The following is a 237,941-nucleotide window of genomic DNA, read 5'->3' as shown; positions in this document are numbered from 1 at the left end:
CTCCCTGCCCAGAAATAGCTGGGAGAACTATTAAAATGCCACCTCCTGCAGCCTCTATCCACTGGGCATTTTGTATGATGAGGGATTCCTCATAGGCTGCCCTTTCCCCCTCCCGAAATACAGTGGAACCTCGGATTACATATCCTCCTTAGGAACGCTTTGGATAACGAGCTCCGCTAACCTGGAAGTAGATGCTCCTGTTAGCGAACTTTGCCCTGGGATGCGAGCGGAAGTTGTGTGCTGGTGGTGCTGCAGCAGCAGGAGACCCCATTAGCGAAAGCGTGCCTTAGGTTAAGAACGGTTTTGGGTTAAGAACGGACCTCCGAAACGAATTAGGTTTATAAGTGGAGGTACCACTGTAAGAGTCTCCTGTCCTGTGTGCAACTGCTGAGGGGAAGTGACATGCTCTTATAAATTCTTAAAATGGAGCTGCAGAGTGAAAAGAGACTCCTTTCTCCAATCCCCTTCATGCAGGCACAAGCAAGTACGTTATACATCCATCCAGACAGACAGACACACATACAACATATATATTATATTTCATATAGAGATATGGCTGAATATTTTATAGAAGCTTTACAGAGAGTCAGTATTCAAAGCTGCATCCATGCCACCCCAGTACCTAGTGCATCAGTGACACCCTTAATCTTCCTTCCCTCTTCCATCTCTACATTGACACAGGAAAGTTGGCAGCCGTGGCAAGAAAGAGGCGCTGGAGACACAGAAGGGAATAACATGGCTTTAGTTACCCTGCAAGCAGCAAGAGCCACTTGGGTTTGGCTTCCACTCCCCATGGGACAGGGGTGGGCAGGGGCAGCTCCACTGCGTTCCATGGGGTGCCCCAAACAGACCCTCTGCAGGCACAGCTTGGCAGAGAGGAAATTTCGGCTATTCCTGCAAATCATCCCTCTGGAAGATGCTTAGTGCCAAATGTGACCAAGCTTGCGCTATAAAGACATTTGCCCTTCTAAGAAATAGGCCAGAAGCTGAAAGTGCCATTTCCCTAGAGGGGCTCCATGCCTGTTCCCTAGATCCCTGAGCCGCCCTGGCTTCCTCTTTCTTCCCTGTATGTCTCAGCAGGCAGAATCCTGACTGGCTGGGATTCTGCATGAAGCGAAAGGTCTGATAGCCAATCGAAACAGACCCAGGGACGCCTCTGGAAGTCACACAGACTAGATATTGGGAGGAAGCCTCCAGGGTGGGGGCAGCACCACCTTCCTTCTTGCTCATTCTCCTGCACGCCAATGGCGCAGTTTAGGACTGGGAGTAGACGGCTGTGACCGGACTGCCCCCTGCTGCCCCCTGGTAGCGCTGGCGGGCATGCTTCTCACAGTACATCTCTTCGCCAACCCAGAAGTGGCCCCGCATCTTCAGGTTGAGGCCACAGTCGGTGCAGATGTAGCAGGAGGGGTGGCGGTAGCGGTTCTCTTGGATTCTCACTGCCTGGGTCCTGTAGGAGACACAACCGAGGGTGCAGTCAGTGAAACATGACTCAGAGGGGAGTACAGATATGACTGGCACCTGATGCAAACTCTGAAATCTGGTGCCCCGTTAAAATGTGATGTTAGCATGTTTAGAGCAAGGTTCCTAGCCCTCAGGATTGTGGAGAAAGTATTGAGAGCATGGAGCAGTGCCAGGAGCATGAGTTGTGTGCAACTATGTCCTACTCAATGTAGGTGCATCACAATTAATGGATCTAAGCTAGGTATGTCTTAATTTCAATGGGTCTACTCTGAGTAGGGCTAGCATGGGACACAACCCAGTAGATTTAATTAGTTATTTTTGTCATATTAGCCACAACACAATTTACATATAGACACACAAGCCACAGAGATACTTTTGCATGTGTTATTCTATGCGAGAGTCTCCCCCAACATACACTGCCAAACACAACACTGCTGCCTACATATCACCATTTATTATCTTGCTTCAGCCCCCTTGCCCGTTAAACAAATGACCAGGGCAAAATCTCTCTCAGCACTAAGTGTCCATTCCAGGGAGCCTCCAGCATCCTCCCCCCCGCTCGTGGAGGGCCCATTTGGTTATCCTGGGCAGAATCAAGCAGGTAGGGAGATAGTTTGGTTCATGGAATCGGTCGAAGCTTTCCATTTCCTTGCCTTAGGTACACGCAGTGCCACAGCTGAGCTTTTTCTGTGTCTCTTTTCAACCCAACAGAACAACACTTTCCTTCTTGCTTCTACACTGTCCCAAGATGAGAACCTAAGTTTGTTGCACCTTAAAAATGAGTTACACTTTCATTTCTCTCCAATATATAAAATTGTAAGGAGTTTCAAAGCTAGCACTCTTGTGTGCCTGTGCAGCCAGCCGTGAGTGACAGCTCTCCCTTCCTATTGTTCTCCCCTGTAAGTGTGAAGAGAGGGAACAGCTTGGGTGGGCACCTGTGTGAGTGAGAGGAAGCCAGAGAGCTCAGGTGGCCGCAGGGGAGAGCCTGCCATCGCAGCTGCTGTACTGGGAGGTGAGCTGAGGGGAAGCCCGGAAAGTCTGAGGGGGCATGACGGTGCACATGCAGAACTTTGCCTGTGAGGGAACAGCTTTGGTAGGCGTGTGGCTGAGTGAGAGTGAGTGACCTAAGGCAGCCTTGAGGGGAGCTTGGGCCCCTGCTGAGGGCCAGGCAGACAGCAATGCCTTTCCCTTCATATATGTGAAGGGGCACGTGCACACGGCTGACTCACCCATGAGGCAAGGTGAGGCAACTGCTTCAGGTGTCAGGAGACACAGTGACAGCAGATCCATCCTCCAAGTGGCAGTGGCAGCAGCATCTGTGACACACTCCTTTGAGGCCAGATCTACCCCCCCCCCCCGGCAGCCCCCTCATGCCACCTCTACAGCAGCCTCTTGGTGAATAGGAGGAACTGCTGGTCTGCTCCCAACTTTGTTCCCAATGTAGATCTTTATTCTCTCCTTGTTCCTGGTGTAGATCTTCCTTCACCCCTTCCTCTCTGGTGGGGGGACCATTTTGTGGTTTGCCTCAGGTGCCGAAGTGGATTGAGGCAGCCCTGTGTGTGCAAAGGGGGCTGCAGAATAGAAGCTAGAGGGGGTGTGTGTGCAAGAGAGAAAGATGGAGAGAAGTATTAAGTTGTCTGTACATGTGTGCATGGGTGTGAGAGAAAGAAGGTATATGCATGCATGTGTGTCTGTGAGGGAAAGACGTGGTGTGTGTGTGTGTGTGTGTGTGTGTGTGTGATGGTGTACCTAATCAGGCTCCTTGAGTTGGAGCACCAACTTAGATCAAAGTTAGACCATAGTACCAAGTGGTGTCCCATCTATGGAATGCCCTCCCCTGGAAGTATGACTGGTGCTGACACTTTTGCCACTTTTGCCTACCTGTTTCCCCAAACTTTTGTGGGGTGCAAGTATGTATCTGCCATGGCAATTAAGAGCCACAGATGGTGCCATTTCAAGGAAGGTGTCATTATTGAATTTTTAATAGATGTGGTATGTTTTTGCTTGCTCTTTAATTGTCTTTAGGATTTGCTTTATTATTTACCTGTATTACAACCTGCCCTGGGATTACATGATGAAGGGCAAACTCTAAATATCTTAAATAAGTAAATAAACCTTTGGAAATGTAATCAAATGTAACCCTAACCATTTGGCCTCCTTAGCGCAATGGATGGAGTGTTTGCTTTGGGTCTGGTTCAGCCACAAAAACGTATTCAGCAACATGGGACCTGCTTCTCTCTCTCAGTCTAACCATCTCAGATGGTTGTTTCAAGGAGAAAATGTGGGAATGTGCTGCCCTGAACTCAGAGGGAGACTGGGATACAAATGTAATCAATAATGAAAAACAAAGGTAGTAGTACCCATATCTGCCCACCATCACAAACTTAATAGCATATATTTTTGCTACTGAAAAAATTCCATGGCATTTCCACTGCAGTAAACAAAAAATTCCCAGAAGAGTGCTTTCTCTGTGGCAGAGCCTAAATTGTGGGATTTCCTCTCCACAGAGATGTGTTTTGCTTCAACATTGCATAGCTCCCACTGTATGCCGAAGACACTCCTCTTTACCCTGGCCTTAGACACCCAATACATATATTTTAGGATCCACTCATTCTTGATTATAATCTTCTGATTGTAAAAAGATTTAACCACTTCCAGTATTGTATTTTTACAATTGTATTGTATTTGTATTGTATTGTATTTGCTATAATCTATCCTGGGACCATATGGTGAAAGGCAGGTAAAAAAATTCCTCATCATTAATGCCATGATAGTGTACAGATAAGTAACCCCATGCCTTTTTGGCGATTTCCCTACTCTTCAGCCACCAAGTTTATTTCAAATGGCCACAGTGAACTTTCACAAGCTCCAAATTGCAGTTCTGGTCTCTGCCCAGCAGGTGGCAATGCATAACTGGTCCCTTACTGTGGTTATAATGCCATGAAAGTGTAGAGTGGCAAAGGGATTCTCAGATTCAGCTACATTCGTCACAATATACCGTGTTTCTCCTAAAATAAGACACCGTCTTATATTTTTTTTCGCTCAACAAAACACAGTATGGCTTATTTTCAGGGGATGTCCTATTTTAACCGCGTCGCATCGGTACGCTGCGTAGCCACGCCTCTCCAGGCTGTTTTAATGGGAGGTACCACGTCACTATGGCTTATTTTCGGGGTATGGCTTATTTTTGGGGAACGGCTTATATTTCGCAAATGCATAGAAATCCTGCTATGGCTTATTTTATGGCTATGTCTTATTTTAGGAGAAACAGGGTAGTAATACGTTTTGAATGCACCATAAACACCCAACACCAGATGGTGCCAGAGAGCAAAAAGGAGTTTATATGGATTTTTACATAGGCGTTTCCCCCCTTTTGTTGTAACAATTTAATTTCTGACTCGTAGCATTTTTAACCTGTGTCTAGATCCACCCCCACTCTGCTTATGGCCAACAGCCAATCTCATCCCTCCAAAACAACACAGCTGCATCCCATCCAAGGAAGAGAAACACTCACGTGATGCTGCCGCCACACTTTTCACACACATGCAGCTTTTGGGCGCCACCTGCCATGGAACTGCTGACTGGCTTCTGTGTGCTGGGAGACAGTGGGCTGGGAAAGTGAGTCACGGAGCCCTCTGCCAAAGGAACCAAAAGGGCACATCAGGATTCAGAAGCAGGCTGTCAACAGATTATAAATAATGTGCATCTACTCAGAGGGGAGTCCTAGTGTGTTTCATGAACCTTCTTTCCAGGTAAGTGTGTATGTATAGGATTGCAGACTTAATCTAATGAAGCAGAATGTTCATTATTACCACAAACCCCTCAGTATTAATTGCCTTTTAAAAAGTATTAAAGCCTGATACATTGTAAGCTAATAAAGCCATAGATGGTTAGAAGCCACTAATGGTTAGAAGGAAAATGCAATATTTAATGTTTTCTTTATTTCCCTTCATAACAGCACCAAAACAGACTCTATCAGAAGCAACAATTCATTCACAGAGCAACCGATTAAAGTTTGCCATCAACAAGTTGTGGGCAGAAGGTCCCAGGTTCAATCCCAGGTCAGGCTGGGAGAAACCTCTGTTTGAGATCCTGGAAAGCCACTTCCAGTCAGTACAGATAATACTACAGCTAGATGGACCAATAATGTTACTCAGCATTAGACAGCTTCCTAGGTTTCTAATCTTTTGTTGATTAACCTGCTAATTCAAAGTTGCAGTCCTGTACAGAAGACTTGGGCCACATGTTTCTTGGTCTTTGCCTTCAACTGCAAAAGTATTCTCATGGACTCACACACAACCTCAGCACTCACCTGCTCCCCAGATTTAAAAAAAAAAAGTTTCAAGCAAACAGTGTGGGACAAGAAGACAGATCAAACCAGAAGCATTAGGAAGTATTTCACACCACATTTTATGGTGGTGGCTGCATTTTGCCTGCTACTCCCAAGTCCAAAGAAACACAATTTTCCTGCTTTCCTTCCCAGCCACCTCTACCCTCACCTTTTTCATCCAACTCCAGAGCTACTTGGAGCAAGCGGAAAGTGCTGGATTGCCGTGGCAGAGCCCTGGTTTCACGATTTTCTTGCATCATCTTGTAGACCTCCGAGTCCCCTTGCAAATGACGCATGGCTGGCTCTGTATCCAGGCTGAAGAGAGAGAGAGAGAGAGAGAGAAAAGAAATGCAGCCAGTCCGTCCTGGGAAGAGGAAAAATACCTCAAGCTTTTTATATCCCAGGAGGACAGGACAAACCAGTCTTCCATCACCAACATGATTCTGAGAACTTGGAGGAAGAGGTGGGACCAGGAGAGACCCAGGGACAGGCACACCTGAATACTGCTTCAGAACAACAGGGGCCTCAGTAGAAGGGTGCAGGATTCCAGAGGGTTTGCCATGAGCAGGTGCAAAGAGAGGAATGGGAGCCTTTTCTTCTTTCTTCTGTCCCATTTTGCCACCTGAGGCGAAAGGGGAAGGTGCTGCCCCACCCCCCACCCCTGCCATCACCAAAGCCTCACTTGCTGCCCTCCCAACCACAGCAGAAGTGAGGGAAAGTGGTGGCAGTGGTAGAATCACAGAATCGTAGAATGGCAGAGTTGGAAGGGACCTCAAGGGTCATCTAGTCCAACCCCCTGCAATGCAGAAATGGTGAGATGGAAAAGCTGCCGCCGCTTCTCCTAACTTCTCTGGTTGTGGGGGTAGGGGAGGGTGGTGCCTGCAGGGGCTCTGCCCCTCGAGATTCCATTGCCCGAGGCAGCTGCCTCAGTCCACCTCCTGGATGCACTGGCCCTGGTTCCAGGTAAGCCAGGACTTCACAAAATGGAAATGATCCCTTCACTGACTGAGAGAAGCATCCCAGCCCCTCCTCATTTCTCAACGAGGATCTTTTGAGTCCTAGCTGTGGAGTTGCCCTGCCAGCCACTCTCCTAGCACCCCTTCGCCACCCTGGTGCCCTACAGATTTTTGGGATTACAATTCCCAACAGCCCCAGCCAGCTCACCAAAGCAGCTCCCCTGTGAGTGAAGGTGTTCTCCTGGCCCCAAGCCCTTTGAAGTCTTATCAGACAAACATACCGGTACATCCGGGAAAGGGAGCAGAGAGCAACAGCATGTAACACAGCAGCAGGAAATGTCCCACCCTAGGACGGAGGCTCCACCTACTCTTAGCAGGCAGGTATAATCACCTTCAAGGGCTGTTTCAGCAGGGACTAAATCCTGCTTCCCCTCACTCACCACCAGAGAATTTCCGTTCCTGCTTGCCTGTCTCCAGACCTGATCAGGCTCACTCTCCTGAGACTGCAGGTAGAACACGCCCTGATGAGACACCTGCCCAGCCTCTAGACTTGTCAGCAGCGTCAAATTAACCCTCACCCTGCCCAGCCTCACATAGGGAGAGGCTGCTGGGTCAGGCCAGTGGTCCACCTGTCTCCAGCATCCTGCTCTCTCAGTGGCCAACGAGGTGCTTGTGCGAAGCTCCCAAGCAGGATCTGAGCCCAAGAACCACACTCTCCCCTCCTGGTATTCTGAAGCAGGGCTGCCTCCAACCAGGAAGGCAGAGCTGCTGACAGCCTCATCCTCCATGGAACTGTCTAATCCTCTTTTAAAGCTGGTGGCTATCGCTGCCTCCTATGGGAGCATGTGCTGCAAGAAGTACTGTCCTGAATGTGGATGTCCACAACTTCTAGTGTTACGAGAAAGGGAGACAAAAAGTTCTCTCTCCACCTTCTCCAGGCAACGCACAGTGGTATAAACTTCTGCCATATCTCCTTCTTTCTATATAAACTAAAACAGAGGCTAATGCTTGTAGGCCAACGCCCTGCTCCCAGGAAAAAACGAGAGAAAAGCTGTGTATACACCACCTGCTTAAAATTCAGCAAGGTCATTCTTTTTCACTGCATTTCAAACCACATTTGCATATTGTGTCCACATTGGCACAGTTTGATGTGTATGTAAATCTCCTGCTATATGTTCATACCAGTGGGCTGAGATATCTTTACTCTGTAAGAAGTTCTCAATTAAGATCAAAGCAGGTTTGGGGGGAAACACATCAAAGTGTAGCAATTCACAAGAAAGGTCAGGACAGATGTGCCTCGTGGCCGATGTGTGTTTTCGTGGCTTCCCCAACCAGCAGTGGGAAGGGTCTGCATGCAGAGTCAACAGGAGTATATACACAGCCATCTGCCTCTTTGTCTGGTCTCCACCTAAGGAAATAGCCTGGGAACAATAGTGAGGGTCTGTGGGGTATTTGTAGAATTCGTATTCTAGGCAGAGAAAGCAGAATCCCCCCCCCCTAAAGTTCTGCCTGAGTTTGTTGCTTGGTGGCCCAGGGAGAGACTCTGGCTGAAAAACTTGTTTACTGTGCATTCACTGCATAATGTGAACACTCCCTAGAACTGCATCAAAGTGGTTTGCCTGAATTGGGGGGGCAGCATTTTGGCTCCCCCCAAAGAAGGTGACGTGAATTCAGGGAGGTTTGGGACTGAAATGTCTGCCCCCAATTCTCAGGTTACCATTGCAATTTTTTTCCAGAAGGAGCCTGGGACATTGAGGTGGGGGCGAGTTCCTGCTGAGAAGAATCCAGCCGCTCAGCCCACTCCTTAGGCTCAGAGGGTGTTTTATGTGAGGACAACAAAGTCCTTTCTGCCTGTCCCAGATCCGAGAGCAATTTTATTTTGATAACCTTTTGCAGGCTGCTTGGAGAACTTCTTGAGGCTGTAGAAATAAAATAAGCAGCAAACAAACAATGAAGCAGAGCCCTTGGTCACCCTACTCTACAGATGCTTGGCGGTGAAGACAGAGGGGTGTGCATTGGCAGTGGCACTGCCCTTGAACTCTGACCCCCACCCACTCCTGTCTGCCAACACCACAGAAGCCCATAGAAACAAAGAACCAATGTAGTCTATGCTGCCTGAAAGGCAGGAATCACTCTGCCATAGTGCAAACAAGGTTTCTGTGTTTTGAGAAGTACCTGCTCTGCTAGCTCTCCCTATACTGAACGCATGAAACCTGGCACCTGGAAGCACCCTTAAGTGTCACTTTGGTCTGGCAGCTTCTCATACATGATTTCAGCAATTTTTGGAAATAGATGCTTCCAGGCAACCCTTTTACTGAACATTCATCCTGGTTAGTTTGCAGGGAGATTAGACTTTGTTGCCTATCTAATGAGCACTCACTCTGATTCGTCTGCAGGAAGGACAGAAGACACAGAGTTTAAAGCAAATGTTATCTCACACTTTTGCACTACCCTGTCACTTTCCTTACTGCAAAAGTCTGATCCACTGGGGAAATGGGTTAGTTCTGTGGATGAAATCCAAAACAGTTTTTATTGTGCAACCTTTATTCAATATAAATTGTATATTTTAAGTCATATCTTTTGTTAGGATTTATTTGTATTGGATTAGATTGTTCTAAGGTGTGTTGTATGTATATTTGTTGTACATTTTGTTGGTTCTTCAGCTGGTAAACAACCTCATGTATATAGAAAGAGGGTATACAAACTAAAAGTGGTGGTGGTGATGATGATGAACCTGAATCGGCTGCTATGTGACTGAATCCCACCCCAAAACAGACAGTCTGAAAGCATCCTTAGCCACTAGGCAACAGCAGGTAAGCTAGACAGATTACCTGTAACGGCGCTGGTAGGAAGAGGAGTTCCTGTCCTGGTCCTTCCTGATCTCCCATGGGCTGTGGAATGAAGATGCTCCAGGGGACGGAGATCCATTTAATGGAAGCAGAACTGTAACTGGAGATCCACCAGAGCAGCTGGTGCTCCTTCGCTCCTGCAGCTGATGCAGAAAGAGATGGGGCTGGGTGTAAATGCATTCTGTAGGAAAGGAGTGGCCCCAAGGATCCTCTCAGCCTCAGGAAGAGAATAATTGACCATCACACATTATAGGACTTGGCCCCATAAAAACAAGCAGTTGCTACACAACCCACATTGCCAAAATAAGAGGCGTATACACAACCAGGGGTGAGTGCAGCCAAACAATCCAAATTCAGCACCAGGGAAAACTATAAATGACATAAATTTGATAAAATAATTGGGGGGGGGGGGAGAACTGAGATAGAAAGACATAGACAAGAAGCTTCACCCCTAACCACAGGAATCTACCGGTAATTCAGCTAACTTCCTGGTTTTTTAGATTTTTGAGGTTGAGCATGAACACCAACTTGTCAAACATGTTTTTGGGCTAGAAACTTTCCTGTGTGGTGTATCAGTTAAGAGAGCTGGCCTAGGACTGGGTAGACCCAAATTCAAATCCCCATTCAGCCACAAAACGTACTGGGTGACCTTGGACCTGTACACACACACGCACTCTCAGCCTAACATACCGGTACTTAAAAGGCAGGTTATGAAGATAAAGTTGGGTTGGGAGAGAGAGAGATGGATGCCCTCTTGAGCTCCTCAGAAGAAAGATGGGATATAAACGCAATAAATAAAATGCTAACACAGCAGTGGGCACACAAACAAGCCAAGATTTTCTTGAAGGTTAACTGTGTACCTAATATCACAATCTGCCTCCATGGAATTGCAGCACACTCCTCAATCCACAACAAACTCTCACCCCCCCTCTTACACACACACGTGTCGGAACAAGATCCTGAAAGTTTTTGTCCATCACCACCACTACTACAATTCCCCACTGTGAATCTATCCCAAAAAAACTATGCTTGCAGACTGACAGCAGATTGCCAACCCAAAAGATATGTTCTACTCCTCTGGCATATAATACTGGAAGGAGGTCACAGTCAAAGGTGAGTGTTAAAAACAAAAGGTAATTAATACATCGCTACCTGAACTGAAGAAAAGCTGAATTCTTTTAGCTATGTGCATTTCCTTACATTATATTGGGATATTTTGTAAAAAATAAAATAAAAAATGTTTTGCTAGCCATAGGGATAGGTGAACCATGGGAATCATGCAAAGTTGTACAGTCTCATAAGATACTTTGCACCTCCACTTCGGAGCCAAGCTTGAGATGAGACTTTGTCTTAATTCTGGGAAGCTTAGCCTCATGTTCCATCTTTGCAATTGATGTTTTTCATGCTCTTGCCAAATCCCTGTCTCAGCCTCAGATCACCAATGGAATGGGAACAATGGTGTCTCAACTTGTTGTGAAGGTAGGTAAAGGTAAAAGGACCCCTGATCATTAGGTCCAGTCGTGGACGACTCTGGGGTTGCGGCGCTCATCTCGCTTTACTGGCTGAGGGAGCTGGCGTACAGCTTCTGGGACATGTGGCCAGCAGGACTAAGCCGCTTCTGGTGAACAGAGCAGTGCACGGAAACGCCGTTTACCTTCCTGCTGCAGCAGTACCTATTTATCTACTTGCACTTTGACGCGCTTTCAAACTGCTAGGTTGGCAGGAGCAGGGACCGAACAACAGGAGCTCACCCCGTCGCGGGGATTCGAACCGACATCCTTCTATCAGCAAGCCCTAGGCTCTGTGGTTTAACCCACAGCGCCACCTGTGTCCCTTGTTGTGAAGGTAGCAAACCATAAGAATGGAGCTGCTCTGTGAAATCAGAAATGATAGAGCATAACAGCAGGACTACAACATTCATTGTTGCAATAGTCCTCCCGGGTCCTCTCATGGCTTTTAAGGACCGTCCACATGTTGCTTCATCATAAGGAAACTACAAGCAATTTGGGAGGGTCTCCATGGCAAGCTGCACTATGCATTACAACAGGGCAAGGAGTCATTATAAGCTTGTTCTGTGAATACAGTGGGAGAGTCGTATACGGACTTGAATGGGGCTAAAGTTAAACAGGTTAACCCTACATTGAACTCATTTCCTGCAAGGGTGTGGGGGAAGTTTGCACATTCTTGTGTCCATAACTCATCCTTGAGCTAAAACAATCAATGCCTAAAGCCTTTGGGTGGACACATTCAACTGCCCAACAGAGTGAAAAATCCTTTTCACAACCTTCACGCCTCTCTCTTTCAGGGCATGCACCAACCACAAGGGGGAGCCGCACACCTTCAAAAAGACACTTTCCAGCTGCTAATTGGGAAGGAGCAGAACAGCTGAATGGGAAGAAGGGTACACAGAAGCTAGGGGGCCAGTGGGGAAAGAGAAGAGTGGAAGAAACCTGACTGGGGGCTCTTTGCTGCTCCCCCTTTACACCGACTGTGGCAACTAGGTGCTGAAAATATGACTGCCAGGAGGTGGCTTGGGCAACACCATCACTGCTGAAGCACAGTTCCCAGGAGCACAGTACCCACACTGGAAGAAGCAGCAGTGGATTGAGAGGTTTTGGCCAGAGCTTCAGGAAGTGAGCATCAGTCAGGGGCACCAGAAAGGACCCCACATCATTTTGCTTTCAGGGAAGCTCCAAAGCTCCCAGAATGGTTTGGGCATATGCTTCTATGCCAGGTATCCCACCCACCCAGCTGCCTGTCTTTATAACACCCCAGGCATGCTAGCTCTAGGAGGCGGAGGTGTCTTCAGCCCCCTCAATATTTGTTTGAAGGGGGTCCACCCCCCGCAATATGGAGGGGGCCTGGCCCAATGTTGCGGAAGACTGCGCTGGTCAGGAGACTGAGTGACGCACCATGGCTGTCATGAGTGGCACAGGCTGCAGGGGCTGGTGGGACAGTGTGGTGGAAGACCATGTGCTTTGCGTGCAGAAAATAGGCAGCCAAGTCCCGGGCACCTCCAGTTAAAAGCATCAGGTGATGGGAAAGGCCTCTGCTGACGACCCTGGAGAGCGCCTGCCAGTTGGAGTGCGCGATACAAGGTCTCACTGGGTGGCTCAAGGCAACTTCTTCTCCTGTGTGGGAGAGGTCTTCCAGGGATTTAGAGCACGGTATCACCAGTATGTGAATGACAATGTTACCAAACTCTCCCTTTCCATCCCATTGCAGTGAAACTGATGAGGTTTCTGAGGCAATTCTTGAGGTTAGTCATGGACTGGTTAGGTCACACTGGGCGTGAAGGGTCCAATCTCTTTACAAGCAAATCAGGATGAAAGCTCAATGAACAGGTTGTCTGTGTGCTCCCAGGCCCTAGTTGAGGCAGCAGCTTGGGCAGAACACACTGAAGGGAAGGAAGTCTTTACCCAGCAATCCAGGGAAAGTCACCAGAGCATAGATAGGTAAGAGCAACAGGCACCATGCAGAAACACACCCCACACCCCACCCTTCCAGTGTCCTGGTGTTCTTTTGTTCCTCTCCTCTTCTGCGTGTCTTCTACCCATCTTTCCCCATCCCCAAGCAGCTTGATATTTGGAAGGCATGGTACTGCTGCTAGTCCAAATGATAAAATTTCCTTACCCGCTCCATCTGCTCCTGTTTAAAGGCCTTGAAGATGGAAGAAAGGAGAAAGGCCTTCCTAACTAGAAGCAAATGTTTTGGTAGCAGCAGAGTGCAAGGGAATTGATAGAAACACAACCATCAGTGTTGCATAGGATCTCCATTATCAACAACACCACACCTACCCAACAAAGGGGAGATTTCCCCTTCCATGCCAGTCTGCTCAAAGGAGATTTCAACTGGACCTCACCATGCTTCTTTTGCCCTCCAAGCAAATACTTGATTCCTTGGTTCCAGAGTGCCCACCCATCTAGCACACAGAGACACCAACAATTCCAAGGAATAATGAAACCCATACAAAGATCCAGCCTAGGCCTACATACCATTCCATGGAGCTTTGCTAAGTGACTCCACTGGCCTAACTTTGGAGACCTACCAAACACAAACACACACACACACACACACCCCAAACACATTTAAGGTTGCCAACTTTGAATAATAATAAAAAATAGTCACAAGCCCTCATGCTCTGGTGGAGCCTGGGAGCCTGGGGTTAGAGCTAGGAGACTGATGCCAGAGATGGAACAGAACCTGAAGTTTACTGCTATGCCTTTTCAGACACCAGGGCAGGTTACTCTACAGAAGACAGCATTACTGATCAGGCCAACAAGAGAAAGACTGATTGCCAAGTCTAAGAAGCTTAGGCAAACATTGGAGCAGGATGGCCCACCAATAGCTATTAGACATCATTGTTAAATGAAACCTCCCTTTTCCATAGTAGTCTATCACTGTATGAGAGTTGCTGGGGCAGCAACACTGACTTTGTGCCCTGCTTATTAGCTTCCTGGAAGCACCAAACTAGCTCACCTCCTGAGTGGGCCAGCCCTGTAGAACACACATGCCTAAACATGCACCCACTTGCCAGTAAATCTTTCTTTGCACCCAAACTTTCCAACTGTGAACACCAGTAAGAAAGGAAACAGATGGACAGCCTGCAGCTGGTTCCTCCTTGATTTGGGGCTCACATAAGAAATGCAACACTTTTAGGTTAATTACTGCTATTTGCATCTGAAGAACTGCACGGCCAAGGAATTTTTCTGGGGAAAATAAGATAAGAGGAAACCAACGAGGCCTAAACCTCATTTAACTACCCTCCAACACTCAAATCTCAGCCCCCACCACTGATGCAACCGCTGGGTAGGGAGGAGGCCAACCAATGGGGCCAAGAACTAAAGCAAATAAATGCAAAGAAGGAAAGGAAAACATGACAGAGAAGCCAAGGGGTTGAGGGGTTGGGGCGAGCAAGGTGCCAGCTGGCAAGCCCTGCGCTCTGGGGCTAACCTCCCAGAAAAATAGGCCCAGAACATAGACAAGGCAGAGGGCAGCCAGACCCTGGAGCCAAAGCAAGCAAACAAACAGCTCACCCAGCCCAAGAGCAACAGGAGAGCGAGATGCCAGGACACACGGGCAGGGAGTCAGGAGGCTCAGCAAAGACCATAGGAGGAGAGGGAGGACAGGGGCATTCCAGAAGGATCACCCAGAGAAACTGGCTAGGAAGCTCACCTGACAGGTCCAGAAAGGTCTTGGGATCTGTAGCAAAGCATGTCTAGGGAGCATGGAAGCACCCTGTAATCATTATTACTGGCAAATCAACCTTTGTATAGTACTTTTGAGTGTTCAAGGAGTCTCGCCTGCACTAACTAGGTGTAATCCATACAATAACCTTGCAGGTAACTTGGAATTATTAATCCCATGCCACAAGTGGGAGAGACAGAGAGAATGGCATGTGACACCAGCTCACTCTCACTTTGCTTTACAACAACCTAAGGCTAATGGGTTTGGATTGTAGGAATGCAGAGGAGGGCTTTGCTGGAATGAAATCCTCTATGACTACAAACTAAGTCTAACTTGAGCCCTATTAAACATTAAGACCAGCCTGTCTGCTCTTAATTCTGTGAAGATCAGGATTAAATTGGCCAAAGGTAGTGGTGGTGAGCTTTATATTTTAATGTGTTTTTTTAAGGTTCTGTTTTGGTGGACTGGAGTGGGGCTTTGCTTTTGACACCCACCTAAAACCTTCAAGACAGTGCAGCCCAAAAGCAAAATTCTGCAATTTAAATTATGCAAATAGGGCAGACATGCTTCAATGGACTTAATTTACATGCTTCATTTCATTGCACAATCTGGAACTGTCCCCACCTCAATCTCTCTCTCATGAACTGGCATTGGGATTCACAAAAAAACATGGGTCCAAGAAAGAGAAAATATTTGTGTAAGATAGAAAGAGAGGAGGACAGGATGGGATGTGTGTGCATTGCAGGAGGTGGGGGAGGGGGAATACTGGAAAATGTTCCTATTGAAGAAGCCAGAGACAAGCAGAGAACTGCCCACATATTGTTAAGTTCTCAATGCTATCATAAAGATTAAAATGATGATGGGCTTGTTTTAAAAAACCAGAACTATGCAAATTCTGTAGAGTTCAACCACAGTCTGCATTGGAAGCTCTCTCTTTCTCTTTCATGTTCAATGTGCTACGATAAGCCACGGATCCTCTGTGCACATCCATACCTGCGGCCTTTTCAGCTCTCACCCCAACTATAAACAAAACTGAAGCACATGTCACAGAATAATAGAATCATAGAATTGTAGAGTTGGAAGGGATTCCGAGGGTCATCCAGCCCAGCCCCCTGCAATGCAGGAATCTCAATGTCAATTTGTTCAAGAGAGAGAAGGCTCACAATTCCTTCTCAAAGAAACAATTGAGAGATACCTAAACAAAATGGAGCTAGAAGATGGCAAGAGGATCCTGTGAATCAATCTCTCTCTCTCTCTCTCTCTCTCTCTCTCTCATTCTCTCACTGTCTCTGATGTTGTTGCATGTAAAAACTCAACATAAATTCTTGAAAGCTACGTTACAGGAGATGCTCAGCTGAACAGTGTTACAGGCGCCACTGCAAAGCTGTCTCAGGACTGAGGGTTTGCCACAGAACACAAGCTCCCCCCCCCCATAACAACACAAGCAGGTCCCTTTGGCAAAAGCAGTCATGGGGATTGCTTTGAATAGACACTTTAATAGATCCCAGGAGGAAGGAGAGGCAAGCAGAACATTTGTGAGGCTGCATCATTTGCCAACACCCTGCCTCTTGTGTCCACGAGACACAGGTAGTGCCTCCCCAAACTGGTTCTGCCTCCCCAGCTCCCAGCTGTTGCTTGGAGACACCAGGTAAGAACAAGCAAACATCCTTAGCCAGGTGTGCTGCTAACACACAGCAACACGTGCAACAAAGCAGATAAAAACTAGTAGCTAAGGAGGACACAGCCTAAAGGGGGCAGCAGAAGCAGGCCTACAGAAAACACACTTTTAGGACAGGGTTCGTCCCCAAGCATACAGCAGCATGGATACATTGATGGTCCTATACAGGTATTATCTCCAGGGCTCCAAGGAGTCTCATAAACAGCTTGAGCTTTAAAAATCCTTACCTGCTTGCTGCTTGAATGCTGCTGCCCATAGGATTCGTCAGAGATTCCCAACGAGCTCTCCAGAGAATGGAAGCTGAAAGGAGAACACAGACAATTGGAGACCAGTCTGCATATTACAGGGAAGAAGTAACATATAATTATCAGGAATGAGAAATCAGTGGCCCTCTAGATGCTGCTGGACTACAACTCCCACCAACCAGAATTTTGTTGACAGTGTTTGTTCACACACACACACACACACAGAGAGAGAGAGAGAGAGAGAGAGAGAGAGAGAGAGAGAGAGAGAGAGAGAGAAACATGATGTTCTTTCAGGAGGAAGAAAACCCAAGCTACTGTGAAGAGCCCCAAAAGGCTCTCTCCATAACGGAGTGCACTGGGAACTGAATGCACCCTGACCAACGAGAGAAAAAGTTACAGTGGTACCTCGGGTTAAGAACTTAATTTGTTCTGGAGGTCCGTTCTTAACCTGAAACTGTTCTTAACCTGAGGTACCACTTTAGCTAATGGGGCCTCCCGCTGCCGCCATGCGATTTCTGTTCTCATCCTGAAGCAAAGTTCTTAACCCTAGGTACTATTTCTGGGTTAGTGGAGTCTGTAACCTGAAGCGTCTGTAACCCGAGGTACCACTGTATTGGAGTTGTGGACAGCTCAGTGAATCCATCAACTCAATGTACAGCAAAAGTGACAAAGAAAATCTATATTAGAAAGAAGACTCAAAACAAAACAAAACAACATTACAATGTTAAAATCTATGGGGCATTTGGAATATTGTTGGGACAGTTCTGGTCACCACATCTCAAAAAGGATATTACAAAACTGGAAGAAGATAAAGAAAGGGGCAACCAGACTGATCAAGCGGACAGCGTATCTTTCCAAGAAGAAAGGATGAAACATTTGGGGCGTTTTAATTTAAAGATGTCCAAAGGGGACCTGAGAGTTGCTAATAAAATGATATCCGATGGAGAAAAAGAGAGAGGCTGGATCAAGACCAGGCATAGGCAAACTTGGCCCTCCAGATGTTTTGAGACTACAACTCCCACCATCCCTGACCACTGGTCCTATTAGCTAGGGATGATGGGAGTTGTAGTCCCAAAACATCTGGAGGGCCGAGTTTGCCTATGCCTGGTCTAGACACATCAAAAAAGTGTTTCAGGAAAACACATCGTAAATCTCAAAGTGGGAAATCTCCACAGTGCAATCTGGTGTCACAGTGTTATAATGTATATAAAACGCTTTTTTTCCAAAACAAAATAAAAAATAAAAAATTTCTTCCAGTAGCACCTTAGAGACCAACTAAGACTAATGTAGCTGAGTCCAGAGATTAGCCCAGGGGTCAGCAAACTTTTTCAGCCATGGGCCGGTCCACTGTCCCTCAGACCTTGTGGGGGGCGGACTATATTTTGGAAAAAAAAATGAACGAATTCCTATGCCCCACAAATAACCCAGAAATGCATTTTAAATAAAAGCACACATTCTACTCATGTAAAAACACCAGGCAGGCCCAACAAATAACCCAGAGATGCATTTTAAATAAAAGGACACATTCTACTCATGTAAAAACGTGCTGATTCCCGGACCGTTCGCAGGCCGCATTTAGAAAGCGATTGGGCCACATCCGGCCCCCGGGCCTTAGTTTGGGGACCCCTGGATTAGACTCTCCCACACATTACTAGAATTGGGGATCAGCCAATGAGTTTGATTGGAAGTCGATTCAGGTCAGGCAAAAGAAAATATTTTATACGATGCATCAGTAACTTAAGGAATTCACTGGGCAGCAATGATTTAAGCTGTGTACATATCCATGTTTACTTTTCACCCAGTTTGCTTCCACTGCTGGTTTGGGAAGTGGCATACAGATGACATTAGTCACAATCCATACCTTTCCCATACCTATCCTGTTGCTTCTTATGAAATACTGTGTTTTAATGCATTTCCCCAAACCCCCCCTTCAATTCAAATGGAGAAAGAGAGTGACCTAGCTGTGTTTTAAACCAGCCTTAAGACTGATTTAAAAGGGGGTAGCAGCTGCTACAACTGACCATGGAGATTCCATTGGACTGATGCAGTAGACCTCAGAATTCTAATGTTTTGTGGGGAGGACTCTTGCCAGGAAGAAACCCACAAACAGAGCATGGAGGCATCTGGCTGGTCTCAGGAAACAGGATGCAGAGTCACATGGATCAGGATTATTATTTACCTGCGACTGTTCACCACAGATTCCCCTCTGCCCTCATTGGGTAGGTCAAGCCTCTGGGGACTGTATGGGCTACCGACTCGGTATCCAGGAGATGAAGGAGAGTAGGGACTGCTGGGCCGTGGACTGATGGAGGCTGGGCTGGAGTAGGAAGATCTCATTGAGTTCTGACCATCGTCTCTGGTTCTTACAACATCCTACAGGAGAAGTCCATAAAAAAAACATGTCAAGACAGATAGGCTGCATAGAGACACATAAATCTGCTTTATCATTGGTCCGTCTAGCTCAGATCATCAGACCAAGTCAGATCATTGGTCCATCTAGCTCATAATTGTCTACACTAAATGCAACAGCTCTCAGAGTTTTAGGCAGGTGGCATTCCCAACCCTACCTGGAGATGCTGGTGTTGAACCTGGGACCTTCTCTGTGTAAAGAAAATCCAAGTGACACCACCTATAGCACATAATAATCAACATTAGCTACTCTTTGATGGTATCTCAAAAGTTAACGCACAAGGAAGTTTTCCTCTACCTGCTTTAATAATAACACGAGTCTTAGTTCAGCCCAGTTTTGTTCCCATGCAGGGTTAGGAAAGTTTGAAAGGGAGCAATTTTGTGGGAAGGACCATCAATATGATTACTGAGGCAGGAAAAGGCTGGCAGAGCACAATCACCTGCCAGAGCCAGAGCCTGCCCATGGAACTGCTTCCTCTCTCATGTTATCAGAAGTGTGTGGGAACAGCTATGGCTCAGTGACTCTGGGAGCATACAGATTGGGCCTGCAAGGGTATGTGTTACCTGCTCATCCCATTAAGGATTCCATGGCAGTTTCCTCAGGTTATCAAGTTGTTTTAAAAACAAGATTTATATCATGCTTAACAAAAATCTCTAAGTGGTTTACAAGAAACAGTAAGAAAAAAAGGAAAGAAAACATTAATAAAATCAGACTTTAAAAGCAAACTTTGGAAAATACACATAAAATTTATAAGCACAAAGCTAAAATGAACACTTAAAAAAACAATGTATGTAATAAAATTACATGTCTGCATTGGCTTACATAAAGTAGATTTTTGTTGGTGCCAAAAGGTTTTAAGTGAGTGTCACTTAATGTCTATTTGGCATTATGTGGTATAAAATATAATGTTGTTAATAATAATAATAATAATAATAATAATAATAATAATAATAATAGATGAAAGGTACACACCCAGCATTAACTGGCAGAGAGTTTTGGAAAATGGGTGCAGCTACACTCAAGTAACAAATTGGCAGCCAGAGTAGACTTCTCAGCAACAGTGTAATATGCTGCAAGAGTCTGGGTCTTATTTTTGATAAACTTTCAACCCATGGCAGTAGCTGAGGAGCAGACTCCTGTCAGAGAAGGGCCTTTCACAGGGTGACTCTGCCAATCAGAATGAAAACTACAAAAGACCTGAGAAAAAGATTGTATGTCAAAAATGTAGGTGGAGAGAGATGAATGCCCAGGGGCAGCAGAAGCCCTCGATTAGTAAACCTCTTAAGCCTCAGCTTTCACGGAAACAGAAATTCAGCAACAAAGGCAAGCGGAGGCCTGTATAAGTGAATGACCCATAAGCACCTGAAAGTCTGTTGAAGAGCTGACATTCTCAACAAGCTGAGATGTAATGATACATCATGTCCATGTGTCACCTATATTCATATCCTGGCAGAGATATGTGATCACAACTCAAACCACAGTATGTGTTTTTTGAAGTACGTGTCTCATGTTGGCCTCTTTCTATGTGCACATGTGTCTCTGTGTGTTTAACAATAAGAGATCCAAATCATGGATCTGCTACAGGTGTCTTCCCCAAACTGGCATCCTCCAACTACCATCAGCCCCAGTCAGCACACTGGGAAAGGCATGTCTGGTTACACCTTCATTCTGACTAAACTTAACAGGATATAGCATAGAATTTTATAATATAAATACTGGAGATACCAGGCTGACAACAGCTGCTTTTTCCAATTTGTGTTGGACTTATCTGAAAGCAAAGCTTTCTGTGAAGTGGTTGAATTGGGGTATTTTTTTAACAGATCCTTTCAATGTGTGGATTGAAAATGCTTGATGGCTTACTGCCAATAGGAAAACAACCAGTTTGGCAAATAATCACTGCAGCTAAAATTGGTTGAGTGAGATACTGGAAAACTGACACTGTTATGTCAATGGCTAAGGAAGATTCTTGATACTGATGAAGGAGGAAAACTTACATAAATTATACACAGGCAAATAAAGAAAGACATTATCCCAAGATTTGAGTTAAATGAGACAGTTATAAGGAATGTTGGAATACATAACATCCATCAATGTTTGTGTTGTCTGGTGGTTTTCACCTTGTGCCTATTTGTAATGCTAACTTTTTTAGGAAAAAGGAATATTACAGCCCTGATCTCTATAGTACGGCAGATGAGGTGCAATATTCATGCAGTGGTGGGGAACTTCTTTTCTTAGATCAAAGGTTGCATTTCCTAGTTGGGGGCACATGCTAGTGGTAGCTGAGGCAGTGGATGAGACTCTTATCTTTGTACACAGTCCAGCTGTGGTCCAGCAAACAAGTTTCCACATCTACAGACAGAGGGCCTTTTCGGTAGTGGCGCCCACCCTGTGGAACACCCTTCCATCAGATGTCAAGGAAATAAGCAGCTATCCTATTTTTAAGAGACAGCTGAAGACAGCCCTGTTTAGGGACGTTTTTAATATTTAATGCTGTTTTGTTTTAACATTCGTTTGGGAACCGCCCAGAGTGGCTGGGGAAGCCAGATGGGCGGGGCACAAAATATTATTATTATTATTATTATTATTATTATTATTATTATTATTATTATTATTATTATTACAGCTCTCCATCAGGGAAGCAAGGGGCCAGTTCAAGAGCTCAAGGACAGATTCCTGCTAGGCCAAAAAACTGGAGGCAGTTATGGAACAGGTTCAGTGAGAGGTGTACCCAGGCAGGAGATGTGGCCTGTGAAGAGTTCTGAGGGCCAGGTAAGAGGTAGCAGAGGGCCACACTTAGGTTAGATTTGTATTAATGGGTCAAGGGAACAACGCCCAGCTGCCTTTCTGTATGTGAAGAGGAAAACAAAAAAGCTCCCGTGAGGGAGATCCAGTTTGCCTCAGCTTTTCTTGCTCTGTGTAAGGCAAGTAAAACAATTTTACTCCTGTTAAATAATTAGCTATCTTAATGAATTGTTATGCAGCACAGTTCTATGTAAAAGTAAGACCCACTGGTTTATTCCCTAGGTACTATTTTCTAAAGTTTTATCAGATGTATTTTTTAATATTCTGTCTTGTTTTTAATATTTTTAATTGTATTTATTGATGTTTTCAAATCTCTGTTAGTCACTTTGACAGAAATATGGGGTGTAAATTATTGACAAAAAGTACATACATAAAATGCATGGTTCCAGATGCCTCACCATGTACTTTAATCTAGAGACTTGGTGTCAGAAGCAGAGGGGTGCTCACCTGAAACCGTATGGACAACAACTCTGTTGAACTCTCACCATTTGTCTGACTGGGAGAAAATTGTTGAGACCTGGAAAAGAGATGAAGAAGATTGATAGGGAACAAAATAGTCAGTGGGCTAGCCATTTCCTTGACCTCTGTGCTAGTCAAAGCAACTCCCTGCAAGGCCTTATAAGCAGGTGACCAGGGCCATCTTAAGGAGATCGGCCGCCGTGGCGCAGCGATCCCTCCGGCGCCCCCGACGTACCGCCTCTTTCGCTTTCCCTGAGCCTCTTTGGAACGCATCCTGAGCTCGGACTCTCACGGCCACCTACTCGCTCGCCAGCGCAAGACGCGCGTCCGCGGAGCTTCGTTAACTCTTGGCGCTCCCGCGAAGGCGGGGGGGGGGAGAGAGACGCGGGGGGGGAAGAGCCAAGGCGGCACTTCCGGCGCTTCCTCTCGGTGGCAGGGTGGGCTCGGTGGATGGTCCAGAGAGCCGCGTCGAGTGCAGATGAGGCGTTGGGTTTCGCTTTGGACGCTGCTGCTCCTGCTCAGCCATGGTGAAAATCAGCTTCCAGCAGCCGGCGGCGGGCTTGTGGGGGCGGCCCTGGGGGCCCGGCGCCCTGGTGCACCACGCCACCCAGCCCCTATGATGAGACGGCCCTGCAGGTGACCCCCTCCAGTCTTGCAGTACACCCAGAAGAAAGTGCATCCACAGGGTTCAAAGGTCATTGAATGCCTAGGAAACTTCATGACTGCAAATGATGAGATGACATCTCTAACCCTAAGCTTGTAGAAGTTGATATACTCACTGCAAAACATTCTAAGTGGTTTACATATTAATATACTGTATAAAATGCACTCAAAATACAAATGGAAATTTAACACACAGTATCATATCTTTTTTTAAAAAATGACATCTAAAAATTGTGTTCCTAGCTGTTATGATTACAGGAGCAGTATAATGTTTATTGTGTGACCAGCAATTAATCAAGGAAAACACTGAGAATGTCTGACCAGTTTCTACTCAAATCTGAGGAAGCGGGGGTAGTTTTATTTTGGTATGTGCTGATTTCAAAAAGTGTTAAGATTTTTGTTCTGGTGTGTGCACGACATCCCCATTTGAACCTTGAGTAGCATTACTTATCTTTGCACCCCCTCCTATGAACAGAGAGAGAGAGAGAGAGAGAGAGAGATTGCTTCTCCCACAAGAAGGGTGTTCACTATATGGCTTTCAAATGAGGCACAGATGGCAAGTATGAGAGCTACCCTAATACTGCTGCCCTCCCACCGGGATGAACAGAGAGCTGCCCCCCCCCATATATGGATCAAAGCAGCCTTGTACTCCCCCCAACTAACCTCCATCAGAGGAGGTGCTGGCTCCAGCCGCAAAACAAGGGGGACGGTTGGATACCTCCCCTGCCCCCAATCCCAGTCTCTGAAACTGGCGGGGTGGCGGGAGAGAAGCGGCTGCCTTTGTATTCTCCCGAGAGGAATGCATCTGGGGCTTTGATGTAGCTGGAATCTGGAATTCATTAAAGGGAATTAAATCAGGCAGGGGAGGGGAGATGGGGATGAGGACAGAACGCAGAGAGCAAAGGGGATGACAAACAGGCGGGATATGGCATAGTCCACAGGACCACATCTTTATGGTAAGCATGCTTCAAGGATAGTCTGTATTCTTTGGGAAGTGGGTGGGGGAAATATTTTCCAGATAGCAGTCCAAGCCTAGAGGCATTTCTTGCCATGAAAAAGAAAACCACAATTACTTGCAAGGACTCCATAAGGTTGGCACCAGCTAGCAATGAGTTTCCCAGTCATTAAGGTGTATGAATATGCAGATAGATATCTCACATGCATCACCTTTAAAATGAAGAGAGAGAGATGTATCATTAAAGCATAGAATCTCTCAGTTTCTCATAATCAGCAAATAGCTTTTATTTTTTCAACAGTCAAACTGTTGGCATGCTTTGCACCAGTGGTGGGCAGGAGTTATATATCAAACGCCGTCAACCAGACCAATGGTCCATCTAGTTCACTACTGTCCACTCTCCATGGATGGACCACAGCTCTCCATGGATTCAGAGAGGAGTCTTTTGCAGCCCGACCTGGAGATGCCAGGAACCTTTAACTTGCTCAGTCTGCATCTACTGGCAGCACACCCTCCAACATTTCTCAGATGAAAAAAGGGACACTCTATTCTCCTCTCGCGCTTGATCTCCTGCACACCTAGACGTCATGTACACATTGACATCTGTCACCTTTAGCTGATGACAACCTCTCCAATGAACCTGCCTCACAGAATTGTTGTAAACAGATAAATGGAATGAAATGAAATAAAATTTTAACTGTAGTCCGCCTTGAAAAAGGCAGGAAAAGGTGGGATATAGTAATAGATATAGTAATAATGGAAACTGTGAGAATGATCAGGAACATACCAGAGAGTAAATGAACTCAGTGGGGACTTTGTTCTGAGTAGAAATGTTTAGGATTGCAGTGTAAGGCTGCACAGTCTTTACCCAGATACCTAGGAGTAAGCTCCATTGAATACATTGGGCCTTACTTCTGAGTAGACAGTGTAAGGCTCAGTTTACAATAAAAGAATAAACACTCAATGCATTTCCTAAAAAATGGCTGGCTGTTGAAGCATTGCAATAATAAAAATTTAAAGTGGATTGGTTACATTTTCCTTCAATATTATAGGAAGTTCTATATGCCAGCATCACTGTTTCCTTCATTTGGTGTAAATATTTTATTTTCAGTATAAAGAGGACTCCATTTTTGCACCTAAACACACACAACACGCATATTGTAAGCAAGCAATACTCCAATATCTTATGAATTGTTTAATCGTGACAAAAGTTCCTGTTTCCAAAAATGACCGGGGGGGGGGGGTTGATGTGTCTGCCACTTTTAATTGTTCTCTGATACATGGAGGGGAGGAAAAAGGAAAAGCGGGACATTTTGGGATGAAATTAGAAAGCAGGATGGACTTCCGGCGAGGACGCCATCGCGGGCGGTCGTGGGTCGCTTCGGCAGCGAAACGACTGAGGCTGGCCCGGGGGTTGGAGCCCCGCTACCGCACAGCGGGGCTCCGTTAAACCGCGGGTCGAGCGTCCCGCGGCATGGGCTCTCCAGCGAGCCCGCTATGGCGCTGAACCCTTCTCCCTTTCCCCCTGTAAAGGGGGAGAGGGAGTGAAGGGACAACGGCGTCGGGCTGTGGAGGTATGCCCCAACCGGGCCGGCGAAGCGGCAGCCGCCGCCTGCGATGAGCAAGTTCGTTCTACCTGACTTTGAAGAAAATAAGAAGAAACCCGCAGGCCGTGAGTACGGGATTAATTGGATCTAAATTGATTGACATTTGGCACTCCGGGAGGAACGTTAAACAGGAAGCCCGTTCCTCCCTTTGTTTAAAGAAGAAAATAACTGTTTCTCTTCATGACTGCTGCTGCAGTAGTGGATACAAAGTTTCAATGGTATGTCTTTTTTGATAAGTGAGACTGGCTGAATCCCTTTTAGGGGTGCTAAAGTTGTGGAAATATCTCTTTTTGAAGTGGTTGGAATGCAATCTTTTCACCCTGACTCCGGGGAAAATGGCTGCTGAAACTCTCTGATAAAGATGGAAAAATACTGAAATTTGATACCCTATGCCTACTTCTACCATGCTTGGTTTCGTTTTTAAACTGGCTCTGGATCCAGGACTGACTCATGAACAAAGGATTATTTTTTTGAAATTGGAATTATTAAACCAGAAATTAATTTTGCTGAGCCAGGATGTCGAAAAAATGTTGTATGCTACAGGGAAGACTTTGGAGAATTTCGTTAAAATGGAAAGGAATCTTGCAAGGGAACATGAGAAAGTTTTGGAAAAAACAAAGCATAGAGGCTGCGCAACTCTGAGAAGCTGAACAATCCTGTTGGTGTGAGAGACACAGGGTTGGAAAACATTTTATATCCAATTTCTGGGGTGAGAGCCCAGAAATGATGGGAAGAAGATTTGTGAACCTACAATTGAAAGATGATTGGAACTTTGAAACGGAGATGCCGGAAGAAGATGATTTGAAGTACCCTGCAAGGACATTTATGGATTGTGTCTGGACCTGTGGACTTACAGAAAAAGAAGACATTCTGGACAATGGCTTTGGAGGGAGATGGAGAAATTTCTGGGGGGAGAACCAGAGATGGCGAAGGAAAATGGTTAGAAAAGGGATAGGGTGAGAATATTTAAAATGTAATCAGGATGGTTTATTATGGTACCCTGAAATCAGTGTGTTAAGAATTTAAGATTTGAATTATTGAAGAGATATGTTAAGTTTTTATTAGCAGCAGTTTAAGTGAAAGAAGATGTATGATTTGATACAAGAAGTAATATGTTGTGTTACGAAGTTATATTATTAATTACTATGAAGTTATATTTGGAATAGATTTGATTTGAGTTAAGAAGTGATAGAATATTTTGAAGTAAAAATTAGATTTTAAGAAGTATGTTTAGCTTTTATTTTTGAATGATTTAATTTTAGAGATGAGAAGTTATTAAAGTAAATTAGAATTGGAACCAAAGGAGAGAAAACGGGGGAAGTCACCTAGTAAAGATTCGAACAAGAAAAAAAAAATTTTTTGTGTAAACAAGAAAAAGAATTATTGGTGTGATTTGTATTTGTTTTTATTATGGTTTGATTGTTGTGTTTGTGTTGGTGTATGTGTTTTGTTGTTCTTTGTTTTGCAAAAGCCAATAAATTCCTTATAAAAAAAAGAAAAGAAAAGAAAGCAGGATGGCTTCAGTATTTCTGGGACTATCCCTGGAAAATCAGGACCCTTGGAGGGTTTGTGGGGGATCACTGGACTATATGTAGTGGGCTGTGTTTGTGAGTCCCACTTATTAACGGCATCAACAGCACAAAGGCTTCCCACGCTTAAATGAGGCTGAACTGTACTCACCCAGATGTAATTCATACTTTAATTTTCAGGTCATCCTAGAATACAGCTCATGGGGTGCATTAGACAACTGGCTCCACTCCTGAGCTGCCATTTGGACCTGGCTTTGCATGGAGGACCTCAGAGTCAGAGTTAGCCTGCCCACATCTATGGCACCCTATACTCAGATTAAAATTTGGTGCGGCCTCCAAGGAGACATATAATTGCCTCAACTGGGAGGCAGATTAAGCCTGAAAGCTACCAACTGGCCATTCCTAGCATGAAGGCTGATAGCAGGTCCTTATTGTAATGTAATTACGTGAGTGTGTGCTCATCTGCAGAGCCCATCTTTATGTGGAATAAATAACTGGCAGGGTAACATTAGCATGGCAACCTAAATCTATGTTTGTAAGGAGGGGATCCAAAATAATTCCCAGGTCCCAGACTTTTAAGTGAGGGTCAGTCAAGGACAAAACTCCTCAAAAGAAAAAGAAAAAGAAAGGCACACAAAGAATGAATTATTTTTCAAATCTGCATTATACCTTGAGTCCATCTATATCAATTTCTCTACAATGAATGGCAGCAGGTCTCCAGAGTCTGCCAGGGATTGAGCCTAGAACCTACCACTAAACTAGGGTTCTTCTCCTCAGGCTGTCCCCTCAGACAGGGGTGCCCAGGGCACCCTCACACACACATCCCATGGTGCCTGTTAAGGCGTCTGCTCTTCTCACTTTCTATTTTTTAAATTGAGAGGGGTTGCCTTTTGTGGTTGTTCAATTGTGGGGGGTTGCCTGTTTTGAGAGCCTTGTTGTGCTATTTTTTGTCTGTGTTTTAAAGTACAGGAGTGATTTGCCTAGGTTTTTTGAGGGGTGGGGGGAGTCTGAGTATTGCCAGTTCTCTTATGTGAAATTCATATTTTGTAGTGAGAACAACGGTTTCCTACATTTCCAAATGTGCTTATGAGCTCCAAAGAGTTGGGGAGCGAATACTTCGTAAGTGAGAGGCTCCCCCCCCCAGTATTTTTTTAAGAGGTTCTATTCATCAATTTGTGGGACGCAGGTGGCGCTATGGTTTAAACCACAGAGCCTAGGGCTTGCTGATCAGAAGGTCGGCGGTTTGAATCCCCGCGACGGAGTGAGCTCCCGTTGCTCGGTCCCAGCTCCTGCCCACCTAGCAGTTCGAAAGCACGTCAAAGTGCAAGTAGATAAATAGGTACTGCTCCAGTGGGAAGGTAAACGGCGTTTCCATGCGCTGCTCTGGTTCACCAGAAGCGGCTTAGTCATGCCAGCCACATGACCCAGAAACTGAACGCCAGCTCCCTCGGCCAGTCAAGTGAGATGAGCACCGCAACCCCAGAGTCGGACACGACTGGACCTAATGGTCAGGGGTCCTTTTACCTTTACCTTTACTCATCAATTTATGCAATGCATTTCTGCATTCCTATGGTAGACTGTAGCCAACATAAAAATAAAGGCGAACAGAACCTTTTGTGGGACTCCTGGCCCCACAGAAGGAGGAGAAGAAGAAGAAGAGTTTGGATTTGATATCCCGCTTTTCACTACCCAAAGGAGCCTCAAAGCGGCTCACATTCTCCTTTCCCTTCCTCCCCCACAACAAACACTCTGTGAGGTGAGTGGGGCTGAGAGACTTCAAAGAAGTGTGACTAGCCCAAGGTCACCCAGCAGCTGCATGTAGAGGAGCAGGGAATCGAACCCAGTTCACCAGATTACGAGTCTGCCACTCTTAACCACTACACCACACTGGCTCCCCTACACCACACTGGCTCCCAGAGGAGGCAGAGCGGGCCTATTCTGGACTCAGCAAAGAAGAGGCCCAGCTCCAAACCAGTAAGATTTGGGTGGGACCATGACCAATAATCTGACTGAGGTAACTTCAGCCAGAAAGTTTCATGTGGAGCATGGGCGTACCGAAGGGGGGGCAGGCGGGGGCAGCTGCCCCCCCTAGAAGCCAGCTGCCCCCCCCAGAAGCAAAAATGATCGGCGGCTCCCGGGCTGCCCGGCGCGTCCATTTAGGCTGAGGAAGAAGCGGGGCAGGAGGAGAGGAGCGGAGAAGAAGGAGGCTGCTGTCCCTGCCGCCCAAGTTCCTCCCTTTGCCCCCCCCCCCTTGCCCAAGGCAGTTCCTGTCCCGGAGGCAAGGAGGAGCGCGCTCAAAGCGGCGGGCTGGTGTGGGGACGGCTCTGCTCACTGTGCTTTTGCCGCTGCGTCAGGCTTCGCTCTTCCCTCTCACCCCTCCCTCCCTCCCGCTGTTCTGGGAATATTAACACGTTTGGAGGGCTTGCCTGTTCCTGGCGTTGTGTTGTCTGTCATTCCTTCACCCCAACTCCTCTGGTTCGCCCCTTTTAAAGTTACTTTACTGCTCTGAAGTTGGTGTTTCCCTCTGTCCCCCTTTTTCTGAGCTGTTTAAAATCCCTGCTTTTCTACCGCTAGCAAAAATATCTCCTGGGTTGGTGTTTCGCAGCGTCCTTTTACCTGCCTACTGTTGTTCAGCCCCTCCCTGCCTTTTGCTGTGTTAAAACCACCTTGTTGTTAAGACCCTCCTTGTTGTGGCTTCTCCCTGTTCCTTAGTTGCTGTTTTGCCCAGCAGCAATTAACCCTTTGTTTTCCACTTTCCTGCCTTCAAGTCTTTATCAAGTTTGCATTCAAGTCTGGTGACTTCTTTTTCAGTGTATCTGAAGAAGTGTGCATGCACACGAAAGCTCATACCAAGAACAAACTTAATTGGTCTCTAAGGTGCTACTGGAAGGAATTTTTTAATTTTTTAAATGCATTTCTCAATGCATTTTAAAATGTTACTTTCCTGGGAAGGATTTCCCAGGTGGGCTGGCGATGATAATAAATACTCATATTGTGAAAATAATAAAAGGTGGGCTGGCGATGATAATAAATACTCATATTGTGAAACTGTACAGCCGGAGACCATTTCAGGCAATTGCCAACTCATAGATCCTTTTGGACCTGGTTAAAGGCAAAACGGGTGGAACAGTGGTGGGTCAGGAACAAGGCATAACAGGGCAGAACGGGGTTTGCAAGATATAAAAACGACTTCAAAATTCCTGTCCATGAACCTCAGCATTGACCAAGATGCTACATAGTGACCTTCATAGGAATCTGTGGCTGAAGGGGCCAGAGAAGGGTTAAAAAGGCAATGCATTGGGGGAAACACCCCCCTCCCAACAACCTGGAATCAAAGAGGGAGGGGAAGGAGGGAAGTAAAGCTCCATCTCATCCCTCCCAGCCCAGGTCCATGCCAGGTGGGGGAAACAGGAGAAGACTAGATGAGCAAACTTGGCTCTGTTGGAAGAGGGTGCCAACCTTTGTGGCATCCCCCCTTGGCAGAGTGGAGCCCACTCCCCAGTCAGCCAGGTAGGGAAGGGGTAATTGGGTAAGGCGGGTAGAGGGGCAAATGGCCCTACGGATGGCTGGAGTGCCCCCCCACCAGCTAGGCTGGGAATAACTGGTTGTTTCATTTTTTTCTAATTCCCAACATTCCAGCTATTTATTTAATCTGCAAATAAAGCAGGGGGCGGAGTCATAGCTCTGTGGCAGAGCATCTGCTTTGATGCAGAAGGTCCCAGGTTCAATCTTTGGCATCTCTAGTTAGGGCTGGGAAGTGGGAAAGACTCCTGAAGAGCCACTGCCAGTCAGTGTGGGCAATACTGAGCTAGATGGACCAAGAGTTTGATTTTGCATAATGTGGCTTCCAATGTATCTATGTCTTAAGGGGAGGGTCATCCCCTTAAGTGGTTAGAACACCTTGCACCCAAGTTTTCCTCCCTGGCATCTGCATGTACGGCTAAGAATCTCCCCTGCCTGAAACCCTGGAGAGCTGCTGCCAGTCAGTGTATGCAGTACTGAGCTAGATGGTTTGACTTGGGGAAAAGTACCTTTCCAGTAACACAGTCCATATTTGTTTGTTTGTTTGTTTGTTTTCTTTATTTACTACATTTATACTCCTCCATTTCCCCCAAGGTGTCCAAGGAAGTAAACATGATTTTCTTTTCATCTTTGTAACAACTTTGCAAGGTTGGCAAGGTTGAGAGAGGACAACTGGTCCAAGGTCATGCAATGAGCTTCTTGGCTGAGTGGGGATTTGAACCTGGGCCTCCCTCAGGTCCGACCTAGCCCAACATTCTTAACTGCTATACTTCCCTGGCTCTCTTATTTGCTTAATCCAATTTTTTCATGCTCCTGCCAACCTAGCGGTTTGAAAACACATCAAAGTGCAAGTAGTTAAATAGGTAAACAGTGTTTCTGTGCACTGCTCTGGTTCGCCAGAAGCGGCTTAGTCATGCTGTCCACATGACCCGGAAGCTGTCTGCAGACAAACACTGGCTCCCTCGGCCTATAGAGCGAGATGAGCGCCGCAACCCCATAGTCGCCATTGACTGGACTTAATCTGTCCAGGGGTCCTTTACCTTTTACCTTTTACTTCAAAAATACAAGGAAGACACTTAATTTTCCAGTAAGTGAGGAAGAAGAATGCCAAGCAAACTTGAGTAAATACTACTGGCTCACTTGGGCTTCCTATGGACAGAGGACTCCAAAAAGTTTGAGAAATTATAAAGCCAACCGCTGACAAATCTGTTTCCAAAATGTTTATGTAAACATCAGATACTGTAATTCTGGAATGAAGCTAGGATTACTTTTACTCATAAAACATATCAAGGTAGTTTAAACCAGGAATGGGTAATCTTTTCCATGAAGGGCCATTTCTCAGGGGTGGCATACTAGTGGTGGGCAGGACAGGTGCAAAAAATGGGTGGGGCCCCTCCTTTTCTGCCAGTTTAACAAGGGACACATGACCTGAGGAAATGAAATATTACTTTTATAGAGGGATAACTTAGCCAGAGTTGTATCACTGGCCTACCTAGCTCCATGGTGTCTACACTGACTGACAACAGCCCTCTGGGATTTTTATGCAGTCCTATTCCAGCATACCTGGATATGTCAGGGACCGAACCAGGGACCTTCCGCATGTCAAGCAGATGTTCAGCCGCTGACACCAGTTCTAGAGTAGACCACACATTTAAAGCACGTGACTTCCTCTAGAGAATCCTGGGAACTGTAGCTCTGTGAGTGGGAAGCTACAGTTTCCAGGATTATCTGGGTGAAATCATGTGCTTTAAATGTGTGTTGAATGTATGATGTGGGAAATGGGAGGCGCCCTCCGGAGGGATCTTTGTACTCCGGCGCCGGATATGCTTAAGATGCCCTTGCACCTAACCTTACTACGCCTCTGGTTATTGCCCCCTGCATCACGGGAGTCCTGGGCCCATGTCATGCCACCCCGCCAGCCAAAAGGTCGACAATTCTGGGAAAACGGGGGGGGGGGGCGACCATGGCTTGCCCCCCCCTAGTTTTGATCCTGGGTACGCCCCTGATGTGGAGAGTCTGGAAATCAAGTTGATAAACTTCCAGAAGGGCAGAAAGGAAGACTGGGAGGGCTGATGTAGATGGGCCTGAAAGCCTGTGTGACCATAAATGTCTTTCCACCAAGAATCAAGCAAGATCAAGTGGCGACTTCTCAGAACCTAAGCCTTAAAAAAAACCCAAAGTATCTCTCCTGGGTGTTATCTGAAGAACAAGTTTAACCAATATTAGTGGTTAAAAGTGCAAGAGAGGAAATCCCCACTTTAAACTTTACCTCAGTCACAAATTCTTTAGGTGGCCTTAGGCAACTAAGTCACTGTTCCCTCAGCCAAAACTCCCCACCTGCACTTTGGGCAAAACAGTGCTGTGCTGTAACTTCCAGGATAATGTGCATGTAGCACTTTGGACATTTGTCTGAAGCATTATACGTGGAAGCTGCCTTCCCCCAAGCTGGTCCAGCCAGCTCAGTCTTGTTCCCAGCGACTGGGAATGGCTCTCTGGGGTTCCTGGCGGGGGACCTTCCCAGCCCCACCTGGAGATGCCGGGGACGGAACCTGGGATTTTCTGCATGCAAAGCAGATGCTCTACCACGGAGCTATGGCCCTTCCCCCTTTTAAAAATGCTAAGTATAGCTCCTCCTGTTAGGAAAATAGGTGTCTACTGTGTGGGGATGCTGCACACACTTACAGGAAGAGGGAGAGGGGTAGAGGGAATTCCTACACAAGGAAGAAACCTCCAGGGCGCACAGGGGAAAAACCCACCTGTTTTCAAAAAACAGAAAAGATCCTGGATCTCGGAAACCTAGTGGAGCCAGAGGGTTGCAAATGGGAATTGCCTCCAAGTTGTCAAGGAACAATGGCAGCAGGAAGTAGGGATGCTGGAGAATGTATGTGGAAGTGTGAATGGAAATTGTTTATATTAACATTCATCTCATTCCACAACGGGAATCAATTCAACAAATATGATCTGTTTTAGCTGTTGTTATATCTCACCATAGTGGACAGTAAGAAGCCCATCTGCAGCAGAAAGGAAACAGTGCTGTATGAGATGAACGCAAGGCTGGAATGGAAACCAAAGCTTTCTTACATCCCTAGCAATGAACAACACACAAGCCCAAGTCCTCATCTGGCTGTGGCTGAGGGGGTCTCCAAAGAACAGTCAGAAACTCCAAAGAACAGTTAGTAACTCAGGGAGAAAAATCTGAGCTTTTAGTACAATATTCTGCACTGTCGCTTCCAACTGAGGTTTCTGACATGGACCTCAATGTTTGCTACTTCAGAGAGAGAGAGAGAGAGAGACAAAAAAGGCACCCAGCACTGAGCTAACTCAAAGAGCTCCAAGCGCCCCAGGACAACTGTAGGGTGGGGGCAGGGGAGAGGCATCATGCTCCAGAGAGGGTGGAGGAGGAAGAGAAAAAGATGAGCCGAAGGCCCCGGAATGAGAAGAATGCTGCCTCCTGAAGCTCCTTCAGTTCGGTTTGTCAGTTTTGGGGTGGTGCCAAGATACCATTAAGACTTTCCAACTCTCATCTAGCAGCCAACCGTTGCACGTTGGAAAGGGGAAACAAGGAAAGGGGACACAGCAGTGAACAAAGAGGACAAGACAGCCAGAGAGGCAGAAGACTGAGCCTCCTGGCCAAGTGGTGCAGAAAGGCATGTTGCTGTACCCTGCCCAGCTGCTCTGCAGAACACTCCCATGTGCATGCCACAGCACCATGAGCCTGCAAGCCAGAGCCTGTAACAAGGCCCTGTCAAGGCTCACACTGCAGGTGTTGAGTGGGACAGTTCAGGTTGATCACCAGCTGCACGGCATAATGTAAGCACAATTATACCGCTTTAGGCCATGTTAAGGGTGCTGAGAGTTGTTAGGAGGAGGCCCCTATTCCCGCACAGAGGTACAGTTCCCCAAGTTCCCTGCAAATGAGATTGTTAAAGCATTCTGCAAATTGTAGCTGGGGGGGCGGGAGGGGTCTCCTAACAACTCTTACAAACTACAGTTCCCATGATTCTTTGGCAGAAGCCACAATTGTGTAAAGTGGTGCAATACTGCTTTAAGTGGTTAGTGCAGATCAGGCCCCAGAGAGGAACTTGAGGAACCTGAGCTAGGGCTGTACCCCGCTCCGCAGCCACTGCCCCCAAACACAGGCACTCCAGGACCCCCTCATTATCTGAACTCAGCTGTGCTGCACCTGAGGCTGCAGGCCAAACTCCAGTATCAGCCAGCACTGGGTGGGGAAAGAGAATATCTGAGTCATGCCAGTAGAAGACCACACCCTGGACAGCAGCCTGTTGTCAAATGGCTTTATACAATGCAACAGTTTGCTTCTTCCCCTCCATCCTTCTCCCCACACCCCAAGACAAGGCCAAGTTTCGTCTGTCACAGAGTCTGAATCATAAGAGACTAGGAGATTGCTACCCGTTTCCCCGCCCTAGGCAATATTGCCTGCCTTGCCCACATGTGCAGCGCCCCAAAGGCTACTGCACAGCTCACTAGCTTTGCAGTCACATGCAGGCTCATGTGGGATTATTACAGACCCAGCTGGGTTTATGCAACAGGGCACAGGAAAACTCCAGCACCGGACCCAGCGGGAGGTGCATCTTGAACACTCCTTGGAGCAGTTATTCTGGCTTACTTAACTTTCACAGGCCCTTTGTAAGGAGGCAAATCTGTGTGCAAACACAGAGCTTTTTGTGTTTTTGTAAACATTCTTCCAAAACAAGTATCAATTGCCACTATTAAGAGTTTGAAAAGGGACATTCAGGATTAGCAAGGAGAGTGCCAGTGGGCTGAGGTTTTCTACACACATCTGTCCTGTGGCTCTGTAGCATGCTTTGCCCAACAACAGAATCCCAGAATGCAAGCTCCCGCCCATCGCCAAAAAAGTCCTATGCGCTCTGTTGCTCCCTCTCTCTGCCACCAAGGAGTTTTAATTTGCCAGCTTTGATAGTTGGATGCCGGGAAAAGGAAGACTGGACTGCTGGGCTGTTATTTCTTGAGCCCACCATCTGTGCTAGTCAATGAGATTATTTAAAATGTATGCATACAAAAGCAAGTTAGTTTTTTAGGATTTCTACCACTACCCATCGGGAAGAAATGATTACACGCACACACTGCACTGGGAACCGTTCTTGGCAGGCTTTCTAGTTCTTTCGACAAACAAAAGAAATTTTGAAAGTACTTTGAAACTTGAGGCTCAAAAGCAGAGCAAATTTCAGGCAAATATTTCAGCTACCTAAGAGTAAGGTTTTTTTTATTCCTCCTCTCCCTTCTAGGCCAGCTTTCTGTTCTCATGCCTGAGCTGCCTCACTCCCCTCCTCAAAAGCCTTTTCTCTTGCCTTGGCATCTGCCAGGCCTGTGCTTAACCAAAACCCATCTTAATTCTACAAAAACATAAAAATAAAATAGCAATACACTGCAATAAACACACATTGTGCAGATTAGGTTTCTGTCATAATTCTTATGGTAGAATTTGATCTCCCTTGGCCACAGAATCTGTGCATGTAGAGTAGACACACCAGTATAAATAAAGCAGAACCAGAGCAGCAGCACCAAGAAGCTGGTTTTGCCCCCCTCACACAGGACACCCCTCATCTGCAGGGCTTACCAAGCTACACCTCCCAAGTTCCCTTTGGCACAGAATATACAGGCAAGCACTGCCCCTTCCCCCCTACTCCCCAAGAACAGCCCCAGGCTCTAGAACCAGTCAGACCTGGGCAGCAGGAAAACAACTGCCCAAGCTGCTTCCCTTCCCAGCTAATCCACCCCAGCTTAGCTTTGTGCTGCTTTGCAAACCACTAGCATGCTCTCAGAGCCAAAAATACAGCTCCTGGACACTGCGCAAGGGAAACCAATAGTCAGTCAACTCCAGCCAACCAACCCCAGGCTCTGTCCTTATAACCCACGAGCTGCATTCAGAATATTCAGAATAGACCTCATGCCCTATGTACACAAAAGATATGGGGTTTTAGCTGCTTCTCCCTGCACCTTCCAGGGTACAGCCAAGGAGATGGTTGGGTGCGCCGTTTCAGAGTGTCTGACCCCTGCAGTCTCCACGTATGACAAGCAGGCCCAGAGCCAGCAATTTCACCCTAAGTGTGGGAGTGGGCTCCTAAGGACAGACCTTGCTGGGATCAGGGAAATGTCACAATAACACAAAACAGCAAACACCTAAATGCTCATAGGTTTTAATATACACTTCTTTAAGAGTGTTCTTAACATGTAAAAAGTCCTAGTACCCTATCTGTCATCCCAGTTTGTTCGCATTAACTGGCCTGAGAACTGGGGCTGGGTTACTTCTTGCTCTTTTTCAACATTAACAGAAGCGCCAGGAGTTAATCCAAGGAGGCCCTGCCCATCTCCCAAGCCTTTAACCCACAGTAGAATGTGAACCAATGGCCAGGAACCTTAGGACGCTTCCCATAATGCAGGCCACAGGCTGTAGCTTCACACCCCACAGTCACAGTTCCCACTTTGGACAGACACAGTCCATTCCTATTCCTGGGGCAACCAGTCCACTCGTCCCTTCACGCCTTCATCTCAAGTGGGCAGATGTCAGCCTTGCAGAGCCTGAATTGTTGGTGTTTTGATTTGCCTTTTTTTTTTTTTTTTACTAGCATCTCATGAATCTGCCAACCAGATCCAGATGCAAAACCGTAGGGTAGAAGAGATTCATTTAGGATTACGGAAGAGGGTGCATCTGAGCACATGTCCAGAACAAGAGTTTGTTTTTGAAACCAGAACTGAGCTCACAGTAACACCCCAAAAATCACTGCTGGTCCCCCCCAAGTGTTTTAGCAGTCAAATTCAGCAGTGGAGGTGGCAAACTTTTTAGGTGTTCCAATTCCAATCTTCTGCAAGTTACCCAGAGAGCAACACTCCACCTTCTACTCCAGCTTCTGTTTACAGTAAGCAGAAGCTAGAGATTTTTCTGCGATGCATACTTGACAGGATTCATTCCTCCTCCTCCTCCTTCCTTTTAAATAAGGTCCCTCACTTTCAATGCAGGAACATCCATGGGCCTTTGCTCAACAACCACGGATCAAGACCTTGAATTTTATGAAATTAAATGGCATTTGTGGGAGAACCAAGCAACTGGTAGAGAGCACCATACTTGTCTTTTGTTAACTGACACAGAAAAGAAAGGACAACCCACTGCAGTTGAAACTAAGAGCTAAAAGCATCCTCCTCAGCTCCTAAAACAGCAGTTCTTAAATGTGAGCAGCACAGTGACCAAGCCTGTCCCCCTCAAGACAGGAGAGCAGCTGCTAGAACTTACCAAAGCAGCAGGATTGCAGAATGGCAGCCCTATTTGTCCACAACCCAAATGGAAATGGAAAGAAGGACTGCAACTGTCCGTCCAGGAAAAAAGCACTAAAATGTTCTTATGTTTGATTATTGACATTGCTCATTCCAGTTTTGTGCCTTTCAGTATTCCTTTATTTTACTTTCAATTATGACATCATTAAAGGCACAGTGAAGGAATGGATGCTCTGATTTGGCTCCCCATAACTATGGGGCCAGGAACCTCTGGAGCAATTGCTTATGGTTAATTCAGCCCTTGCTACAGGCAGCCTTACCTGTCCACCTGCAGCTGCAGCTGCCCAGAGCTCTGCTTAATCTTGTTCTGTGCTTCCACATTGAGCATCTCGGAAGTGCTCTCTCCATTGATGGAGAGTATGACATCACCAGGACGAAGGTCACCTAGAGCTGCTTTGCCATGCTCAGTCACCTGCATGAAGAATGAGAAAGGCAGAGACACATCAAGCTAAAATGTGAATACTGGGAACAAGCCACGCTCAACTGTGCATCAAGACAAAGGCAGATGAAGAGCAGACATTCTATCCCACTAGCTCCTTTATTTATTTAACACGTTAGACTGCTTAATATAATAAAATCTCAAAGTGGCAAAGGCATGCTATGGAGTTTGTACAGTTTTCTTCCACTAGCTCTGTCCCCATATCCAAACAAACGTCTGCACAAAGGATTTGTCTGGATTAGTTAATAACATGGGCTAAATTAACCCCTATTAAGAGTCTCTGCACCCGCCCATCTTAAAGATTAAAAGTGGATTTGCAATGTGTTGTGCTTAATAGAAAAAAGTTAATTAAACCTGACTGAAAACATTCCAGAAGAGTAACAGAGTTAAATCTACTGTAGCAAAAACATCAAAAGATTCCTGTTGCACCATGAAGGCTAATAAGTGTATTGTGACATGGCCTTTTGAAATGTATGGCTCTGCTACACCATGCGCATTTGACAATTTGGGGAAAGAAACTGAGTCACTGTGCATTTATGCTATAACATCTTATTATGGACTAAGCAAGTTACTGCCATGAAGACCACAAAGAGCAAAATACAAAATTGGCAAAACAACCAGTATTTTTTTAACAAGGCCCACTGCTTTTGGGGGAAGTGCCAATTTCTAAATTCATCCAGAGAGCTCTCTCCATAATGCCGGTCACTTTGTAAAATGCCTTTCTTATTATTTTTAAAGCACTTTCACCCTACTTTAAATCACTCCATTACATGGCACAGCAAAATCCATGTTCCAAAAATGTGTGCCTACCAGGGGAGGGGGAGGGGGAAGGAAAGGTTGTTCATGCAATGAGGTTGATTGTTGAATTACAACATCCTTTCAATCTTAAACTTACATTATTGGAGTGTGATGGATAATTCTAAAAACAAAGAAGTGTCACGCTCCTTATATAAAAGCGTTTGACAGCCATGAAGAATTGGATATCCAATAAATAGCATGTGCTGATGGTCTTTCTCGTGCTGGGCTATAGATTGGTTTTGCAACATTTGAAAATTGCAGAAATGGGGGTGCTTAAAGAAAGTATATAATTAAAAGAAGGAAGGAGATCACACAAAAGTTTTGAGCAATGTCGGAGTTGCTCTTTATCAATTGCTGTACTGGAAACAATGATATAATCTGAATGTAACTCAAATTACAAGGAGATTCCAACTAAACATTAGGGAGAACTTTCTGATGGTAAGAGCTGTTCAAAAATGGAACTGGCTACCTCATGAAGGTGGTGGACTCTCCTTCCTTGGAGGTCGGATGGCCATCTGTCAGGGATGCTTGAGCTGTGATTCCTGCATTGCAGGAGGTTGGACTAGATGGCCTTGGGGTTCCTCCCAACTCCACAGTTCCATGATTCTGTAAGTGTCTTATTTTAACCATCTTTGTACTCCAGTGATAGCTTCTGTTAAAGAGTCCCTTAAACACTGCAGTTTATTACAATAATTTATAGCATACTGTTCCATTTCAAAATAGCGCTCAGGGCAGCTACATAAATACACGTACTGAATGTTTCTTTTGTCCTGTATTTTGGAATCTGGATGTTAACAATGCATTGTTGTGACGTGTGATGCTGTTGAAATACTAAGAAAGAGACCAAAACAACAACAACACCCTTATCCCTTACAACATCTGTGACTCTTATTTTAGTTTTGTTTTTGCAGTAAAACAGTTACCACTCTCTGGCCACCATCAGCAGTCAAGTGTCTGACAACAGGTTTGCTCACCTTATGACTTTCTCCTCTCAGAAAGCTGGCAATTGATATTTTGTTTATAACTGAGTGAATGAATAAGGCTGTTGCCAAGGCAAAGGTGTTCACCTGGTAACCCGAGGGAGCAGGAGGAGATCTCTCTCCAGAATTAACACTGGGCTGCTCTGTTTCTTAACAAGGAACCCAAGACGCCAGACTGCAATTCTGGAACAAGTCAGTCTTAACTCACTTCAGACTCCAATTCATTTACAAATGCAATGTCCACAGGCACCAGCGAACAGGAGGTGAGGAAAGACTTGCTAATGAAAATGTGTGGCCCTTGACTCACCTTGCTCAAGTTCTCCCAGATAAATCATCATGAAAGGCTATAAGCAAAAGCGAGGTTCTCTTTATGCACACCTGGTGGGCGGAATACAGAATTCCCTGTTCACACAATGACCACCCAAGGGGTGAGGCTGAATCACTCAAGAACCTTCTTGGCAATGCCAACAGGCGGTTGTTGATTTAGGATAATAGCAACCTCTGAAACCATCTCAGGCAGCCCAGATCACATAAACAAGTCCCTCTAACATCTCCAATAGAAAAGCAAAAGCCTGTGTTGGGGTAGCCTGGCTCCAGATGACTGCCCCCAATGATTAACCCACACAACCATTGCAGCAAGTCTAATGATAGCCTACATTTCTTCCACAGAACACAAGGCAGCATATAGGGTCCTTCTTAGATTCAGATTCAGCCTTTACAGAGGGCAGTCATCTAAGTGAAGGAGCCCACGGAAAGGCCACCCAGTCCAAGTCCAATTTAAAGATAAAGAACCCAAGGGAGGAGGAGCCCACCAAGAGTCAGCACCTGGACAGGAGACGGAGCACCCACACAGGTCGCCGGGTCACAGTTTCCCCCACTATGGGGAACGGCTTTGCATTTTTAAAGTTCAATTATGGCAATTATTTCTACACCTGCATCTTCACATGTAAATCAGCATGTGCACATTTTATCCAGATTTATGTCGCATTTTGGTCTTTTTTTATTATGTATCTCCTGTCTTTTGGGCAAGTGGCCACCTTACTCGCCAAGGCTGCTGCCTCATGTGCCTTTAACAGATTCTGGCAATGTTAACTTTTTTATTTTAAGAAATTTACACTTCCATAGCAATGCTTTGGAAGAGATTCCACTCTGATTTCAATCTGCCCAGCAACGGGGCAAACAGCATGGGCAGAACACCTTCTGCTTCCTTTTGTGCCAGCTGGGGGGGGGGGGAGCAGGGATATTTCCTTGCCCAGCACTGGAGAGGGGAGTAAGGAAGAAGTATATTAGACCCCTGCTGCTTACAGTCTCAATGTGCAGCACAATAGACTTGCAGTCTGTTCCCAGGGAGTTGGTTCCTTGAAGAAATTACGGTAAACAGGATCTGTTCTCCTCATTATAAACTGAAGGGTCACACTTGGCTCAGTGCCCAGCCCAGAAAAGGGGGCAGCTTCCTTTTAGAGCTTCTGCCCCAAGCAGCACATTAAAAAAAAATATGCTCAGCATTCCAGGATGTCCTGCAAAACCCCAAAGACATTCAATGCAGGAACAGCCAGGCCAACCAATCTCTTCACTCCCACTTTTCCACAGGAAATTCCACTCAGAGCACCCAGCAAGTTGTTCAGCAAAACAGAGCCTATTTAGTTTGAGGCAATGGTAAAGGTAAAGGTAAGGGACGCCTGGACAGTTAAGTCCAGTCAAAGGCGACTATGGGGTGCAGCACTCACCTCGCTTTTCAGGCTGAGGGGGCCAGCGTTTGTCAACAGACAGCTTTCTGGGTCCTGTGGCCAGCATGACTAACCTGCTTTTGGCGCAACAGAACACAGTGGTGGAAGCCAGAGTGCACGGAAATGCTGTTTACCTTCCCGCTGCAGCGGTACCTATTTATCTACTCATGCTTGTGTGCTTTTGAACTGCTAGGTTGGCAGGAACTGGGACAGAGCAACAGGAGCTCACCCTGTCACACGGATTCAAACCTTTTTTGTTTGTGCCTCCTTGTCCAAGTGCCTGCTGAAGCTTCCAGCTACAATATAGTCAAGTGCGCCTCACCTGGTGGCACTGTGTGTGCTAAAATGCAGGTGGCCCACAGCTTATGTCTCGTCCACATCAGAGTTTTGTGACTGTCTTCATGTCACATACAGCACACCTGCTCATCTTCCTCTCTTGGTGAGATTTAGCAGCCCATTCCAGTTAGCATCCCATCTCTATAATTCTGGCTCAAAGTTTTTGAGTGCTCATACTTGTGCAGCCAAGGCGGCACCACTGTGCACTATAGACTTGGGAGAACACTCAGTGCCCACAGAATTCTGAACAACTATTGAAAGGGGAAAACTGAAGACCAGGTGGGAGGGCAGAGGAACAGAGTGGCTGGAAATGGAAGACTGAGGAAGAGACAAGCTCAGTGAAAACAGAAGTCTTTCAGAGTTTGGTTGGGTCCTTTCCTGTCTCACACTCAGAAGCTATTTTTAAATGTCCCTAGGGATGGAACTGGGGACTGGCAATGGAAATCAATCAAGAAATACAAGATTTAAAAATAAGTGGTTTCTCTCAATTTCTCTCTTTTTTAAAAAAAACAACAACACTTTTTTTTTAAACCTTAAATTCAGCTCTCCACATTTCTGCAGCAATCTGCACATTAAAAAAACCCAATAAAATTAATCAACATATTAATGTGAATTTATCCTAATAAACACATTTTTGTATACCCAATTTTCCAAAACAGTTTCCCCTGATGTAATGTGTGTACATTTTCGTACATGTTGTTTGGCCGGAGATGTACAAAACCTGGGAGGATGCTTATGTTTTGTGGATTGTGAAACAATGCAAACTGAATCCAATTTCTCCCCAAGCACCCCACCCTCACCAAAACACTTCAGTGAGGACTGAACATACGCAGCAGGCATACAATGCTGGCTAACTGAGGGAGGGCAATGAAGCAGAAAACTAGAGAAGACGGAAAATGGAATGGAATGACTGGAACCCTGATTGGGATTTTCCATATGGCAACCTTTTCCCTCCTTGATTGAAGGTGCCAAGTAAGCAACAGCAGACAATCTGACCTTGTGGGAGTTAAATTTCATTGCTATACACCCTTTACGTTTCCTTGCTGTGTGTGGCTCTCTTGCTGCCTGACTTTCCAGAGTACAAGACAGTAATAAGAAGCAGCAGGTCATTTTCCACACAAAACTGTCCACCCCATCAGCAACTTCCATCATGTGGCCCACAGGCCGTAAGGTGAACTCTGCTGCACTATATGGGCAGCTGGTGGGAGAGACAGGAGGCAGGGTACCTACCTTAGATACTATGATGGGCTTCCTGAAGTCCCTTCCCCCTGTGATGCGGAAGCCCCATGGAGCTGGACCCATAAGATTCACATTCACTGCCATGGCAGTTCCACCAGCAGACCTTGTGGGCCTGAAAAGCAAAGGATAAGAATTCTGTGAAGAGAGGGTGATGGGAATGTTGACGGATAATAGGAATGAATGGCTGTGTGTTACAGGAGGGAGAAGATGAGGAAGTGCTCTTGGCCCAGGAAGCATAGGAAGCTGCCTTATGCCGCGGAGTCTAGTGCAGTATTACCCATAGCAACTGGCAGCAGCTCTTTCAGGCAAGGGTTCCTTCTTCCACCCCTTCCTGGAGATGCTGGGGACTGGACCTGCGATGCTCTACATGCTAAGCAGATGCTCTGCTGCCTCTGAGGCATGATTCCTCCCCAGTTACCAGGACAACTCTATTCAATCATTTATTTATTAGTTGATTATGTAAAGCTTTCTTTCTTTCTACTCTGCTCTTTAGCTCTGAGGCTCTCAGAGCAGCATATGAAGACCAGAAGTAAGACATTTTCTGTCCTCAGGCTTACAGTCTAAAAGACATCACACCTAAGAAGAAAGATGCAGAGGGAGGATGAAGAAAGCAACCACAGGCACCAGTTACAATGACCAGTAAGTGACCAGCTGGGGTGCAAGCAGGTCAGGAGGTCTGGTGGAATGGCTGCTGCAAGTTGACAGCTGAGAGAGGGTCAAAGGTGAATAATAATAATAATAATAATAATAATAATAATAATAATAATAATAATAATAATAATAAATTATTTATACCGCGCCCATCTGGCTGGGCCTCTCCAGCCACTCTGGGTGGCTTCCAACACAATATTAAAATACAATAATTCACCAGACATTAAAAGCTTCCCTATACAAAATAGCCCTTGAGTTCCTTCTTCCCCCCTGCTCTGTAGCTATTGCTAGGCAGCTACTGGAGTGAACCAAAAGGCATCTGGTTCATGTACGCAACGTGGCTTTTTTTTAAGGCTGGGGAGCCACCAATATCAGGCACAGCAACTTCTTGGAAACCTAAAGGTTGTTCTGCTAATGGCAGGTGATGCAGCAGTGACTCCCAGCTCATGCAAGCAAAACCTCCATGAGTGAAACTAGCCAGTGGGCAGTGTCAGAAGTGCCCCTAAATTTGCAAGCAGGGTGACAATGCTAACAACCAGCAGAAAGAGCCTTCTCAAAAGAAATATAACAAATATTAGAGAGAGTCCAATCCAAAACCTGGCAATCCAAAGGCCTATATCGCCTAATAGACTTTTATAAAAATAACAAACCTCTGACAACACAAGAAATACAGGACAAATTAGAAGACACCCAAATGCCCTGGTTAACACAACACCAATTACATGCCCTCCTAAACAATCTAACAGTAAAATCAGCAGCAACTCGACCCCTGACAACCTTTGAAAACCTCATCCTAATGACAAAGGGACACGGCAGAGGGCTGGTATCAGCAATATACTACTCAAAAATCCCACGAGCTCCCTAGACACAATCAAAAAACAATGGGAGGATGACATAGGATATGAAATCAACCCCACCCAATGGACCGGAATGTGGTCTAACCCCCCCTTTAAATCCATATCAACAAAAAGAGAACTCGCCCTAAAACTGACCTACAGATGGTATCTAACGCCAAGAAAATTAGTGCTAATATGCCCAGGAACCTCATCAAAATGCTGGAGAGGGTGCACCTCACAGGCACATACTTCCACATGTGGTGGGAGTGCCCCAAAATCCAAACATTCTGGACAACACGAGAAATATGCAAAATAACCAAGCAAGTCTTAGAAACCATCCCAGAACTGATCTTACTAAACATCTTCCAAGACAATAATGCCCACTTACAACACAAAGAACTCATAATCCATCTACTCTCAGCAGCCAGAAACATCATAACCAGACACTGGAAAGACCTGACAGGAGCAAACATGGACCAATGGTACCAAGTAGTATGGGAAACAGCCCTACTAGAAAAACTAACCAGTAAGCTGAAACTGACATGGAGACAAACAGAAGAAGGCACCTTCACCCCGGTATGGTTCCCCTTCATCACACACACAGCCCAACAAGACAATGACAAAAATCTACCGACGGCATACAAATCAATATGGCTAACCTGACCCAAAACACCCACCAACCCCACTCACACAGGAAACCAAAGATCACCACAGCCAACCACAAATGAACAATCACACCCAATGCCAACCCCAACCTCTCTCACTGCCGGAGGAGCACAAGCGAACAGCAGAGAACCTACACAAACAACGCTGACACCAAACCCTACTCATATTAAGTAAAACAGAAATATCGTCACCCCACCCCACCTATCTCCCCATCCCACCCACCTCTCTCCCCCTTTTCTTCCTATTGTCTCAACAACAAAAACTGATTCGTAAAAATGTTATATGGAAAAATACGAGAGAGACATTGCACTACCTTGTAAATCAAGAAAATCTTTAATAAAAAAATATTTTTGAAAAAACATCAAACATTAAAAACAAAAAAACAAAAAAAATTAGAGAGAGAGGAAAATCTAAGTTCCCTTTTGAGAAATTTCAGCTTGGCTACTATCAAGTTAAACTGCACAGGCACCACCCCCACCCCCATATGCTCGATTGACTTGTGTGTGACCACTTGCATGCACAGCACTGGCAAACAAACAAACAAACAAACAAATTCATACCAGGAAATGGCAGGAGAGAGCTAGAGAGTCCTTGTGGTTTGTGAGGAAACCCTCCCCAGAGCCCAAAGAGGACATCAGTGAGGACGGAGGAAGCCCCAAAGAGACACAAGGTCTAGCAGGGCTTTGTTAAGGCTGCTCAGCCTCCCTGCCTAGCAGCTGATGCATGCAGTAGTGCAGCAGCAGCAGCAGACACCTTTCCGCATGTCCTCCAGCCTCCAGGTGGCCCCAGAGCTTCGACTCTAGTTAAAGAAAAAGTTGTGTGGAGAGAGAGTGGGGGAGCAGGAAAAAACAGGCGTTTAGAAGCTTTTTAGACGGCGCTCCCCCACTTACACAATTTTCATTTATGCATGTGGGGGCCCAGAATGTAACACCCCAAGTAAGTGGGAGAGGATGCCTGCATATTGTTGGTGGTGGTACAGGTAGATGACGGAAGCAATGGGCCTTCTCATTGGAGGAGGAGAAGCCTGGAGGAGTAGGAGGCTAGCCCACTGCTGCTGTCATTTACATTTGAATAATAAAATTTCATCCACAGTTGTTCCCTAAGTTCTCCACTCTGTTCATGGGGGCTGAAATTACACATAGGAAGGGGATTTCACTGAATATTCTCCAGGGCACTAGTGCAATTCTCCAACAGTTCAGCTGGAATCTTCCCCCCAAAATAAAAATTATTCTACCTCAGATATTATTTTCTGAGATTTTTTTTATATATAAAATGGCTTCTCCAACACCTTGCAATTTCCCTCACAGAGAAACACTGTCCATAATGTCAACTCAAGGACCCTAGAAGTGGGCTTCCCAATTTTTTTTTGTCAGGGCTGGAACCCCCAAACCACAAAATTCTCCAAGCAATTGCAGCCCCGGCTCTGTTCAGGAGACCTCAAATCCTGGACCTACCTCTACAACCCCCAAACTTAGGTGCAGCAATTCTCTCCAAAGATTCAGCACACCCCAAAGCCCTGTTCCTCTCCTGCACAGTCACTCTCCAGAAGAGGAACTTGAAGACTGAAAAACAGTTGGTTCCTTCCTAGACCACATGATGTGACTGACATTTGCCTTCCTGTCACAGATCTCACTTCCGCCCCCGCCCCCCTTAGCCTTCAGGTTCCTCCTTGCCAACCGCAAGTGCCTGACAAGGAAAGGAGCTCTAAGCAGAGAAGGGCGCAGAGCCACTTGCAGATCTAACCATGTCAGACACCTGGAGGAGCAGTAACAGCAGCTGCTGTGATGCTCTCCAAGTGATAATAAAAGTTCTAAATCCAACTTTTCTTTTGCTCTGTCCCTCACAGTCAGGTTGATGGCTTATTGCCTGTGCTTTGCTTGGGCATGTTTTCTCCTAACCTGGAATCCCAACTGCAACAAAGAGAACAATGGTGACCCTAGATTTTTATGACAAAGAATGTGACAGCAAATCCGACTAGAAAGGGCTAACCTGGAATGGCTATTAATTAAAAGAATTACGATCATAACTGCTAAATATGTAATAACAGTAGCATATTCCCAGCAGCACACATCTAGGCTGAGTAAGTGGAGCCCAATAAAATATGGTGTTGCATGCCTTCATTTTCACTGCTAGATTTCTCTAGAGCAGTCTTCCCCAACCTGATGCCCTCCAGATGTTTTGGGCTACACTTACTTTGAACTCCTGCCAGCGCAGCTGTATGATGCTTGGCCTGCTGGGAAGACGGCCATGCCAGATGGAGCAAGCAAGAGCCTGTTCTCACATGCAAGCGACCACTTACGATCAAATGATGAGCATGCATGTTATGCTCTGTAGACTAATGAAATAAATGCTCTTCTGATATTTAGGTTATCCAGATTGGTTCACACAATGTGATCCAGTCCCATGAGGCCCTCTGGCCCTGCTTCTGCTCCCCACATAGCCTAAGGTCCACACCTGACGTCATGCAGAGCTCCAACTTTGGCAATGTGCCCTCTGGTGGGTTTACCCTGCAAGAGCATCAACACTGCAATTCCACTCCCATGTCTGTTTTTGACAGAATTCTCTGACATTCCCACAATTCCCAAATGCTAATCTCCTCTTCCTGAAGCCACAGAGAGGAAAACATCCTACTGCAACGTGGTTTTCCTTCCTTAACAAGGAAGCGGCAGCAGGAGCCCTGAAACTTCCATGCCACTTCCAATTTGGCCACAAGTCTTCCATGTGAAGTAGTTGCCTTTAGGTCATGGCTGGGGCAGGTTATGACATTCCAGCGGGAAACAAACGATAAAATGGGAATGAAATGTGTCAGTAAGCAACGAGGGAGGCACAGATGTTTAGCAGCTGCTGGTCTAGCTAGTACCGTACTTTGCATGCAGCAAGTCCCAGGTTCAATCCCCAGCACTCCTGTTTGAAATCTGGGAGAGCCGCTGCCAGTCAGTGTAGACAATACTGAGCCCAATGGGCCAATGGATCTGTATCAGTTTATAGCAGCTACATGTGTTCCTAAAATAAAGGCAAGGTCTGGATGCTTGCTTGCCACCTCCTGTATTTTGTGTATCTCCAGACTTGTTTCTCACAGGGAAACTGACCCTGGGAAATTCTGTCCCCGGAAGTTCCTACCAGAGAAAGGGGCACAAGAAAGGGGCACAAAACATCTGGGGAGACCAAGTCGTAATTGGACTGGATGAGAGGCAACAAACTGAAGCTCAGTCCAGAGAAGACTGAGTCGCTATTAGTGGGCAATTCCCTAGATCAGATGGATAGGGGGTTACATCCCCTCTGAAGGAGTCAGTACTCAGTACGCAACTTGGGGATCCTTCTGGATCCCTTGCTGTCGCTTGATGCTCAGCTGGCCTCAGTGACACAGAGGGCCTTCCATCAGTTTTGGCTGGTGGCCCAGCTGTGCTCCTATCTGGACAGGGATAACCTAACTTCTGTCGTTTGTGCTCTGGTAACCTATAGGTTAAATTACTGCAATGCATTATACGTAGCGCTGCCTCTGAAGATGGCTCAGTAATTCCAGCTGCTTCAGAATTCAGTGGCAAGTTTGCTCACTGGGGCAAGATGCTTTGAGCATATCACTCCAATCCTGGCCAATCTGCACTGGCGGCCAATTAGTTTCTGGTTCCAACTCAAGTGCTGGTTCTGACCTATAAAGCTTTAAATAGCTCAAGACCATAATACCTCAAGGACCGCTTCTCCTCACATAAACAAACTTCGATGCTGATATCATCCTCTGAGGCCCTTTGTGTGCCTCCTCCACGAGATGTCTGGAGGGTGGTAACACGAGAACAGGGCTTTTCTGTGGTGGCTCCCTGTTTGTGGAATGCTCTCCCCAAGCAGGCTCACCGGGTCCCATCATTACATATCTTTAGGCACCAGGTACAAATTTCCCTCTATAACTAGGCCTTTGGCCTTTAACTATCTGTGGCCATTTAGAAGTGGGCAGGATGTTTTTTAATGTATTTCTTTTTCCTCTTTGTTTTAATGTATCTATGGAGGGCAGTTGTTGGTTGGTTGTAAGTTGTTTTGGGTTGCCAGAGGCAAGATCAAGCAACCAACAAATCTAACAAACAAACAAACAATTTGAGTGGGGCAAAAGCAAGTTGAGGACAGCTGCATGGCACGCTGCAGCCAGGTGTAGGGACAGTTATAAGGCAATGCATCTGCCACAGGTACAGGAAAGTGGGGCCTTAAAATGTGCACCCTTAAATGTTTGCATCCCTGTGGCAAGGACACCTGATCAAGCTGTACCTTTCCAACACACATACACTGGAGCCAAAACATGGATATCTGCCCACTAGCAAATGCTCCTCCAGATATATTAGCATTGCTTGCAACATTTACTGCATTTATCCATCCTGTAACATACATATTTCTCTCTCTCTCCTCTTTCCACTGGCCTCTTTGTCTTTCTTTAAAAGACAGCCAGCCAGATTGTGACCTGCTGCTTGAAGGTTTATGGACTTCCAGGGATGAGAAGTCCATGATCACTGCAGATGGTGACAGCAGAAATTAAAAGACACCTGCTTCTTGGGAGAAAAGCGATGACAAACCTAGACAGCATCTCAAAAGGCAGACACACTACCTTGTCAACAAAGGTCCATATAGTTAAAGCTATGGTTTTCCCAGTAGTGGTGTATGGAAGTGAGAGCTGGATCATCAAGAAGGCTGATCACCAAAGAATTGATGCTTTTGAATTATGGTGCTGGAGGAGACTCTTGAGAGTCCCATGGACTGCAAGAAGATCAAACCGATCCATTCTGAAGGAAATCAGCCCTGAGTGCTCACTGGAAGGACAGATCCTGAAGCTGAGGCTCCAATACTTTGGCCACCTCATGAGAAGAGAAGACTGCCTGGAAAAGACTCTGATGCTGGGAAAGATGGAGGGCACAAGGAGAAGGGGACGACAGAAGATGAGATGGTTGGGGAGTGTTCTTGAACATGAGTTTGACCAAACTGCAGGAGGCAGTGGAAGACTGGAGTGCCTGGCATGCGGACATGAGTAAATGACTAAACAACAACAACAAGGGATGGAGAAGCAGCAATGGCAGTGTGTGTGTGTGTGTTTGTGTGTGTGTGTGTGTGTGTGTGTGAGAGAGAGAGAGAGAGAGAGAGAGAGAGAGAGAGAGAGCTAGAATGAGGCAGAACATGGGCATAACTGCCACCACTACAGAGCAACAATTTAGAGAGATAGCAGGAGGTCACTTTGCCTTGAGGAGCAAGAAGAGGGCTCATTACAGGGTGGGAGCGGCTCCTAGATCTAGGAGAGGAAGGGAGGTCCCCAGAAACGCAAGCAATTGTCAGTGCCAGATATTTGGTGCCATAAGCCACACCTTACTGCTTCCTTCTCATTAGGAAGCAGGAGGTGGGGGGGGGAGCAGTGCTGGCCCAGGGGGCTTTGGTGGGGGAGGCAGAAGACAAGCAAATGCACCCGGAGAACCAGGCGGGAAGTTCACAGCCACAAGGCCTGATTCATGCATTTTGCGGCTGAGGCTGGGAAGTTTGCAGCGAAGCACCAGCTCCCAGGAGAGGCTGCTGGGCTGACACCTCACTGAGCATGCTGCTGGCTGTTTATGCAGTGGGGGCAGGGGCGGTGGGGGGGGGGGAGAGAGACAGACCTAGCTGGCAACGGCCCAGGGGCTAACACCACAATGAACCAAGTCTCCACAAGGGATGGGTGAATCAATCAGTTGCTGTCTCTGTCAATTTCTCATTTTTTCAATCGTAAGTGTAGTTCTCTGCATTTCTGCATCATTTGTTTTTTAAGTCCTCATCAGCCTTTTACTGTGAATACATTTTTTTGTATTCACATTTTTTGTATTCACATTTTTGTATGCAATTTTGCATAATTTATACACTTTGGCAAATAACATTTCCCCTAATGTAATGAATTTCTGCATTACATCATCAATGTAATGTTACTTTCATCAATGCATGCATTTTAATGCACACTTTACCTTAGCATACACAACATTACGTGTTTGGAAAATGGCATTGCAAGATTCAGAGAAGGGTGACTTGCCTTTTGGTTCATGTATTGTTTCAGAAGGTGCAAATTATGTAGATTCACAGTTAAACACAAATGGAATCAAATTTCTCCCCCATATCCTAATCTCTACGTAGTGTCTGAGGTGGTGGTGGGAGCCAGGGAGTTTATTTTGTATCTGGGGGTGGCATTTGTTCCTTGCATAGTTCAGGAACAACCACCCTACTGCACTCATATCTGCTCAGGGACACTTAAAAACCAAAGACGGGAGCCCAGCAAATGGGAGGGTGGCCATTTATACATCACAAAAGAAAGACATCACAGGGGAAAAACCATAAGTGGGCATGCCCTAGTTTATCTGCACTGAATGCAAACACAACTCAGCACACAGGGAAGAGGCTGTGACTTAAGCAGGCCTGTCACAGTCTACTTGTTGGTGGAAACCTCTGTAGGGAAGGCCTCTCAGTCTCACCACTCCATCGTTTGTCACAGATGTTGAACTGGAGTGCAAGCTCTTCATGATGGCATCAACATCCTCATTATGTATTTCAAAAACTTCCACATAACGCTGACCCAGATATCTTCTGTGCTTGTCCAAGGCATTTTGCACATCCTGTTCTGACTCCAGTTCAACCAAAGCATCTCCTCTGTGTTTGCCATCTCAGTTTAAGAGGAAGTGGATGCCATTCACACCATTTCGAATCTTGCTGCCTGAAAAAAAGTTGAGAACATCTTCCTCGGTGCAGGAGTAAAGCAGACCCTGGGCCCGAATAAGATACACATCATCTTCCTCGCCACATGACTTAGTTGGACTTAGTCATACTCTGAGAGAGGCAGATATTCATCATGAAATGGAGGGCTGTGCTCCTGGCTGTAGCATCTCCCCGCGAGGGCCGGAGGCAGCAGTCAGCTCCTCAGGGCGCCGAAGCCGGGCAGAGGCCTGGCGGAGCCGGCGAACCCGCGGCTCTGTGTGGCTGCCCCGAGCAAGAACAGGAGGCAGCGGCCGGAGAGGCCGAGGGAACCAGTGGAGGAGGAGGAGGCGGCGGCTGAGGAGGAGACTGAGGCGGTGTGGCGCAGCGGCAGGCAGGCCGCGCCGGTCTGGCGGCAACTGCTGCAGCTACAGCCGCAGCCCCGGAGCAGCGCGCCCAGCACCCAGCGCGTCCCGGCCATGGGAGGAGGCAGAAGCCCCGTCGTCGTGGTGGTGGTCTCCGCGGCTGCTGCTGTCGCCGCCGCTATGAAAGCCTGAGGCACATGTGCGGAGGCGGCGGCAGGCGGCCTGCAGCGGAGCCACCAATGCTATGTCTGTTGTATTATATTTTAATCAAATGTTGTAACAACTGCCCAGGGAACCTTCAGGTTGAAGGGCAGATTACACACAAAAATAAAATAAATAACGTGCAGGCACCACTTTAAATGTTTTCAGGTGTGTAATGCCTGAAGGATGAGTGGAAGGTCAAGACAGATGGCTCAACCAGAACTCACCTTGCCAGATGAAGAACCTGTTGTAGCTCCGTGTGTGTGTGTGTGTGTGTGTGACTATATTGCTAACAAGAGTGAGATCCTGCTAGCACATGATGCCTCTGCTCAAAGATCTGCACTGGCTGCTGATTTGCTACCAGACAAAATTCAAGGTCTCACTATCAGTATATAAAGCCCTTAACAGCTTGGGACCTTGCCCGCTACAAACCCATTCAACCACTTTGATCTGCAGAATGTGCACTTTTACAAGCGCAACATGATATTTGTTCTGCATGTCTGTCTTGTTTTGTGGCAGGTACCTGTGCTTTGGAACTCGCTGCCTATAAACACGAGGCAGAAACTCTCCTTGTACTGCTTCAGAAAACTGCTTTTTAAAAAAACATTCAGCATGCCTATCCAGACATAAAATTAGTTTTGAATAATTGTTTTAAAGATTTGCTGGTTTTATTTGTATATTATTAATTGCTTTATGCACACTACTTGGGGGTTTGTTTGTTTTTAATCAAGCAGCTTATAAATTCTTCAAAACAAAAATTAGAAATGCGTCCATCTTAATAGGCTTCCTCAACCGGTCAAGGCGGTTGAAGCCCTAAAGATAACATTGAAAGCAGTGGCGGCCGGGGGGGGGGGGCATTGTCAGCCTGAAGGCTGCATTTCTTCATAGGCTATCTCCCTGGGACCACATGCCAGAGGTGGGTGGGGCAACAGATGTGACTCCCATCTTGATGTCTTTTCAGTTACACAAAGGTCAACAGCTTCTGCTCATACACCTCTCCATTCAGGCAAGCAAGAGCCATTATTACAGCTCCATGACATATCCCAGCCAGGCAAAAGAGCTGGAGAAGAAGGGAGCAAGGCCAGGGAGCTGAATGATCTGAAGGAGGCCTGCAGGCCAGACAGAGGCGGGAGGGCCTCTCGCTGCACATTGAAAACATTTGGAAGCCCCATATCCCACACGTCCCCAGAACACGTAGGTCCCTCAGGTAGGACCCTCTTTAGCGGTGGCTGAAAAACTGGTAACAGCTCTGTAGCTCAGCCTGGGAGCCTGAACTATCCTGCCAAGATCAACTGACAGCAAGTGTGGTGGAGTGGTTAGAGCATCGGACTAGGACCTGGGAGGCCAGGGTTTGAATCCTCACTCAGCCATGAAGCTCCCTGGGCCAGTCAATATATCTTAGCCTAACCTACCTCACAGGGTTGCTGTGAGGATCAAATACAGAAGAAGGGGCAACACCAGATTTAGAGTGGTGCAGGCAGTTCCCCTGCACAGGGTGCCAAGCCAAGAGGGTGAAATAATAATAATAATAATAATAATAATAATAATTCTGCAACCTAAATTTATATTTTACTCAAAGTTAGGGGGTGCCAAATCCTTGCTCAGGGTGCCATATTACCAAAGTCCGCCCCTGGTAATACGTGGGGAGGCCCATGAATGACATTTTGAGCCCTTTGGAGGAACAGAGGGACATAGATGTAGTAAATGAATCAGACCAGGGTGTTCATACCAAGAACAAACTTAGTTGGTCTCTAAGGTGCTACTGGAAGGAATTTTTTATTTTGTTCAGACCAGGGTGGGAAATTGTGAGATATCAGAGAAAGGGAGAACATTGTGTTAGGAAGAAGGACTGGGAGATTCTGGCACATTCTTTGCTTTAAAAAAAAACAAAAACCCCAATACAATGGTACCTCTGGTTATATACTTAATTCGTTCTGGAGGTCCGTTCTTAACCTGAAACTGTTCTTAACCTGAAGCACCACTTTAGCTAATGGGACCTCCTGCTGCTGCTGCGCCGCCAGAGCACGATTTCTGTTCTTATTCTGAAGCAAAGTTCTTAACCTGAAGCGTTATTTCTGGGTTAGTGGAGTCTGTAACCTGAAGTGTCTGTAACCCGAGGTACTACTGTACTAAGGTGGAGGAGCGGGAGACAGACAGGCACTTCCTCAGAAGAAAGAACCACACAATTTCCTCAATTGCCTTTTTAGAGCTAGCAGGGCAGAGGAGAGAGACGAAACAAGCCTTAGTCGCTTTGCCAGTCATTGGCTCTGGCTTCACCAACTGCTGGTCTCTCTGCCTTCTGGCTGACCAGTCCCAATGAACGTAAGCCATCACTGCTGAGATTTAAGGACAAAGCAGCATCTGATGTCACCTGCAGGCAGCCTTGTTATTGAGCATTTATTCTGATTTGTTTGCACAAAGGTTGTAGGGAGGATATATGGCATTGTCACTCTGATTTCTTGGTGGGGAGGTTACATGGGGTTGGGTGTGAAGCAACTGTTATCTCTCACTTTCCAGGGCATTTCCTCATCACTTTCCTTACCACAGAAAGTCTGGGGTTTGGGGGGGGGGGTTTGTTGCACAAGAGCACCGTATCCATTACTACAATTGCACAACTTGGAATTTGCCACTATGTGCCCTAAGTCACCATGCACTGAGGAAAAGATTCATTCATAAATGTGAGCACCACAAGTAGAGGGTACCCTAAAAACAGTTGTAGCTTGGTTGGTTTAAACAGTAGATTAGACAAAATTCATGGAGGATAAGGCTATGGTCATGTTCTTCCTCCACTGCCAGAGGTGGGATGCCTCCGAATACCAGTTCACGGGAGTTGTGTTCAGGTCCTGCTTGCTTTCTTCCCACAGGCATCTTGTTGGTCACAGTGAGAACAGGATGCTGGACTAGATGGACCACTGGCCAGATCTTGCAGACTCTTCTTATAGTCTTAAAAACTATCTCTCGCCCTTTTACTTAGTGTGAGAGGGAAGCATGCAGGCCATGTTATTTCCCAGTTGCTCACTAACAGTGCGGTCAAATTCCCCTTCCTTGTGTACATCTAATGCATGGAGAGGACAGTGTGACTGAGCTCTGCCCCCACTGTTGGCCACAAATCCCAGTGTCTGCACATTAAGTGCAATCCTTTAAAGTAGGGACAGGAAATTGATGGCCCTCCAGACGTCCTTGGACTCCAACTTCCACCAGCCCCTCGCATGGCCAGCTATCAGAGGTGAAGGGAGTTCCAATGCAACAACATCTAGGAACATAGGAAGCTGCTTTCTAGGGAGTCAGAGCACTGGTCCATCCACCTCAGTTGTGGCTACACTGACTGGCAGCAGCTTTCCAGGTGTAGGGAACCCTCTGAGTCCTACCTGGAAATACTGGAGGACTGGGCCTGGGACCTTCTGCATGCAAAGCAGAATGCTCTACCACGGAGCTACAGTTCTTCCCAAAGAAGTGGTGTGGAGCAGCCATGTAGCCTGCCAGGTCAGTTCCCCACCGCTGCTTGAAAGGGGAGACTTAGTGTGAACAGCCATAGGCTCTGCACCCATTCAGGAACTCTGGCCACATAGGTTTTGTGACTGGGCGGAGAGCCTGCAGGATACTTTGTCTATAACATGCTGACATCAGGATATGGAATGCTATCGACTAGATCACAGAAGAACCCTAGATAGATTTCTTCTAAGTTACGTTAAGTTAAGGAAAACTCTGTTCCTATGGCTATACTCATTCGTGAGAAAGTCTTTGGGAGAAAACACAGAGGAAAATTCCATAGCTGCTGCCTTGTGGGAAATCATGCAAGAGAAGAAAAGGCTAAGGATCCAGAGTGGAGTCCCAAAGAAAGACAGTTGGATGGCACCTTGTACGCCTCCTTCCAGCAACTCCTGCAGCCAAGCTGATGCCAAACGTCTTGCTCTGCTTTCCTTTGGACCCCATCAGTGAGGCCGAGAGGAGTCTTGTTGTCTGGGCAGCCCAGGACCTCCAGACACGCTGCCCAGGCTTGCGCCCCAGAGAAGCCACTTGGATGCTGCTAGTGCAGCAAAACAATGTGGGACGAGGCAAGCGGCAGCAGCAGTTGTGAGTCGCTGGTCTCTGCAGCCACAGCAGGTGCTGGGATTCTCTAGCAGCTTGACTTCACCCCTAGAGGCACACTCCATTGTCGAGACAGATGGATGCAAACAACAACTCATCTTTTTATTGCGATTTAAGTTTTCCTTGGCCTTTTGAAGTGGCTAAAACAAAAGAAGCTGAACTGAACCTTGTTAGCCATTAGATTTAACAGTGATAAAAAGAGCCCAGATGAAAGAACAACGGTGATCAGATGGCAGGTGGAGTTTTATTTGTGAGAGATTTGCTCCTACCTTGTAATACTGGCTATTTTAAGGCATGTCTAGACAGCAGCAACAGCCTCCAATTGAGCCTGAGTGTCCCAAGGAAAGGCAGAACTTTCCCTCTGACACCCCTCAGCTCACTTGAGAGAATCAGCAGAGTCACACCAGCCTCTGTTCGCCCACAAAGCTTCTCAGTCCACCGTGAAATCCTGAACTCCGCTCAACGGCAAAGTGAGGAAATGCTAACACAACACTCCTGATGCCCCACATTAATGAAGGCTGGATAGGACCAAACTTTGGGCCAGATCTACCTTGGTAATAAACCGAGAAATAGCAATGGATACCGTGAGCAAACAGCTAACACCTCATCTGGAAGGAAGCAAGGAAGAATTGGGTTCACAGCAGCCCAGCCACAAACCTTGGCTTCATGTGTAACTGAGGCAGAATTAGGAGTTTGCTGCTTTCCCTGTTGGACTGGATCAAATATTGGGGCGGATCAGCACTTGGCAGCTGATCCAAGTAAAAGCTCCCCCCCCCCCTTGTCTGGAGCGCAGCCTCCTCCAAAACACACACTGGGGGTGGGGGGAGCAGATACTGAATAGGGGAGGCCTGAGGGCATGCATATTCTCTGAACTAAGAGTTGCATCCAGCTCAGTTCTTCTAAGCATAGCAGACCCACCAAAATAAAGAAACCTGTTAATGCTACACTGGACACAACCCTAAGTGCCCATGTTCCTTCAGTGCAAGGATTCCCACACGCGCAACATAGAATCATAGAGTCTTATCGTTGAAAGGTGCCCAAGGGTCATCTAGTCCAACTTTCCTTCCAGGCATAGGCAAACTTGGCCCTCCAGATGTTTTGGGACTACAACTCCCATGATCCCTAGCTAACAGACCAGTGGTCAGGGATGATGGGAATTGTAGTCCCAAAACATCTGGAGGGCCGAGTTTGCCTATGCCTGTTCTAGAGATTCCCCCAACCCTTTGAGTTGATTTGGGGAGGATGCAGGACAAGGAGCAGGGATGAAGTTCTGTCATGAAAGCAGAAATCCTTGTGCTGATGGAACGCACAATTTGAATACTGTCCTGAGTCATGTCCATTAAGTTTGGTAAGTCTACTTTGAGTAGGACTAGCATCAACTACAACCCTAAATATTACATTATGTATGAAATACAAATTCTGTGTCTTGAAAAGATGGATTCTGAAAAGTGTACCAATCATGCCAAATACTAGCAAATTAACTTTGCTTATTCTTCATAATTAATTCTGCTTTCAATAAATACGGGGTGAGAAATTTTGCAGTGCTTTGAAGCTTTGCAACTTCTGAGAAGCTGGCGTGATGATGTTTGTCATGCATCTTCTGTAACTATCAAGTTTACCTTTGCAGCCTGAAGGACTTAAGTGCTACCTCCAGGAAGTATATCACTTCCTAGCAGCAAAATGAAGCCTCCCTGTGGAGGGGCACTATATCACTGGGACAGCATACCAAAGATGGAGGCAAACTTGCAAGCTTCTCAGAAGCATCTAAATAGTTGCTACTATAATCAAAATGGAATCAGTTTGGAAAGACAAGTCAACTCCATATGCCAAACTTGTGGGAAAGAAATGAAAGCGACCAAGCATTCCAACGAGGCCCTCCCATTAGGAAACACAACAGGTTCTGAAACAGACAATAGCATTAGCTGGATGTGTGAAAATGTGATCAATACAAGAGAATTGGAAAAGTCCTGGGGCAAAACCCCAATGAGAAGAGGAAACAGGAGGCTCCTCTGAAGTCTTCTCACCCACCCAAGAATAGTCCCTGCCACACCCCTGCTGATGTTCACAGAGCTCAGTCAAGTCACTCCTCGGCTCCTGTCATTACCACACAGCCATAAAGAGCTGTGTGAGCTGGCCAAGTCTGTGGCACACGCAACACACAGATCAGAGACTGAAAATGTGGGGTGCGGGGAACATGCTTGAATGCTAAAATGAGAGATGCTCAGGTTCACGTGCATCCAGGTGGCGCACATTCTGCCGCAGAAATATTTTTCACTGAGAGAGATGTTGCTCTCCATCTCACTCTCTCCTAATCCTACCTAGATCCCAGAGCCATCCAATGAATCTGAATGTTTGAAGGTTCCAGGCAGATTAAAGAAGTTCCTCACACATAGCTAAACTACAGAATCTGCTCCAACAATAAGTAGCAGTGACCACCAGCTTACATGGCTTTACAAGAGAACAGGATGAATTCCTGAAGGAAAAGGCCATCAATGGCTATTAGTGCCCAGCCATGATGACTATCTCCAGGATCTAAGGCAGGGGTTCCTCAAACTTTTTAAACAGGGGGCCAGTTCAGTGTCCCTCAGACACTGTTGGGGGCCGGACTACAGTTTGAAAAAAATATGAACGAATTACTATGCACACTGCACATATTTTTATTTGTGGTGCACAAAAAACAGGAAAAACAATACAATATTTAAAATGAAGAATGATTTTAATCAACATAAACTTAAAAGTATTTCAGTGGGAAGTATGGGCCTGCTTTTGGCTAAGGAGATTAGCTTTTGGCTAATATCTCCTCCCACCTGCTCTGCCAGGTGACGGAATGAGCTCCTCAGCCCTGAAACGGCCACTTCCCTGTCCTACCTTGGAGTGTAATGGCTGAAAGGGGAAAGCGGGGGGCAACTAACCTCCCCCCCCCTGCGGCTGCCTCACCCGAGTCGCTCGCCTCATGCAGCGCAGCCAAAGGAACTCTCAGCCACGGACCAGAGAGAGAGAGAAAGAAAAAGCACCGAACCATCTGCTGCTCAGGATCGCATCATCCCTCCTCTTGCATGCACACCGCCCCCCTCCCTGCAACCAACCAACCACTCGTGGTATCAACGGACGCCGGATGCAGAGGTTGCGCTCGTGCACGGGAAGCCATACTTCCTTTTTCCATAGACCTGTTAGACAGCGGCGGGTTCTGCAATTGCCGGCCGGGCTGGGTTCAGGACCCTGAGGGGCCAGATCTGGCCTGCGGACCGCAGTTTGAGGACCCCGATCTAAGGCTGGCATCACAAGCAGGGAGAGTGCTGCTGTTATGTAACTATTGAATGGAGAGAAAGACACTCTGCACATGCTCAAGAGCACACGGTTCTTTATTATATTACCTGGCAATGAGAACCAATTCCAGGGCAAACCTTTCACAGGATGGACTGAATCAGCAAGCCTACCAGAGACAGACCTCCGTTCAGAGACAACATTGAAACAAGGCGACCACATTCCAAAAGACTAGAACAGGCATAGGCAAACTCTGCGCTCCAGATGTTTTGGGACTACAACTCCCACCATCCCTAGCTAACAGGACCAGTGGTCAGGGATGATGGGAGCCGTAGTCCCAAAACATCTGGAGGGCTGAGTTTGCCTATGCCTGAACTAGACTCTTACTGGGCGCAGGGGGGGTCGGGGAAAGACTCAGGGAGGGCACCTTAAATCTAACAAAATTTATTGAGGCATAAGCTTTCCTGCACCCGATGATGTCAGTTTGTCCTCCGCTAGCATTCAAGATCCGGCAGAACTTCTCTTCCGTAGCCACACACAACAGGGAGGGATTGTGCTGGGAACAGTGGGAAGGACTCAAGGGTGCTCTCTCTGACCCCATCCCAGACAAGTGAGGGCTCTCTCAAACCAGAGCCATATCAAAGAGCTTCTCTCTGCAGGCAGGTTCCCCATGTGCCACGTCAGTCAGGATAGCCATGGCCCTGCAGATGCGCTGGAATGCTACTCCCATAATCTCAACCACTAGGCATGCTGGCCAGGGCAGATGGGGTCCAACAACAGCTGGAGAGCCACAGGTTCCCCATCCCTGATTTGAGGAGAGCTTCCTGAAGTTCTGTTGATCTCCATGTGATGGATATACCCTGAGCCAAAAAACAGGCACACCTGCTGGCCTCTCCCTTCCTCAGTGGCCTCCCCTGTGGCAAATTTCAGACTAGAAGCTCCAAAGCACAAGAGCCCGTCCTCTTGAATTCTGTGAAGTGCCTTGGCACCCTTTCCAGGAGGAGAGGAGTACAGAATGACAGGCGGAGTTGGGAGGAAGAAGAAGCAGATGCCTCTCTCCTTAAAGGGTAGCCCATCAGCCGCTAGACTCGTATAGCGTCGCAGATGCCCCTGAAACGCCAGAATGCGAGTCTCGTTCGAAATTCTAAGCAGCCACCGGCTAGGGATCTGTTTACTCTTATTTACAGACCTCCTTTAAGCTACAGCTTACGGTGCGTGCAAAACCTTCAAGAGGCAAGGAGTTCCAAAGAACCCGGGGGACGGGGGAAAGGGACGCAGGCACCTCGTGCACTATATTTGTTCTTCCCTCCTCGGCAGAGAACGCCAAACCCCCACAGCCCCGAAACGCTGCTTGTCCCGAGTCTCGCCCGAGACAGCCACGCACATCCCGCGTAAGTCAGATGAGCTGCACGGGGAGGCGGGCGATCCGAAGCAGAGGATCTTCGCGCTGAGCTCCTGCGCCAGCTTCACCTGTCGTCGGGCTGCCACCCCTCCCGCCCTAAGCAAGCGGACACTCACCGCAAGACGTGGCTCGTGGGGCCCCGAAGGCGCCGGAGGAAGAGGCCGGGCGGCGGCGGCGGCGGCGGAGGCAGCGGGAGAGCAGCGCAGCGCAGCGCCGGGCGGGCGGGCGGAGGAGGCTGCCCCTGGGCGCCCCGAGCTGCTCTGGTCGCTCGCCGCCACCTCCTTCCCTCCCTCCCTCGCTCCCTCCCTCCCGCGAAGGGGCGGACGCGCCTCCTTCGTGGTCCGGTGGCGCCGGCGAGTTTGGCGAAGGGAGCGGAGGCGAGCGCCTCCTTCAGGCTCCGCCGGAGAAGCCGGCTGTTGCCCTGGGGCTTGGTTCTCGCTCCGCCCGGCCGTGTGCCGAGAAGAGACCGGGGGAGAGGCGACCACCCTGCGCTCCCTGGCCTCTTGCGGGTGGGCTCTTTCTTCACTGGAGACCGAAAAAGCATTGGTTTAATGCCCCAGATGTTGTTGGACTACAACTCCCATCATCTCTGACCACTGGTCCTGCTAGCTAGGAATGATGGAAGTTGTAGTCCAACAACATTTGGGGACCAGAGGCTTAGAAAGGCTGTATTACACATATGGCCCCCGTCCCTATTTCTTACGCACAACAACCCTGCCAGGGAGGTTAGGCTGAAAAGTATTCCTCCAGGGAACGCTGTGGCTGAGGGAGGATTAAAACCTGGCTCTCCCCAACTTCAGTCCAGCATTTTTTTAACCACTGCACCACCTGGCTCTCAACATGCTGCTTGATCAAAATCTAGGGCTGACTAGTCCATCATCTCGCTTCCAGCAATAGGTGCTTCGGATAAACCCAAAAGCAGGGATGTGCAATCTGTGGCTTTCCAGATGTTGCTGGACTTCAATGCGCATTTCCCTTGACCACAAGCTCTGCTGGCCGGGGAAGATGGGAGTTAGACCAACAACATCTGGAAGCACAGAGGTTCTCCATTCTGGGGTGGGGGGAGAGACAAAAGCCTTCCTAGTTTGCACCTGGTCTCTGGGAACACCCTGGGCAAAGAAGCTAAGGCTGCAACTGTGAACATTTTCTTTGTAAAACCGCATTGAGTTTTCTTACAATAAAGCGGTGTATACATTTCATGCAATCAACCCCATAACATCTATGGGAGTAAGCTTCCTTGAGTACTGTGGGGCTCACTTCTGAAGACATTCACACATCTAGGACTGGGCTGCGTTGCCAGCAGTGGCACCATCAGTGTAGGGCTCTGGGGCAGGAGTCCAGAGTAGTCCAGGAGAAGCAGGAGGGGCCCCAGCACAGCAGGAGGGGCTTTGCCACATCTTGAAATGTGAAGTACTGCAATGCGTCTTGCTTCCTAAAGAGCTGCCCACTGTAAGACCATTGAACCCAGAGTCTAACATGAGTGAGGAAGAAACGTACTTCCATGACAGAGCATCTGCTTTGCATGCAGACAGCCTGAAGCTCAGGCTCTGGCATCTCCAGGTGGGGCTGGAGAGCCTCTGCCAACCAGTGTAGACAACACCAACCCCCCTCCTATGCAGGTCAAGACAACAAGGAGCAGCAATGCATTTGGCACCTGCTTGACTGCAGGAGCTGCCAGGAGACATGCGTGTACTTCCAAACCACAGTGAATGAGCTCATGCCTCACTGACCTTGCAAAGACCTTACACCTGGCCTTTCAACTTCAGCAAATTTTGAATTTGGTTTGTGAGACTTTTGACACCGTATTTTAGTTAAAAACAAGGGCACAGCTCAGGCCTATGCATTCTCTTGGGAGATGAAAGCCCCATTCAGTTCAACAGGACTTGGTCCCTCCCTACTAAATGCACTGCAGCCTTAGAAAAACTGACCTGAAAGAGTGAAACCAGAATGGAGGAAGGGTGGGGAATGTCTTGCCTCTCCCACCAAATTTAATCACTTACTCCAATGATAGAATGTTTGCGCTATAAATTAAAGTGCAAATCTCACTGCGTCCCTTGGGTTCCACACTTTGTAATCCATTAAAGGAAACAGGATTGTCATGCATTACAGAGGGCAAGAAGGGGAAACCTGCTGATTCAGTTCTTATAATTTAGCCCATTAAAAATGCTTAGAATAACAATATTTTTAGTACCAGCTGATCTCTCTCATTTCCGTATCTGAGGGATGTATCTTGAAGTGACTTTAGCAATCCTCTGTGAAGACTTATTTACTCAAAACTTTTAAAAAGAAATAAATGTGTGCATTTTAGCCAAACAATAATGGTACAAAAGCAAATACTGTATGCTTTTCTTTCCAGTATTTAAGGGAAGAGCACACCTCAGTCGGGAAGCACATGCTGCAGTGCAGATCCTAGGTTTGTTTGTTTGTTTACGGAATATCAATTTTATATCTGATGAAATAGTTTTGCTGTTTTTGGAATTTGATTATTAGTTTTGCTGTTTTAGAGTTTGTTGAATTGATTTTAGTGTTTGCAGAACTTGTATTCTGTGTTTTATTTTGCTTTTATTGTGTGCACCTGCTTTGGTGGCTTAATGTTGTGAAATAGTCTATAAATGTGTTTAATAATAATAATTTATTATTTTAAAAGATTTATAAACCTCTCATATAAAGTATCTGAGTAGTGTACAACCCCCAATCCCACAAAATAAGTATACATGTATTTGTTCACCATGAGCAATATACAGTAGATAAAAGTACAATACCAATAGATGATCAATAATATTTTAAAGTATAAGGCAAGAAAGTCTTAGGTGGATAAAAGTCCTAAGCATGTATCTAAAATAGTAGATTGCTGCTGGATTCCTTAACTCAAATGGCAATAAATTCCATATTCAGGTAGGGCTGTGAGAAACCACTGCCTGAAACCCTTGGAAGCTGTCAGCCAATGGCCTGAATAATTACGAGGCAGATCCCTGGGAGCTTTATTGTGTGTTACTGTTAGCATCCGTTTGTCTCGAGAGACAAGGGAGTGAAATATCTGTGAGGGGCAGGGAGAATATTGCCCTTTCCAAATGGCACCCTAGACGATCACAGCCTTTCTGCACAGGCAATATAAAAAACTGAAGGCATGTCTGCAAAACAGGTTTGTGTCTGGAGCCGAAGAGAGGTCTTTTGTTTTGCCCCGAAGCCTAATTCCCTCTGTCTCTTGAGGTCAGTCAATAAACACAGTAAAACCCTAAACTGACTAAGGATGGGAGGCAGCTGACAAAGAAAGACCCAGCCAAACTAGGGATGTTGCCCTGCCTACCTCCATGCTAATCTCTGTGTACACTTGACTACTGAAAAACAAGCATGTCATTCTGCTGTGGGCAGGGACATCTAGGGACAGAGATAGAAGATCAATGGGTTGTATCCAATGGTAGTCCTACTCAGGGTAGACCCCTCAAAGTCAATGGGTGTGATAATTTAGGTTCGCTAATCTCAGTGGGCTTACTCTAAGCAGAACTTTGTTGGCTACAACCCAATTGCATTCTCTCTCTCAACACTTTTATATATAGAGGAAGTATTTGCATCTCAAAGGCTTATGTTGCCATTTTTTGCTTTTACTGACTTGCTCATTTGCTTGCAACAACATATGTGCCATGTGGACAGATCAAGCTAACAAAATAAAAGTGATGTGAAAATCTTCAGCTACTCAGTTTCTGCACATCCAGCTATTGTTAACGGAAGAGGTAAAGGTAAAGGGACACAGGTAGCGCTGTGGTCTAAACCACTGAGCCTCTTGGGCTTGCTGATCACAAGTTCGGCAGTTTGAGTCCGTGTGCCATTGCTGTGTCCCAGCTTCTGCCAACCTAGCAGTTTGAAAGCACACCAGCGCGAGTAGATCAATAGGTACCATTGTGGCGGGAAGGTGAATGGCATTTCCATGTGCTCTGGCTTCTATCACGGTTTAGTCATGCTGGCCACATGACTCCAAAAGTTGTCTGTGGACAAACACCGACTCCCTAGCCTGAAAGCAACCTTTGACTGCACTTAACCAGGAAAAGAGCCATTCAAAAGTAAGGGGGGCAACTGTCAGGAGAAGAGAGAAGCCCTAGAAAGGGCTTCTTCCCCCCACTATCTACCCTGAATTTTCTTCCTTGCTGTTTCTACAATATTTACTGCTCCCAATACCCCCTCAAATGGCTTTTCTTCTAGAAAAAAATGTGCCAGTATTGCATACCCTTGAGTGCCCCCAGAATAAAGCACTGGCCCCGCAACTCTTTGCAAATCTCTGTTTTGTTCTTTCTCATACAATCCAGTATTTGATTCGCAAATGAAATTAAATAGCTCTGTATATAAACAAATGTATGGGGATCTCTTCTAACCTTCCATTTTAAACTGATGTTGCTGTATCTGGCATGGCAGAATTAGGGGATGGATGCAGTCTTCCCTGAGGTCCAAGGGCACAGGCTGGGCGTTGTCGCTGCTGTTAGATGCCTCAGTCACCCACCATGCCTCTGCCCCAGAGGAATCTTCACACTGGTACCTCAGGCAGACAATCCAAATGGCAACGTTTCAAACGTCAACATGTGGCAGGGTGACAACTTCAGACTTTACACTGCCTTTCTACGAAAGTACACAAGCCAGAAGTTCTCCATGAAGTAAATAAGAGCTGCACTATATCACACAGGATAACTTCCCAGGGGACAGGGCCTCTTAGAGTCAATTTGTCTATCTCCCACCCGTCAGGGCTCCCAAAATTAGCCATTTAAGATAGTGCTCTCTTGCTCTCTGCCTTTGTGGGATCTTCAATCTGTGGACGCTTTAGAAACACGACAAGAGCCACACTTGACTTTAGATCAGCGAAGTTTTATTGGCAGGACAAGCTGTATAGGCAATAATATCAAGGACTCTCTTTTCCCAGAGCGAACCAGACAGCCACTCGCCTCCTACAAGCTGACCAAGTTCAGTGGTGCTGTGCAGTTCAGGCACAACACATCTCCGAATTGTGTGTCAGGTCAGGAGACAGTCTTATCCAAAACACTAGATGAGGTTGTTTCAAATAGTGGTGGCTGGGATTCCTCACAAGTTGTGAGAGATGAGAGAACAGAGATGAGCTCTCCCGCAAGAGAGTTTGCTGTATCTACCAACTCCCCTTGCAAAAGTGCTGCTTCAAGGAGTGATGGGTTGACAACAGGGCTGCCCCCAACACTTTGGTGCCCCCCCCAATTCCACACACAGAAGCTGAATAGACAAGGACAGTGTCTCAGTGAGACACTTGAACCTCATTTTGAGGCTGTACACACTCCATACCTTTAAGGCACATTTGAAGCACAGAGTCTCTTCCAACTCTACAATTCTGATTCCCCCCCCAAAAAAGAATCCTGGAAACCAGCTTGTTAAAGGTGATGGGAATTGTAGCTTTTAAGGGGTAAACTATGGTTCCCATGATCTTTTTCTGGGGGGGGGGGGTTGCTTTAAAGGTATGGTGTCCAAACTGCCTAAGACTGGCAAGAGGATCACATCCTGCACAGTGCTCACCTGATGAAAGCAAGCTACAGTCCTTTGTTATGTGCTGGGTTCTGTGGCACATGCACACCAGGTGGGGGCGGGGGGACAGCAGGAAAGGCTTCCTGGAAGGTAAAGAGTCTGAAAACCACCAAGCCAAGACGCTGAGCCTGAACCTGCAAGGTGCTGCTACCATGTTTCTTAAAAACAAAAGGAAGCCCCTGTTGTTTACCTAGAGCAGAGACTCCACTCCACCAGGGCTGGTCTCAACCTGCACATCTTCTCTCCATGGGTGGGACTGTCTCAACACCCCACATGCACAGCTGTTCTGCTGCAGTGTGGAGGACAATTTTGTTAGCACTGTGCAAGAGGCTGCAGGAGACATAGATGTCTCAGTGTTCTTGGCCCAATACAATCCCCCACTGTCTCTTTCCTGTTTTTTCTGCCTCACCAGCTGCATATCCCCAGAAGTTTGAGAACAACTCAAGCTGCGGCTACTCTAGCCACTAGAGAATATCTTTAGACCTAGAAATCTCCCTCCGGTCTTGACCCTTGACTTTGGAGGTGAAAGGAGACTGCCAGAATGGAAAGTTCAAGGAGATTAAAGGCAGGGTACAGGCAACATACAAACAGGCTCAGTTTTCTAATGCCAGGATAGGAGACTTGCGGGTCTCCAACGGTGTCTGGCTTTTGCTGCTGGGGGCAGGAATGAGATGCATCTTCAGAGAGGAGCTGTGGACAATGGGCACTTATGCAAAAGCAGTAACCACCACTGCTTCTTGGTTGGGGTCAATTAGCACAGATGTCAGTAACCGTAACAGGACTGAATTCTCCCCTTCACTTCCTTTCTACGACCCCCAACAATTGTATCAATATTAAACCCTTTGTAGCAGGTGCTCAAAATTAGGCGAGGAGGATGAAGATGAACTGCAAGCAAAGACAGAGAGTTTAGGCTAAAGGAATGCCCAAAGTGTGCTCTAGCTGCAGAGTAGCCCTAGGAATCTGCTAACTCTCCAAGTGATCACGTCTTTTAGTTTAACACAAGCAAGACAGTGCATCCACTCACAGGGTCAAACATGAAGAGGAATGATTGGAAGTTATTTTGATCAAAGTTCTAAATGAATCCTTTAGATGGAGAGACTATTTAGATGGACTTCCAGCAGGCAAAGCCTTTGAGGGTAGTTGGGCAGGGTACAAAAATGTGACTACTGGTAGCCATACGGCCTTGCATAAACTTGGTGGAGCAGCCTTCTCTCGGCAGTGTCCATGGATTCCCATGGAACACAGAGAAGGTTGTGGGTGCTCAGAGAGCACCATAAGCTCATCACTTGTGGTGGGACATTGGTTACAGAGTCCGCAGAACACCACAGCAGTGTTTGTGGTCCATTGCAAGGAAGCAGGATCATTCTGGAGATTGGATGCAGGGCAGTCACAGGGTCACAATCCCATCTCCACCTTGCACTGCTGATATGAGAGCTGGCAGAAGGGCTGACACTGCCAGATTTGCCCACAAAGAGGGAACTCAGTTGGGCCACAGCAAGCAAAGAGCCCAGGAGGTTATCTGCATTGTCTGCTTAGCCCGAGTCTCTTGCTTGTCACAGAAAGGCTTGAAATAATGATGCTTCATAAATACTGGAGGGTGGGGAAAATAAGAGTGTGATCACCCTGTACAAGGAAGCCAAGACACAGAAGTGGAAGGTGGTGGTCAAGGCACAGAGGTCTCCAGGGGACAAGCGGCAAGACCTTCCTTGAACGCAGCTTGGGCTCCAGGCTGGCTCTCACACCACCATCTCTTTTTGCTCCTTGTCTTTCCAAGGAAACCGGATACAAGAGCAGCAGATTCTGACTCAGTTTCCACTTGGCACACGAAGGGTTGGTCGAGGAGCAATCACACAGGGGCAACGTAATTCCCAGGGAAAGTGCCAAATTTATGTGTTCTTCTAGAGACACCTAAGGTAGAAACAAAAGCAAAACAAGGATCCCTGGTGAAGGAAAAAGAGGCTCAAGGTTGCCCACCCTGCAGTAGAAACTTTTCCCAGGAGTGTCCTGAAAAATCCTTTTGAAATAAACATTGGCCTCTAAGGAAGGCACTAATTCACTGCACTAATTCACTCTTCACTCTGAAGCACCAGCTTTTTCGTCTACAGTTATGTCCTTCCATCCTGTTTTGGGGGCCTCGCCGGAACTTTTGGCTCTATTGCAGCTACTCAAGAGCATGATCTGGAGGGTAATGATTCTGCATCACCCACACCATTCAGTGGGTGACACAAGGAAAAATGAAGGGACCTTAGTTCCAATGTACTTTTTGCCGTTTCTAGGCTCCAATTAAAACATGGGCATGTGGGCAGTTACCAATGCCAGGTCAAAAGTTTGCATCATAGAGATGTAAGGGTAGAACAGCATACTCTACAAGCCAAATGCCAAGTTTGATACTTGAAACTGAGGTCTGTCTGATACTGACACTCTGGCATGGCTTGCGCATCACGGCAAGAGAGAGTATGGATTACCATGACCTCACAAACGTGCTGGCTTCCAGAGAGTGGTGGCACCCACTTTGCTCTTCCCTGGGCACACAATGGCAGGGAAGCCAAGGTTAGGCTTAGCATATTGTCCGAACTTGGGATCGCGGTTAAAATCTCTCCTTCTTAACCTTGGCTACAGATTGTGGTTAAGGAGGAGAGAACTTCGCGAAGATGCCAGATTTGGATGACACGCCTTGTAAGTCAAACCTTGGCTTTGATGCTGTGCTGTGCTGACCTCAAAAGCCCAAGGAGGAGCAGAGCTGCTGTGGTTCCCTCCTTGGCAGCCAGCACATTCAAAAGCAGCCGGTGTCATGACAGCCTTTTCCTAAGGCCATTGGTGGCCAGGGTGGGTGGGAACGGAGACCTTCAAGGTCATAACAAAGAAAAGGAAAACACACCCCAGCCCACTTTCCAGTGCTAGGATTGTACAGTCCTACCCTGCCCCATATAGTATAGTGCCAAGACACACCCACAAACCAGCCATCGTCACATTGCTGCATAACATCCACTTGGTCCCCTTCATGAAGCTCCAGCTCATCTTCGTTCTGGGGTCTGTACTGATAGAGAGCCTGGTATCTGAAAAACAGAAGCCACTTAGTGAGCCCACTTCCTTCCTGATTTATTCAAGTGAAACCGCCAGCCTGGTGTAATGCTGGCCTTGGAGATGGGAAGCCAGGGTTCAAATCCCCACTCGGCCAGGAAGCTCCCTGGGTGACCTTGGAGTCAGTCACCAACTCTCAGCCTAAATGGCGTCACAGGGTTGTTGTGAGGATAAAATATGGAGGAAGGGGGAGGGAAAACTAGGCAAGGAAAACCTTGAGCTCGGGGGGGGGGGGAGGAGGGCTGCAAGCGTAATAATAAATGAAATACAAATAAATAAAAGATGTGTATATTTTTTTAAAAAAAGAAATGTGCCTCAAACAGTACACACTTCAAAAAGCAAATCAAAGAATGAGAGGACGTTTTTGTTCCATATTTCCACTCTGCAGGCTGTGTGGATCAGAGCCAGTGAACTGTGCTTTGCACATGGAAAAGGAATGTGCCGAGGCAAACACTCTGGGCTGCCCTCCGCCCCATCACCTTCCCTCCTGACTTCTTGGGGGGGGGGGGAGAGTGCTGCCGCTAGGAAATGCTGAGTTATCTCTGTCTTCTCCAGCAGGAGTTTGCAACACTTGGCCAAGGCCAGCCAAGGCACCGGTAGTGCTGCCAGAGACTTCCGCTTCCCCAGGCACTGTGGGAGCCCCTCTGAAAAAGGGCCTTGTTCCAAGCCACAGGCCAGACACTGTCCCTGGCTGGCACCCCAGGGGGCCGTCTGCAGTCAGCCCTCCCCACGGGTCACTTCGCAGGCAGGGAGGGGCCTGGCCAGCCGCCAGGCGGAGAAGCAAAACTCCCCGCCCCACCCCCGCTTTGCACTTCCCAGCCCCTCGTCACCAGCCTCACTTACAGGGTCCACTGCGCACTGGAGGGGGGCGCACAAGAAGAGACACGTCCAGGGCTGCATGGCTGGGAAGCTCCAGGGGCAGCGGCCTGTGGAGAAAGGAAGGGGGAAAGGGGAAGCCGTGGGGAGGACACAGGGAGCCACCTGAGCCAGAGCTGGGAGTGGGAGAGATGTTTCTAAAGGCAGGGAAGCAGGCAGGAGCAGGAGCAGGTGCAGGGCCTGAAAAGGAAAAACCTGAGCAATGGCGCCATGTCCTGAGCCCCTGGGCAGGAAGTGCCATTAATCTAAGGCTAATGGAAGTGAAATGGGGACATGCCTCCTCTTACGCATGGAGAAAGGTGCTGCACCTGGAGACCTTAAGCAAACTTAGGAACCATAATGCCTTTTGTCTGCTGCAGAAGCACTGCAGAGAAGCTGAGACAGGAGCGTTGCAGGGGGGGCGGAGGGGGTGGGGGCCCCCTGGCAGCTCCCCTGCTGGGGGTGACACATCAGAGGGCGGCTCCGCCCACTGGGCTTTTAAAAAACTTTTGTTTAAAAAAATCTTTTTAGGCTATTTTCGGCACTGCCGGGGTGGAGCCGCAGGGGCGGCCAGCAAGGAGAGGTGTCACCCCCCCCCCTCGCTGGCCGCCCCTGCAGCTCCGCTCCAGCAGCGCCGAAAATAGCCCCCCCCCATCCAGCGGCGCAGCTCGGCATGGAGGCAAGGGGCGGGCCAGCGAGGTGGGGTGCCATCCCCTCCTCGCTGGCCCGCCCCTTGCCTCTTTGCCGAGCTCCGCTGCTGGCTGGCTTGCGGAGCCGGGGCATGGAGAGGGGCGGGCCAGCGAGGAGGGACACCCCTCCTCGCTGGCCCGTCCCTCTCCCTGCCCCGACTTGCGCTCCACCAAGGGAGCCCGGGCGGCGGATAGAATCCCGAATCTGCCTCCCAGCACCCCTTCGTGCAACGGCTGCTCACGCAGGCACGAGCAGCCGCGGCACGAAGGGGTGCCGCCGCCGGGCGGAGGCTTCGGGAGTCTCCCGAATCCGCCGCCCAGCACCCCTGGGACGGGGTGTCGCGTGCGTCATGACGCACGCACGCACGCACCACGATGCCCCGCCCCCAGGGGTGCTTCTTGGCTTCCCGCCCCGGGCAGCCAAGGGGCTAAGAACGCCCCTGAGCTGAGAAACTAGATTACGTTACTGTTGGGTGGATTTGTGGCTGGTGACATGGGGCAGACATGGAACTTCAAAGTGCTGATGGCTGAGTGAAGGCCAACAGCCATGAGGGTCTGTAGGAATGGAGACAGAATATTACCATCTCTCTAGCTTACATCATTCATTTTAACAGAGAAAATGGAATCTTTGCCCTTAAAGATCAGCTTTTTGAGGACAGATGTTGTTTCTGCTTCCTCTAAAACAGAAGTGCAGTTGCCCCCTCTGACATCACTTGCACCCTTGGGAGCTGAAGCCCCAGCATCTTGGCAGGGCTTACCAGCATCAACGCCTGTCCTGGGTCTCTGGCCGCCATTTTAGTTTCCCACAATGCCTGGAGTGGTGCTACATTGGCCGGGTGTGTGTGTGTGTGGATTTAAATGGCTGCCTGCCACTGTCAAGGCCACGTTCGCTCATGACTGAGTGCCCACTGAAATAGGAGGCCCACTGCAAAGGTGGTCCAGGGTCTTCAAACTGCTTGCAAAGCAAGGATATGGTGGGTACCTACCACTGTAGGTGGAGGGAAAGGAAAGGAGAATTGAGGGGAACAGCCAGGGCCTCACCTGCGGTGGGAAGACGGCTGGTGGTTGTGGAGCCAAGGTGGGGACAGCAGGCTGCTCAGGCTCCTGAATCTGGAAGGAGGAGGCTGGCGATGGGCTGCTGCTGGATGTTTTGACAGGGCTCTGGATGTGGGGACTGAAGGAGGCTGCTCTGTCTGTGCTCTGGGGCCTGCGGGGCACAGCCTCTGGGTGCTCAAACTTCGGGGATGCAGGGAAAGTGAATCCTGAGTGGCTCGAGGAGGAGGAATGCAGCACATCTGTGGCCAGGGAGCCCTGAAGGCTCAATGGGGAGGTGTTGAGCTGCCCCCTGCTGCTCAGGCTGGGTGAGTGTGGCTGGGACGGGGAGCCAGAAGAGGTCCGCAGGCCTGGAGAGGAAGGAAACTCCTCCGAGTTCTTCACTCTCGGTTCCTTCACCACCTGCACATAGTTGGCTGGGAAAATGCCCTGGCGGTTGGTGCCAGATATGCGGCCCTCGTACCAGTTTCCGTCCACCCTGCGAAGCAGGCAGATGCGTTCACCCTGGAAAGGAGGAGAAGGAAAGATCAGCACAAGGAAGCTCCTGAGGCTGACAAATTGGCCTGGTTAAGAGATCTCACAGAAATGCAGCGTTGGAAGGGACCTCAAGGGTCATCTAGTCCAACCCCCTGCAATGCAGGAATTCCAGCTGAAGAATCCCTGACAGGTGGTCGTTCCCTGCACTTTTACAAGAGGCTAATTTAAAGCTGGAGCCTGACAGACCCACAAGCTCTTCCAGCCCAAGCATTTGCTGTTCTGCTCCACTCTTCTGTCCTGTTTGGTACCTTGGAAGGTTTAGCAACATCATCCCCAGATAGTCCTTCCTAAGATCTCTATACAGGCGACAGCTGTCTCCTGAAACACTAAGGACACTGCTCATTAAAAAAACACAAGCCATATCTAATCAATATATCTATCTATCTCCCGCCTGTCCTCCGTGGAGCATGCACACCCCCATTTTATTGCCAAGGCTGAGAGACAGTGCCTGGCCCAGAAAGCTTCAAGGCTGAGAGGGGATGTGAAATCTGCTCTCTCCAGTCCTAGTCTGACACTCTGACCAACACACCACATGGCCTCTTAAACCTAGGACTCTTTTTTGCAGCTGGTGACATTATGGGGTGAGAGGCACACTCTGGACAGGTTACATGGAGTGGTCAAGAGGTTGTGAAACCCACACGTAGAATATCACATAATGAGCACGCACATATGCTGCTTTCCTATGCGTGCTTGCTAGGAGATCACAATTGGTTGGTCTTCCCTGAAAGTGTACACAGCGTGTTTAAGCAACAAAACACAACAGCCAAACCAGTAATTTTACACATTGCAATCTGCATCCAACTTTCATGTAGGTTTATGCACCGCACAAGCATCTGCCCCCAGAGGAACTTCCTGGTTCATCAAAGAGATCTGATCATGTGACACAGGTAATTCCAGGTCTTCAGGGCTCCCAGCTTTTCCTAGAAAATAAAGGTCACCCACAACCCTTCTGGGAATGTGCTGCCTAACAGATAAAGGTATGCTGAGAATGGAAACTTCAGAGCAATGCTAAGTCCAAACCGGGCAGTGCTGGTGGTCTGTTGGGAGGAAGCTGCCAAATTCCCTCTAGCACCCAATAGGTTGTCAGAGGACCTAGCTCAATTTCATAGCTCAATCCAGAAACAACAAAACTGACTTTATCATTGGCTGAACCAGCAGCCAGCTGAGATTACGAAAAACTAGGCCTAACGTTGGGGGAGGGGAATCTTATTTGGAAGTCCACATTTTTACAAGGTTTCTCCTTGTGAAACCTTAATTGCAAATCAATTCAAAACTTTAGCTTCTCTGCAAAATAGATAAGTTACTTTTTGTAAAAACAACAAGTTTCTAGTCCTTATTGAGTGTGGCACATGTTCAGGCAGCATCCATAAGCAATCCTGTATTTAGGAACTGCACATCTCAGTTCTGCCCAGTGACCTGTCCCTCCATCTTACCTTGCTTCCAGTCAAGATTCTTTGTCCCATAAAAACTCCACTTTCCCATCTCTTTTTTCTTGCTATTACCCTGTTACACCAAATTGAGCACCAACTAAAAAAAAAAAGCTTAGAACAAAGTCTGTAAATTATGTAAAATCTAATTCACGCTCAAGCAAGCTATACAAAATGTTATTTGTCTAATTTATCTTTCGCACAGAACTCCCAGAAGTTTTCTGGGGATGCGGATGAGGTTTGGTGGGATTGAGTCAGCAACAGCAAGCAGAATATTAATAGCCCAGTCAGGGCCGGCTCTGCTATTAGACAAGATGGAGGTGGCCTGCCTGTGAAAACAGATTTGGTGGTTTACCATGAAAAGGGGCACTGAAATTGTCAATTCATAGCATTTTTATTACATTTTTCATCACCATGGGAGACGCCGTTTGGATCTTCTGCCCGAGGCCCTAAAATGTCACTGGCTGTCTTGGAGCTCAGTTTTATGAGAAGCAGAAACAGACAACTGAACATCTGTTAGAGAGGAATTAGCCCACGAGGCAGTGGGGGCAGCACGCTCTGGCGCCCTTTGCACTGGCCCCATCCTGAGCTGGAATTCCTCTCTCTGCCCATCTCTGGGCTTCCCACTCCCACCCTCACCCTCACCCAACCCCCGTTCTTTTGCTTCGTTCTGTACCTTCCGAAATGACAGCTCCACTGCCAGGTCACCCTTGAAGTTGTACTGAGCTACCGCTTCTCCATATTCCAGGACTTGGACGGTGGGGGATTTGATCGGCTTGGGGATTTCTGTTGGAGGCAGGACCTGTTGGGAAGACAAGCAGTGGCATGGCACAAGTGGTTGTGGGTTCAGTCATGCTCTGCAAATAAGCCCACACAAGTTACTAGTCTGTAAGATTTTACCAGTCTCCTAGGGGCTGCAGAGGAGGGACAGAGTGGTCCTTTCCTCAGCCTCCAGCAATCTGCTGCATGTTGTGCTGTTTGCCTTAAGTCCAGGGGTCAGGTGTGGCTGTCCAGCTCTCTCACGCTCTCTCTCTCTCTGGCCTTTGGGACTCGCCTCAGGCCACACCCCTCACTGGCGTGATTTGTACCCTTTCTTGAATGTCTTTAACTGTCTAGAATGTGTCCCTGAACTCTGATAATGCATCATGCTTGCCTGGAAGAGGACGGGTGTGTGTGTGTGTGTGTGTGTGTGTGTGTGTGTGTGTGTGTAGGAACTCGCCAAATGCACAGGGGGAGAGTTAACGTCTATCGCTCTGCCCTTGTTCTGCTTTTGGTCCTGCCCACCACTCCCTTGTTGCAGCCCAGAAAGAAGCGTTACTCTTGGCCTGAAAAAGCTTCCCCACCCCTGCTGTTTGAGGAAGGGGGGCCTCTCTCCCCTCCATCAGCCTGTGCTGGGTGCAGAAGAGGGATGGGGTGCCTTGCCTCTCCCCTTCACTGGCCCACTGCTTGGCGTGCCTGGAATTCCATGGCCCTTGCCAACATTTCATTCATTAATTTATTCAGTCAGTCAGTCAGTCAAGCCAAAGTCATTACAAAATATAAAATACATAAAACAGAATAAAGTACATTACACAATTAAAATAATTATTAAAGCCAGACATTCTGTCAGGCAAGAGTTTGCTCCCCTGAAGAATCTAACTTATCCTCCTCACAAACATTTCTCCTTAAAACTGCTGTTCTAAAGGCACAACAGACCCCTTTTTCAAAGGTGTAGGGAGGAGACCTGTTTCTTAATAAGAAGTTAACCGAATACCCAATTGATCTCCCTACTGGGAGATTTACATCTTTGAACAAGGCTGCTCTTAAATCCTCATGGATTGGGCAATCCAGCAAGTAGAGAGCGCAAATCCTCAGGCACACGACCTCCTCACAGGGGATGGAGCTATAGCGTTCTTCAGCTATGGCACAGACAGGAGCCACGCGGCTATAAAAAGGATATTTGCAATGCAGGTTGCAGAGTGAGGGCAAGGAGTCTGAATGGGTAGTTTGGCATACCAAGGGGCACATTTGGACAGACAGGCAGATGTGCAATCAGCACAAAAACCTTGCTTTAAAATATGAGATTTCATGTGGTGAGATGCTATCTCAAAGTCTAATGAACTCAGACTGTCCAAAGAAAAGCCGTACTTATCAATAACTAGTAGCATTTCCTGATTCCAATGGAACGGCTAAGACTCAACATCTCATTGAAAGCAGAAAGTACTAAAATGGGCTCTATCCTCTTTTTAAATTCTTAGTCAATGTGTTAAGGGCAAGGAGGTGCACTCTGGCCTTACTGAACAAATCGAGAATGGAAGACTCAGTTGCCTTGGGGAGCTCAGAAATGGCACAAAGATATTTATTCTAGGGTTTTTCCAGATTCATTTTTTGAAGAGATCCCCATAGTTGTGTGCCATAACAGATTTGTGGGATGACTTTGGCTTCCCAAACACATGCAAATAAGTGAATTCCAAGTCCTCCATCACTGGACTTAACATCAGAACAAGGAATAGATCACAGACCCCCTCAGTGAGTCGAAACAGAAAAGGCTAATACTGGCAAGTGTGCTGTGCAAGGAGCAAAGCCAGGCCCTCCTTCCCAAATTCTAGGACCCCCAGAAGCAGGTTTAAGCACATGACTGCTCAGACGCTTTCTCCATAGGAGTGAATGGCTACCACCGAAAGGAAAATTAAGTGGTGCATCTGAAGTTACAATTACTGTGAAAACAAAGACTCTCTCTTCCCCCAACACTGTGTGGGGCCCAACCTTCACCCCACCCCACCAGGGGGTGGCAATACTCTGTGCCCCACTCTAGTACTCGTTGTCCTTCCCCCCCCCCCCGAATGTTTGTTAGTTTATATTAATAGTGGCCTTCAAAAAGGTACACATGGCAGTTGAATTCTACAGATTATCTGCGTCCTGTATGAAAACATTGTTCCTTTGCTTTGAAACACTCTGCCTGTTATTTTTCTTTTTATACAGTGGTACCTCTGGTTACACACGCTTTGGGTTGCATACTTTTCGGGTTACGAACTCCGCTAACCCGGAAGCGCAACCCGAAGCGCGCACGATTTGCGCATGCGCAGAGCGTTTCCCCCGTTTCCCCCTGGTTTTTCCGGTCTGTGCATGCGCAGAACGAATTATTCGGGTTACGTCCTTTTCAGGTTACATACTGTAACCTGGAACCAACTAAGTACATAACCCGGGGTACCACTGTATATCCATCTCTTGCAGGATGCTACAGGGGGCCACCTCTCTTCCTTCCTTCTAAGTTTAGCTCAAACCCTCCGCTATTACGAAGCTGTTGGCTTAACCCCTTAGTCCTCATTGCCCAACTCAAGGGGCAGCTGCTCCATGCCAGAGCCCATGCTTTGCACTCAAAAGGTTCAATCCCTCCAAGTATCTCCAGGTCCAGCCGGGAAAGACTCCCACTGCCACACTGGAGTCACTACCAGACAACACAGACGAGAAGGATCAAAGTATTCGGAGCAGCATTGGTTCACTCTGTCCCTTGTTAACATTGAATCTCTCCCCCCACTTTGTTGTCCTCTTCCCCCTGCCAGAGCTGCTTGAATTTAGGCTGTAAGCTGCTTGGGGCAAGGACCTGGCATTTGTTTGTGTTACTCTATAAACCACCTTATGCACTGACAGTGCTTTGTTAATACCGAGAACACTTGTTAGTGATCGTAGACTTGATATCAACCCTTGAGTTTAGCTACCTGGGATATTTATTATTATTATTATTATTAGCAAAATAATGGGACCAAAACAAAAATAGAGGAAGTCTTTGCTGAAAATGAGACCCCACTCCCACCACCACTAACCTTGCCTGTATCTAAAAGCAGATGGAGGTCCAGATTGCTAAAAAAATAAATCTGATATCTCCCTTCTCTTCCACATGCTGAACAAAAATGTATCCAGTTTATCAAATGAAGCCTTCTCCTGGAATAGCAAGGTATACTTACCTCCACATAGTTGGTGGGGAAAATGCCCACTCTGCCATGGTGTTCTCCTTCCAGCCAGTTTCTATCCACTTCCTTGTGAATGTAGACAATGTCACCCTTCTGCAAAGTCAGTTCCCTGAAAAATCAAATGGCAACGTCTCACTGTCAGAGATGCATCATGGACCTCCATTAGGAATATTCTCTCCTTAAAGTTGCTCATTTCAATTGGACAAATTGCTTCCTCTTCGAGTTGCTGACACTAACTCTTTACAGAGAGAGGATACGGATCAGGAGATGAATTCATGAAACAGCACACCCTCCCTCTGCAGCTCATAACGCCACTTCTCTCTCCCACTTCAAATCTGTCCTCAGATCCCACTTTTCTCATAAAGCCTTTGACTTACAATTTATTCCCACCTGAAATTAAGCCTTAGGGAGTGTAAGACAGTGTTTTTCAACCTTTTTTGGGCAAAGGCACACTTGTTTCATGAAAAAAATCACGAGGCACACCACCATTAGAAAATGTACAAAAAATTAACTCTGTGCCTATATTGACTATATATAAAGTAATTTTTCAATTTTTCCCACGGCACACCAGGCAACATCTCGCGGCACACTAGTGTGCCACGGAACAGTGGTTGAAAAACACTGGTGTAAGAAACAAAAGCCTAAGAACATGAAACTGCACCTGATCATGTTCATAGTTTGCCTCAGCCTTTCCTCCCTTCCTTTTGTCTCTCTTCTGTTGTCTTTTGGAGTTAGGTTTCCCAGGGCAGAGCCCTGCCCTTCTTTGATAGCAGAGTTGGGGAACCTGTAGCTCTCCATAGGTTTTGGACTCAGCTACCATCAACCCCAGCCAGCACAGCAAATGGTCAAGAACATCGGAAGGGCCACAGGTTCCCCAACTCTGATGTAAATGGTGCTGCATTAAGTAACAATGATGACTAATAATCATAATGAGGATGCCAAGTGACCCAAGCATTGCATGAATGCCAAAAGGTTACCAGTATTGCGACTCACTTTGGCGACTCTGCCTGGAAGTCAAATTTGAGCCGAGCAGCTTTCATCTGGAAAGAGGAGAAAACTATTTAAAAGGAGACATGGAGTTAAAAGGTGCAATTCAAAGCCATCAGGTTTTAAAAGGGAACCTGGGCATCTTGCCAGCACAACACAAAACCAAGTAAATAATGGCATTGAAAATCTCTGGCCTGAATCACGAGTGCCAGAAATGAACAAGACTCACTAAGCCACAGGCAACCCTTGGAGAAAAAACAAAACTAGGCTCACATGGATGAGAAAAAACACATTTAGGCACCTTTTGTAGGGATTTAATTCATGCACTTCTACACCCTTCTTTTCTTTTCAAGAGCATGCAAACATTCCCAGCTAGGGAGGATTTGTCCTGACCAAATTCCTGCAAAAGATTCCCGAATTCTCTTCCATTGTGCCTCACTTATGGAAAGGAAGGAGTCCTATCAAGGGTGGACAGCTGGACTAGTCCTAAACTGGTAATTGCCAAAAAGCCCCACAACACTGAGGTGCATAATCCTTTTTTAAAGTAAAGCCTGCAGCATTCGTCTCTCATCAATTCAATTTTGCTCTTAGTGGGAGAAGAACAGAAGTTGCAGCAGATTAATGATTTGCTGGCCCAAAACAACCACTTGTATGAACATGGCCCATTGCTACAAGGAAAACAAAGTTTTGTTTTGTTTTTATATTAACTATTTATTTTGTGCTTCTATCCTGTATTTTTATATTGTGAACTGCCCAGAGATCTGTGGATGAAGGGCAGTATATAAAATGTAATAATGATGATGAGGAGCGAACATTTTAAGATATTTAAGAATATTTTAAGCGGTTGTATCCAATCTGACACTAAGTTACAAGTCACTTAGAGGTATGCTTGTTCCCCTGGCAAAATATTTTGCACCAACAGAATAAGGAGGTTGCTGATAACTTTGTTGTGCAATGTGTTCCTGCTAGTGCAGCTGTTGCACTGGATTCTGACAGAGAACATTGGGCACAGCTCATTATGTTATATATTATGTTATATCATTATATTAGCCTGGTTTGAGGGAAAATTGGACCATAAAAGTAGCTATATATACATTACAATTTCCTAATGGTATTATAACAGTTCCAATGGTCAGAGTTTCCAGCAAGAAATCTTGGGAATTGATTGTGGCATGGAGAAGATGATCTGCTACAGAGTCTGAGAGGCTCTCACAGAACTACACCCTGCAGGGCTTCCCAAGAGATGGAATATGTGCCAAATGAATTCATGTCTAGTGCAAAGATGTTCAATGATAAACCAAGTCCAGGTGTGTAAACAAAAGCCATATCCTCCTGGGTGGAAGCTGCATCTCACCTTCTTCTCGTCTCTCTTTGGGGGACTATCCAAGACAATTTCTGAAGAATCAAGAAAGGGGCTTATCCCAACAAGTCTCAGAGGATCTGTGTGAAAAGAACAAGACAACAGCTGGATAACAGTGTTCCCCACGAGGGAAGGCTCACATATATTCAGAGGACTGTGGTGGCAAAGGAGGAAGGAAAAGGCAGAACTTAACTTGAGCCATAGCACACTTCTGGAAGTCAGAATTCAAGGTTAGGCCTCAGAACATGGCAAGCAGCTATGGGATAGCTAGAGATGAGTGCCTCTAGGCATGTGCAGAGTGTTTTACCTTCACAACTGAGTCACTAAATCTAGTCTGCATGCACTCGGGGTTAAAGAGAATGTGGGCAAGCTAAAGCCTCACATTCCTCTCAGTACGAATCTGGCACTGGACAGCAGAACAGCTGGACATCATCCAACACAAACTAAGGATTTCAAACCAAATGTTTGTAGACTTGCTTGCATCTTATTAGCAAGGGGTATTAGCAAGCCAAGTGCTGGTGAGTGGGTGGGTTGGGCATCATGGTGGAAAAAACAAGGAATTGGTATTACTCTTAGTTCTGATACAGATTTAGGTAGATCACTTCCCACATATACATCTCGGAGCAGATTCAAACATTTGTGAGAGGGCATGCGGCTCAGATAGTTCTCTTAGGACCAACCACTTCATAATGAAGATAGAAGATGTGGGTGTCTAAGGTTTTTTTAAAAACCAAATTTCCCTACACGTAGAAATCTTGTATACCTGAAAGAAGGGTTCTAGATGAGCCTTCTCCTTGATATGCTACCTTTCCAGCTGCAGGGAGTTGTTGAATATGGGAAGCTTTCAAGCATGCAGTTCCTACTTACATTCTGACATGGAGTATATGTTCCCCCCCCCCCCGCCACAATGCTTGAACCACTTCAGTTCCTCCGTCAATGGCACAGCAATAAGGGCACACTTGCACAGCACTTGTGTGCAAACATACAGAGTGCACCCAATGCCCACAATTCCATACTCAGAGAGGGGCTTTAGCTCTCACAGATCCCCCCCACTCACGGTGACAACGGCTGCTCTGATCTGGACAATACAGAGCATCCCTTAGGAAGGTACACCTGCATTTTCCAAGCGAACAAAAACATCTCCACCATCAGAAGAACTTCCGTAAGTCTCTTTGAAGTTTCGCTAGTTCCCATAATGAGCACATGCAAATTCGGAGCCATACCATTCCTGGGTGGAGAGCTGCTCCAGTTATTCCGGGCAATGCCTGGGCTTCCTTTCTCCATTCTAGGGCTGGCTGGCAAGTGGCCCTGAGCTGCAGAGAGGCTTTGTCCTGTGGAAGGATAGGTGCTGCAGTCAGGCAGTGGGCTGCTGGGTTGGAAAAAATGGAGGTACAGTGAGAGAGAGAGAGAGAGAGAGAGAGAGAGAGAGAGAGAGCATGGCTAAGCAAATGGGGATGTTGGAAATGGACCCGGGAGATCATTCCTTCAGCTGAGGCTCTTGGACAAATCATTCTGTTCCCATGCTTAGCACAGCATTTCTCTCACATTTTGAACTCAAGCAACCTTGCAAACTTGGTCCACCTCCTGTGATCTCTCAACCCAATTAGCCATCTGTTGGGCAGATGAGAGTATGGGGATTTCTCCCCTATAGTGGTGTGCACCCTGCTGCAGCCAATAATCTTTGAATCAGAGCAAATTATTATTATTTTGGCATGCAAATTCATGACTCAACTAACTTGAGTTCAAACACCAGCTCAAACTCTACACTAATTTTCCAATTGGCTGGAAATGATTTTAAATGATTTAAAATATATTGTAACTTATCTCCTTTGAAGATCAACAGCTCACGATAAAAAGTGTGGTGTGTAAGCATATGTCGCTATTCTCTATTTCCAGCTCTCCACCCATTTCTCAGGGCCAGGAGAGAAAGATGCAACATCATGAGATACCTGTCTTTAACAATATCTGAATGAAATGCTAGTTTGCACATCTAGGATGCTAAGGAACACTTCACATTTAGGAAGTAGCCTGATCTCTAATATTTTCTCCAATACTTTAAATGAGCGTGCAAGTTGCTTATTTTCCATAGAGGAAAACTTATAGCTATCATGTGGGACACAGAACAGCTGGCAGAGACAGGGGAGATTTTAATTGGGGAATACAGCAAATGAGGGGGGCGGAATCAATTACTACAGATCTAATATTCTGAATTCACAAAACTATTATTATTATTATTTTACAGAAGCCCTGCCTTGCCACATAAAGCACAACGGTTCAAATCAACCTCCTCCCACATTTCCTACACCCACAACACAAAGATACAAACTGGTTCACTGGTGCCCTGCTCTGTCCCTGCACATTCCACACACAGAATCTGGCCAGAATCACACCCCCCCCCGTGATTTCATCACAGCTCTTTCAAACAGGAGAAACATATCCTATATCAGCTTTGGCCAACCCAGGCTTCCTCAACCTCGGCCCTCTAGATGTTTTGAGACTACAGTTCCCATCATCCCTGACCACTGGTCTGCTAGCTAGGGATCATGGGAGTTGTACATTTGTAAGGCCGAGGTTGAGGAAGCCTGGGCTAACCTCTTGCCCTCCAGATGTTTTGTACTACAACACTCTTCAGCCACACTCAACAGCCGTGCTAGCAGGGCCTGATAAGAGTCATAGCCTAAAACAGGCATAGGCAAACTCGGCCTTCCAGATGTTTTGAGACTACAATTCTCATCATCCCTGACCACTGGTCCTGCTAGCTAGGGGTGATGGGAGTTGTAGTCCCAAAATATCTGGAGGGCCGAGTTTGCCTATGCCTGGCCTAAAACATATGGAGGGCACCAGGTTGGCAAAGACTGCCCTGTAAGAACTGAAGAAAAACAAGATGCCAACCAAAGAACCAGCACAGGTAGGTAGCCGTGTTGGTCTGCCACAGTCAAAACAAAATAAAAAATAAAAAAAAATCCTTCCAGTAGCACCTTAGAAACCAACTAAGTTTGTTCTTGGAATGAGCTTTCATGTGCATGCATACTTCTTCAGATACACTGAAACAGAAGTCACCAGACCCTTATATATAGTGAGAGAGTGGGGAGGGGTATTACTCAGAAGGGTGGTGGGAATGGGTGATGGGCTGATAGGTGTGGAAAACCTGTTGATGACTGTTAACGACTGCAATTGGTCTTACAGGAAAAGGCAAGGGGTGAGATGGCCAAAGATAGCTTTGACATGTATAATGAGATAAGAATCCAATGTCTTTGTTCAGACCAGGTCTCTCCATGGTTTTAAGTTTGGTAATGAGTTGCAATTCAGCAACTTCTCTTTCCAGTCTATTTTTGAAATTCCTTTGTAGTAAGACAACTACTTTGAGATCTTGTATAGAATGTCCTGGGAGACTGAAGTGTTCTCCTACTGGTTTCTCTCTTGTGATTCCTTATATCAGATTTATGTCCATTTATCCTTTGGTGTAGGGTGGCTGTTTGTAGGCGATGAAAGGTCTTCCTCCCAGAGCTTGAGAAAGAGAGGTTGTAGATCTCTGATGATGAACCAGCAATTAAGGACCTAACAGGAGCCCTGCTGGATCAAAACAAAGGCCCAAGTCCAGCACTGAGTTATCTATGGGAAACTTGCAAGCCGGACCCGAGGGTAGCAGCCCTCTCCCCACCTGTGACTCCCAGCAAGTGACTCCCAGTCCTTGTGGCTACAAGCCACTGACAGCCCCATCTTCCGTGAATATCCTCTGTTGAAGGCATCCCGGTGGGTGGCCATGACTGCTCTTGTGGGAGTGGATCCCTGGTTTACCTTCTGCACTGTGTGAAGTCTGTTTAGAAGCAGGCCAGAGGCAGCGAGAGGCCTGGAGCTCCAGGTCCCTCCCCATTTCCCCATGCGGATGGTGGGCCTGCCTGTAATCCTCCTCCCAGCCCAGGGCCCCTGGAGCTGTCTTGGCAAGCAGAGGCCAAGCTCAACAGGAAGCACTGAGGCGGCAACAAGAAACTGGCAGGCAGTAGCTGTTTTGCTGAAGTTTAACTTTAGCGGTTTTTAGTATTTAAAGGGGCAGAACCCCTTTGCAGGCAAAGTGAGCAGGGGGGTGGGTGGGAGGTGGGCTGAGGGCCCCACTGGAAGATGTGGGGAGGGAGATCTGAGAGCAGGTTCTCCTGCTTAAGTCTTTATCTAAAGGCAGCCGCAGGTGGAGCCTGGAGGAGAGAGGCTGAGCCACTCCTTTCCCTGTGCCAATTCACCCAAACTGAACTACTGCCTTGGAAGCTGCCCACAGGGTAAATATGCAGATTCTCAGTTGGGCAAACAGCACTTTTGGCTCAGTGGGGATTTCCGTTGGGGGGCAGGAACAAGAGAAAAGGTCCCTTCCCCACTGATTCCCTCAGCACTATGGCCTTGATTTGAAGCCATTTCCTCCTACTCCTGGGACTGCTTTTAAATAAATAAGCAGGAGATCCACCTCACCATCTGCTTTGGGTACAAGGAAGAGACACACGAGAACCACCCCCCCACACGCACATGATCAGGAATGCAGGGACACCCATTTCTGGAGGGACCTGGGTGTCTGTGTTGCTGCTTTTCTGCATATATTGAAATGCCTAAAGCCATGAAATTGCCATTGCCGAACAACAAAAGCATAGTGGTTAACAGAGTAAGCTATTAAACATTTGAACTCTCTCACCCATGACTAGCCTTAGGCAAGCTATTTCCTCAATCCCAGTCTCTGTAGTAAGGGGTAACACTGATCTATTTATGGGGTCGTCATAATAATTACTGAAACAGTGTATGTGATGTACTCTGAGCACATTACATATTATATTTAGCTTTTGTTTTTTAAAAAGGAAACAAAACACAACAAGGCAGGGGTAGGCAACATGGTGCCCTCCTGCTCCCAGGCCCAGCCAGCAGGGCCAATAATCCAGGGATGAGGGAAACTAATTCAATAGCATCAGTTATCTCTGCAGCAAGGATGCCAATCCTATACAAAACATCCTTTAAATGCAAGTCTAGCAGAAGCATTGGAGGAACAAGAAAATAACACCAACAAACAACAATAGTCCCTAGATCAGGCTTCCTCAACCTCGGCCCTCCAGACGCTTTTGGCCCACAACTCCCATGATCCCTAGCTAGCAGGACCAGTGGCCAGGGATGGTGGGAATTGTAGTCTCAAAACATCTGGAGGGGCGAGGTTGAGGAAGCCTGCCCTAGAATATTGTAGGGCCTGCAAGGAAAAGTGGATTGTAGCTGGGAGTAAATTATTTTGTCTGTTTTCCCAATAAATGCCCTTGAGAAAGGCAGAGAGAAGAGCGACATCCCATATAGAAAGTGCCCTCATTAATTTCAATGCAACTTTTGCAGGAGGACTGGCAAATCATGCCCCTTATTAATTGGGATAGCGGGGGGTGTTATCTGGGTTTCCGTACAGAAATATACTGGGCCACTGTCGGCAAATCTGAAGCATCTTCTCATCCAAACTCATCAGATGATTGTGCACTGGGGCAGATGGGTCATAGGACCACTTGGCAGAAGCTAGAAGTTTCCCTCATGGTGATCATTAAATCTCTTGCACATGTGTTGGGGTATTGAGCCTTGAATTTTAACAGCAATGGCAGTGCTGGCTACTCTGTAATTGGGGGGGGGGAGCTCCCATTGCGGAGGATGGAACAGCTGATTTGGAGTTACATGAAAGGGCAGCAAATTGCACTTGCTTTATTATTATTATTCTATTTTTTACTCCCATAGGAGAGACACTTGAGGGATTTTCAGGTTTGGGTCTGGTATCATGATCTTGTGGGGGCGGGGAGGGCATCTGCTGCTCCACCTCAGATGGAAAAGTGTTTGGGGCCTGCCTCACAAAAGGTGTCCTCAGTGGGCTCCTTAATCCGGAAGAGGCAGGTGTGCAAACAGACTTCTCTTGGGTGCTCTATGCATCCTAGTGAGAACGGAGGGGCTCATAGGACAGTGGGCCCACAGCTTCCGGATCATGTGGCCAGCATGACTAAGCCACTTCTGGTGAACCAGAGCAGCGCACGGAAACGCCGTTTAACTTCCCACCGGAGTGGTACCTATTTATCTACTTGCACTTTGACATGCTTTCGAACAGCTACGTTGGCAGGAGCAGGGACCGAGAAACGGGAGCTCACCCCATCACAGGGACTCGTACTGGCGACCTTCTGATTGGCAAGCCCTAGGCTCTGTGCTTGAGACCACAGCACCACCCGCGTCCCACATGCCCTTAGGCTCCTCTTTAAAGCAGGGGTGTGGAAATCAATAAGTTGCCACAACAACAACAAGCTTGCCTCCAGACTTGGATGCATGTGACAAATAGTGGCATGCCAGCGTTTCTTTTACTTCCACATTCCCACAGCCACTTCATTTTATAGGGACTTGTCACACTTTTGCCCCAACTGCAAGCACCCAAGTGTAAGAAAGGGAAGCCAAGATACAGTCAGCTCCGTAAGACAAACAGCACAAATTAGAAACTGGCATGTCCAGCGCACAGGTTCTATTCCCTACGAGTCCACCCACAATCCCAGACAGGTCTGCCAGTTGAAGGAGAGCTGTAGCACAGCGATCAGAGCATCTGCTTGGCATGCAGAAGGTCCCAGGTACAATTGGCGGCATCTCCAGACAGGGCTGGGAGAGATTCCCGGCCAGAGAACGGCTGTCAGTAAATACTACTTGCTATAAAACACCTTCTTGTGCTCCAGTGAAAAGTTCCTCTTTGCAAATGACCCCACACTTATCTTTCTTGTTTTCCTTGTGGGGCAGGATATGTGCAAGAGGAATAGATTCTGACAAAAGTCTTGTTGGATCAGATAAAATAAAGAAAGGCCATTTCCACTAAATGCTGCTTTCCTTTTACTAACACTGAGCCAGTTGCCTCTGGGATGCTCAGGTGGGGCAATGTCTTCTACCTGACTGGTTGCCATCAGGGGCAGGAATCCAGAGCTCCATCCAAGAGAATGAGCTGGAGGGGCTACTCGCCACATTTCGAAGTAAGTGAAGCAAGACAACCCGACTACCTGAAGAGCAGGTGTGGCAAGCCCAGAGTCTGAAACTGCCAAACTTCAGGGCTGCCATCCAATAAACTGCTGTTTGTACTCTGCTCCTAATCACAGAGGCTTCATTGGGCAATACATGCAAAGGCTGCAAGGTCCCTGCCACAAGCTCACGCCACAAAACTGCTGCCCGCACTAATACTACACCAGTGGTTTTCAGCTTGTAGGTTGGGACTCCGGAATGGGTGGCAGCCCTGATCCAAGGTGAGTCATAGAATTGAAGAATTTTAGTGTGGGAAGGAACCACGAAGGTCATCTAGCCCAACCCCCTGCAATGCAGGAATCTTTTGCCCACCATGGGGCTCGAACCCTCGACCCAGAGCCTCATGCTCTAGTCACGGCAGGAGCACTGCCGTCACGCAGTTTAAGAATGCATGTTTGGGTTAAAAGTGGGTCCTGCGTTGGAAAGTATTTTGGATACCTACAGTACACACGTTCAAAAGAGCTTCGGCGAGAGAGAGAGAGAGCTCCCCCCCCCCTTCTCAATGCCAAAATGCTTCTTCCCCCCTTGCACCCTCCACTTCTGCCCCCTTTCCCCCGCCGCGGATCCGGCCCAGATGCTTCTGGGATGACGCCACTCCTCGCAAGCCAGCCCGGGGCGGTGGCGGCGGCGGGCCGGATGCAGCAGCGCCCCTGGCCGGGCACCGACCCGGTCGCTCTCCCCCACCCCCCCCAGCCCCGCTCCGCGCCCATACTCACCGGCGGGCAGCCGAGGCCGGAGGAGCAGAGGCGCAGCCGGACGAAGCGGCCCAGGAGGAGCCCTGCGGAGACGGGGAGAGAGAGAGAGAGAGAGGCGGACCTCGCTGCGTCCCGCGCGGAAAAGAGTCCGCCGCAAACTTGCTCGCCAGCGGGGAGGGAGGGAGGGAGAGGCGCTGCCCGGAGCCGCTCCGAGAGGCGGGCGGGCGGGCGGGCGGGCCCCAGCAGGGTCCTAAAGGCCAACAGGTCCGCTGCAGAGCCGGGCGCTTACCTGGGAGTCAGGCGCAGCGAACTCAGGGCGAGTAGCTTCCGAGGAAGCAGGCAGGGCTGACTGCACGGGGTTGGGGAATGTTTAGCACTCACCAGTCGCTTTTCCTTAAGCAGAACTCGCGATTGCGAAATGACAAAAATGAATAGCAAAGCCACCCGTTCTCGATCTTGTTTTTATTATGCTTTAAATTGCTTTTGTTGTGGATTCGATTCTTTGCAAGCTGGTCTGGGAGTCAGCAGAAGAGCAGGGCACGACACCCTGCCATAAAGCAGCTCCCCCTTTCTCAGAGAGGCGCCATATAAAATGCTTCTCGAGGGCATATTGCAACCTGCTTGTAACTACAACCCCCATCACCCCAGTCAGGTCAGCCGTGTTGACTGGGGCTGATGGGAGTTGCAGTACTAGTACATAACCTCTGAAGAGCAGCCAACTGAGGAAGGCTGATCCATTACACCTGCAAGGCTGGGGTTGCAATCCTTGAAGCACAGGCTAGAGCTCTGTTGCGCACACACAGACTTTCACATGAACATGCACAGAGTTGTGCTGTAAATAAAATTTCAAATAAGCACAGTGCTTTTAAGGCTACAATACTACAGAAACTTACCTGCAGAGGCAATCCCACTGATGGGAAAGGCTAAAGGATAAACTGGAGTTTCTGGTTTATCGTGGTTTGCTGAGTATGAGCAGCGTATGTGCACACTGGACAGTCACTCACACTCTTCTCTTCCCTTGGCATGAGCTGCATAAACCAGGAGGCCTTGGCTTTCCCTTACATCTGAACCAAGGGTTGCTATTGGTTTCTCCCTAACAAGCAGCAGTCATAACAAGCCAACCTTAAACCATGGTTTGTTGCTGGCTTACTGTACCACGTTAGGAAGCAACAAACTGCAATTCCTGGTTTAGACAGAACAGGAGTGCAAATCTTCCTGGTTTGTTTCTTCTGCTTGTGCCAGGGGAAAGTTGAAGCAGGAACAATTGGGGCACATGCAATAGATTTCTTCCATAAGTGGAGAAACCTTCAGAGTAATCCAAAGGGAATGAAGATCAATAGGAGGAATTATCGCCCAGGTAATCAGGATAATGTTAGCACACACCTGAACCAGCAAAAAATCTTTATAATCAATTACGATGATAGACTTCCCAGAGCATCTACTTTATTGCTGCAGAATTTTCTTTTCCTACACTTAAAGACTGGGTGGAAATAGCAATAAAAATAGATTTGATACTGTACATCAAAGAGATGGTACATTGATAACAGTCATGAATGATTGGCAAAGCATTTCTTATTTTAGACATGTTGATTTGCTAATGCAAGAGAAGTGAACCATTTCATTAGTTTAAATTAAGTCTGAAATGTGATTAGTCTTAATCGTTCCAGTACCACCCCTCTATCCAATCAACTAGGGATTATTCTTATCCTTAAGATTTTGAGGTTCCAGCCCTAGGCTCACCTACCTGAGTAAGCCCAAATGGCACAAGGATGGAGAAGAAGAGTGCCCAGCATCCTAAGAAGGTATTTAGGCAGCCATGCCTTCCCTGTAGAGGGAAGCAGTAGCCACAGAAGGCAAAGGCAAAGGCAAAGGCAAGAGTTACCTTGAGGGAAAGCTCAATGGCTCTGATGTCCTTGTCCAGCTCTTCGCTCAGCTGCTGCAGCTCCCTCTCCAGTAACTCCTGAAAGAGGGCAGAAATAGGCAGAGTGGGGACTGTAGGCAGAAACCTGCAGTGGCCACAGCAAATGAGCTACATGGCTGTTGGATGAGTCAAGGGAGAAGCATGAGGAGGCCGCGATGGGACCACTTGCACAGAAATGCCTGGGAAACAAGGTTCACGGCAGGGAGGCATCTGTTGCTCCAGGATGCAAACACTGCCATGTGAAGTGGCTCCTTAAGCCACCAGATACTGCATGCATAGAAGAAGTCCTACTGAGTTCAATGGAGCAGCCTTCTGTGTAGTCTTAAGAACACCACACAGAGATGGACAGACAGCTATGGGCAAAGAGCTCTCATTTTTCACCAAAAAGGTAAATCTGTGGTTTGATTTAGCCTGCAGGTAGGGGAGGAATCCTACACATAGAAAACTAGTATGCCAGGCAAAATATTAGCTTACAACCCTCCTCCATGACATGCTGGTTTTCTATGTGCAAAGCATTTTATTTCTCATTGGGAGAATTCCATCATGTGAACACCCACCTGCAGACTGAAGTGCTACAGCCCAGGCTCAGTGTGAGAACTAGGTTGCACAAGGATGCTCTGAACTGAGTGGCAGAAGCCTGCTGTGCAAGGAGAATGATTCTGAATTTATAAGGAGGCTGAATGGAGCAAGAGATTCCAGCTCATTGTAACTTGACTATGAATTAGCAGCATTCAGTTAGCAGGGATGGAGCAATCTCATTTTCAATTTCTCTCTCATTTTTTCCAATGATAAAATTCCATTCTCACCCCATTTCAGCATCATTTTGTGTTTTGGATTCTTATCTCATTATACATGACAAAGCTATCTTTAGCCATCTCATCCCTTGATTTTTCCTTTAGGACTAATTGCAGTCATTAACAGTCATCAACAGGTTTTCCACACCCATCAGCCAATCACCCATTCCCACCACCCTTCTGAGTAATACCCCTCCTCACTCTCTCACTGTATATAAGGGTCAGGTGACTTCTGCATGCACACAAAAGCTCATACCAAGAACAAACTTAGTTGGTTTCTAAGGTGCTACTGGAAGGAATTTTTTATTTTATTTTATTTTATTGTTTTGGCTTTTAAAAGTGCAGGATACATTATGTAAAACTGAAATAATCTTCATCTGCTTCATTTGCCCAATACACACCAGTCGCGGAAGTTAGGATTTCTTTATGTGGAATTTGAATGGTCTGGATGCAGATTTTAAATATTTTATTTTAGTGTGGGGTGTGCATGACCCTGACTAGAGCACAAAAGGTGCACCTGGTTCTGTGAGACCTATTTGGGGACCACAGCAGCAGGACTCTCGCTATGACTCGTGACCCAGAGCATTCTTCCCCATCCACAGCATGCAGATCTTGGCAGTGCATCTTGAAGGCAGAGGAGCGGGGAGAGGAAATAACAAAGAATCCTACTCCATGGAAGCCAGTAAACACAGCTGCACTCCAGCCGTCTTGGGAGAAGCCGGCAGGGAGGATCTCAAGAACAGCACCCCCCCTCCTCCTTGCTCAATGAGTCTCCATGTTAGGTCCCCCCCCCCTGCCCCCAAGGAAGTGCATAGCATAGGCTTGGCTGGATCCCAGTTCTGGCTTTGCAACCACAGGCTACGCATGCCTCACCCTTGGCACTGCAGAGTACTCACCTCAATGGGTGGGGAGGGTGGGCGGTGTTGTGCTGAATATGCTGTGAGGGGCTTCGAAGGCTGCAAAGGGCAAATCAAAGCATCAGTAAAGAGGCTGCTGTATCAGAGGGAATAATCAAGCAGGACAGCATATCCCTTGGTCTGAATTAGGACTATGGAGGAGGGGGAGGAGGCGGCGAATAGCTGGGATTTCCCACTTGAGTAAGTTATTCTCCATATGTTGCAACCATTGTTCCACATCCTTGCTTTCAAATATGAGCACAAAGAGTTGTGCAGTGTGACACTACATGTGAACAGCCTCACAGAGTTCAGTGGGGCTGACACGCCAAAAAATGTGCAGAGCAATGCAGTCTTGTCCTTCAGACAGCTGACGGACAATATGTGATCCAGTCCAGACACAATCTGGGTCTACTGCTAGTTTAGTCAATGAACATGGCACAACTAAATGCAGGGAGGCTTGCATACCGAGCTGGGATAATCGAGGATGGATGACTTCCCGGGTTCATAGTCAAAAATGCTCTTGGGCTCCATGGCTGCAGCATCAGCTGCTTCCCAACTTCTCCTGCAAGAGAAAGAGAACAGAATCTCAAAGGGGCTGTGAGCTCCCCCACTTCTTGCACCTGTGACTATCCCCCCCCCCGAGTCTTCAAAGGCAGGCAATACACATTTCAGCAGGGAAGGGCTGCTGCAATGGATAGCTGTGTTGTGCCCTGGACTTGTCCCAAACATTTTTGGAAGCTAGGAAGATGCTTCATACTAAGCCAGACCACCTACCTCAGTATTGTCTGCACTGACTGGAAGGGGCTGGTCAAGCTTTCAAGCAGGGGGCATTACCAGCCCTACTTGGAAATGCAGGGGACTGAACCCGAGACTCCCATCATCTGCCGCCTGAGGCAGCTGCCTCACTCTGCCTAATGATAGGGCTGGCACTGCTTCCTCTGCCCCCTATGCCTTTATCTCGGGGTGTCCTTCGCACACACATGGCAACATCATGGGACTGTTGCAAAGCAAATGTTGCAAAATGGCCATGAAACCACTGCAGAGTGCACTTCTGTACCACCTGCCGTGGCGGAGGAAGAGGGTGCGGTGGGTGCGGGCCGCCCCGGGTGACATCTCTGAGGCGAGTGACAAACTGGCAAAAATATGTGTTTTCAAAAGGGGTATTTAAAATGCGCACACGTGCCACTGGGAAAGAAGGATGACCTGCCAGGGGCTGGACACGAGGAGGTAAACAAACAATAAGACCCTCCCCCGCCTCATTTTGCTCGCTTGTTCAGAACCCCAGAAAGGGTGAATCCCCAGGACTTCCGGTGAAGCAAAATGGCAGGCGCACAGCGGCGTGAAACTCAAGGGCAGCCAGCACCAGCCGCGCTACCTAGCCGATCCCTGAGCCGTAAAACCGCCTGCCACAACCGCCGCGACTGGAGGGGAGCCAGGGGTGCCCAGCGCAAGGACCAAAAAGGCTGCCCAGAGCCCCCCAGACCCCCAGCGGCCTCGACCACACTGGGAATGGGAGTGCTGGACCCATGGCCCTGATGGAGCACCGGGGCCTGGAGGCAGAACAGGAGGCAGCCCTCGCTGGTGGGAACAGGCAGGCAAACAGAAGGTTGGGCAGGTGCCGCACTGGCCTTCCTTGCGCTTGAGAAGAGGCCTGCCCGGGAGCCAAGCGCTGAAGGGAAGCCTCTCCGACATGCAGGCCCGGTAGTGCCTGCTGCTGCTGCTGCCACTGCCACTTCCCGAGGTGAGTTAGCTGCTGTCCGCCTCCCGATTTAGCTGGCTTCCATTGAGCTGCTAAGGCCAGCTTCGCCACCCTCCTCCTGCACACCTGGCAGAGGGAGAGCAAGCAGGCATGGGTGGAGCTGCATTAACCAAAAGGTGGCCGCCGTGCTTGGCCGCAATCCCCACCCTGGCAGGCGGCGGTGAGAGCTCCATGGCCACACGTGCTTTTGGTGGCGGGGAAACGGGACCGTGTGCAAAGTCCTGAGGGATTCCTTGTGTGCCAGGGAGCAAAGTGCCCGAAGGTGCTGTGATCGAGGCTGACTAAATATGTAGCAGAGCCCAAAGGAAGTCCCAGGGTGCCCATAACCCCTCACAACCTTAAAGGTAAGGGAAGCACCAAAAACACAGGCAACATATGCAAATAGAATCAGCAAGAAGAGAAGTCTGAATCACAACTGTTTATTGTCCAAGGGAATCTCCATGTAAATAGTGGTGGGTTAATCTTTAAAATAAAGCTCTCCACCCAAACTTCCCCAAGTTTGAAAATAAACTACAATGCAGAAAAAGTCATATTCTGTTCTTATTGCATGAGGAACAACAACATCAACAATAACCCAGAAGAAATGAGGTATAAAGGTGAGGTATAGGTATAGAAATGAAGTATAAAGGTGAGGTATAGGACCCAGGTGGGTTAAACTGCAGAGTCTAGGGCTTGCTGATCACAAGGTCAGCGGTTTGAATCCCTGCCACGGGGTGAGCTCCCGTTGCTCGGTCCCTGCTCCTGCCCACCTAGCAGTTCGAAAGCACGTCAGAATGCAAGTAGATAAATAGGGACCGCTCCAGCGGGAAGGTAAATGGCGTTTCCGTGCACTGCTCTGGTTCGCCAGAAGCGGCTTTGTCGTGCTGGCCACATGACCCGGAAGCTGTCTGCAAACAAACGCCGGCTCCCTCGGCCTATAGAGCGAGATGAGCGCCGCAACCCTAGAGTTCCCGTATCTTTCACTTTCTCCCTTGCATTTGCTTGCCTTCTCTCCCCCGCTATTTGTAAGGCCTCGTTGGACAACCACTTTGCTTTCTTGCATTTCCTTTTCATTGGGATGGTTTTCGTTGCTGCCTCCTGTATAATGTTACGAGCCTCCATCCATAGTTCTTCAGGCACTCTATCCACCAAATCTAAATCCTTAAATCTGTTCCTCACTTCCACTGTGTATTCATAAGGGATTTGACTTAGATGGTATCTCACTGGTCCAGTGGTTTTTCCTACTTTCTTCAGTTTAAGCTGGAATTTTGCTATAAGAAGTTGATGGTCTGAGCCACAGTCAGCTCCAGGTCTTGTTTTTGCTGACTGTATAGAGCTTCTCCATCTCTGGCTGCAGAGAATATAATCAATCTGATTTTGATGCTGCCCATCTGGTGATGTCCATGTGTAGAGTTGTCTCTTGTGTTGTTGGAAAAGAGTGTAGCCTCTGCAAGTTATTAGTTTAGCATTGTCTGGCAAGAGCAACCTGTCTCTAATCCAGCAGCCTGCTGTGGGGGGGGGGGGAGGCGGCATGTGGTCCTTTACTTCCAAGGCATAGCTGTCAACTTTTCCATTTTTTAAAGGAAAATTCCTTTATTTTGAATAGGATTCCTCGCAAGAAAAGGGAAAGGTTTACAGCTATGCTTTAAGGGTGAGGAATATTTTCCAGTCCAAGAGCTATATTCCCTTCTGGGGAATCTTCCAGGGGGTCACACTGCCCAAACAGAGAGGACTGGGGGGGGGGGGGCGGCGGCTAATTTGGCCTCTGGGTCTGAAGTTCCTCACTCCCCATTTACAGAATAAAGGTTCCCCATGCAAGCCTCTCCCTCGTGGCTGTACTTACCAGTCTAAGCCATTCTGCCGGTGCTTGAATGCTGCTTGGCTGCTTGATGCCAGGGCTGCTGGCTGGCTTTTCTGCATGAACCCCGGAGGCCTATGATCTGAGAAGGACAAAATGAGAGCTCCCTGGAGCAGACAGGCTTCTTCAAGGGACAGCTGTGTTCAGGGCCATCTTAAAGGGATCGGCCGCCGTGGCGCAACAATCCCTCGGCGCCCCCGACGGGCCGCCTCTCTGCCCACCTCCCTCCCGCACTGGCCGCCCCTCAGGAGGGGGGGTGGGCAAGTGGGGGATGAGGGGCGTGGCGCTGCAAGTCGGCCGCCCTCCAGAGCCCCAGCTGGAGCGCTGGGAAGGGCGCGCAAAGCCCCGCACCGCTCCAGCGCCACACCCCTCATCCCCCAAGGGGCGGCCAGCGCGGGAGGGAGGTGGGCAAGCGGGGGATGAGGGGCGCGGGGCTTTGTGCACCCTTCCCAGCGCTCCAGCTGGGGCTCCGGAGGGCGGCCGGCTTGCAGCTTGCCCGCCGGCACGCGAGTGCCCGCCCGCCCGCCCGGGTTGGGGAGGGGGCGCCCGGTATGCCGGCGGGCTCGCGGGGGCGCCCCTGGGGGGGGGCCCGGCGCCCTGGTGCGCCGCGCCACCCAGCCCCTATGATGAGACGGCCCTGGCTTTGTTTCTCCTCTTAGGCTTCTTCGCAGAAACCCCACGCACCCCACACACTCTTTGGGCAAGCGGCCACCAGCTCCTATCATTCCTGACTATTGGCTCTGCTGGAGTCCACATTATCTGGAAAACAGCAAGCTATCCGTCTGCTTTGGCACACATTTTAAAAAGAAAAGCCTGACTAGCTTTTAAGACACCTTTTGACCGAATTACTTCTTAAAGAAATGCCTGTAGCAACTGATATTATGAAGACTCGTTTATCCTAAATAGAATCCAATAAAGCAGACATGTAAGTACAAAATATTTTTTTATTATGATCCCATTGAGATCCCAAGATGAAAATTTGCAGATTGCTCTTAGAAATATTAAATAATCAATACATTGTTTGGAATCTTTTTTATCATTAATGTTTTTAACACTTTTTAAAAGTATAAATTTTGTAATTTAAATTTAAAATTTTAAGTATGGCCATCATGTGACATATCATATTAAAGTCCATTAAGTTTTGAAGAGATTGGTGTTTTTAGCTGTGACATATCTCAATCCTGGGATGAGCTTTAAAGGTTTTTGTGTAGTCTGGCAAGGCCAAAATTATCATATATATTTTTTGAAATTTCAAACCCTCATAACTCAAAAATGGGATATGGTGAAAATTTTAATTTTAAATTTAAACTTAGTTTTGATCATTCAACAAGTATACAAAATATTAAGAAAATGGGATGGATCACTTGATATGGAATGACCATGAGAATGGCCCCAAGATACATCCACAGATTTCTGTTTTTCCTTGGTTCCACTTCCTGACCAATAACTTCATATACACACAGCCTTTTGCATTTGGGTTTCCCCCCAACACAGACTCTCACACAAGCCAATGGTTGTTCCTGACACACTCTTTGGGAATCATCTGTCAGTGTAAAATTACTTGGCCATTGCAAAATATGACATCTAAGCTGCACAATCAGAAGCAGAACCCAATTCCTACCTCTAGAGTTGTAGGAGAAGTCCCAGTCCAGTTCTGATTCTGAAAGGAAAGGGAGATTTTTAGATAGAACCAGTTCCAGGTTTGAGCTGGCCTAAGGGTCTCCAGAGAGCCTCTTTCCCTGCCTTGGTCACCTAGCTGTGCTGGCAATGCCATTCTCTTGGCTAGGGATGGACAAACCTGCCAGTCTCCATTTCTCATTTTTCTAACCTTAAGTTCAATTCTCCACATTTCTGCATCACGTTGTGGATTTTTATTTTAAAAGTCCTCATGAAAATTTGCCAGCATTTTAGTGCTTTCCGCTAATATATGCATTTTTGTATACATTATTTGGTTGGAGAACTGCTGAAAAGTGCACATTTTGAAGGAAACCTGCATTGCGGTTCATGTATCATTTACCTGGTATGAGTTAGATAGGCTTTCATTCAAAGGCAAACCAAACCAAATTTCTTCCCATCCCTACTTGTGATTTCCCACCATGCCCCACAGCTCTAGATTAGGGGCAGTGTGGCAAAACAAAAGGGTTGCTGGGTCCATCTGTTTTGTGCTGCTCAGAATGCCAGGCCAAGAAATAAATAAAAATAAAAATCACGGGAGGGGTCCAGGCAGCTGCGAGGTCTCTGCTCAGAATGGAGCATGTTGAACAAGTAATAGGAAGTGGAGGAAGAAAAGACTGCTCATCAAGTACATGACTTGTGGCAAAGGACTTTGGACCCTGGAGAGCCACTTTGTAGGCCAGTGAACACAGAGGGAAATGTAGTTGGTCTGAGTTATGCCTCCTCCTCCACTCACTTCGTAAAGGCCATTGACTTGGATCATGGGCAAATAAACTGACCAACTGATGGCCTCTACTCACACAGCATTAATATACCTGGGGTGGTGGGAAATCTGTTACAGGGATGCAAATCCCTATGACCTGTTTAGTACTGTTTAGTCTGGCTCTCAACAATCCTGTAGGGTCGCCCAACATTATCTCTACAAAAAGCAAGACACATTCATCCACAAGAAAAACTGCAATAACCCACAGATGAGCCATATCTTTATTAAAGGTAAAGGTAAAGGGACCCCTGACCATTAGGTCCAGTTGTGTCCGACTCTGGGGTTGCAGCACTCATCTTGCTTTACTGGCCAAAGGAGCCGGCGTACAGCTTCCGGGTCACGTGGCCAGCATGACTAAGCCGCTTCTGGCGAACCAGAGCAGCACAGGGAAACGCCATATACCTTCCTGCTGGAGCGGTCCCTATTTATCTACTTGCACTTTGACGTGCTTTCGAACTGCTAGGTGGGCAGGCGCAGGGACTGAGCAACGGGAGCTCACCCCATCGCGGGGATTTGAACAGCCAACCTTCTGATCAGCAAGCCCTAGGCTCTGTGGTTTAACCCACAGCGCCACCTGGGTCCCTTTTTGGTATTAGGACCAACCAAATTGTGACAGAATAGTGAGAAGCTTTACAGTTCTTCAAAATTGGTAGTCAGAGTGGGGGGCGGGGGTAGAAGCTGGCTTGATGTTAGAGACACAAAGTATGCATTTATTCATACTCTTAGAATTGAGTGAAAGAGGAGATTGCAGACTTAATAGGATTAGAATTTGGCAGGTGCCATTCAGGTTGCACCTGGGACAAATAAGCAAGTGGTAACTAGGGATGGAATACATTTGGTTCCGTTTGCAATTGAAGGTGAACCAATCGGCTTCGCACATTTCAAAACAATACAAGAACTGAAACACAGCCATCCTTTGACATTGATGTTTCTCTGAATTTTGCAGTGCATTACTTCAATGAGCACTGAAATGCATATACTGGATAATGTGTTTTGTAGAAATGCATATATTTGTGAAAATAACATAAAAAATGCACTGTATTGGAGAAAATTGCTTTGCAAAAAATGTGTGAGTGAAGCAAAATTGCATACAAAAATGCGTGTATTAGTTGAAATTTGGATGAAAATGCTCATGAATTTTAATGAGGACTTTAAAAAATGTAATCTAATGTGGAAATGTGGAGAACTGAATTTAAAATTGAAAAAATGAGAAACTGAGAGAAGCCAAAATTGTCAGATTCACCCAGCCCTAGCCTTTATCAGTCCCTACATTTTAATATACAGTATAAAATGCAGCTGTTACTTATTATTATTATTATTATTATTATTATTATTATTATTATTATTATCATCATTATATTTGTATACTGGCCTTCATCTACAGATCTTAGGGTGGTTCACAACATAAAATTATGATATAAAAAACACAAAATACAAACCAAAAATCCCACCTCCCACAACAGGGCATCGGATGTCAATCAGCCAAAGGCCTGGTTGAAGAGGAACATTTTCTCCTGGAGCCTATAGTTAGAAGCCTGATGTTTAGCTTGGCGGAAGCCACCAGGGTGTTCTCAGGATAAGACTTCTTACTGGCCAGAGTTGCACTATTTCACTAGTTTCATTTTCCTAAAACAAGGAGCCATTGGCAGCCTAGAAAATGAGATTTGAACCACTAGGGGATGCTCAATACCTGTAGAGAGCATTTCTCATTGGATAGATCGCATGCTGACTATAGTTTCTCAAGGATTATCGATACAAGTTTTAGGGATTAATATGATGCCCTGACTTTTCTGACTGATGGTCGAATAAAGAATGATGATGATGATGGTGCCCTGACAAACTGTACCAGGAAGCTTGCTGTGGATCTGCTGGAACATGCTCCGATACCAGTCCCGAGGACTATCCACACTCTGCAACAGAAACCAGATATGCAAATTCACTAACAGCTGCAAAAGAGAATTGAAGGAAGGGGTGGGGTGTAAGACAGGGTTGGAGTGATGGGCAGGAAAGAACTACGGGCAGGAAACTATGGGGATCATTTCCCCAAATTTGTCTAGGGAGAGGATACATTCTCCGACAGTTTTGAAGCTGTGAAGACTCACTATAAGCAGTGGAGGCAGCAGTTTCTTCTTCTTTTCCTAAGGAAGTATCTCAGTTGTCGGCCTAGCCATCATGTTGCAACCGCCACAGTATCTCACAGCTAGCATCATTCTAGGGCATTGGGGATAGGATGGGAGAATGGCACCAACCAATGGCACCAAAGTGATCTTTTTTCAGGACGATGAGAAAAATAAAGTTTTATTCTGAGAAATTTCAGTTCAGCTCTACGCTGCAATGCCTTCCACTTCCCCCTCCCCCTCCCCCTCCTCCTCCCCCTCCTCCCTGTGGTGCAGATTCCCTTCTTCTTCCTTGTTGGCCTTTATCTATGATTTCATGTTGCATATCTGCATATGTGCTCAAATCCAAGCTATGATGGGAATATTAGTTCATGTTAGCCATGGTTAGCAGCATCAGTGCAGATACCAAGCTTCATCCACGGTTAGGCTGACAAGGAAAGAGCAGGCTAGAGCTCCAATGGAGAAGGGTAGAAAATGGAAGGAGGAGAACACATTCCTAAGTCAGCTTGAAAACTATGGTTTGTACTAAACCACACATGCCATCTGAGCTGGGCCAATGTGCTTTCCTTTCATATTTTTGGCAACAGGGGAGATTTGTTGTTGCTTTTGTTGCAAACAAGCTCATGGAGGCCACTGGGAACACTCTCGACTCCCGGCAACCACCCACATCGTTCCCTTTGATACAGCATTCAGATAATTATTCTTAAGAGGTTCTCACTTAATTGCAGAACCAGCCCAGTTTTCCATAGTTCAAAAGAAGCCTCGAGAGATCATGAGCTCAAATCAGCTTGGCTACAGACTCTGTGCTTAAAGTACATAGCAGAGGAGAGGGGATGATGAAGACAGTTTGGATTTTTGCATCCTATTTACATCTGCTTCATGTAGAGACTCACCGATCGTGAGGCGATGGGCATCCCAGACTCATCCACTGGTCCAATGCCATCATACTTCACCCAGCGTTTTTCCTTCCTCCGGCCATCTTTTGTCCAGGTGGCAGACCAACCTGGTTGTGCAGTGCCATTGACAGCTGGGCTAGCAGGTGAACCAACTGGGTGGGGGACAGGTGCTGCTTTGGATGTCAGTGGTCTAATTTCTTTAGCAGGCCAGGTGGGATACCAATTATTTGCTGCAAACAGATATGGGCAATGTATAGTGAGCCAGCTCTGCAGGAAGTAAGGTCAGCCAGACCAACATAAAGCAAACACAGTGGTTTACTGGGCTCATGCCATATTAACCACAATAGCCAAAATTTCGTGGCAGCAATATACCTCCAATGAGGATATGTTGGTGATAAACACAGGGTGGCTATCACCAGCAGAACCGGCTTGTGGGTTTCCAAGCAGAGGAATCTGGCTAGCTGCTCATGGAAACAAAATGCTAGATAAGATGGACCTTGGTAAGATGCAATAAGTTCTTATGAATCCCTAGCATGGAGCATCTAGTATTCACATTAGTCCAGTACTGGGAATAATGGATCCTGGCTGGAAGATACAGTTATCTTGGACATAACACCAGCCTTGTTGTCACTTGCCTGGTTGCCTCAAGCACCAGAATTTGACCCAGGCAACTCTGCAGATGGCCAGAAGAGGTAGGGAGCACTCAGGCCCTCCTCCTACCCCCCACCCTGCCCCGTGTTCCCATGCTGGATGCACAGGAGTTAAAAGCTCTGCATAGAAAGTGCATTGGTGGATGAGAAAAGAAACCCTTGTCTCTAGTATATCAAATGTTTTACTTGCCAGCCTCTCTCATGAATAAAAAGCAGATGAGTAAACATTTTTGCAGGCTAGTAACTGTTGGGGGGACTAATTTACAAGGCTGGCTGACTCCATGTGTTTCCCAGTAAAAATCAGTCCTAATTCTGTTTCTGCTCCCACTAGATGGGAATTTTTGCCTCAGCCAACTGGTCTAAAAGGGGAGTTTAGACATGCTGCTGAACATACAAACTGGCCCTTCCTCCCCCACAACATGATTCTGCAGCTAAAGGTTACCTGACCAAAGTCCCATGAGATGTCAGCTCCTCCACTGATGGGAGCACAGCAGAGGCATTGCTAGATACTTAAGAAAGATTCAGGGCATGTGGCCATAGTCACAAAATTGCATAAGCTTTGCATATGTATAGACATATGTATACATGGATACATATGGATACACATTTAGAAATTAAATGTCACAGAAGGCATGTCAATTAATCATCCTTCCAAAAGATCAGGCCAAATTAATTATTCATAGCACCCCAGCCCAGATCACTCCAAATAAATTCCTCTTCAATTCAATTACTCCCAATTTATTTATCAAAAAATCCTGCTCTAAATCAATTCAATTCCCCTTCAATTAGATCCATTCATTGGGCTGCAGCTAATGCTAGTCCTACTCAAAGTAGACCCATTGAAATTAACAGACAAGGCTAACTTAGGTCCATTAATTTCAGTGGGCTTCCTCCGAGTTGAATATCATCCATTATCTCTAGATAAAGCCATTTTACATTAATTTACTCTCCCAGACTGATATCCTCCCCCCTGCCCAGTCCTTAGAAAAAGATGTATGGCCCACAGACAACCCCCCCCCCCCCCGCAACACCACAGGAGCACTGTGAAAGCAGAGAGTGGGAAGCTGGGCTGAGTTTCAATCAAACACAAACGCCCAAGCAAGTGGGCAACACAGGAAGCGAAGAAGGCAAAAGGCAACAGGTGTCCATTCTCTTGCCAAGAAGAAACCATTAGTTTGTCCATATTTGGCTAGAGTTACCTGAGGTTGTTTTCCACGGCTGAGAGATCCCATTGTACACAGTGCGGGGGGCTGTGTCGTGGAACTCAAAATTCAAGGTGTTCGAACCGCAATGACGAATCACAGGAACCTGCAAGCAGCAGCACAAGCCCATTAGTTTCACCTCAGTTTTAAAAGCAGAATCACCAGAAAAGGATTCCAATCCAATGAGGCTTCACACATTCTTCATAAATATCACCCTTGGAAGGTTCAGCAGGTCCATGTATTGGTAAGATAAATTTGTTCTTGTTATCTTCGGAGAGTGGGACATCTATCCCGCTATCTTTTGAGACTTTTGTTTAAAAAATGCAAACGACAGAGACAAGCTTTTCTCCCTCTTTGCATAACTGCCCTCTCCCCTGAGGGTTTCAGCAACTGGCATTTAGAAACAAACTGCCTCAGAAAGATTCCTGTATCTGAATGTCTAGAATAAAATTGTTAGAAAATAAATCTAAAGTAATGATTAACCCAGTTGCAAATTGGCTTTAGCTGCAAAAGAAAGGGCAGCATTAATATTGATATTTGCCCTTGACTTTCTCATATCTCCGTTTGTATGTATATTATACACAGTTTCACTGAGAAATTGGGCACCTAATAAAATAGAGGCATGGTGAATTCTTTTGATTGTTCTTATTGTGTTTTGCATTAAAATGTGTAAGCCACTTTGAGGATGGGGACTTTTTCGAGGAAGAAAGGCAGACTAGGGCTTGAAAAAGTGAAACAACGTCACAGTAACTACCTGAGAAAGGACTGTTCTCTGGTTGTGAATCTGGGGCCACAGAACAGTTTTCTGGGACTGTTAATTTAGGATGAATGTGGAGATGGAAAATCCAAAAGTTGTAGTCCAAAACATCTGGCAAAAGCTGATTTAGTCCGCCGAGTCTACCTTGGTCAACAAAATGGTTACCCGGACATCTTCATGCAAGCAAAACCAGCAATGCTTAACTCCTGCTCCCAGTGGGCCAAGGATCAATGTACTAATAAAACCTACACCAGTCCACGATGAAAACCAAGTCATTAATACAATCAGCCATAATTAGTCAACCTCTTCCTTTTCAGGAACCTAGTCTAGGGCACACAGACTCAAAACAACTTTGCAGCCTGCAGCTCCAATATGGAAAAGAAATGATGAACAGTCAGCGGTCCAGGAGCCACAGAGAAGCTTGAGAACACAACCCCTTTATTAAAGCCTTGTAAACTAAAGTACTCTTTCCTATTTCATATTTTATAAAGCAATCACTCACTGTGAGTCTTTTAAAACAATTCAATTTAAAAACAAATATACAGCCACTTTACCTGAACCAGTTTTTCCAGGGGCACTGCTTAAATTAATTACTGGTAAACAGTCTTACATACTATCTGTTACTGGTGGGTAGCCATGTTGGTCTGCCATAGTCAAAACAAAATAAAAAATTCTTTCCAGTAGCACCTTAGAGCAGAGCCGTCTTAAGGGGATCTGCCACCCTGGCGCGGCTATCCCTCCGGCGCCCTCGCCATGCCGCCTCTCCGCCGCCTCCCTCCCGCGCTTGCCGCCCCTTGGGAGAGGGGTGGGCGGGCGGGGAATGAGGGGCGTGGCGCTGGAGCGGCGCGGGGCTCTGCGCGCCCTTCCAGCGCTTCCGGGACGGGAGGCGAGGGCAGCCGGCTCGCGCTCCCGCGCGCAGCTGGATGGCGCAGCGCAGCCAGGCAGCTCGCGGAGGCGCCCTCCAGGCCATTGCGCCCTGGCGCGCCACGCCACCAGCCCCAATGGATGAGACGGCGCTGCCTTAGAGACCAACTAAGTTTGTTCTTGGTATGAGCTTTCGTGTGCATGCACACTTCTTCAGATACCAATACTATCTATTGTTTTTGTCCATGGAAGACAGGAGTGCTGGCGTGCTCTGGTCCATGGGGTCACAAAGAGTCGGACACCACAAAACGACTAAACAACAACACATACTATCTACTAATGGCAGCTTTCCTGGGGGAAGCAGAGAGGAAAGGGGGAATCCTTATTGGACTACTTCCAGTAATGCTGTTCCCCCCCCCTTTTTTAAGAAGCATGAAATGCAGTCACCCTTTCTCATTATTGTCTAGTTTGCAGTACCTGATGAAGTACCATATATACTCGAGTATAGGCCGAGTTTTTCAGCACATTTTTTGTGCTGAAAAAGCTACCCTCGGGTTATACTCGAGTGAGGCGGGTGGTGGTGGGGGGAGGAGCAGCCCTTTTGGTCGCTGATTCCACCAACGCTGCCTGCCTCTCTCGCAAGGGCAGGGATCGGAGCCGCGGTTGGGAGGGGTGCTGCGGAGATGGAGAAGAAGAAGAAGAAGAAGCGGGGGGGGGGAGCTGTGGAGAGGAGTGAGCGTGGCTCCTGCTTGCCCTTGCCTTCCTGGCTGCTGCTGCTGGGAGAGAGAGGCTGCTTCCCGCTCAGCAGCTGATTGCAAGAGATCGGCAACCAGATAAGAGACGCTAGCAATAAAGGAGGCTGCCTGGGAGAGGGGAGGTAAAAGCACATGGATCCTCAGGATTTTTGCATTGGGTCACCCCAAATTCACCATCAGATCACATAGCATATCCATGGCTACAGCCTGCACCAAAAAAAAACCACGCATCCACTGTCTTGTGGGGCCGCAATGGCACAAAAACGTTATATATTTATTTGTCTAATCTCATTTTGGGCTGCTCCTTCCTCCTCCTCCGCCTTTGCCGCTGTTGGCATTTCCCACCCTCGGCTTATACTCGAGTCAGTAAGTTTTCCCAGTTTTTTGTGGTGAAATTAGGTGCCTCGGCTTATATTCAGGTCGGCTTATATACGGTATACCTGTGAGGCAGCACAAAAAAGAAGTACAAGACCCTGGGGAGGAGAAACATGCAGAGCATTTGCCTGGAACTTGAGGCCCTTCAGAAATTGCTCCCATGAGTTCCAGCCAGCATGGCCATGGGTCCTGAACCAGGAAAGTCACAGTTCAGTGGCATTTAAAGGGCTGCAGGTCCCCACCCTATCCCACAGTTAGCACATCCAGAGAATTAAACCTGCAGGGTTAATTGCTTAATTATTTCCAAGGATTTCCTCCTTATTTCCTTTGAGAAACACCTGCTTTTATTTATCTTTTCTTTATGATGTGAATACAGGCAGGTGTGCCCTTTGGCCTTTCTGTCTAGGCTTATATGTTTCCTGCTGCACATGTTGCTTTATCAAATAGAGTGTGAAGGCCAAGCTACCCGGTACCTGTTATACAAAATTACATGCAACTTTCCCCCCATCTTTTCTTTTGACATGGCAAATGATCACTGCAGGTCAGGTGCTAAGAAAAAATGGGAAGCTGGGATGGTGTAGGGCCTAACTAGATAGGATGTTGACTGCGTGAATGAAATTAACTTGCATAATTTTAGTTATTTGAGAAACACTTTCTCAATGGGGAGCCTGAGCAGTATGGGATCTTCCACCAGCATGCAAATAGTTGTGCCTCTGTTTGTAAGAGGGGTGTGTCGTTTTCATTGGGACCATGGTAAGTCTAAGCCTCTAAGGCAATGTTTCTCAACCTTTGGTCCCCAGCTGTTGTTGTACCTACATCTCCCATCACTCTTGACTACTGGTCTTGCTGAGCTAGGGATGATGGAAGTTGTAGTCCCAAAACAGCTGGAGACCAAAATTTGTGAAACTCTGGTTAGACTAAGGGTTAGATTCCACCTACCCATCTTCCCATCCCCTGCTCTGCCCAAACTGGGGTTCCTAATTACAAAACAAAAAATGTGCATGTTAATTTTATTCACACAATGAAGTTCAAGTCTTGTTTGACCCTTAAAACCTTCTGTATCTTTTTGCCTCTGCAGGGCGGAAAAGAAGCTGGAGGGCATATTAGAAGGAAGATTTCCAGCACAGAAAGTATTTCTCACCCCCATCTCCAATTGTCCTCACTCTATTCTGATCACAGCTTCCCATGGCTGCCGGTAATTCTAACAAAAAAGTTAGTGGTTAATTAAACAGAGCTATACCTCATAGGTGCAGTTTTCACCTAAGGCTGTTGATGCAGTTTCCAGTAGTGGGTGGCAGGGCTCCCCTGCAGGTCATATGGCTGATGAGCAGTCAGGTGAGCGCCCTCACCCACTGGCAATTCCTCTGAATTAGTTTGGTTAAAGCAGGGGCAATCCTGGCAATTTTACAATCCTCAGAAGTGGGGGAATAGCAGCCTGGGAAATGGCTTCCTCTGTGACTGCCTCTAGCATCTTTGCTGCACTGATTCTGCTGTATGCTGAAAACGCATCTCTTTACCCTGGCCGTTGACGGTTAAGGTTATGTTGTTTTGTGGGACCTGGCTTTTTTGGCACATTTATGCCATTCTGCTTTTGTTTGGAATGATTTTATTTGTTTTTATAATCATATGATTGTTTTACTTGTTTTGTGTAACTGTACAGTGGTACCTCAAGGGACGCAGGTGGCGCTGGGGTCGCCACATGACCCGGAAGCTGTATGCCGGCTCCCTCGGCCAGTAACGCGAGATGAGCGCCGCAACCCCAGTCAGACACGACTGGACCTAATGGTCAGGGGTCCCTTTACCTTTACAGTGGTACCTCGGGATAAGAACTTAATTCATTCCGGAGGTCCGTTCTTAACCTGAAACTGTTCTTAATCTGAGGTACCACTTTAGCTAATGGGGCCTCACGCCGCCGCCGCACAATTTCTGTTCTCATCCTGAAGCAAAGTTCTTAACCCAAGGTACTATTTCTGGGTTAACAGAGTCTGTAACCTGAAGCATCTGTAACCTGAAGCGTCTGTAACCCGAGGTACCACTGTATGATGATATTGTAGTCAGTGGCGCAGAAAGGGAGGGGCAATGGGGCAGGGCGCCCCGGGTTCCAGGGTAGGGGGGGGTGACACTCAGCGGCCCCTCCCGCCACTCCCTGCCACCTGGCACCGTCCGTGCTGCTCCACGGACGGACGGGGCAGCCCCATGACCCGCCACCCGGTCGCCGTGGGAGCAGCAGCGCCAGGCTGGATGGACTGTGCATGCGCAGCATTTCCGCGCATGCGCAGCCCATCCGACTCGCAGTGCACGTGTAATGACACCCCGTCCCCAGGGGGGTACCTCCGCGCGCCACTCCAGGCGGCCAAGAGGCTTCCTCCGCCCCTGATTGTAGTAACCTGTCCGGGGATCCTGTGGTGAAGAGCAGCTAAGAAATCTTATAAATGAACAACAGTCACTCACTCTGTGGTTCGAGGGAGCCCTCACTGCCTGTGGAGTAGATGTAGCCTGTGGAGATACTGGGTTCCTGCTGCTGATGAAAGAGGAGTTTTTCTGGAGGTGCCATGGGATGAAGTCATCCAGACTGAGGCCCAGTTTTTCCTCAGGTGCTCCAGCTCTGGAGTGAGATGGCGGAGAGGTAAAACGAGGCCTTCCTTGTGGGGAAGGAGATGATGAGTTTCCTTGGACATGAAGACGATGCTCAGTGTATGACGCACCCTGAACGGATTGGGAAAAGAGAACGTTCTTTAGGCATTACGACTTGGTGTATACAATCACAGTAACACTGAGGCAACATGTCACCACCAGGTAAACCCTTTCAGCTCAGAATAAGAGTGGCTGGCAGGAGCCAGTGGGCTGGGGAGGTCTCTACCTGGGTCAGGAGAGCCTAAGGGAAAAGATCCTGCAGAAGGTCCTAGTGGGTGGGTGAGATTTCCCACACCTCATCCCATCTTCCTACCAGTCCCCATAGAACAAGGCCTGGGCTCTGCCTCCGTGGCTATCAGAACTGGTTGCACATTTTGCCACGTAACTTTCTTTCTAGGAGGAATAGAGACACTTTGTAAAAAGAAAGAGCTCAAAGTCTGAGACACCTTTCCAGGAGCACAAGTGAAAGCCTTTGCATGTGCCACTTCACTCACGGGCACCAGATTAGGAGCCCTTGGAAGAGGGAGTCAAATCTTGAAATTAGTTGTTGGGGAAAGGGAACACACACAGGCACATGTTTGCATAAACTGATTTATGCATACATAATTTTTTGAAATAATTGTGGGGAAGACTGGACCAGGCAGCCCTTGTGCCTGCTCAGCCAGGAGCTGACTGTTGCTGGGCAACCCCATCCCCGTCCCTGTTCTTAGAGTATTGTTAAAGCAGACGGCCCACGTATCCCTTGGAACCAAGAAGCATCTTCCAACAGCCCTTCAAACAGAAGACATTTTGCAGAGTTGCTTACCTGAGGCTGCCTCTGGTTACTGGGGTATGGGGCAGTGTGCAGTGCACTTGTTCTGCCTGCACCCCCTCCCATCTGTGTCCTCTCCAATCCTGCTCCACCACAGATCTAGGGGGCATGAGACGGGGGGGGGGGGCAGGAGTTCCACTGCACAAGCATAAATCCTGGCACTAATGGAACAATCTACTTAGCAATACAGTCAAACCTCGGTTGTTGAATGTAATCCATTCCGGAAGCCCATTCAACTTCCAAAATGTTCGACAACAAAGGCACAGCTTCTGATTGGTTGCAGGAGCTTCCTGTGCTCAAGCGGAAGCCACATCGGACGTTCGGGTTTTGAAAAACATTTGAAAACCAGAACATTTACTTCTGGGTTTTTGGCGTTTGGGAGACAAGGTTTGATTGTACATGGGATACAACCAGGGGGAGCAGAGGAAACTGCCTGTATCAGATTGTTCCATCTGTCTAGCCTAGTACCATGCACCCTTAACTGACAGCATAAAATCATGGAATTGTATAGTTGGAAGGGACCCCAAGGGCCATCTAGTCCAACCCCCCCTGCAATGCAGGGACCTCAGCTAAAGCATCCAAGAAAGGTGGCCCCTCAAGAGAAGCCCTTTCCCATCAGCTGCTACCTGGGTCTTGTAGCTGGAGATGCCAGGAGCTGAACCTCGCTCATTCTGCATGCAAAGCAGCTGCTTTAGCACTGAGCTACGGTATGCTCCACTCTGTGTCTCTCTCTCCTGAAAACAAGGGATGGAAAACAGCACTGCCAATTTAGCTATTCCTCTGTTTTGTGCATGTGATCTACTCATCCGCCCAGAGCTCTGAGCCTCACATTATTACATCCATGGGAATGAGAGAAGCCAATGCCTTCTTTTGGCCCCTAGACAAATGCCTGACCAGAAATCCCAGTGCCTCAGCCAGCAATGGATTAAATCCCTGCCTTTATTTACAAGAGGCATCAATGGCTCCCCTGGGATCTCCAATCCACACACCAATCTGTTCAGAAACATTTCCTGTTATTTAAAGACAGGCAGAGTGATGGTAAAAATAATACTAATGTGACTGATAACAATATCACTGAGTTAAAGCATAATAACTGAGGCTCACATTCAGGGACTGAAGCATCCCAGATCTGGAGTTCTGAAACGCCAGCAGTGCCTGTCACATGCAGATTCTTCCCTCGAAGAGGCAGCTGTCAGCTCAGGGTTGCTGTTTCCTAGGCTGGGAGAGGAAAAGAAAGGCATGATGGAGTTGCCCTGGAGCCCACCCTCTTCACAGCTTCACTTAGTTAGTTCCTTAGCCAGGAATGTGTTCCCTGCTCCACCAGAACTCTGTCCTCACATGCCTTCATTTGTTCACTTTACTACCACTGATGGGATGCTTAATTAATTGATCTCCCGCCTCTTAACTAGTAAATTAATTGATCAAGTGTCAAGAAATGTGCATACCACCAAAACCTCAAGAAGAAAACATGGAATTGTTTAAACACTGTTAAAAACAAAACACAGTCATAAAACCATAAAAGCAATCGGCAAGCAATAAAAGCAACAACAGGTAATAATATTCAAAATCTTAAACTCAAGAGGAGCAGCATTAAAATTATACACTAAACATGTTGACCAATTAAGAACTAAACAAATCCTAAATAATACACTAAACACCTGGCACTGAAAACTTATCAATGGGTGCAAGGCAAGTCACCTTTGGAGGAGGATTCCAGAATCGGGGGGGGGGGGGTCACTTGCATGCAAGCGGGAGGGACCTTGGGGGTTCTTTGTGCATCTCAGCTGGGGGAAGGGAGCAGTTTAAAGAAGCCAAGCGAGGAACAAGCTGGATCAGCCTGGCAATGCAGCTTTCTCCTCCCTCTGTGGCATAAGGGGAAGAGCGCAATGGGGTTTCACCTGGAGGTATATCACAGGTGAAACCGCCGCTGCTCCTGTGTCCATCTGCTACCAGTGGCCGATATTGAAAGCTGCGCCGGTAGCTGAGGAACGCAGGCTCCAGGAAGCGTCTCCTTGTGAGCCAGAGGTGCACCGGGGCTTTGCTGAAGCTAGTCAGGTCTCTCCCCCCACTTCCGGGGCCCACCTGAGAGGTGCCGGAACGCTGTTCTGGTGCATTACGGCTGAAAAAAGTCATAATAATAATAATAATAATAATAGGAAAATGTGAAAATGAATTGAAAAATGATTAAAAATAATAATATTTAAACAGTAGCCACAACAAAATTCCTAAAATATATTTCTTCTCTGCAAATTGTTCTTGGATGTACAAGACCAGGAGAGTCCCGATGTATGTGTGGCAGGCCAGCCCAAGACAGGCTTGCTTGGGGTCCGCCGGTGGCACACAGCGCTCTGTAGCGGTGCGCTGCCGGCGGGCGAGCTTCGAGCAAGCCCATCCGGACAGAGGCAAGCTGTGGCTCAGTGATAGGCTGGTTTCAGAGCACATGCTATGCATGCAGAAGGTCTCAGATTCAATCTCTGAAATCTCCAGATAGCGCTGGGAGATGCACCTGCCTCGAGACCCTAAGAGTTACTGCCACTTGGTGCAGGAGAGCCTTCTCCGACCCAGACCCCTCCAGATGTTTTGAACTACTGTTATACTTAGAATTATAAAGGAAAGGAAAGCTTTTGTTTGTTTAGCTCAGAAAACATATTGCAGAGATGACCTGACATCATTTTATATTAAAACTTTATAATATAGTAAAATAAATTACAGAGGGGGCATGATATCATTTTATACATATACCAATGGCCTGTAATTTTTTTTAAAGAACAGGGCCACCAGCAGAACATATCCTGCAACTTGTACTATTTTGCTTATTGTTTGTTTACTGTGCTTATATCTTCCCAGCAGCTCAAGCCTTCCTCCCCCTCCAATAATATCTTCACAACAACCATGTAGCCCAGTATCACTGAGAAAATTTTGTGGTTGAGTGAGGATTTGAACCCGGGTCTTCCTGGCCCTAGTCCAATACCAAGCACAAAACTATACTGTGAGGAGTGGCAAGGAACAATTCCGCAAACTGACTCCTCCCCTTCTGACAACTAATACCAAACCAGCAATCACTAAGCATTGTGAACAATGACTAGAAACTTTATCTTCCCTTTAAATAAAAGCAAGATTCTCAAGATTCAGCACTTTTTCTGAGCTCAGGCAGAACTGTGGAATAAAAACACAGCCCTGATTATGAGCAGCTAGGGCTCTGGCCATCCTGTGCTTTTAAAAATAGCATTATAAGTCTGGAGAGGGCCAAGGATTCCTTAAACTCCTGGGTGCCAGATCCTCCCCCAAAATTCCTGCTTTTATTAAACATTAGAATTAAGGAAGGCTTGATTTGTTGTTGTTGTTGTTCAGTCGTGTCCGACTCTTTGTGACCCCATGGACCAGAGCACGCCAGGCACGCCTATCCTCCACTGCCTCCCGCAGTTTGGCCAAACTCATGTTAGTAGCTTCGAGAACACTGTCCAACCATCTCATCCTCTGTCGTCCCCTTCTCCTTGTGCCCTCCATCTCTCCCAACATCAGGGTCTTTTCCAGGGAGTCTTCTCTTCTCATGAGGTGGCCAAAGTACTGGAGCCTCAACTTCAGGATCTGTCCTTCAAGCTTCCAATGACACCCATCTAGATCATAAGCTGAGCCCAAGGATTTCCAAGGCTTGATTAAACTGCACCAAACACGGAAATCCTTGGGCTCAGCTTATGATCTGGATGGGTGTCATTGGAAGAAGGAAGGCAAATGACGGCCCATCATTAACCCATAAATGAAAGCCACCAATGAGGCAAAAGACTCTGTGGACACAGAGGGGGAGACCTGCCCCGAGCTCTGGGGTTTTGGATGATTCTGTGACCCCCGGGTTTGAGGGTCTATTGCTCTGTTTGTGGGAAGATGCAGAGGGAAAATAATACCACAAGGATCCACAAAAGGGGGAGGGAATTCAAAGGGGTTTGTATTCTGTTTGTTTATAAAAACTGAAAATGCATAAATAAAATTACACATACACACACACCCTTTTGCACGCCAGTTCTTTAAACGAGGTTGGATGGTGCTCCATGCTCTGGCATGGGACTCAGCCTGCATGCAAGATGTTTGCTTCCAAAGGTCTCAAAGGAAGGTGAAAAAGGTCCTTAGTAATCAAAGCACAGCTGGAAGCAACTCTAAAACTAAGTTCCATTATGCCACCTCTTTCATTAAACACCCACAAAGCATTTTTGCGAACTGAATAACGCCCCCTCCAATCCTGAAAGGGCAATGTTGTCCCCATGGGCCACGACACCAGCCAATAGGAGCGCCGCTGCTGCCCACTCCCTTCTCGCCATTCACCCGTGGCTTGCAACACATTAACCAGCAGGTTGAATGATTGGCCAAGGAACACAGCCAGTCAGCATAATCAGCTTCGAAGCCAAATGTCTCCTAAGTTTCAAAACTGCCTGTTTACATGCCCCCAGATAGAACCGACTTTGACAATTAGAGGGGAGCAGGCAGACACTCTGGCTTCAGGATCCTTGAAGAAAAGGTTGAGTCACTCCGTGAGAGCACATCCTTCTCAAAGGAAGCTGGTAGGAGAGCCCCTCCACAGATAGAAATCTTGTAACAATAAGATCTCCTGTCAGTAACATCCTCACCTTCAAGCCTTCCCACATTATCAGATTTTGCAGAATAAGAGTTATGCTCCATCCATTATCATTTAATGAAGTGCCACCGGTACACGTGGAACTTTATAAAGTAGCATAACTGCCATGCTATTTTTCTAGACAAAGAGGAACAGGAACTCAACAGGAACGCCTCCCTTGTTCCCTTAGAATGGCAATGGCACCCACCTGAGTGCGGCCAGAACTGAGTTCCGGCTGAAAAAAAGCCCTGAGCATAAGCTACATGAAACCCCAGTGCTTTTCTCAGACCCAGACAGATTTTCCAAATCTCTCCTACCCATTGTTGTAAGAATTTTAAGGTATTTTATTTATATATAATAATTGTTATTAATGTACCAAAACAAATAAGGCCACGTGTCTGAAAAACAGCACAGGAAGACAGGCCTCACTCCATTTTTGACTCCCAACTGACCAAGTACCCGGTATTTCAGGAACAAAGGGGGGGGGTTGCCCCTCCAGCTACTCAGCAGCCCTCTGGCTGAGTGATAATCTCTGGCATCCTGATACCTGAGTGCTAGACAAAAGGGTGTGATTAACTTGTCTGGGAAATAGGGAAATGTGAATATCTTTTGTTTCACTTGATGGGTTTTTGATGGAGGGCAAGAGGAGGCAGGGGGGCAGGGTCCAGTGTGCTCAGATCACTGCCGACAGACCCTCCCAATTTGTGATGTAATTCTGATGTATGGAGGGGTGGTCTTGAGCTGGAGGGGGGCAATTTCAAAAGTCTATATAGGAGCTTGCGCGCCTTTGTTCCAGGTCTTTTGCTTGCAAGACACCCTGCTGCAGCAGTTTCTTTTAATAAAAAAGGGCTATCGCCTTGCTTTGGGAGATTCTGTATCGTCTCTATTTGTTCATAAGTGTTCCTGACAGGAGGGGAGCCCTGCTAAGGCTCTCCCCCGGGTTCGTGGACTCCCTTCTGGGGCCGAACCTTATTTTTTTTATAACACCATTAGCTCCAACTGAGGATTTCAACCAGTGATATCTAACTACTGGCAAACCATCAGCTTAACAAGATTGGTCTCCTAACATGCAGACAATATTTTGTCCCTGAAAAAATGCAGTGTTTTGTTCTTCCACGTTTGTAAATGCAGTGTGCAAAGTGAAAAGGCTTGGGGGAGAGAATGTGGGATGTGGCTGGGGTGCTTTGGCAGGCAGGATGACACAGACTCACTCACCAGATCTTAATGATGAGCTTCCACTGGAAATGGATTAATTCAGAAGGGAAATTTATTGACCATTTCCTCTGATGCAATTAGTGCTGAGTGACACAGCCACCACCAACAGCCATGGCCATGCATTTTGTTTAAAATGTGTGGTTGTTTTTTAAAAGAAAAAATACTTTCTTGAAAGGTCTGTAGAATTATTGTTATTATTTAAATCACATTGGTAACTTCATCTAGCTAGACAATGAGCAGTGAAGCTTATTTTGGCGCAGACCATCACGGTTTTCTTTTCTTTTTTAACGGAGGATGCACAGGCTCTCACTCTTCCCTGTGCTGGGACACATCCTGCAGTTTATAAAACATGGAACAGCAAAAAGACCATCTCCATATATTTTCTTGTGGTGGGAAATAACCGTATATTTGTTAAATAATGATTTTTTTGGAATATCACATAGAGACTTAACTACAATCAGGGCACACATTAGCTAATGATGCTAAAATGTCATTGATCACAAAAGGCTAAATAATCTGCCACAAAATCTGCAACATTATAATCAGGCAACATTTTCGAACTGGAGACAGACACTGCTGCACATATAACAAATGAATACAGTAATTGGTTTGCATCACTGTGCACTCTTCCCTGCCACACACTTTTCTGTTCTCATGGGTTCTATTCTTAAAGCACTTTCCAAACTGCATTAAATTAAGCTACCACCCCCATGCTGTTAAATCCTATGGCCGCAGACCAACGCATTGTGTGTTTATTCAGGACTAGAAAGTGGTACATAGAAGCAAAGCATCAAATTCCCCAGGTTGTTGTACTTCTTCAGCTTCTGCTTTCTTTTTTCAGCTGCCTGAGAGTCGTAGTTTGGTCACTGTTGAGGGGCCTAACCTGTGGCCCTCCAGATGCTGTTAGATTCCCGCTCTCGCCAGCCCTAAACAGCACAGTCAGTGGTCAGTGGTAGAGGGAGGCTGAGGTCCAGTAATATCTGAAGGGCTACAGGTTAGGCTCCCCACCCCTGTAATAAACAGAATCATAGAATGTAGAACCATAGAACCATTATCAGTAATGGCTGGTAATGAAAAACAGCAGCGTGCAACCACAGGGGAGCGCTGCATGTATTCTTGGATATGGCATCCTCTCAGTTTATTTTTTGACAAAATGTAAAGACCACTTAATAATATTTAAAAACAAAAACAAACCCCATTTGATTTACATAAACATGGAGTGAGTGTGATGGCCACGAGGCCAGGCCCCCAGTGACTCTGCATAAGGCGGCCTCCACATTGCCACTACTTCAGAAGTATGAGTCAAGCACATACGGGAATTTTATGTTTAAAGCAAACCGCTCTGTCGCCCTGCTGCAACAAATCCACTTTAAAGCACAAACAGTATTTTTATGGTTATGAAAGCAATGGGGAAACAGATTGAAGAGTGTGGGATGAATGAGTGATTAACAGAAGACATACAAACATCCTGCAAACAAATCAAGATGAATGCTCATTGTTGCATAACCTCATCACACACAAAAAATCAAAACTATTGCTCAATAAAGACTGGATACAGTCTAATGTTCACATGGGCCTTCTGCAAGCAAATTAGGATGAATGCTGAGGTCATCTGGAGCCACCCTGAATTGACTGTGCTCTTTAGAACACATTGCAAAAATCCTGCTTACTCTGCTCAGTGGGGACCCTCAGACGTTTGCTCCAAAACCAGGACCTGGCATTGCTGCTGTCCACAACATGCAAGATTTGATTTCCATGACAGACAAGTTAATGGGAGAGCCATTTCACGAAGCTAAAAACTTTGAAAATTGCTGCTATAAACAAACAAACAAAAAACTGAGTAGCTGAGAGAGAGAGAGAGAGAGAGAGAGAGAGAGAGAGAGAGAGAGAGAGAGAGATGCTGAGAAAGTCCCAGACAGTCAGTTGCACTTGTGTCATGTTTTACAGGGAGAGAAAATCTCAAAGTGCCTCTTTAGCTTCTTTACCTAGGGTGGCAGATCTTTGCCAGCCCTGGGGAGACGAGGAGGGAGCCAACACACCTTGCGTTTTGCCACCCAAACTGGTGCCAGCTCCCACCCAGTTTTTCTGCCCTCCGGCCTGCTAAACTCTGCTAGAGAAGCAGAGAGGAAATGACTTAAGTTCTCTATGTGTAGCAATTTGAAGGACCTTCCAAGGACCTGCCTGCCTTGCTGGTGTAGCTGGCAACTCATGCATTAAGCTACATAGGAAGAAGTTGCCTTGTACTGAGTCAGACATATTGTCTACACTGACAGGCAGCAGCTCTCCCAGGTTTCAGATAGGGAGTTTCTCCCAGTCGTGTCTGGAGATGCCAGGGACTGAACCTGGGACCTTCTGCATGCAAAGCAACTGGGCTCCAGTCCTTGCTCACCTCACCCACAGCCTACAGAGGAACTCTGATAACACCCAAAGGAGGCTAGTCCACTAGAGCAAAGGAGACGCTGCCCCAACAACCTCGGGCTTCCTTCAACTGTCCCCACCTGCTTGTCTTTTGATGTTCATCCAGCCCGGGGGGGGGGGGGGTGGAGGCTCTGCCTGACGCTGGCTCCAGCTCCAGCTAACCCTACTACTCCCAATGGGCACCAACAACCACTGAGAACACCTCTGGCAGATAATTTCCTCTTTAAAACATATATTTAACCAGCCTCACAAACAGTTACTTGACTTTTTAAATAGAGCTGGGCCAAAAATGCCCTTTTCAGTCATTCTTTGGGTGAAATATTTGGGAGGAGATTTATCTGAGATTTTCAGAAGGGGATTGCCATTGCCCTGACCACATGAAGTGGCGAAGAGTTTTCCATTTTTCTTACTTTTTAAACTTAAAAGTAGCTCCGTGCTGCTCCCAGAAGAGCAAAGGCTCTCTCCACATCTTCCCACCAGAATTTCCCAGAATGCTTGGGAGTAGCCTGATGCAGAATGGTATGACATCATTCCTAAGACATTCTGGGTAGTCTGGCCAACATGGGCTTCCCAGCAGCCACACTTTTTGCCAATACCCAGAAAAGCAACCTTCTCTGTAAGTATTTGGAGAAATTTGTCTCCCCTGCCCCAGAAGGCAGCAGAAAATAGAATATCTTCAGAAAACTGGTGGGAGGTTAACTTTTAGATAAGCAGAGGGCAAGCTTGTTGTTGTTGTTCAGTCGTTCAGTCGTGTCCGACTCTTTGTGACCCCATGGACCAGAGCACGCCAGGCACGCCTATAGTAAATGAATGCAGCAGGAGTAGCCAATGCAGTGCTCTCCAAATGCTGCTGCACTGCAACTCCCAAAACCTCCAGCCAAAATGGAAATTGGTCAAGGATAATAGGAGTTATAGTCACTGGCAGGTGAAGGTGGGGTCGGGGGGACGGTCCGCCCCATGTTCCACCGGGGGGGGGGGGTGACATCGCGGCTGCCACTGGGATGCTCGGTGCTCAACACGCACCCCCGGGATGTGCGCCGCTTGCTGTGCACCCCCCAATGCACGTCACGCCCCCTGCAGTTGGCGCATCACGCCCCCTGGGACGCGCACCAGCCATGCCCCTGGTGCCAGAGCAGGTAGCTTCACTACTGGTTGCAGATCAGCAAGATCTGGAGAGCATTGAGTTGGCTACCCCGGAATACAGCATACAGATACCCTCCCCCAAGGCATAGCAGAGAAAGGGGTGTCTCAGGCCATGTTCTTTAGTATGGTAACAGAGATGTTACAATTGTATCCCCATTTTTACCTGTAAAATGTCAGCAGCTATGGGGCTATCTTACTGAAACTGTTGGAGCCCCGATTTATACTCCCTTAGAAGCCACTGAACATATGACTCAGTCAAAGCTTATCAAACACCACACATATAACGTCATTTCTCTCCTCTCAAAACCAAAACTCCTTCATAAAATCTTCAGCAGTCAAGTAATGGAACAGGCATATCTGAACCCACCCTCAAAGGAGCAGACGCAGTTCCCAGGTCCAGGGTTGGCAATCCTATGCTTTCACTCTGGACCCGCCCAAGCCAGGCACTCCTAGGTCTCCCCTGGCATCCACTTGATGACTTTTGAAACAGAACTCATCTCATGAGCAAATAAAACTTGAAAGGTTACATTGGGGATGAAAACTATTTCTGATTATGAAATATTGCCTAGGAAAGCAGTACATGCTGTTACAAACATGCTGCCTGCAAATATATTTACAGGTTGACTCAAATGCCTATAAGGGAGTGTAAAATGTCATCCTGGAACCAACTGCAGGAGGAAGTCTTGGAAACCACAGTAAACAAAGTGGCGTATATTTTGTGGTCAGCCCATGCAGAAATTGGCAGTGATCATGGATAGCATCCTAAGAATCTCAAGTTTTCCCCTTTCTTTTCCTAATAAATGCAGATTTCAAATTTACTGCAGAGGTTTCAAATTGCAGAGAGTGTGGTGAATACCCAGAAGCCAGAGACTCTTGAGCAGGATTTCTAAAGGCCCCATAACTGGGAGAATAAATTATCAATATTATTAAATAAATGGTAATGGCCTGTGTAGCCCTGTTTTTACATGCTACGAAAGGGAGAACTTTTTTCTGATGCCTGTGAAGTTTGTTTTCCTGAAAGCGGCGAAAGCAAAAGTTGGCTGTGTTTTTGTTCCCCAAAAAATATATTTGTAAAAATATGCACAGCTGCAACTTAAAGAATTGGCTAAGCTTAGGATGGCACAGAGCAACGATGTGAGAAAGTGGGCAGTTTCATCTGCACCAGAAGGAAGTTCTACTGCCTAATTTTAAGCATGTGAACAGACTCCAGTTGCTCAGCAGTGAGAGAATGGTGCTCTGCACATACTCAGAGGTACCTTTCTTTGCGATATCGCTTCATATTTGCTCCTTTAACAAGGGGTTTGGGTGAAGCTAGATCAGATGGTGGGCTGGGGCACACCAACAGTAGATGAGGTCCCCTTAACTTAGGCTGCAGTTTCCCCATTTCAGCTTTAAAGAAAGGAAGGCTGCAGATAGGAAGAGGTGGCATTATATGGGTGTGGCTGGAGCTTTCTGGCATACACCAAATAGCATATTTCTGTTTACGCCACCTGGCAAGGGCTGGTTTTTGCACACAACTGATTCTGGGCTCTGCACCGACGACAATAAAACCATTGCTCATTTTCCCGCAAAGGCAGAATCAGAGAATCAGGGGTAGTAGTAGCTCAGAACAAAAACTATGTGCTTGCTCAAACATCAACTTAAGCATATTGCATTCTGCTTAAGGTAAGGTATACAGGGATCTTAAGTGCCCCCCCCCAACATGCAAACATTTCCACACCCTGCAGGGAAAATACTTTGCAGGAAGCCGGGATGGAAGGTCGGAAGGGCAGCATGCCTGAGCAGGAAAAGGAAAGGGAGAACCCACCTGCTTGGAATATGATCTGGCATGCTGCTGTTACTGTTGCACTGACAGATGTGAGCTTGAGGAAGGCTATTCAAAGTGTTGGTGCTGACCTTTAAAAGCCCTAAACGGCCTCGGCCCTGCAGACCTGAAGAAGTGTCCATCGTTCTGCCCGGAAACTGAGGTCCAGCTCCAAGGGCCTTCTGGCGGTTCCCTCACTGTGAGAAGCGAAGTTACAGGGAACCAGGCAGAGGGCCTTCTTGGTAGTGGCGCCTGCCCTGTGGAACGCCCTGCCACCAGATGTTAAAGAGATAAAGAGCTAAACAACTTTTAGAAGACATCTAAAAGCAGCCCTGTGCAGGGAAGTTTTTGGTGTGTCATGTTGCATTGTGTTTTCACTATTTTTTTGTTGGGAACTGCCCAGAGTGGCTGGGGGAACCCAGTCAGATGGGCGGAAAACAAACAAATGAAGAAGAAGAAGAAGAAGAAGAAGAAGAAGAAGAAGAAGAAGAAGAAGATTAACAACATGAAGGAAATGAAGTGTGTCCCAGTAGGGCCTACACCACAATCTTATATCTGTCTACTCAAAAGTACTGGTAAGTTCCACTGAGTTCAGTAGAGCTTACTCCCAAGTAAGTGGGTATAGGATTGCAGCCCCAGCCTCTCTTCAGCCCTCTCCAGGCAGCACTTGAACCCACTTTCCAGCACATGCGAGTGAAACACTCTGCACTACCAATTTAAACTGGCTGAGCAATTGTATAAAACCAGGTTGATGGCTGCAGCATCTGCATGTTGCTCCCCATCTGGATTCTGCCAGCAATTCAACAATCTGAAGACTCAACCTTAGAGTGCCTCTTTTGAGAAATCTAGTGGGGGGCTGGGGAGGACTAACAAACGGGGGGGGGGGGCAAAACCTGCAGTGCCAAACCTGGTGCTCTTCCTGCCCTGCCTGCTGTCAAACAAATATGGATGGGCAGCCTCAGAGTATTATCTCCCTCCCACCCAGATCAGCAGCTCATGCATTGCACTTCACTGCCGCATTTTGCTCCATTTTGCTGCCAGGCCCTATTTTTTTCAGGGCAGAAGTGTATGGGTGGAAGGAGAAGTGGATGTTTCTGCTGAGGAGAGAGAAAAGAGCCTCGTCCTTCCAGCTGATCTTTGTTCCTCTTGCTTTTTCAGCTGACTACAGATGGGAGGGAGGTGTCCACAGGGTGACAAAACAAGAAATTATATGGGTGGCAGCAGTGAAAGTGAGGGGGCTAAGAGCTATGTTCCTTAAATATACTATTAGCTATTGTTGTTAAGCAACCACTCTTGCTTAAAGATGCTATTAAGATACAATTTCCTATTTGGGTAACTTCTCTGTCCACCCAAGTAGTGATGCTGCCCCTCACTTACTCAGAGCATACAAGGGCATAACGGGGCTGGGGCTGGGTTGCAATTCAATTAAGGGAGCAATTCAATTTGGTTCACATTTTAATGCATGCCTACCTAAATTGCACTTCTTCAAACATTACACGAACCAAAATACAGCTATCCTTTGACATTTGCGCTTCTCTAAATTTTGCAATGCAGTTCTCCAGCCAAGCAACATGGACACCCAAGTAAACACTGCATAGAAATGCAAATGTTAGCAACAGTAACATAAATGCATTATAAAGGTGAACAGTTTGCAAAAAAAAAAAAATGTACCTATATCAGGTAAAACCGCATAGAAGCATGGGCATATTAGCAGAACCTAAACACTGATAAAAAAATTGAGAGCTGTTTTGTTTTTGTTTTTTAAAGTAATGTAGAAATGTGAGGAACTGAGCTTAAGACTGAAAAAAATGAGAAAACAAGAGAAAGCAAAATTGACAGGTTACCCCATTCCTAGTTACCAATGCCCAGCCTTGAAGGTTGCTCTATATTATAATCTCAAGTAAGTATTGTGGATGGGCAAAACTGCTAGGAGCAAATATGCTATGGCTTGTTTTCTGGGCCCAGCTCTTGCCTTGTAAACAAGACCTCAGATATCATGGCAACAAATTTTTTGGAAGGCTGCTTGCTTGCCCACACACATGGGATGCATGATTAACTGAAAAATGGAAGAGAAGTGGGGAGCTCTTCCAATTGAGCAATGCTTCTCTGCTTGGTTACTTTTGAAGGTGGAATAAGGTCACAGTATTATACTAGCAGGTCAGACTTTTAATCCTTCTAACCCAATATTCCCTGAAAGATGATGGCTTTCCAAAGTCTCTTAAGACAAGGTTCCAGTTACAGGTAGGTAGCTGTGTTGGTCTGCCATAGTCAAAACAAAATAAAAAATAAAAAAATTCCTTCCAGTAGCACCTTAGAGACCAACTAAGTTTGTTCTTGGTATGAGCTTTTGTGTGCATGCACACTTCTTAAGACAAGGGTCTTTCCTGTTATCCTGGTGATTCTCCTAACTCAGGGGTGAGGTCCAGAATAGGATCTGCCTAGCAAGCTGGACTCAGACGTTCCCCATCCCTGTAGGTGAATGGTCAATCATCAGGTGACTCAAAATATCTCCCCCCCCCCCCCGCTTTTGCTGGTGCAGCTCAAGCCGCCTGCAGGAGAGGATCCTTTGCATTGCCAGCTTCAATTCAGGCTGACAATGCAAAAAAGGAACTATTTTTGAAAAACAATGCTTCCAGCTCATTATTTCCAGTGGGGTAGTCTGCAAAAGCTTATGCCATAATACACTTGCCAGTCTTTAAAGTGTTTTTGCTGTATTATTGGCACTCTGACTTGTCAACATGCTTTATAATTTTTATTCCACTCCACCTAACCTATGAAACAAATGGAATAATTCTGTATGTATGTGGGGACTTGTGCAAATATAGTGATTTGCCCCAAGTTACCCACTGGGCCACTGTCATGAGGCAGACTTTGCAGCCAGATGTCCATGAGCAGAGACCTGGCCTCTGTCCTTAGGATTTAAGGATCTTATAAGCAGAGCCCTGCTAGAACAAACCAAAGCTGTGTCTGATCCAGCATCCCATTCTCCTAGTCACCAACCAGATGCACACTGGAAGCCACAAGCCGGGCCTGAGAGCAAGAGCCCTCTCCTCACTAGTATCGCCAGCAAGCAGGATTCAGAGACACGCAGCCTCGGACAGAGAGCCAGAACACTCTCAGAAAGAGCAGCAGGAACTGGGAGGAGGGGAGCAGCGACAGCACGGCTGTGTTTTCGATTCTGAGCTGTGTGAAGATTTTTGCAATGTGGCTCTCCTACTTAGACAGGCTTTGGCCGGCTGTGCCAAATCCATTCCCACCCCCTGTCCCTGCAAGTGTGCCACGTCCCACCATCCTGAGAACCAAGCCTCATTCCCCCTCTCCAAACCACTACGAAGGGGGGTGTCTCCCCAAGTACCAAGTGCCAATAAACATGCCTCCAGCCACAGCATTACTCACCCCAACCTACTTATCTTTCTTTTGCAAAGTTTCTGGCTCCCTCTGGGGAGATGCTGGCATGGCCCTTTCTTGCAGGGTGGGGGTGGTCTGGATTTCATTACTTGTTGCAGCCAATTCTGTTGTTCCTTTCTGCTTTCCATGTAAACATTTCCATTCCCCACCCAAATGTTCCCCACCCCACCCCCCAGATTGGACGGCTAACGTTTATCCTTGAGAAGTGTTAGCAAATGCCCCGTTTGGCTTCAGACTGGATGTTTCCTCTGCAAAATATCTCTCTGCCTTGGACAACAGACTGAGAGATAGGGCGGTCAAATACCCAAGAAGACAGGGCTCCTACGCCTTTAATGGCAACACAGGAAGCTGCCTTCTACTGAGTCAGACCATTGGTCCATCTAGCTTAATATTTGCCACACTGACTGGCAGCAGTTACTCCAGGGTCTCAAGCAGGGGTCTTGCCTAGCACCACCTGCATATGCTGGGGATCAAACCTGTGACGACCTGCATGCAAAGCTGGTGTTCTGCCACGGAGTGACACTCCTTTCTTAATAATATTTATGCAGAAGAGGGAATTTTACCCTGTTCAGCTTGTCATGTGACACCTGCTGAAATCCCCTCTTCTGCACAGCTATTGGAGCCCCTTCCTCTTTTGCATCTGAGCAGCCTGCTCAAAACCAAATACTGTACAGTGGTACCTCTAGTTACGAACTTACTTTGTTCCAGAGGTCCGTTCTTAACCTGAAACTGTTCTTAACTAGAGGCATGTTTTCACTAATGGGGCCTCTTGCTGCCGCTGTGCCGCTGGCACACAATTTCCGTTCTCATCCTGGGGCAAAGTTCTCAACTCAAGGTAACTATTCCAGTTTAGCGGAGATTGTAACCTGAGGCGTTTGTAACTCGAGGTACCACTGTATTAAGAGCACTCATGTATCTGGTCTCCACAAGCACCTAAAGCCAGATGCCTCCAGATGATTAGTCTATGAACCAAGAATACAAATCTGCTTTACAGCAAGTCAGTTCTCCCATGGCTAGCACTATCTACGCAGACAGACAGCAACTCTCCAGGCCACAGAGAGTCCTTTCCTGGCTAGCTGGCATCAAGTGGAGATGTCAAGGGAAGGTGTGCTTCACAAAGCAGGTGCCTGGTGGGAACAGTACACCCTCTCTTTTGGAGACTTCTTGTGTGCATGTGGCTGAGGTCAAGGAGAACGGGCCAAGACTGGTTATACTCACTAACCAGCTGGCATAGAGTGAGAAGCCTGCTCTAAAGACAGCTCCAAATGTTATCTCTACAAATAATACATATTGTTTCTTGGGAGGAAAGGGAAAGTCTTGCTTCTTCTCAGAGAAAAGAGCCCATGCTCTGCAGCTGAGCTATAGGCCCTTCCCGGAATACACCTAATCAAATTTGTTGTTAAGTCGTTCAGTCGTGTCCGACTCTTCGTGACCCCATGGACCAGAGCACGCCAGGCATGCCTATCCTTCACTGCTTCTCGCAGTTTGGCCAAACTCATGTTAGTAATCTAATAATGGACTAAATAAAGGACTGAAAACTGCCATTTGCTTTTTGCTTGCCTGTATCAGCTCACATCATGTTCACAAACTGATCGTTACTGGCAGGGCTTTTTCAGCCAGAACTTGCAGGAACTCAGTTCCAGCACCTGTCAGGAACAAGGAAGGTGTTCGTGGTGAGTTCTGGCACCTATTTTCCTAGAAAAATAGCACAGAACTGGTGAGGAGGGAAACTGCAAACAGCATGTTTCCAAACAGGGCTGCGTCTAAATAATTAGTAAAACATGGTTGTGTATATATCATACATTTAAAGCACCCCACCCCACCCCCCAAGAGAGAAACCTGGAAACTGTAGTTTGCTAAGGGTTCTGGAAATTGTGAAGTGTAACAACAGCTTCCAAGACTCAAGTGTGTGTGTGTGTGTGTGTGTGTGCTTTAAGGTATGGTGTGCCTGCAGCCAGTGAGTAGGGCTAGGAAATCCTCACACAAGGTGTTGAAGAGGGGTGGGGAAACTGTGGCCCTTCAGATATTTGATTTTATATGTTGTGGTCTTGTTGTGAACCGCCCTGAGACCTCTGGGTATAGGACAGTGTACAAATTGAATAAATAATAATAACAACAATAATATTGCTGGACTACAACTCCCATCCATCCCAGCATGTCCAATGGTGAGAAATGATGGGATTTGCTCTCCTTATGAGTTCTAGAAAAAGGAAGAGCCCAGGATGAAAAAACTAGGGCAGGGGTGGCCAACATGGCCAGATGTTGTTTACTCTAGCTCCCATCAGCCCCAGCCAGCATTGCCAATGGCCAGGAACGATGGCTGCTGTAGTCCAACAACTACTAAGGGCGCTCCTGATCAAAGTGGCAGCGAGTCCAGAGGCAGGATGAGGGAGCAGAGGAAACAGTGGGCCCTAAGAAACAGGAACCTTGGAAAGAAGAAAGAAAGGAAGATCAGCAAACAAGAAAGGAGAAACTGTGAGCAAGAAGAACTGTGGTGAGTGGACAGGACAAAGACAGATAAGCTGAATAGAAAAACCGGCTGAGAGGGTGAGGGATGTGATACGGAATAAGTGGGAACCTCACAAAAGATGCTGAAAGCCAGTCGGACAACCGGAAAACAAATTACCTCCGAGGATGTGGACAGGCTGCTTGCACTAGTGAAACAACCACCTGTCTCCGTGATCCTTGATCATAAAAGCGAGCCAGGAAGGGCTGGGCGATGGGCTCCATGGGGTGGTGAATGCTTCTCTCTGTGAGGGAGCCTTCCCAGACCCCCTGAAAACCGCTTCTTTAAAAAAATCTTTAGACCCAGCCAATGTGGCCAACTATCACCCAGTCTCAAAGCTTCCATTCTTGGGCAAGGTGATTGAGCAGGTGGTCACTGAACAACTCCAGGAATGCCATTGCCTCCAGGCGGACCATTTGGATCCTTTCCAATCAGGATTCAGGCCTCATCATAGGACTGAAACCGCCTTGGTCGCTCTGGTCGATGATCTCCAGTGGGCTAGGGACAAAGATGAGAGCTGTTTCCTAGCTCTGCTGGATCTCTCAGTGGCCTTTGATCCCATCAACCATAACATTCTTCTGGACCGTCTAGAGGGGTTGGGAGCTGGGGGCACTGTTATACAGTGGTTCCGCTCCTTCCTCCTGTCAAGCAGTGTTTGGGGGATGAGTGTTCAGACCCCTGGGCTCTCACTTATGGGGTGCCTCAGAGTTCTGTCCTCTCCCCCATGCTTTTCAACATCTACATGCAGCCGCTGGGAGAGATCATCAGGGGGTTTGGGCTGGGTGTCCAGCAGTATGCGGATGATGCCCAGCTCTACCTCTCTTTCAAATCAGAACCAGTGAAGGTGGTGAAGATCCTGTGTGAGTGTCTGGAGGCGGTTGGAGGATGGATGGCGGTTAACAGATTGAGGTTGAATCCTGACAAGACAGAAGTACTGTTCTTGGGGGACAGAAGGCAGGCAGGTGTGGAGGACTCCCTGGTCCTGAATGGGGCAACTGCCCCTGAAGGACCAGGTGCTCAGCCTACGATTCATTTTGGACTCACAGCTGTCCATGGAGGCGCAGGTCAATTCTGTGTCCAGGGCAGCTGTCTACCAGCTTCATCTGGTACGCAGACTGAGACCCTACCTGCCCACGGACTGTCTCACCAGAGTGGTGCATGCTCTAGTTATCTCACGTTTGGACTACTGCAGTGCGCTCTATGTGGGGCTACCTTTGAAGGTGACCCGGAAACTACAACTAATCCAAAATGCAGCAGCTAGACTGGTAACTGGGAATAGCCGCCGAGACCACATAACACTGGTCCATTGGCTCTCAGTACATTTCTGAGCACAATTCAAAGTGTTGGTGCTGACCTTTAAAGCCCTAAACGGCCTCACCCTAGTATACCTGAAGGAGCGTCTCCACCCCCATCATTCTGCCCAGACCCTGAGGTCCAGTGCCAAGGGCCTTCTGGCGGTTCCCTCACCATGAGAAGTGAGGTTACAGTGAACCAGGCAGAGGGCCTTCTCGGTGGTGGTACCCGCCCTGTGGAATGCCCTCCCATCAGATGCAAAGGAAATAAGTAACTATCCAACTTTTAGAAGCTGAAGGCAGCTCTGTTTAGGGAAGTTTTTAACGTTTGAAGTTTTATTCTGTTTTTAATGTTCTGTTGAAAGCCACCCAGAGTGGCTGGGGAAACCCAGCCAGATGGGCGGGGTAGAAATAATAAATTATTATTATCATTATTAAGTGCAGGAGAAGGCTTTACATGGTTTGGTAGAAAGTTGAAGCAGACTCTCAGCAGATGCACCTCCTGCTGCTGCCCACCCCCCTGGTGTGTTTCTGCCTAGCTGGAATGTGCTCTGATAATTCTGGCGATGCCTCTTTTGCCTGGACAGAAGTTGGTCGGGGCTGTGTGAGCATTTGCAGAAACTAGCCTCCTGTACAAAGGAGGAAAATACATGGATTGTGCTGCCCATTTCTGCCTCTGCTCCTGCCCCCCAGAAGGAAATAGATCTCCTCCCTTTTGAAAGGTGGTCTTATATGAATGGTCGGGAACACATGAGCTTCTGACAAAACAATAGCTGCCCTTACTTAAAATTTAGCCCCTTGCAAGCTTGTGGCGTTGGCTGCCCTATGCCTATTCTTTAGTAGAAACACTGAGGCGGGAAGCAGAAGGGGGGTGCATCTCAGGAGAGTTTCAAACAAAATCTATGAATCTCCTGATCAAAAGCCAATTTGCTGCAGAGCAACCATGAAAATTGCTCTTTTCAGACCACTCCATGACCCTCTGAGCAAACAGAAGTGCCTTTGCTAAGTTGACAAACTGGAAAGAATTCTGAGGAGGGTTAGAAAGATAAAGAGCACCAGAAAGCCCACTGTAGAAAGGAAAAGTTGAAGGAGATTATTATAAACAGCCCAGGAAGAGGGAAAACCCCACATGGGAGCACATGGACAGACGTCAGCAAAAATAAAAGTATGAATAGTCCTCATAAAGTACAGATGGCACAAAACAAGCAATGATGCATTTAAATAAAAGGAAAAGGGCAACTGAGGAAATATTTTAAGTACCAGTGAAATAAATGTTTAATTGGGAATGAAGGCGAATCTCATTCCTTGGAGCATTTCCAGAACAGACTGAAGAGCACCTAGTGTGGGTGCTTTGACAAGGGAGGCCGAAGAGGATTCTGATTTGTGCATACACTGAGGTGATATAGGGTGGTGGTTTGCAGTGGCTGTTCTTCTTAGAGGTGTAACAGGCCAGCAAGGCCTCTGTTCTTCCCTTTGCTGTCGCCTTGACAATGCACTCTAGGTAGCCATTAATGCTCCTGCCGGCTCCTCCTTTATTGCAGTAAACTCTCATTTTACACGCATGTGACTTGGGCAATTTCAACTGTACACGGCTGAAGGATGGCTGGTTGAAACGGTGCAAGTCAAGTCCCGAAGCATTGAAAAGCTCTTCACACGCTGGGTCCACTCGTGGTTACCCAGCACAAAAAGGGCTTTGAAGCTCCAGGCCTTGTGTGCTGGGCAAGACCCACTGTGTGCACTGGCTCTGGGAGTGCTGGAGATGCTCTCTCCCTGCACCCACCCACCCCACCCACCTGCTAGCCACTGGGCGGCTCCAAGGATTTGGCTATATGCAATTTCCAAGCCTTAACATAACCCCTGGAACAATGGGTAGGATTCAACATCACATTAATACAGCCGTTCCGTCAGCACAAGTATTTCTGCTTGCCAGATGGAACAACCCCCCCCCCCCGTGAACTGTTCCTCAGGTTCCCCCAACACTCCAGAGCAGATTGGGAGGAAGCAGGAGGATCACTGCAGCAGTGCAAGCCTGTGAGCTGCCTTCTACCTAGTGCACCAGGTTAGCTGAATCCAACCCAACGTCTCTAGCATTTTTTAGCTGCTGTAATTTTCTACTATTTTAATGCACTTGCACTTTTGATATGTTGTCAGCCACCCTGCTTGGTATATTTACACTAGAAGGGCAGGAAATAAATGCCCAAATAAATAAATAATCAGATCTAAGCATAGGTCTGGCTGGTTCCAATATACTCGATCATATATGCAAGTTCTGCCAAGCACAGACCCACAATTTCCCCCACAGATATATATGTTTTAATGTTGCGTTGAAATATTTATTTCTAGTTTGTTCCCAAACCGTAATCCACTTTGGTAGCTAGAAAACAGCCCTGAGGTCCAGTTCCATTTGCTGCATCTACAAAGTACAATTTTCTTCAAAGCTCATCTGCCTGTCAAATAAAACACCTTCCACTTGCCATACAGCTGTCAGGAGATGTATGCTTTCATGCTAGGTTTTCCAACACCCTGCTGTGCTCCCCTCCTGTTTTCCTAATTTAGTTACACTTGCAGGCAGAAAATGGACAGCAGGCTAAATCGGGGGTGAATGTGGCCCTTCAGACAACCATCCCTTGCAGGCAGCCTGATCAGTGGTAGGGAATCATGGGAGTTGTAGTGCAGCAGCCTCTGCAGAGCCACAGACTCTCCTGGAGGACTAAATACAGTAAGGGCAAGAGAAGGAAAGGGAAGACAGACAAGTGCCTCTTTATTTTAAATGCTGTCAGGCTACTTCACTTGTCCCTACGTCCTCTATAAGAGTTATTTTTCCAGCTGTGGAGGGGCAACCAAATCATCACAACTCTACCCCAAAAAGCATTGGGGGGGGGGAGGAATCCACTTAATTGACGGCATATTAATGTGGTTGCCACAAGAATCCCAGCCTCCTTCCTACACTTGGGAGCCGTTCAGTAACTCCTGGAAGACTTAGCAACCTCTAGGCAACTCGTGGATTCCCCCTTCGGTTCCGACGCACCCGGCACCCGCCGCCGGAGAACCCGGGGAGCGAGCGAGCGAGGGCGGCGGGGCTCTCGCCGGAGAAGCGCCCGTGGCCGCCCGTGCCAAGAGCGGCGTCCTTCTGCGCCCGCCCGGCCGCCGGGCGAGAGACTTCTTATCGCCCTTGGGCAGACAGGAATTCAGGCTGAGGGGGCAGCCTGGCACGGAGAACGAGAGGCGCACCGCCCGCCCGCCCGCCCCCCCGAAGCCTCCTCCAGCTCGCCCTCCCGCGCCGCCTCTCCCCGACCCGCAAGCGCCTGCTCATTCACACAACCTTCCTCGCCGAGATGAAGAATGCCAGTCCCTGCCTTCCGGGGAAATCTCGACGCGGGTCCCGCGGTGGTTTGCGGACCAGGAGCCGCGAGCCGGGCGAAGTGGGCAGGAGGAGGCCGGCCGAGTCAGCAGCGCGCGAAGGGGAAGGCGGGCGGGCGGGCGGGCGGGCGCGGCTGGAGGGAGCGAGGGCGCTCGGCGTCGGGGGACTTCCACATTCACGCCGCGAGCTGCAGGGGGAGCAAATCGAGGCAGCGCAGGCGGCAGAAAGAGGGGGAAGAAGGGCCGCCCGGGGCGTGAATGGGACGGCAGCCCGAGCGAGGCCGCGGGGTGGAAGCCAGCCAGCCCCCCGGAAGGGCCCCTTGCTTGGGCCGTAGCAGCGCTCCTCGCGTGACACTTCCACGCACCAGGGGCCCCTCAATCAAGTAAATGAATAAAAACACGTAACCAACTGACCAATTGCGTCACAGATAACTCGGTTCTCCCCCCCCCCAAAAAAAAGTTTGGATTCCCACAGACTCTCGTGGAACATGGCAAGGCCTGTCAGGAAGAGTATGGTCACATTCAGTGGCTGGAAGAAGAACCCCACCTGGGCGAGGCAAGGGGAAAGAGGCGCCACTTAAGGCAGCCTTGGCCCCGGGCACAGCCAGCCATTGGTATTGGTGAGGTAAATTGATTATATTACCAATTAATATTAGCAGTATATCGCAAAGTGAATTAATAAGAAGAAGTAAAGATTGGGTTTAGTAAATATGTTTAAACACAGAAGAATTAGGTAATATAAGAACAATAAGATCCCACATAGGTGAGGGAAGTAGAGAGGAGGGGAGGGGGAGGGGGAAGAAACATCAAAGATTAAAATAATATAGGATCTTGTATAGGTATGTTTGCTAAAATGTATGTTTTTCTTTTTTGTTGTTGGCAGTGGAGGATAGGCGTGCCTGGCGTGCTCTGGTCCATGGGGTCACGAAGAGTCGGACATGACTGAACAACAACAACAAAAACGTATTATTATGTTTATCAATAAAGATCTTTTTAATATTAAAACATTATTAATTTTTTGGAAACTTTTATACATTTAAAACAACCATTTCAAACGTTAAAATACAGCGTTCTTTTGAACCCTTAGACCTCCTTCCCTCCCTCCACGGTTCCATCTTTAAGATTAAATTTACTGCATCTTTTACCCTTATCTACCTATTATATAGGGTGATATGTATGTAGACCAATAGGAGCTGTTCAACCACCTTACAGGGTCCGCCTCCTGCCACGACCTAGCCAATTACAAAAGAGCTAGGAGGGCGGACACTCCTATCAGAAACAAGCTAACTAAGGACTCATCTCCAGAGAACACAGTTTTGGCACGCGATGGTTAGTCTGGCTCAGGCAGGCTCACACGCAGCATGGGTTGTTCTTGAGTTCTAATTCTGTTGTTAATAATAAAGGGACATTTAGGAACCAGTGCTGACTCTGCCTCTTTCCTAGCCAAGTATACAACATAGGCGTTTCCGTGCGCTGCTCTGGTTCGCCATAAGCGGCTTAGTCATGCTGCCCACATGACCCGGAAGCTGTACGCCGGCTCCCTCGGCCACTAAAGCGAGATGAGAGCCGCAACTCCAGAGTCGTCTGCGGCTGGACCTAATGGTCAGAGGTCCCTTTACCTTTACCTATTATATAACCATAATTACCATTAAAAGTTCATATTACAAGTGACTTTACCCCCCTGCCCAAGTTTTTAACCATTTACAGTGGTCTTTTAAATAAATTACAAATTTACTGCAGTCTTTAGTAAATGCTTGATCCTCCTGGTTTCGGATCTTCCCTGTCAGTCTCAACATCTCCGCATACTCCATCAGTTTCACCTGCCATTCTTCTTTTGTTGGTACTTCTTCTTCTTCTTTCCATCTCTGGGCTAGTAGCATTCTTGCTGCTGTCATTGCATACATAAAAAGTCTTTTATCTTCTCTTGGTAACTCTTCACCTAGCAAAAAGGCTTCTGGTTTTTTGACAAGAGGCAATGGTATGACTTGGTATAAGGCAGCTTCCTATGTTCCCCTATGCAATATGGTGATCACTACTGAAAAGGAAGTTTTTTAATGTTTAATGTTTTATTATGTTTTTATATGTGTTGGAAACTGCCGAGTGTGGCTGGGGCAACCCAGTCAAATGGGCAGGGTATAAATCATACAATTATTATCATTATCATCATCATCATAATCATGGAATAGGATGTCCCTATTTTCATTGGAGAAATGTATGTTAGCTTCCTGTGACATGTGAACATGGGATTGGAGTTTAAGGCTGGGCAGTGATTCTGGCTTGTTAGGAAGAAGCAAACCACTCATAGGGGTGGGAAATCAAGCTGAATTGTGGCTTCCTGGCTTGTTTCTCTTGCTTGCACCAGAAGGGGAGCACAGCAGGAGCAATCAAGCAGTGTGCATCAGCTTAGTGGTGCTCTGGCTTTTTATGATGTGTGAACAATGTATGCAAAACACTGTATGCAAAACACTTTAGATACACTCTAAGGGTGCCTCCAGACAGGAAATTCAGCTTTGCACAATTAAAGCAGACTAAAGTGTTTCATTCAATGGAAATTTTGAAGGTTAGGAATGGGACAGGAAAAGTATGGGATGAACAAATGGTTAATGAGAAGACATATAAACACCATGCAAGCAAACCCAGTTGAATGTTCATTGTTGTATTAATTGCCCCACAGACAAAGCAGAATAGCTGCACAATAAAGACTGGGTATAATCAATCTCTGCATAAGCTTTATGTAAGCAAATCAGGATGGTGCCTCAATAAATAAGTTGTCTGGAGGAGCCGAAAGAGCTATATAAATGACAGGTGACATTTTTAGTCCTTTGTGTTTGGGGTTTTCAGTAGGTGGCTTCACCCTGCTTTGTTCCTTCTATGAAGCAATGCCCTATAGTTCCCTGCCCATCTGGATTCTCAAGGCCCATCCCTAAATCCAACGTCATTTGCACAACTCCATAGTTCAAGTTAATGCAAAAGGTCTCCTTGTGTTTCCAGTGAACAGTGTGGGAGTGAGGCTGGGTTCCAGATAACCAAGGCATTGAGCCAAAACATTGAAATCATTAACTGGAGACACACACAAACACACACGGCTTGGTTCATTCTGTCTGGTTATGAAATACTAATTTTGAGAGCTTACAGGCATCCAGATCTGTGCACTCAAACCCACATTTCATAAACGGACACATGCATGTATATTTTGTGCATGTATGGAAGAGGAGGAATTGTGATTGTTCTTAGATTGTTTAATTTTACAGTTAAAATGTAGATTTCAAATATTAAATTGCTTTTAACATTCAGATACAACATAAATGATAACAGATAATCCCAGATAATATATGAAATCATTGCACAGAAATTGTTGTAGACTGTCAATAGTGTCAGTATTAAGGTCTTTATATTAAGCTTTTATACTCTCCTCACGCTTTTCATAATGCCCACAGGCAATGAAAAACATGAGGCAGAAGCCGGCAATATTCCTCCATGTTTGTAAAAACAATAAAATCATGCCACACTGCCAAAAATGAATCAATTCTGCACTGGCCCTGCATCACTGTACACTTACACTTAGGTGTCAACTTCTCAAGCAGTGCTGCCTCCCAGGTCTTTTAGTATCAGGAATCTATAGTTATCCTAAGGAAGTCTTCGGAGGTCTTTAAGCGGAGGCTTGACAGCCATCTGTCAGGAATGCTTTGATTGTGTTTCCTGCTTGGCAGGGGGTTGGACTGGATGGCCCTTGGGGTCTCTTCCAACTCTAGGATTCTTTGATTCTAAGTCACACTACTGTTGCAATAACTGCTGATTAGAAATGACTTACGGGCTCCCTGCTCTTCAACTCTGCAACTTGCCACAGCCAACCAAAGACAACCAACAACACCCTAAGCCACCCCAACCTCTCTCACCACCAAGGAAATACAACAAGACAGCTCCCCTTTTCTGGGGGGAGGGGACTGCATTGCAGGATGGGTTCCAGGACCTCAGTAACCCAGCAGTGGGTGGAAGGATGCTGCCCACGTCACTAGGATGCCCAGACGCGTCATGCCCCTCAGTTGACCAATTGGGTTAGCTGGGGGGCATGGCTACTTGCCATTTAAACCACGGCGCAGCTGGGGGCAGCCTTCCTTCGTCTACTTTGGTGGATCTCCCAGGCCGCCTGCCCTCTTTCTTGCGTTGCTTGACTATGGCCTTGCTATGACTAATGTCAGTTTCCTGGTTGTGGGGGCTGGGTAGGAATTTTTCCCCTTGGCAAATTGGCTCTAGCCATTTGGTTTTCACCTACCTAGTAGCAATTGTCACAACTTTGTAAGGTTAGGCATTGGGTAAGCCTTGTTATGGAGGAGCGGTTGTTGCCTCCGCCTGCCCCTCCACGCTAAGGGATGTGGGGGTGTGGTTCCTGTCCGAAGCCTGGGCGTGGGCTAGGGCCATGCCACGACCCCATCAGGGACCCTGGGGGAGCTCATAATTGATGTATATCAGGCATAGGCAAACTCGGCCCTCCAGATGTTTTGGGACTACAACTCCCATCATCCCTGACCACTGGTCTTGTTAGCTAGGGATGATGGGAGTTGTAGTCCCAAAACATCTGGAGGGCCAAGTTTGCCTATGCCTGATGTATATCATAGGGCTCCCCCTATCAATGGTTGACCCTTTTGAGACTTCCTGCAGATGGGCAGAAGTCAGGATATAGTCTGGCTTCACCCAGTTGCCTAAGCCAAACTGCTCACATCTGTAACCAATAAAGTTGTGGCCTGTTATCCCACTAACCCAACATATTTGTGTTTGTGTGTTTATTTCTGTGGGAACTGCGGGGACCAGGGCCTTGCCACACAAGAGAATAGTAAGAGAACCCATACAAGTAACGCTGACACACACACCCCCCCCCACACTAAGTAGAATAATAGAAGCATAACCACCCACCCCACCCCATTCGCCATTCCCCCTCCTTTTTTCTCTTCTTCCTAATTGTTTAAAACCAATTCATGAACCAAGAATCCATACATTGACCACTAATAATGAAATGTATGTTGTAGATATTTTTCCACATTTATTATGCTATTTTTGTGATATACAAATGACATTAGAAAACTTGGTATAATTATTTGTATAACACTATCTTGTTTATAAAACCCAATAAAAATATTTAAAAACAACAACAACTCTGTATCTTGCCCTAAAAAATAAGGTTAAGGGAGCCAGTTGTGGAGAGAATTACAGGTACATAGCCCATTCTGTAATAAAACTGCATTATAAAAACACCCATGAATCCCACACTCCGTGGCATCCCCACCACAAGTGAAGATATGTTCCAATAACCTGACACCCTCTTCCACGCTGGAGTGGATCCTGGGCTGATAAGAGAGAGCTTTTGTAAGGACAATTCCTTAATCCAGGTTGAACTTGATTTTAAAAGGTTTATCCCAAAGTGAGATCCATCGTCTATTTGTACTTTAAGATCTTGCTCCCAACTCACAGGAAGGTCATTTATTGAACGTTCCTCAAGGTTTATCACTCATTTGTAGATGTCTGAGACCAGATGTTGTGTTACTCAAACTCTCCAACATAATGTACCGGTACTTAAGCAAGGTGAGTCTCCTGTTGGCATCCTTATCTATCTCAGGCTTCAACAGAAAGGCGCTCAGCTGAACCCAAGAGAAGGAGGAATTGTTACATACACATTTTCACAGAAGTTTGCAAACAGAGAAGCACCACTTTGTGCATTTGTGCAGACATCTGTGTAACTGCAAAGTGTGCAAGCATGTACAAATCACACCTGGTGACAGAAATGCATGCATGTGCAAAAACACCTGGGCCTTGGCTGATCTCCATAGTTTTGTTATCCCAGCTGAGAGATTCCCCGAACTGCACTCATGGAACAAATGAACAGAATAGGAATTGCCCAGGATGGTTGGCCAGGCTGTTATTTACAGCTAGTATTATCTCATCTTTCCCTTCTGTTCTCATTCCAGCTGACCCCGGCTTCAGAACAGAGGTGTTTGCAGCAGGCAGTCCAAGTTAAACGCCCACAGGACATTGAGCCAGGCAACTAGAGATTCTTGCGGATGCAGTGTGCTGCTCTCTGGCTCTTGGCAGTGCTTCATGGATGCCCCATGCATGTTCCTGTGGAAAATAATAAGAGTTCTTCCTTTGCCAGAACCATCTTCACCAGAGCTAGAAAACACAAGGACTCACCTCTTTAGTTTCAGCAGTCCAGGTTGTGCAGATGCTCCCATGGACTTTGCCTCCAATGCTCTCCTGCCACTGGTTTGCAAAGCCATATACACACATCCATAGCCAAAATCCTGTAGTTTCTTGAGAAGCCCTGCAATTTGATGTTTTCACCCAAACCAGTTCAAATCTAATTTGAGAGCATAAGACATGTGAAGATATGCAGGGCCTCTCTCTCTGCCCATGGTTGTGACAGACAGTGGGTGACTGGAAAACACACCCAGCCCCGCTGCAGCGATGCACAAATGAACTTTGAACTGGGTGGCTATATGCAATGCCCCTTTCAATATTATTTGCTCCTGCAAAGGTTTAAGGGCAAATATACTGCTTTGTTTCCCATCAGTGCATGTGCTGTAACATCCTGCTGAAAACCTGTAACTGTTATATGCATGGATGCATACAAGTGTCCCTATTTCCCCCCTGACCTTGGGGAAGAGGATGAGCGGAGCTGCAGGGGAACATTCTGTTGCTTCTCCATGGCTGCCACAGCTGGCCTCCTCCCTTGGGCAGCTCATAGTGGCTGCTGGAGAACAGACGAGGAGGAGGAGGAGGAGGAGGCCCAGCCCCCTGTGATGTGCTGGCTCTGAGGGGCAGGCAGAGGGCAAGGCTGTCCTGGGCAGGAGGAAAGAGGGAGCAGAGCAGAGGGCAAGAAGTCTGGATCTTTTTTTCTTCTTTTAAATGCTTCCTTCCTTAGAAGATTTTAAGGAGAGGGTGGGTGGCCATTTTCCGTGGATGCTTTAGTTGAGATTCCTGCACTGCAGCAGGTTAGACTAGATGACCCCTGGGGTCCCTCCCAACTCTAAGATTCTATGATTCTATGAACAGACTGTAGGACCATAAGCCCAATATGCTGCAAATGATCTGTGTAATAAAAATTGAGAAGCAAGTGACAAACTATTAAACCACACATTACTCTGTTTTTTGTTATGGATATTTTTTACTTTACAATGTTTACTATTTTAAAAGTCTGGTTCTTTATTACACCAAGCTTTGTTTACGTACACATAGTGAAAATAACAATGTACCTTGCTGTATATGTTTCTTTCTTAAATTTATCTCTTATTTAAGTTTGGATGCACGACCTGTCTCCAGGCACCGTGGTTGCCTGCAAGGGATTCCCACATGGCAGGCTTGATGTTGCCAACCTTCATGTCACGTTGGCAGCCATCTTTGTAACGCAGGGCTGGTCTGCCAATGGGCCTGGTGCCTGAAGCCAGCTCCCCGTAGCGCATGCCCTGGGGGATCCTGCCATCTTCCAGGCCGTGGACATGACTAAGACAGCATAGACATCACTGAGACAGGAGTGCAAACATGCTGGGAATGTGGCCTTGGGAGAGCACATCTGTGCAGTAATGCTTCTGAATACCAGTTGTGGGCAGAGTGCTTTTCTACTTGGGGTCCTGCTTGCAGGCTTCCCAGAGGCTTCTGGTTGGCCCCAGTGAGAACAGGATGCTGAACTAAATGGGCTCCTCCAGCAGGGCTCCTCCTATGTTCTTGTGATTGCCGATCAATTCCCCACCCCCACCCCAGGCTCCACAAAGGATCCAGCTCACCTTCCTCACCCACCCCTGGGCCAGGGCTTTTTTTCCAGCTAGAACTCACAGGAACTCCGTTCCGGCACCTCTCGGGTGGGTGCCATTGCCATTCTAAGAGAACAAGGGAGGGAGGCACTGCCCCTGGCTATCAGCAAAGTGGGTGAAGCCTCTGAGTCTCTTTTAGCAGCAGCAACACCTCCCACATCACGTTCCCTCCACTGTACTCTCCTTAGATTGCAATAAAATATTGAAGAACAGAGCGGCCAAGCCCAGCGCATCCCCTTATTGCTGGCTTGGTGCTGAGGTGCAGCAGCAATCCATCCTCAAGAGCCCTCCCTTCCCCGGCTGGAATGCTGAGAGCCAGTCGGAAGAGAGTCTGATCCCACCTGTGCCATGGAGCACACTAGGTGTTCATGGGTTAGTCCATAGCTGTCAACTTTCCCCCTTTTTTAAGGGAAATTCCCTTATTCCAAATAGGATTCCTTGCAAGAAAAGGGAAAAGTTGACAGCTATGGGGTTAGTCACTCTCTGTCCTCTATCCTCCCTCACAGGGTTGTTGTCAGGAGAATAAAATGGTGGGGGTAAAACCATGTTCACCACCACTTTGAGCTATTTGGAGGAAGGGTGGGATTTTATTTTATTTTAAAGCATTTTAAATTTTCTTAAAGTGACCAGCACATCTCATTCTTTCAGGGAAAATCAAGACTCTGTAACTCTTCTTTCCTGCCCACATTGCTCAGTCCATCATTTAAGTCACATTTACACCTTACATTTAAAGCACTTAGCTGTCCCCACAAAATCCTGAGAACTAGAGTTTCCCCCACAGAGCTACATTTCCCAGCACCCTTAGCAAGCCACAGTCCACAGGATTCTTTGAGGGAATCCATGTGTTTGGAACGAACATTGTGGCTGTGACCTAATTCACTCCCCCTCAGCTGAGAGGTGATCTGATCTGCTACAAAGTGAGATATGGGACAGATGAATTATAGTATTTCATGGCCAAAGAATAAAGAAATGACAGAGCTCTTACTAACTTAATAGATTATGCCATGGAGCATGGTTGCCAAACACTAGAGAACATATTTAATGGACAGAAAATGGGAGAAGGATGAATATCAACCTATGTCTAGCCTTAGGGACCATCTACATCTGCTCTGCTAGAAACTGCCTTTGGCCCTTTCCAATCCAATTTATGAACACTGTGATTAGAGGTCGACAGTGATATGTAAGCAGGTGTCACTCACCTTCTCTTTTTACTAGTCTCAGGACAAAAAGGTTGTCTATGATAGGTGGGGGGGAGGAAGAGGGGTATTAAGCTGTTTCACATAGCCTAGGGCTTGTTGATTGGAAGGTCGGCAGTTTGAATCCCTGTGACGGAGTCCAGCTCCTGCCCACCTAGCAGTTCGAAAGCACGTTAGATAAATAGGTACCGCTCTGGCGGGAAGGTAAACAGCGTTTCCGTGCGCTGCTCTGGTTCACCAGAAGCGGCTTAGTCATGCTGGCCACATGACCCGGAAGCTGTCTGCAGACAAACACTGGCTCCCTCGGCCTATCTTTACCCTTAAGGTCCTGAATGCAAAGCACAGCTGTAATTCACCAAGGAAAATCACATTTTAAAAAACCCCTTAAATATTACATTTACCCCTAAATAAATCTTGGATATTGGTATTCAGAGAGAGGAGAGAGGAGAGGGGATTAGGCATTTCTGATAAGTATTCAGTCACATTAATTTGTGTATTTTGAGCGAGCCTCAGATTGTGTACACACCATACATTTAATGCGTTCATGAATCATGGGAACTGTAATTTGTGAAGGGTGCTGGGTGGTAAACTAGAGTTCCCAGGATTGTTTATTGTAGAGTTGGAAGGGACCTCAAGGGCCAATCCCCTGCAATGCAGGAAGGGAGGGGGCGGGAGCTTTAAATGCCACTTAAATGCATTGAGGATTTACAATGACAGCCAGGCTTCCCTCCATTCTGGCAGGCCCCAGGCTTTTGTGCGCTCGTGGCAACTTTGAGCAAGAGCAGAGACCGTTCAGAGCTCAGGATGAGGTAGTGGTGGGGGAAGGCAGGAACCCCGGACCTTCGTGGCCCCATGACTGGCCCCGTGTCATACGAGGTGCTAACGGAGGGGGGGGCAATGCTGGCGTCGTCACTGCGACCAGCTATGGTGACGATTCCTGGGAGAAAACCAGGAGGAGGACAGGTCAGAGGAGTCCCAGGGGAACAGTGAATCAGTAAATACTGCGAGGACCCGCGAGGCTGAAAGGGCACTGGAACCAGAGCCACGACTGAGCGAGCCGGTTGCCAGACCAAACACCCCCATCACAGCCAGCAGCCTCAGAACAGGAGCCAGAACCTGAACCCCTGACGCAACACATACGTAGGTGGCCAGTGTACCTTGAGGACTATGAATGCAACCTCCCGGGCAGGACTGGAACTTAGAGGAGAGGGGTGTTATGTACTGAGTTGAATAGGATCCAAAATGCAGCAGTCTGATTTGTCCTAGAACAATAGGATTCAGAATGCAGCAGTCTGATTGGTCCTAGAACAATAAGATCCAGAATGCAGCAGTCTGATTGGTCCGCAGGAGCCACCCAATCCAGCTCCAGGTGGAAGTGAATCTGCAACCCGATTGGCATACAGGAGTATCCCGGAATTAGCCAATCACGTGGGGCCCATTGTGTAAATAGTGTATATAAAGCAGACGTTTTGGGGAAACTGCATTCCTCGCTACAATGAGCTGAATAAAGAGCATGAAATCCACACTTGACTGAGTATATTTCACTGGCGACCAGGATGGGATCCCGCTGAGCTGACCGACACACACAGCACCGCCACATGCCTCGCACCGTGTATCCAGGCTTCAGCTCCGGGACACAAGGAACTCAGAATGGCAACCAACAGCAGCTTCTCGCTATTCAACCCAGGATCAGGAGACTAGGAAGGGTACGCCTCCCGTTTCACCTTCTTCCTAGAAGCTAAAGGGGTCACCAACGATGCCAAGAAGAATATTCCAGAATCTAATGGACTCTCTCCTTAAAGGGATTCCTGGCGTCACCCCCTTCTTCGATGATGTGTTGATTGCCAGGCCTCTGCACCGTTCTGCACAGTTTCCAGACAGCGGGTCTCAAGGTGAGGCGGGAAAAGTGTCTACTAGGAGTGCCTCAGGTGGACTTCCTGGGATTTATGGTGGACGCAGAAGGGGTCCACCCGACTGGGGACAAGATACGGGCCATTTGTGATGCCCTAGCGCCCAAGGGCAAGACTGAACTTCAGGCCTTCTTGGGACTATTGAACTTTTACCATGCCTTCCTCCCCCATAAGGCAGTGGTAGCAGAGCCCCTACACAGACTCCTGGACAAGCGGGCCCCTTGGGTGTGGGGCCAGCGCCAGGAGGCCTTATTCCAGGCAGTCAAGAACTTGCTCGTCTCAAACTCGGTCTTGGCACACTTCGACGAGAGGCTGCTAGTGGTGCTAGTATGCGACGCCTTGCCCTACGGCATCAGCGCTGTCCTGGGACACCAACCCGGATGGAAGAGAGGTGCCGGTGGCATACTTTCCCCAGACGCTTGCTGCAGCCAAGCGGAACTACTCGCAAATCGACAAGGAGGCTCTGGCAATCGTGAAGGGAGTAAAAAAATTCCATGATTTCTTGTATGGGCGGCCCTTTACTGTGGTGACTGACCACAAGCTGCTGCTTGGATTGTTTGCCCCCGAAAAGCAGACCCCCCCAAGTGCTGTCTCCTTGCGTCCTCAGGTGGTCAATTTTCCTTGCCAGCTACCAGTATGCACTGATTCACCACCCTGGGAAGGTGATGGGCCACGCGGACGCCCTCAGCAGACTACCACTACCAGAAACAGGCCCTGACCCAGCACCCGCGCAAGAGGTTATGAGCCTGGAGCTGCTTCCCAACCGCCCTATTCAGGCACAAGAAGTTGCACACCATTCCAAGAAAGATAGAGTCATCTCCCCGGTCCTGGACTGGGTGTGGAGGGGATGGCCCAGCAGCAGTCCCGAGCCAGAATTTGCTGGCTACACAACCCGTAAACATGAACTGTCGGCCCACAAGGGGGGCCTGTTATGGGGAACATAACATAGCAGGGTCGTCGTTCCCCAGCCCCTCTGCAAAAGGGTCCTTACAGCCCTACATGAGACACACCCAAGGGTAGTGAGAATGAAGGCCCTTGCCAGGAGTTATGTATGGTGGCCAGGGGTTAACGGAGAGATAGAGGCCTGGGTCAAACACTGCCAGGCCTGCCAAGAATCCCGCCCAGATCCCCCAAGGGCCCCAGTCCAGTCCTGGGAGTCTGCCTGAGCACCATAGTCATGCCTGCACGTGGACTTCGCAGGCCCCTTCCAGGGGAAAACATTCTTCATAGTGGTGGACTCCTACACCAAATGGCTGGAAGTCACACTGGTACCGTCCACTACTACGTCCGCAGCCATCTGGGTACTGTTCAGTCGTTCAGTCGTGTCCGACTCTTTGTGTCGTTCAGTCGTGTCCGACTCTGGGTACTATGCAGGCTGTTTGCAACCCATGGGCTCCCTGACTGTCTTGTCTCAGACAACGGAACCGCATTTACGTCAGAAGAATTCCAGACCTTCACAGCGCAGAACGCCATCCGTCACATCCGCTCGGCGCCATTCCACCCTGCCACCAATGGCCAAGCAGAGTGCATGGTGCGGACCACCAAGGACACCCTCCGCCGCATGATGCAAGGGGACTGGGAGTACCGCCTTGCCGCATTCCTTCTAGCACAGCACAGCACCCCCAGCTCAATGACTGGCCGGAGCCCCGCTGAACTACTAATGGGCCGGCGCCTCGCAATCAGACTGCTGCATTTTGGATCCTATTCAACTCAGTACATAACAGGGGTTGCCAAGGCCAAGACCAGGCTTGCATTTCCTGTTGCAAAAGATATAGGGGAAAGGGACATGGAAGAGCAAACAGGGACTGGCTCCCTTTGAGCCATGAAGGTGTTAGCACTGGAGCCGGGGGGGGGGGGAGGTGGAAGGTGGAAGGGAAGGAAACAAACAGTTCTCGGAAGAAAAAGGAAGCAAAACTGCAAGGGTAAGACGAGAACGCTGCCTGGCAGTGATCTAGGCCAACAAAAGAAGCAGGGAGCTGCCAGGAGTGTTTGTTTAACCTTTTAGCTGAAAAGCCCACAGCAGGTTTGGGAACTAGACAGAACAGGTTGAAGAACAAAGCTGACCTCTGTAACCAGGCCATAGGAAAGAGCATTTCTTCTGCACTCAGCCTCTTCCCTGTTCTAGCTGTCACCTTTTGCCCATGAACATTCTAGTGCAGGCATCCAAAACTTCGGCCCTCCAGATGTTTTGGACTACAATTCCCATCATCCCTGACCACTGGTCCTGTTAGCTAGGGATCATGGAAGTTGTATGCCAAAACACCTGGAGGGCCAGAGTTTGGGGATGCCTGTTCTAGTGCCTTTGGGCACCTGCAGAGCCCCCCCCCCCATTTCTTTTTAAAAGCCCCCCTGAGCACACATTGAGTGCCTTGCTTTCATAGAATCATAGAGTTGGAAGAGACCACAAGGGCCATCCAGTCCAACCCCCCTGCTAAGCACTACAAGAAAGACGATTCCACCTAAACATTAGGAAGAACATCCTGACAATAAGACAGTGGAATTTGCTGCCAAGGAGTGTGGTGGAGTCTCCTTCTTTGGAGGTCTTTAAGTGGAGGCTTGACAGCCATCTGTCAGGAATGCTTTGATGGTGTTTCCTGCTTGGCAGGGGGTTGGACTGGATGGCCCTTGTGGTCTCTTCCAACTCTAGGATTCTATGATTCTAAGGGAATGCCCCTTTTCCCCACCTGGGACCTGTCTAAGCATGCTGTGAAATCTGGTGTCTTGCACCACTCTCTCATGCTGCCAGTATGCTTGATTAGGGCTGCAGTGGCTGCTCAGCTGTTGCCTGCATGGAAGGGAGCCTGAGGAGATGGTGAACTGTGAGAGTCACCAACGCCAGTGGCAACTTTGCTGCTCTTCGTTACAAATGCAGACACAACCTTTGTGTGCGTGCTCATCACGAGAAGAAAGCTTCTGGAGCATTACACTCTCCCAGTTCTGGCTGACGGTCAAAAGGATAAAATGCTGGCTGGTCCAATGCCCTCCTGACAGCACAGCATCTGTGGCACCAGGCTCCCCAACTGGCACCACCTCCTTAAGCAAGGCTTGTCCCCTTTTGGGCACCCCATAAGAATGCTGAGAGTTGTTAGAGACCCCTCCTCTCACAGAGCTACAATTAAAAGCACCCTTAACAAACTAATTTCCCGGGATCCTTTGGGGGAGATGCCATCACTGTTAAAGTGGTATCAGGGTGCTTTAAATGTAGGGTGCAGATGTGACTTGGATTAAGGGGTTAAATAAACCACATTAATTCCCTTTGAGTTTGCACACCTAAAGAGATGACCCAATGAAGCACCCAAAACTTGCCATATCCTTTGGGGCAAAGGTTTTCTTTTTGGTTTTATGGTCAGGTTGAAAAATAGAAATTGCTGTTCAATCAATCAAATACCTTTATTGGCATCACAGTATAAAACATTTCAAGTAACTGAAATACTTAAAAAGACAAGGGTGAAGCTATCAAGGGTTATAAGATCACACTATGGTTGTGTGCATTTGGATATTCTGATACGTCCTATTTCCAGAAAGGATAGTTCATTGGGAGCCCTGTCGGGTAAAATTGCGGCTAAAAAGGCAGTAATATCTTTGTCCTGATCTGCCAGGAGAAACCTTACTTGGCTTCTTCTCAGAGTTGTGGGCCGGAGGTCCAAGATTTTGTTCAGCATCAGTTGGTGAGGTCTGCTGTGTGTAAAGGGCAATCTAAGAGAATGAGATCCATTGAATCAGGTACTTCTTGATTGCAGGCACACAAATGGGCTTGAAATAGAATGTGTGAGAATCTGCCTTTGGTAACTGCAGAGGGGAAAGCATTTAGTCTTGCAAGCATAAAGGCTCTTCGATGGGAAGGTAGTAGTAGATCCTTTAGATAATTGGCACAGGTTCCATAGGATATTGTGATAGCTAAGGCCTAACCCTAACCCTAACCCTAAGATTGCTGGAAGAAATATCAACAACCTCAGATATGCTGATGATACAACCTTGATGTCAGAAAGTGAGGAGGAATTAAAGAACCTTTTAATGAAGGTGAAAGAGGAGAGCGCAAAATATGGTCTGAAGCTCAACATCAAAAAAACTAAGATCATGGCCACTGGTCCCATCACCTCCTGGCAAATAGAAGGGGAAGAAATGGAGGCAGTGAGAGATTTCACTTTCTTGGGCTCCATGATCACTGCAGATGGTGACAGCAGTCACAAAATTAAAAGACGCCTGCTTCTTGGGAGGAAAGCAATGACAAACCTAGACAGCATCTTAGAAAGCAGAGACATCACCTTGCCAACAAAGGTCTGTATAGTTCAAGCTATGGTTTTCCCAGTAGTAATGTATGGAAGTGAGAGCTGGACCATAAAGAAGACTGATCGCCAAAGAATTGATGCTTTTGAATTATGGTGCTGGAGGAGACTCTTGAGAGTCCCATGGACTGCAAAAAGATCAAACTTATCCATCCTTAAAGAAATCAGCCCTGAGTGCTCACTGGAAGGACAGATCCTGAAGTTGAGACTCCAGTACTTTGGCCACCTCACAAGAAGAGAAGACTCCCTAGAAAAGACCATGATGTTGGGAAAGATGGAGGGCACAAGGAGAAGGGGACGACAGAGGATGAGATGGTTGGACAGTGTTCTCGAAGCGACTGGCACGAGTTTGGCCAAACTGCGAGAGGCAGTGAAGGATAGGCGTGCCTGGCGTGCTCTGGTCCATGGGGTCACGAAGAGGCGGACACGACTGAACGACTGAACAACAACAAAGGCCTCCGGAGAACAAGATAAAATACAGTCTTCAAGCATAGAGGTTAAGGAGGAGTTAGATGTTACTCTAACCCAAAACTTGCCATATCCTTTGTGCTAAAGGTTTTCTTTTTCGTTTTTTGGTCAGGTTGAAAAATAGAAATTGCTGTTTAACATAGGACAATCCACTGGGGAGCTTTCCGATGCAAGGCCCATTGAAATTAAGCGGAAGCCTGTAGCATAGCAGCCTCAGTGGACCGTGGTGTCCTCATTTCATCCACCTTGTAAGCAGATCCCTGCCTCCTTCCACTGGCACAGCAACCTTTTGTTTTCTGCTTGCTTCCTAGAACTTGCAATATGACTCACATGGACTTTAGCCTTTGTGTCTGAAACACAAGCTGCCAACCACGACAGCATCAATTAGGTAAGGCTGATCCAAACACAGGCAGAAAAAGGAAAAGGAAAGGACTTTGCATAACAAAAGCTGGCTAGTCAAGCCTTCTTGCCAGGAACAGTTCCAGGGTGAAGCTTTGCCTTTATGAGAGGGTCTCAGACAGGCTTCCCAGGGATGCAAGGAGAAGGTGTGTCATCAGAAGGGGGGAAACTCTCTGCAGCTTGGTGATAAACTAGGGATTTCTCAGTTACAGGTAGGTAACCGTGTTGGTCTGCCATAGTCAAAACAAAATATAAAAGCAAAAAAATCAAAAGATTTCTCAAACTGTCTCCTTGAAAAGTCCAGGCGTTTCTGTGGAAGAACTCCATGTGCTTCCATGAGAAAACGGCAGCATTCCCTTGCAATGTGCAGGGGGTGCCATTCTTTTTTGGACCCTGGGTAGGTTTTTAATTTTACGGGAGTTCTCCGTGGGTGACTTCCTTCTCCCAGGGAAGGGGAGGTCACTGAAAGCAGGCAGGTGTGCAGAAAAACACACATACATACCCACCCCTGCCCCCAATATTCATTTCTTAACCATGGAATCTGGGTAAAAGTCAGATCCCATAGAATTAAATAGAATCTGCTTGAATTTGTATGATTTTTACACCCCACACCCAATAAAATTAAAACTTACCTTGGTAGACTGCAAGGAGGGGGGTGTCCCAGAGAAAGCACTTGCCAGCAGCAGAAAAACATTTTTGCCCAGGCAATGACAATAAAACCTCCAATAAATCACAGAACACACCTGTGGGCTCAGGAATGACCTATGATTTGATGGTGGTTGTGAGGGAATCTGTTGTAAAGGTTAAGAGGATCAATAAGGATCCATGTCTCGGATCTCTGCTTTTACACCACGGCCATGCAAGAAAGCACAGGATCTGTCATTGTTTACAGTTAATTTGAAGGAGATAGAGGAGATGGAAGGAGATAGAGAGTAGGCAGGTTAAGGAGTATTCACTGGATCAGGTGTAGGGGTGTAGGAGCGTATGTGTGCACACATGCACATGCATGGGCACATAGACTCTCTTTTGCTGGCACCCCACGGCCATCTCCTAGATTGCCCCCCTTCCTCTCCCACCCTCTCAGCCACTCCACTTTCCCTCAGATGCTGCACAGAGCCTTAAAAAGCGCATAAAACTGAAAGAAGCAGAAGGAAAGCTGCTCTTCATGAGAAAGGGGGCTGTGAGCAAGAGGGGTGGGCTCAGAGGCTCTGCTCATACCAGAGGAAGCTACTGAGGCACACACTGGTCACCCCATTCTAGGCTACACTCTGAAGAGGGTCTCCCAAAGTGGTCAGTGTTGCCCCCCTGGCCCTGGGGTCAATGGGACTGTGCAGGGGATGGTAAATAAAGGTAGAGAAGGAGTTTATGAGGTACAGTGCAAGAAAATTAATTAGGAACTATGGGCCTCATAAAGGGAATGTGCATGTACAGAGTGCACCTCCCTTGCCAGTGAGAACCCTCTGTATTTCATAATACAATGGTATTCTCAGTAGTCCCAGACCAAGCTGCTTCATTGCTAAAAATCTGTATACAAGTGCAGAGTTTGATGATTTTTAAAAAAACAATTAACAGTGTCAAAAGAAATAATCCTAACACCCCTCTTTCCAGCGCTGGGCCATTTTGCCACTTGAGGCAACCCCCCCAAAAAAGCACTGCGCCCTCACCAAGGGCATGTTGTGCTGCTCCCTCACATCTTCCTCTGCAGGCCTGCCATGCCAACACCATTCCCCCACTTTGAAGTGAATGGTCCAATATAAATATTTCAACAAAACAATTTAAAATGACAGTTTCATTCCTGCCATGTGGTACCCAAAATCTTTCTGAGGCAGCACATGTGGAAGGCACTGAGGTGTCACTCCTGATGGTTGTAAGTTGGCCATGACTCACTTCTACAAAGCAGCGTGCCCTTCATGCATGCCTGGTAGACCTCCTTTTTGGTATTAGACCTAGCATCCCATTCTCCCATATCCTTTTGGAGAGGCCAGCCATTGCCGTAGCTGCCTTGCCAATATGCTTGTCCAGCTCGGCATCAATGCGCTTTGTGGGAATCCCCTGCAGACAACAGCAATTCCTGGAGACAGACCATCAGGATGTGTCTCCATAGCAGTGACCAGAGGAGGAATGACTGCTGGGAGGAGCACAGAGAGAAGAAACACCAGGGTGCCTCTGCGGCAGCACAACCAGACACCCTCTTTTGCCCCAGGTGCAACAAAACTTGTCTCCTCCATTGTCTCCCAAGGCAGATGGATGCCACCAACAACATTTTATACTATTAAGAACACACGCGCCTCCTTGCCCCAATTGAGGGGGCCCAGAGCCACGCAACTTCAGCACACCCCACAGTATACACGCATGGCATCAGCATGCTCCACAGTGTGCTGACGTCACTTGTGCACATTGCAGGGCATGCTGACATGTTGTGTGGACGCCCCGTGCCTTGTGTGCAGCCGCTGTGGAACTTTGGGGGTGCTCATCCATTTCATCAGAAATATTGGTGAGGGGCCCTGGCCCCCCTGCTACTCAGCACCTATGATTGAGAAGCAAAAGCACCCAGCACTCAGGTTGGGTGGTCTAAGAAGTCAGTGTGGTGTAGTGGTTAAGAGTGTAGACTCGTAATCTGGTGAACCGGGTTCGCTTCCCCGCTCCTCCACATGCAGCTGCTGGGTGACCTTGGGCTAGTCACACTTCTCTGAAGTCTCTCAGTCCCACTCACCTCACAGAGTGTTTGTTGTGGGGGAGGAAGGAAAAGGAGAACGTTAGCCGCTTTGAGACTCCTTCGGGTAGCGACAGAGCGGGATATCACATCCAAGCTCTTCTTCTTCTTCCACTTGTTTTGAGAAGCACTGCCAGGATGGACAGTTAGCTCAGTTGGTTAGTGTGTGGTACTGATAACACCAAGGTTGTGGGTTTAATCCCCATATGGGCCACCTGCATATGCCTGCATTGCAGGAGCTTGGACTACATGACCATTGGGGTCCCTTCCAACTATCCGATTCCATGATGGGTTTGCATTTTTGAGCATGTAGCCCAGTCCAGCCCAGCCCACTCAAACAGGTAGTGGCTTTCCTCCTCTGACCTGTTCTGTCTTCTGTTTCCTTAAATGCACTCATTTGATTAGCAGTCTTTTCACACTTCATCTTCAAGGCATCACTGCCACCTGCTGGTGATATTTTAGTATTGTTGCTGTGGGCTCCAAAGGTATTTGTTGCTTTCAGGCACAGTGAATTAACCATGCAGTGCCCTTCAAGAACTCAGCTTCCCTCCCTCTTCTTGGGGCTCGTTTACTGAGCATTCATCCATGTTTGCTCAGAGCTTAGACTATGCCTAGTCTTTATGGAGCCCTGCAATGAATCTGAATTGTGGTTTCAGACAGGAACACTTGAGAAACTGTTGCAAGAGCAGTAGACAACCTGCAGCATGGAACTTCTTAGGAATCGATTAGGTTGGATGGTGAGAAATGCAGCATCCTCAAAGGCATCTTTTGCAGCAGCAGCAGCAGCAGCAGCCGCCGCCTAACTTGGCTTCTTCTCTGGAATACAGTATATAGTTTCAGAGGAGGAAACAACAGAGCAAATCAGACCATTGCTGTCCAGTGCTTAGAAGATGGAGATAATCTTTATCCAAGACATGAGTCTATAGCTGTCAATCAACTACTAGAGTAAAAAAGCCTAGCTAGCTGTCCTGCATCCAGAAAAGCAAGGTCAGTCTCAATTCCCCACCCCTGCTAATTAAAAAAAAGAAAAAACTGTCTTATCTAAAATGAATATCCATTAAAAAGTCACAGGTCTCACCCTTTAACCTGCTCTCACCTCCACCCCAGGCTTAACCAATTACCACCATTTTACTTCTCAAGCCTGCCAATCAAGCTTATTCTCTTCTACTGGCCAGCAGGGCGGAACCAAGGCAGTTTGGCACTCCTGGCGCAATGAGAAGAAATAATAATAATAATAATAATAATAATAATAATAATAATAATAATAATAATAATAATAAATATGGCAAAGCTTTCACAATAATTGTGGGAAATTTGTGAAACCCAGACACATTCTCAAATAGACATGCATAGGACAGCAACTTTAATTTGTACAGGACTGTGGTGAGACCAGCACCCCTTGGAATTACACCCCAGAACACTTTGCAATGCACAGGCGTTCCTTCAGCAGAGAAATCAACATAAAGATGGGCACCCAGGCGAGAAGGTAGCTTTCTGCTGCATCCAGACATTCTATTTGCTATCCACCTTTCAGCCCCGACTGGCGTAGACTTTGTCTTGAGGGAGGAGAAGGGAATCAATTTAGTATGGTTTGTACTGAGTTCCTACTAATTCTTGCAAGGGTGTTCCATTGAGAAGACATGGTTTGGTTATCTATTCAGCAGGTGTGCCAACTGCATTTGCAATTTTTACAAAGTTGACTGAGGGTAGAACTTTTTATGTTTTTGTAATTATCCACTACTACTTTAACCATGTGACCCAGACAGGAAGTGCAGTCTGCCATGTACCATCAAAGGATATTCCTGCTACCCCTGAAGAAGTCAGAAATGTAAAAGGGGTTCAGAGCCTTCTTTGCAAATGTCTGAAGTGAGCTGCCACTCAAGAACTCCCAAAAAGGACACCAGAGCCAAACAACTGTCATTTAATTTTTAACTCCCCCCCTCCCTTAAAGATGACTTTCCAATTTACAGTAAGACAGTTCTAACAAATTCATTCCTTGTTCACAAAAGAGAAATTATATTAAATAATTTCTGCCAATAAATAACATTTTTCACCATTCTTCTTTAAACGTAACTAAAAAAGAGCAAGAAAAGAAGTCAGCCTCCAGACAATGGGCAAACACGACTTCAGAATCAAGAACCTCAGTCCTCACCCACACCTTTCCTGGGGTTTGCAATTCCACCTTTTCTGGGATGGAGCCAAGCTGGCACGGGGCTCTGGTAGCAGAATCAAGATTAGCTAAACTGGGAGGGGCAAGCAGGCTGCGGCATCATGACAGGGCAGGTTCTCTCCAATAAGGTGAAAGCACCTTTGTCCTGAAGTTTGGAAGACCCACTGTTGACTCCCCTCCTTGTTACATGCACCTTGCTTTTTCTTGCTTTTTAAAATCATGCAAGACAATTTTTTTAATTTTTTTTTTAAAAGGGTGTTTATAGGCAACCTCACAGTAAGGGGGTAGCACACACAGCCTTTAATACACTGGAGTCACATGGGCTGGCGGGCTTTCTTGGCTTTTAAAATGTTTCTTTTTCTGCTTTCATTGCTCATGATTGTCCCTGGAATTAAAAGCAAAACAATGACAGCGGAGTGGAGGAGAATGGGTGGGATGATGAGCAGAGGCAAGGCCTCTCGAGGCATTCACGGCTCTAAGACAGATTCGCTGCTGGTTTTTCAGGTGGGATTGGGCAGCTGGCCCAGGAACATTTCCCCAGTGCTTGGCTGTGGGGGGAATTAGAGAGGGCCACCTCTTATCTAAACCCCACTCCAGCCCTGCAACCCACCACTGCTCTGGTCAGTAATCCCCACTCACCCATTTAAAGCTATAGCACAGGACAGTTGGAATCGCCTGCTGGGATGTCACGTTTTCATGTGGTTAATGGCTGCTCCTTTCAGAGTATGGCTTCTTAGGTTGTCATCTTCTGACCACGGATACCTCCAAGGGTGCTGTGGGTGCAACATTCCCTACCTCTCAACCACCTGCCACCTCACATGCACAGTCCGGAACCAAAGTTCAAGGCAGGGGTGAAGAACCTGTGCACCTCCAGATGATGTTAGGATTTTAAAAGCCCTATCATTCCTTACCATGGGCTGATGGGAGCTGGGGTCCAAGAACATTTGGTTTAAGGGTTAAGTGGGTCTCCAGCATTTATTATGGTTCTCATCTGGGTTCTCATCAACTTCACATTTTTGGTTAAGAGGGAGCGCTGGCTGAGATCAAGGAATGTCTCCTTGGCACTGGGCCTTAGAGAAGCTGGTGTCACGTCCATGCCAGAAAGGGGTAGTAGCCTTGGCTGGCAGCTCTCTTTCCCAAGTCAGAGGAGAGAGGGCAAGGGAAGCGTAAGGCTTCAGTGCTGCTTTCCACACTGCATTTCACACTCTAGTTTGCTAACACAGGGGTGGGGGGAAAGAAGCAGCAAGGATCTCCAGGGGAGAAAGGGTGGACTACAGCACACAAGACACTGTGCCTGTCTGTGTCTTCAGGGTACCAGGAAGTTAGCTCACTCTTTCCATGAAAACATTGGGAAGCCAGCTGAGAGCATGTTACAGAAGGAGCATGAGCTAATTGGGGGGGGGGGATTAACACCCACTCTCCCCTCCAGCTCCCCACCCCTTAACACTGCATGCTGTGAGGAGGAAACAAAGAGGCCCCAGAGCCAGTGTTCCCTTGGCAACCAGAGCATAGGCTTGGTATGACAGCCAGCGAGTTAGGTCTTTGTACATGGAACATGGAATACATTTTTCTTTGGGTGTCAAAGCAACCCTGAAGCAACATGAAAGCCCCCAAGTGGGCCCTCCTGCCTCAGAGCTGCCCCTCCTTGGGACAGTTGCCCAGCCTGGCTGATTTCAGCAGCCTTCCTTTCCTTAGCAAGCAAATGGAATCCTGTCAGAACTCTGAGGGCATAAGGGGCACCAAATGGACATATTTTAAAGACCACTATTTCACCTGAAAAAGCAAAACAGGGAACAAAGAGATGCAGGAGGAGGTGGAGGAAGGAAATACCTGACTATTTTGCAAGAATCAGCCAAGAGAAGGGCCCAAATATTTCTCGCTTTAACAAATCAGCAGTCTAAGCACAACATTTCAACTGTGTCTAGTGAGTGAAGAGGGGCCATGTACTTTGTTGCCATGAATTTAAACTTCCAAAAGCTGATGAATGGGAGAAGCATGATGGCTGTTATCTTCCCAACTCCAAGAGAGATAGGATTGTGCTAGCCAAGCTTTATTCTTGCTACACCAAAGGGCCCAGAAATTGTCCTGTGACACCAGAGCCCCCAGCAGTGCCTTCCACGTGGCTCCCTGGGCTATATAGAGACTTCTGCTCACATAGCTGGGCTTGCTCAACATGTATGTAATGCCCAACGTGCTTGGAAGGTCTATCATTTGCATGTTATGCACACATGCAAGGAAGCCCAACCACATGGGTGGAAGTTTTTATATGTTCCTTGCATGAGAGCAGCCAGCAGCAGCAGCAGCAACAACAACAACCACCATGTCAAGCCAGGTAGATGCAAAGGTGTTAACTCCCTCGACTCTGTTTGAATTGTAAGAATTTGCAGTTCTTAAATTGAAGACACTCCACTTCAAGCCAGATTGTCTGCATCCTACCAAGTAGCAAACATGATATCTCTCTAGAAGAGATTGCTATCAGTGTTGTTCTGAAAGAGTAAGTGCCATGGTTTTCTCCAACAGAAGCCGTAAGAGGTGTGCATAGCTTTAACATAAATAAAATTCCTTCATCTTCAAGAGGAACAAATGTTTGCACTGTTTCAAAGCACTCATTCATGTAAAAAGGATAGTCATGAGTACATAATCCCAAAGTTGCATCTGCTCCAAAGTGCAAACAAAGCTGTTTCATAATTCTCAACCAAGATGTGAGAAAATTATGAACAGAGAACGCCTATGTTCAAAGTGAAAAATAGACAGCAGCACTGTGGTTAAGAGGCATCCTTTTATGCAACATCTCTATGCTGTCTGATTGTACCATTTGCTTAAGTCACTAAGTTACAAGAGGGTGGAAGAAAGAATGGCCCTGTGGAAGACTGCTTCAAACATACCCCAAACAGTGCCAGGAAGGGTAATGGTTGAACTCCAGGGGGAAGGCATCTGCGCCACTTTCCAATGAATTACCAAGCTTGGCTTAAATAATAATAATAATAATAATAATAATAATAATAATAATAATAATAATACAATTGCCACCGACACCTGGCTTCCATCAAAGACAGGATAAAAAAAACTAAACCGGCTCAATTCTACACACAGGGATCCCTTCTTCCAAGCACTTCTGTTTGGTTGCTATTCTTGGCACATTATAATATAATCCCCTTGCTTCCAACTCTGACTCGAACAAAGATCCCTCAAAGAATGAAGACCTCAGGTTCAAGCTGCTGGCTAAACAGTTTCTCCTCAAAAACCCCACTCAGTTCTACAGAAGTTTCTCCATGCAATGTAATTTGGCTATTCGCTCACACTAAAAAGAGTCAAATGGACTGCATCTTCTCTCTTAAGATTTGTCCCTCTCACCAACCTGTAAAGCCTACCTGCCTGTGACTTCCTTTCTGGCAGTATGAGAAAACTTACTGCTTTCATGACAAAACGGACACAGTACATTACCCCTATACTCATACGTCACCTATTTCAGCTTGCAGTAAACATTTTGTACACATTTGTAGAGCCCTTAGTGGTTTTTACAACACTTGGCGGACAACAAGACTGACACATTCTGTCAAACAACCAATCATGTTATCATAAGTGCTAAGGAATCTGCCCAAAGGTCTCTTGCCCTTTGCAAAAGTTACAGGTTTAGGTTTTCCAGATGCAAACCTGGGAACTGCACATTTTACATGGCAAATGTGCTTGCCACAAGTATGCCAGAATTTTCCATAGTAAACACAAAGTTGTGATGGCAGGTGGGCACCCTGAAGCTCCCTAGCATGTGTTGTGGCCCATCAGGGCTCCTGGCCACGTTGACTGAGCATTTAGCAGCCTGTGCCTCCTTGCAAACACCCTTTCTACATATAGCTACTCTTAGCCATCACATTTAAGGTTTTGGGGTAATGAGGGAGTCTCCCAAGTGAGCACCCATTTATAACCACTGGTGGGTTTTTCTACTTGTCCCACATACGATACACAAAGACAAAGGAGTGCTGCTGGTGTGCAGAACTCTGCACAAACGGTACCTTTCCTCCTACACCTCACGTTTCGCACGCTAGAGCTGAGCCATGAATTGGAAATGAAGCAGGTTCCTGGGGGACATATCACAGAGAGATTTTGTGCTGCGACTCACATCATGGTGCTATTGCAGTGCAGCATGGGAGAGGAATATTATGTGGGAAGAAGGGAAAGTATCTCACTCCTAAAATATTAATTTTGCACATTTTTTTACATTAAGAATATGAGTCCATGACAATCTGTGGAGGTTATTTTCCTGTCAGAGAAAAACACGTAAATCCTGCCTGTGTGGTGTCAAATATGGTTATGTTCATAGAACAACATGAGCAACTAACTGGGTGAACTCAAGATGAATGGAGACTGCAAGATCACATTCATCAAAGCCCACCTACTGGTTTATTCCAAGAGAATTAATTTCTCTGCTGAAACTGGATTCCTGAAGGGAAATCAATGGCAACATCTGAAGAGGCAGAGGTAGGATTAGGGAGATCCTTTTCTCCAGTTCCAGTCATTCACCTGGAGCTGATCTGCGCATGTCAACATTTGCCTTGTGACACAGGATTCCAAAAAGGAGAAAGTTTACCAACTGCCCTATGCAACATGCCTTTAATGGAAGTCAACTGCTGGAGCATCAGATGCAGTGTGAAATAGAAGAAACACAGCAAAATCTGGGAGGAGAAAAATGTTGCTTTCAAATGAAAGTTGCCACTTTTAAAAAACAAGGATAACTTGAAACGGCTCCATTATAAAATCAGATCCCAGAGCTGCCCTGGGTTGTTTCTGCTTCCCTTCCTCCCCCCCACCCCCCAACCCCACGCACAGGCTCCTTCCCTCCTGGCAGGGACAGGCAATCTGTACAAAACAACACTTTACATATGTACTAGTATTTAGACCCATTCCTAAATTAAAAAAAGATGACTTTTTATATATTGAACATAAAATTTTAAAAACTTACAAAATGGTCACCTCTCTTACAGAATGGATGCAAACTGGATTATGGTTGTGCCTCCAGGCTAAGTTGGTTTCTCCCCCCCCCTGCCCTCCCCCTTCATAATAAATAAATAGAATTCATTAAGTTTTGGATCCTTTAGTGAGACAGAGTGGGCGGTGCCTGAACTGTTACTGGGCTTTCTTCCCCATCCCATTCTTTTCCGCAGAGTTTGTGGAGGTTAGGTTCACCGGCCCGTCGGGGTGCTTGGAATCCTTGCGTGGCGGCATGCGCTCGTTGACGCGGTCCAGTCCCCTTGCTTCTTCAAAGCTGCGGATCTTGTGCTGTGGCGAAAATCCACGGATGGCTAGAGTGGAGGAGAAAGAACGAGAAAAAGGAATCAGAGCAAGTTTCCAAGCCTGGTTGCTCAAATGTGTACACATACCATCCTGCGGTTACTATGCAGAGCTGTGACTATGGAGCATGCGTCTGACTTGGGGGAGGTGGTAGGGTGTTTTTTTTTTACACTGGACAGGACAAGCTATTATGCCGCTGATGTGAAAAGACATCTCTTTAAGTAAGGCTGGAGCTGAAGATATTATGAAATAAGGATTTCTGTTCATGGTATATACATTCATTCCACTGGTCACTCTTCAAAAACACATTCAGTTGGTTTTTGCACTGCTTCAAAAGCCTGCTGCATCTGTTTGAGTAGACGTGACAATGAGACAAAATATATATATACATGTATACACTGTTGGAACAGATGCCCTCTCAAACCACATTCAATGCTCTTAAAACTGACTCTCCAGCCTAAACTCCTAGGCAAAAATACCCCATAAGGGACTTTCATTAGTATTGCTTTTTTCTCAGTACAATTCCTGGCCTAATCTTGGAAGAAACAAAGAATCAAGTCAGACATGTGCTCAATAATCGAGGCATTAGTGCAGTCAAACAGCAGCATAGTTTTGAAAACTGAAAAACATAAAATCAAAAATAATAGTGAGGACTAAATCAAAGTCACATACTTCAGTACAACACTACACACTCACAACACAACAAAGAATGTGAGAATGAAACTAATCTTTGGATAAAAAAGCAGTAGATATATTTTTTAAATCTTGCATGACCAAGAAGGGAATGCCAAGAAAAGCCTCAAGTGTGACAAAGCACACATTTGGAATAGTCTTGTTCTCTCCATCAGTTCCAGAGTAGAGCACATTTTCTTTTGCACACTGTTTCTGACAGAGCAAAGAGCTAGAGGAATTTAGAATGGTTTTTTTTTTTCTGCAAAGCACAAATTCCTCTAAAGATTGGGAAAAATTGTGTCTGCAGGTCATAGAGATACTTGCCACATGACTGTGGTACTGGACAGCAATATGTCCTGAACAGCTTCATGCTCTGCAAGAAGAGTCACAAAGATGCACATTCTATGACTTTGTTCAGGACCAGTTGGAAGCACTTTGCTGCCCTATTCATGGTGGTCATTTTTTGAGAGTGCAGATGATTCTGCACCACATTCCTAGAGCTCAGCTGGAGAGTGCCTGCTTTGCATGCCCAAAGGTCCTGGGCTCAATCACTGGCATCTCAAGGAAAAGGATCTGGGGTGATTTCTGGAGTGAGATAAACTAGAACCATTGCCAGTTTGAGAAGATAATACTGGGCTAGATGGACGAGGCAAGACAGATACGTCAGCCTTGCCCAACAACCTGGCTACTCTCAAGATGTTTCAGATTACAACTTCCATCAGCTGCTGATACAAACCTTTCAAGAGGCACACCAAAAACACAACTTGCATGCTGCTTCTGGCAAGGCAGGAGCCCCATTGGAGTTGTGCCACTCTAGGCAGCTGCCAAGTCTGCCTACCATGGTTGAGCCAGCTGTAATATTCTTGCTGTAACTCAGCACAGCTAGAAGTCTCAAGGGATGGGTCCAATTCCACACTGTAGCCCTGAAGCCAACATAGAATGGTAGGCTTTGTTCATCTAAAATAAAAATAATGTCACAGTATGGAGCATTATATCTCCATGGCTGTTTCAGCCTACCCAGTTCTAACGCTATGATGAAGTCCATGTAGGAGAGATTATAGAAGCAGGGTAGAGAGTTTGAAGGATGCTTCTCTGCATTCTACCCATGTGGATGTACCCCAGGGGTGGGAGGTGTGCCAGGCCATGTCCCTCTCCCCTTCTCCCCCCTTCTGGTGATGCAAGAGTAAAAAGCGTTCGTACTGCTGCTGAGAATAAAGCTCTTGGCAGGGGGGAACCAGCAGACACACAAACCATCACACTTCTTGCAAGATTCTAGCCATACCTTCCCGTGCCTCTACCGCTTCTACTGTGGCTGTAATACAGAAGGAACAGTGGCATGCAAAAATGAAGACAGAAAAGAGTGAGTGAACTTTAACATAACCATGGATGTTAGAGATCTACAACCCTCCCAGTCCCAACCGAGGAGGATTGTGAAGACAACCAGAGGAAGAGGATGGTGGCAATAGGGCAGAGAGACAGAGGGGAGTTTTAGTTTTCTTCCTTAAACCTAATTATCCTAAGCCCCAAGGGAAAAAAGAACAGAGAATGGCAGGGCTGGTTTTTCAAAACCAGGAGTCCAACGGATGTCGTGGAGGTAGCTTCTTCTGACTGATAGGACTAGGCAGCAACACATCCCCACTGATGCACACAGCTGCATTTAATAGCCACAGCTGCAATCAACAGCACATGGCTGGAACCAACACATATTTTCCTCAGAAAAGAGTATAATAGAAGGGAGACTTGCTTGTTCCATGCTTCAGCCCAGACTTAACCTGCTTTGCTTAACACCAGATCAATCCCACCTCCCAAAATGGTTTTATAACTATGTAATATCATTTCCTATGAACATCAAAAAGCATCCACTGTACCTTTACACTGGGATTTCCAATAAGGCAAACAGCTCTCTATAGAATAGAAACTTTAATCTGCACAGTGTTCCTGCACGCCCCTTCAAATAGCTGGTTTGGTTATGGCCCCTGCCTTTGGAACCAGCTGCCCTCAGACAGCTGCAAGGAGATCTGTGGCAGTTGTTTCAGGAACAATTCTTATTTAGGAGCACTTTAGCTACATGTATTTTGCTGAGCTTTGATGCTCTAGCTTTGATTTGTATTTTCAGAGCATTCTAGCACAACATACAACAACTTAACTTTTAGAATAAATAAAACAGATCATGTCTGAGCAATGTCAGGGAGCTATTCTTGCATGTTGGCCTGTCTGGTTCCAAACTGCCAGAGATATGACTACTGTAAAGTGTGTTTTGCCATGACAGTTCATGTTTCTTTAAATATGTGCTCCTGTTATCTTCTCACCCTGCCTGGGAGTTTCTAAAGCAGGGATAGGCAAGTTGGCTAGGGATGATGGGAGTTGTAGTCCCAAAACATCTGGCGGGCCAAGTTTGCCAATGTCTGTTCTAAAGGTACCTGACAGATTGCCAATGGATAGAATTCTAAACACATTGAGAGTCCCAATAACCCAGATCATCCACTAACAAGACCAAATTGTGTATAAAAGTGTGTACTAAATTCCCATTTAAACAAAATAACCATATACACATACAACAGATAACCACAGCATATACATATATCAATATCATGAAACCACAATGGAGCACTGGTTAAAATCCAGTTCAGCTGAATGCGGTCTTTATCAAATCTATGTGAAACAGAAGTCCTAACTTGTTGGGAAAGAGATTTGTGGTGGTGCCACAGTATCACTTCAAAAAGAATGGTGCTTTGGGGTGATGCAACAGCTGTGACAATAGGCAATGCATAACATAATTGTGGCCCTTGGTGAAAGCACACCATGGCAAAAGGGCCATGCTTCCTGGCTGGCTGGCTGTTGCTCACACATGCGCTATGTAATGGTGGGGACCTTTCTGATACATGACTAGAGCATGGCCCCCATGTTTTCAAGATCTGGCATATCCAGGCACTATCTTCAAAGGCTTTGAGGGCATCAAACATTTTTTCCAAGTGTTGGAGTTCATACTTGAACTCTCTGATATGAAATACATGGATTGATCTGAGTTGCACCTCAGTGCTGTAACTGCTGGTGATAAAGCATCCCTGTTGAGGCTCTTCATTTTGGGGGGGATAACAAAGAGGTCTTGGTTTCTGTGCTGGGCTGGAGCTGGATTAAAACATTACCTGACAGCTACAGCATGCAAGTTTGTGAAAGACCGAGACAAAGTTCAGGATCTCTGATCTCATGATCCAGGAAACAAGTCCCTTTTTCATGCAACAAATGACACATTAAAGGAGAATGGGTGCCTCCCTGAATGCAGTGCTGGAGCTTAGTGAAAACCACTGCTCAGCCAGCCACAAATCCCTTTATGCAGCCTTGGGTCAAGTTGCCAGCTCTCAGCCTTAGGATTACCATAGGCTTGCATGGGAGAGCACAACTTTAAAAAACAGGTGTGCAAAGACATTGTTAATGATGGAACACTCGTCTCAGAGACAATCTAGCAGGAGATAATTTGTCTTATATTAGCTAAAGAGCTCTTTTAAAAAAAAGGTGGAATGAATGGAGGTATGAAACTGACTAGGATACAGGTCTGAGTAGAGCTGATGCTCTGATGTACAAAGGGACAGTTTTCAGGCAATGAGGACAAAGTCAAGGAAATGTAAAGTCAGGGATTGGTTGGGAGACGAGGAAGGAGAAACTGCATGCAGAAAACAAAGTATGTGTGTAGATTAAATGTGATAGAGAAACAGGAGAATGTGTTCTAGCTGGTTCTCTTACTGAAGCTCAAAACAGATCCTGTAAAGATACAATGCTCATAAAATTCTTATGCTTAATTTCAGTGTGATGAAGCTTCAGTGGAAGCTTTGAGATGCTTATGTTTGAAAGTTTCTATGAAGTTTAAAAATCCGATGTAGCAATAGTTAAAAACAGTCAGCCAAGTTATTAGACACATAGTCTCTGAAGCACATGGTTCAGCCTGATTTATTGCAAAGCTCAAGAAAGGGAGTTGCGTGGCAATGTCCCTCCCCTCCCCGTGGAAATAATGACACAGACACATTATGTAAATTTTAATGGGCGTAAAGGCCACAACTTTATTGGTTACGGATGTTGAGCGGTATTGGCTTAGGCATTGGACCCTATCAGCTATATCCGACCCCAACCCGTGTGTTGGAAGTCATGGAAGGGTTAACCACCAGTGATGTACATTGACCGGAATTCCCCCTGTGATCACCGTTAGGGTCGTGCCTTAGGCCCTCAGCTCCCTGGGCTTCGGACAGGGCCACGCCCCCAGGAATCCTTTAACGGAATACCCTTCAATTGAGAGGCAGTTGATGACGCTACCTCCCCTCCTCACTTCTATGGAAATTTTCCAATGCCTAACCACCAAACCAAGAGTTGTGACGATTGCTACAAGGTAGGTGAAAAAACCCATTTAGCTAGTCCAATTGGGAAAAAGTCCTACCAGGCCCCCTGGCCAACCAAGGCGACCAACCAAAGTCCATAACAAGGTTGAAGCTAAATCTAAAGGGAGGGTGGGCGGAAGAACCTAAGCAGCTGGGAAGCAGGACAAAGAGGGCAAGTTTCCCGCCCGTCTCTAGTTTAAAGGAACTAAGACACGCCCCCAGGCCGACCGCATTGGTCGGCCTGCAGAAGGCGTGGGGATATTCTACCAATCGCACAGGAGCTGAGCTCAGCCCCTACGCATGTGATCAGGTCATGACGCCCACAAATCCACCTCTGTTGCGATGCGGAAGTGGGCTTCTTGACACCTATGCCTTCATCTGCCAACTTCCTATTCCATTAGAAAAAAACATGTTCAACTTTTTGGAAAATTAAGTCTAACTCTTCCCCTGCAAGAAAGAAGGGAAATCACCACCTCCTTTGACCATGGAAGATTCTGCTACAATATTCTTCCATGTGAGAAATTTAAAATCTAGGCTAGCAAGTGCCAAAGCAAGCCTCTTTCCAGTACGCCAGGAAGTCATCCAACATTGATGAGAAATAAAACGACCTGGCTCAATGCCAAGCATGAAGGCTGGCAGCATAAAAGGATTAAAACACTAGATCACAGGGTTTTAATCCTAGAGCATGGGTAGCCAAACTAAGGCCCGCCCAATCACCTTCTAAATCCAGCCCGTGGACGGTCTGGGAATCAGCGTGTTTTTACATTAGTAGAATGTGTGCTTTTATTTAAAATGCATCTCTGGGTTATTTGTGGGGCATAGGAATTTGTTCATCCCCCCCCCCCAAAATATAGTCCGCCCCCCCAAGGTCTGAGGGACAGTGGACTGCCCCCCTGCTGAAAATGTTTGCTGACCCCTGCTCTAGAGAGACATGTTGCTATAACTCATTTGCTGACCTCACAGCTAGTCACGATTGCCCACAAAGCTGACCTTCAGTGACCTGCAAGTTTGATCAGTGCTATCCTCAGTAGATTAACAAAATTTAACACAATCTCACTTTAATGTAGGAAAAAGCAAGCGTGCTGTTCTGGAAGAGTGTACATGTGACAAAACAGGAAGTATACACTGGAGCTGAAAAAATATTTGCAAATATTCACAATTTCCCAACACTTCAGATTTTGGGTGTGCAATTTTATCTCAACATTAAGAAAGCTGAGTTCTTTAGATTTGCTGATTGCTTTGATTTTGGCAGGTGTGGAAAAAAACCCAGAACTGTATCAGCTATTGACAGTCACAATATTAAATGTCATTGAAAAAGAAAGGCCTTCTCTAAAACTTTTTCTTATGGGGAAGTGTTATGTGTACAGAAGAAGACTCCCTAAGGATGCATCCAGATTGGTAGGTTTTGGGGTTGCTGTTTGCATGATCTGCCACTGATATTCACAAAAGGAAGGGACAAATTCCAATACTGCACAACATGATGAGTCACTATTTGTACATGTGTTCGTGTACAAATGCTTTTACCTCAATTCAGGAAGTATAAGCTCGTATGTCAGTCTCGATTCCCACTGAGTTCAGGGCAGGATGAAGCAAAGGCCAAGTGAGAGCAAGGAAGTTGTAGCCCAAAGCCAACAGAGAGCAGTAAGAGCTGGATCTCCTGCTGGGCAGACCTGTGAGCAAGTCTGGCCAGGAAGCCTATATAGGGATTTGGGAGAACTTTCCAAGCTGCACTGACCTGATGGTGCAAATAGGCTTCCTTGCAGACACATTTGGCCAAGGCTGGCTGATTGCTTGCAAGCAGAATCTCAGATTCACATCTCATAAGTTGCTTGTTTAAGATCAACTGTGTGTGTGCTAGAGTCCTAAAATGTTGAGGTAATTAATCTCAACCCAAGTCTTGTGATGTCTTTCTCTTCCTGGTACTTGCTCGTCCCCCTTGCCTAGATTCTTTCTTTCTTTTTAAATAGTTGTTTGTGGATTTGTCCTATTGCACTCATCCATCTAATTTCATCAGCTTATCGCTTTCACTAGATGCTAAACCTGGCTGTGGTACTATACTAGAGGGTAGGAAAGAATGGTCTAAAACAGGGGTCCCCAAACTAAGGCCCGGGGGCCGGATGCGGTCCAATCGCCTTCTAAATGTGGCCCGCGGACGGTCCGGGAATCAGCGTGTTTTTACATGAGTAGAATGTGTCCTTTTATTTAAAATGCATCTCTGGGTTATCTGTGGGGCCTGCCTGGTGTTTTTACATGAGTAGAATGTGTGCTTTTATTTAAAATGCATCTCTGGGTTATTTGTGAGGCATAGGAATTTGTTCATATTTTTCTTCAAAATATACTCCGGGCCCCCACAAGGTCTGAGGGACAGTGGACCGGCCCCCTGCTGAAAAAGTTTGCTGACACAGTTTAATAGTTTTAACATCTGGTATGAGAGTGCTATGAGAGTGCCTCAGTGCAACAGTGTAAACTTAAGTTTTGATTTCTCTTCCTCAATGCAATGGGTGTATGTGGGGCTGGCAATTGTGCACAGATTAGTTCCAGTCCATGAAGGACAAGAATGAAATGACATAAAAAGCCAAGGAAAAAGTGATCTGCACACACCATAAGCACTGGTGCCTGTGACCCAGTCCAAGTTGTCTGAGAAGGACACACAAGTTGAAACACCAGCATAAATGTCCATATTAAAAACCTACCCAGAAAGAGAATCTCAAACTCACAGCTGTTAGTTTTCAACGTTAGCACTGAGAACAGATGGGCTTAGTACAGGAGGCTGATGGCATTTGTGCATGCTCTTACACAGCAGCAGAAGTCTAAAGGGCAACATCTGAATAGTTGTTCAAAGAACAGATTCCAGAACACTATGCAAGTTTCAAGTCTCTATTCCCAGCAAGATCACCAGCTATGACAACATCATACAAATGCCTTGGACGAAATCCTTCCCTCAAGTCCCATTGCCAGGTTTCTATTAAATTAGTCCAAGTGTTCTCAACCTCTCCTATTATTCTCCTCTAAGCTTCATTCACAAAATAATAGAATCAAAGAATCAAAGAGTTGGAAGGGATAACAAGGGTCATCTAGTCCAACCCCCTGCAATGCAGGGATCTTTTGCCTAACGTGGGGCTCAAATATACAACCCTGAGATTAAGAGTCCCATGCTCTACCAACTGAGCTACTCCCCACCCCCCATTCAGTACCAGAGTTTAAGGTCTGTAAGTTTATAGGGACATCTAAAGCCCATCTTTTCTGGTGACAGAACTGCAGATACTATGAAGGGAAGGGGAAGGGGAAGGGGAAGGGGAAGGGGAAGGGGAGGTAGCAGTGGAAATATCAGTGCCTCCCCCACAAAACCTAGATGATCTCTTAACACATCACAGGCTGAATTCCCCCACCTGCTCTTATCCTGCACATATACCACGAGTGCCAGCTTGGCCCCACAACCATGAGTGCCCAGGGCTGTGGGTGCCATGCAGTGTGCATGGCCCTGGCACCAAAATTTGTGGGTGCCCAGGCCCTTCATGGGGAATTTTGTGGGTGCTCAGGCACCCAGGGAGTTGGCACCTATGACATATACTTACCCGTCTGTAGAGTCTGTTTCCCGCCTGAGAGGACTCCCAGGGGCAGAGTACCTGTAGGAGTCAGTCCTTTGAGCATCAGCACACTCTCACTCTCCTCCCTGCAAGAAAAAGAGGCAAAGTGACCAATTATATCTGATCCCATCTCTTAGTTTTCCTCAGCTGGACACTCAAGATCTTTTTAGGGAACTGCTGAACATTTTAATGTGCGTGAAATAGTTATGTTTGCAAATACGTGAGCCATACAGCTGCATTTAGAGCTGGGATTGGATACAGCTCCCTGTTGAGCATATATTTGCTGGCCAGCAGGTAGGGCAGCAACAGAGCATGATTTGCCTGCAGGTCCCCAATTCCATCTCTGGCATTGCCCATAAAAACAGAAGTGAGGAACCTCTGGCCTGTGGACCAAGTTGGGCTCAGCTTGGGTCCCAATTTAGCCCCAAAGGCCTTTTCCCTCAAACCACAGCCACCTGTCCCACAACTGACAACAGGTGTGGAGCAGGTAGAGAGCAGGTAGAGACCCAGCTGAATCGGTTGCATGACTGAGTTCTCTGTGGGAAGCTCCATCAGGCAGTCGACCCCGGCATAAAGCAGCTTCGCCAACTTTACACTGCCTTTCCCAAGCACGCTATAATGAGCTGGCTGTCAGGCACTCAGAAGATGCTGGGCAAGGGACTTTTGACAGGTGTGCAGGCACACCCACCTCTCCTTCATCTGTTCCTGTATCTTCATAATTGAATCAGTTGACTGACAGGTGGGTTTATCCCACCAATATGTTGAAGTTGGCCCATGAGGGTAGGGACAGATAACAGTCTGGTCCACTGGGCCAAAAAATATTCCCCACCTCTGAATTAAAAGGATCAATTTCACATGATGGGAAAGACCTTTGCCTTGAGACTCTGGACAGACAATACTGGGCTAGAGAGAAACAGTTTTACACTGTACAAGGCAGCTTCCAATCGTGTGTAAAACAGCATTTAAGAATCAAATCTGGGTTTTTTGGGGGTGGTGGTGGTGGTGGAATCTATTGATCAAAACAAAAATCCAAAGTCCACAAAGGTCTTGTACCCCCCTCCCCAATTATGATAGAAGAAATGTGGAATATGAATGTACTGAGAAGAAAATCCCTGAACAATCCCTAGTGACACTTTACATCTCTAACAGTCCTGCTATGAGAGCAGCTTTTTTATGGGTTCGGCCCACGGCATGGCTGTAACATTTACAAGACCACCACTGTGTAGGGTCTTTCCCACAGAATTGGCTCCCTGCCGGGAGAGTGCAAATTCCAGGTGATAGTCCCACATGAATCACTGCCCATGTAGCAGTGGACTTTTAAACATTTAACATGCACTGGTCCAAGATTTGCCGACCTTTCATTCTCTGCCCTGGTGCAGCCAGGGCAATCTGGCAAAATGATATTCCCTCTCTCTCAAGCTGAGATTCACCAAAGTGAGCAAACTTACCGAAGAACTGAAAAGACTCGTGCCATCTTCCCAATGGCTCTGATCTTATTCCTGATGATCTCTTTACGGGCAGTGGTGCCTCCTTAGGAAAAAAATCAAAAAGGGTTTAAAAGAATGAGGGAGGAAAACGATTAAGGCTCAGGCAATGCCAGTATGAAGCATCTGCTTGGTTCTAGGAAAGAGAAATCCAATTACAACTTTACAGCTAAATTCCATAGAATGGTAATGAACTGAATGGAAGGGGGAGCAAGTGATGGACAGAATGACACACAAAGAGGAAATCCAAACAGGGGGAAGTAGGAGCACCAGAAGTAGTAGGACAAGTGTTGCTTGGAGCGGCAGACCTCTTTGGCTGCCCAGACATGTTTGACCACAGTACACATGAGATGTAACATGAATGACTCAGCCATTGAGACACAGTTTTGCAAGGCAAGTACACAACAACAAGCCCAAGTGAGGGTGAAGACATCAGGATGCTGGGCTGTGCTTGCAGAAGGGAGAGCAGTCACACAAGCACCACCTTTTGCACAGACGTAGACAAAGGAATGGCTGGAATCTTGTGGTTTTGCTTGAGTCCTCAACAAATACAATGTGCTAGGGATAAGTACACTCCCTTTTACTACACAGACCAAACATGGACTGAAAAGCATGGAGGTTCTGGGAGCTCAACTGTACACTGAATGAAAATACATCTCCTCTAAGCTAAGATCTTCTTTTTTAATTACCCGACTATGCATTAAGAACAGGACAAGCCAAACTGGAGAACTGACATGCACCAATGGATCAGCCATGCACAAGGTGGCTGCATTCAAACGTCAAAGAGAAACGTGACCCCATCGCTCAGGTTCCTGGTGGAACACAACAGGGTTGGAAAAAACAAACAAAAACCAAATGCACCACGTTTATGTTAAAACTGATGGGGAAGAAGGGGGAAATGGCGAGACTATCCAACTAGTCAGCTATTCAAAATCCACTCCAAGGAATCTGGTGGCACAGGCAGTGAGAATTAAGCTTTTAGCAAATTCTAGCTGGGTACCTTTCGGATAGCTTGAAATGTAGTTATCTTCAGGGAGAGGAGACACCAAGTAACAAGGAGATGAAGACAGAGATAGAAGAAACAAATTTAAATTTCCATGGGAGGGAGGGAATAACATTTCTTTTTTAAGTGCAATGGGAGATGAAGGCTAGCTCTGGGCCAGCTGGTAGTTCTCTTCTGCACCTGTGTCATGCTCACTTGGCTGTCAAGACTCCAGATGGACAAATCAATTTTCCTTCTGTCTCTCAGGTCCATAAAACTCTTATTCTCAGGGGCATAGGTCTAAGCCTCACATTGGGCAGAAGATTCCTGCATTGCGGGGGGTTGGACTAGATGTCCCTCGTGGTCCTTTACAACTCTACAATTCTATGAACTACTAGCAAGGGCCAAAAAGGAGGAGGTTGGATCTATTCCTGTAGATTGTGCAAAAAGGATGGAAAGGCCAATCCAATGACCAATGATCAAAAGAACTGATCTAGCAGTGCAAAATGCCAGTATTTTTTAAACAATTAAGCAGCAAAGGAAGATAGCAAAAAATCCTGTAATTGTAATATCAGAAAAGTGGTCTTCAGTTTTCCTGCATACTTAGTTGTCACTAGTTTAACACTGCACACTGTTGGGTAGCCTTTCAGAGAGTTGGTATCATAGCGATGTCATTGCCTGTTCAGTCTTTGTGCCCCCTCTCGTAGCATTAACTAGTTATGTTGGTTCCTCAAGCACTTCAAGCTGAACCTTGGGAAAGCCAAAAGCCCCCAGAAGCATGACCAGTAGTTTTGCAAAAATACATGTCTACATTTTGTTGCAACTGTCACAGATGCATACAAAAGAGTGCCCATGATGATCAGCTGCTCCGCCACCCACAGGCTCAGAATATTTCTGGAACTGAGGGATTTTTTAAAAATCTTATAAAAGATGGGTGCATATCTGCATATGCACTTATGCAGTTAAAATGTGCAATTTCTTTCAGAAGTGAAACTGAGTGGACTGGAAGTTGATTATTATCTGGTCAAGCCAATTTCACAACTCCATCCATCTGTATTGGGGCGTAAGGAGCAGCAGAAGATGTAAATGAAAACTGAGCAAGGCAGCTGCTCACACTGGTCAGGCTTCCTCTTTCTAACTCTCCTTTCCTCCTTCATTCCATCTGAACAAATACCAAGTTACTGCTGCTGGATCAAGGGAGGTGGAAGGTGGAAGGGAGGGGGCAGAGTGGCTCTTGTTGCGCTAGAGAAATAATTGTCTGTAAAACAGCCAAAGACAGTGAGCTTAAACTATGAATGAAAAAGATGGCAACAAAAAGGTGCTAAGAACAAGGCAGCACATCCAACTTTGAATGTCATTTCTTCCAAAAGTGCTTGAAAGCAACCAATCCTAACCCACCCTGAAAAAGTAAAAAGGTTTTGTTACCATCCAACGCTTCATCTCCATCTGAAATGAGCTCATCATCAGAGCAGATGTTAAGGATGTTAACCAGCATCTCTGTAACTGCAGGAAAAATGAGAAATGGGCAAGAGATTAGAGATTTTGTGTGCACACGTGTTTATGTGTGTATCTATATCTGTCTCAACATGTGAATGGGCTTGTTCACATATAATGATACATCATGGATTATCATGTGAACAAACCTTGTGCTTGTATGCTTCCTATTCCTCAAACACACTCCGATTCAATGCCTGCCAAAGTAGGATTGGAAACCAACTTCAAACTGTGATTTGCAATGCTGTCTTGGAGGGCAAACATACACTGTTTGCTGGTTCAGATGCCGAAAGAAAACTATGCCTTGTGCTTAAAAAGTTCTGTTTTATCCCTGAACACCATTTTCTCTGGTTATGGTGCTTCTTAAACTCCTTCAGGCTATAACCTAAAATCCCCAAACAAGTTTCCCCATCAGAACTCCCAATTCCCAATTCATTATTGGAGAACAGTAGAACAAGAGACAGTGTGCAAGCAGGACTGCTTACATAGCAAACAAAGCAATACAGTTTGGTGTTAGGTGTGAACCATGCCAATATGACATTACATGTATAAAAATGCAGGCTGGGAACCACATAACACACGTACCGTGTTTCTCCTAAAATAAGACACCGTCTTATATTTTTTCCCCCTCAACAAAACACAGTATGGCTTATTTTCAGGGGATGTCTTATTTTAACCGCGTCGCATCGGTACGCTGCATAGCCACGCCTCTCCAGGCTGTTTTAATGGGAGGTGCCGCGTCACTATGGCTTATTTTCGGGGTATGGCTTATTTTCAGGGAATGGCTTATATTTCACAAATGCATAGAAATCCAGCTATGGCTTATTTTATGGCTATGTCTTATTTTAGGAGAAACACAGTATATAAAATACTCAAGTGAAATTAAATTTCAGTTAGATAAAACCTAACAAATGTTAGAACAGCCACTTAATCCTTGTACTCCTCTTAGCTGAAACAAAGGTTATGCCTGTACAACTACACCTAGACAGATTTATCTCCCATTATTTGCATTTTATTGACTGATTTTCAAATCTTTTATTTATTATATCCCTCCCTCCCAAGGTAGCCAAGCAGTTGTTTTGATACTGATTTTAATATTCACCATAAACTATTTATGACATTTTTGTTCCATCTTTGTTCCAAGGAGCTTGATGCAGCACATATCATGTGCCCTCCGTTTTATCCTCACAACAACCTGAGAGAATACAACTGGTCTAAGATTACCCAGTCAGTGAGACTTCCGGTTGATCGCTCTGTTATGGCGGATGGGGGAACTTTCGGCTGAAAGAGCCCCTGCACTTTGAAGTTAGAGGACAACGCGAGGGCGTCATGGAGCCTCTTAAAAACCTCAGATTGAGCGTTCTGAGGACCTGGTGATCCGGCGGGCTCCCCTTGGTGACTCCCCCACTCCACGGTAAGCTATAATAAGAGCCCCGAGAGCGAGTGGGGTTGGAGACGTGGAAGCTGTGGATTACATTCGCTTCCTTCAAAGCGCGAAAGCCCCGAATCCAGCAATCGGCTGCAGTCAATTTCTCCAGACAAAGAAATAATTAATTGGATCAATCATGAGTACCAAACTTTAATTAGAAAAGACTAGACTATTTGAGCTGCGGAAGGGATCTAAATTCACGGAGGCCAATCCCTTCTCGTTGAAGAAAAAAGAGAGTGGTTTACTTTCTCTTTATCGAAGCCTGAACTCTGGTTGCTTAAGGGAAATGGACAGCAAAACCAAAATGGACAGTAAAACCCCCCTTTTTCAGTTGAGAAGGGGGGAGGAATTTTCTACTAGTTTTGGAACTGATAAAGACTGAATTTAAGTAAGAAAGACGTCTTATCCTCTGTCGGCGGACCACCCGGTCGGGAAGGCTAGACACCATTATTGCGTCACAATAGAGCAGATACAATCAACTTTCGTTTTCCTGCTTGGAGTTTAAATTTTTGCAATAGCCGATTCTCTTGAAGATACTTTTTCTCTGCTTGCCTAGAATGGACTGTGGAAAATAAGGTTGGGAACTTTTAAAAATAGCCAAAAAAACTACTGTGGGGTTGGTTCAGCGCTATTGTTTTACAGTGGGATTGTTGTTGCTGCTTGCTGCCTGGTGAAGGAAAGGAGTGAGTAATTGACCTTGAGAGCTTTACTGCAAAAAAGTTATGTCTAATCCTACTGATAAAGGCAAGGCTAGAAGAGACTCCAAGGCTCCTACTTTTGAAGAAAATGTGATGTCAATTTTAATGGACATTAGAAAAGAGGTTAGGTCAAACCAACAAAGTTTGGAGGATCTCCAAAAACATTTTGGAGACTTAAAAAAGGGATTAAAGAGGTTAAGGAAGAAGTTGCTAGTCACGAAACAAGATTGACAGAACTTGAGACTGTCAGAGTGCCAGATGTGGAAAGGTCGCAGGAGCGGCCCTTAGCTCAATTGCTTATTTACAGATGAAGGAAAAAGAATCTCATTTGAGATTAAGGTGTACCACAATTGGAGCAGGACAATTTGAAAGACTGGTTGGTGCAAGAATTATCAACCTGTTGGGATCTTGATAAGGCAAAACCTACTCAGTGGATTGATAAGACCTTCAGGTTTGGAGGTAAAAATAAGAAAGACTTGAAAATTATAAATGATTGTAGGGTGAAAGAACAGAGAGACAAAATTCTAGGCTTGCACTACAAAAAAAGAACAGAGAGACAAAATTCTAGGCTTGAACTACAAAAAAAGTTTGAAAATACAAGAGCATCCAATTGTGTTGTTTAAAGAGATTCCTAAACACCTTTTGTCTTTGAGGAGCATTTATTCTGACTTGGCTGGCACTCTGAGGAAGAAAAGCATCTTTTTTAGGTGGGAATTTCAAGAAGGTCTTTCATTCAAGTTTCAAGGAAGGAAACAAAGGATAAGAACGGTGGAAGAGAAGACAACATTTTTGGAGAAATACGCCAAGGAGCTGGACTACAAGACCGGACCAGAACCAGGAGCAGGAGCAGTGATGGCAATGAGGATTTATTCGTGAAATGTTAATGGCTTGAATACATAAGAGTTCACATAATTTTTTTTACAAAATAATAGACTTGGACAGGAATTCATTTCATCAGACAAAGTAAAAAAAAGAGGTGTGGTTTTCTATGTTAAAGAAAAATGGAATCCCAAAATGATGTTTAAAGATGAGCAGGGAAGGTACATTGCTATAGAAATAACAGCACAAGGCAAAAAAAAAAAAAAAATGGTGGGAATTTATGCACCAAATGATTCAAACACAGAATTTTTTAAGAACCTGGAGACAAAGATTCTGGAATATTTAGATCACAAAATAATCTTGATGGGAGATTTGAATGGAGTCTCATCAACACTTATGGACAGATCTCAAAGACAAAAATTTACAAATGAAGGTAGATTACCTAAGACTTTCTTTGAAATGGTGGAGAATTTCGATTTAATGGATATTTGGAGAATTAGAAATTCAACTGAAAGAGACTTCACATTTTATTCAGATCCTAATAAATCATTTTCCCGGATAGACTATTTATGGATATCTAGAGACTTTGTACCCAGAGTGACAAAATCAGAGATTTGTCCAACGACATGTTCGGATCATAATGCAGTGTCGATGGAATTAAAACTATCACTGCAGGGAACCTACAGATGGAGAATGAATGATGGGTTGTTGAGGAACCAGCAGATAATAAATAAGGTCCAAAACATTCTAAAGGACTATTTTACAATAAATATGAATACAGAAACAAGAGTGATATGGGATGCAAGCAAAACGGTGATGAGAGGGTTCCTCATACAACAAAACTCTATAAAGAAGAAGTCACAGAATGAAAAAAGGAAAAAATTTTGTCCCAATTAAAAGAGAAAGAAAAGGAATTAAGATCTAAACCTAAGAGTCAACAGATTCAGAAGGAAATCAAGGCTCTACAAATACAATTTTCTCAAGTGATAAATCAAGAAATAGAGTGGAAAATTAAGATGATGAAACAAAAAAACCGAGTCTGCAAATAAATGTGGTAAATTATTGGCGTGGCAGTTAAAGAAGAAACAGAAGCAAAATACGATTACTAATATTGTGACTGATGGGAAATCTGTGGAGAACCCTGCAGAGATATGAAGATGTTTTCAGAAATATTATAAACAGCTTTATAAGAGAGAAAAAGAAAATATGGACAAAATAGAGCAATATGTGAAAATAAATGGACTGTGTAAAATCCCTGACAACAAAAGGATCCTACTGGATGTACCAATCACCCTGCAAGAAGTAGAGATGGCAATTGGCCAAATGCAAATCGGCAAAGCCCTGGGCCCAGATGGTTTATCAGCAAAATACTATAAGGTATTGAAAGAATGGCTTATACAACTTTTGATGGAAATTTGCAATAAGATAATAAAGGGGGACAAAGCACCCGAAACCTGGAAAGCTTATATAACTTTGCTCCCAAAACCAGATCAGGATAGATCCAATGTAAAGAATTATAGACCTATCTCCCTATTTAATGTGGATTACAAAATTTTTGCAATTATATTGGCGTCTAGATTAAAGAAGGTGTTGAATGAACATATACACAAAGATCAGGCAGGATTTCTGCTAGCGAGACATACCGGTCTGAAAAATAATATGAGAAATGTAGTGTATATATTAGAAAAATTACAAACTAAAATAAACTGTAAAGCTATTTTAATGTTTATAGACGCAAAGAAAGCCTTTGATAATGTTTCTTGGAATTTTATGAAGAAGAACTTCGAGAATATGGAGATGGGGAATAGTTTTATAAATGGTATCAAAGGAATATATTCTGAGCAAAAAGCTAAGTTGACAATTAACAATGTGGTTTCAGAAGAAATTGAAATTGAAAAAGGAACTAGGCAAGGGTGCCCACTTTCCCCCCTACTTTTTATTTCGGTCCTGGAGATTTTGCTGAATAAGATAAGGAATGATGAAGGGGTAAAAAGCATAACAGTGGGATCAAAACAATATAAATTTAAAGCCTTTGCTGATGACTTGGTGTTAACTCTAAAAGACCCAGAATCCAGTGCTACAAGAGCACTGGAGATAATACAAGAGTTTGGGCAGGTTGCTGGTTTTAAGTTACCGTATTTTTCGCTCCATAGGGTGCACCGGGCCATAGGGTGCACCTTGTTTTTAGAGGAGGAAACAAGAAAAAAATTTTTTTTCTGGTTTTCCTCCTCTAAAAGCCCTGTTTTTTTGAGGATCAGCGAAAAGTTTTGCAGCTTTTTTTTTGCAAAGGGAAAAGCCCTGTTTTTTTGAGGATCAGCTAAAGGTTTTGCAGCTTTTTTGCAAAGGGAAAAGCCCTGGTTTTTTTGAGGATCAACTAAAAGTTTTGCAGCGTTTTTGCAAAGGGAAAAGCTTTGAGGATCAACTAAAAGTTTTGCAGCTTTTTTTGAGGATCAGCTAAAAGTTTTGCAGCTTTTTCTGCAAAGGAAAAGCCCTTTTTTGAGGATCATCTAAAAGTTTTGCAGCTTTTTTGCAAAGGGAAAAGCTGTGGTTTTCTGAGGATCAGCTAAAAGCTTTGCAGCTTTTTTGCAAAGGGAAAAACCCTTTTTTGAGAATCAGCTAAAAGTTTTGCAGCTTTTTTTGCAAAGGGGGAAAAGCAAAGCTCCTTTTGCAAAGGGGGGAAAGCAAAGAGGAAAAGCCCCGTTTTTATGGGGTTCAACTCACATTTCTGCAGCTTCTAAAGGAAAGGGAGCCTTTTTTACAGTTTCCAGACAGATAATCTAATCAGCCAGTCACATGTCGCTGGGGAAACAAACAACCTCCCTCTGCAGCACATTCAACAATGGAGGCCTGGGCAAGAGGGCGGGGCTGAAAGGGAGCCGGGACTCTTATCTCTCTCCCGATCTCTTGCTGATCAGCTGCTGAGCGGGGTCCTTTCAACACCCCCTTTTCTCTTTGTAAAATAAAAAGCATGATCCTCTTTTGACCCCTGGGCAATTCAGCTCCAGGGACCACCATTCACTCCATAAGATGCACAGATATTTCCCCTTACTTTTTAGAAGGAAAAAAGTGTGTCTTATGGAGCGAAAAATACGGTAAATAAAAGTAAAACCAAGGTTATAGACAAAAAATTATCAATTGAGGAAAAGAAAAATTTAGAAGAAAAAACTGGTCTGAATTTTGTCAAAAAGGTGAAGTACTTGGGTGTAAATATAACAAATAAAAATCTTAATTTGTATAAGGATAATTATGATAAATTATGGAATGAGATAAAGAGAGATTTAGAAATATGGTCAAATTTGAAATTGTCATTGTTTGGCAGGATTTCTGTGATTAAGATGAATGTATTGCCAAAGATGTTGTTTTTATTCCAAGCTATACCTATTGTTGATAATATGAAATGCTTCAAGGAATGGCAAAAAACCCAGAATTAAGTTTAAAATATTAACAGATGTGAAAGAGAGAGGGGGATTCTCCCTACCAGATTTAAAGTTATAATTTGAAGCTGTTGCATTCTGTTTGATAAAGGATTGGATAATGTTAGAGAACATAGATATTTTAGATTTGGAAGGTTTTGACAATGTATATGGATGGCATGCATATTTATGGTATGACAAGATAACAGTTCATAAAGGCTTTAATAACATATAATTAGAAAATCTTTGTATAATGTGTGGATAAGATATAAAGATCTCTTAGAAAGAAAAACACCCAGGTGGCTATCACCTCTGGAGGCTAAAGCTAAGAAAAAGTTGAATATGGAGAGTACCGGTAAATGGTTAAAATATGTGAATGTATTGGAGGAGAAAGAAGATGGATTCAGGTTTAAATCTTATGAACAATTGAAAAACAAATTGAATGACTGGTTGCAATATCATCAGATAAATGAAATGTTTAAGCAAGATAGGAAAAATGGTTTTACTATTGAAAAATCCAAGCTAGAAATGGAATTGTTAGATACAAATAGCAAAAATTTATCTAAGATGTATAATTTGTTGCTGGAGTGGCATACAAAAGATGAAATGGTGAAAACAGTAATGATTGATTGGGCAAAAGGTATAGGGCATAGCATAATGTTAGAGGATTGGGAAAGGCTGTGGAAGGAGGGTGTTAAGTTTACTGCATGTTATGTGTTGAAAGAAAATATGATGAAAATGATGTATAGATGGTACTTAACACCTGTAAAATTAGCTAAAATTTATCATTCATATGATAATAAATGTTGGAAATGTAAAGAGAAAGAAGGAACGTTTTACCATATGTGGTGGACATGTCCAAAGGTAAAAGACTTCTGGGAAAAGATGTATCATGAATTGAAAAAGTATTTAAAAATACATTTATTAAAAAAGCAGTAGCCTCTTTACTTGGAATACTTTGTGAAGAATTGCCTAAGAAAGATAGAAGATTCTTTATGTATGCTACGACAGCTGCGAGATTATTGCTTGCCAAAAATTGGAAAACACAGGACATTCCGACGATAGAAGAATGGCAAATGAAGATGTTGGACTATATGGAACTGGCTAAGGTGGTTGGATGGGTCCAGGAACAGAAGGAGGAGACGGTGGAGGAAGATTGGAGTAAATTTAAAGTATATATTAAAAATATTGTAATATTTGAAAATTGGAAAGATTTTGGAAGTAAGTTGTGGCTTAGGTTTAAAATGAAAATAGAAAAAATGAAAAATTATGGTAATAAAGATAGAAGATGTTAAAAAGGTTAATTTTTAGGATTTTTAAAGTTCAATAATGAATTTGGAAAACTGCTAAAGATGTATTATAATGAAATTCAATAAAGAGGGATTTGAGGAAGTCATGTAAACATGTGAGGAAAGTTAGGAGTTTTAAACTTTTATCTGTGTTATAAGTTGTGATGATGTATATTAACTTTGTTAGTGTAAGTATGTTATAATCTTTTTTCTGATTTGTGGAAAATGAATAAAAATATTCTTTAAAAAAAAAAAGATTACCCAGTCAGCTTCATGTCTGAATGGGGATTTAAGGATTTTTAAAGCTGAAAACAGTACATAAATGCTGTAAACACACAAGTACCCTGATTTTTCAACCTGAGACAATATATTTTAAAAATTTCCTATTACACAATAATGGCCACTAACATGCTTTTAAAAAAAAAGAAGAAGGTTGAGTGCCTGAAGGCCATATTTTGCAGAATTTTCTAAATTCTTGCTTCAGGAGTGAGCAAGCTAGCAAAATCCACAAATATCTCCTCTTTATGGCAGCAACAGACCGCCCAAGGCTACATCCAGCCTAGTCAATCCTATTGCATCAGGAGGATATGTTTTCCTGCTCCTTGGATGATTGCTTTGCTTATCAATAATTTTATTGGGCAATCGCCTTCTTACCCTTTTCCCCTACGAAAGGCAAAGACCATGTGAAAACATCCATGAAGTTTGGAAGCCAGTAAGGGTGTGGAGAACAGTTGAACTGCCTGATGTTCATGACATTGTTTTCATATTTCAGCACAGCAGCTAGAAGAAAACAAGAGGGATAAAGAGAAATTACAAGAGTGCTGATTTCATCTTTGTCCTCCAGGGTTACACAACTTGGGAAATGCAATTATACAGCTGTGTAAAGAAATCCCTATGAAAATCAGACACCCTCCACGAGAGAGGCAATAAGGAATGTCAAAATATCCATCAGACATCAGGTGAAATTTACTGTTACAAGTGTTGTTTTTCTTCTGATAAAAGTTTTAAGAGTGAATTTCATATGTTGTTTTTAAATTTTGGAATGTGCATTAAATGTTGTTACCTATCCTGCAGTCTTCTGAAGAAGGATGGGGGGAAGCATATAAATAAAATTTATTTTATTATTAAGTTAACACTAGCCTATGCTTTAATGCCACATGACTAGGCCTCATACTCCTACACTGCAGCTTCCCCTCCAGCACAGCTGTGATCAATAGATTGGAAGCACTTCCTTCAGTAGTCAACAAATGCTTGCTTGTAATTTCATTTGAAGCAGGACAAGCTGTTTAGTTTGATCTTTATGTTTTTATTGTTTTTTGATATGTTGTAAGCTGCCCAGAGTGGCTGGGGGAAATAATAATAATAATTATTACTATGGTTTGCTGAAACAAGCACAATTCAGACGACGGTCCACAAGTCTGCATTTCTTGGACAGATTGGGGCTTTCACATGCTGTAGGACAGCACAGCCAGTGTCAAGGGTTGATAGAGGTTATACTCCAGGGAGACACAGTACGTTAAACTAACTGCAGTTATTGGGTGAAAAACCGCAGTTAGTTGAAAATGGAAGCAGGTGCTTCCTATCTCTTCCCCATGGCCACTGGAGGAACAGGGAGCAGCTGCTCCAAATCCCAACCATCCCTCTCAGATGACACATCTTTTGTACCCCACTTACATGGAATTGTTCCTGCAAATCTGTGGGGACCCAACATTTCTGACAGAATGCCCAAGCACAAACCATGTCCATTTTAAGAAACCAAGTATTAAGAAGAAAAAGATAAGGTAAGCAAGAGCTAGAGATTCTATTAAACGTGGACACATCAAGGCATCCTGGACACAGTCAAAATCTTACCCTTGTTGTTATAGACATCTAGATAATTTGGTGCAGAAAAGATTGTGATTAGGGATGGAAAGCCCGTAGTCTGGCTCTTTCTGTACATTCGGTACCTAGAAAAGTGAGCAGAAGATAGGCAGGCTTTTGAAAAATACATAAAGACAACAAAGCTGTTGAACACAGCACCAGAATAGTGACTCTGAACTTACCCAGCATCCTGGGCTTCATGTGCTCGAATCACAGATAACAAATTATTATTTTGCAAAAATTCACAAATTGCAGGGTAACTGAAAAAGAAGTTTTAAAAAGCAATATTAACATGTGCTGAAGGCAGTCATCATCACATTTATTTTCTGTCTTTTTTCCAAGAGGGATGAGGATATACAAGTTAGGAATATTCAACTTTTGTCCCAATTTATTCTAATCACCTTGCAAATATAGGTTAGGTTGAGAGAATTGAAGATAGGTTGACTTGGCCCATTGTGGCTCAATAGGGATTTGAATCTACATCTCTACAGTCCAACTCCAACTTTCACCCACTAGACACACAGCCTGAGGGAGGGTGAGGGCTACAACAAAACTTGACTATTGTTAGGGCTGCTAAGCACCTAGAAATCAAACTAACATTTATGGAAACTGGGAATTTGTAGTGATCCTGAGGCCATCCAAATAACCATTCAGAGGGACTTGTGAAGCAAATAACATTCAGATTCAAGATATATTGCTTTGCTATATAGTCTCTGCTGATTGGCAAGTTTTAAAGTTCTGACAAGTCCACACAAAATTGTTCTAGTATTTCTGAAATCCTCCAGGCACATCTTTGATTTTGTAAACAACTCAGAAAGCCACAAACAAATGGCTTTTGGGTTTTTTAAGAGGGAAAATTCATAGGGAATTCAGCAGAAATACAAGTTGTATTTTTAAGACAGCAACAATTAGAAGTGGGACAGAGTCTCACTCAAAGCTCTGGAACAGAGGGGTTTGAGCACAGCAACTGGGACTTCACACTACTACCTTTTCACTTAACCAAGGGTTATGTTTGAAATATTTCCTACCTGTAGAAATAGGAGCAACCTCGAACAGTGTTGTGGGTAAAATGTTCCAGTGTCTTCTCATTGCCATAATCCTCTGATGGATCAGACCACAGCAGGTCACACATTGGACCAAAGGCTGGAGGCTCCTTAAACCTGTCTAACTGAAAGGCACACACACAGAAAAGCATAAAAAATGATTGATAAAAAACGTACAGAATTAAGGGAACTCATTATTAAGAGCATGCCAAAATACAGTGCATGAGGGAAAAAAACCCTCAATGCATCTGTGCTAGATAAACCCAGTTTATGATGTCACATATTGGAAACAAACATTGCCTATATGAGCGCTGATTTCTAAGTGTGGAAACTTAAGAATGGGGAATCCACCCCCCCACCCTTTAAAATAAAATTTTAATCATTCAATAGTTTCTCTGTAAGGATGATCAGTGTTTCTCAAACTTGGGACTCCATCAGCTTTCAGACTACAACTCCCACCATCCCTGGCCACTGGTTCTGCTAGCTAGGGATGATGGGAGTTGCAGTCCAACAACAGCTGGAGACTCAAGTTTGAGAAACCCTGGATTAAAGGCAACACACATTTCTTTTTTCAACTGCTTAATTTGTCTTTGAAGGAGAACAAAGAAGTTTCACTCCAATCCAAATCTTTATTATGTTCATAGACCAGCATACACAAAGAACGGCAACCCTCAGAGGCATAGCAAGGTCAGGTGGTACCCAGTGCGGAATTTTTTTTGTCACCCCCCCCCCCACATCGATGGCTCGGGCTAAGCTATTACACCCGGGGCGGTCTGCCCCCCCTACTCCTCTGGCCTTGACCATGCTAATAAAAAGCAACATATATAATGCATAGTGTAAATTAAAATGCACAAGCATCTGAGAAAGTCACGCTGCGAGACATTGTCAAAGAAGTGGGGTTTGGGCATAACGAGGGTGGGAAGGACATGACTGTTAAAGTTTGTTCGTATTTATTGTGATTATTCCCCCCCCCAAAAAAAAAATCAGTATGTTGAATTAGTGCGTATACTTTAGTTGTGATTCCGGCTACAATAGAGTGTTGAACTAAATGACCATCAGGGTCGCTTCCAATTCTATAATTCTACGAAGACCGCAATTTTATTTAATTCGTCCTGAAAATTAAACCACCTCCCTGACTATTTCTCCGCCCCCGTGGAGCGATTCAGCGCTTGGCACTTTGATTTCCCGAGTCCCTGCAAGTCTCCATCTGCTACCTTCAGGAATCTCCCCATTATGTAATACCCTTCTTTGCTTTATACATAGAAGGGAGGCGGGGGACGGGACAAAAGGCAGACACCAGAAAATAACAGAACCGCACATATCTCACGATCGCCCCCCAAAAAACTTGATTAAAAAGCTCTCCTCAGTGCCCCCCCCCGTTCCACCTCGTTTACCATATATGTTGCTCGCACATGCCCAGCATCTTGGCCAGAGTTCTACAAGCTGCCATAGCTGCAGCTTCCGTCAGTACCAGCCCATGACGGAAAGCAAAGCCTCCTCCCCTGGGTGGAGATCGCGTTGTGCCTCTTGCTGAACGAGGCGAGCTCGCTGGTTGCACGAGAATGTGACCTAAGGCAACAGCAGCAGAAGGCAGGCTCCGAGTGCCAAAGAGGCCACACGGAATTTCCTTCCCAGAGGTGTCCAGTTGACAAATCCGTCAAGCTAGCCTGGGAGGAAGGGGGGAGCTGCACGGCAGGATTTCGCTGCAAAACCGAGCGCGCACAAAAATGTGCATGCAAGTGGCAACCTGCTCCATGTCCGCTGCTGAGCGGAGCCTCCTTCTCTCTCTCTCTCTCTCTCTCTCTCTCCCCCCCACCCCCATCAAGCTGCTGCGCTCATGTTACAAAGCAGACTCGAAAGGAAAAAAAAAAGCGGTCCTGGCGCTCAGAGTGTCTGGCTGAACACCCAGTTCTCCAGGCACCAATGGCAGCCGCCGCAGCTCTGGATCATTGGGTGGCAGGCAAATGCATTCACGCAGTGCCCTGCTTGGCTGTTGGATCCTCCTCTGCCCTCCCGTTCTCGTTCTCTCTCTTCAAAAAGGGAAAAGCTTGCATCTCCCTCGCAATGGCAACAGACTCTTGGCAGCCACTGGAGGCGGGTGTAGGAGCAAACTTTTACTCGCATGCTCCTGCCTTCACAAACTTGACAAACCTGGTGCCTGCGGCCAGGAGATGCAGCCTCCGCAGCAGTGCTTTGCGCTTCGCCTCCCCAGGAAGGAGGGTCTGGAGAAGCCATGCCGAGAGTGTCAGCGGCCTCTCCTTCCCGCCTTCACCATCCTCTTTCCCGCCAACCAGGGCATGAAAAAGGATGCATGGAGGAAAAATAACCAGAGAGTAAACCTCAGCCGGGCTTCCAGCGAGCCAGGAAGGAGAGTGAATGCCGCGAATGCGCACAAGTTCCCTGTTGGCACCTTTCCTCTTTCCACCCAGTGGTGGAAAAAGCCGCTTGGACACTTGGGGCAAGCCACCCATAGGGCGCGTGGCGCACCGCAGGGCCTCCGGAGTCTGCCTGCCGCCGCCCTACAGCTGGGGGTGGGGTGGGGAGGCAGCGGGCAGACCGTTTGGGCAGAGCGGAGCCTGTGCATGCCCGAGCCACCGCGTCTCTCCCAGGAGAGACGCGTGGCTCAGGCATGCCTCAGGCCCCGCAGTGAGTGCCACCCAGAATATTGTCACCCCCTCAGGGGTGACACCCGGGGTGGCCTGCCCGCACTGCACCCCCTTCCTCTGCCACTGTAAACCCTACAGAACTTAAGCCTGGGATCAGAGAGAAGTGTACATATTTTTATGCCTGCCCGCCCCTTCAACAAGTCTTAGGTAGCCTCAAAAGTAAAGATGGTGGGGAGACATACCCTGGAGTGGAACCTTGTCAGAATGGGGACAGGTAAGCCTACAAGAAGACCCTAACTGGAATTATGATACCTGTGCTGTTTTATGGAGGGGAGGTGTGGAGGGAAAAGAAAGAGGCACCACTTACTTTCCTAATATCATCTAGACATGTGATTTCAGGAGACAGCCCTCCATGCACGCACAGAAACTGCTGGTTCAAAAGGGCAGCAAGAGGAAGACAGTCAAATGTATCCATGCATGCATCATAGACCCGCTCGGAGTACTTGATTCGACCTGCAGGAAACAGAAGCAAGAGAACTGCAATGACTTATGCAAACAATAAAAGATAAAAAATAAAAACACTCCCAGAAAACTGCCAGTCATCTGGACTTAAGAAATACAACTGGCTTGCCTCTTCCCCTCTCTAAGCTAGGACTTTTCCTGCCTTCCTGCTTCAGAGACTTTCCACACCAACATGTCTGCCAAGGAACTGCAGTACATCTTGGACATGTTCTATTGTGTACATGCAGTTCACATAGAATTGTAGCCATCCATGGTAGGCTTCACCATAGAGTTGCCATATTTCAAACAGTGAATATCCAGACAAAAAAGTGTATGTCCTGGAAATTCCAGACTCCGAACTGGGAGTGAACAACAGAATGCACTCTCTAGCACGGGTACCAACTTAAACAAAATATTTGGGGGGCAGGTAAGCCCCACATAATCAATCAATGACACGGCACACCCACACACCATTTGAATGGCAAGGCCCATCAACTTGGGCCCCTCAAATTTTTGGGGGGCGGGCAAAGGGATCTTGACCCCTAAGCGTTAGCTCCTATGCTCTCTAGTCCTGCTTCTGCACATTGCAGGAGAAGATGGGAGAAGCCATCTTCCAGGGAAACTTGTTCACCTGGACTGATTGATCCACTGAGGAGCATCTGATCAGCTTCCAAGAAACAACCTGAAAACACTGTCCTAAGCAAAGCTTTCCTGCAGAAAGTAACTATACATGGCAAGACTCTGGAAGCAGTTAGGGTTTTCTAGGCCTGCTCTAAGTTGGATATGTATTATACATCTTATATTATCTTTATACAACTGATTAGCTGAATTACTATCTTTAAAATTTATCACGAAAAGCAGCCCTTGCCAAGACTGCAAATTTATTTAAAACATTTAGACAAAGAGGCTCCCCAAGTGACTTACTAAAGTCAGTCCAGACACCAGTTATTCAATTTACAGCTCTTATAACACAAATCAATATACTGGTAGGGTTGCCATACGTCTGGAAATTCCTGAAAACATCTGGAATACTGCAGTCGAAAGCAGTGTCCAGGTGGAAATCACAAAAATGTCCAGGAAAATCCAGACGTATGGCGACCCATGTTGGCAGTGCCATTTTTGGCGATTAAAGATAGATAAAAAACTTCTCTCTTTTTTGCAAATTTGCCAAAAAAAACTCAACAACTTTTCTGTCTGCATTTTCACTGTTTGAAATATATATTGGTATCATAAATAGTGTTAAAAGGGAAGATAAAAGTGTTGTTTACTCTCTTCTGTAGCCCCAGAAAGGCAACTAAAGCCAAGGGCTGTTTTCAAAACAATGAAAGATTTCCCCCCATAAAGTACCTGGCTAATCAGCATAATGTATATATTAAAGTTTGTATATACTCTAGAAGCTATAATGATGACTGACAATACAAATTCAGATACCTGGACTTGTATCTTTCGGCTATGGCATCATCCTTTTAGAAAATGCACTACTTCTTGAAAATTAAGCTTCTGGAGGATTAAAATAAGAATATAGACTATCTTTACTATCACTTCCAAAACATGAGGCTCTCTTGCACATATGGCCACTGTACTTCCAGCTTTTCCTGGAATGAGGCAAACTGTACATGGACTGGGTAAAAGCTAAAAGCAAACATGCACCTCAGATCTGGCATGGTATTAGGAGAGAGAAGGGAGAACACAGCAAGTACAAGAAACATGAACAAGAAGTTCTACACAACAGCTGTTGATCTGTCTGCCAGTTGCCCCTTCCTGTTTCCTTTTACAGGAGCTCATGGAAGCCTGGAGCCAAAAGGAGCAGGTAAGTTCAAACAGGGGAACTTGTATTCTAAGGCAGAAAGGGCAAATGTGATAAGAAGGTACAAGGCAAGTAATGGATGACAGAGAAAAAGGATATACTGTTATGGGTAGATGAGGGCCTTAAAATGTAGAGTCTCAGAGTTTGAAGCTGATATGGACAGTCAGAGAACAAGCACAACATATTTAATGAGAAGAGGAACTGTCCAGAGGGATTGGGAGCTATTGCATCTAGCTTATCTACTCCAGGACATAGACTCTTATAGAACATTACAGGTTGCCAGATTCCTGATTTCAGTTCTTTCATATAAAAGACTTCATGGAATGCTGCATGACTATTAAAAATCTAGTAAACTCTATGCACCATCTTTATCTTCAAGGCCATAATACGGTACATCTAGAGATTGTAAGTAATGCGAAGGAGATTATGCGTTGAAATATTTTAGTTGATATTTTAGTTGATATTTTAGAATGTAAAATGCTGTTTTATTTATGGATGGCGGCTAACAGATTGAGGTTGAATCCTGACAAGACAGAAGTAGTGTTTTGGGGGGACAGGGGGCGGGCAGGTGTGGGGGACTGAATGGGGTAACTGTGCCCCTGAAGGACCAGGTGTGCAGCCTGGGAGTCATTTTGGACTCACATGGAGTCCAAAATGGAGTCCATGCGCTGTCCATGGAGGCTCCATCTGGTACACAGGCTGAGACCCTACCTGCCCGCAGACTGTCTCGCCAGAGTGGTGCATGCTCTGGTTATCTCCCGCTTGGACTACTGCAATGCGCTCTACGTGGGGCTACCTTTGAAGGTGACCCGGAAACTGCAATTAATCCAGAATGAGGCAGCTAGACTGGTGACTGGGAGTGGCCGCCGGGACCACATAACACAGGTCCTGAGAGATCTACATTGGCTCCCAGTATGTTTCCGAGCACAATTGGTGTTGGTGTTGACCTTTAAAGTCCTAAACAGCCTCGGTCCTGTATACCTGAAGGAGCGTCTCCACCCCCATCGTTCAGCCCGGACACTGAGATCCAGTGCCGAGGGCCTTCTGGCAGTTCCCTCACTGCAAGAAGCAAAGCTACAGGGAACCAGGCAGAGGGCCTTCACAGTAGTGGCGCCCGCCCTGTGGAATGCCCTCCCATCAGAGGTCAAAGAGATAAAGAACTACCTGACATTTAGAAAATACCTGAAGGCAGCCCTGTTTAGGGAAACAAAATAGAAAATTCTTTCCAGTAGCACCTTAGAGACCAACTGAGTTTGTTCTTGGTATGTATCTGAAAAAGTGTGCATGCACACGAAAGCTCATACCAAGAACAAACTCAGTTGGTCTCTAAGGTGCTACTGGAAAGAATTTTCTCTTTTGTTTCGACTATGGCAGACCAACACGGCTACCCACCTGTAACTGTTTAGGGAAGTTTTTAATCTGTGATATTCTAATGTCTTTTAATATTTGATGGAAGCCGCCCAGAGTGGCTGGGGAGACCCAGCCAGATGGGCAGGGTACAAATAATAAATTATTATTATTATTACAGCGGTACCTCGGGTTACGTACTTAATTGGTTCTGGGTTGCTGTACGTAACCCGAAAAATTCGGTTTGCTCATGTGCAAACCAAAAAACCCGCTTCTGTGCATGTGCAGACCGCAAAAACACATCTGCGCATGCGCGAATCGCGTGCGCTTCGGGTTGCGCTTCTGGGTTAGTGGAGTTTGTAACCCGAAAAGTACGCAACCCAAAGCGTACATAACCCGAGGTACGACTGTATTATGATGATGATGATGATGATGATGAAAGGAGAAAAACTCACTTTTAGCAGTGACATTCTGAAACTGAGAAGCAAAGTGACCAGTCTCCCATTTGCACCATCACCAATCAGTCTATAAAAACTAACAAAGGTCTGCCCATTTAACTTCACACACACTTACATGAGGTGATCGGGTTTCACTCAATCTGTGTTAAAAAGGGGAAGACCTCAATTTCCATCCAACTCTGATTCCAGCTGCACCATTTGGAACTGAAAGCTCTTGGCTATAATTACAGCATGTTGGATCCCTAAATTGATAGGAGTGGGAGGGACAACTTGCATGGAGTCAGACTGCTAGGGAGACAGTGCCATAGGAACAGTGCTTGCAGCCTCTCTGCTCTATGGAATTTAAAACTCCCCTTCTGTGCATATTGAAGGAGAGGAGGGCAAGGACATACTGCATGCTTTCACACCAACATCCATAGCTTTTCCTAACCAGATGCACAGCCTACCCCAGTCATCCCATACTTACATTCTTGTTTAAAGGTGAAGTATTCTGTGAGGTGCCTGCACTCGTGGTTCCCTCGGAGCAGAAAAAGTGTTTTGGGGTGGTTTATCTTTAAACTCCATAAATACAGCACACACTACAAGAGAGTGATTGAAGGCAGCATGTTAGAAAATTCATTTGCAGAGAATTGCACTTCGGAACTTTCTGGAAATAAGCCCAAGGAGCTGGATTTCCAGAAAGGAAGAAAGCTTGATTCCACAAGGTCCTGCTGCAAAGAGCTCAGGGTGGAAACACAGAAAGTTGCCTTATACTGGTCAGACATTTTGTCCATCTAGCCAGGCAGACTTACCAGTGTCTCAGAGATAGGTCCTTCATATCACTGGTTACCTGATCCTTCTAACTGGAGACACCAGGGACTGAAACAAGGACCTTCAATAGCCAACTGCATGGCCAACTTTTTTGGCAAGTGTGCCAATATGAGATCATAAAATCATAGAATTGTAGAGTTGGAAAGGTCCACGAGGGTCATCTAGCCCAACCGCCTGCAATGCACAAATATTTTGCCCAATGTGGGGGTTGAAACCATGACCCTGAGATTCAGAGTCTCATGTTCTGCCAACTAAGCTATAACAGCGTCCTCCTAAGTCAGCTTTGCCTCTAGCTCCAGCCCATGCAGATTTCCAACAACCTCCAATATCCTGGGGTGGCTTGGCCTCCTAATTCACTGAGCCACCAAGTTGGCACACCAGTGCAGCACAGGAATGGCAAGCAGGACTGTACATCTAACTGTGCCAAAGCCAAGTCCAATGATCCTCCTCCCCAGGTAGGCCACAAACTCTTGCTGCCTCTGCTAACTTGTGGCATCCATGATTCAGGTAGGACATCCAACACATACTTTTTTAAACAAACAAACAAACAAACAAACAAACAAACAAACAATGCTCACTGTCACTTAAATCCTGCAAGTTTGCTTAATTTGCAGCAACCTCCTCAATTCGGCACTGTTAATTTCAGCTGAGCTATTTTGAAGAACTTATAACATTTTAGCAAAATAGAATAGTACCGGTAGTAGTATGGCAAACAGGATCAACAAGGCACAATAGGTGAAACTAGAAATCAGGAAAGTAGCCATGCAAACACAGAGATGGCCACCTCTAAAAAAATTAAAAGCCTCCAGTTTATTCAAGTTCTGTACTGTACTGACTTTCCCTCACTTTTAAAAATCTGTGCTGGATAAGATTAGTCATGCCATCTTCTCGCATGAAGGGATAAGAAATGCATCCTTTTGTACAGGTTGGTAACATAACAAAGCAGAAGCAGATTCTTGATTTATTTCCAGGAGATGTGCCCCTACCCCCATAAGCCCCTTCCTCAGCACCAGGAGGAAACTAAGAGAACCAGAGATCTTTCATTCATGGGGAATGGTTGTAGATCAGTGGCAGAACACCTGTTTTGCATGCACAAAATTTCAGGCTAAATCCTCAGCATCTCCAGGAGGAGCTGGGAGTACAGGTATCCCCTGCCTGGAGCCCTGGTGAGTTGCTGCCAATCAGTGTCAACGATACTGAACTGGTTGAACCAACAGTCTAACTGGTTTTTAAAAAGTATTTATAACCTGCCCTTAATTGAGCATTTTCAATCCCAGAGTGGGGAACAGTAAATAATAAAAGATGTACAGAAAATATACAAATATTACAACATCATAAAGACAGGTCCAATAAACAACAAAGAATTAACAGCTCCATAATAAAGCAAACCAAGTTAAAGTACATTGAGGACAACAATTAAAGTTTTCTCTTTAATGAAATATCTGGGTAAAAACAAATGAACCATTGGACTGCCCAAGCAACCGCTCCTCCTCCATTTCTCATCTATGGCAGCCCACTGCCCCCCCTCACAGGGTCAACCCTCTGTGACTTTTGAGCAACTTAACATCTTTCACCTCCATTCTCCAACCCACCCAGGTGCTCACCCCTAGTGTTAACTGGGTATAAGGGAGATTCATTCATAGGTTTCGACTGAACACTGCTTCACAAACTTCTTTGACGTTGCATTGATTTCAATACACATTCCAGGCAAAGAGTATAATACAGATTAAGTGTCTGTTTTACTTGTTCCATTTCCAATATAAAGATACAGCACACATAAAGATATTAGTATTAATAGGGATCTGAAAAAGTCAAGTGTGAAATAGACATTTAACAAGCTTGCCATTGGAGTTTTTATTGTCCCACCTTCTTAATACCAGAGAGTTCTCATACTTTCCCCCACTTCTCCCCTACTTGCAGTGCTCTCAGGTCAAGTACAGATTGAAACACAATGAACACCATGGAATGGACAAAGAATGACTCACAAGGTCAAGGCTACTGCGATCTTTCAAATGAGAATACTGTAGTATAAAAGTAAACCTGGGTGTGGACTGTAACACTTTAGATTGCAGGTTGGGACTAACATGACTGAATACTGCTACACACATGTATAGGCATGTACACATGCATACACAAATTCAACCACAAAGAAAACCAGCAGGCTAGGGAGAAAAGTTATAGTCTAGCTTTAAATGCTTTTTCTTTTTCTGGGAAGGAGAAGCATTCAGCCATATCACCCCCATTTTCAATCTGAAGTGGTACAACTTATATGCAAATTGATCATGTCAGTGAGAATTAAGCTCATAGAATCCTAGAATCCTAGAGTTGGAAGAGACCCCAAGGGCCATCCAGTCCAACCCCCTGCCAAGCAGGAAACACCATCAAAGCATTCCTGACAGATGGCTGTCAAGCCTCCGCTTAAAGACCTCCAAAGGAGGAGACTCCACCACACTCCTTGGCAGCAAATTCCACTGTCAAACAGCTCTTACTGTCAGGAAGTTCTTCCTAATGTTTAGGTGGAATCTTCTTTCTTGTAGTTTGAATCCACTGCCCCGTGTCCGCTTCTCTGGAGCAGCAGAAAACAACCTTTCTCCCTCCTCTACATGACATGACATCCTTTTATATATTTGAACATGGCTATCATATCACCCCTTAACCTTCTCTTCTCCAGGCTAAACATACCCAGCTCCCTAAGCCGTTCCTCATAAGGCAACGTTTCCAGGCCTTGGACCATTTTGGTTGCCCTCCTCTGTCCCTTTACCTTACTGCCATTCCCAAACAGGGACTATTCAGGTTACCAGATTTAAAGCAGATTTCTCATTTTGTTTTCCCTTAATTTTATAAACAAAACCCAAAAACTCTGTTGTGGGTATACCGGTATGCTTCTTCCTTTAAAAGTTCACTTCTATTATACATTTGGGAAGTAACGATGTAAAAACCCAATTTTGTAGAGGAATAGGAATAGGAATAATTTTATTGGCCAAGTACCAATATACTTGGAATTTTGCTTCGGCTACATTGTAATATAAACGTAAATTATACAACACTATTCCACTCACAATACAATAACACAGCAAAGGAACCCCACCCATAATTGGCCTCCCCTTCCGCTACATAACTACAAATTTAACATTTTAATGGTGCAAGGGAAGAAACTGTTCCTGTGCCTAGCCGTTTTTGTATATAAAGCCCTGTAGCGAAGTCCAGATGGAAGTAAATCAAACAGATGATCCAAAGGGTCTGCAAGAATTCCCTCTGGTCTCTTCCTAACTTGGGTAGCATAGAGTGTCTCTATTGAAGGCAAGCTGGCACCAATTACCCTTTCTGCAATTCTTACTGCTCATTGGAGCCTTTTCTTGTCCATCTTGGAGGCTGTGCCGTACCAAGCAGTAATAGAATTGCAAAGAACAGTTTCAATGATACCTCTGTAAAATTGGATCAACACTTCCTGGGGCAATTTAAATTTCCTTAGTTCACGCAAGAAATACAACCTCTGGTGGGCCTTCTTAATAATACTATTGATGTTGCCTGACCAATTTAAGTTTTGAGAAATTATAGAGCCCATGAACTTAAAGGATCTACTACTACAACCATGTTAACAAGGATGGAAAGTGGCGGCAGGACGGAAGAGTGCCTTCTAAAATCAATTACCATTTCCACTGTCTTTTGGGCATTTAGCACCAAATTATTTCTGGTGCACCACAAAACAAGATGGTCTACTACCCGCCTATACACAGATTCATCATCATCCCGGTTAAGACCAATAACTGTTGTATCATCCGCAAATTTCAAGATCTTAACCAATGGATCAGTTGAGGTGCAGTCATTTGTGTATAGAGAGAAAAGCAGTGGGGAAAGCACACACCCCTGGGGAGCACCTGTATTGATGGTATTGTTGCTCGATATAATTTTCCCCAACCTCACCTGCTGCCTCCTGTCTGTTAAAAACTGTATATCCATTGGCAAATAGGAGCAAGCACATTAAGATGAAGTAATTTAGAAAACAGTTTAGATGGAATAATGGTATTAAAAGCTGAGCTAAAGTCCACAAACAAAACTCGCACATAGGCCTGCAGGGAATCCAGATGTGCAATGCCATGTTGACCGTATCATCTACTGACCTATTAGCTCAATAAGCAAATTGCAAAGGATCCAGCAAAGGATCAGTAGCGTCTTTCAAATAGGCCAACACTAGTCTCTCAAAGACTTTCATTACCACAGATGTTAAAGCAATGGGTCTATAATCGTTCATCACACTGATGGAAGGTTTCTAAGGTTCCAGAATGATAATAGAATGTTTGAAGCATGAAGGGACTCTACACAACTCCAAAGAACGGTTAAATATCTGTGTGAGGATCAGAGCCAATCGTGCCACACACACTTTCAAGCAAAGAGGAGTCACTCCGTCTGCGCCTGGAGCTTTTTTGGCCTTCTGTCTCTGTAAAAGGCTCCGTACATCTTTTTCCCAGATTACCAGCGGAGTGATTTCAGAACAGGTTGAGGTGGTTGTTGGTGCCTCTGGCACCAACTGAATGGCACTAGTTGATAATGATTGACTTTCGAACCTGCTATAAAACTGATTCAGGTCGTTTGTCGATTTTTGACTCTCCGGAACAGAAGAAGATATTTTCTTATATCCAGTAATGTTCTGTAAATTCTTCCAAAGAGTAGCCGAGTCTCTGTTTGAGAACTGAGTCTGCAGTTTTCCACCATAGGTTCGTTTTGCCACTTTAATCTCCTTGGTCAGTGCATTTTGTAGAGGAATGGACAAAAGCTGCTGGAATTCTTGAGCAACATCTCTTTAGAATCAAGTGTAGCTGCAAATAATGACCCACAGATTTTTCTTCTCTGTCATAACTCTTAGAATGCAGACACCAATGCAGATAAAGAGTATTGGCAACTTTTGGGTAATGGTAAATGAAAGATAGGTGGGTTCTGATTATCAAGTTTAACAGACCCTCTACAGAAAGAAAAATAAGGGCATGCACCTTCATTAAAGGAATGGAAGCAGGCATGGCCACTTTGCTTCTCTTATAATCAGAGATGGAGTTCTCTCTGTATGGACTACAGTCCACATTCAGATGCTCCAAGGGTCCCTATTTTCCAGGGACAGTCCCAGATTTATAGAAGCCGTCCCGGTTTCTGATTTGATCCCAGAATATCCTGCTTTTCCTTAGGACATCCCAATTTTCATCGGAGAAATGTTGGAGGGTATGGAGGTTCATAGCCAACAGGGATTTGAACCTGAGTCCTCCAGGTGGCGCTGTGGTCTAAACCACTGAGTCTAGGGCTTGCCGATCAGGAGGTCGGTGGTTCAAATCCCCGCGACGGGGTGAGCACCCGTTGTTTGGTCCCTGCTCCTGCCAACTTAGCAGTTCGAAAGCGTGTCAAAGTGCAAGTAGATAAATAGGTACTGCTGCAGCAGTAAGGTAAACGGCATTTCCATGCACTGCTTTGTTCACCAGAAGCGGCTTAGTCATGCTGGCCACATGACCCGGACGCTGTACGCCAGCTCCCTTGGCCAGTAAAGCAAGATGAGCGCTGCAACCCCAGAGTCGTCTGCGACTGGACCCAACAGTCAGGGGTCCCTTTACCTTTACCTCCAGGTGCAAGTCCAACTATCAGAGCATGATACACTACTATAAATGTTCATAGCAGTGCAGGTAACTCCTTCACATTGACAACACTGGTCTTGCCCCTCCCAGCTCTGCGTCCTGCTTCCTGGCTGTTTGCATCAGGGTGCAATTATAAAAAAATACATCCTGTTTTATTGTGTTTGGTCATTAACTTCAACTGCTCAGGCAGATGTTCCCTAATACTGTATCCCCAACCCAGTTGTACAGACTCAAACTGCGATATCCAAGGCCCATGAAAGCTCACACACCCACACCGCCCATGTTGCAAAGTGGAACAAGCAACAGCAGGAGCCAAGTATAATAGAAACTCTATGGCGGCGAGATCGTACTGGCCTATTTATTTTGAATGTTTGTAAGTGATGCCAATAAAGGTTTTGATACAATAGAAACTCTTGAAAATCTGCGATAAGAGGTTATGCCTGTCCACAAAAATGAGGTTCTTCCATATCTGAGATTGCCCCAGCTGGTTTCTTTTCTTTCTTTTTTTTGAGGCAGTTAGGTCCTGTTATTACAAGCCTTGACAAAAACCATAAATACTTGGGTAATGTTGCCTTGTATTTGCCAATACATTTTCTCTCTTCCAAGCCTACTGTCTGGCTTCCATCTCAATATTAGAAGCCAGTGCTAAACACACCTAAGCAGAAAATCTTTTATTCAAGGCAGAGAGAAGTTATTTTGCAGGATGCAGGAGGCAAAGGCATAAGTAAAGCTTCTCAATTCCATTTTATCAAGTGACATTTGGAGCAGCCCCCGCGTGTACTAATCAAAGCCCGCCTTGCTTTGTGAAAGATGAATACCTGCTTGGTAGAAAAGGAACAAGCCTTTCACAACTCTCTCTCCATTTTGGGCTGGGGGGGAGGGGAGGGCCAAGAATAGCATGAAAGGGCCGCATGCCGACAGTGTACAAAGGATGGCAATTTCAAGCAACTCCCAAGGATTGCAAATAGTTTGTGCAGCACGTCCCCGTAATATTTCAGATGTGTTCCTTGTACCATATTGCATATAATTTCCAAGTGGCACTTCAAACAATCATCTCCACCCGCTCCCAAATTTTATCTCCCTCACCGCCACCCCTCCAAAGTTCCTAGCAGCGCCTTTTAAAGCCACCTTCTCTCACTTAATACAGAGGTTTCCTCAGAGGACCTTTGTGTGGCCTACAGCTCTCTTTGAATCTTGAGAATTCCAGCTTTTAATTCTCTAAAAAAATAAAAGTTCCAAACGTCACAAATGGTGTTGCCAATGAAATTGTGCATAAAACGAAATTTGAGGCAAATCTGAGAGAAATTCTGAGGAAAGTCAGTGAGGACAAGAGTGCTAACACTGTCTCTGTCCTGTTGTCTCTTCCATCATTCTTCACTTGTGGAAAGCACCACCAGGAAAGCTTCCTGCCATCCATGGAGGCTCCCTGTGCAGTTTAGAACTCTGGAAAATCAGTGTTCCAAAACATGCAGTGAGCCTCAAGGGATACCAGACACTCCTCCCTTCAAGGTGTTGCCCTCTGTGACTTGAGAGCAGAGTGCGGGGCAGAGCTATCCTGCTTGTCCTCAAGGCCTCCTTCATGTTTTTCATACACTGGATCGCTAATGCCTGGAAAGTGTACATTAATTTCAACAAAGTGCAAGTGTACAGGCGGGGGTTACGTTCCCAGGTACTGTGCACATATGTGAAATCGTGCTTAGTGGGAACATGATCTAAATAGCCTGTAAACACCCTCTAAATCACTTGTTTCTTCTTGGGAAGATGACGATGCCTTGCATTTGGGTGTCATCTCAAAACAAATCCTCCTAAAACTCCCTCCAAACCTCATGGGACTGAAAACACAAAGGCAAGATGTTTTCCTGCTCTTTTCGGGCCATTTTTGCTATTTTCACGCCTTTCTGGAGTTTAAATCAATTTATTTAATTATTTCCCAGCATCACACACAAGTTGAATATGCGTAAGTGGGGAGACACCTGTAAGTCAAAACTATAGGTAGCTAAAAGTTATGACAGGGTGGACATCTTTTTCTGTGAAGGGCTGCATTCCTCATGAAGTTGGAGACAAATGTGTTGCTAATTAACTAAATCAGATACACAGACCTCCTTGCCTCAGTTTTCTCCATAGTTACCTCAGATTGCAATTCCCAATCCTATGCAGGTCTCTTGAGGAGTTAGTATCACCGTATTAAATGGGATTACTCTCAAATATACCAGGATTTTTTTTAGTACAACAGATCAATACAGCTACGGTTCTAGAAAGCAAGTAAAAGTAATTCCTTTCTGACATCAGTGTGATATATGCACACATGGCAGAATCCTACTGATTTGTTCACAGATAGCTCTGGGGAGAGTTCTAAAAAAAGCAACACATACCGGTATTTTATCAAATTAAATAGAGTGGCTGGGGAAACCCAAGCAGATGGGCGGAGTATAAATAATATTTTTTTTATTTTGCAGCCTGCCTTTGGGATTTGAATGAGATTTCCCTCCCCCCCCCGGGGGGGGAGCCCCTTCATGGTCACCTTGCCCGCCATTATTATTATTATTATTATTATTATTATTATTATTATTACTGCCTCTTCCAATTGTCCTGAAACTAGACAGAAAGGGGAGATTATTTAAAAAGCCAGGAAAAATGAGGAAGAAACTAAAGGAAAGTAGGAATTCTGATGGGATGGAAGAACAGGACTGTATCAGGGGCTGCATCAAATGAGGTCAGGAACTTCAGACTGTTCACCTGTGACTTGAGTCAAGGACATGACAGCAGCTCTTCCAATATTTTGAACTTGATCCTAAACTCCAACGATACCAGTGTTCAAACTTTTCAGACATCTGCTGGATTTAATTGCTCAGTGAAGAAAAATATCAAACCAGCAACTACTTTAGTGGTGTTGTTGGTTGTTATTGTAACTTTTAAAATTGCTAAATTGTTATTGCTTTAAATCATTTAGTTAGCCTTTCAAGCTGATTGAGGAAAACCGGAGTAGAAATACAGTGGTACCTCGGTTTTCGAGCATCTCGGAAGCCAAATGTTTCGGTTTTCAAATGCCGAAAACCCAGAAGTAATTGCTTCCATTTTCGAATGCACTTCAGAAGTCGAACGGCTTCCCCTGCATGTTTTTCCATTTTTCCAATTGAACTTGCAGCCAGCCCTTTGCACCTTAGTTTTCGACCGTTTCGGAAGTCGAACAGTCTTCCGGAACAGAGTATGTTCGAGAACTGAGGTACCACTGTATTTAAATGAATAAAGCTAAATGCCTGTAGTCTGTCACCAATCACCTTTTTATATTTCTTAATTGTACACCTCACTTTTCCATTAGTATGCTAAAGGCAGGCTGCAAAATAAAAAATGCAACTATGAGATCATAAAGAAGTTAGCAAACTTTTGAGGCAGCTGTACATCTTGCTTCCTATGAAGGTAAAGCGTCATAAAGAACATCGCACAGAAAATTTCAGATGTTTTGTAAGTGTTATTATATATCATTAACTAGTTAACAATTAGCCTAAATCCCATCCTCATCAAAGTTGTATAAAGTAATTACTAAAATGATACAAAATGGGAAGTGGAGGGCTGGGGGGAGCCCTTTGATGCTGCCAATTTTTATTCTGAGTGATGGCATATGAAGGTGGTTGTCTTTGCTCATTGATGTGCTCTGCACCAATAGCAGGAGTGGCCAAGGGAGGCAAATCCTTGTTCCCGCAATGCTCAAACTATGCAACTGAAATATAAAAATTAACACAACACATAACAGAGCCATGATTCCACAGAATTCCTCCTCGACAAAGGAGAAACTTTCTCAAAAGGTTGTTGGGCTAGATCAGGGGTCTGCAACCTTTAAGACACAAAGAGCCACTTGGACCCGTTTCCAAAGGAAAAAAAAAAACCTGGGAGCCGCAAAACCATTGCGACATCTAAAACAAATATAACGCTGCATATATTGTTTCTTACCTTAATGCAATAATAATAAATAACGTATAGGAGCCAATGCAAAGTATAATTAGTAAAAACAACAAGAATAAGTTCTTACTTTTTTGCATTGACTCAGGGGCGTACCCAGGATCAAAACTGGGGGGGGGGGCAAGCCATGGTCCTTCAGGTTGTGACATTTCAGCACGGAAAGGCGAATGAAACCAAAATTTTAGGGAAATTATATATAATTATAGCAGTGCTTTATTACAGTAGTTATTACAATTATTTGCTTGGTTTTTTAAAATTTTTATTCTAGTTACATGTCTTATACCAGGGGTGGCCAACTCCCAAGAAACTGTGATCTACTTTCAGCAGTGATCTACCCCCGTTTTCTGGGGTTCAGCTCAAAGTTGTTTTGGGGGGGGTGGGTGGGAGAGAGGGCTTCCCCCTCTAAGATAGGTTGGCAAGCGAACTAAGAAAGAAAGAAAAAGGGGGGTGGGAATGGAAAAGTGGGGTGGAAAAATATAAATTGGGGGTGTGGTGGGTGGGAGAGAGGGCTTCCCCCTCTAAGATAGGTTGGCAAGCGAATTAATAAAGAAAGAAAAAGGGGGGGGTGGGAATGGAAAAGTGGGGTGGAAAAATATAAATTGGGGGTGTGGTGGGTGGGAGAGAGGGCTTCCCCCTCTAAGATAGGTTGGCAAGCGAATTAATAAAGAAAGAAAAAGGGGGGGTGGGAATGGAAAAGTGGGGTGGAAAAATATAAATTGGGGGTGTGGTGGGTGGGAGAGAGGGCTTCCCCCTCTAAGATAGGTTGGCAAGCGAACTAAGAAAGAAAGAAAAAGGGGGGTGGGAATGGAAAAGTGGGGTGGAAAAATATAAATTGGGGGTGGGGTGGGTGGGAGAGAGGGCTTCCCCCTCTAAGATAGGTTGGCAAGCGAATTAATAAAGAAAGAAAAGGGGGGGTGGGAATGGAAAAGTGGGGTGGAAAAATATAAATTGGGGGTGGGGTGGGGTGGGGAGAATATCTATTAAAAATATGTAGTAGTTTAAAAAATAAAAATAAAGGGGGGAAATCTTTTTCTTCTTTTTCCTTTTTTTGAAAACAAAAACAAAAGGGGAAGAGAAAAGAAAAAGGGGGGATAGAGGGAGAAAAGGGTAATAATAAAAATTCAAATAGAGTGGCTGCAGCAGCTGTGGGGGGTGTTTGTTTATTTTTCGTTTGTTTGTTTGTTTTAAAAATGGGATTTCTCCCCTTGGATTAAAAAAGGAGGGGAGGGAAAAAAAAGAGGGGGGGTGGGAGAGCAAGGCAAAAAGCAAAAAAGCAAAAAACAGGTTTTTTTGGGGGGGGGAATCGCGCCAGGCTCTGCAGCGCGCCGGCCTCGGGGCTCCGGGCCCCCGAGCCGCCCTTGGGGCCATCGTTGAGCATGTACACCGTCCGCAGCGAGCGCTGGCGAAGCACCGGTTGGCGGAGGTTTCAGAAGCAGCCCGGACATTTTCGCCGCCGCCGCCCGGCCTTCCTGTTGCACAGCGGCGCAGGAAGGCTCCGAGTCCCGGCCGGGCCCCCGGGCGCCCCCCGGATCCCGCTGCCAAAGAGGCGCCGGACGGCGAGGCGGAGCAGCAAAGCCAGGCGGAGGCGGCAGCAGCACCATCCGGCGACCGACGCCGGGAAGGTCCCCCGCCCGCCCGCCTCTCCGGGGAGCGGGGAAGGCGCAACGGAGCCAAGCCCCACAAGGACACCCCAGCCGCCCGCCGGGCCCGACACTCCAAGGAGGGAAGCGGGCAGGCGCGGCGGGTCAGGAGGATGGCGCGGCGGGCGCAGCCCAGGCGGGCCAGGAGCGCAGCGCAGTGCCCCCACCACTCCGCGCCACCTCTGCGCCCCAGGCAGCCGCCCCGGAGCCGAAGGAGGAGCGCCTGTTGCGCGCTCACAGTGGCGGGCCACGGCGGGGACTGCCCCGCTCCGCTCCGCCAACTGCGCTGCTGCCGTCGCACCAGGCCCCGCCCCCCGCGCCTCCCCCCGGCTGCCCCCTCCCTCCCTCTCTCTCCCCCCCTGCAAACCGCCCCTCCATCGCTGGCAGGGCTGGCGCGTCTTCCCTCCGGCCGAGGAGTTCTCAGGCGCAGTGCCCCCACCACTCCGCGCCACCTCCGCGCCCCAGGCAGCCGCCCCGGAGCCGCGGCAGGGCCGCGAAAGAGCCGCATGCGGCTCCAGAGCCGCAGGTTCCCTACCCCCGGGCTAGATGATGAATATTAACCTATTAACAACTGAGAGTAGCAACCTCTCTACCCTCACAAATTTTCCACACTATAACTCCTGAATTAACACTACAACAGCAGTCCACTAAGTCCATGCTCAGAATCCTGGCCTTTAACATGTGATCATGTCTTGTAATTCTTCATCCTCTGTTTCCCTCATGCAGAATGCATAGAACTCAGAGTCTTGTGGCACTGTTACAGCCTAACAAATTAATTGTACCATCAAACACTCAGGGACCAGATTTCATGGGCCTACAAAGCTTTTCCACCTCAGTTGTGCATTAAAGTCCATACTTTGCTATTTCTGCTGTAAGTCAAACATGGCTAGCCCCAGAAGTGACAAAGAAAGCACTGCATGGAATGGAAGAGACCAAAATGCTACCAGAAAAGGAGGTGACTATGCTACCTTGTTAAACAGTTTACTGAGTCCTCCTCTGGATTACTGAAACTCCATTCTCCTGCAACTTTCACAGACTGTCACCAGTTTCTCAGTTTTTCTGGATCTGGCCATTCCATTCCATTTGGTGCCCTTTCACTTTTACATCTTACATTAATTGAAATGGCTTCCGAAATCCATTCCTCTACCTTTGTGAAACAATGCCTATGTAGCCCTGCCATCTGGTATGCCCTTTGGAAATTTTCAAATGTCGCAGCGGAGACTATAACATTATTGGGGGTGGACCTTCATGTACTAGCCAACTTCATTTCACCCAAAGATCACAACCACTTAGGGGATCTGCAACATTTACTAGTAGGAGACAATTCCTCATCCACTAATCATACTAGCTGACAGGAATACCACACACACTGGTAATAGCCATACACTGGCTCCACTTAACAAACAGAAAGCCAGCAGCCAAAATAATTAAGGGTCAAGTCCAATTCTTTCCAACCACCAAATACCCCAAATACACCCCTAACTCATTTTACCACTCACAACTGTTAAGGTGAAAAGAGGGATATTATTGTAGAGCTGTGGGACGGAGTTTGGAAACATCCTCAATACATTTAAAACAAAACATGTATTTTCCTCTTGTGGGTCAAACTTTGGAAAGGAAAAAATGGTTTTGCAAGTTTGCAGCAAACACTTGCTGTAAATGCTGTCATATGGCTAGCACTACTGGAGGTCACTAACCTGACCCCCCTACTCCTTCCCAATAGTTCTGCAACTTTAAAAAATGTTTCCCTTTAATTTAAAAAAGAACAACACAAAGGATGAAAGCAAGCATACACATGCCACTTTAAAAGAAGGCAAGCAGCCATCTGAACAGCTTACCCTGCATTCAACCTGATAAACAGCAGACCTCAGATGAAACTAAAAAACTGTAAACATGGATCAAGGCATCTGGGCACATTGGGATCCTCTGCTGAATAAGACACCCTCATAAAAGGTAAAGGTAAAGGGACCCCTGACCATTAGGTCCAGTCGTGTCCGACTCTGGGGTTGTGGCGCTCATCTCACGTTACTGGCCGAGGGAGCCAGCATACAGCTTCCGGGTCATGTGGTCAGCATGACTAAGCCGCTTCTGGCAAACCAGAGCAGCGCACGGAAACACTGTTTACCTTCCCACCGGAGTGGTCCCTATTTATATACTTGCACTTTTTGGTGTGCTTTCGAACTGCTAGGTTGGCAGGAGCAGGGACCGAGCAATGGGAGCTCACCCCGTCGTGGGGATTCGAACCGCCGACCTTCTGATCAGCAAGCCCTAGGCTCTGTGGTTTAACCCACAGCGCCACCCGCATCCCTAAGACACCCTCATAGTTCCCTGCTATCACAATTTCCCACCCAATAGGAGCCAGCCTGAATGCAATTAAGGATCCATTCCTGTACAACCCTTCATAATGCCAACTGGTAGTAAGAGCAGAAGTATTATTTCCATCTGAATGATAAGTGAGTTGATGAAGTGATTGTTTCCTCCACTGCTCACCCCTCCCTAGCTAATTGTCCATTTTTGTAGGATTGTTTTAGCAAACTGGAGTCAACTATGAATTCTGAATATACAGTATGTTGTCTGGCTTGTGGGACCCAAAAAAAGCACAGAAATATTTAGACAGTGAAATATTCATATACTGTATTTAAGACCAGATTAACCTGAAGATGCATTAGGGCAACTAGAGCTCATAAAGATGCCCAGGTGAGAACAGAAGAGGTAAACATTTATTTTGTTTAGCTATCACACATTTTTACACATCTGAAGCAGTCCATAATGCTATTCAGATGTCTACAGCTTATCATTTTTATTGTATTCTGTGGTTGGGACACCTTTTGGTTGAAAATTGGCCTATATATTTTAATACAAATAACATGCAAAGAAAGAAACAAGGTTCAACACAGACTACTTTATTTGTCAAAACAAAATAAAATAAAAAAATCCTTCCAGTAGCACCTTAGAGACCAACCAAGTAAGTTTGTTCTTGGTATGAGCTTTTGTGTGCATGCACACTTCTTCAGATACCTTATGGCAGACCAACATGGCTACCTACCTGTAACTACTTTATTTGTCCTTAGCAAACTGACAGGTCAGTTGCTCTTGTGCATCATAATTTATTTTTATTTGTGGGAAGGGGGAGGAACATGGTAGCATTTGGAATGAGGCTTGGCAGACCTGAACCCATAATGTCCTTCATTGCAATCTAACCACTTCACCATCTTGATTCCTGACCAACATAAAAATAAATTTGTACTGATAAACCTTTAAGATAAACCTTGTTGCATATTAACCCTCTGTAATTGTACTAGATTGCATAAACTACCAAAGCGGAAGAAGAAAAGGTTCCATAGGCTCAGTCCAAACTTTAAAGTGTAATCCCCAAAGGCTCAGTTGAATTGTCACCTCTATACTGAAGTAGCCTCTGTCCACGTAGTCTCCCAGGAAGAGGTAGCGAGTGTTATTGGGTGATCCTCCAACTTCAAACAACTTCATCAGGTCAAAGAACTGCCCATGAATGTCACCACACACTAGGGGAGGAAGGACAGCAAAAAGAGGGACAGGATTACATGCTAAGAAGAGAAAGGTCACAGAACCAATAGGGAACATGGTTTTGCTTCAGTCTAAATTGTTGGATTATGCTGAGCTCCTGTACTCAAATCTCCAATCTACAATAACACTTCTTCCCCTTGGAGGTATAGAAAACTTTCTGATCTTGAGCACACTTCTGTGGAAAGAACATGCAACAAGAAACCTCCTGGCTTTAGCAGCCAGTCATTCCAGATGAGCCTCAGAAAACAGTAAGCCACAAAATAAACCATTCTCTGACCTGTGATTGGAGCCTCAACTTCAATCATGGTCTTCTCATGCCTCAGAATGGAGGCTCCATCATTGATTATCTTCAGAGCTGCATCCTCCTCCAGACGCCCTTCTTTCACCAAGTGGTTTCTTAAGACCTCCAGCCTGGGTTTCCCATCCTCAAAAACTTCTTTCAGGGTTAACCGCTGCGTAGGAGGGAAAGGGACAGCTGGAGAGAGACAGAGACACACAAACATTAAGAAGGGAGTTCCTCCAAAGACCAATAAATCTTATAATCTGATTTCAGCAAAGGTTTCTCTAACCTGGGCAACAAGAGAGAGACTGATCAGGACCATACTGAAAATTGCTCAGATCTAGATTGAGTTTGAAGAAACGTAACATGCAGTATATTTTGAATACAAGTGTGAAATGCATTGAGAGGATATTCAAGGCAGGAAAAAATAATTTCAAATACCAAAAAACCAGTTACAAATTCCTGTAATCCATCATCAGATTTTTTAAATATATATTTTTAAGACAGCAGCCCTTCACATAGCTAAACAAGTATTTCAAATTCCTAGTGCAAGCATCATATTTCTAGGTACAAGGCTCAAACACTCATCCTTCTTAATTTTACTTACTGAATAGATTTACAACGTGCATTTCAAAAGAATTTGCTATGGTGGTTTTACAAACACATGCCAAAATGCAGTCAATAGAGATTCAATACTAATAAAAGATTCAACATATAAAAGTGACAGAGATAAGGATCTTTCCCATGTGGGGCACAGATATGCACCCCAAACAGGTTTTCTATTTCCTATCCAAAACTGAACATCAACCAATCCATTGACCTAAACTGACAGGCTTTGAAGTTCTGGGTAACTCAGCACTAATGCATAGTTTTTATATAATTTTTCTCTCTTGAAGATTACAGACAGATGTACTGTATTTTTCCATCTGTAAGATGCCCCCATGTATAAGAGGCCCCCTATTTTTGAGGACCCAGATTTAAGAAAATGGGGGGGAGATGTATCCATATATAAGACGCCCCCTAATTCTTGACATTACAGTGGTACCTTGGGTTAAGTACTTAATTCGTTCCGGAGGTCCGTTCTTAACTTGAAGCTTACTTAACCTGAAGCACCACTTTAGCTAATAGGACCTCCTGCTGCTGCTGCGCCACCAGAGCACGATTTCTGTTCTTAAGCGGAGTTCTTAACCTGAAGCGTACTTAGCCTGAAGCGTACTTAACCCGAGGTACTGCTGTATTTTAAAGGGGGGGAAACCTAGTCTTATACACAGAAAAATATGGTAATCTTGTTCAGGTTGCTACAAATTTTAAAAGGAAAAAAAGGAGGCATGACTCATGCAATTCTACAGAACTTGTAGTTTGAGTCTGAGGGTAGAGCAATCCCAGGGAAAGGAAGTCTGTATTTTGGAGACACTACTTAGGTTTAACCAGAAAACTAAGAACAGCAACAGCTAGAAAATGCCTTTATTGTGTGGAACCCACCATGGATGCAAACTCCACACTAACTCACTTGAATAATAGCTCCCTTCTCACTCACTATAAAAGGCAAAATCTGCTACATGTTGTGTGTTAGAAGGTATGTGCCAAATTCATTTGCTTGTCCCTCATTCTATCCTCTTTATCAGATACATCTACTGTTTCTTCTAGTGCTTTTCTAAAACAGTTCCCTAGACTGTACAAGTGAGGAAACTACAGCTGCTTGCCTGAACAGATGGCTGTTCTCTGCAAGAAAAGTAGCACTGCAAGTCATCACACAGAACAGCTAGTACAAATCAAAAAGGAACTGAATCCTGAGATTTCTTCCTTTTCCAAACATTCCAGCTTTCATTCTGCCAATGAGTGGCTAATCAACAGAGAGCCAGTGTGGTGTAGTGGTTAAGAGCGGTAGACTCGTAATCTGGGGAACCGGGTTCGCGTCTCCACTCCTCCACATGCAGCTGCTGGGTGACCTTGGGCTAGTCACACTTCTCTGAAGTCTCTCAGCCCCACTCACCTCACAGAGTGTTTGTTGTGGGGGAGGAAGGGAAAGGAGAATGTGAGCCGCTTTCAGACTCCTTCGGGTAGTGAAAAGCGGGATATCAAATCCAAACTCTTCTTCTTCTTCTTGAAATAATTTTTTAAAACTTGTTGAAACATAGTAACCCAAACCCCACACCTTAATTTGCACTGAAATGATGATAAAAGTCCCTTGCAGTTTTGGCAGTAGGGTAAAATCTTCGTAGCACACAAAGCCACAATACTGAACAAGTACTTTGATGGCAAGTTTTGGTACAACAGTTTGACACAGTTAACATTTCCATTACGAGCTTGTATTTACAGAGTACAGTGGTACCTCGGGTTACAAACACTTCAGGTTACAGACTACACTAACCCAGAAATAGTACCTCAGGTTAAGAATTTTACCTCAGGATGAGAACAGAAATGGCACAGCGGGAGGCCCCATTAGCTAAAGTGGTACAGTGGTGCCTCGCAAGACGAAATTAATTCGTTCTGTGAGTGCTGTCGTATAGCGAAAATTTTGTCTTGCGAAGCACCAACGGGGGAAGAGCGGTTTGACGGGGGGGGGGGGAATTGCGAAAATTTTTCGTCTTGCGAGGCAAGCCCATAGGAAAATTCGTCTTGCGAGTCAGCCTTTTGCTAGCGAATGCCTTTCGTCTAGCGAGTTTTTCGTCTAGCGAGGCATTCGTCTAGCGAGGTACCACTGTACCTCAGGTTAAGAACGGTTTCAGGTTAAGAACAGACCTCCAGAACAAATTAAGTTTGTAACCAGAGGTACCACTGTATTTATAGAGTAGCAATGATTTTCACTCTCTCGTCAGCCACATGAGACCGTTTACTCTTATGCCCATTTTATAGGCTGGGAACTGAGTCAACACTAAACAACGTTATCAATATATTCTCTTATTTTCATACTCCACCATTTTTTAATATCTACCAAAACAAGACTTTCTAGCCATCTTACTTCTCTGAATACCAGTACAGTCGTACCTCGGCTCCCAAACACCTCGGAACTGTCACCGACTCATCGTCTTTTGTTCGGAAGCATTATATTTGTAATTGCAGTTGTTGAGGAACAAACAATAAGTGAGGGCTGTTACTCAACTAGTAAGTCTCTTGAAGGCATCTGACTAGCTACTTCAGACAGCCAAACAACTGTAGTTGTGAGGATTGTTCCTGGGAAGCTATGGTGGAAAAAGGCTCACACCACTTCCCTCCATCTTCTTAACAGGTAGGCTACATGACAACTTCTGTGCCTGTGCAAAAGTTTCATCTAGACAGGCATGCAGGCAGTGGTGAGGAACAGGAAGCTGTTGCACTGGAACCAATGACATGGGGAAATGTATGGTCCTGAAAAAGATTGCTAGTAAGTTGAAATCCAGAACTTCCAAGGTGACTTTTTCAGAAAGGCTACCTGTTATCTGTCCAGCTAGAAAGGCAGAGCAGAGGGCTCTCTATGCATGGATTAGACCGTGGGGTGGGAAAGATGAAAATTTCTTAGGCATCAAGGAATGTTTGGGGCAAGTTCGTCACATACGAAAGAAACAAGCCGCATATGAACCAAAAGAGAATCATGCTCCTGGCACTTTATTTAATTAATATCCTACTGTTTCTCCCAAGAACTCAAGGTAGCGTACATTTTTCTCCTCTTCATTTAATCCTGGCAACTACCTTGTGAGGTAGGTTAGGCAGAGAGGCAGTGACTGGTTCAGGGTCACCCAGTGAGCTTCATGGCTGAGTGAAGATTTGAATCCAGGTCTCCCAGGTCCTAGTCTGACACTCTCTGTATGCGCCAATCAGATGGACACAGGAGGAATTACAAGACAGGAATTTTAAATCTGCGAGGAACATCAAGTGGGATTTTGCCAGGGGAAACTCCCAAGTCATGCCTCAGACAGAAATTCAGTGTAAAAGTTAAAGGTTTAAACCCAAGCTCAATTTGGCCATGATGGGGGACCTTTTTCGGTCCAAGCACCACATGCCCCGCTGGACAACCACCTGGAAGCCAAAAGCCAGGGGTGGGAGCAACAAGGAAAAGCAGGCAGAACCTTTCTGACTATTGCAACTCTGAGGACACATACTTAGATAAAACAGCTGGATTTCATTCTCTTTATACTGAAAGCGTAGCTTACTTCAAGCTACTAATTTGAGCTGTTACTTGTGAATATTAAATATTGTAATATTTTTAACTCTGTAAATAAAAAAATGGAAAAACAGGTGAACAGTGTCTACTCAGAATTTCCATGAAGTTCACTATAGGATTACATCCTAAAAGCTATGTGTAACAGGCTGATAAAAAAAGAAGCAAGAAAGTGCTTTCTAACAGGCTGTTCTTCAACTGATTCTCAGACAATAGCTTGACAAGGCCTACGAGCTAAAGCAGAACTTGAAACCATGCTAAATTCTTTAGTGCTGCCAGATTGAATGAAAGAATGACTTGAACCCAGCCTGACCCTTATCATTTAAGCTGGTCAAATTCAAACCTGTGTTTAATTTGCTGCTGTATTTATAGCTAAAGTCCCCTATCCCAAGAATAATCTTTGCCTTCTGAAGCAACCTAAAAAAATCCTTGCAGTAGCACCTTAGATACCATCTAAGTTTGTTCTTGGTATGAGCTTTCGTGTGCATGCACACTTCTTCAGATAGAAGAAGTATCTGAAGTATCTGAAGAAGTGTGCATGCACACGAAAACTCAATAGAGGAAAACAACAGAATGGGAAAAACCAGAGATCTATTCAAGAAAATTGGAGATATGAAAGGAACATTTCGTCCAAAGATTAAAATAATAAAGGACAAAAGTGGGAAGGACCTAACAGAAGCAGAAGACATCAAGAAGAGGTGGAAGACAGAGGAATTATACCAGAAAGATATGGATGTCTTGTATACCCCCGGTAGTGTGGTTACTGACATTGAGCCAGACATCCTGGAGAGTGAAGTCAAATGGGCCTTAGAAAGCACTGTTAATAACAACGCCAGTGGAAGTGATGACATTCCAGCTGAATTATTTAAAATTTTAAAGGATGATGCTGTTAAGGTGCTACACTCAATATGCCAACAAGTTTGGAAAACTCAGCAGTGGCCAGAGGATTGGAGAAGATCACTCTACATCCCAATCCCAAAGAAGGGCAGTGCCAAAGAATGCTCTAACTACCGCACAATTGCACTCATTTCACACGCTAGCAAGGTTATGCTTAAAACTCTACAAGACAGGCTTAAGCAGTATGTGGACCGAGAACTCCCAGAAGTGCAAGCTGGATTTCAAAGGGGAAGAGGAACCAGAGACCAAATTGCGAACATGCGCTGGATTATGGAGAAAGCTACAGAGTTCCAGAAAAACATTTACTTCTGCTTCATTGACTACGCAAAAGCATTTGACTGTGTCGACCACAGCAAACTATGGAAAGTTCTTAAAGAAATGGGAGTGCCTGATCACCTCATTTGTCTCCTGAGAAATCTCTATGTGGGACAAGAAGCTACAGTTAGAACTGGATATGGAATAACTGATTGGTTCAAAATTGGGAAAGGAGTACGACAAGGCTGTATATTGTCTCCCTGCTTATTTAACTGATATGCAGAATTCATCATGCGAAAGGCTGGGCTGGATGAATCCCAAACCGGAATTAAGATTGCCGGAAAAAATATCAACAACCTCAGATATGCTGATGATACAACCTTGATGGCAGAAAGTGAGGAGGAATTGAAGAACCTTTTAATGAGGGTGAAAGAGGAAAGCGCAAAATATGGTCTGAAGCTCAACATCAAAAAAACTAAGATCATGGCCACTGGTCCCATCACCTCCTGGCAAATAGAAGGGGAAGAAATGGAGGCAGTGAGAGATTTCACTTTCTTGGGTTCCATGATCACTGCAGATGGTGACAGCAGTTAGGAAATTAAAAGACGCCTGCTTCTTGGGAGAAAAGCAATGACAAACCTAGACAGCATCTTAAAAAGCAAAGACATCACCTTGCCGACAAAGGTCCGTATAGTTAAAGCTATGGTTTTCCCAGTAGTAATGTACGGAAGTGAGAGCTGGACCATCAAGAAGGCTGATTGCCGAAGAATTGATGCTTTTGAATTATGGTGCTGGAGGAGACTCTTGAGAGTCCCATGGACTGCAAGAAGATCAAACCTATCCATTCTCAAAGAAATCAGCCCTGAGTGCTCACTAGAAGGACAGATCCTGAAGTTGAGGCTCCAGTACTTTGGCCACCTCATGAGAAGAGAAGACTCCCTAGAAAAGACCCTGATGTTGGGAATGATTGAGGGTACAAGGAGAAGGGGACGACAGAGGACAAGATGGTTGGACAGTGTTCTCGAAACTACTAACATGAGTTTCACCAAACTGCGGGAGGCAGTGGAAGATAGGAGTGCCTGGCATGCTCTGGTCCATGTGGTCATGAAGAGTCGGACACGACTAAACAACAACAACAACAACAACAACAACAACATGTATGTAGCATCCACAGCATTTCATGGTATGCCAGATGAGGTCTCACTCAGAGCAGTTGTTGCCCCAGTCAAGTGACCTAGAAGGTGTGGGCTCTTCACACTTGGGGGAAAGGAAACAAATAATATTCCCTAACAGCTTCCTCATACTCTGGCTTGTCCGCCTCTTGAATTTATGAAAGCTTGGTTGTCAGGACATGCCCCAAACACACAAAATGTAAAGCTTCTTTCTCTCATGAGGGGAAGACTCCAAAGGGCCTGAAACACAGTTAAAGGGACATGTATACTTGGTAATAAAAAAAAAAAATCTCTCCATCAGGAAAACCCATTTTGGTGATCTGAAAAACTTCAGCTGCAGAAAAGCACATATTCCACAGGGCTAGTTCCTTTGTATATTGCAGCAAAAACACATACACAAAAAAGAGTTTCTGCCACAACGGCATTTTGTGGCAGAAACACAAGTACATATGTTTGAAGAATGCAGAAAATGCTTAGCAAGGACTGGGGAAGAAGGGAAGGGAAGAAAAGCCTGGGAAGTGGGAGACAGGTGAGCAGCAAGGTCAGGAAAAAGCAACACAGGAGGGTATGGCAGGAGACATAGAGGCACTTGAAGCCCCTGCCTGCTGATACTTGCTGTTCTGGCATTAGAAATCCAAGCAGAATTCATATAGGAAAAGGGAAACACGATGAGTAAGGAGTCAGTGTGCTGGTGTGCTTAGAGTATGATGAAGAGGTCTAGGTTAAAATCCCCATTCAGCTATGAAACTCACTGGGTGACCTTGAACCAGAACCGTGTATACAACCTTAAGCGCCTTAGAAGAAAACACAAAATATAAATTTAATTAATTAATACAGGAGATTTTTGTATTTCTTTTGTCTGATTTTCACAAAGGGTCTAAGATTGCTATTCTTTATTTTCTCTCATATTTTTTAATAGTGTAAGTAGCTTAAACAATACCATTCTGACCTTTTGGACAAAGCTTTCTTAGTAAATCAATGGTAGATTCTCCCCATGCTGAATATGTTATCAGAAAGCCTTGACTGTGATCTCAAACTGCCACCTACCCTGAAGAAATAGCCAAGGAAAACCTGATGTGTAGCTTTTAAATGATCTTTGAGACTGCACAGGTCCCAAGACCTTTTCGCAGTTAAAAATACACTGCTCACTCTAAAACAATCACTCAGTGGTCTGCCAACCAGTATCAGTGTCAGATCCGTCATCTTCCTTTCATCAGTTTGATCAGATTGAATGTTTGCCCCAGCTAACTTTTCTAACCTTGGTCTTGGTGCGTGTGTGTGTGTGTGTGTTTGTGTGTGTGCACACATGCAGGAAGAGGTGGAGAGGTATAGTGCCCAATGCTTACAGCAAACAGCTGCATCTAATTTATAAAAGGGAGCTAGCCAAAGGATATGAGAGGGGGATTCCTAGATGTCAGCAGGCAGAGAAACTCACCACCTGTTATCATAGGGTTAGCAAGGTGACTGCTAGTCCAATAATAGATTGTGTGTGTGAATATATATGTGACATGTATTAAAACAACAGTGGGGACTTTTTGTTGCCTTAAATGAGTTTCCGCACCTGCTAAAAAATGTAATTCTGGCTCTCACAGCAGCTGAGTTGGAAAGGGACGGGGATGTGGAAAATAGAGAGCACTTTTTAAAGAAGGTATTTGAAGTGAAGATGATTTTGCACATAATGTACTTGCCATAAAAGCCAAGCCAGCTTGAAGACGTACACTGACCCGTTCTGTACAAGAAACCTAAACAAAGCAATAGTCAACAGCATGCATTTCGGAGATCAGTGCCAAATCTGGGGCCAGTCAGAAAGCCTTGAAGGAAGAGTTGCGAAGAACAAGTGGCACACAAAGGAATTTCAGAAAGGAATTTCAGAAACAGACTGGAAAGAGTAGTTGCTGAATTGCAACTTATCACCAAACTTAAAACCATGGAGAGAGCTGGTCTGAATAGAGACATTGGATTCTTATCTCATTATACATGAAAAAGCTATTTTTAGCCATCTCACCCCTTGCTTTTTCCTACAAGGCCAATTGCAGTTGTTAACAGTTGACCCATTGACCCATTCCCACCACCCTTCTGAGTAATACCCCTCCCCACCCTCTCACTATATATAGGATCTGGTGGCTTCTATTTCAGCGTATCTGAAGAAGCGTGCATACACAAAAGCTCATACCAAGAACAAACTTAGTTGGTCTTTAAGGTGCTACTGGAAGGATTTATTTTTTTTGACTATGGCAGACCAACACGGCTACCTACCTGTAAGTGGCACACAGTGCTTCCACTAACCATTTCTGAATATGCAGCATATCCAAGGCAAACATCACAATTTCTCTTCCTCTTGTACAATGATCATGTGTGTCAGGCTTCAGAGGCTGCCAGTGTGAAATAGCAAAACTGGGCAAATCTGCTTGCTTGTAAAAACCTTTTCTTGGCACTGAAAGCAAGATATTCCTTGAGACCCTTTCAAATCTAGTAATATAATTTAAGTATCTACTGTATTTTCTTGGTATTACATATTTTGAATATGCATACAGGTGAACACTGAGAAAATATTGGCTGTTTCACTCGTATCCTGCTCCTGCTGGTGCCATGTTAATAGGAGCCAAGTCAAACCACAAACCCAGATTCAGACACAATGCTAAGCCAAACAATCACTGACCTGCTTCTAGCAGGACAGCAGCAGAGAAGAGAGGAATGACACTGCCACAATTTTCTCATTGTATTCCAGCACACGTGCTCATTCACACGAAGCCATAATTTGGGTTAAGTGTTATGTGCAAACAAGGCCAATATTTGACACACACACATGTCCTCAAATAATAGTACTCAGCATTTATATTGTGCTTTACAATGTTCAAAATGCTTCACATACTTTATTTTGTTGCATTCCTTAAAGCAGGTCAGTATTATTCCCAGGGCCGTCTTAACCATTGAGCCTACTGGCGCAAGGCGCCAGGGCGCAATGGCCTGGAGGGCACCTTCGCCCTCCAGCCCCGCTGGCAGCGCCCTCTGGCTGCCCAGCGGAGCAGGAGCTGGCCGGCCGCGCCGCACCCTCCGGCTGCCCGGCAGAGCATGGGAGCGCATGCCGGCTGGCCGCACCACGCCCTCTGGCTGCCCGGTGCAGTGCGAGCCGGCCGGCCGCGCCCTCCGGCTGCCTGGCAGAGCGCAGGAGCGCAAGCAGGCCAGCCGTGCCACGCCCTCTGGCTGCCCGGCAGAGCGTGGGAGCGCAAGTTCGCTGGCCGCGCCAGGGCACCTGATATGCTTAAGATGGCCCTGATTATTCCCATATTGCAGATGTGGGAGGAGAACACTGAAGTTGAAAGACTGTGGCTGGCTTAAAGCAACCTAATCATATCAATACAGAAGCAAGATTTATACCAGTTACTTCCAGACTCACACTTCAGTCTCTTACCCACTACACTTAACTATACCAACTTTCACACAAGCCATTCTGACATTCAACAATAACTAATGCAGCTCTACAGCATCCCATACTGTAAATCATTCTCAATTTTTTTCATATATGTGGCACAGCGATTAGGCTCATTCATGGATATCAAAAAAGTTATAAAACGAACACTTTCTACTGGAACATATTTACTGATATGATAAGTGAGCAAGAATGAAAAATGATAAAAATGGAAGTGTATTTACCACTAAGCATAAAGCAAATCATAACCATTTCTGAAGATCAGACAGAAGGATGTGCAAGGCACACACCTAAAGATGGACACATAAATGGCCTTGCTTTGTACCATGAAGAATATATTTAGAATTTATTCAGGGGTTGCTTATTCTGTGCTGTAGTTCAGACTCAACTCTTGTTTAACACTGTCAGGAGTAATACACAACACTAGAAATTAGTTTCACCCAATGAAATTGATTAGTAATAGATTGAGGACAAAAGAAAATACTGCTTTTCACAACACAGTATTACTTATGGTGTTTGTGGAACCACAAGATGTTGTGCAAAGCACTAACCTAGAAGGTTTTACAGGCGACAACCATTTTAGGCATGTCCAAATGATGCACGATTGCTAACATGTGGTTCTTTTGGACCCGGAAGAGGAAAGAACGGGGGCAGAATGAGGACGGAGTGGAATGGGGTGGGGTAGAACTGGGCGGGATATGCTTACGCAAGCTCCACAGATGCGCATGGGGGCTGGGAACAGAATCCCAGTGCAAAATGACTGTTGCCTGTAAAAAGAAAGTGAACAAATTCAAAGCAGGGAAGTCCACAGTCATACCTTGGGTTGCGCTTGCTTCAGGTCATGCGTTTTCAGGATGCGAATGCGCCGAACCCAGAAGTACCGGAACAGGTTACTTCCGGGTTTCGGCGCGTGCGCATGCACAGATACAGCACTTCAGGTTGTGGGCTTTTCATGTTGTGAACGGGCCTCCGGAATGGTTCCCGTTCGCAACCAGAGGTACCACTGCATTGATAATTACTAGCCACAATAGCTAAATAGGACCCTAAATAAGAGCCAGTGTGGTGTAGTGGTTAAGAGCGGTAGACTCGTTATCTGGGGAACTGAGTTCGTGTCTCCGCTCCTCCACATGCAGCTGCTGGGTGACCTTGGGCTAGTCACACTTCTCTGAAGTCTCTCAGCCTCACTCACCTCACAGAGTTTGTTGTGGGGGCGGGAAGGAGAATGTTAGCCGCTTTGAGACTCCCTAGTGTAGTGATAAAGCGGGATATCAAATCCAAACTCTTCTTCTCTTCTGGGTCCAGTGGCAGTGAATGCTAGCTGGTAAGGGGTAAGCAACAAAGGTAGGCTGTTGCCTTCGTACAAACATCTAGTTGGTATTGTTTTCAAGCAGGATGCTGGACCCTTGGCCCAATCTCGCAGAGAGGTTATGTTGTTCTTCTACATGCCCAGTATGGTAGCTCATCCTCGGATGCCTTCCCCATGAAGTGTGGTGTGAAACGGGGCTCAAACTCTCTTTGGCATGGGACTTCCGGTTGGGCGCCATTGAGATCGGTCGGGGGAATCTCGCTCCGAGATTCCCCAACACAGTAAGGGGGACGGGAACCCGCAACTGCACTGCGGACCCCGAAAAAAACCCAGGAAGAGCGCCCTGAGGGTATGGAGATCCGGTGGGAGCTCAGAACGTCACCCCTGCTCCCCGGTAAGGCCTAATAAGGGTGAGCTGAGAGGAGCGGGGAGAGACGGAGCTCTGTGGATCCAGCGGCTACCCTTTCTGTGAGAAGCTGCGACTGCCTATTCTCGCTGGAGCGCTCAATTCCTTAAATTAAATTTGGACTGCATTGGATTCCCTGGAATCGTGAGTAAAAAGCTAACTGGAACTAATTCGGAAGAGGAAGGGATTTAAAATAACGGAGGTCAATCCCTTGCCGTTGAAGCAGAAAGAACAGTGTAACAGTGTATCCAAGGCAATTGTCAATGTGTCAGTAAAAAAAGGAAAACTTCTGTAACTGTTTTCTCAGTTAATTTTGGATTTATTTTGAGTGAAATTGGATTGGAAAAAATATATCCTTTCTTCCAGAGGTCTTGAAAGGTTTAGCAGGGAACAAAGGAGTATGGTGGCTGGTTGCGCAGCATAAAGGAGTTGTTTTGACTGCAAAGTTGTTTTTTGACCTTGAATATGACAAAGGAAAAATGGTCTGCTGCCTTTCAGAGAAAAACTTTGGAACTTTTACAACAGATGGAACAGGGCATAAGAGACTGGAATTTGGCTTTGCAGAACTGTGGACTGAACTTAAATTTAAAAAAAGGATGGAATTGATATCACCAGGTCCAGTGGAAATTCAAGAGCAGAAAGTGGAAGAGATTAAACCACCCAATGACTTGGGGCCAAATGTGGCATCAAATGTAAAAGGACTGTCTTGCATGGAGGAAGATTCAGAGGATGGAACATATAATGATTTGCATCTTGAAAATTCTTCATTGCAGAAGAAGAGAAGAGAGGTGCAACCAGTTTGGAGGGCACCTTAGTATGATAAGGAAAGATGGATCGCATGGCGAAACAAGAAAAGAGAAGGGAAGATGGTTTGGACTGGCTGTTGGGTTTGGGAATTTGTGAGGGTTGGAGTGGGTTAAATAGGATATGTTTTTGTTATTTTTCTTGTTATATTGGTTAAGACGTTTGGATTTGGACACTGGCGTGAACTGGAATATGTTAAGAATTTTTAGCTAATAATTTCGAGACCGGAGGGATGGAAGGGTGTAGAAAAAAGAATAAATTTATATGTATTAATTTAGTTTGATAGTAAAAATTGTTAGGATTTAAGAAAGGTTCAGAAGCACTTAGGAGCCGAGGTTTGGTAAAGAATATAAGGAGTAAAGCTCGATATCAGATGATTTTATGCAAAAGGATAAGGGGAAAAGTTAGAATAGTTGTGTATAATAGATTTGATTATGAATTTGGAAAACTGTAAAGAGGATAGATAATGAATTCAATAGCGGGGGATTCGGGGAAGTCAATCGATAATGAAATTAAGGAAAGGATGAATGCCTAGGGAATTGGGCCAGACCTAAGCAATCATTCTTGTATGTTAAACATGTTAAATTTTAAATGCTTAAAAGATTTTTCCCTTTGAGAGAGGGGAGTAAAAATTTGCTCCCCCCAGTGAGAGGGGGGAGGAGGAGGAAAAAATTTAACAACTATGTAAAGTGCTTAAAATTGTCAAAATTTAAAAAAAATGAAAAAAACTCTCTTTGGCATATTCTTCTCTCTGTTGTTCTCCTATGCCTTCAGCTTGACTGAAGATGGTGTGTACCAATGAGCATTCAAGGAGCAACAGGGGTTGGTTCACCCTGGCATGCTCCATGCCAAAACAAAAGTGTAGCGGGTGCTTATTCGAGATATGTTGCTTGCAGATGACGCAGTCCTGACAGGATCCAAGGAAGCTCTGCATAGACTCATCAACCATTTTGCTCAAGCCTGCATGGAGTTCGGCCTTACCATCAGCCTGACGAAGACCAATATCCTAGGTTTTTGCCAGCACTCCATACAGAGAATAAAAGCCACGGTGCAACTGTAGCAGCAAAACTGGATGCCTTCATCTGCTCCACCTACAAGAAAACATGTTTCCTCCTTATCAATCTCCACAGCCACAGCAGGTGCTGTAACTTTCCAATGGTTTGACTTTACCCCTGAAGGCGCACTCTTCCATTGTCTCAAGAAAGATGGATGCAAATCCAGGATGGATTTGATTTAAATCACGATTTAAATCACAATTTAAATCACTAGTTAGTAAGGCTCAGGGTGGATTTAAATTTAAAAAAATCCGATTTAAACAAAAAAAAATCCGATTTAAATCAATTTTTTGATTTAAATCGGATTTTTTTTATTTAAATCCACCCTGAGCCTTACTGACTAGTGATTTAAATCAAATCCACCCTGCATCCTGCTCACTCCGAAGTCATTGAAGTTGCAGGGTATTCTGATCTATACTCAGTCTCTGCAATTATTTATCATATTTCTTAGCTGTGCTCTCTGCCCAAAGGAATGAACACTAGCAAACAACGTATGAGAAATAATGACTAAGTGAATATTTGAACAACCAATTATTTGTAACTGGGACAAAGAAAAGGGGTGAGGCAGAACCCCCGATTGTAGGGATCTTCACTGTACATTTGATGTTTGTTCTCCAGAAGGACCTTGAACATATAAATGGAAAAACAGGACCTAAGTTAAGAGTCTCAGGTATGGGTAAATGAACAAGTAAGACAGCATTTAAGATAACTACAGTGGTACCTCGGGTTAAGTACTTCATTCGTTCCGGAGATCCATTCTTAACCTGAAGTGTACTTAACCTGAAGCACCACTTTAGCTAATGGGGCCTCCTGCTGCTGCAGCACCGCCAGAGCACGATTTCTGTTCTTAAGCAGAGTTCTTAACCTGAAGCGTACTTAACCCGAGGTACCACTGTAACATTCACCACTGGAACTACGAGGAGTACAGCAACCTCTAGTCTAGCATTCTAGTAGGAGATGAAAAAGTTACTAGACATGTCAGGGAATTATTACCCTTCAGTGACTGGAAAACAGAAGAGCATTCTAGATGGCACAAGGAACACTCCCGCCCACCACTTGTTAAAGAATTTAACAGCAGAGAAGTGTTTTATCTTTCCTCCCCTCAACTTCTGCCACATCCTTTGGGATCTTCTGCCCACATTAAATTCCCTCCCACTTGTGCTTTTTATCTTGCTATCCCACCAAGCTTTGGCTTGCCTGCCAAAGGCCTCCAGTGCAGCACAAGCAAGCAGAGCACACCCCTTCCCTTCAGTACCCCTGCAACAATCTTTGCCTACAACACCGGGCCATCAGTCTGGCCCTGCAGAAAGGGAATGCATTATAAACTAATGCTGCTGCTGCCGCTGCCGCCGCCTTAACATAGGCTGATCCTTTTGATTCAGCTGGTTAATCAATACCTAATGTCATTATTATTCAAGACCTTGCTGAATAACTAGAAAACATAGCTGGCAGCAGCCAACACTCCTGGGTGAATTGGAAACTCTTCAACAGGAAGCAACCCAGGGATAAACCCAGGCCTTCACTGTACTGGTCTGTTAGCTAATATCTTTAGATTAGCATAGGCTCTACCCCCACAATGACTCCAGGATTTACCTAAATAGCTCAGTTCATCATAAACACAGGCCAGTCTTCAAGATTATTTTAAGCCAGCACCCTGCCCTACTTCCTACAGGTTCATTTCCTAAGCCAGGAGCCTTCCTTCCTTCTTGCTTTCAACAGAAGCAGCTAAATATGGACCAGCTAAAAACTAATAAACCACCACTTGGCTGCACCATGCACAGTGACTTTTGTCATAAAAACAGGTGATGGGAGGGATGTGGCACTGGGTTGTATAACAACAACAACAACAACAACAATATAATTTATTATTTATACCCCGCCCATCTGGCTGGGTTTCCCCAGCCACTCTGGGCGGCTGTACATTCTAAAGGTCTTTTTTTTCCTTTCACTTAATGAGAATGTACATTTTACAGGACAAAAAAGAGCAAGGTCACAAGTATTCATTCCTAACATACATTGTAGTGTTTAAACAAGGCAAACATCATGAATTACATCAGTTGCAGCATACTGTATACTACATCTAAAAAGCTTCAGTGAAATGACTTAAGACCTCATTTTTACACAATTACAAGTGAGCAGAAAACACTGCAATCTGGTTGTTTGTGCGGTGTCCAGATCATTCATCATTTATGCATTTTTTCTCTTGATGATCAGAGGTCCCACATTGTCTCCCATTTCATCATTATGGTTTGTATGAGACCCATCAGACAATGGAAACTTCTTAGACCTCCAACACCGGCAGTACACAGCTTTCTCCCCCAAATCTTCCATATCAAATGCACGAACAACCTTTGGGTTATCTTTCTGGATATGGAGATTTACCATCAATATGGCAATGGCGCCCACCTGAGAGGTGCCAGAACCGAGTTCTGGTGAGTTCCAGCAAAAAAAAAAAAAAAGCCCTGGTTCCACCACTCAAAAGGTTCTATCCTTTGTACCAGTCGACCTAACACAGAGCAATCTTGCTTAGAAAGCTAGGTGGTATTGAAGACCTCTTGATGAGGGAGCTTGTTGACTGGTACAAAGGATAGAACCTTTCGAGTGGTGAACCAGGGCTTTTTTTCTGCTGGAACTCACCAGAACTCAGTTCCGGCACCTCTCAAGTGGGCACCATTGCCATTATAAGAGAACAAGGGAGGCATTCATGGGGAGTTCTGGCACCTTTTTTCTATAAAAATAGCACTGGGTGTGTTATGTACTGAGCTGAATCTTAGAACAATAGGATCCAGAATGCAGCAGTCCGATTGGTCCACAGGAGCCACCCAATCCAGCTCCAGGTGGAAGTGAATCAGCGACCTGATTGGCCGCAGGAGCAGCCAATCAGGCTTCTGGAGGAAGTGAATCTACAACCTGATTGGCCTACAGGAGCATCCTGGAATCAGCCAATCATGCGAGGCCCATTGTGTAAATAATGTATATATAGCAGATGTTTTGGGGAAAGATTCATTTTTTGCTACTACGAGCTGAATAAAGAGCATGAAATTCACACTCGACTCCAAGTATATTTTACTGGCGACGAAGGTAGGATCCCGCTGAGCTGACCACTACGCACAGCACCGCCGCCTGCCGCACCGCACTGCGTATCCAGGCTTCAGCTCCGGGACCCAAGGAACTCAGAATGGCAACCGACAGCAGCTTCCCGCCGTTCAACCCAGCATCAGGATAATGGGAAGGGTACGCCACCCATTTCAACTTCCTCCTAGAAGCTAAAGAGGTCACCAACAATGCCAAGAAGAAGGCAACATTCTTCAGTGTCTGTGGAGAGGAGATATTTGAAATTGCCCGAGCTCTCCTTGTGCCTGAAGACGTCACTACCGTTTCTTACAAAACAATAATGGAATGGCAGCCCTCGGTGGTAGCTTGCCAAAATGCCTTCTACACAAAGCGCCAAGCCCCCGGGGAATCCATAACCAAGTTTGTGACCTCCCTCTGCCAAGCTGCCCGGTTATACAACTTTTCAGAGTTGGAGAACATGCTTCGTGACCACCTCGTCAGTGGCCTGAGGTACGAGAAGCTGCAACGACACCTCTACGCCAAGGACCTAACGTTCCAGGTCGCTCTGGAGGAGGCCCTGGCAACCGAAGCTGCTGAGAGGTCGGCACAAGAGGCATGGCCGAGCCTGCCATCCACCACGAAGACCTCACTAATGACTCAGAATCCGACATGGTTAGGGTTAGGGTTAGATGGCCTACCCAAGAGCCCCAGGTACCAGGGCCCAACGCACCAAGGCAACTTGACGGAGATCACAGACTGCCAGGTATACCAGTTGCCCCATTCCAACACACAGAAAATTTACGTAGAGGTACAGATAGAGAGGGCCCCGTGCCACATGGAGCTTGACACAGGTTCAACTCTATCCATAATCTCGGCACGGACCTTAAGGGAACTGTGCCCTAACGGGGGTCCCAAACTGAGGCCGGCCCCATTCACCCTCCGGGACTTCCAGAAATGTAGGGTCCCCACAATAGGGGTGGGGACCTTCAGGGTACAATATCGAGAGTGGAAGCGGCAATTGGACTTGCTTGTGGTCAAGGACCCCTAAGTTAGCTTACTGGGATTGGCATGGTTTGGACCACTGGGGCTAGCCGTCACCGGGGTGAACCGCACTAGCTTACAAGTGGACATGGACGCCATATGCAAATAGTTTCCAGGGGTTTTCGACGGGGCATTGGGACGATATATGGGGCCCCCATTGCCCTACAGCTAGACCCTGCCGTATGACCCGTCAGGCTCAAGGCCCACCCGGTCCCATTCGCCCTGAAACCCCGCACAGACGAGGAATTGGACCAGCTGGTGGAGCAAGGAGTGCTGCAGCCGGTGCCTAATGCCCCCTGGAAAACCCCAATCGTCACACCCATCAAGCCTAATGGTTCAGTCCACATCTGTGCAGACTACAAATGTACCATAAACAAGACCCTTACGGCCCACGCATACCCGGTGCCAGTGGTTAACCATGTCCTTGCCACCCTGGCTGGGTCAAAAAAAATTGGGAAGCTGGACTTGGCCCAAGCCTATCAGCAGTTGCCGGTGGACAAGGCACAGATGATTGTGATGCACAGAAGAGTGTTCAGGGTAAAGCGGCTGCAATTTGGCGTCAGTGTGGCACCAGGCATATTCCAGAATCTAATGGACTCTCTCCTTAAAGGGATCCCTGGCGTCACCCCCTTCTTCGATGATGTGTTGATTGCCGGGCTCACGCCAGAGGAGTTTGAGGACCACCTCCACACCATCCTGCACCGTTTCCAGACAGCGGGCCTCAAGGTGAAGCGGGAAAAGTGCCTACTAGGAGTACCTCAGGTGGACTTTCTGGGATTTACGGTGGATGCAGAAGGGGTCCATCCAACTGGTGAAAAGGTACGGGCCATTTGTGATGCCCCAGTGCCTAAGGGCAAGACTGAACTTCAGGCCTTCTTGGGACTATTGAACTTTTACCATGCCTTTCTTCCCCATAAGGCGGTGGTAGCGGAACCCCTACACAGATATCCCGCTTTTCACTACCCAAAGGAGTCTCAAAGCGGCTCACATTCTCCTTTCCCTTCCTCCCCCACAACAAACACTCTGTGAGGTGAGTGGGGCTGAGAGACTTCAAAGAAGTGTGACTAGCCCAAGGTCACCCAGCAGCTGCATGTGGAGGAGCGGAGACGCGAACTCGGTTCCCCAGATTATGAGTCTACCACTCTTAACCACTACACCACACTGGCTCTCAAGTTTCAGTGGGAAATTGCTGCTGCCAGGGACTTTTACAACTAATTGTATATATTTTACCTTGATAGATGGTATTTTACTACTGCAAACTTCATATAAATGCTATATTCTGTAGGTTATCCTGAGAGATTTTGGGAGCAATACTGGTGGTGTATAAATTCACAAAACAAAGAAATATTTTTGCTTCTTGCCTGCAAGCAGCTCATTTGTGTGAACTAAAACATTAGAAACTGTACTGCAATTTCAGTCATGAAGGCCTTTCTAGCTATAAAGTGGAAAAAATATTTCATCATTTTGTTTTCAAGAAACATCAATTAATTTAAAAGCTTATGCACAAGATATAGAAGTCACACACTTAAACAGAAATTTTTTAATCTCATTTCACTACCGCTGAAACTGACCATACAACTTGGTCCTCTGTTTCACAAATGGATCAGTAAATATACAAATATTAATCCAGTATAGATATATTTTATATTTACAGAGCTTGGCTCATTACTCCAACATCCCTAAAAACTAAAAATCAAGCCAGTCACCAGTTCTATACTACACCTGTGGTACACTAATTAATAGACTGCATACAGATATGATAAAAAGTTATTACAAATGTTTAAGGCCACCATTAAATGGAACTCAATTATTTTGATACACAAAGCTCACACAATAAGGGAGGGGACACACACAAAACTGTCTGCTTTTGTGTTCCTTCTTATTTTTCTATCTAGTCTGTTAGCTTCACCACTACAACAAAAATCTTGTATCCTATTCAGTGCTGATGCTTTCCGGTTTTCAACAAACATGAAACTGTCTCTTTTGTACCAGTTAAATTTGTTAGAAAACTGAGTATCAGTGTCTTCCACTGCCTGTTTTGGATTTATGATATGTTAAGTCACAAAATCACATCAAGTTACATATCCAGGAATATATCCCAATTCTGTTTCAGGACTTTCTTTTTATGTCCCTTGTTTAACATTAAAGCTCCAATAAGATTAAACTTCTCTTTCATACATTAATTTGTGAACATTAATCCAAATCCTGGTTCATGTTTCTACCAAAGCTGTAACTAACCTTCCAGTTCCTCAAAGTTTTTCCCCCTGGATTGTCCTTGCCCATATCTTTCACATTTAGACAGTGCTTTAGCCTTAAAAATATGAAGCAAGCATTACATATAATTTCCCCCTGCACATTATTATTTATTATTACTTACTGTTAATAATAATACTTTATAAACAGACTTCTTCCTACATGGCAATATCACTCAGGAAATTTATTTATTTCACTCCTGAATAGAGAAGGGGTATTCTGGGCTCATCCTAACATTTCAAGTCTTTGAAACAACTGTTCTACAAAGATTCCAGTTCATTCAGTATTTAGGGCTGAATATACTGTTTCCAACAACTTTGACATAATAGTTGTGAATATTTTTGGTTTGTTCTTAAATTTTGTATTGCTTTTATTGTTCTGTTGTTGCTGCCCTGGGTCCTTCAGTGGAAGAATAGGATAAAAACCTAATTTAATTAATCATAGAATCATAGAGTTGGAAGAGACCACAAGGGCCATCCAGTCCAACCCCCTGCCAAGCAGGAAAAAACCATCAAAGCATTCCAGACAGATGGCTGTCAAGCCTCCGCTTAAAGACCTCCAAAGAAGGAGACTCCACCACCCTCCTTGGCAGCAAATTCCACTGTCAAAAAGCTCTTACTGTCAGAAAGTTCTTCCTAATGTTTAGGTGGAATCTTCTTTCTTGTAATTTGAATCCATTGCTCCGTGTCCGCTTCTCTGGAGCAGCAGAAAACAACCTTTCTCCCTCCTCCATATGACATCCTTTTATATATCTGAACATGGCTATCATATCACCCCTTAACCTTCTCTTCTCCAGACTAAACATACCCAGCTCCCTAAGCCGTTCCTCATAAGGCATCGTTTCCAGGCCTTGGACCATTTTGGTTGCCCTCCTCTGGACACGTTCCAGCTTGTCAGTATCCTTCTTCAACTGTGGTGCCCAGAACTGGACACAGTACTCCAGGTGAGGTCTGACCAGAGCGGAATACAGTGGTACTATTACTTCCCTTGATCTGGATGCTATACTCCTATTGATGCAGCCCAGAATTGCATTGGCTTTTTTTAGCTGCTGCATCACACTGTTGACTATAATAAATCTATCCAACCTTTTTTCTTTTTTTGATAGCACAGTATAATCTCAGACTGTTTTTGTTCCAACATCAGCCTGTTCTACACCATTCTGACAAGGTACCAGCCTTGCCATCTAATGATTGGTGCCCATAGCCCTTTATTACTGGAATATTTTTAAGTTTATACTCTGCCTTTATTACACCATGTTTGTGGAATTTTTATAGACATCAAAATCAATGTTATCTGCAAACGAAAAAACTGCTGCTTTCAGTTTCCCCTGGGGGTATTTCCTATTCCTTTTCTTCTCAGCAGCTGAAGGTTGGACTTCCCTTTTCCCTCAGCTAACAAAAGATTAGAGCTGCTTGCCCTTTTGGCATTTTCTTTTCAGCTCACCAAGCTTCACTCGTTACTGTTTAGAACAGCCTCCCCAAGCCTGGCATCTCCTGGTGTTTTGTATTCCAACTCTCACCACCCTAGCCAACACAACCAATGATTAGGGATGGTATTCCAACACATTTGGAGGGCATCAGGTTTGGGAAGGCTATTTCTGAAGCTTCAATCTTCTACCCTATATGTTTTCCAGGAAAAGCAAAATTTAAGGCATCATGCAGAAATTCTTTCTTACTTTGTCTTCACAGTGTAAGTAAAAAATCTGTTTTCTGGACCCAGGATAATAATCCGAAGTACACTGGGAAGCATGTCAAGTAGTCAGAGGTGGTGGTAATGAGGAGTTTTAATGTACTACACATAAATATATCAAATATCAAAATAATAATAATAATAAGGGGGGACCCAACACAGATATTTTGTTAAAAACTGAAATGTAAGCAAACTTTCTTATCAAACCACAACTACTACTTTAAATAGTAACTGAGGTAGCAAATAAAATTGTACTGTGTGGTATATTTATGAAATTTAAAAGTAAAATAATGACTACATATATACCCAGTGTTAGAGATAGAGCTGCAAACTGCTGTGGTTTAAAGGTGTAATCCAATGATGCCTTTGTTTTTACCAGCTCGGAAAATGGGGGGTGGGGGTGGTTTCTATTGTCACTTTTTAAGATAGCAAACAAAAGGAAGGTTTTATTATTCAGAATTCAAAACATCACAGAAATAGTCCTTCACAGTTAAGTGAGTTGTCTCCTCCATCTCAGTCGCTGCCCTCCGCCTGAGCTGCCATACGACATTTTGCTTATAGAACTTCTTGGTTTCAAAAAAGTTCTAAAAGCAATATGTCATATGGCACAGGAACTTGTATTCCAAGGAATTTGTAAAACATAAAAAAATCAGAACTAAAGTAGCTTTTGGGATTTTCAGTACCCTCAACATTATTTAATGGAAACAGAAGAACCCCAGAAATAAACAAGGTTTTCATGCAATTGAGTAGCAATATATCCATGGATATTTGGTTAAGTTTTATCACCACTGACCTCTTCAATACTAGATAATCATACACAGCAAATGTCATTAACTAGACAAAATAGTGTATCCTGAACCCATTTTATTTATATCCCAATCCATCTCATTACAGTACATATTACCAATAATCACCCCAAAAAATTATTCGGCTCACTGTCACAAATATATTTATCCTGCTCCTCTTTTAATAACTTGTGGTTCTCCCCATTATCATTTTATTTTAACAAGCATTCTAGTTTGGGCTGAGAGAGAGTGACAGATTATTTATTTATTTCCCGCCATTCCTCCCAAAGGATATTGTTATAAGCAATAAAAAACAAACAAACACAAAAAACTTAAGAATAATTTCAGTACAGTGCAGACTGGGAAAAGATCACAGCTTAAAAGGCTTGTTGAAAGAGGAAGGTCTTTAGTAGTCACTGAAAAGACAACACAGATGGAACATGACTAATATTCAAGGGGAAGGAATTCCAAAGGGTAGATGCCACAACACTAATGGACTGATTCTAACCTTGTGCAGAACAGACCTCCTTATAAGATGGCACCTGCAAGAGGCCTTTATTTTAAAATGCAGTGATCAACTGAGTATGTTCACGGTGAAACAACATTTCAGGTATCTGGTGCCAAGATGTGTAGGGCTTTATACACCAAAACCAGTACCTTGAACTAACTGGTGGCCAATGCAATTCTTTCGACAGCAGAGTAGCATGTTGGTGATATCTTTGCAATTGCAATCGAGCCATTGCCTGATGGGACCAAATACACAAAGTTGTTCTGTATCTTGCAACATTTATATTAATTTTCCAACTTAAAGCCCTAAAAGTACTGCTTGTTATTTATTTAGTCATATATAATTGCATTTCTGTCCACATTTCTAGCTATAAATCTAGGGTCTAAGATCTGCACCAAGATGAATGGTTAACAATCTGATGTTAAAACACTGGCACCTGCAAGAGGCCTTTATTTTAAAATGCAGTGATCAACTGAGTATGTTCATGGTGAAAGAACAGTGACATATGCCTTAGTTATATCCCGTTATAATTACTGTAACACACACCACCTGGGGCTGCCTTAGAAAAGTGCTCAGAAACTTCCACTGGCTCAAAAAACTGCAGCCAGATTGTTAGCCAGGGCTGGCTGTAGGCAGCATCCCAGTCACTCAGCACAACAGCTCCCCTGGCTACTGGTCTGTTTCCAGGAACAATTTAAAGTGCTGGTTATGACATGGACCACTTATAAATGCCATCTCCAACTCCTCGAAAAATTCCATCCACGGGGTCTCTGAAAAAATATATATATTACTTGGGAAGACAGGCGAACTAATGTCAGTGTACTGGAAAAAGCAAAGATCACCAGTGTTGAAGCAAAATAAAAATAAAAAAATCCTTCCAGTAGCACCTTAGAGACCAACTAAGTTTGTTATTGGTATGAGCTTTCGTGTGCATGCACACTTCTTCAGCATCAACTTTGTTGGACTGCTCATGTTGTTCGGATGCCTGATTATCGCCTCCAAAGCAACTACATTCGTACCGGAAGTCATTTCAACTTCCAAAATGTTCAGAAACCAAAGTGTGGCTTCTGATTGGCTGCAGGAAGCTCCTGGGTACAACTGCATTCTATTCCGAAATTAAGAAATGCTGGTGGACAACAAAAGAGGTTTAAAGACACTCCCAAGGCATATAAATTCAATAAATAAAAATTAATCTTTAAAAATGAAGTATAAGCACAGATAATTGGGTGGGAAACACTGGCCAGCGAGTGTTCCAATTGGAGAATAGCCTCTACCAAAGGCATCATGGACTTTGAAGAAGCACAAATTCAGGCCAAAAGGAAGAAAGGAGCTAAGATGAAGGCACCTATGTCCCCACTGTGGAAGGACATGTGGATCCAGAATTGGCCTCCACAGTCACTTGCGGACATACCGTTAAGAAGACAATCTTACTCGGCTACGAGTGATCACCAAATAAAAAGAAGAATACAGCATACAGCATTTTTCCAGACTGTTTGAAAGAGCTTATTTCCTCATATACTAGTAAAAATCCTATAAACCAATAAGGTGGGCTGAATCAGTATTCTGCACAACACAATTAAAACAAAATAAATGAGACCTTAATTATGAGTTCATGCAGAGGGCGCTGTTACCATTCAGCTGGCAGCCCATGGCCCTCTCAACCAATCTGGCTGCCTTCTCCATTGTCTGGATATTCTGGTCTGCCAGGAGGAAAAACAGTGTCCTCAGACGAATGGCCCAGAATGGCAAGTATAAGCAGCGTGACGATTTCTTCCCTCAAGTCTTTATATAAGGGGCAAGACAGGAGTACATGTAACACAGTCTCCACATTACTGACTCCACAGGGGCAGAGTCGATTCTGAAATAGTGTTTTTGAGAATCGGCCTTAAAGAACAGCGGAAGGTAACATATCCAGTCTTATTTCCTCATATGATCCTGCTGGGCTCTGAGATCTTCCAGGGAGGCCCTTCTCTCTGTCCCACCACTCTCACAGGCACACTAGGCAGGGATGCGGGAGAGGGCCTTCTCAGTGGCTGCTCCTGGACTTTGGAGTTCCCTCCATAGAGAAGTTTGATAGGCTCCCTCCTTGTTGTCCTTCCACTAGCAGGTGAAGAGTTTCTTGTTCCAACAGGCTTTTCGGAACTGACTGCTTTGGATGAAAGAGCTGGTAATTATCTGTATGTTTTAATAGATCTGATAGATGATATAGATAGATGATTTTAATTTTATTAATGTTTAATTGTTTGTTAATGATTGTTCCCCTTCCCTATGTTTTAGCTATTCCTATTTTTTTCTGTAAGCCACCTTGAGTCCCTGTCAGGGGAAAAGGCAGGATATGGGCCTTTGGGCATCCCTTTTGATTTTCAGTGACCCTCAGTTTGGCACTAACTGGTATCACAAAATGTTTCAGTTTTGCCACAATGTTCCTAGAAAGGGTGGTCTAGCACTATAGCATTCTAAATTATGAAGCAAAACTAAGAAGTCTAAATCTGATTTATACAGTACCTCCTACCTCTGTAATCCCTTTGTGTTGTGCCTAGATTATAAACCCAAGACCAGACGTCTATTTATTGATCATTGTTAAGACTCTTTTTGGACTGAAGACCTGTGTAAATGTACTTCAAATAAATCAAACAATAAAAAGATTCCAGCTCTGTGCTGAGCAGCTGGGTGACTAGATGATCTCCAATATCTCTTCTGACTATGAATCTTTGATTGGTTCTAATATCTGGGGCTCCTAGCCCTCTCCCAACTCAATCAAGAGCCCCTCACTGGTTATCTGAAATGACAGCAAATGGAAACTTGGTGTTATTGCTCAATCAAGTATGGTCCAAAAAAGCCATTTTTAAGCTCCATTGTAATATGGAACTATATTTTAGGTGGCCAATTTGCTCACTAGAGGTCTGCTGCATTACAGAAAAGGCCGTCAGAAAAGCTTAAAAACTAAAACTCACTAGCTAAGCAGTGGCACTTGGAATAATTTTGGTTTCAAACGTAATTGTTAGAGTAGATGTCTTATAACATCAATTTATGATACAGCATTTGCCTATAGCAGCCAAATTCCAGTGTTTTACAATGAATTACTGGAAGCCTACTATAACTGATAAAGAATCAAGCCTTTCACGTTTTCATCCAATACCTAGGAGTTATTTTTCAATACAATTTGGGGTGGAACGCTCAAATTCAACACCTACTTAGCAAGGCCAAAACTCTGTCGTACGCGCTCCTCCGATTCTTTTTTTCGGATGGAGCTTTGCATGTTCCCTCGGCCCTAAAGGTGTTCAAGGCAAAAGTGGTTGCCGTGCTTGCTTATGCTGCCCCGCTTTGGGCTGCGATGACAGATCTTGCCCCTCTTGAGACGCTGCAAAATCAATTCCTACGCCGGCTCCTAATGCTCTCCTTGTGGTTAAGCAATGCAGCCATTCGCTTAGAATTGAAGATTGCATCCTTAGAAACTTGCCTGTGGAAGCAAGTCTTCAATTATTGGTTAACATTGTGGCATAGATTACCAAGCCACTACCTTGTCCAATGCTTATGGTGAGATGAATTCTCTAGCCTTTGGACTAGTAGAATTCATGCTAAACTCCTGAGTTATTATGGAATCTCTCCTTCAGATTCCCTAAAATTAGATCAAATTACTGCTCAAAGACTGATCCGCCAAAGACTGGATGACATTGATCTTCAGCGAAATTATATGTTGGGGGGAGGTGTTTGTTCGCCCCAGAACATCGGTATCACCTTAACTTACTGCGTTCCATCATACCTTTCCTCCCTTTCGACTGTTGTCCATAGACTGGCCTTCACCAAAGCGAGGTTCAATGTTTTTCCCTCCAACGTCCTGAGACATAGATTCTCAAAGGGCCAAGCCTCTGCCATGTGCGAATGTGATAAGGAGACACTGGAGTCTCTCCAGCACATTATGTTCGCTTGCCCCTTGTTCAACGTGCCACGGGCAAATTTGTTGGGATCAATCATACAGAAACTAGAGGGCACCCCACCATAGAATCATAGAGTTGGAAGAGACCACAAGGGCCATCCAGTCCAACCCCCTGCCAAGCAGGAAACACCATCAAAGCATTCCTGACAGATGGCTGTCAAGCCTCTGCTTAAAGACCTCCAAAGGAGACTCCACCACACTCCTTGGTAGCAAATTCCACTGCCAAACAGCTCTCACTGTCAGGAAGTTCTTCCTAATGTTTAGGTGGAATCTTCTTTCTTGTAGTTTGAATCCATTGCCCCGTGTCCGCTTCTCTGGAGCAGCAGAAAACAACCTTTCACCCTCCTCTATATGACATCCTTTTATATATTTGAACATGGCTATCATATCACCCCTTAACCTTCTCTTCTCCAGGCTAAACATACCCAGCTCCCTAAGCCGTTCCTCATAAGGCATCGTTTCCAGGCCTTGGACCATTTTGGTTGCCCTCTTCTGGACACGTTCCAGCTTGTCAGTATCCTTCTTGAACTGTGGTGCCCAGAACTGGACACAGTATTCCAGGTGAGGTCTGACCAGAGCAGAATATAGTGGTACTATTACCTCCCTTGATCTAGACGCTATACTCCTATTGATGCAGCCCAGAATTGCATTGGCTTTTTTAGCTGCTGCATCACACTGTTGACTCATGTCAAGTTTGTGGTCTACCAAGACTCCTAGATCCTTTTCACATGTACTGCTCTCAAGCCAGGTGTCACCCATCCTGTATTTGTGCCTTTCATTTTTTTTGCCCAAGTGTAGTACTTTGCATTTCTCCCTGTTAAAATTCATCTTGTTTGCTCTGGCCCAGTTCTCTAATCTGTTAAGGTCATTTTGAAGTGTGATCCTGTCCTCTGGGGTATTAGCCACCCCTCCTAATTTGGTGTCATCTGCAAACTTGATCAGGATGCCCTCAAGCCCATCATCCAAGTCATTGATGAAGATGTTGAATAAGACTGGGCCCAAGACAGAACCCTGTGGCACCCCAGAATTCCACCTCGCCCAAATCTTGCAGGATAAGGATACTCATACGACCCTGAAAGTGGCAAGGTTCCTGGTCGCTGTCCTTACCCAAAAGCGACGCCAAGGAGCACTACAACCTAGCTAAGGCTTAGTATGCCATTCTATTTTATTGTATTTCATTGTTACTGTGGTGTTTTAGCGGCTGTTGTTCCCACTTGCACAAGTTGTTATCTATGTGTTTTTTTACTTGTATGGGCCTATGGCCATAAATAAAAATTCTATTCTTTTACGTTTTCATAATTAAGCTATGACCAAACCAAAACCCAATACCTTTACAAGTTTACAAAACTTACAAGTAAAACTGCTTTGAAAAGTTGCAGCATGGATGGAATTTCAATCTTCTCTCATCTGCTTTTGCACAATTGCATATGAAAACCAATACCATAAGTGTGCATAATATATCTCATGTTTTATAAGCGAATGAGTTATACACAAAAGTGCCCTTTTATGGTAGGCTCACTTTATATCACTTACAGAGAACAAGACAGAATGTAAGTACTGTAACTAGAAATTTCACTGCAAAAAAAAACTAGACAAATTCTTTGCTTTTAGCTATAGCTTACTTCCTTACATCTCATCTGAAAGTCTCACTAAACAATATTATTTCTTCTAAAGAACACCAACCTTGGATGAAACAACAACCTGACCAAAATAACTTTTAGAATTTAGGTAAAAAGCAGCCACTAGTATATACCATCCATTCTAAACTTCCTGCTCAAGTTCTCTAACTAATTTGCCTTTACAGCAGAGATTCTTGATGTTGCCTGAATTTTGTATTCACTTAGCAGTTTGAAGGTTTGAATTTCTTTTACAGAATCACACTCTGTGTGTGGCTATTAACTAATGTATTACCACATGCATCCTCCAAGGAAGCATACACAGGATAGGTCCCATTAATTCTGTGCAACAATCCTGTGGGTGTAGGTTTGGCTGAGACACAGTGACTATGTTTGCATGTCACTGTAAACCATAGTTAGTGCCAAGATGGCTCCTGCTTTGCTCCTCCCCTAACATAAGCAACTGCAACAGACCACAATTCCTAACTTAGTATTACAGTACATCTGAAATGAAGATCATGGTTTCTTTCCTTCTAAACAAACCATTATGTGAAGCCAGGGGTTGTTCTGGGGATTTCAACTGTGGTTTCAGTGCAACAAACCACAATTCCCAGGTTGGATGTAATGCTAAGCCACCGATCTTGGCTTATTGCTCTATCTTGTGCTCTTGGCCACCTTGTATGTAAATGTCTCCTCATGCAATCATCTCTGATTTGCAGACAGTTGGGTCAAGGACAATGCCTGTAGAAACACATGAAAAGTCAAACGGATTGAACCCTGCCCTTTCAGACAGTTTTGCTGTGCGCCAATGTGGCTGGAATTCAGCACACACAAACCTAAAACCACAGCTATCATACACTGAGATTGTCATAAGACAATCCATAAGAAGATGTTTTTTCCTCACCTGGAGGAGAGCAGTTATCAACTGGAGAGGAAACTCCATACTCATGGTCTATTCAATTTTTAAGCCCCATGTTTGAAATGAATGGATGGATGGATGGATGGATGAATACAGTGGCTTTATTGTCTGGCATTACTAAACTTATTTTAACTTGGCTTACATATGTTGCTAGTCCTTTGCTTTTGCAAGTTTCTGCAACTATGCTAAGGTTCTACCAAATTTCACAAACGATTTGGATGTATAAATGGATTTAGGTGTCCACGGGACTAATGGCGGGAAGGGAGAAATCAGCATTAAGTTTCTTATTGAGTTGCTTTCTTCTATTCAATGCTCAGCAAGCCAGATATTTTTAGTGTCAGATTTGCAAGAATTAAATCAAGGTTGTAGAATCAGTTCTGTAAGAGTCAGATCCCAAGAACTTCTTCAGAGATATTCCTTGAAGTGATTCATTGCATTTTTAAAAAAATAAAGACACTGGCAAAACAAGATACTGATCCTCAGCATGGAATTTTCTAAGTGCAGTGCTTGGAATGAGAAATGTGAAAAGGCGCCCAAGTAAATTGATGGGGGCAGTGTTAGTTTTAATAAAGGATAGAAATAGCACAGTTTAAAGAAGATGTAATGTTTGCAAAGTCACTTGCAAAAATTAATATATGGAGCAAATACAGTCTTGTACATTTTCAGTCCAGAAAGTGACCAGAGTCTGGATTTCTCCTCAGAACTCAAATGTTAAATTTAGCAAATACAGTAAATTACCTTGCAATCATTTTTCCTTAAAAGAAATAGAGCCCCGGGCATCTAAAATTACTTCAAATAGGGTCTGCTGCGTACACTGGAAAGAAGGAGTGTGAACCAAAACACTCATCACATTAGAACTCATCAGGAAGACAGAAACAACATTAATATGCTTCTATATCTCAAATGCTGCTTCACTCATTCCTCACTATACACTTGTATAGTGATTTTTTTCTCACTGAATTCTGGAACAACTTAATACACTAGACCAGGGGTCGGCAATTGCCTGGGTGCTACAGAGGGAGCGAGCAGCAGGGGCATAATCTTTCGGATCGTTTCAGCTCAGGCAGCTCCACGTGGTGATGCAGCCTCGCTGTGGAGTCAGGAATTACTCGGGGCGGGGAGGGCCTTTCCTGGGAGGGGCTGCACGCAGGTGGGCGCCAGAGAAGCCCAAGTCCCTTTCCGCCGCAGGAAACATCGCAGGCGGCGGCGCTCTAGCTGTTGCCGTCTCTATTTCTCCTCCAAAAGGGGAAGGAGCAGGAGGCGGGCTGGGATCCATCAGCTGGGAAGGGAGGCTTCACATTGCTTATCGGAGCAGCCCCCAACCCATTCCTACTTGTGTGCGGGGATCTCTCTCCTGAGGCTTTTTAAAAAGCACCTTCCCACTGTCCCTCAAGCTTCACCTGGCCACTCTCTCACCCTCATCTACTTTTTGCAGAAGGAGCTGTGCAGGTCCATGTTGCAGCAGCTTTGAAGAAGTCCTTGTCTGTGAGATGCCACGTGCACTGCTTTCCCCTCCCACAGCCCTAGTTTTTTCCTTCCTTTTTCTGAGTGTGTAAAGGTCAGGGGTGGATATGGTCAAAGGGGTCTCTTGGGAGTCTGCCTCCCTTTCTGCAAAAAGGCACCTGTACTGGTGGCGGCTCAGAGCTTACCCAGCACCAAAGTCCAGTCTCCCTCTCTCTCTCACTCACACACACACACACGGTGCCGCTTCTCCAGAGCCGCCATCCCATCTTCGCCTCAGCCGTTCATTTTTTTTTTTTTTCAAAATATAGTCCGGCCCCCCCACAAGGTCTGAGGGACAGTGGACCGGCCCCCTGCTGAAAAACTTTGCTGACCCCTGCACTAGACATTTATCAGCCACAACTGGTCACAAACTTATTGACTAATTTTCTATTTTGTTTCGACTATGGCAGACCAACACGGCTACCCACCTGTTATTGACTAAAGTTAATTATACTGCAGTCTATTTCCCTCTCCATTTTCCTTTTACAAGCAGTTAGGCCAAGAGTTGTCAACTACCCCAGACCACCAAGTGGGTAAGTGGGTGGGGATTTGAACACATATCTCTCTGGTCCAAAATTCTGTTTCCCCTACCCACTAGAGGCTTCCCAGCTCCAAGTTCACATCCTTAGAGCTCAATCCTGTGTATGCTAACTTTGAAGTAACCTCTGTTGCATTCACTGACACTTATTTCCAAGCGTGCATGCATAGGACCAGTCTATCAGGTATTATATTCTCCTATGGTCTTACACAAGACAGCTCTCAGAGTCACATCAAAGCAATTGGCATACTTTTCCATGTATAAGACTATGTTTTATTCTTTAAAAATCATGCTAAAAAGTGGGGGTCGTCTTATACATAGATAGTGCATAGGGTGGACGTTTCATTGGTTGCTGCCGTGGCTGTCAGCGGCTATTGTTCATGTTATTGGTTGCTGCATCAGGGGCAGATGGGAGGCGGATTCAGCGACGTGTGTGGGTGAGTGATTTTCGACAATGCCCCCTGTCAGGGAACTGTCCCCTAGTCTTGAATTTCTACTACTCACTCATCAGCAGCACAGCTGCACAAAAAGTAAAGTGTAAAAAAGTGTTTAAAAATCTTCATAAGCATATGATAGGAAGGGGGGAAGGAGGGGAGACTGGGGATCAGAAATAAAAGTGGAATGGGGGGGGGGGTCTTTTATCTGGAATTCTGCACCTATTGGCCAACTACAGCATTACTGCAAGACCCCATCAGCTCAATAACAATCAACTATCTTTCAAAATACCGTTTACCAGAGGTGAACACCTTGTATACAATACAAGCATTCAAACTGGCACTTGAAAAACAGATAACAACAGGAGGCTTGGAATAATGAACCACAACTTTTACAAGATAACATGGCAGAGAACTCGTTAACACCTGCAACAGAAGAGATCAAAGCTAAACTGGCTGGTCATAACAATTTCTGGTGTCCAAGTTCTCCAAGTATCTGCATTGCTGAAGTTGTTTATCTTGAACAGCTAGCTGGGTGCAGCGTGCACATTTAAACAAATGAGTGTATGAAAGATCTTTTCCCAATACGTGGGGTATGATAGCTGGCATCAGATTAATTAGGACAGCTTAAATCTACATTGTAAAACCTCCCACTAATCCAACAGCTTCTCGATTAACATTTTGCCCTCCTGCTTATTAACTGTTTCCAGTATCACTGGCTATTTTAAAAGAGCATGCACTGTTTCAGGCACACAAAATGGGGGGGGGGGTTAGGTGGTCACTGACCATTAAATTAACAAGCATGCTGAAGAAAAGCTGGAAGGTTTAAAAAGTAGCAGCAATGGGGACCTGATGACCCCATGTGAGCCCGTACACACTCACCCATCCCAGCTGTTATCTGCCACACATATTGTTTTCACATTTTGCTCCTATGTACCCATTTAACAGCTGCACAAACACCCCACAAGCACACGAAAAATGAAAAAGAAAAAGGTTGCTGTAAGTAGCACAGGCCTTTGAAATGTCACTGTCACACAAGGGTGTCACCACCAGCCCTCAGTCCAGTCTCTAGTTCTGCATCAGCCCTTCCTGCCCCCCCCCCCGATTTATGTCACAGCTCCACCTGCTTGTTCCTCCACACATCCTAGCAGTGGACCACTCTGGACTCCCAAGAGTCCCTCCACCAAGACCATTAGTCTGCCCCCCTTGCAGCTCCCTTTCCTGAGAGTGAAAGGATACAGAGATCTCCCACCCCCGCATCTGTTTGCTTTGTGGCTTCGGCAGATCAACCCCATCCAGGATCAAGAAGGTGCCCCATTATCCCCCACCATGAGCAATGGGGAAACTGCAGCTCTGTGGGGCGAGGGACCGGCTGCCCTTCCGCCCCATCTCTATGGGGGGTCTGACAGCTGCTGCTGCTGCTGCTGCCGCCCGCTCCCTTCCCCGCAGCCCCACAGCGCAGGCCAAGGGCCGCCCTTCCGCCTCCCCCATCCCCACAGGATCCTGTAGCTACTCACTAACGATTATTGTGATTAATCCCGGCTTATTATTCCCATTCCCTCAAATGCCCCCCGGCAAAAATGGAGCCCCCTCCTCCCCTCCCGCGAGGAGGAGGCGAGTCAGGACACCCGCGCCGAGCCCCCTCCCTCCCCCAGGTAACGGCAGCCCCCTCCCCAGAGCGCCCCCGGCCCCTCACCCTTCACGATGCGCTCCGTCGTGGACAGTTTACCGCTCTGGGCGCGCCCGGACATGGTCCCGCCTGCCCCGTCCCGTCGGCGGCTCCCGGGACCTTCGTGCCTCCCCGCGGGAGGGGCCGGGACTCCGGCGGCGGCGGCAACGGCAGCGGCTGAGCAGGCCCAGGCGGCGCGGGCAGAGGCGCGGACGGGGGAATCCTCTCAGTGCCGCGGCGGCGGCGGCGGCGGCGGCGGCTGTCTCCACCCGAGCCCCCCCGAAGCTGCCCCCACCACGCATGCGCCGCTCGCTCTCCTCCCCGCCCCTTCTACGGCACACAAGGCGCAAGCTGTCAAGGCCGCCGTCTCTCGGCGTCTAGCGCGCAGGCGCACGCAACCCCCTCTCTCCTTCCTGGCTCGCGAGCTCGCCCGCCCCCGCGAGCTCGCCCCCAACGCCGTTACGCATGCGCCGAGCGACCCTGCCATTCCCATGCCTGGTGAAGACGCCGCAGCCGTTCTGATTGGCCTCGGTCACGCCTGCGCGTGCGGAGGAAAAGGAGGCGCGACGCGGCTAGGGGAGCACGGCGGGCGGCCTGAGCGTGTTCCTTCGGTCACGTGACGAAGCTGCGGTCCCTGGGTTTCCCCTCCCTCCGGCCGCCATTTTGAAGGGGAAGCAGTGTTGCTAGGAGACGCGCCGCTGGAGCCGCGAGGAAAGGGCGCTCGCCTGGGCCGAGGGGGCCGCTCTCCGTTGCCCCGAGAGGCTTCCCGCAGAGAAGACCTGCGGAAGCGCTGCAGTGCCGCCCGCCAGCGAGGCCACGCAGCTGGAGGGCGACAAGGCGCCTCTCCCTATCTCTGGGGGGGGGGGCGTTGTTTTCTTTGTAACCCCCCACCCCACCCCCGGTGACTAGCGCGAGCCTGGCGTTGGATTCCGTGCGTGCGGTGTTGTTCTCCTCCTTCAGGTCAGGGAGAGCTGCAAAGGGAGGGGCTCCGGGGGGGGGCTCCGTGGGTCTCGTTCTGCTTCAGGCCTGTACCCAAGAGCCACACATGGGTCCAGGTTCCTGCTCTGCCACCCGAGGTTGTTTGGGAAGCAGCAGAGACAGTGTCTGCAAGAAACTCCGAGCTTTGCTCCGATGATGGAGACCTGCAAATTGTTGTTCTACTTTGGTTCAGCTCTCCAAGGCTGCTGAGCATGCTGTACAGTCCTGTTTGATACAGGCTCGGGAAGAGAGTTTATATATTAGATAGATAGATAGATAGATAGATATATATATATATATAATTGCACATATAAAGGAGCATGGGAG

At 45.9% G+C, this 237,941-nt stretch overlaps 3 protein-coding genes and 1 pseudogene across 9 annotated transcripts; all 4 read right to left on the bottom strand.

Moving 5' to 3' along the window:
* Positions 1-517: 517 nt before the first annotated feature.
* Positions 518-61,802, bottom strand: PDLIM2 (PDZ and LIM domain 2). 2 transcript variants are annotated; one of them, XM_033171971.1, is made up of 10 exons: positions 61,755-61,802; positions 43,478-43,598; positions 38,228-38,379; positions 22,369-22,438; positions 18,889-19,082; positions 16,692-16,764; positions 9,582-9,745; positions 5,964-6,109; positions 4,979-5,099; positions 518-1,450 (listed from the first exon to the last, which is right to left on the bottom strand). In XM_033171971.1, exons 2-10 carry the CDS (start codon positions 43,568-43,570, stop codon positions 1,255-1,257), a joined length of 1,209 nt encoding a protein of 402 aa, XP_033027862.1. In that variant the 5' UTR covers positions 43,571-43,598; positions 61,755-61,802; the 3' UTR covers positions 518-1,254. The 2 variants fall into 2 exon arrangements, with proteins under 2 accessions (XP_033027862.1, XP_033027863.1); XM_033171972.1 differs by lacking the exon at positions 61,755-61,802 and adding an exon at positions 47,094-47,212 and having other exon boundaries at positions 9,582-9,742.
* LOC117060275 lies at positions 52,035-52,822 on the bottom strand (annotated as a pseudogene).
* A 5,282-nt stretch (positions 61,803-67,084) lies between the features above and the next one.
* Positions 67,085-110,765, bottom strand: SORBS3 (sorbin and SH3 domain containing 3). Of its 2 annotated transcripts, none has more exons than XM_033171431.1 (20): positions 110,652-110,765; positions 108,554-108,808; positions 103,349-103,457; positions 101,497-101,729; positions 100,333-100,396; positions 97,671-97,709; positions 96,035-96,131; positions 92,919-93,015; positions 92,454-92,513; positions 90,725-90,802; positions 88,864-88,925; positions 82,333-82,478; positions 81,104-81,189; positions 79,756-79,802; positions 78,757-78,871; positions 75,489-75,614; positions 72,837-73,352; positions 71,095-71,177; positions 70,120-70,226; positions 67,085-69,078 (listed from the first exon to the last, which is right to left on the bottom strand). In XM_033171431.1, exons 1-20 carry the CDS (start codon positions 110,667-110,669, stop codon positions 69,017-69,019), a joined length of 2,400 nt encoding a protein of 799 aa, XP_033027322.1. In that variant the 5' UTR covers positions 110,670-110,765; the 3' UTR covers positions 67,085-69,016. The 2 variants fall into 2 exon arrangements, with proteins under 2 accessions (XP_033027322.1, XP_033027323.1); XM_033171432.1 differs by having other exon boundaries at positions 82,333-82,475.
* Positions 110,766-156,829: 46,064 nt separating this feature from the next.
* PPP3CC (protein phosphatase 3 catalytic subunit gamma) lies at positions 156,830-236,846 on the bottom strand. Of its 5 annotated transcripts, XM_033172225.1 has the most exons (15): positions 236,664-236,846; positions 203,225-203,422; positions 202,801-202,925; positions 187,849-187,960; positions 183,637-183,782; positions 180,649-180,788; positions 179,803-179,880; positions 179,612-179,706; positions 178,415-178,540; positions 170,044-170,121; positions 168,637-168,663; positions 167,601-167,682; positions 166,141-166,238; positions 159,481-159,510; positions 156,830-157,537 (listed from the first exon to the last, which is right to left on the bottom strand). In XM_033172225.1, exons 1-15 carry the CDS (start codon positions 236,716-236,718, stop codon positions 157,362-157,364), a joined length of 1,566 nt encoding a protein of 521 aa, XP_033028116.1. In that variant the 5' UTR covers positions 236,719-236,846; the 3' UTR covers positions 156,830-157,361. The 5 variants fall into 5 exon arrangements, with proteins under 5 accessions (XP_033028116.1, XP_033028113.1, XP_033028112.1 ...); XM_033172222.1 differs by lacking the exon at positions 159,481-159,510 and having other exon boundaries at positions 236,664-236,809; XM_033172221.1 differs by lacking the exon at positions 168,637-168,663 and having other exon boundaries at positions 236,664-236,809.
* Positions 236,847-237,941: the final 1,095 nt, after the last annotated feature.

This window comes from Lacerta agilis, chromosome 15 (assembly GCF_009819535.1).
Source record: "Lacerta agilis isolate rLacAgi1 chromosome 15, rLacAgi1.pri, whole genome shotgun sequence".
NCBI classification, from domain to species: Eukaryota; Metazoa; Chordata; class Lepidosauria; order Squamata; family Lacertidae; genus Lacerta; species Lacerta agilis.
This window is presented reverse-complemented; position numbering and strand designations above follow the sequence as displayed.

Excerpts from the sequence above, each read along its gene's own strand:
- PDLIM2 (XM_033171971.1), bottom strand. The coding sequence starts at position 43,570 with ATGGCAGTGAATGTGAATCTTATGGGTCCAGCTCCATGGGGCTTCCGC. Across the intron at positions 22,439-38,227 it reads CTGCAGCTGCAGGTGGACAG|GTCTCAACAATTTTCTCCCA; the intron begins GTAAGGCTGCCT and ends TCTCTTTTCCAG. Across the intron at positions 1,451-4,978 it reads AAGTGTGGCGGCAGCATCAC|GACCCAGGCAGTGAGAATCC; the intron begins GTGAGTGTTTCT and ends TGTCTCCTACAG.
- SORBS3 (XM_033171431.1), bottom strand. Across the intron at positions 97,710-100,332 it reads GATCCACAGCAAGCTTCCTG|AATCAGAACTGGACTGGGAC; the intron begins GTACAGTTTGTC and ends CTTTCCTTTCAG. Across the intron at positions 88,926-90,724 it reads CCATTGAGCTTTCCCTCAAG|GGCTCCTCCTGGGCCGCTTC; the intron begins GTAACTCTTGCC and ends CCGTCTCCGCAG.
- PPP3CC (XM_033172225.1), bottom strand. The coding sequence starts at position 236,718 with ATGTCCGGGCGCGCCCAGAGCGGTAAACTGTCCACGACGGAGCGCATC. Across the intron at positions 187,961-202,800 it reads GAGGCTACTTCAGTATAGAG|TGTGTGCTGTATTTATGGAG; the intron begins GTGACAATTCAA and ends ACTCTCTTGTAG. Across the intron at positions 178,541-179,611 it reads AGATGTCTATAACAACAAGG|CTGCTGTGCTGAAATATGAA; the intron begins GTAAGATTTTGA and ends GTTTTCTTCTAG.